We start from the raw sequence: 205,896 nt of genomic DNA on the forward strand, positions 1-205,896 counted from the left end.
CTGTTTTTCTTATTTATTTAGCACCTGTGGAATGACATGGTGTGTGAATAGTTTGTTCTGTAGTTGCGGCTCGAGACACTTTTCTGACTGACATCCACCCTAAGGTGTGGTTGCTGATTAGGAATTAGTACCTGGCTTCCTCTGTGGACAAGACCCATGGAAAACACAAGACATGGCCCCAGCAGTGTGTCCTCCCATCTCAAGTGGTGGGAGGTCTTGCACTGGCCCTGCATGGAGGTTCCATTTAGCTGTTATGGTTAATAGCCATTGATAGACCAATCCTCTGTTTGTTCGGTTTAACCCAGTAGTGCACAACCTTTTTGACCCTGAGGGCCACATTGGACTGGGCCAGTGGGCCACACACACACACACACTCGCACTCACACAAACATACACGCAAGCCCCAGGGTTCCCTTGCTAGCACTAGCATGAGAATCCCTTCCCAGAGATCAGAGATAAGGAAAGGACTCCCTTGCGAGCACGAGCAGGCATTCCTGCTACGGTGGCAAATACAGGCAGGTCTGGTGGGCCTCCAGAAATGGCTTGGTGGGCCACATATGGCCAGTAGGCCACACTTTTTGCATCCCTGGTTTAACCCTTTAAAAACAACATAGGAAGCAGCCTTATACTGAGACAGGCCACTGATCCATCTAGCTCAGCACTATTTACTGTCTCTCGGTGGCCCTCCAAGGTTTCTTAGTCTTAGGAAAGACAGATTCTTTCCTAACCCCACCTGGAGATGTCAGGGACCTCACACACCCTCTCTTCTCTCTTGCCCCCAGCCCCAGCCCCCACCACTGCCCTCCTCCTTGCCTTCTCTTCCTCAGCCACCACTGCCACCATCACCACCACCCATATCCCTCCTATTGGATAATAGGAACAACTCTGCATGCTTCCAGATTCTAGGGGGCAAGAAAGAATGACCTGTGGCTTTTATCAGTTCCTATTTCCTGTTCCCTTCCCTTCCTCTTCCTTCTTCCTCTTGCCTCTGCAACAAGCGCCATGCGGCTCTCTCCTTGAAGGAAACACGTAACCATATCTCATGCCTTCGCTCACTTACAGTCACACACCCAGCTTTAGGGGGTGCTTGTAGTTTAACAGTGTTAGCCTTCTCTGACAAAGTGTATAAAAGCGCTAATAAAGTGAGTTGATTTGGACTTTTTAAAAGCTGGCTCTAGCCTGCGTTTATTGTCCCCAATACTAAATGCTGTGTTGCCATGCTTTCTCTGTATAAAGCAACTCTGCTGTAAGTCACACTAGACTTTCCAACACTTCCTATCCACCTCCCTCTTGGCCCCTGCTGCTGCCGTCACCTCCTCCTCCTCGCCTTCTCTTCACTTTCCCTTCCCCATGCACCCCGCTGGCTGCCTCCTCCTCTCTTTCCCCTCTCCCTATTCCCCCCGGCCACCACCAGCCTCCACTCTTCCTGCTTTCCCGCAGCTGCTGCCGCTTGAGAGCACCCGCCATGAAGAGTCCTTCCTAGCATTCTGGGTGAGGGTGGCCCCAGGGGTTGTCTGTGCTGCTGCAGCACAGGCAAACTCCACGGCCACCTCAATGCCTCAGTATGAGGAACAACCCCACGTGGTGAGGCATTTGGGCTGTTGCTTCCGAGCGGGCTCTCTGGAGAGCCTGGCAGGCTGCTTTTCTGCTATGGCATTTGTCAGCGGGGTTTCCCAGAAAGCCTGCACCGCCCCATGCCTAGCTGTGAGGGTTTTCTAAGTTGGGCCTGGGGTGGGTGGTGCTCCAGAGAGCTGTGCCTGGCATTCTCCAGCAGGAGAGCTCTTGGCACAGCTCTCCAGAGTGCCGGGCAGGCCAGTGCCTTGCTCTGAGAACCCTCAAAGCTAGGCTTTGCCCTGCCGCTTCATGCACGGTCCTCCCAGCAGCAGAGGGGGCATGTGACTGCGGCTCACGGCACTGGCTAGGAGGCCCCGGAGCACTGCTGCGGCCACCCACCACTGCCCTCTTCAGGGGGTTGTTTGCCACCCGCAGAATTTGGCTTCCAAGGCAGCCATGCCCTTTTGGGACGGCTTGCATTCTACCACTAAGCTGTAGGCCTTCCGCTCGTAGGGTCTTGTGTACAAAGAAGGCAGAATGTGGTGTGAATGAGGCGGTAGGATGAATTGTTCCACTTCAGACTGCAGGGGTGCTTCCAGATGGAGGGCTCCAAGAGCTACTAATGAGAAGGCATTGTGCAGGGACTCTGCCTTTTCTTTTTAAACAGATTATCAGTGGCGAGAGAAAAAATGGAAAAAGCAGCGGGAGAAACAGGAGGTCTGTGAGTGGAAGACGATGATGACATCTGGACCCCTTGTAAAGTTCCGTGAATGAGGCAGAGTGATGGCACCAGAAAAGGCTTGTCTCAAAGCACCCTAGACCAGGGATTTTTAAAACATGTAATGTTCCACTATGTACCAAAAACTCTCAGTGTAGACAAGCATAGCAGTGAGAGATGGCCTAGAAATCTTGTTCCTGATGTGATAGCTTCTTACCTGCACGGAATTTTTACATGTGGGAGCAATAAGAAATATCTTCCACTTGCAATCTGAAATCTACTTTACCAGCTTATTGGGCTGCAAACGTGGACCGCCAGTCCTAAACTAGTAGCCATCACCAGATGAAGATTCCTGGGCTTATCTGCTTGGCTCATCTACTCCACCAATCCCAACTAGCATTCTCATTTGGGGTGCGAGCTACGCTGTCCCCCAAAAGGGGCAGAGCTGCCACATAGCCTTATATACCTTTCTGTGCTTATGTATTCAGTTGACAATCCACTGGGGGAGACTTGAATTCTTGAACCACATATATGTTTGTCATGAAATTCGTTTTCCCCTATGACTCAGAGATCCACAAATCATTGCCCCTCAGGCTGCGGACAGGAAAGGATCATATTTTCCATCCTGGCCTAGAAGTGAATGTCACCGTATTGGCAAGCAAATCCTTCACTTAATGTCACTCCATCACCCCTCACCTCATAAATCAAATGACCCAATAAAGTGCAATCAACAGTGACCATTTGCATTGGCCAAAGTCAACCTTCTTTTTTCCCTCTGTAACTCACAGCCAAATCATTAATGGCGAGATAATATTAGAGTATGGATATGAAACCCTGCCTATAGGGGGTTGCAGCAGCATGTCTGCTTCTATCTGACATCCTGCCAGCCCAATCCAGCACATCTTCAGCCACAAAAATACCTGCAGCAGCTTTGGTTGAGAATCGAGGAGAAGGGGAAACAGCAAGAAGCACGATGTGAAAGCTTGTCCCATGGATTTTCCTACTTCTGCACATGTGCAGTGACTCCCATAATTTACACATTACACAGAGCCAACCCGAGTTTGCCACTGGCTCTGCTCTCAAAAGAGAGCTGCAGCCAATCATTTCTCCCTGATGAGTCCACCCATATGACACTCAAGTCAGCAAATAAAAAGTAAAGGTAAAGGTGTCCCCAGCCAGTCGTGTCCGACTCTAGGGCGTGGTGCTCATCTCCATTTCTAAGCCAAAGAGCCAGCACTGTCCAAAGACGCTTCCGTGGTCATGTGGCCGGCATGACTGAACACCGAGGTGCACGGAACGCTGTTACCTTTCCCGCCAAAGTGGTGCCTCTTTATCTACTTGCAATTTCTTGCTTTCGAACAGCTAGGTTGGCAGAAGCTGGGACTGAAGACGGGAGCTCACTCCGTCACGCAGCACTCGGGTCTTGAACTGCTGTCCTGCCGACCTTCCGGTCTGCAGTTCAGCGTCTTAACCACTAAGCCGCCACGGCCCCTAAGTCAGCAAATACACGTGTCCTATTACATTCTCTCTCTCTCTCTCTCTCCCCCCTGTTTCTCTGTCTCTCTGTCTAAATGTGAATCTAATAAGAAACACACGTTTGCTAACATGAGTGTCACATGGGTGCACTCATCAATGAGAAGTGATTGGCTGCAGCACTCTTTTGAGAGCAGAGTACGCTTCAAGTGGCTTGGGTGTACTGTACACCTAAAACACGCAAAGTGTGAAGTTGCCCTATTACAGTTGGGCAGGTACTGCCACGTGTCTCAGATCCAGTTCACAGTTTGCCATTCTTTCTTGGAAGCCAGGTCTCTCCCCCTGCAGCATCGCTCCCCGCCCCCGCCCCAGCATCAATGGATATAGAAACAACAAGCCCCAAATCTGCCCAACCCCATCCTAGCACACAGACAGACAACGTATTTCTAAAATATTTATGGGGTGACCTCCAGGAGTGGGGCATAGGGATCCAATCTGTTAGGATTCTGGCTGTATCAGGTGTCTGTTATACACCTGATTGCCATATTTAGCAGATAGCTGAAATCCTGGGAGTGGCATGGAGAGGTGTAAATTTGAGAGATATCTTCTCAAATTATGGAGAAAGTAGGGAGCCAGTGTAGTGTAGTGGTGAGAGTGACGGACTGGGAGCCGGGAGATCCGGGTTCTAGTCCCCACTTGGCCATGGAAGCTTACTGGGTGACTTTGGGCCAGTCACAGACTCTCAGCCCAACCTACCTCACAGGGTTGTTGTTGTGAGGATACAATGGTGAGGAGGAGGATAATGTAAGCCGCCTTGAGTTCCTTGCAAGAGGGAGAAAGGCGGGGTATAAATGCAATCAATCAATCAATAAATAAATAAATAAATATCTTCCTTCTTTCCTTCCTTCCTTCCTTCTCTCCCATACATTTCCTTGTATATTGGGGTAAAACAAAACAATGCAATGCCTACATGTGGGGGCAATTATGGCTCTTTGGCCAGACATGTGGCATTCAGGAGAGGGTTATGGGGATTGGCTTCTCATTACAAACCCTTAGCTCTACATTAGGATATTTTTTTTAAATGTCTGAATGAGTAATAAAAGTGGCAGACTTTCATATAGGCTTAGGAACTATAGATCTGCTTTGAAAAGATGCAGTTCATGCGATTGCCCAGAAATCCTGTTTGTTTTATGCTGTACTTTGTGGTTTTAATTTTGGTGAACTGTCCAGAGAGCTTTGGCTATTCGGCTGTATAGAAATAAATAAATAAGTCTAAAAGTGAAACTTTCGACCTCGTTTTGAGTGCCTTTTGGCTAAGGATATGAAGCAGAGACGAACAAAACACCCCAGTACTATGCAATCCCTTTATAATAATCAGATAAGCAGGTAGCTCCCCTTGTGGATCGGTAACTTGTTAAAAGGTGGAGGGTATTGATTAAGAATAAAGTGGCAGTTTTCACAACGGTGAGGTGTAAAAAGTAGGACACCTCCCTGATCTACTGGAAAAGGTATGAAGATGTGTGTATGTGTGTGTGTGTGTGTGTACACACACACACACACACTCTCTCTCTCTCTCTTGCATGCATGCATGCATGCTCACTTCGACTCCCTTTCTCTCTCAGAATATTAGAATACAAAGCTCTAGTAAATGTGATTGGCAATTGATTCTGTTCAGAGAAAAGCAAATACTTTTGTTCTGTACAGAAATAGATCTTGTGGCAGCAAATTCTAAACATCATGTTTTGTGTGAAGAAGAGCTTTCTTTTGTCTGTCCTGAACCTACAGCCAGTCAATTTCCTTTGGTGATCCAAAGTCCTAGCTGTTATGTTGTTGTTGTTCAGTCGTTCAGTCGTGTCCGACTCTTCATGACCCCATGGACCATAGCACGCCAGGCCTTCCTGTCCTGCACTCTTTCCCGGAGCGTGCTCAAGTTCATATTCATTGCATCCGTGATGCTATCTAGCCATCTCATCCTCTGCCGTCCCCTTCTCCTTTTGCCTTCAGTCTTTCCCAGCATCAGGGTCTTTTCCAGGGAGTTTTCTCTTCGCATTAGGTGGCCAAAATATTGGAGCTTCAGCTTCAGTATCTGTCCTTCCAATGAGCACTCAGGGTTGATTTCCTTTAGGATGGACTGATTTGACCTCCTTGCAGTCCAGGGCACTCGTAAGAGTCTTCTCCAGCACCACAGTTCGAAAGCATCAATTCTTCGGTGCTCAGCCTTCCTTATAGTCCAGCTCTCACAGCCATACATTACTACTGGGAAAACCATAGCTTTGATTAGACGGACCTTTGTCGGCAAGGTGATGTCTCTGCTTCTTACTATGCTGTCTAGGTTGGCCATAGCTTTCCTCCCAAGGAGCAAGCGTCTTTTAATTTCATGGCTACAGTCACCATCTGCGGTGATCTTGGAGCCCAAGAAAGTAAAATCTGTCACTGCTTCCATTTCTTCCCCTTCTATATGCCAGGAAGTGATAGGGCCAGATGACATGATCTTGGTTTTTTTAATGTTGAGTTTCAAACCAGCTTTTGCACTCTCCTCTTTCACCCTCAACAAGAGGCTCTTGAGATCCTCTTCACTTTCTGCCATTAGGGTGGTATTGTCTGCATATCGGAGGTTGTTGATAATTCTCCCGGCAATCTTAATTCCGACCTCTGATTCATCCAACCCGGCATTTCTCATGATGTACTCTGCATATAAGTTAAATAAGCAGGGTGACAATATGCAGCCTTGTCGTACTCCTTTCCCAATTTTGAACCAATCGGTTGTTCCATGTCTGGTTCTTACTGTTGCTTCTTGACCCTCGTACAGGTTTCTCAGGAGACAGGTAAGGTGGTCTGGTATTCCCATCACTTTAAGAATTTGCCACAGTTTGTTGTGATCCACACAATCAAAGGCTTTAGCGTAGTCAATGAAGCAGAAATAGACGTTTTCTGGAATTCTCTTGCTTTCTCCATGATGCAGCGAATGTTGGGGCATAGACTTGAATTACTGTGATGTTGAATGGTTTGCCTTGGATTCGTACTGAGATCATTCTATCATTTTTAAGATTGTACCCCAGTACTGCTTTTCCCACCCTTTTGTTGACTATGAGTGCTACTCCATTTCTTCTAAGGGATTCTTGGCCACAATAGTAGATATGATGGTCACCTGAATTAAATTCGCCCATGCCTGTCCATTTTAGTTCGCTGATTCCCAAGATGTCGATGTTCAATCTTGCCATCTCACGTTTGACCACCTCCAGCTTACCTTGATTCATTGATCTGACATTCCAGGTTCCTAAACAATATTGTTCTTTACAGCATCGGATTTTCTTTTCACCACCAGACACATCCACAGCTGAGTGTCCTTTCGGCTTTGGCCCAGCCGCTTCACTCTTTCTGGCGCTACTTGGAAATACCCTCTGCTCTTCCCCAGTAGCATATTGGACACCTTCCGACCTGAGGGGCTCATCTTCCGGCGTCCTATCTTTTAGCCTTGTGATACGTTCCATGGGGTTTTCTTGGCAAGAATACTGGAGTGGGTTGCCATTTCCTTCTCCAGTGGACCACATTTTGTCAGAACTCTCTGCCATGACCTGTCCGCCTTGGGTGGCCCTGCACGGCATAGCTTATGGCTTCACTGAGTTACGCAAGCCCCTTCGCCACAACAAGGCAGTGATCCATGAAGGGGCCTAGCTGTTATAGGAAAGTGTAAAAAAATCTCTACCTATTGGGCGTCTTTTCAGACAACTTCACGTATCTGATGAAGTAGGCAATGGTCTTGGAAAGTTCATCCCAAATAAATCAGTTAGGGTGCAATCCTGTGGATGTTTAGACAGAAGAAAGTCCTACAGGATCTTTTCTGTCTAAACATGCTCTTCAATAGAAGCAGAGTGGGATTTGAAGGCCCTCTTGCTACAGTTGGACACTCTTAGCATCCATTCAGAGGGAGACACAACTGAATTCACCCATTGCTCTCTCTGGTATTGCCGCCACACATCTTTAACAGTTTCATCCAAACAGTAATGTTTACTGAATATGAGAAAGAGGTTGGGCAGGGGGGGTGGGCTACTGAGACAGTGGTGTCTCTTAAAAATTACTATTGTGTCCTGCATCCTCCTGTTTCACTTTTAGAAGCATGGTTTGCTTTTGAGTTCTTCAGAGTGGTTTTATTCAGTACAAGAATCTCCTGCAGACAGAGTAAGATTTGGCATTTTGGTTTTCTTTAGCCCTCTAGAAACCTGTCTTTAATCAGTCTAACAAACGCTTTTTAAAAAATGATCAGGTTCCCTTTTAATGTACAGTGACATCATGCAACTAATTTATCCCTGATCTTTCTAGCATTTGTAGCTACTAGGCTCCACTCAGAGAAGTCAGCTATGCAATTATGCAAAAAGCTGCTTCTTGGCAGGAGCACTTCAGCTAGAAAGGGAAGTGTTGAGAGATAAATAAGGATGTGTTTCACATTAGCGCAAGCTGGCACAGTATTCTGCAAACACAGAAGACCTGTGCACCTATTTCCCTTCCATACCTATAGTAAACGTGCAGAGGGGGATGAGTGAATGGGGCTAGAGCAGACTTTCCCACCCTGTTGTCCTCCAGATGTGTGGGATTACAACTCCCATCATCATCAGACAGCATCACCATACTGGGTGAGGAATGATGGGAGTTGTACTCCAACACATCTGGAGGGTGCCAAGTGGGGGAAGGCTGGGCTAGGGTGATGTGGTGACTGCATGGGTGGTAAAATTAATCTCCCAAGCAAAAATCTGAACCCAAAGTCCATTTGGAAGTTAAAGAGCTCCTCTGCACAGGTCCCAACTTTTTCCTGTACTGATGGCTAGTTCTCAGTGAGAAGACACACTGTTCTACTTCAGACTATAAGTATGGGCTCACAAGAGGATGCTCTGTTCCCTCACACATACAAAAATCCAATTTATAGCAAACTATCATCTCTGAGAGCTTTTCTACACAAGTCTGTTAATCGGCTGTTAATCCACTGTACCTACTTTCAGTTTTGTTGCAGAATTGAGACCTGAGCACTACATGAAGAGCATTTCCTTTCCTGTTTTCCCACTATATAACCTCTAGGTGGCACTGTGATATAGCAGAATAGTACAAACACACAAGAGGAAATTGCGCTTTCTTTCGCTTTCACAATTAAATGCCACATTTTCCCTGCTCTAAAAAAAGTTGCTGAAAGCACTGTTTGCAAACAGAAGTGAAACTGGAGAGTCACGATGTCATCTATAGAACCCTAAACAACTGTGAGTAGGGAATGACAAGCACACGACAACTGCCTCATATAGAAAAGCCCAAAGACAGAGACAGAGTAGGCTAAGCTGGTGCTCTTCTCCATGACATGTCAGTTTTCTGTAGGTAGGGAACCTTTTTTTATGGAGGAACATTAAATTATTTTATTCCCTGCTTGCAGTCCAAAGTGGTACAGTCCAGACACAGGTTTAGCACTTCAATGAGAGCCAAATTAGATGTGATGGCAGCAGATCTGTTTGTTTCCTCCCCAATGGCATGTAAAGTGCAGGGAATAGGGGGCAAATTTTTAGATCAAAAGGGTTACATGCTTGTGTAGAACTAACCCCTCCCCATGCTCTCTCCCTCAGGCATTTTCTCCTAGCCAGGCTCACGTCTGATCCTGAAGCTTGACAGAGGAAAAAAAATAGCTGAGGGGACAGAATGCAGGGAGGTGAGCTGCTGTTGGGGTGAAGTTCCTGTGCCCCTTCTACCAGATGTCACTTTTGCTCTAAAAATCAGACCTCAGACACCTTTCTTTATACCGAACTGGGGCAGAACTGGGCTTAGGTAAAATGGCTCTGCTGCTGTCATGTCTAATTAGGCCAGGGATGTTTAATCTCCTTCAGCCAGAGAAATCCCATTTTGGAGTTCTTGGGGATCACATTACAGTGTTGGGCATAGCCAGAGGCAAAAGAGGGCAAGGCCAAAACACCAGCCTATTTTAGCTTAAACCTCGTACTGCCAGTAATTAAGCCTTAGGAGAGGCACCTCCACTTTTTAGAATGGGAGAAAAACCTGCAGAAAGGCTGGGAAACCACCAACAATTGGTGGTTGGGGAAAGGGGGCATGGCCATCTGGGAAACCCCAAGGGCTGGATTGGGACCACAGATGGGACAGCCTTGGCCCTTGGACTTGAGGTTCTGCATCTTTGAGTTAGGCCCTGAGATCTGAGCCAATATCAGTGTTCTGTAATGAGAAGAAACGTTATGTATTTAAACTTTATTTCTTTACACTCTTAAAAATTTAAACCATTTTTACCCCACTCAGCCGAAAAAGAGCTCCCAGAGCGGCTTACAAAACTCAGTAATCAGTCCCTGTCTTCAGGCTTACAGTCTACAGCTGGACTTACCTCTGAGTAGTCATGAATAGGATTTTTGACAGCCAGTGTTTCATAAACATCTGATAGCTAGGGCACATTTTCTGAATTAAAACAAGAGGCATGCATCACTCTTGCACCCAAAAAGGTTTGTTTTTTGAGAGTGTAAGAGTAAGGCCTTCCCAACCTCAGAGTTGCCCTCTGCATGAATTATTGTTCTGGCCTTGCCTTCTGTTGTGCCTGCACTGCAAGTGCTTGAATGATCTAATGACACCTGATGCAGTTTTACAGCAGGGTCCACCCCACGGGGGGGGGGGGGGTGCTGATTGGAAATAGGAAAGTCCAGAGCTGCTTATTCTTCTTCTTCTTATTATTATTATTATTAAATTTATTAATCGCCCATCTGGCTGGTCACCCAGCCACTCTGGGCGATGTACAACATACAATAAAACAGTTTAAAACAATAAAATTCTACAATAAAAACATTTTCTAAAATACCCTAACCCACCCCAAATGCCTGCCTGAACAACCACGTTTTTAATGCACGACGGAAGCTCATTAAAGAGGGGGCATGACGGAGTTCCCTAGGGAGGGAGTTCCACAGAGTGGGGGCCACCACAGAAAATATATAGTGGGCAGCCTCGTCTAGGGATGGGTGCTTTGGGCTAAATATTTTAAATAAATGAATTGCACATGGCAGCACACTCTTGCGCCCAGCACAGTGTTTGGGCTTCACTTGGTTAAACTGTAACTGCAGAAACTCCAGCACCCCAATCGGGCCAGCACCACCTCTTGGAGTTCCTCCATTTGAGAGGAAACAGTGGGGATTCTTCTGCTGGCGCATGCCAGCAACAAAACCCTTGATGTTATCTCCAATCTCAGACCGGAGATAGCAGCAGGAATGTCAGGAGGCCTGGGTCTGATTCGCCCGTGCTGGGGAGAGCAGACAGGAGACAGCTGCACCTCCCTGAACTCAACCTTTTCATTCCAGCCCTCTCCTTGTCTGAGGAAGAAGCCAACATGTGCGTCCTGTTGCACTTTCTATGTGGCTGCATCATTTACAGCTGACCTCATTGACTGAATGTGATATGTTCATGCTGCTCCTGTATTATGGTAACCAACTGCAGCAGAATGTCTACTTTCACGCATACTTGACTGCTGGCCCCAAACTGCCTCATCAGTAAACAGCATACTGATGTGTACAGCCCTGCTAGCATTGCATGCCTTTTCTGGCGCTGACTCAGGCTTCATTCATAGGGGTGGAGGGGAACTTTTTAAAAGCCTCCTTTCGTCATGGATGTTTTCTGGATACTTGTCTACACAGATACCATTTCTGAAAATAGTCTTCTTGACAGTCCTATAGAAGTTTCTTTGCTGACTTTCTGGTAAAATGTATGTTGACATCATGCTCAGATGCTGGGCTACGATAACTCGGCTAGGCAGAATGTGTAATATCTGCTCCATCACTTTCTAGCAATAATGGAACAGATCTGAGTTCTCTTGCCATCAATGCTAATTGTCACTAAAGATCTAACAATCTGAGGGTCATCTATCATATTCATGTATTATTAAATTTGGGTAATTTTAATAGAAATTTTTAAAACTATTTTATATGTTTTAATGGTTTTGTTGTAAGTTGCCTTGAGTCTTTTTAAGAGAAAGACAACTAAGAAATTCAATTAATGATGATGAAACTGATGATGTATGGAAATATCCAGACATTCCAACCTAGCTTGACCTGGATGGAAGGTCAACGAGAATGCAGACCGTGAGTACAGCTCAATGGATGGGGACATACTGCCGCTAGAGAAGCTCCACATTCTGTCTGAGACTTCTTAGACACTGACAATGGTGAGAATGAGGGAAATGTATAAGTAACGGAGGGAACAATCTGATGTCCCCCAGACAGCTTCTAGGGGGACATAGGACTTTTTGGTTTCTGGGCTCTGACCTCAGAGCCCAGAAACCATGCTGCCCACCCCTTTGTAGCCAGTGTGGTTCTGGCTATGCCTCTGCACTCGGAAACGGACAATGGAGACAGGAAAGGGGCTGTTCCCAGGGGTGGGGAGAGGATGAGACTGGGACAGCGGCCATCCAACATTTCTATGGCTGCCCTAGCCTCCCCCGCCCTCCCCCAGCATTGCCACTAGATGGGCGAAATTGCCCATCTAGCAAAAATGCAGGGCAGCTGGAGAGCAGCGGCAAAGAGCGCCTCCACGCTCCAGCCAACTTGCACTGGATTCACAGCAGCCTCCAAGTTCGGAGGCTGCTGACTATCTTCATAGGATTGAAATCCTATGAAGATAGGACTATCTTCATAGGGGTACACCTAGATCCATCATTGTCACTGAAGGCCCAAGTGGTCGCAGTGGCTCGGAGTGCCTTTCATCAGCTTTGGCTGGTTCGCCAGCTACGGCCTATCCTGAACAGGGATAGCTTGACCACAGTGGTACACGCATTAGTAACCTCAAGACTGGATTACTGCAATGCACTCTATGTGGGGCTGCCCTTAAGGCTGGTCTGGCAGCTGGAGCTAGTGCAGAATGCAGCAGCTCAGCTATTGTCGGGAGCTGTCCCTTTTCAGCGTATAACTCCTTTTCTAGGGGAACTGCACTGGCTGCCTATTTGCTACCAGGCCAGGTTTAAAGTATTAGTACTAGTGTACAAAGCCCTAAACAACTTGGGACCAGGATACCTGGGAGAGCACCTCCTTCCTTACCAACCTGCTTGGTCACCGAGGTCATCAGAGGGCATGTTCCTGGTGGTTCCACATGGACCCATGGCCTGATTGGAGTCTACCAGGAAAAGAGCCTTCAGTGTGGTGGCCCCCTTCCTGTGGAATTCCCTGCCTTTATTGGTCAGGCAGGTGCCAACATTGTGTTCCTTCCAGCGCCTCCTGAAAATGTTGTTATTTCAAGAGGCCTTCCTTGCATGATCAGCTGTGGTTTGTTAAATTCCATTTTGTTGGGATTTGTCTTTTTTAAAAAAAATGTTTTAACTTTTTCAACCTGTTGTTTTATTCTTTTATCATGTTGTTCACCACTCCGAAATCTTCTGATGGGGAGAGGTATATAATGTAAATAAATAAATAAATACATAGGGTTACACCCTAAAAGCGCAAGCCTCTGAGTGTTTAGACAGAAAAAAGGCTTACAATTCCCATCATTCCCCAGCTAGCATGGCTGGCTGGAGAACACTGGGAGTTGTAGGCCTTTTTTTTTCTGTCCAAACATGCATAGGATTGCACCCTAATTTGGTGCATGTTATGCAATGTGCTCTTAGACCCGTGTATGAACTCGCACATGTTTCAACAAGACACATACAACCGCTTATAAGGAATCTTTAGACATTGGCAAATGGAGCATCTATGGCTAAGAAGGCAATTTCCATCCTAAGATTCCATTCAACACTCAGACACTGTTGAAGAGGATAACGCCCAAATGGCACATTCACTGAGGAGTCACGAAGAGTCGGACATGACTTAACGATTGAACAACAAGCTGAGCAAATGGATTTGTTAAAACTGACACCAACTGGGGATGCTCCAGCCTCCACCGAGAGTCATGCGTTGATGGGGAAATTAGCTGCACTCGCGGGAAGGAGTTTCCCGGGTGTTTAAAGCATACACACAGAGTGAAAGAGGGGGAAAGTGAGTGGAGGCTACAATTGGTACTAAGAGCCTCCAAGAGTAATAAGGGCTGAAGCCCTTTCCTGCAGACAGGAACTAGGGAGCGTTGCTGCTCTTGGTCTCGGGTGAAGAGGAAGGAAAACAGGAAGCCTTGACTATGGGAGGCAGAGCACTCCAAGCAAGCAAGGGGCTCCGTGATTTCAGTGGGAAGGAGGCGAGTCCTTCAGTGATTTCACCATGGAGCCTTTCCTGTAGGAGGAGAGACAAGGAGTGATTCGGCGGCGGCAGCACCTCGTAAGGCACCTCATGATTTCAGCTGCATGGCCACATGGCTCTGTCCCAAACCTCAGGGTTTTTAAATAGTTCGGAGTAAGGCTGAGGAGTTACAACTTTGATGAACCAGCTAAAGCACACAAGCACTAGAAATGGTGCCGCTTGCTATGGGACAAAGACTGAGCAGGCCCTTCATCCTGTATAACAAAAGAGGGTGCTTGGGGATGATGGCTGTACTTGGTGGAAACAAAAGACTTACTGGGTCCTTCCTGCTACCTTCCTCCTGCTAACGAAAGATAACCTTTCATGCTGATGGCTATTTCAACAACAGGTGTCAATCAAGGCTGGAGTGCAACAATTATAGCATAGTGCAGGTACCATGGTACCTTACCAGGTATCACTCTTGCTATCCAGCACATGTATGTTCTGCTCAGTTTTTACCCCCCACCTTTGCCTTTGGGGATGCATTTTAGGAAGACCATTAAAAACTGAATTGCTTGATCTAGTCTTACCTGATCGCTCTCAATCCCCTTCCTGTGCCTTTTTCCTGCTTTTGCTGAAGCTGGGGATGAAGACCCTTGGCTTATTAGCTTTGTCTCAAAATGGAGTCAGTACTGTTCACTCAAAAGAGAGCTGCTTCATAACATGTATGTCATTTATTGCAATGCTGCTGCTGCTAGGCGAAAGCCAGTGTGGTGTAGTGGTTACAGTGTTGCACTAGGACTTGGGAGACCTGGGTTCAAATCCCTCACTTGGCCATGAAGCCTACTGAGTGACTTGGGGCCAGTCAGTGACTCTCAGCCTAACCTACCTCACAGGGTTGTTATTGTGAGGATAAAATGGAGAGGTGGAAGATCATGTACGCCACTTCGGGCTACTTTAAGAAAATGGCGAGATAAAAAATATAAATAAATAAATTGCATTAGCCTAGAATTTCTAGTGAATATTCATTAGGTGGCACTGATTTCAGTTTTTTTAAATAAATGTCAGGTTCATGAACCATTGTTGGCTACTTACTAACTAAGACATGTGGCTACTTGCTAATTAAGACATGTAAAATTAGATTCCTATTTAAATGGTTTGGCATCATTGAGAAATATAATTCCCTAGCCTATGTTTAACTATTTGCTCATTGTATTTATTTGTTAACTTTGCATCCTGCATTTCCACCAAATGGTGCTCAAAGTGGCACATACAATTGTCATACTTCCAGAAACACTCCCTATATAATAGGCAACAATCACGAGGGGCAAACAGCAAGATTTCAAATTGTTCTGACATAAATGTGATTAAAAAAACAAATGCATGTTCTTGAACATTCCAGGGTGGATGGCAGTGGAGTGGTAAATTCCAGGTTTCAGTCAGAACTCTGCAAAGTTCTGCAAAGAGTTCTGACTGGTTCTGACTGAAACCTGGAGCAGATTCTCCTTGGAGTCACCAGCTTCCACTGGTGGATGGACCTTCCTGAAGGCTCTCCTGGCCTTCAGTCTAAACCTACAAAGGTTGTACTGACATTTTCACTTGGAAATATGAGTAGCGAAACTGCTCTTTGACCTGTATCCCTTGCCTCCTTATAAAAAATAGTCATATTTTATTTTACTTTATCTGATTTCATTATTTTCCTTCTCTTTTATAGATAATTCAAGTCTTTATACATACGTTTCCATTTTTAGTTCCATTTTTATTTTACGTTTCCAGTTATACTATGCAAATTAATTCTTATTGAAAATTAGTTTTATAATGTTAGAGAGAAAAAATTGGCGCTGTACCAGACAAATGATCCGGTTGTGAATTTATATTATCATAGGAAAAGCTAGCTCAAACACATTAGAGAGCTACCCTTGCTTGCCCCCTGCTGCTCACAAAGGGAAGTGCCACCAATTTGTGCCACATTTTTTCCACCGCCCTCTCCTGAAGATGATTAATGATGAAATGATATTTAATATAAAACAGAGTCAGGCTATTCCACTAAAGTTCCAAGAAGAAAATATACATTATGTAGTGTTTCTGAACTTTAAAAATATCTTTGTTATTCCACTGGTTATTTTTACATTTAAATGCGCAATAGCTATTAATTTTTTTGGAAAGACATCTTTAAAGCAGTTATTGCTTAAGTGCATGAAAGAGATCCTTCCTCGATTAGAACTGTTGTTTCTGGAAAGAACATCAGACCACGCTCTAGCACATTAACTGCTTTATGAATCAACTTATTTCATTTTGCTAACAAGGAGAAACATTCAGATGCAAGAGATAAATCTTCTGAGAGAAGGTGGACGTCATAATTATTAATTAAGACAGCAGGAACAAAGGAAGCAAACAGAGAAAGCACAGGAGCCTAAAACTATTCTTCTCATTGACACACACAAAATACGTTTTTCATTGGAAACGGTCATATTTGTTCTCCTTAAACTTCCTCACTACATCCAGCCACGTGCTACATCCCTTTCTGTTCTATCAGGGCCTGGCAGCTGACATTCATGACTTTGCAACCTGAAGGCTAGACTACTCTATGCACTTCATGTGGGACTGCCCTGAATGTCCAGAAGCTGCAGCCTCTGCAGCACATCGTTGCTTGCCTCCTAGTAAGGCTGGATTCTGGCTCCCTATTCTCTTCCAGGTACAATTCAAAGTGTTGGCTTTCGCCCATCCAGCTCTAAAAGGTTTTGGCTCTACCTACATTGGAGACTGTAGAGAATGCCTTATGTAGAGAGGCATTCTCAGTGGCTCTCTGTGGAACAGAGTTTAGGCATACTGACTAGTGTATGGATTTATTACGCCTTAAGAGCTGGAGCCCTGCTGTGGGCTCATTATTTATTTAGAGTGCAATCCTATGCATGTTTATTTACACAGAGAAATGGCCTACAACTCCCAGCATGCTGGGAGTTGTAGGCCTTTTCTCTGTCTAAATATGCATAGGATTGCACCCTTATCTGCTAAGTGGCCTTTGGGTTAACTACTGCTCTGTTTGACATTCCATCTACAAGTTTGTTTGTAACACCATCACTCCATCGGATGCTGCGATATCAGAATGCAATCTAGTACACATGTCCAGAACACAATTCTACTTTTCAAGTGTGAATACAAGCTTTAAGAAAGGAGAGGCAAATGCTCATGATACCTGCCTTGAACATTCTATGCTTCAAGAACAAGTAGCTTGACCCACAACTTGACCCCACACGTTTTTTCACTAATGTCAGGGCAGATTAAACAAGTGCAATGAAATATCCACCATGGACACGGAGACATTGGAATGGAATATGGTTTCCATACTCTGTTGCGTTTCAAGTATGAACTCCAGTCCACTCCATTTTCAAGTGAGCTACGACTGAGCAAGGCCTCTCAGACATTGAGCTTTACTAGTTAATGTGCTTGTTTAATTGACAAGGCACTTCACCTAGGAGGGCTTGGGGTCAGTGGTGGTAAGTGTGGGTCAGGGAGAGTACAGTGCTTGACCACTGTAGCTGAGCCCCAAATTGTGTGCGTGCGCATGTGCTTACTAGCAGGAGCCAGCAGATGGCACTGTAGGCAGAGGAGAGTAAAACTGAGTGGTTCCGACACAGATGAGGTAAGTTGGCTCATGTCAGTACGCACACAGGCTCCCTATAAGCCCTCCACCCCACCAAGACTGCCATTCAGAAGTGGCAACTGATCAGTGGATTACACGTATCAGCACTGCTTGGGAGCATTTAACAACAGTCAAGCTATGGGAGTAAATCCCCACGGCCCCTCCCCACCTGCTTTGCATTTAGAAGGTCCCGGGTTTGATCTCCAGCATCCCCAGGTAGGGCTGGAAAAAACCCTGCCTGAAACCCCGGAGGGCTGCTGTGTCAACAATACTGGGCTAGATGGACGAGTGGTCTGACTCAGAATAAGGCAGTTTCCTACGTTCCTATTTGAACTTGGTGTGACTTCTGAATATGAATGCATAGGATCAGCCTGCATGGCCAGTAAAACCAATCAAATAGTAAAAGGCAATTTGCCTTTAAAATATGACATTCGATATATTATTTGGATTTTGAATTATCCCACAACTTTTTAATCCGAGCTATGAAAAGGCCACCAGAACAGCAAGGTCTTCCAGCATTGTGGCTGAATCTATAGGAGGAGGTCTCTATAATCTACAAGGCCCAGAATGTGTAGAGGTTCATAGGCAGAGTTGTGCACCTGAAATTCTGCAAGAATGCAAAGTGTGACATTGTGCTCAGGAACCAGTGCCCTGAGAATCTCTGGGTTCTTTTTTTAAAACGCAAGTTTCTAGCCCTTAATGTGTGTTGAAATGTCAGAAAGGTGGCTAAGATTTCCACAGTTCTTCTGGGTACAGCTTCATTGCCCTGAATAACTCTTTGCTCCTTTCAATGATTAGCAGAAGTAGAACAAATTATGCAAAACAGAAAATGTAACAGATAATAATGCATAAATTATGCTCCTATGAAAAGGATAGAGTGGACAAGGAAACATGATTACAAGGTAAATCAGGTTGATGAGGTTGCCATCCCACACTACACAACACATAGGCAATAAATATTTCCCTTGCTTATAGCCTTCCAGCCTGTGGATTTTAACTGTGTTTCAGCAAAATAAAAGAATCAAACTATCAAGGACTTCGTTTTCTTCTCATTGCCCATTAGCACCATCTACAGTCATGTCACTGTTGCAGTTGAAACATATGAAGGAAGAGTCATACATTCATAGGGCAAAGAACAGATAAATGCTTTTATTTTAAGGATGGGCTCTAGTTGTCCGGGAAGAGCACTGGTCATAAAGAATTACAGTATGTACCCATCTAGCAATTAAGGGACAAGATAAGCAGCAACTGCACATCCTTTATTATACAAGAGATGAGAGGGCAAATCCAGTTCCCCAGATGCTGGGTGCTGGACAGACGTGAAGCTTTCACGTTTACATAATTTTTTTTAGGGCTAATCAAAATGGCAAAAACACTCTGAGAACCACTGCTTCCATTTAAAGAAAAAGGGAAATCATGGGAGAGGCATCATACATGTAAGCTCCTTGTCACCAGGTGAACAGAGTGATCCCAGCATCCCCCCGAACGGGAAAAGTAACTAGGAAAAAAAGGGGCTGGGTTACAGGAAGGTGTAAACATATAACACCAATTCTGGCCCGCTTGCACTGGCTGCCTGTATGTTTCTGAGCCCGACTGAAGTTGCTAGTTTTGACCTATGAAGCCTTACATGGCTCAGGACCACAATACCTGATGGAGCACCTCTCCCAGCATGAACCAACCTGTACACTACGTTCAGCATCTAAGGCCCTCCTCCAGACGCCTCCTCTGAGGGAGACTTGGAGGGTGGCAAGAAGGGAGAGGGTCTGGTGGTGACCCCCAATTACGGAATGATCTCCCCAATGAGGCCCACCTGGTGCCAACATTGTTATCTTTTCGGTGCCAGGTTAAAACTGCCTTCTCTCAGGCATTTGGCAGCATACAATGAGTTTTTAATTAGGTCCTGGATTGCCTTTAGGTATATGTTGTCTGTGTGTGTGCTATCTGTTTATATGTTCTTATGTAAATGGGTTTGTACTTTGTATAATGTATTTTTAATGGTTTTTAATTTTTGTGAACTGCCCAGAGAGCTTCAGATATGGGGCAGTATAGAAAGATAAATGAATGAAACGAAATACGGTGCTTCCACCTGAGATCCTCTAAACCAGCCTCCCCCAATCTAGCACCATCCAGATGTGCTAGACTACAACCCCATCATCTACAGACAGCACAGCCGATGCTGGCTGTGGATGATGGGAGTTGTAGTCCACACCCCTGGATGGCACCAAGTTGGGGAAGGCTGCTCTAAACTATGAGATAGTCAGCTAAATGGGGTTGCAAGGGTCTTGTTTATCATGCTTCCTTCCCCAAGCCACTCAAGATGTGTTACTTACACACACTTTATTTCTTTATTTAGTGGAGAGGGGCCATAGCTCAGTGGTACAGTGCATGTTTTGTATGTGAAGGGTCCACAGGTCAATCTCTGGCATCTCCAGGTCAGGCTAGGAAAGAATCCTACCTGAAACACTGGAAAGCCATTGCCAGTATCAATAATTCTGGGCTAGATGGACAAATGGTCTGACTCAGTATAAGGCAGCTTCCTCTAGCTATCTTAGAGTAATAAAGGAACTGGCGGAAGAACTCTCAGAACCACTGTCTGTTATCTTTGAGAAATCATGGAGGATGGGTGAAGTGCCAGATGACTGGAAGAGGGCTAATGTTGTCCCTATCTTCAAAAAGGGTAAATAGGAGGAACCTGGGAACTACAGACCGGTCAGTCTGACATCAATCCTTGGGAAAATTCTGGAGCACGTGATAAAGCAATCCATCTGTAAGCACCTTGAAAACAATGTAGTGATTACTTGAAGCCAACATGGATTTGTCAAGAACAAATCCTGCCCAATGAATCTGATCTCATTTTCTGATAAAGTAACCTCCCTTGTGGACTGTGGGAATGCTGTAGACATAATATACCTCGACTTCAGCAAAGCTTTCGAGAAAGTGCCCCATAATATCCTGATGAGCAAACTAGCTCAAAATGGGTTAGATGAAACAACGATCCGGTGGATCCACAGTTGGCTACAGAAGTGGACTCAAAGCGTGCTTATCAATGGGATCTTCTCAAACTGGGGAGTGGTAACAAGCGGGGTACCGCAGGGCTCAGTCCTGGGCCCAGTGCTCTTCCACATTTTTATTAATGACTTGGAGGAGGAGGTGCAAGGAATGCTGATCAAATTTGCAGGTGACACAAAATTGGGTGGGATAGCTAATACTTTGGAAGACAGAAACAAAATTCAAAGTGATCTTGATAGACTGGAGTGCTGGGCAGAAAACAACAGAATGACATTTAATAGGAATAAATGCCAAGTTCTGCACCTAGGAAAAAGAAACCAAAGGCACAGTTACAAGATGGGGGATATGTGGCTCAACAACACTACAAGCAAGAAGGATCTTGGAATTATTGTAGATCAGAAGCTGAATATGAGCCAACCATGTGATGTGGCTGCAAAAAAGGCCAATACTATTTTGAGCTACATTAATAGAAGCATAGCTTCCAAATCCCAGGAAGTACTAGTTCCCCTCTACTCAGCACTGGTTAGGCCTCATCTGGAGTACTGTGTCCAGTTCTGTACCACATTTTAAGAAGGATGCAGACAAACTGGAGAGGGTTCAGAGGAGGGCAACAAAGATGATCAGGGGCCAGGAAACAAAGCCCTATGAAGAGAGACTGAAAGAACTGGGCATGTTTAGCCTTGAGAAGAGAAGACTGAGGGGAGATAGCATAGCGCTCTTCAAGTACTTGAAAGGGTGTCACAGAGAAGAAGGCCAGGATCCCTTCTCGATCATCCCAGAGTGCAGGACACGGAATAATGGGCTCAAGTGACAGGAAGCCAGATTCCGCCTGAACATCAGGAAAAACTTCCTGACTGTAAGAGCAATACGACAATGGAACCAATTACCCAGGGAGGTGGTGGGCTCTCCCACACTGGAGGTGTTCAAGACGAGGCTGGACAGCCATCTGTCAGGGATGCTCTGACTTGGATTCCTGCATTAAGCAGGGGGTTGGACTCGACGGCCTTGTAGGCCCCTTCCAACCCTACTATTCTATGATTCCTATTCATTTTTTGTTTTAATCCACCCATAACTATCCGCAATGCTGTGTGGGTTGCTGTGTTGTCCAAACCTGGCACGGTGCACGGCAGGGGTGTCTTCTTACCCACCCCACAACCCATGGCTGTGATCCCATGATCGTCTGAACACTGGCAATGCTAGGAGTTCTCCACCTGAAAGCCCCTCTCTCTCTCTCCTTCCATCGAGTTCACTGTTCTTGCTTGCTGGCCACTCTAGGAATTGTTGCTATGGCACCCAAGTAATGTGCTGAGGCCCACGCTACATGTTACAGGCCCCAGAGCCAATTAATTTTAATATTATAATATCATAGTGATTAAATTTGGTACCAAGCCTGTACTATCTTCAAGCCAAGACAACACACACATGAGAATACTGTCTTAAAAAACAAACATTTTAGTGTGGGATTTGCAACTTCCTCCCAAAGGTACAGGGTTGCTTCCCCCTCAGTAGAACCTACTACTTTACATTAGCCTGTATTACCATAGCAACAGCAATTGCCAAAGAGATATTTTTTTAAAAAGTGCTCCACAGAGCCTTTTATTCCTGGCTTTGATTAAAATCCTCCATACGAGGGGCAGGAAATGTGGAAGTACATAGAAGTCAATGTAAAATGTAAATAAATAAAACAGATAGGGTTAAAGTCTTCATATCATTGCAGTTATTTGAAATAATCATGCTCTCTTTTCAAACAGGTGTTTCGCTTACTGGATGAACATGTTCCAACCTGTGGAGCACACACTTTGCATACAGAAGGCCACAGATTCAATCCCAACTTCTCCTGGTAAAGCAGGAGAAATTCATGTCTGAAACCTTGGAAAGCCGCTGTCAGTCAGTGTTTGACAGTACTGGACTAGATGGGCCATGATCTGACCCAGTAGAAGGCAGCTTCTTATGTTCCTAACCTTTGCTGTGAGACCAGAACTCTTCTATTTTCTTCTTTTTGTAAGAAAAGGGTATTTGGGCTGCCCATGAGTGTGGAAGGAAGACAGCAGAGAGACTGAAGGATGGCATTCAGGGCTCTATCCAAAGTTAGTCCTACTTGGAATACCACTACTACTTAGAGTAGGACCCATTGAAATGAATGGGATTTAATGTTGGATACAACCCTCAGTGTATGCGTTTAAGGCTGCAGTCTTATACTCCAGGTTGGAATCCCCAGCCTGACGCCCACCAGATGTGTTGGGTCTGCAATTCCTATTATTCTCAGCCAGCATGGGTCCCAAGATTGGAGGGCACCAGATTGGGAAAGGCTGCTATACTCCCTTACCTGGGAGTAAGTCCCACTGAGATTGTTAACAGAGACTGGCCAACAAGATCACATTACGCCAGTACTTTTCCAGCTGCACTGGCTGCCAGTCCATTTCTGGGCCCGATTCAAAGTGCTGGTATTAACATTCAAAGCCCTTAACAGGTTGGGGCCAGGTTATCTGAAGGATCGCCTCCTCCCATATGTGGACTCTACATATGACTGCTTGGACTCTAAGAACATCTTCAGTGGTCCTTCTTCATGAGCCCCTGCCGAAGGAAGTGAGGCAGGTGGCTACCAGGAAGACAGCCTTTTCTGCTGTGGCTCCCTGGGTGTGGAATGAGCTCCCTAGAGGTTCACCTGGCACCTACGTTATACTCCTTCCAACACCAGGTGAAGGCCTTTTTATTCTCCCAGTATTTTAGCATTTTAGCTTCCTAGTCTTTAAGCTTTGGTGTTTTATGTCTGTATTTTAAATCACTGCATTGCTGCTAGGTTTTATTCTGGTTGTACTGTTATATTGTGGTTTTAAGCATTCATATTTTATATTGTTTTATGCTGCGCTTTGTGGTTTTAATTTTTGTGAACCGCCCAGAAAGCTTCGGCTATTGGGTGGTATAGAATGAAATAAATAAATACATACATACATACCCAATGGGGCTTTCTTCTGAAAAGACTTGCCCACAGCAGTTTATGATGCTCATTGACTAAGAGTTACAAAGGCTGCAGTCCTTTGTAACTCATTCACATTCACTTGGCTGGGAGTAAGCTCCACTGAACTCAATATGGGACTTACTTCTGAGTAAACATGTCAGTGTTCCTCCTCTTCTTCTCAATCCAAAGAGTGCAAATGTTAAAGGAATATTAAATCGCCTAGTCAGATGACAGGAGTTGCTAAAGAGGCTGCAACTGGATCACACTTAGAAGCAACAGCAAAAAGAGAAACTCATACTTGTCCAGGAAGTTTAACGAGGATCGTTGAAGAGATCCTTAAAATACTTGAAATGAATGGAATTTAAGTTAGTCATGACTAACTTTATGTAGGACTTATGTTGGATTTTACCCTGAGGGGCATGTTTGATCAAATTTTTAATAGCCTGAGGTATATAAATGGTTTAAATAAATACATAAATTAAATACCGCCACTTAATTTTTTTTAACTCATGGGGTCACGAAGAGTTGGACACGATTTAACGACTGAACAACAACAAAGTGTGTTTCCTACATTTTGGGGATAGGGGGCATGCTTATTTCAAGGCGCTGTGGAGGAAAAGAGCCTCTCCCTAATCCCACCTGCTTCTATATGAGTTTCCACGTTAACACCTTTGTTGTTGTTGTTTATTCGTTCAGTCGCTTCCGACTCTTCGTGACTTCATGGACCAGCCGACGCCACAGCTTCCTGTCGGCTGTCGCCACCCCCAACTCCCCCAAGGTCGAGTCCGTCACCTCCAGAATATCATCCATCCACCTTGCCCTTGGTCAGCCCCTCTTCCTTTTGCCTTCCACTTTTCCTAGCATCAGCATCTTCTCCAGGGTATCCTGTCTTCTCATTATGTGGCCAAAGGACTTCAGTTTTGCCTTTAATATCATTCCCTCAAGTGAGCGGTCTGGCTTGATTTCCTGGAGTATGGACTGGTTTGATCTTCTTGCAGTCCAAGGCACTCTCAGAATTTTCCTCCAGCACCACAGTTCAAAAGCATCTATCTTCCTTTGCTCAGCCTTCCTTATGGTCCAGCTCTCGCAGCCATAGCTTACTACGGGGAATACCATTGCTTTAACTATGCGGACCTTTGTTGTCAGTGTGATGTCTCTGCTCTTAACTATTTTATCAAGATTTGTCATTGCTGTCCTCCCAAGAAGTAAACGTCTTCTGATTTCCTGGCTGCAGTCAGCATCTGCAGTAATCTTTGCACCTAGAAAGACAAAGTCTGTCACTGCCTCCATGTTTTCTCCCTCTATTTGCCAGTTATCAATCAAGCTGGTTGCCATAATCTTGGTTTTTTTGAGGTTTAACTGCAACCCAGCTTTTGCACTTTCTTCTTTCATCTTCATCATGAGGTTCCTCAGCTCCTCCTCGCTTTCAGCCATCAAAGTGATATCATCTGCATATCTGAGATGGTTAATGTTTCTTCCAGCAATTTTAACTCCAGCCTTGGCTTCATCAAGCCCAGCACGTCGCATGATGTGTTTTGCGTACAGGTTGAATAGGTAGGGTGAGAGTATACAACCCTGCTGTACTCCTTTCCCAATCTTAAACCAGTCCATTGTTCCATGGTCTGTTCTTACCGTTGCTACTTGGTCGTTATACAGATTCCTCAGGAGGCAGACAAGATGACTTGGTATCCCCATCCCACCAAGAACTTGCCACAATTTGTTATGATCCACACAGTCAAAGGCTTTAGAATAGTCAATAAAACAGAAATTGATGTTTTTCTGAAATTCCCTGGCTTTCTCCATTATCCAGTGGATATTGGCAATGTGGTCTCTAGTTCCTCTGCCTTTTCTAAACCCAGCTTGTACATCTGGCAATTCTCGTTCCATGAATTGCTGTTCATGGAACTCTTCTCGTTCCATGAATTGCTGTTCAATCTGTTGGCCGTTCTTGTGTTTTCCAAATTTGCTGGCATATGGCATGCATCACCTTGACAGCATCATCTTGCAAGATTTTTTAACAGTTCAGCTGGGATACCGTCATCTCCTGCTGCCTTGTTATTAGCAGTGCTTCTTAAGGCCCATTCAACCTCACTCTTCAGGATGTCTGGCTCTAGCTCACTGACCACACGGTTAAATCTATCCCCGATATTATTATCCTTCCTATACAGTTCTATATTCTTGCCACCTTTTCTTGATCTCTTCTGCTTCTGTTAGGTCCTTGCCATCTTTGTTTTTGATCATACCCATTTTTGCCTGGAATTTCTAATTCCGACGTTTCTAATTTTCTGGAAGAGGTCTCTTGTCCTTCCTATTCTATTATCTTCTTCCGCTTCCGCGCATTGCTTGCTTAAAAATAATTCCAGATCTCTTCTGGCTAACCTCTGGAATTTTGCATTTAATTGGGCATCTCTCCCCCTATCACTGTTGCCTTTTACTTTCCTTCTTTCCGTTAACCCCTTATCTGTTCCTAAATCCCGTTCTTGCCCGACACGTGGGAGATTCTACCATCTGCAACTGGGAACCGGAAGTTTCCCTAGACAGCCACGAAGACCGTAGCCCCTTGGTGGCCACCGTAGCCCTTCCCACTTCTCTGGCTATCTCCGGCCCTGAGTTCATTCGGAACCTTCGTGCCCCGCCCCGCTGGGCGAGCGGGGAAATGTTTATCCGCCGAACAACGCGGAAGTGAGCTGGGCTGGTGGCGGGGTCACAGTCGGGTCCATCCGGGGCCGGGTAGGGAAGGATGTGGGGCGCTGGAGGTAGCCGGGGCTAGGTCCCTGCCCGGTTGCCCCTTCCTTGCGAGGGGCGGGCGGGAGGGAGGAGCCGCCTGGGGCTCGCGCTGTGTCGGCCCGGGAGTCTTGGCTGCGTGTTCGGGCTTGCAGCCCGGGGAAGCCTCCACGGGGGCTGAGACAGGAAGGCTCAGTGTGGGGATTTCCAGATACAGATACATAGATGGGGGAGCACTTTGGAGTTGCAAGAAGCTGAAAGGTGACCCGTGGCTGGGCACGGGTGCCTTGGCTCTCCGAGGGGGGCTGCATCGCATGAGTTAATAGGAGGAGCTGCTTCTTGGCCACTGTAGGGGGCTCAAAGAAATCGGCTGGGGCGGGGGGCTGAGATTGCTTACGGGGAGCTCTGGAGAGGTCCGGGAAAGGCACTTGTAGGATCTCTTTTAATGCTTCTCTCAGGGCTTTAAACTTTCTCAGCTCTCTGCAGCAAAGCACGGGTTTTTTTAAAGGGCTTCTTTTTGAGGGACAGCGAGGAAGGGATCCGGGTGGGTTGGTGGGTGAGTATCCTTTGAGAGAAGCGGGTTTCTGAGGGATCTGAAGGATATTTGGGGCGGGGGGGGGGAGAGGAAGGAGTCTTCTGAAAGGGTCTGTGGAAAATCTCGGAGGAATTGGGGGAGGGGTCCCTAAAAGGCCCCCATAGGAAGCTTAGCGCCATGGCCACCCGGCGTTTAACAGACGCGTTCTTGTTGTTGCGGAACAACGCGATCCAAAGCCGGCAGCTGCTGGCTGAGCAAGTGAGTAGTTACAGCTCCTCCAGCCCTCTGACTTCACGTAGCATGGCTGCTGCGGTGAGTCTCCCTTCGTCCTACTGTACCCCACATTTCGCTGTTTTAGTGTCAGGTGCTTAGGACTGTTGGATAGCAAGCATGCCTTTTTATTTCTTTCTCCCTTGCCTTTCATCCTTTCCTCTCCGCCCTTTACTGCCTATATCCTCTATAAGCACTTGTTGGCATGATGGGTTATTTCCCTATATGTAGGAGTTACAGATATTTCAGGCCATCTCAGTTTTATGGAACTAACTTGCCCTGAAACTGTCCATAGACAATTGCCGTAGTGAATTGGCTTTTTTAAAGGCAGATCATTTCACACATTACTTGGAGGCAAACAGGGTTGTCCCTAGGATATTCTAAACAGGGAGCTCCAGCCAGTCATAGCTTCCTGATGGGTGTATCTGTGTGATGTGTGTGTTCTTAGATGTACACTTAAGAACAACACAGTTTGAAGTTGCTGGAAAGAAGATATGGATAATCTGGGGGATGCAAGCTTCACCCAGATCTTCTAGTTCATTTTTGTTTTCTTTTTTAATTCAAAAAGGAGGCGGAATCTTTTTTCTTTCCCCATTTTCCAATCACTAATGCAGGCTTAGAGCATCCCTATGGTGATGTTGCTTAAGGCCTCTCTTTTCATTCACTTCCCTGGGAGCTATGAAAGCTTGAAATAGGCTGGTTTGGCCCTGATGGCTCCCATTTCTCTTGCCAAGCCAAGTGCTTGGGGGATGCTCAGTGGAATCATGTTTATTTTGTCGGGGGGGGGGGGGGGGCTCAAACTATTTTTTCTTTCCATAAGGAGCCTTACCATGCCAAAACCTTGGAATTTCACTAAAGGGGGTTATGTCAAAGCTGGTGAAATGACTGTCACTACAACTGGAAGGAAGTGTGTGGAGGGCAGGACATAGGTAGGCGCTGCATTCCCCCACATTTGACCCAGCCATCCAGTACTGGAGATGGTTGGCACCCCACCCTGTAATGCTCTCCCAAATGCAATACTTTATTTTTCTCATAGGAATGAATGACGGTCATTTACTTATGTGGAGAATGGTGGTGGGGGAATATACAGTACATGTCCCAGTTATGTATTTGGGGACATGAATGGGATGGAGAGCTATCTCTGTTCTGTTTCACAACTGTGCCCCAGATTTGTACTATAGAACTCAATAGGAGCCATTAAGAACTGAGCCAGCTCCTATCTGTAAATCTCCACGCCTCCTTCTGCAAAACCCTGCCTGAGCTGTGTTTTTTGTCACTTGAACTGGCCTAGATAGCTGGATATTCAGTGGCAATTAAAGTTCCGTGCAGCTCTGTACTTCCTTATATATGCCTGCTATGACTTTTGACCTGCTGAGTGTTCTTGAACAAGTTGCGATGCTACTCTGACTCAGTGTCCTGCTCTGTAAAAGAGTGAAGTGGCTTCTTGCTATCTTCCTAAAGCACTCTGAAACTGAAGAGGCAGCATATTCTAAAATAGGAACTGCTATCCTCAATTGCAATATCCATTTCCATGGTTTGTTTACTTTTTGCTTCTTCACCTTTGTGTTACCCTTCATTTGGTATTTCGCCGTCAGGGCTGGGGGGATCCTTTTAGATGCCAGAATCAAAGTTTTTAAGTTACAACCAACTTTTTAGGCACCTACTTGATGCAGAAAGGGGTGGGGTTTTCAAAATTCTTCAGTGCTAGTTTCAAATTCCTAAGTGCATGGGATTTAACCTGCCATGTCGGACATAAGCACATGTATCTGCATCAGTTCTCTCTCATTCTTTTCATAACAAGCACCTTGCTCTGCCCATTCATTTTGCTCCCATTTCAGCTTGCTGGTAGTTCCATTAATAATGTTTCATTATTATACCAATATCATTCTGGAAGTAAAACATTGCATTGTTGCCCCCTCTTCTTTTCCCCAACTGTATTCTCCTTTAGTGGGCACAAAATAAGCTGACTTTACACTGATCTCTGTTTTTGGGCTGGTGCAAGTAGCAATGCCTTGTCTTACTATGTTTTGTGCTATATAGCTATTAAGTGTTCAGATGGTGTTTTGTTATTTTCTTCATATTTTCCTTGAAAATGAATGAATAAAAAATGGCATCCTGATACATAGTTACCTGATCTGCAGGTTCTAGGACATTAAGGTTTTATCTAGTTCATATTCAGGTTCCTTCCAAATTAACGCATCTGTCAGACTAGGGGGAGCATATACCAGTATATCATAAATACATTTTAAAGCAAAACATCTAAATGCTAGTTTTAGGTCAGTGCAGCAATTTATACCATAAACAATACTTTGAAGTACAGGCAAATTGTATTTCTAAACCAGGGGGATACAACTTGTGGCCCTCCAGATTTTTTGGCCCATGACTCCCATGATCCCTCACCATTGGCTATATCAGCTAGGGCTGATGGAAATTGTAGGCCAAAACATCTGGACGGCCACAGGTTGCCAACCCATGTTCTAGACCCTGCTTTTCTTAGCATCTGGTTTACGCAGAACTGCATTGGACTCCTTGTTTTGATTATTTAGACTCAGGGGGTGGGTGGGATGTGTCCATGTTGAAAGGACTCTTCTGGTTTAAAAGAAAGTTACACATGCTGGGTTTTGCATATATAATAAAAATCTAAGTTTATATTTACCTTATGCCTGATGATCAAGTGCTTTTGTGTGCAAAGCGCATGACAAATGGTATGCTTTTTTTTTTTAAAGGAGAGGCTGTGTTTTGTGGAAAATCTACCTAACTCCTATATAATTTATAATTACAGGCTAAAAACTAAAGTGTTATAACCCAGGCATTCCTAAACTTTTTTTTTTTTTAACCAACCCTTCTTAAGAGTTTTAGGCCCCCTCTTAACTTTTCGTATTTTCTACCTGAGGAGGGAATTCCTCACCCCACTTTGCAATGCAGTGCAGTCAACTCTATAAATACACAACACAAACAACATAATAAAGTTACAAACTACTGTTAAAATAAATACTTGGTAATCAGGGAATCAGTAAAAGTGCAGGAATAGAAAACTCGACCAGCATAAAAAGTTGGATAAAAAAGACTGGTCTTAATCGCGTGTCAACAAGAGAAAAGGGAAGGAGCCAGGTGCACCTCCTGGTGGAGGGAATTCCAACTCCTGTGCACCACTGCCAAGAAGTCCCTGCCCTACATATGCACCAGCCTGATAATGGTGGGATGCAGAACAGAGACCCCCTCAGAAGATCTTAACATGTGGGCAGAAGTGGTCCTTCAGATACATGATAATTAGCACTTTGAATTTGGCTCAGAAACAAACCAGGAATCCACGCAGATTGAATCATATTGAAGTGACCTGCTCTGAATAACCGGCCCATGATTGCTATAAGGGACACACATCCACAATGCAACGGGCCACTTTTCCCCATTCATAGTCTTTCAGTTAGATTTGTGGTTCTGTAGGAGGGTTAAGAAAGCTGCTTTATCCAGCATCCTCTCCTTATCCCCTTTGCCCCTGTTTTCCACAGACTCTTCATGCCCTTTGCTAAATATGTAGTGCCCCATTGTCGAGACCCTTACCCTAATCAAGAAGGAGTATACATTTCCAAGACTGGCTTCCCAAGTTGATAACTGCGATGTCTGCATCCAGGTCTTACTGGCCCTACATCACTGTGAACTGCCCAGAGACCTTCAGCTATTGGGCGGTATAGAAATTGAATGAATGAATGAATGAATGAATACTTTATACTTACCAAGAGTGGCTGTGTTAGGTAAATAGCCACTTGAGCACTATATAGTTATCTACAGAATAGAGCTGACTTCCTCAAAGGGGTGAGTTACTAACACTGGGTTATTTGAAAATTCTGTGCAAAATATCTATGGATTCCAGGATGCTTCTAAAAATAGAGGAAGATTGAATAATTAAAAATCACATTAATGCTAAGAGCCACATTGTATGGCATGTGGTCTGTTCACTTAAAACTAGAGAACAGAGTCCAAGTCCCTGAGGCTGAATATGCTAGATGATGTTGCAAGATGGAGGCAGCTCCTGCTTTATCCACCCAACCCCTGAAAGTTATGAAGTTAAAGAATGGAGTAAGGGCCACTTCCAGCGTTATACTTTTTGTGCATGAGAAAGACTTTCGTGTAGGAACTAGCATGACATCAATGGGTAGATTATCATAGGCTGACAAGCACATTTGTGTGTTTTTTACTGGGTGCATGCTGGAGCTTCCTAGCATATGTAAATGCAGCAAAATATTTGTGTGTGTTGTCACATGTGATGATCTATGGTTCGATGATCTACATATGTTTCTACTTCTTGGCACAAAAATGCTTTCCAAGTAGCTGAAGTGTAGCCTGTGAAGTGCTTGGGGAAATACAAGTAGTCTTGCTTCTCTTTGCTGCACTTTCAGCAAGTGCCATTATAGGATGCTAGTTTCAGAATCTAGAACTTAATATATATATATAAGTTTCAAAGGCACCTATTGATTGGGAAACTCCTGCAGTGGTATAACAAGGCCTTTTCATTCTAAGAGAATGCAGCACCACATCAATTTCAAAAGGTCACTTAACACATGTATGTTTCATGTAGTTTAGAACTTTAATCCAAATACTGGAACCTTACAGATCCTACTGCTGTCTGAAATTGCATGTGAAATAATCACAATAAAAAGCAGAATATGAAATATTTTTCTCTTAAAAAGAAAAGACAGTCCCTATTAATCCAAATAAAATACCCCTGTATGACCTATTCTTAAAATATATTCAGTTAAGCAAAACAACCGACTTGGCATGTCCATTCACCTTACTGTAAAATAAGCAGATTTTCCTGGCTGGTAACTTGACAGAAACAGCATCAGTTGTGTTTTGTATTCATTTCCTCTTTAGTCCAGACTATTCATCTATCTTAAAAAGGGCCTGCAGTAATTGTATATGGGCCTTCACATCTTTTCCACTTGCTTCTCATTAATGCACTTTCTGTATGAATAGGTGCTGTTTCATACTTAAATTTCAGCTCTTCCAATTCCATTGACTCAACTGTGTAAATAGTTTGCTTTGTAACCAGCAACTTGTGCCGTTACGTTTATACCATTTTAAATAACACTTTTACAGCGGCAAAGGTCACATCTGGCAGCGTATTTCCAGAGTGCTTTATTTTGGCACCACATTGCCAGCTCTTACCAATTGTCCAGATTATAATGTGAAGCCTTTGGATCCCCATGGATCTCTTAGGCATCTCCAGGTTTGATACTTATTTGTAAAGCCTCAAGCAATTCTTTAAAAAAAAAAAAAAAAACCTAGCAGAAAAGTGTCCAATCATGCAGGTTCTTTCAAATAGCAAATAGGATAATAATGGTTAGTATCTATAGAAGAGCTTCATATTTACAAAATGTTTTGCTAACCTGGATAGAAAAATATTTTTGTAGGCCCTGGTTCAAATAATGTCAAAGCCAGCGTGGCCTGAAACAGGGTTTTCTTTGCTCAATTTGAAGCAAGTAAGTAGATCTTACCACTGATAGGCACACCACTGAAGGGATGAGAGGTTATCCCCCCCCCCCAATTGCTCATTGTGTTTGAGACCACTTGTCATTGCTCAGGAACTTCTGTAATTTCGGGCAACTCACTGTTTCTGCATGCTGAAATGATACAAAATTAAATGGGTCTACATTTCTTGTTGTGCATGTCCAAAATGTAGTAAATGTTGACATTTGCATGCAGACATGGACAATCTCAGATGGATTTTATGAATGTCTGAAAACAAACGTGTGTCTCCATTTGTTGGACATGCACCAGTGAACATTGACAATCACATTTAAGTGACTATATTTGCCAGCATATTTGAGTTTTTGGGCATTCACAGAATTCATCTGGGATTGTTGATGTTCATCTAATTTGTCACATCACTATAACATACGCATACCAAAGGTGCAAATCTCTTTGCTTCCGTAATAATAATAACAACAACAACAACAGAGGAGGAGGAAGTGTTTATCCTGTGTTGATATTGCTATAATTATGAAAACTGTAGCAGCATGATGAAAGTTTTTAAAACACATTGCTTTCTTTGTAACTTAGGCTGCAATCGCTGAGAGAGAGGTTGGCTTTCACAAGCCTCCCCGTTGTGCGGGGAAACCTCCACTGCCATTGCCATCAGTGCTCTTGGTGGCAGTAATGGCGAAAGGATCAGGGGAGGCTTTGGATCTAATCTTGTTTCCTCAGCACATCCCTGGAATGGGGGGGGGGGGGAATATGCTAGTCCTGAAATTGGCATACATGTTTTCTCTCCAGCTGCGCTTCCCCCCACCCCCTTTGTTTGCATGAGCCCAGCCGGGCTTTGGATTTGGCGGTGCCTCTGCTTCTCCCTCTTCCACCCCTATAGGATTGCCCTGCCTGTCCTGAATATAGTCAAGACCAAGCTTGTGAATACTGCACTTGCCCTATACTGAAATATTAAATACTAACCCAAACCACTTTATATTTAAGCACCTATATAGAAATCAGTGGGATTATTAGATCACACAAAACTGGGTATAGGTTATTGCTTCACATTTTATCAGCCCAGTGGATGCGGATCCAAGCTGCTGTTGCTACTTAAGGCTGGTTTATGCAACATTTTTGAATAAACGCAAGAGCCATGTTGGATCAATCTAAAGGCCTATCTAGTCCAGCATTCTATTCACACAGTGGCCAGCCAGCTGTCAACCGGGAACCCACAAACAGGTCATGAGTGCAACAGCACCCTCCTGCTCATGTTCCCCAGCCACCGGCATATGAGGCATACTGCCTTTGATACTGGAGGCAATATATAGTCATCATGACTAGTAGCCCCTGATAGCCTTGATAGCCATTGAGAGCACCGATGGCAGAGTAGCAATGGCAGTGGGGGTTTCTCCCCACAACAGGGAGGCTTGTGAAAGCAAACCTCTCTCTCGGCCATTGCTGCCTAAGTTACAAAGAAAGCAATGTGTTTTAAAAACTTTCATCATGCTGCTGCAGTTTTCATAATTATAGCAATTATTATTATTTATTTATCATATGGAACATTTACATCGCATTACAATAAAAACATAGAGCATAATAAATATGAAATGTAAAATATAAAATATAGATAGGAATATTACAACCGTATGTCTAGGTTACAGATATAGTTTTTTTACTTCAGTTGTCACAGCCAGGAAATCAACAAAGTCTCCATTGTAGGCTCAGTTTTGACACTCCGTCACTATATGTTGGATAGTTTGTTTTTTGGCCCCACAATCACAATTTGATGATGTTGTTTTGCCCCATTTATAAAGGGCATCTGCACATCTACCATGACCCATGTGAATTCGGTTCAAGGCTGTCCATATCGCACGGGTCTGGTCAAATCCAGGTGGGTTTTCCAAGATGCAGGGCAAGCATATTATAGCAATATCAATGCAGGATAAACACTTTCTCCCCCGTTGTTGTTGTTATTTTGGAAGCAAAGAGATTTGCGCCTTTGAATTTGTCTAATTCCCTTTTAAAGCCACTAAATCTCGTGGTAGCAAATTCCATAGCTTAACTGTACGCTGTGTGAAGAAGTACTTCTTTTTATCAATCCTGAATGTCCCACCATTCAACTTCATTCAGCTTCTGTCTCACCTTACTCACCTTTTGATGATGCCACTGAAAACACCCCACAACTTTATCCATTTTTGGCATGGTGACAAGCCTTCTGAATGCACTAACAGATTTCTACCATGTGTCAAGGGTGCAGCCATCTCAAGCCACACATTTCTTTTTAGAAAAAAAGCATTGCAAATGGTGATTTCAACATGTGGTTGATTCAGTCAGTGAATTTATAGGTCTGGTCACTGTGACAGGAAAACTAGTAACTCACAGTTCAAACTTGTACATTTCTACTCAAAAGTAAGTCCCACTGAGTTCAATGGAACATACTCTCAGAAAAGTGTGTATAGGATTGCAGCCTCAGTTGGACTTCTGGTCCATGTGGGTTGGCCTTAAGTAAATTAGCCTGTTTCTCTTATACATATAAGTAGGAAGCCAGATAGCTTATAGAAGTTGAAATTTGATTATCTAAGCAGTAACGTTTCCCATCAGGGCTAACCTAAGAGCACATTAAAAACATAGTCCTGTCTGTCTCACATTGGCTGTGTTACAAACAAAAATGTTTCATTCTGCATTCTCTTCTTCTTGTGGACCGCTTTTCCTTTTGTGAATTTATTTTTAAATCCTGCAGAATAGCTAAGCCATGTGAGACTGTTGGTCTTTTAATATGTTCATTTTTAGATTTTATTTCTAAAGCTGGCTAGGCTAAAAGTTCATGAAAAATAAAAATCAAGACTGTAGTTCATTGAGATAAAATACTCTGCAGTTGGTTACCTACTTCCCTTGTGTGCAGTGCAGTCTGTACTCAAATGCATGGACTGACTTCCCTAGAAACAGGATGCAGTTGTTAACAAATAGCTTAACTTGTATGTAAAATGATACTATTAGAAAGCTGGAATGTACCCAAAGTCCATGGCTAAAGAGGTTCTTTTTCCCCTGCTTGCTATTTCACCTACCTATGGCCAAGATATTTGCCTTTAAATGTTCACCAAACATATATTTCTAATAGGACTGCCAGCTTCCAATCTAAATAATTCTTTTTTCCTTTAACTCTCCTGGTGTAGCTGATGGCATGTTGCCAACAGCATGCCTTCGGCCTCATCTTGTCACTCGTTTCCTTCCCTCACCTGGTGTAAGGCAAGATCAAAGTCCCATTTGGTTTCACAAGTGAGGAGGGTTGAGCATAAGACTAAAGTGGAAAGCGGGTGGGAGGTATGGTGGTATCATAGAATTGTAGAATTGGATCAGACCTCAAAGGTCATCTAGTTCAACCCCCTACCAATGCACGAAATCCACTACTACAATATCCCTGATAGGTGACCATTCAACCTCTGCTTAAAAACCTCAGCAGTGTCAAATGTAAAAAAGAATTATCCAGGTTGCAGCTTGGCAAGACTTGTTACTAAAGCCAGTTCCAAAGAACAATTTAGATCCAAGAGATGGCTAGTGAGTGATACCTAGATAGGTATTTTTAGTATGGATCACCCACACACAATTCTGTGAATGTCTAATGTTCAGAAATCCAGCCTGAGTCTGAAGTATTTTTTACACTGAAATGTTTCCATGTGCATAACACTCAGTGGATTCACTTCAGCTGTTATCTTGTGGCTGCTAAATGTTACCACCACCATGACTCATAACCACAGTTTGCACTGAATGAAATTGGAATGGTCAGGTTTCCCAGACTCTCAGATTCAATGAATCAGTTGGGATTGGGTTAGAATTCTATGGTTATGATCTAACGTTAAAAATCACACTGGTTGCACTGTATGTGGGATCTGGCTTGCGCTTCATTTAATTTGTTTAATGTATTCTTGTTAAAGCTTGTGTTATGTAAGGTCATTAAAATGTGTATTTCCGTACATATCAAGAAAATGGTTTGAAATGTATTGAAAGCGGAAATATGTAATGGTCCACAAAGCTAAATACTAGTCCACTTAGGATGCAATCCTATGCATATTTCAACAAAAAAAAAAAGACCCACAACTCCCTACCTACAACATGGCTGGCTGGGGCATGCTGAAAGTTGTAGGACTTCTTTCTGCCTAAACATGCATAGGGTTGGACCCTTAAAAGCTGATGTGAAGACCATTTTGTTTCGTTTGAGAAAGTGGCAATATTGAACAGTGAGATTCCTGTGTTCCTTCAACTGACTGTACCCTGTGCTCTGTCCTGTTCTTTTGTTTCCCTCTCTTAAACTTTTGCTGTCCCTATATGGATGGGGCTGCTGGGATCAACAAACCACCTCAGGAGCTGGATGAGGTATAGTTGTGTTTGTCTAATGCTGCTATTATTTCAAGGAAAATGTTGTAGGAAGTTGCTTTATACCAGTCAGACCATTTTGGTCCATCTAGTTCTGCATGATCAGTCCCAGTTTACCCAAGGAAAGCACAGAAGGCTGCTTTGGAGATCTCTCTCTCTCTCTCTCTCTCTCTCTCTCTCTCTCTCTCTGGATTTGCAGCTAGCTTGTGTATTTTAATTCCATATAACTGAGTAGAATCTGCATGATTATTGAAGTTACCAGGTTTGCATTTAGCTTGCAGTGTTTATATTAAGAGTGTAAATTTCAGCAGAGAAGAGGGGGGAAACCCTTGAGTCATCCACCCACCCAGTCATAAGCTTTGACTAATACCATGCACTAAGCTTTTCTGGTTATTAGATCTGATGGTTTTTGTGTGCTTTTTAAGCATATATTGCTGTCGCAGATTGAAACTTTCCCAACCACCATGACTAGAAACTTCTAAACAAAGCAAAAAAGCTGACAGGTGTTCAGTACATATATTTCACGCTGCAATCCTAACCATATTTACTCTCTAGAAAGTCCCATTGGACTCAGTGGGACTTGCTTCTCAGCAGATGTGCTTAGAATTGCGCTGTCAGTAAATCCATTATTTGTTTTACATTTTTAGCCTGCCCATCTACCAAGGAGGTCAGGGTACATTCTTTCATCACAGCAGCTCTGTGAGGTACTTTAGGCTGAGCAAGACAGACTCCCTGTAGGTCACCCAGTTTGCTTCATGGCTGGGTGGGTAATTAGATCTGAGTCTCCTCAATTGAACATTCGAGCCCAGCCTTCCCCAACCTGGTACCTTCCAGATGGTTTGGACTTCAACTCCCATCAGTCCCAACTACCATGGCCAATAAGGAATGCTGGGAGTTGTAGTCTGAAGTGTCTCGAGGCACCAGGTTGGGGAAGGCTGCTCTGGCCACTGCACCACACTGCGTTTGTATAGGCCCTGTCAGGCAGAACACTGGTGTGGTTTTGCTGTGGGGGAAGGAATCGTGTATGCAGAGGATGATGTCGACGCTCTCCTGGGAAGTTCTGTGTAAGCACTTCGTTCTGACTTGTGGCTCTGCCTCATGGCCTGAGATCCGGCACGACTCAGTCAGAGCACTGTCAGCTACTCCATTCATCCCCCAGAGGTTGCCCACCTGGCTGACGTGCTTCCACCTGACAGCCCATCTGCAGTGTAGAACTAGCCCAGTGTTACTTGCTTCTCTGCAGTCTTCTGCACTGCCTCATTTCTCTCCCTACTCACCCATCCCCCGAAGGTAAGTAAAAATATTCTGATATTTTAAAAAATCCTCTATTGCTGAACTCAGTTGAAATCCAAGTATAATTCAATAGGAATAAGGAGATACAGTTATAGTTATCCAGGTGTTCACATTTAAACATGTAAAGGGGAGAAGAGAAAGTTTTGAGTAGTAACGGTTCCTAAGGCTTGATTTGCACATTATTTTCTTATGCTGAGAGAAGCCTTCCCCAATCCTGGTGCCTTCCAGATGTGTTGAACTCTAACTTCCATCGTCCCCAGCCAGGATGGGGGAGGGACTGTGGCTCAGGGGTAGCGCTTTGCATGTAGACGGTCCTAGGTTCAGTCCCCACCATCTCCATGTAGGTTTGGAAAAACTCCACCTGAAGCCCTGGAGAAACCCTGCCAGCCAGCATGGACCATACTGGCCTAATGGACCAAAAACTCCACCTGAAGCCCTGGAGAAACCCTGCCAGCCAGCATGGACCATACTGGCCTAATGGACCAAAAACTCCACCTGAAGCCCTGGAGAAACCCTGCCAGCCAGCATGGACCATACTGGCCTAATGGACCAAAAACTCCACCTGAAGCCCTGGAGAAACCCTGCCAGCCAGCATGGACCATACTGGCCTAATGGACCAAAAACTCCACCTGAAGCCCTGGAGAAACCCTGCCAGCCAGCATGGACCATACTGGCCTAATGGACCAAAAACTCCACCTGAAGCCCTGGAGAAACCCTGCCAGCCAGCATGGACCATACTGGCCTAATGGACCAAAAACTCCACCTGAAGCCCTGGAGAAACCCTGCCAGCCAGCATGGACCATACTGGCCTAATGGACCAAAAACTCCACCTGAAGCCCTGGAGAAACCCTGCCAGCCAGCATGGACCATACTGGCCTATTGGACCAAAAACTCCACCTGAAGCCCTGGAGAAACCCTGCCAGCCAGCATGGACCATACTGGCCTATTGGACCAAAAACTCCACCTGAAGCCCTGGAGAAACCCTGCCAGCCAGCATGGACCATACTGGCCTAATGGACCAAAAACTCCACCTGAAGCCCTGGAGAAACCCTGCCAGCCAGCATGGACCATACTGGCCTATTGGACCAAAAACTCCACCTGAAGCCCTGGAGAAACCCTGCCAGCCAGCATGGACCATACTGGCCTAATGGACCAAAAACTCCACCTGAAGCCCTGGAGAAACCCTGCCAGCCAGCATGGACCATACTGGCCTATTGGACCAAAAACTCCACCTGAAGCCCTGGAGAAACCCTGCCAGCCAGCATGGACCATACTGGCCTAATGGACCAATGGTCTGACCGTTTCCTATGTTTCTATGAGAGTTGCGGTCCTACTCATCTGGAGGGTACCAGTTTGGGGAAGGCTGGCTTTGAATGTTTGATGCTTTCTTCCTATCCCACCCCCAACTCCAGAGTAGACCTGGGTTCATTCTTACACGCAGAGTTGCATCACGTCACCTCAGCTGAAGCACATTTATAGAACTGATGCCATGCATTGCTGCCTTGCAAAAGGGAAGTGTAGGCGAGAAATCTCCCTCTTTCCCCCTGATAGTTTCTAACTGTACATGTAAATAAAAGCCTAACAGTGTCCATTTGGTATGTGCATTTGGAAATGAAAGAAGCCTACAGGGTATAAATTTTAGTACAAAATCTTTAGGTTGGGATATATGACTTGGACGATGTGAGGGTCAGTGGGCATTAAAGCCAGGGCTGCCTTTTAAAACAGGCTGCTGTTGCATATTGCACACACTGTCTGCTTTTGTGAAATTGCTTTCAACATCAGAGTTCCCTGAACATAATGTTGACTAGAAACAGGAGCTGATGAGGCCCAAACAGAGGAGGGTTTTCGAACCTATAAATAATGTTAATGTGCCATATCAAGCACCGTGTTTGTTTGAGGATATCTTAATCTAGCACTTCCTTTAATTTTAAAGTAAAATTCAGATCTTTTGTATAGTTTCCTGAAGAAACAATACCTTTCCATGTGTTGCATTGTCAGGAGCAACCTACAGCCAGCCATGCATGCCTAGGAAGAGGAAGTAGACAGGATTTAACTGTAAAAGCAGTGCCTCAGAATTAGATCACGGACAAGTGCTAGCTAAGTTATGTTCTTAGGCCTGTTGCTTCTTTCTGAGTTTAAGGAAGGAATTTCCTCCCTCTGTGCTTCCATTTCCTCCAGTACTATGACTACTTAATGAGGAGGTAGGGGGTTGGATTGGGTTTCTGGCCTATACCATCCCTGAAGGCTTGCAGTGAGTTACAATATGCACAACTTAGATAAAATACGTTCTTAAAATTCATTCTTGGCTTAAACCGGATGGCACAATATTGGCAATGCTACCAAAATATCTATGATTTGTGGGAGTCTTTTGGAGGAAGGGTGGTCTTAAACTGTGGGACTGATTGCAAGTCTTCTGTTTATGTAAATTTGTTATTAGTATTGTACGCTGCCTAGAGTGGCCGGATAGCTGGGCAGATGGTGGCTAATAAATCTAATAAATAAATAAAAGGCTGAGTTGCTGAGACCATGTTGCCACTGTAGGTATACCTGTGCAAGCCACTAAGTATGCAGTTAAAGCTAGGCATTTCTACCGAGTTGGGATATAAAATGCTTCCTGACCTTTGAAAAGAAAACACTGTGTTAAGGCTAAAGTTTAAGTTATTGTAGTTCCTACCCTTGGTACAGAACCTTCTTTTATGAATATAATAGGCTTATGTTCCTTTTTAATTACAGGGTGCATCAATTGCATAAAAAAAATTATATGCATGGCCAGGAAGTGATATATACAGTCAGGGCCAGAAATATTGGAACAAGGATAACTGTTTTGGCAGTTGGCCTCTGTACACCACCACACTGAAGTTGAAAGGAAACACACCAAGATGGGAGCAAAGTCAGGACTTTCAGCTGTAATTCAAGGGGTTTGACAAAAGTGGGGCACTAACCATTCAGGAAGGACAGCCAGTGGCATACACACACACACCCATCGTTGGTGGCTCATAACTAATGGAACAAATGGCTGACAAGCAGCTGCATGGCCAGGTATGGCCTGTTTCCTGGGCACCCCATGACCAATCAAGCAGAGAAAAGGCCTGGAGGTGGTTCTGAGTGTTACATTTGCATTTGGTAGCTGTTCACTGGAACTCCCAACATGAGGTCCAAAGAGGTGTCCATGCGAGTGAAGGAGGCCATCATTAGGCTGACGAAACAAAATAAACCCATCAGAGAGATAGCAAAAACATTGGGAGTGGCCAACACAGCAGTTTGGGACATCCTGGAAAAGAAAGAATTAACTGGCAAGCTCAGCAACAGCAAAAGGCCTGGAAGACCATGGAAGACAACTGAAGTGGATGACCGCAGAATTCTGCTCGTGGTGAAGAGAAACCCTTTCACAACATCTAGCCAGGTCAAGAATGCTCTTGCAGAGGTAGGCATGTCATTGTCAACATCTACAGTCAAGAGACGGCTTTATGAATGTAAATACAGAGGCTTCACAACAAGGTGCAAACTGCTGGTAACGCTCAAGAACAGACAGGCCAGATTAGCCTTTGCCAGCAAACACCTAAAAAAGCCTGCCCAGTTCTGGAAGAAGATTCTTTGGACTGATGAAACCAAGATTAACTTGTACCAGAATGATGGGGAGAGAAAAGTATGGAGAGGGAAAGGAACAGCTCATGATCCAAAGCATACCACATCATCTGTCAAACATGGTGGAGGCAGTGTTATGGCATGGGCATGTATGGCTGCCAATGGAACTGGGTCACTGGTGTTTATTGATGACCTGACTGCTGATAAAAGCAGCAGGATGAATTCTGAAGTGTATAGGGCTATACTTTCTGCTCAAATTCAGCCGAATGCTGCCAAACTGATAGGACGCCGCTTCATATTGCAGATGGATAATGACCCAAAACATACAGCAAAAGCTACCCAAGAGTTTCTCAAGGCAAAGAAATGGGATGTTCTTCAATGGCCAAGTCAGTCACCTGATCTCAACCCAGTAGAGCATGCTTTTCCCTTACTGAAGACAAGACTGAAGGCAGAAAGACCCACAAACAAGCAACAGCTGAAGGCAGCTGCAGTAAAGGCCTGGCAAAGCATCTCGAGGGAGGAAACTCAGCATTTGGTCATGTCCATGGGTTCCAGACTTCAGGCAGTCATTGACTGCAAAGGATTTTCATCCAGGTATTAAAGGCGATCCTTAAGTTTGAAATGATGTTGGTTTATTCCATTACTTCTGAGCCATCAATGATGGGTGTGTGTGTATGCCACTGGCTGTCCTTCCTGAATGGTTCGTGCCCCACTTTTGTCAAACCCCTTGAATTTGACTTCAATCAGGCTGAAAGTCCTGACTTCACTCCCATCTGGGTGTGTTTCCTTTCATCTTCAATGTGGTGGTGTACAGAGGCCAACTGCCAAAACAGTTATCCTTGTTCCAATATTTCTGGCCCTGACTGTATATATAAAAAATAAAGCTGAAATACTCCCCCCTCCACCCCTTTCCACCGGCTTTGTTTCCTTTGTGGATTTAAGCTGAGGACAAGTGGCCAAGAATGGCTAATTGTTACTCAATTAAATTGTAGGGTAGGCTTTCCCATCCCTTGGCCTTTTTTCCTTCTCTGCCACACTCACTCACTTCTGACCACCTGCTGCTCTTGATCTGGATAGCTGGAACTATTTTTTTACTATTTTTTTTTATGTGAAGTATTGTAATTATGAAGAGTGGTGCTTTGACAACATCAGGATCAATATTTAGCAAAAATTATGAATGCAATGGCTGACCCATAAATTTAAATCCTTTAGGTATTGGGTACAGAGTCAGGGCCTTCATCTTAAGCCAGTGGTTTTCATTCTAACTTCAGAGAGCGCTTTCCTTCTCTGCTGAGGAACTCTTTGCTTACCTGCCACGCAACCCTTGCTCACTACAGTGGATTCCGGGAACAGGAACATTGTATGGCAAGGGCAGGCAACCTTTTTGGGCAGTGAACACGTTTGGCAATTTAAGCAACTGTCCTAGGTGCCACTGCAAAATGCCTGCCATAGAAGGCATGGCAAAGAACAAGTTACCTGCCCCAAAGACTGAGTGCAAGGCAAAGGTGGGATCTGAGCACCAATACTCTAAACTCACTAGAGCCCACATTTTAAGCACCAACAGATATTTGTTTCACAGCATTCCCAGCTGCTGGTAAGAAAATGTTTTTTTTATTTATTTGTTTGTTTGTTTACTTATTTATTTATTTTTAAGTGGGAAGCATAGGTCACCTTGACAGGTGCCAAGAAAGGTGTCTGGGCACATTGGTACCCAGGGCACTATGTTGCCTGTGGTAAGATGTACATTTCATTCACACAAAATGCTGGCCCACCTGTTGGCCCTTGTAGCCACCTTGTATGAACTGAGAGCAAGTCCAAGAACACACTCACCCTTTCTCTGCAAATCTAGATTGTAGGGAATGATCAGTAATGATGGGCAAGCTGTCACAGAAGTGTGTCCACCATTACTGGTTTTCTCATTGGGGACCCCTGCAAAACTTCCAAGTAGGTCCAGAGTTGCCAGGAACACTAACTGGACAACCATTGCCTTAAGTCACAAAACATGGGTCTTTTGGTCTGGATTCTTACCTTATAAGTTAACTGTTCTGTGTCTAAATAAGTTGTTTCTACATCCTTCAGCTTGCAGATGATCGCATGGCACTGGTATCTGGGATCAGTTTAGATCCTGAAGCAGCTATCTGTGTAACGAAGAGGCTACCTCCAAAGTGGATTGATGGAGTAGAAGAAGTGAGTTTGTATGTACATAATGTGTGTGATTTCACTGATATTTATTTATTTTATTTCTGTCCCGCCTTTCCACCCCCACCACCCCCAAATGGCGCCCAAGGTGGCTTCATATGCAAACAGCTTTCTGGAAAGGCAGCAGTGCAGTTTCCTAATATTTCTTCCAGTGTTTAGGGCAGAAAGCAAAGTCAGAAACAGTCATCCAGAATTATTATCTTTAAATGCAGTAGGAACATATCGTTCACAATTAACAGCATAAAACAGCTGGATCTAGAACCACTTAATTGGCTGCAAGAAAACTTATTTCAGGTCTCCAATTCTTGGCAAGAGGGATATTGCTGGCGTGGCCTGCGGGGAAACTGGTAAAAAAAATCCTTCAGAAAGTTTGAACAGATGAAGCTGTTTGCTTCACTTAGGCTTAAGCCATAGGGACTGAGGGAGGAAACAACATACGACTGAAGGTGATGGAACCGCTAAAGGAAATAGTTGGAAATCATTGACCTGGGGCCACGTGCATTGCCTCCCACCCACTCACCACTTCTGCTTTGCATCCAGTCTAGATAAATGGCCCTTTCCTGGGTTGTTCAGCATTCCATGCAGACCGAGCATGCTTGGTTGTTGAGGGAGAAACATCCCAGAGTTTTAACCCCACAACAAACCATGGAGTTAAACTCTGGGTTGTTTCCCCCTCAACAAGCCAGAGTCTCGGATTCATACATTATGCCGAACAACCCAGGAACAGGGCGCTCTTAGGTTGTTTTCTAAACCGAATGCAAACGTGGCAAGTGGGCAGAAGGCAGTGCACTCACTTACATGTGGCCCTGACAACCCATGGGTTATGTGTGAACCAGGGCATTGTCTTAAATGTAATTGCATACGGTACTCTGTGTTGTAAGTAACATGTCTCTTGTAAAATTTACAGACTTACAAACAAGCTAACATCTTTAGGAGAGTGGAAGGTTTTGTGCGCTAAAATCTCTCGCTGCTTTCAGATTACTCTCCTGTACCTGGTGACCTCAGTTTCTTACTTGCAGCAGTCTTTATCCCTCCCACAAACTATTTTACCATTTTCACCTTGTTTACATGGCACTCCTATTGAACCATTGAAAACTGTTACTATTCCATCTGCATAGCCCTGCTCAGAGGCCTGTTTCTTGGACTAGATTGTAAGAGACCTGCTCAGGTCTGTTGGAAGCTATTCTGCTTGACCTGGAAGTCCTGCCCCCTAATCCTGAAGCGCATTGGCAGGCTGTGGCTATTTACTGGAACAAATAATACAATAATGGATTTTGAGTGCAGGTTGGAATGATGCAGTTGCTTATTATGAACTATTTGCTTATTTGCTTCTAATTTTGCCCTAATTTCTGTTGCCTTTCAGATTCGGTATGAAATATCCAGGATAAAACAGAAGATGAAAGAATTAGCCAGTCTTCATGACAAGCATTTAAACAGACCAACTCTAGATGACAGCAGTGAAGAAGAACATGCAATAGAAATAACTACCCAAGAAATTACACAGGTGTCAATAAGGTTCTTTTTCAGAAATGAATCTGAGATCTTTTTTTCAGTTCTCAGTGTTTCCATTTTTGGTCAGTTATTGAATGAAATTGCAACCACCGCTGTTTGTTTGTTTATACTTTGCTTAAACCAACCCTATTGGGCTCTTACAAGAAAAATCACTAAAACAATAAAAGCCTTTTAAAAGCCTATCTGATGCACACAAAAACAACCATCGTGTGTCAGAGTAAAGGGGCATGTATTATATTCCTGCAGGGTTGATGTTTTCCCCCAGGAAATCCACTTTAGATATGGCATTTGGAAAGACTAAGACTTTGGGCTTGTGTTTCCTGAACAACAGCAGTTTGGGATATAGCACAGGGGGCTGCAGCTTAACACCCCTTCCACCTGTTGGCTCTCAGCTATGAGACTTGAAAAGAGGGAAGCAGAGTATATAGTGAACACCAACATTTTTATAGCTAAGCACCAATTTCAACTTAAACTTGATTCCTTGCACTACAATAAAATTGAGTAGAACTGACCGCCAAGCATTTAGATCTCCTATCTCTCATTTCAGCTGTGTTTTGTTTTAAAAAAGCAATACAACTCATTAAAAATGTATTTTTGTATTGCATGCAGACATTTTCAGAATTCATCTTGTAGCACCTCACCTATTCACTGGCTGCCAGCATTGTATTGAATGGATCATAGGCAGAACTTGGATGTGCTTCTGATTCAAGACAATGGGTTAATATAGATGGCCAGTTACCAAGCTGTAATTTACTATGGAGTGCATATAACCATTTAGTAAGTCCGTTGTCTGTATTGCCCTGCCAATTAAGTGAGAAGGAAATTAATGCTCTCCTGCTTCCTTGGATTTTGGATCAGGTGCAAAAGTCAGTTTCATCTTGCCACTTGACAGGACAAAAGAGATGACTGGCTCATCAAGTGATTACTGCCCATCATGGCAAGGTACCATGTGGCAAATGGTCTTCTGTGTTCACCCCTTGTTCCTTCCCACTACGTAAGAACTTTAGGGGAGGCTGTTTACTATGTGCTGTTGATCTCTCAGGTGTAATAGGTGTGGGCAAGGCCTCTTCTACAAAAAATGCTTTGCATAATAGTAATAATGCCACTCCTTTGTGGAACTGAATTCAAGGGAGATCTCTCTCCAGCCTCCTCTCTGGTTGGTTCTTGTCAGATATTTTTTATACTGGAAGGCCTTTCCTGATGTTCAACTGATGCTAATGGCTGACTTCTTTTTCCTAGTATATTATTGCTGCTTACTGTCTGGATGGGGTTGATATTTTACTTTAGGAAGGTTTTTAATGTTTTTGTCCAGATTTTGGAGTGTGGCTTTATTAAGGGTATTCTCTTAAAGGGCTCTGCCTGGAGCAGCTTTCTAAATGCTATAAAGTGGGTGGGCAGTGTTTAGACTTGTGGGATCTACTTCAGTTTTTCCCTAGAAGTCTTGAGGTTAACTCTTGAGGTTAACTGGAGCCAGGTCCAAAATAGTGGCTCAGAAAGGTGAATATAGCATTGCAGGATGAGGTGCCTCTGCATGCTCAGCCCAGGGATTTGTTTTCAGTATGAGAACTAGAGCTCTCACACCAATCCTTTAACACACCCATCTACCCCTGTTTTTCCCCCAGCTTCCTTGATCGTTAAGCCCTAATTTAGGAGGAGGAAGGGACTTCGGGTGCTGCTATTGTAAACGGTTGAGAGTTGGGAATCCTTGCCAATCTACTGCAGATCACCCAGAGATCTACCGGTAGATCCCAGTCTACTTTCTGCCTGCCCCTACCTTCTGCCTGCCTGCTTTAAATAAAGCCAAGCTGCTTCATGAGTCCCAAGCATATTTGCTTGGTCTACTTTTTTCAGTTAGGCAGAGTTTACCAACAACTTTAGTTCCACCTCTGTAAAATGGGAACAATTATGGCCTCACCACACATGATTTACTGTAAGGATAGATTAGGTAAAGGCCATATTTACTCATTCAAAGGCTCCGTAAATGATAGATATTTTTTTTTAAATCCTTCAATTAAAACACTAGCCTTTTAATTTAATTTTAACAATTGTGTAAGTTGAAATGCTCTGCTGCTCTTTTACTAATAGAAATTGCTTCTCCTCCCCACTCCCAAATACTCCCAAGCTGTTCCACAGGTGTCAGAGGGCGGTCCAGACATCACACAGCAGGTCTCGAAGCTGTACAGACCAAGAGCGGCGGCTTCTGAAGAACATCGTGTCTTCCTTGGCCCAGTCCCTTCAGGACCTGTCCACCAGCTTTAGGCACGGGCAGTCTGACTATCTTAAACGTAAGCTAAGACTCAAATGGCATGGACTTGCAGAGAACCCTCTTCCCCTTCCTCTGTCTGATGCAGTGGGCTCCAGATAAAACAACGCTCCATGTTGCAGACCACTGTGACAGTCTGGCAGTGCCCCACCGAAAGGACTGCTTGTGTAGAGCCTTCCCCCTATCTGAGAGAGTAGCATTTTGGCTTCTGTTCACTGTTTCCCTTATGTTCTTTGCATCCCCACAGCTTTCTCCCAGTCAGAGATGTAACACTAGTTGAGGACTCAGCTGCCAAAGCACCGCTCTGTGACTTTATCAAGACGACTGAGTGCCAATTGCCCAGATCTGTTTGAAAAGTATGTTTGAGGGAGTGTTCCCCCAATCCAGAAGGAGACCCTGGCCTATTTCTGATGGGACAAGCAGTACAGGCTAGGCTGTATCTAGGGTTGAGTCTACATCATTATGGGCCCAGTCCTGACTCTGGTATGCCATACATAGCACCAAGGTCCATCAGTGGCTATGCCATAAGCACTGGGGGATGCTGCACTTGTATCCCTTGAAAAACCTGAGGCTTGATGCACACACAGCTCAGCTGCCGTGAAATAAACAGCAATGCTGCCATGATGAGTACAGGCAGTTGCAACACTGCCCCCAAGCAAGGAGCAAATGCTGTGCTCCCCTTTTCCCTGGCTGGGAACTGTTGTGAGTGTTCTAACCAGTCCTGGCTGTCCCAGTGGCTGATGCATAGTGGCTAAGATGTGGATTCTCACAGTCCCAGGAATGTCTGCAGTTAAGACACTTGTGCTGGTGTGGAGGGCGGTCCCACCCTTGCAGTGAGTAACTGTTGTGCAGCTACAGTGTGCAATTAAGGACAATTAAATTGATCAAAGGGGAGGAGCACCTTCTCTCCAAAAGGAGGAGGGGGCCATAGGTCAATGGTAACCACATGCTTTGGGTGCAGAAGGTCCCGGGTTCAATCCCTGGCATCTCCAGGTGGGGCTGGAAAAACTACTGCCTGAAACCCTGGAGAGCTGCTGCCAGTCAGTGGTTTGACTTAGTATATGGCAGCATTCTATGTTCCTATAGAAAGTAAGGAGCTTCAGGCTTTTAAGTTCAGAAAAATGATGGCCTGAGTGCAGGAACAGGATAGACATGAATACATACATTAATTCATTACATTTCTTTATGGCCCAACAGCCAAAGCTTCCTTTCTCATAGCGCTCAAACTTGGGATCAGCCAATGTAGCTGACTGGTGATGGCTTCAGTGCTAACCAAAGAAGGTGCTTCTTCATATAACACTTAATTAACTTATGGAGTCCATTGCGACAAGGTGTGCCATTAGCTTAGACGGGTTTTTAATAGGACCAGAAAAATTCATGGAAGATAGATCTATCAGTCACTGCAAGACTTATTTGGACTTCAACTCTCATCAGCCCCAGCCAGCAGAGCCAGTGGTCAGGAATGCTGGGAGTTGAAGTCCAAACACCTAGAGGGCTCCAGGTTGGGAAAGACTGCTATAAGCCATGCTAGCTAAATGGAACCTCCATGCAGCGGGGCAGTATAACTTAAGTATCAAGCACCCTCATCTTTATGCCTTGCATGTGAGCACCCGGAGACATCTGGATACATTTTGTTAGAAACATAATGCTGTACTAGATTAGTTTTGCTGTGCTCCAGCAAGGCATTATGGTCCTTAGTAACCAGGAATAATATGTGGAAAAGTAACTAAACGTTCTGTTAGTTATTAGACAATGACATCTTACTATGTGTTTCTTGTCCTGGGTCTCCAGGAAAAAGCAGATGAGTAACTTTTTTGGAGGGAGTGGGAATGTTTTGACTTAATGCATGTTTGCATTCATTGAGCAGTGCTGTGTACACCTTAACAAATGCTTTATTTTAAATACAGTTGTTTCCACCTCTCTTGTAGGTATAAAGAATAGAGAAGAAAGATCAAAACATTTCTTTGATACTTCCGTCCCGCTTATGGATGATGGTGAGGACACTACACTCTATGACCGGGTAAGTGATTTATTTTAAAAGCAGCCTTTTTATTTTTGTCCCGTAGAAAGAATGGAGAGATTTTTAAAAATAGCTTTAATCCATTTTATTGTGCCATTGTATCTTTTTATGTGTCACTTATTTTGTGGGGATAGGGATATGAGGATATGAGTTGCAAGGGGTGGGCAACCTTTCTCTTCAGGGTTGCATTCGGGGGGGGGGGCCTGTTGGGTGCTGCGTGTTAATGGTGGGCAGGATCTAAGCCAGCAATGGGCCAGGCCAGTGGCAAAAGTAAATGAAACCACCCCTTCTTTCTCCCGTTCTGACACTCGCTTCTCTCTCTTCTTCCTGGGCTTTTGGAGTCAGGACAAATTACCCTTGCCAAAAGTCTGAATTTAATACTTGCAGATAACTTTTGAATATAGGCTAAGAGCCACTTGTGGCCCTTGGCCCACAGGTTGCCCACCCGTGCCGTAATTTGTGCTAGCTCTCTGAGGTCTCTGCCAGAGATCTTTCCCATCTTTGATGTTGAAGATCCCAAGAGAAAATCTGTGTACCAAATTTGGATTTCTAGACCCTTGTTTTCAGGTGGTTGGGTAGGACCCACAAGTGAGTCATGCCTGGGCCTATTATCACCACTGCAATTTTCTTTTAACTTTTTTTTTAAAGAAGAGGGCAAAGATGGGAGAGGAGAAAGAAAAAGAAAATGAGCCTATATGGTAAAACCAAATTAGAAGTGTGTGCCACGTTGCAGGTTAGGTTCAGTGGTGGATCTGAAAAGATCGAAGGTTCTTGGGTTAGATGGGCAATACCTCTGGTTTCTCTTGCATTTGACATTGTGGAATATTTGAAACTATTTACAGTCTATATCTTTTTTCTTAAATTAAGGGCTTTACAGATGACCAGTTAGTATTAGTGGAACAAAACACGGTATTGGTGGAAGAGCGGGAGCGAGAAATCCGACAAATTGTACAGTCCATTTCTGATCTCAATGAAATTTTTAGAGACTTAGGAACAATGATAGTAGAACAGGTAAGTGGCTGTTTGGTATATTATATTACTTACATCATATAAAGTCTCTGGTTCTTCTGTGGAAGTGTAGATGTGATTTTTATTTTTGCAATTCTGTTGTTTTTATAGGTGAGAATGCTCCCCTTTGCTTTTGAAAATTAGCCAGTGTACATCTAAATAAACAGTTTGGCTTAAGAAAATCAGCTGTACTGCAGGTTGCAAGGAAAGGCAGAAAAACCTACATAGGCCAAGGTGACCCAGAGAATCATTCCGTCCTGACCTAAAATGTATCAGTTTCCAAGCAGGGACAGAGGCTTATTCCAGTAAAAGACCACAACTGCAGAGTTAGATAAGCCAAATACATAAGAATATTTCAAGCAGAAGAAATTGTAGGAATTGCACTAAATTACAACTATATTTTAAGAAGTACTGCCTTCTTCTAGTGTTTAAAAACAGTGTTATGTTAGTCCCTTTTAAAACTTATTTTACTGTATTCCTTTAGTTTCAGGCTATAGAATTAACATACGCTCTTCTGTTCAGGGTACAGTTTTGGATAGGATTGACTACAATGTTGAACAATCATGTGTTAAAACGGAAGAAGGATTGCAACAACTACATAAGGTAAACACAGAGAATGTTTTAAGATGTAGTGGTCTGTGTGTCAATACTTAGTTCCATTTATGAAATGCCATCAAAGACTGGTAGAAATTTGAGGCAAGGTATTGTCTCTTTCTGTACATATTTTTCTATGGAGTTATAACAGGGAGTGAGTATAAGAGAATATAACCTCTAAAGTTAGGGATATTTGACAATTATTTCACAGATGGCTCCCTGCAGTAAGGAACTATCTAGCTTTTAACTGATTGCATCTTAATAAGTGAAGTGATCACTTTTCCACAGTGCTTGTGCCACCTGCAGCTGTAGCTGATACTTCTCTGCACTTTGCAAATGGATATTCTATCCATTCATTTATTTAAATCAATTGAATTGTTTCAGCCTAACCTCGGCCTGTTGTGAGGATGAAGTGGGGGACCTCCATATATGTTGTTGTTAGCTCCTTAGATGGAGGGTGGGATACAAATGTTGTGCATCCCATATCTGATTTTTACATTTCAGTATGTTACTGTGTAACTGGAAATCCCACTGAGTTCAGTGGAGCTACTTAGAATAAATAGAAGTATTTATATCCTGCCCTATAACAAAGTTCTCATGGTGGCTTAAGAGCAAGTATTAAAGCAAATGACAAGTACATACGTATAACAAAACTGATCAACAATAAAGCATATAAAAGCAGCATAATATCTCAGTAGCCATGTGTAGGATTGTGCTGTAAATTCAATAAGAGAATGACTATCTCTGTAAATTTGCCAGTGTTTCATTCTTCAGTATGTACGTCACGTTAGTATATAGTACAGATTAAATTAGATTCATGGCTTATATTACTCTTGAGTGCTAAGAGACGGCTACTACAATTATTTTATGCCATCTGTGGAGGGATCTGCATTAATTTGCCAAAACATTTTGCTAGAGTCAGTGCACTAAATTCCTCTTTTCTGTATCTGCAGGCTGAGCAATATCAAAAGAAGAATCGGAAGATGCTTGTCATTTTAATTTTGTTCGTTATAGTAATTGTCCTTATTATTGCTCTCATTGCTGTAAAATTTCGCTAGTCAGCACTCCAATTATGTTTTCCTTCCTGTGTGTATGTATGTTTTGGCAGGTGGGGATGGCATTTTGTGTGTTTTTTGCTCTTTTTCTGTTTCTGATATGAATGGTGGAGCCTGTGCACTTGAAAGCTGCCTTTTGAATGATTGTATAAGCCCTCGTGGTGCAAAGTTTGTGCAATGTTCTTAGAGAAACTCCTTTCCATTTTACACGCTCAGTGAATGTGGGAGTAATTTGCAAAAATATTGGGATTTCTGATGGATACTACTAAATCAGAAATCTGATTATTTATCCAGGCAGTTGGAACACTAAAAAGGCATATTTTCTTACATTAAGGACTGAACTGTTTCAGAAAGTATAGTAACTACTTCCACTGTATTGAGAACCCGATGGTGTTAGTTGCCATCTTTTGTGCAATGGTTAATCTTGTATCTTGTGAGCTGTCTAGGTTTCTATTTGGACGCGATACCAAAAATTATGATTTGGAGGAAAAATGCCTTAAAGTTAAAAATGGTTTGCTCTCACCTAGCTTTCCTCCAGATTTAATATTAGTGTAGTCTTATAGAAGTAAAACCGTTTTTAAAATGGCAGATAATTTATGCCCTATGATTTCATACCATTACTAATTCCCACCTGGGTGGTATTTAGCAGTGTAAATAGAACACCCCAACCATAATCAGTGCTATAAATTTAAAATGATTTCCTAATCTTTAAGTAATCAGAAATGTTTTCTCCCCCATCTCCTCCTCCACACACAACACACCCTGCCCCCGAACTAATCATGCACTGTTTTTCTACTGCATGTATCTTGAAGCACACAGATATTTAGCCTGTGTGCGTCAACATTTGAAAGGAAGGTCTTTGCTCTTCCCCTTCTCTCCTGCCACCCCTGGCTCCCAAATCTATATCCATATAAGAATCGATTGTGGCATATTTCATCCTCTACTTCCATACTGAACTGGAAAAGGCATTTTGGCATCCACACATGTAACCTAAATTGGATGAAACAAGGTAATTGGTATGTGTATCAGAGTTGTAGGTCTAGACAGAAGAGCTTTTGTTCTCTGCTGTCTGGCTGCAGAGAGGACCCAAGAGAAACTTGGGATACTATTCAGCTGTGATTAAGTGCTGTACTACTGGTTGCTGTACATCAGGATTCCTTGACTCCTTTAATGCAGCAGATTACTCTGAGTGATCATTTTTAGTGGTGAAATACTAGCAGTTTTACTGGATCCTAAAAGTGCTGTGCAATTTTAGGGGCCTTGCTTCAGTCCTTAAAACAACAACAAAATAACATCTTTAATGTATTTAAAGCTTGTGGTGTTGCATCTCTTTCTGTTGCGACTTACTTGCATAGCCTGCCAGCGTTTTGCTGTCACCTTATGCCCTCAGCTTGTCGGTAATGTAATCATTGTAACGTCATCTGTGAATTGTCTCTCTTTCCCTAGATTTCCTCCTCTCATCCACCTCTTTGCACCATTCAGATTTTTTTGCAGAACAGTCATGGAGACTGTAAAATTATTCCTGCCTTGGTTCAGCCCAGGTTTAGGGTTGCCGCTTAAGAGACAGAGGGAAGAGTCCCATCAGGCTCATCTCCTGCAGAAACTCCACTGAGCCAGTGTAGGGTAGCGGTTAGAGTGTTGGACTGGAACTTGGGAGATCCAGGTTCTAGTCCTCCACTCGGCCATGAAGATTACCGGGTGACTTTGGGCCAGTCACTGGCTCTCAGCCTAATCTACTTCACAGGGTTGTTGTGACAATAAAATGGTGAGGAGGAGGACCAAGTGTGCTGCCTTGGGTTTCTTGCAAAAGGAAAAAGGGTGGGATATAAATGTAATAATAAATAAATATTTTTTTAAAAAAAATGAGTAGGAGTGATGCAAGAGCACTGTGGCCTGGGACTGCTCCCATTTCATTTCAGCGGGGCTTGGACAAGAGATCTTCCTGGTGGGTTGTACTCAAGGTTGTACTCAAGTGTACTCTCACTTTGGTTGTACTCAAGTGTACTCTCACTTTTAGATTTATCTCCTGTTTACAGAACCTCATAGGAGGCTGTTTAAAGCCTGACAAGGCAGAGTGTGGTTGCTTTGTGGAGTCATTAATTTCAATCCCTTTGGATTATTTACCTGCCCAGAGGTGTCAGCTATATTAACTGAAGCAGACTACTCCTGTGTAAAAATAAGGGCCACAAAAGAGGATATTTGTCCCTGTTTCCTGAAGCAGGATGCACAGTTTAAGGCTGACACCACTACCACCACCAACCACCACCAAAGGTGAGCTGTCTTCTGGCTTAGGGTTTTCCCCAGTTTGCTGTTTGTGTCCAAAGACAATGAATTTCTTCTGGGCTTTTTTCAAACTACTGCCATTTGTCTTGGGCACCACTGTTGTTGTTTCCAATTGGCAGTGGTTGAATTCCCTTTGTCAGATCAATACCAGCCCAGAGAGGCCACTTAGCGGAGCTAAATCTCCATGATGATGATCAAAGGGAGCATGGCATTGCAGGATGATGATGCTTTCAAGTCCTGTACTTGCTGCCTTTCCAAGCATTCAGTGTATGACATGACCCCACAGTTGGCTGGAACTAGTGAATGGTTGCACACCTATAGGAATGTGTTGCTACTTGCATATCTGGCTGTTGTCACAGTTCTGTAACAGTCATCCCCACCTGGATGCCCTCCAGAGGCTTTGGACTACAGCTCCCAGCATTCCTGACCATTGGCCATGCTGGCTGGGCCAGGTGGGAGTTGAAGCCCAAAACATCTGGATGGCGCAGGTAGGGGAAGGTCTAGACGTCTTGAATCCCATCTGCGAACAGGGCAAAGGCACAAGTGGCACCATGTTTCGCTAGTCATGTGTCTGGTGGTACTGATGATGTTCCTCAACTGCCACAATTGTACTGGATGTGGATTGCTTAGAATGAAGGAAAGTGAATGGCTTTGAACAGAAGGTTTGACTAGACAGTGTTTTCATAGAATCATAGGGTTGGAAGGGGCCTACAAGACCATCGAGTCCAACCCCCTGCTCAGTGCAGGAAGCCTGATTCCCAGGCGGTCTCCCATCCAAGTACTAACCAGGGCTGACCCTGCTTAGCTTCCAAGATCAGTACATCTCGCCATAGTGGGGAAGACTGTGAGTTAGTCGACCTCTTCCATCTTTGATTCTATATATTAAGAAAGCTTGACTCCCATAGGCTAGTTTAGTTGATTCTAGGGGCAACGGTGGTCAGAAGGTATGTCAGGATCTACTGGCAGATCTCTGGGTGACTCGCAGTGGATCACCGAAGGTTTTCAATGGCAATTGTTCAATAATAGCAACAACAAATAGGCACTTTTCTCCCTTTATTAGGATGCTGAAATGAAGAAAAAGTGGGGGGAAACAGGAATTGACTTCTGTGTGAAAGGACTGTGAGCTCAGTGATGGTACTGAAAACAAATTCCTGGGCTAAACATGTGCTCAGAGGCACCCGGTTGCTTAGTTCTAAGTGTATGTCTTCTCCCCACCCTCCGCCATGCTTTTGCACCTGGTTCCAGGTGGTGGACCTTGGGTTCTAGTAAACAAAAACAAAGTATATCCTATGAGCCTGAAGTCTGTCCACCCCTCTTTTGCGACCTAGTTCTCACTAAGATGGTAAACCAGTATCTGGGCAGACCACTGCCAACTGTGGGGAGCAGCTCGCATATAAAACAGAAAATTCACCACACACAGAAAACTAGATGGGGGGGGGGGGGGCTAGACTAGAACATAAGAAGAGCCCTGCTGGATCAGACCAAGGGTCCATCTATTCCAGCATTCTGTTCACATAGTGGCCAGCCAGCTGCCCACGGCAAACCCACAAGTAAGACATGAGTGCACCCTCCCACCCATGTTCCCCAGCAACCGGTATGCTTCGGCATACTGCCTCTGATACTGGAGGTAGCTCATAGCCATCAGGACTAGTAGTCATTGATAGCCTTCTCCTCCAGAATCTGTCCAATTCCTTTTTACAGCCATCCAAATTAGTGCTCGTCATAACATCTTGTGGAAGTGAATTCCATAGTTTAACTGTGCACTGTGTGAAGAAGTACTTCCTTTTATCTGTCCTGAATCTGACACCATCAGTCGTAGTTTTGTGTAAGGCTACTGTCATTTGGAAGGAATTTGTTTAAAAGTTTTATTTAAAATTATTTATTCAAAATGCAACAACTTCTAAGATTTTCAATTACTTTTAACGTTTTCTGTGCCAGCCATGTTCTAGGTAGCCTCATGTGGCGCAGAGTGGTAGGCGGCAGTATTGCAACCGAAACTCTCCCCACGACCTGAGTTCGATCCCAGCAGAAGCTGGGTCCCAGGTAGCCGACTCAGGTCGACTCAGCCTTCCATCCTTCTGAGGTCAGTAAAATGAATACCCAGCTTGCTGGGGGAAAGGTAGTCACGACTGGGGAAGGCAATGGCAAACCACCCCGCTATAGTCTGCCATGAAAACGCCAGTGCAAGCGGCGTCCCTCTAGGAGTCAGCAATGACTCGGTGCTTGCACAGGAGGAACCTTTCCATGTTCTAGGTGCTGTACCAAACAGATGTGACCATTAGCCCAGCCAAAAGATTTTTGAGTTTACAATTGGGTAGAAAAGACGATTGAGACGTCAAAGATTAACAAGCAAATTTTGCAGAAATTTCATAATGGTTGTCATACCTGATTGTGCTGTGTCTGTTTCTGTGGATCTTCGTATAGTTAAGGGAACATCATTAACTTTTATGGGATGCTTTCTGTAAACCTCAGCAGTGTTCCATGTATTTCCTTGAGGTGATTTTTCTATAGCATTTTTCAGAGGGTGGCCGTGTGAGTCTGTTGCAGCAACAACAACAAAGACTGTGTTTTTTCCTATAGCAGGATTGCTCTTCATGGGTAAAACTACTCAAAACTTGGATTTCTACGTAAGCCAGGTAACTAATACTTCTCTGCTTTTCACAACTGGAAAAACTAAGGCTGAGAATGACATATATATATATATATATATATATATATATATATATATATATATATACACACACACCTGAATATGTTTTCCATCTCAAGATCACCCTGAGCCTTCTGGTCTGGGGGACGATAGCATGTTCCTAGTACTAAATTAGTTTTGGAGCCTGGTATTGGTACCCACAGTGCTTCTGTGGAAGAGTCTGCCCCTTTTAGGTTTTCTAGTCTGCTCAACACTATGCCCTAGATCCCTTCCCTCTGACATCGTTTTCTGTGTGGAGGAAGAGCATTCCATCATGTGAGCTCCAGATAAACTGGTATGGGCCAAACATAGGCTACTGTCTTGGAGAGAATTAGATCTGAATCATGAAAAATCCAACACACTGCAAGAGGAAGAACTAATCTCTAGTAATAATTGTTTTCTGTTTTCTCTTTCCATTTTTTAATTCTGTCTTGTGCTAAAATTTGACATGATGATGTTGACATTGTTTATAAACAATTACCAAATTCAAAGAAAGCTAGAAATAAAGTGCACTAGAAGACATCTAGTGTCTACATTATGCCTGCATTGGTAAGATTCTTATTTATATAGACCTGTCAGTGTGCACAGTGCTTTACAGCACAAACAAGCATGTTTCTGCTTCAAAGAGCTTATACTCTGAAGTTTTGACAGTGGTGAGAAGGGGAAAGTAACAATAATGAATGTGAACCACTATAGTTTCATGTACTTAAGAGTCGCTGTTGATAGGATGAAGACCAGAGGTGGCAAAGGAGGGGTAAGCAAGGGTGTGCTTCTTATTTCCAATCTCTGAAAGAAGGCCAGAAATTGCTGAAATGTTCCTTAGACCCAAACTTCTAATTGAAATTTCCAGTGGGGCAGATGGAATAATAATGAATAAAGATTGCTGGGGCTTTTTCTAACTGCAGTGTTGCATAACAACATATGAAATATTGTGACAACAGGGGCTGGGTTGCCATGTGCATTCTTATGAATTCCTTTAATTGCTCACTGCTCCATCGTCCTTTTCTGTCTTGTTAGCATGATCCCAAGAGGGCTTTGAATAAGGAGGTCCCTCTGCCTTTGGATCATCCATCAGTAGGATTGTTCTGAAAATCCATTTAATGGTGTTATTCTCAAAGAGCCCTGTGAGGGGAATGTTGATGCAAACCAATGCTTTACTATACCTCGGACTGCAAATTGAGTCATATTTCACTGTGCAAATACAAAGTTTAGCCTCTGGGCATTTAGTTTTGCATCTTGAGAATTGATTTTAAAGTAACTTTCTTGCCCACTTAGTTGCAAAACAAAGTCAAGATAACAGGGGCCAGTGTCTTCTAAGGGCTTTTTTGCATACCATTCCTGCCAACAATGCAGAATAAATTATTCAAAGCAAACAGATGCAGATGTTGCTTAATATTGCATTCATATATATTAAGAGCCTAAAATTGGATTGAGCTCTTAGAAAGATTAAAAATGGGCCATCCTTACTTGCAGAAATGACGAGAGAGAGAGAGAGAGAGAGAGAGGAAATAGAAGAGTGTAGAAGCAAATCATGGGAAAGGCTTGAGCAAAGAGATGAATCTTTAAAATGTTTAATGATGGTTATGGATGAGATAAGATGGATGGGGCAGCGAGGTGAGGAGAGAAAAGCATTCTAATACTAAGGAAAAGTCATACAAACTTTTTTCTGGGTACAAAATTCAAGTGTGTGTGTGGGTTTATTTGTTTTCATGCAGATCCCATGTAGGCATGTCTATTGGACACTACAATAAAATCCATCTTATGACTACTTGGCAACAGAGCTTTCCAAGGCTGTTGGAGAAATGCCTATGAGGTTCCATGTGTATATTGTACTCTCCCTATTTATAAGTGTCTAGTGCACTGTGTTTTCTGAAGGTTAACACAAACCCGCAGTTGCTCTGAGAACCATTAACCTGATTAGAACCATCTTAATTTCTGAGGAGGACTCAATGTAAGATATGTACATTCCAAAGGAGTTTGGATGCTTGAGTTCCCTTCTGTTCATCAGTCATAGTTTTTTGTAAGACTACTGTCATATGGAAGGAATAATAAAAAGGTTATTTAAAATTATTTAATATGCAACAACGTCTATGATTTTCTACTACTTTTAATGTTTTCCATGCCAGCCATGTTCTAGGTGGTGTACCAGAGAGATGTGACATTGGCCCGGCCAAGCGGTCTTTGGGTTTAGAATTGGGGGGGAAAGACAGTTGAGGCGATGATGTCAAAAGATTAAGCAAGTTTTGCAGAAATTTCATAATGGTATAATCATACCTGATTGTGCTGTGTCTGTTTCTGTGGATCTTCGTATAGTTAAGGGAACATCATTAACTTTTATGGGATGCTTTCTGTAAACCTCAGCAATGTTCCATGTATTTCCTTGAAGTGATATTTCTATAGCATTTTTCAGAGGGTGGCCGTGTTAGTCTATTGCAGCAACAACAACCAAGACTGTGTTTTTTCCTACAGCAGGATTGCTCTTCATGGGTAAAACTACTCAAAATTTTGATTGCTAAATAAGCCAGGTGACTAATACTTCTTCCCTTTTCACAACTGGAAAATGAAGGCTGAGAATAACTTATTTATTTTTTTACAAGTTCCCTCCTGTTGGTCTCACTCTATGGCTGGCATAGACCCACTGGTGATTGGGGGCTTGTCTGGGGAGTGGTAGGCTATGGCTCCACCTCCATAAAGACTCTGCTCCCCTCCATCATTGGAGTTCTGACCTTGGAGAAGCACGAGCTGCAAAGGTTTCTGTGCAGCTGGCAGGAAGTTTCGGAGGTCTCCTCCTCCAAGAGTGGACCTCTCTCTTGACGCACATGTGAGGCTCCACAGGCTACCCCTTTTTTTCTTCAGAGTTAGGGAAGCTGTGCACAAACCCTTGTACGTGGAACGTTCCTCAACCCAAGCTCCAGTGCTTGTACAAAGCTTTCCCTGCTATTTAAGGTAACGAGGCATATCTTGTTGCCACAGAATTCTGTTTATAACTAAGAACAGCTCCAAGTTTTGCATTGCAACATTTAGGTGCAAAATGGAAATTCAGTTCTGTGGCTCACAACACACACAGCAATGAGGAGAGAAATCAATAATGAAAAATCCTCTTCTCATGGCTTCATTGTATATGAACTGTAGCAGAAGCCAGTGTTCCTATCATAGCTATAGGATTATTGTAACCTGAATCTATGGCGCATGTAACATAAGGGATCTCATGTTTTACCCAACTGTGTACAGTATATTTTCTTCCATTTCTGTGAACAATTTGTAATGTATGAATAAACCATTAAACTCCAGCATGGTGTGCTAGATGTTATGTTGCATCTTGAACACTGGAAACTGCCTTATAACAGGTCAGACTTGCTTGTCCACCTACTGCCTACAGGTGTTGGTCCTCCATGGTCTTATACTAGTGGAATAGTTTCAGATTGTGTCTACAACCATGCCATTTTCTTGGTCGGGTTGCTGGTTACTGCCTTCTTTAAAATGCACTCACCTTATTTCACCTTGTGAACTTATTCGTAGCCTTTGACCCACGCTGCCCCCTGACAAGATGCTAAGCTAGATACTGCTCCCCCCCCCCTTTTTTTTTTTTTTTTTTAAACTGCACTGATAGTTCAGAATGCTGGTCAAAAGTGTAGTAAAAGCACAGGAGGTTACATAAAGTTGCTTATGTATCCCTTGACCACAAAACAAGCTCTGTAGCCATATATTTTGTGGTGCAGCAGGGTATGTTGTGTGCAGGGGCATCTTAAGTTGATACAAAATTGCAGAAGATTCAGTGTGAGTTTTAATTTAAATTTGTTTCATTTATTGAATCACTTTTTAAAGTGCCTAAGAGCAACTGTCAATTACCCTAGTACCTTACCCTCATTAGTCAGAATACTGAGATGAGTGGCACAGAGTGCTGACTAGGGTATTGCACTAGGGTTGGTAGGCGGCAGTATTGCAACCGAAACTCTCCCGACGACCTGAGTTCGATCCCAGCGGAAGCTGGGTCCCAGGTAGCCGATTCAGGTCGACTCAGCCTTCCATCCTTCCGAGGTTGGTAAAATGAGTACCCAGCTTGCTGGGGGAAAGGTAGTCACGACTGGGGAAGGCAATGGCAAGCCACCTGCTACAGTCTGCCATGAAAGCGCCAGCGAAAGTGGCGTCCCTCTAGGCGTCAGCAGTGACTCGGTGCTTGCCCAGGAGGAACCTTTCCTTTTTTCCTTCCTACTCAGCAGTGAAGCTCACTGGGTGACCTCAAGTCAATCGCTCTTAGCCTAGTTGATCTAACAGGCTCAGCTCCTTGGAGAAAGGGTGGGATAAAAATCTAATAATAAAAGGATGATTGCTCTTTACTAAATGGGTTGATAGAATATCGTTTGCATGGTTCCCTAACATGTTTGGCAGTGTAAGGAGGACTTGCTGCATAAAGGAAAGAAGCCTGCAAATCCAGGGCAGGGGATTAGAATATTCCTGGAGCCACAGGATCAAGCCTGCCTTCATGTCCGGCTTGAGAGGTATCTGGCTGGACCAAATGGACCTTTGCTTTAATCCATGCGGGCAGTTCTTAAAGTAGCTTCCTCCAACGCAGCACGTTCCAGATTTGCTAGACTGCAGCTCTCGTCATTCCCTAGCCAGCATGACAAATAGCCATACCGGCTGTGGATGATGGGAGTTGTAGTCCAGCACATATAGAGGGCGCTGCATTGGGGGAGGCCGTCTTAAAAGCTCCCAGGGAAACAGCAACCTTTGGCCGAATGTATTCTTGATAGAGAAAAGCAATCCAAGAACCTTGGTGGATCAGCCCAATGGCTCGGCTGAGTTCTGCACTTTGTTTCCTACAGCGGCCAACCAGTTGCCCCTGGGAAACTCACAAGCCCTTCCCTCTTTCGTTGGCCCTCCAAATATATTTATTTGTTACAGTTATGTACCGCCTTTGCTCCAAGGAGCCCAAGGCAGCGTACATAATAATCCTCCATTTTATCCTCACAACAAACAACCCTGGTGAGGTGGGTTTGGCTGAGAGCCAGTGACTGGCCCAAAGTCACCCAGTGGGTTTCCCGACTTTACTTCGCTCATAGGTAAGCAACCAGGTGCCGTCCCTGGCTTTTGGACTACAGCTCCCCTCAGCCCTAGCTAGCATAGCCGATGAGTGAGGGTTCATGGGAGCTGTAGTCCCAAACGTCTGGAGGGCACCAGGTTGCCTAGCGCAGCTCGCCAGGGATCGTAGCCGCCGACAGGCCGCCGCGTCCCCCCCGTTGCGGCCGCCGCCGCCGCCAGCCTCCTCTTCCCGCGCCGTCGTTCCGTGCCCGGCCGCGGGAGGCAGCCGCGGAGCCGGCCTGGGAGGAGCCGCCGCCCGCCCCGCTCGCTGCCTTCTGCCGCCGCGGGCAGGAAGATGGCGAACGTGCAGCTGGAGTTCCAGGCCAGCGCCGGCGAGGCGGACCCGCAGAGCCGCCCTGTGCTCGTGCTGGGCCAGCTGCAGAATCTGCACCGCTTGCCCTGGGCCCAGCTGCGGAGCAAGCTGCAGCCGAGGGTCGCCGAGGAGGTAAAGCCGGGCGCTCGCCGTCTCCCCCGGGGCGAAGGACCTGGCTGGCGCCGCCGCCTGGGGTGGGGAGTCCCGCCGCCTCCCCCTTCCCGAGATTTGCCCCTCTGCCTCCTTTTAGAGCACCCCCCCCGAAAGACTGGGGCTGTCCTGTTCGTTGAGCTGGACCCCCCACCCCACCCCGCGCCCCCGGCTGCCTTGGGACAATATTCCTCCTCCTTTCTCCAGGCCGAGGGTGGACTAGCGAGCACCGCCGGTTGCAGCGGCTGGTTGGATTTCCTTCTCCTGCCCGGCTAGATAGCTGGCCGGTCCGGGGCAGAGTTTGTTCCGTTGCATGGGTTCACGTGCTGAAACCTCCACATTCCTCCCCCCACCCCGCAAAAAATCCGAGGCCGGGGGCAATTCTTTCTACCCGGTAGCGGATGAATGCAAAGTTCCTCTGCCCCACCGAAGTTGGCCCACTGAGATTTGCGGTGGGCGGGTGAGTGGGAGATGCATGCATGCCCCCCTGGAATGAAGCAGATGCAGAACAGATTTGTGTTTCCTTGATTCCATTTCATTGCAATGTCCAAGTTAAAGAGTATTCTGGGTTGGCAGCCTTCCTGTCCACATTTGCCCAGAAGTAAGCCCTCCTGAATGAACTTGAGCACGCTCCGGGAGAGAGCGCAGGACAGGAAGGCCTGGCGTGCTATGGTCCATGGGGTCACGAAGAGTCGGACACGACTTAAAGTCCTCCTGAGCTTAAGGGGATTTGTTTCCAGATAAGCACACGAAGGATCGTGGCCTTACTGTGCAATCCCATGAAGTTCAATTATTAGACTTGCAGGTAAGTGTGGATACCAGAGGTGTGGTGAACCTCTTTCAGCCGAAGAGCCAAATTAAATTTTAGAGAACCTCTCCGGGCCTGCATTCCAATAGTGGGTGGGGTGAAAGCAAAGGGGACAGGGCCAAGATACCAGCAGATTTTAGCTTAAAGCTCTTAAGCAGGAGTGAGCAGAAAATAGAGCTCCAAATGTTTTGGACTTCAACTCCCAGCTTTCCTGTTTATTGGCCATGCTAGCAGGAGCTTCTGGGAGTTGGAAGTCCCAAACATCTGGCAATCTACCTTCCAGTGGAGGCTGGTGGCTCTGATGTCATTGGGGCGCTGAATCGGCTCTGCATTACTGTCAGAACTCTAAAGGAGCTATCCAAGGTGCTTTGCACTGACATCGGAGCCATCAGCCACTGCTACATTCTGCCCACCCCAACTTAACTATTCATTCATTCATTTATTACATTTCTATACCACCCCATAGCCAAAGCCCTCTGGATGGTTAGTAGAGGCATTTCAACCTTTAACAGTGGGAGAATGTACTGCACAAAAGCCAGGAAGTCACCAGATGACTATAGGGACAGGGAGTGGCTATCTGGGAAATCCAGAGTGCCAGATTTGCCCTGCAAGCCTGAGGTTCTGCACCCTTAATGTATAAGCATCACAGCCTTAATCTCTTTTAGCAGTCAGCTTTTTGTAAATGCTTGAATTTGGTGCATGGATACACATTTATTTATATAGAAATGTGTAACCACCACTTCTCAACTTTTACAAATTCCCCAGGAAGGGAATAACTACAACATAGCATGAAATACAAGCAGTTGGTGAAAACTGCTCCATACAAGCACAGGAGAGTGTTCTAAAAAAATACCTAGATATTAACACTAGTGCACTAAGGAGCAAACCAGGTCTTTGGCGGGTGTGAATACAGGCAATTGTTAACCTGCTGCAGCAAAACGTCAACAGAGACGGGTAACACCTTAAAAACTGGCATTTATTATGGTATAAGGCAGGCTTACCCAACCTGATGCCCTCCAGATGTGTTGGACTACAACTCCCATAATCCCCAGCCATGATGGGTTGATGGGGTGTAGTCTGAACACATCTGGAGGGCGCCAAGTTGGGGAAGGCTGGCGTAAGGTTTTGTCGATTATAATTCTGTTCCTGCTGCATTGGGAGGCTTAAAGATGAGTGGCTACTGGCCAGATGCAGCGGAGGACACCCCACTCAGACAGCTAACGCTATGCTCATCTTTAGCCAATTCCTGTGCCCATTTCCTCTTGCCTAGGGCATGAGGTGGGGGAAGCCATATGTCCTGCAGTTCTGTCTTCCCAGAAGAGGCTACAGTGTGTTCTACTTGAGGTTAACAAAAGTCACGCCAGCTGTTGACCCCTAACCACACTATTCTTTGATGTCAGGAGGATTCAAACAACCCTTGCCCCCCACATGTTAAAAGAGTGCAGACTAGCCCTGTCTCCAGTGCCCACCCACCCCCCTCCACAACTTTGGTGCATGTGAGAAAGGGCTCTACTTGAATTCTGATGTACATGCATAGAGCTTAGATCTCCCTCTACACATTTATGTCCATGTACGCAACAAGTCCCTTCTTCTGTATATCAGACCGGGGGGGGGGGGTGTGTGTCAGACCACAGGGTATAGTAAGCGGGGCAGGCAATCCTAAGTGGCCTCACAAACCCATCACGTCTCCTTTGAACATGTATGTTGAGGGGGAGCTGTTGTCTGAACCTTCGTATTATTGTGCCATGGAGTGTGGGTAGTAACTCTTGCCCAGATGTCCCCATTGGATTAGTCTTGCCTGCTTAACTTTCACCTTGCTTGTTGTGTGAATGATGGAATTAAAGTCAGCGTGAGCCGTATTTGACTATTCCAACCCCCTACTTACTTACTTCATTTATTATTTACAACATCTAGATACCGCCCCACATCTACACAGATTCTGGAGTGGTGAACAATAAAAGCTAAGATAAAAGCATAAAACTCCATATTAAAAATGATTATTTTTAAAAAACAGAACACCAATAAAAACCCTGGGAGGTCAGTCAAGGAAGGCTTCCTGAAATAAAGATGTTTTCAGGAGGCGCCAAAAACAACACAGTGTTGGTGCCTGCCTGACCTCCAGAGGCACAGAGTTCCATAGAAGGGGGGCCACCACACTGAAGGCTCTTCTCTGAGTAAACTTGGGCCATATGTCCATGGGGAACCATCCCATATGTTAGGGGTGTCGAACCTCTTTCAGCCTGAGGGCCAAATTCAGTTCTGAAGAAACTTTTGTGGGCCGAATTACAGTGTTGGGTGGGCCAAATGCAAAAGGGACAGGGCCCCAAATCCCAGCATATTTTAGTGTAAAGCTCTTACTGCCAGTAGCTAAGCCTTAGGAGAGGCATTTCAGCCTTTTAGAATGAGAAAGACATTCATGCAAAAACAAAGAAACCACCAAATGATCAGGGTGGAGGGAGAGTCAGGGGGCAGGAAATGGGGATAGGGCCTTCCCCAGGATTTATTCTGGCTGTACTTTTATTTAGTTTTACACTTTTATATTTATTATATAAAATATATTTATATTTTATATTGTTTTTATATACTTGTATTTTTTGTGAACCGCCCAGAGAGCTTCAGTTATTGGGCGGTAGAGAAATTTAATAATAAATAAATAAACTCCAGATAGCCAGATTTGGCCCATGGGCCTGAGGCTGAACACCCGTGCCCTACATGATTGCAATCACCCAAGGGAAGATGGGGATTCTGCCTCTTTCATGGCTGGCACCCCACACAAATTGGAGGCCAGTGTCTCTACAGGGGGGAGGCTGCTGTGTAGGCTCCCTGCACGACTTAGAACCCTGATCAGTGTTGTAGATCATGCAGGAAGTCAACTCAAGTAGAGCAGGATTCCCACTGCAGATGTTTGCCATCAATCACATGGAGGGCAACATGGGTGACGGAATTACCATGCTTGTCCACAGTCGTCTTCACACAATTCTAATTGCATGGGGGATTTTGAACCCTCAACTAGAGCTATGGCTAATACTGAAGAAATTGAAATTAAAACGAGGGTGGTTGTTGTTGTTGTTTTATTCTGGTAAGGACTAAAACTGGTCCCTTTTCTAGCATAGTCAGCCATTTAATTCAGTGGGAGCACCTCTCCCATCCTTATATGTTTCCAGAATGAAGAGAATGAGAACAATACCTCTGATCTTTGGCAGTGCCGGGTTGCTTCCAGATGGAGGTCTCCAAGGGCTAATGATCAGAAGGCATTGCACAGCTGTTCGCTCTTGTCTTCCTTTAATGGATTTTCTGCAGTAAGGAAAAAGACGGAAGAAGCAGTGGGAAAACACAGGAGGGTCACAAGTTGAAGACTTGTTGAGCCAGTGTGGTGTAGTGGCAAGAGTGTTGGACTAGGAGCTGGGAGATCCAGGTTCTAGTCCCCACTCGGCCATGGAAGCTCACTGGGTGACTTCGGGCAAGTCACACCCTCTCAGCCCAACCCACCTCACAGGGTTGTTGTTGTGAGGATAAAATGGAGAGGAGGAGGATAATGTAAGCTGCCTTGGGTTCCTTGCAAGAGGAAAAAAAGGCGGGGTATAAATGCAACAAATAAATAAATAAGACAACTTTGTCTGGACCACCATAAAATTCCATTAATGAAGCAGGGTGATGGTGCAATAAAAAGTCTGGAAGCACCCCTGGCTTCACCCTGATACCCTTTATAAAGAAACCTGTTTTCCTCTCTTTCTCTCCCCACCCCCACAACTTCTTTGTAGTAATACATTATATTGCCATTCCATCCCAGTTGAAGCAATTTGAATGGAAATGGTTTTGGCATAAACATGGGTCCATATAATGAATTTAGTATCAAGCATTTTCTCATTTTAGAGATCCAGTGACAAGGTTGAGATATTGCTGCTACTGCTTCATTAATGTGTGATCCTCATAGTTGAGCCATACCCATGAACCCACTATAAAACCTGAAGCTTCAGAAGGGGTCTGTGAAGATTTGAGCCAGTCAGTCCATTAGAGGAAATTCACGTTTTGCTGAAAATCCACAGTGCTGCTCCTCCTACCAGTCATCGCTTCCCCTGTAACTGAAGAGCTGTTTTCAGGAGTCCAACAAAGGGTGGCAGGCAGTTCGAATAAACAAGCTGACTTATCTTTTTGGCCCACCTAGGCCAGTGATGTATGCTGTGATTGCCAGCAGCTCTCCAGGGTTTCAGGCAACAGGGCTTTCCCCAGCTCCATTTCCTGAGATTCTTTAGCAGGGATTCAGTTCTCCTACAGGCCTTGTTTAATGTATGTTACTTGAGCTACAGCTCCTCCAAAAGGACCCTGATGATTTGAACTTCTGTGAGAGAGATGACTTCTCTTTCCCTTCCTGAGGCATTGCGGGATGCGCTGTTAAAACACTGCCACATAATTATGATGTGAAAACATCTAGGGATCGTCTAGGACAGAGGTGTTGAATATCTTCCAACCCAAAGGCCAAATTCGATTTCTGAGAAGCTCCCGGGGGCAACATTCCAGTGGTGGGCAGGGCCAAAGGCAAAAGGGGGCAGACTGAAGGGAAAATGGTCAGTGCAAAAATACCAGCATATGTTAGCTTAACACTCTTACTAAGCCATAAGAGAGACATTTCAACTTTTTAAAACAGGAGGAAAACTGCAGGAAAGCTGGGAAACCACCAAACGATCTACAGTCAAGGGGTTGGGGTCAGGGGAAGGGGCGTAGCCATCTGTGGAACTCCGGAGGGCCAGATTTGGCCCACAGGAGGTCTGAATTTGGCCCACAGGCTTAAGGTTCAACACTCCTGGTCTAGGAAAAAGCTCCCGCACTTAATTCCGTTATGTATGTAAACAGGACCAACAGGTAGACAGGTTTGAGGGGGCCCTCAGCAAAGTGTGCAGGTGGGGGGGGGCTTCCTGTGTCAGTGGACCCCCAGCTCTGGGCTTCTCTGGCAACAACAGCAGGCAGCTATGTGCTGCCATTTTAAATATCCCACAATGCTGCCGCTGTAGCTTTGCATTGTGGGTAAGTAGCCACTTTAATTCCCCACAAATGCCCCATAGCGACCCAGATGTCGAGGGCAGTGTGTGAAATTTAAAATGGAAGCTTGTAGACCTAACAGCCTGGCACGGGCCCAGGACAGGCATCTGAGTCAGTGGGCACTGCCGGGACCCTAGCAGCCTGAGGGTGCTGGGTACTAATGCTGGGCCTGTGTGTGGACCAGCCATTTCATACATTGCACATCAGCAAACCCCTGGTTACCACTGAGTGGATACTCTAGCGGGAGCCCGAGCCCATTTCTCTGCCAAGCGGGCCGGTATGATACAAGTGTTTTCAAACACCTGTTTGTTCACCGCAGCGTAAAGTATGAATGTGAGAAAGGCAGCCATTTTATGAAGTGGTAACTTGGCATGGTCGGCATGTAATCACTTGGGAAGCCATATTACACCACTAAGTGTAAAGGGGAAGGGCCGTAGCTCAGAGGTAGAGCAAATGCTTTGCATGCAAAAGGTGTCAGGTTCAATCCCTGACATTTCAAGGTAGGGCTGGGGAAGACCCTGTCTGAAACCCTGGAGAGCTGCTGCTGGTCAATATAAAGTTAGATGGTCTGATTCCGTATAAGGCATCTTCCTATGTTCTTATTTAAATCAGCTCTTTATTCAGAACCATGAGGAATGGAGTCTTTATTTATTTGTGATATTTATATACCACTAAATATAATAAAATCCCTAAGCAGCCCTCTACATTGGAGAGGGGCCATAACTCAATGAGTAGAGCACCTGCTTTGCACGCAGAAGGTCCAATCTTTAGCATCTCCAGGTAGGGCTGGGAAAGATTCTGGTCTGAAGCTCTGGAGAGCCACTGCCAGTCAGTATGTAGAAAATACTGAGCTAGGTGGACCAATAGCCTGCCTCAGTATTCAGCAGTGGCGACTGGTGCCCATTGGGGCTGGTGGGGCAGAAACAGGGCAGATGCTCAATATTCTATTGAGATCGCTGAAGGAGGACAGGAGAAGGTCATTCATGGTACTTGGCAGCTGCGCACCGTTCACTGAAACAAATATACCTGGTTGTGTTGGGAGATCTCGCTGCCACAAGGGGTGAGGGGGGGATCACTGCACCATTTGCCCCAAATATAGAGGTGCCTCTGGGTATCGGGCAGCTTCCTGTGATCATATGAGTGGTTGGGAGAATCTCCTCTGCTTCCCCAGATTACTAACCGGGTGTGCAAGATGCCGTACATTTCTGTTCTCCAACTGGGCCAAGTTGACACTTGGTAAATAGTTTTCTGTATTAGGTGTATGCCCAAAACATCTTTGGGTGCAATCCTGTGCCTGTTTAGACAGAAGAGAAGTCCTACAACTCCCAGCATTCCCCAGCCAGCATGGCTGGCTGGGGAATGCTGAGAGTTGCAGGACTTTTTTTCTGTCTAAACAGTCATAGGGTTGCACCCTTAGACCCTGTTCTCAGGTTACCCAGGAAGTTTGGGAACCACAGATGCACCAATCCTTCCCACACTGCCAGAGTAACAGGAGAAACATAGGAGGGGTTTACACCATGACACTTCTCCATGCCAGCACTAGCCCACTTTTTCAAGGGTTGACATTGACACGGGGAGGATCCGCAACATAGGCTGTGCTGGTACAATTTGGGATGAGTGGGTTATGTTACCCCAGCAGTGCTGCTGCTGCTCCCATCCTGCTGTGATAAGGTGAGTAGTGAACCAAAGGTGTACACCTGAGAAATAGCAATGGGTGAAGTGTCTTCTGTAGAAGGTTTTTAATCTGTTGTGCTCTGTTCTGTTGGCAGATATGGCAGGCTGCATTAAACACTCTGACCCCAAACCCGACAGACAGCTGCCCACTCTACCTGAACTATGCCACTGTAGCAGCTTTACCTTCCCGGGTGAGCAGACACAACAGCCCGTCTGCCGCCCAGTTTCTCACGCGTCTCATTCGAAACTGTCTCCCAGGAGGGGCCAACCGATGCATCCTGGTAAGTGAAGGTGCGGGAGGACTTTAACATATCCTTAAAGCACTTAAAGAAAATGGAAAGGGGCTGTTTTTGGTTTTTAATTGCCGGCTTCTGCTTGAAAGCTGCCCCCATGGGCCCCAACCAGCACCTCCATACTGGACACCTTTAGGGCACAATCTTATGCATATTTAGACAGGAAAAAGTCCTGTAACTCCCAGCATTCCCCAGCCAGCCTGTCTGTTTCAGGTAAATTAATTGAAATCATTATTAAAGGTAAAATTAGTAAGCATATAGAAGGACAAGCCCTGCTGAAAAAGAATCAACATTGCTTCCACAAAGATAAGTCCTGTCTCACTAACCTTTTAGAGTTCTTTGAGAGTCTCAATAAACATGTGGATGGGTGATCCAATGGACATTGTTTTCTGGACATGGATGGCTGGAGAGTGCTGGGAGTTGTAGGACTTTTATCTAAACATGCATAGGATTGCACCCTTAGAGACTTGGGGCATGAATGTTCATTTTGGTGCCTCCCCCCCCCCACTCCCTGCTTTCTCACTGCACCCTAAACTAATGCCATTTTTTCTCTCAATGGGAATGTAGTAATTGTCACTGTTGGTGTGGACCCCTCCATGTGCCTGGCCTGGTGCAATTGTGCCCCCCCCCCCCCGCATGTGTGTGGACTTCTGATCAGCATTAGAGGTGCAAATACAAAACAAAAAGGTGGGGGTAGTTAATGCAGACATAATTAATGCAGATTACAAGGGTACAGTTTTGTTCATGAAACCTTAGACATGGGTGGCGCCATAGTCCTATGATTAGAGTAGAACTAAAACAATTCACTTCAGTCAAGTAGCAGTTTCCTGGGAGGGAGCGAGGGGAGCATCAACTCTCAGCATCAGTTCTTATCAGGAAGTCATAGGAAGTTCTTGGGTTTTGTCAATCAAGGCTGAGCTTGATCGTCATCAAAACATAGCATAGGTGGAGAATAACTGGCTGGTTTTCATCGACTGCCATCTGAAGCTGTTTGTTATTTATGTTTTAATGTTCTATTACTTTTAATCTTGTAAGCCAGCCTGGTGCCATCCAGATGTTTTGGACTTCCACTCCCATCAGCCTCAGCCAGCATGGCCAATAGTCAGGAATTCTGGAGTTGTAGTCCAAAGCACAACTGGAGGGCACCAGGTTGGGGCAAAGCTGCTCTAAGACATGGCTCAGGAGAAACCAGATCTGTGTTTTATGTGTCCAAGGACAGAAAAGTGAGGTCAAAATAATACGTCAAGTCAAGACTTCCAGGTGGAGAACTGAACTTCCAGTGCCTTTAAAATCATCTACAAGTGTTGACTTAGTTGACCCATCTCGTATTGATTTGCTCTCCAGCTTCATAGTCCCAAAGAGCCCACCTCCAAGATTATTAATTCCTAAATCATTTTTGTAGCTTCCTTAATTCCTTTCTCTCAGTATACATGGTTTCATCCCCCATCTTAGGCTTGTGTGACATTTTTGACTTTTGGCTTCCGTTTCAGATGGTCTGTGAGCGCTCGGAGGTCTTTGCCTCGGCCTGTGCCATAGCGAGGGCTTTCCCACTGTTCACACACCGTTCCAGTGCATTGAGACGCACAGAGAAGAAAACCGTGATAGTGGAGTTTTTCCTGGTTGGGCAGAACAATGGCCCAGTAGAGGTGGAAACCCTTAAAGTAAGCTTTGGTTTTCCATTCACTAACTGTTGCAACAGAGGAAGTTAGATACTTTAGATGTAAAAATAGCTGAATTGAGTGTGTTAGTTGCCATCCTAACAGTCTGGTTCTACACCCACCATACTGGTTTAATCGCTGGGCTAGAGCACGTGTTACATCTGTCGTGGGGGGAGGCGGGTGTTGCTGTCAAAAAGAGCATTCCTGTGCCTCATTTGTTTTCTCTTGCACACTCTTGTGGCAAATAGATGTGTCTCTTAGTCTGCTCCACACCTTGGTCTCTTCTCTTTTACATTCCTGCCTTGTATGTGCTTTGTTGTTGCACAGAGATTTTTAAACGACCCAGGTTCATGTTCATAATATTGATTCAGGTTATGGATGCTATTCAAATAGTGCTTAGTAGTTTAGCTAGCATTCATGCTTTCCAAATCACACACACAAAACACCCCATCATTCCCTCAGTTCCTTAGAAAATCAGAGCATAAGAAATATGGAGTGCTAGCAGGGGTTCATATCTTGTACCAGGTGGGCCAGTTGGAACTTGTGTTCATTTTATTAGCAAAAGGAGGGTTATAAATCTAGTAAATACAGCTTCCCAAGAGGGATGCCTTCTACTGTGCAGGTGTATGTAATTAGACTTGCTAGACCAAACTTTCCTACATTGCCAGGACTCAAACACTGCTAGGTCCCAAACTCTCATAAGTAGTCTCTGCGCTTTACTTGCATGATATTTTAATTATCCTGACAACTGGAAAGTCTCTGAGCATTACAGATGTAGGGTTGTGCAAAACAACAGCCAATAGAGTGCACACACGCACCTTTCATTTTTTGTCATCTCTAGTGTCTAGAAAGTGCTACAGAGGGCGTAAGGCTGGCTGCTCGGATCGTAGACACCCCATGCAATGAAATGAATACTGACAGCTTCCTGGAGGTTGGTGATACCGTTTGACAGGGCTATCTGTTGGATTATGCTTCTCAGCTGTGCCACAGTCCAGATTTCGCTCTTGCTTCTCTTTAGCAAAATCTTGGATTTTGTCAAGAGTGCTCAGGTGTTGATTGTCATTTGGTCCTGATATGTTATTCAGTTAGAAGCAGAAGATTTTTTAATGAGCCTCATAAATTAGAAGGACTAAATGATCAGGAAGTCTGGGTTATGCTTCTAGGCTGTGCCACAGTCATCCAGCAAGAAATTTGCACATGATATAGGGCACCCATTAAATAATTCCTGGACTGGCCCATTGAGGAGCAACATGGGAGGAGATTTAATGTAGAAACAAAGAAGGCGCTCACTTTGTTCTTGATTATCCTGTCTTTTGAATGTCAGGGAACCCTCTTCATCCAACTAGTCTGCTGAAGAACCTCTTAGCATCTGCTTACTGCAGAGGATTGTCGGACATGTTTTAAAGTGTACACTCAATTCCTTTGGGGCGCTGTCCAGGCCTAATAGGCCTCACTTGCTCTCCATGAACAGAAAGTCTCAACACAGCAAGGCCTGGCACAAGACATTTTGCTGCCTGAGGAAGACAGCAAAGAGTCATCCTTGTTCCCTGCAAGTCATGGTTCATAGGACTCAGAGCTGGGTACCCAGACTTTCAGGTTATTAGTAGCAGGTTGTTATTTTGCCACCTGAGATAGGAAATCCCACAAGCACCTCTCCCTGGCAGTAAAAATACAATAATAATAATTTCAATAACTAATGGTTAGCTTGCCCTTTCATAACACCCCAGATTAGCTGCCTGAGTTAGCCAGCTCATTCTGCTTAAGGCCCTGCTCCTGAAAGCCCAGATTGATTATTTCTTATGTTTTCCCTCCGCCATTCCTCCAAGGAGCTCAGAGTAGTGTACATGTTCTCACCGCACCCAGTCAGAGCAGAGGCGGTATACGCAAGCTGACTTTCAGGGAAGCTTACCTGAAATTACTGATCTTCTCATGGAAGAGTCCCAGGGTTCTCCTGAGCACAGTTTGAAAAAACACTTTTGCAGGAGATGTGGAAAAGATTGCCCTCCCTCACCCTAAGTTGTGTGCTCTCTGCTTTTGTGGCCTCTTATGTTTAGGCTTCATCAGTATGACTCTGCAGTTATAAAGTGAAAGATGTATGATTCTGTGAAGGTTGCCCCAGATGGTTTTGTTTTAATTATTTATTGGTTGATTTAATTTTCTGTCCTGCCTTTCGGTACATCACTTCTTTCAGGTTGGCTCGCTATTTCAGATAATAAAATCAACATAATTGGCAAAGGATACGACTAGGGGTCCATGAGTTTTAGCTAGCCTTGGTAGCCAAGGAATTGTGGTTTCCAGGTTCCTGCCCACCCCACTTCAGTTCTGCCACTGAGCAGCCAAGGAAGGCCTGTCCCAACATTTCCTGCAGGAAGGATCTGTCAGCTTAGTTGCAGTCAGCTTGGCTGCCTCAAGAGTGCCTCAAGAAGCCAGAGAATCCCCCTGATTCCTGTTTCTGCTGCAGAACAGAGAAGCATGGCAGCGGGGTTGCTGGTTTGGCCCTGCCTAACTGAAGCAGTCCAGGCCAAACTACTCATTCTTCAAAGCTACACTATGCGTGATTGGCTTATTTACCTCAGTGTAAGTGTATGCGGCCCCTCTTTGGATCAGGCCTGTGGCACTCTGGGAGGGAGAGGGTTAAGCTCTCCCCCCCCCCCCAGTTTCAAACAGAAATTCCACCCCCCTGGGGCGGCGTTACGAAAAGAAAAAACTTATCTATTGATTCCAGTGGAGATGTTTTTTTCTTTTTTTAATGCCCCCCCAAAGGGGGGGTGGAACTTCAGGATGAAAATGGGGAGACACCCCCCCTTCCCAGAGCACCATGTCCTGATACAAATCAGGGCTACGCATATTTACAGTGAGGTCAATCTATGCATGATTTGTCACAGAGAGGAAGGCCAGGATCTCTTCTCGATCGTCCCAGAGTGCAAGACACGGAATCATGGGCTCAAGTTACAGGAAGCCAGATTCCGCCTGAACATCAGGAAAAACTTCCTGACTGTGAGAGCAATACGACAATGGAACCAATGACCTAGGGAGGTGGTGGGCTCTCCCACATTGGAGGCGTTCAAGATGAGGTTGGACAGCCATCTGTCAGGGATGCTCTGACTTGGATTCCTGCATTGAGCACGGGGTTGGACTCGATGGCCTTGCAGGCCCCTTCCAACCCTACTGTTCTATGATTCTAAGGTGTAGTTTGGCCCTCTGGATGTCTCATTATGGCAGCTGCCCCATAGTCTTGGCAGCCTTGGAGCTGGTGAGGGGGCAGGAATCACCATGCCACAGCTGGGACAGTTGTCGCCAGCAGGTAAAACAAAACAAAAAATCAGCAACAGCTTAAAAGTTTTTTAAGGCCTTAGAAACTAAGAAAACTCTTTGGTGCCATTGAAGTAGGGGCAAGATGAGGCTCCCCATGGAAAGCAGTGCCACGACTGAAAAGGCCCTCAAAGTGGATGACTTTGGTGTCAGGGCAGACTGGTTGTTTAGGGAGGTGGTCCAACAGGTTGTTGTTGCATGTTCCCTTGGATTGCGGCTCTTGAGTTTTAAAGAGCAGAGGGGAAATGTGTTCTCACTTGACACTGGTGTTTTCCTTCTTTCCTTGAAGGAAATCAAAAAAGTTGGAAAGGACTTGGGGATCGTTCCAACCATTTTTCGAAATGCAGAACTGAAGGAGAAAGGATTTGGAGGTCGGTCAAGCCAAAGCTTTCCCCCCCTTATAGCTAGTGTGCCTGTGAATACCAGTTGCTGGGGAATGTGAGTGGGAGGGTTCTATTTCAGTCATGTCCTACTTATGGGCTTCCCGCAACCATCTGTTTGGCCACTGTGGGAACAGAATGGTGGATTAGATAGGGTTTGGGTCTGATCTGGTAGGGTTGTTCTTACATTCTTAGGAACTGACTCTCTGAAGAGGGTTCAGCCAGGATCATAGAATCTGGGAGCCCTTAATTTATACAAATCTCATATGTAGTTAGGAAATTGCCAGTGGGTTTCCTAGTAGGTTCAAATAATTATTTCAGCCTTCATAACAAAATGAAGTTCTCCATTCCCTCCGCCATCCCCAGGTATCTATGGTGTTGGCAAAGCAGCCATGCACCCACCTGCTCTAGCCGTGCTCAGTCATACCCCAGAAGGTGCCACACAGACCATTGCCTGGGTTGGGAAGGGCATTGTGTATGACACTGGAGGACTCAGCATCAAAGGAAAGGTATGTACGTCTAGAACCTGTCTATGGAGAACCTAACAGTGGCCATGAGTAGCGATAGTTGTGAGAACAAACGCCACAAAAATACATCTAAATGTAATGCATACATAGTGTGTGGTGTAGGAATGTATAGACTGTGTAAAATCTGTTCCATGTGTGTTTCGCGGATTGTCAGGAGCCTTTTGTTCAATCGTCTGCTCACAAACGGATACAAATATTTTTTTCGTCATGCGGAAAAATACGCAAATAATTACTTAAGTATTTACGTATTTACATAAATATTTACATAATTTGCCTTAGTACGCAACATTTAGCGTATTGTCCCCCATTCCATTTAATGTGTCCTTGGCAGAAACTTACGTATTTTTCTACAAATTTATATGTGTAAATTTTGGGAAAGTAAAAAAAATAATCCAAAAGCCCACGGACTCTGCATGGCCTGAGAGGGTTGCTCTGCACTGGATTCCACAGGTAGGATTCTTAGAAATCCGAGCTCATTTTAGTCTGTCTTGAATTTCCCCAGCATCCCTAGTGTGGTGGCATTCATCGTGAGTACAGCACCATGAATGCATATAATACTTTGCAATTTACACAGAGTAAACTAAGTACTTCATATCTCGTGAAGTAGTAGTTCCCCTCTACTCAGCACTGGTTAGGGCTCATCGTGAGTACTGTGTCCAGTTCTGGGCACCACACTTTATGAAGGATGCGGACAAACTGGAGAGGGTTCAGAGGAGGGCAACAAAGATGATCAGGGGACTGGAAACAAAGCACTATGAAGAGAGACTGAAAGAACTGGGCATGTTTAGCCTTGAGAAGAGAAGACTGAGGGGAGATATGATAGCGCTCTTCAAGTACTTGAAAGGTTGTCACAGAGAGGAGGGCCAGGATCTCTTCTCGATCATCCCAGAGTGCAGGACACAAAAAAATGGGCTCAAGTGACAGGAAGCCAGATTCTAGCTGAACATCAGGAAAAACTTCCTAACTGTTAGAACGATACGACAATGGAAGCAATTACCTAGGGAGGTGGTGGGCTCTCCCACACTGGAGGCATTCAAGATGAGACTGGACAGCCATCTGTCGGGGATGCCCTGACTTGGATTCCTGCATTGAGCAGGGGGTTGGACTTGATGGTTTTATAGGCCCCTTCCAACCCTACTATTCTGTGATTCTAAGTTTAAAAGAAATACATGTTTACAACCAATCTAAACTTAGACAAGGAAGAAGAGGCAAGGGTAAACAAAAGACAAATATAAGCGAATGCAGTTACATATATGTAGACATAGATTCAGTTGGAGGATTAAAACAGATTAAATTTGCATTCTGTTACACACTTACCTGGGAAGAAATCCCATTTAATCCCTTGGGCTTCACTTGTAAATAGACATGTACAGGATTGCATTATAAGCCTTTTAGCATAGATATTTTATCATGAAAGTTGATTCATGTGTTTCTGCTTCTGTTTGGCTAGACAACAATGCCTGGGATGAAACGAGATTGCGGTGGAGCTGCTGCTATTTTGGGTGCCTTCAAAGCCACTGTAAAGCAAGTGAGTGAAATTCAATACATTGCTGAGATTGGATTAGTTGTCTGCCTGTTTTAGCCGTGCAGTACAGACTTGAGGTTCAGTAATCTAGCAGTGGTGTAATTTATCACCACCATTCCTCATTTTGTCCGTGAGAAAATCCAACCCATGTCAGCTTTTCAGTGATATGTAAAATATAGGTGATCATCTTTCCATTGTGGAAGATCTCGCTTGGTTATATGCTGCCATAATGGTAGACCATTTGATGGTGTGTTCCATTTGATTGTAAATAACTTGCTTTCGCTACAACCTACATGGGCGCTGAGGTCTTGTTCACACACGTATAGAATTTTTTAAAAATTAACATCATTTATATCCTGCCTCTCCTTCTGTTTGAGTCATCCAAGGTGGCTTACTACAAAAGCCAGGTAAAACAATCAAGCACACAGATCAATTTAAATCCACACACACATAGAGCTGGTTCGCACAATCACTGCAACGCAGCGTGACTTATTTAAGCCATGGTAGGTTGCGGCATGTGCTGGAGGCCATTTTGAATATTCATCCCCGGGCGTGTTTTGCTGTGTCATCCGAACCTGGGCGGCATGGCTTGTTGGAGGGGAAACAACCCCCCAGTAACCCTTGGTTATTGGATTCTTGTTTCACCCTCCAACTAGCCATGCTACTTGGGTTTGGACGACACAACAAGCTGCGGCTGGGGCTTGAATCTGGCGCCCATGAGCACCACGGTTTGTCATGGCTTAAATAAACCATGATGGGGTGTGCAAACCAGGTCATTGGGTCAAACTACACATTGTGTTAATTGCATAACATGTAGCAGAGCCTGATCCTTTCCTTTACTTGAGTGTAACTTCGTGCACCACTGATTGGGATCTAGACCAGCATGCTCTGTGATGGGAGGATTAAGCTTTCTCCCATTTGCTTCCTGAACCCCCCCCCCCCCCCATGGAGCTTGAAATAATTACCCAATGCCTAATACCAAGCTAGGCATTGTACAAAATGTATGCACCGAGACACGTAAGAGGGGGGCAAGGGGGGAGACAAAGAAAATGCAAAGCTTGGAATATGTTGAGAAACTAGCGGAAGTCCTTTTGAGGGGGAAAAAAAGGCCAAAGAAATTCCACTCTCACAATAAATCTTGCCACTGTGAATCTTGCTGACAGTCCTGATGTGGCTTTCCTCTCCTCCCACCACATGAGTATCTAGGACTCTAAAAGCATTCTCTGCAGTGATTTAATGAGCAGCAGGTCAGCCAGGAGATCTGGTCAGGAGGCACTCAAATGCTAAATTAGCATTTCCCAGGGCTTTAAATGGCATATTTCTTGTGGAGAGCTATACTGGATGCTTTGTTTGCGACCCAGAGCAAATCTCCCCATGTTTAGCAAAACAAAGACATAAAGGGCATTTTTTAAAAAATTAAAAATTACATTAAAAAAAGAGAATAGCGGGTATTTGTGTGTGATTCTATTTAAGCAATGCCTACCAACCTAACCTTTTCTGGACAAGGCTCTCTAGGAACAGGATCCAGTTTTTAACTTCCCTTTTCTACTGCTGCTTTAGAAATACATATATTTCTATATATTATTGTTACTATTTTTACTACTACCACTTCTACTACTTTTATACCGCTTAATATCCTAAAATATTTAAGCAGTTCACAATACAGCATAAAAACCAATATAAAAGCAGTGGAAGAATGATATGAGATAATAAGGAAGCAATCCTATGGTTCCCTAAGCAACTGGGGGGCCATAGGATATTTCAGAGTTCTGTATCCATGGTTGGAGACAGCATTCTGACCTTGGATCTGGGAATTTGTACTCCCCCCTGCCTTGCAGCTGGTGCAGAAAAAACTGTTCCAGATGTCTCTCTGAGGGTGGGAACTCGCCCTCAGAGAAGAGGAAAAGGGTGTGTGTGATGCAACCCTCCCTCAGGTCCATCTGCCTCCATTTTGGGACATCTTTCCTCACTGTCCCACAAGATTTAACCCCTAAATTCATCAGATAAAAGAGACACCAAATATGTCTAATTGGTTCCCTTTACCCAACCAAGAGAAATACCCAGTAAATATGAACACTGTTGGTAGTGCAGAAAGCTGAATAAGATGTGGGGTTGTATCATTTAAAACAAACAAAATTTATTTAATACAAGAGTTGTTATATCTTATGACTAATCACTCAGTTCTCGATCTTACCCTACCTACTGTACCGCTTCTAACCCCTTCTACAGACCCACTATCTAGATGTAGCTTAATCAAACCCTAAGGCCCTATCTAACCCACTAACTGTCTGCTCCTCCCTTTATAAACTCAGTCTCCTCACACACACACAAGCTCCTCCCACCTTTCACTCACTCACTGCCAAACAGTTAACCCTAACTGATTGATTGATTGATTGATTGATTGCATTTATATCCCGCCTTTTTTCCTCCAAGTAGCCCAAAGTGGTGTACATGATCCTCCGCCTCTCCATTTTATCCTCACAACATTAACCCTGTGAGGTAGGTTGGGCTGAGAGTCTATGACTGGCCCAAAGTCACCCAGTGAGCTTCCATGGCTAAGTGGGGACTAGAACCCGGGTCTCTTGGCTCCCAGTCCAACACTCAAACCAATATACCACACTGGCTCTCTTACTTGGGTTCTATTTAAGTTACCTGGGTTCTATTTAACACAGCAAATGCATACATACATTAATATAAACTCCGCATGGCAAGCATTGTGATTTTGTCACAGGGTGTTTCAGTGGGCGGAGAGGGGAGGAGACTGGAGAGGCCAGGATACAAACTCTCCTGACACCTCTCCAGCCTACTTCCCTCCCCCTCCAAAGCAGGCCACCTAGATGGGCAAAAAAGCCAGTCTAGCAAAAATGCAGAGTGGAAGGAGCAGGGAATTGAAGATTGCCTCCTCCGCTCTTCCCGCTCTGCACTGGATGACCGTAAGCCTCCAAGTACAAAGGCTTACGGTTATCGCAGTAGGATTGTGCGCTAAAAAATTTAAAGCATTACAACAAAGGCAATAGTAATGTCTAAATAGCTTTAGGTGACATCCTTTCTAGCACTTAATAATATGTTAATGGGTTTTTAAATGTTTCTCTTGTTCATATGGCACTTTGATTCTTTTGCGAAGTTTAAAAAGTACTTAATAAATCTATGAATGCATTTAAACAAATATGCTGCCTTTCATTTTTACATGGCTAGAGACAGGGTGGTGTAGCACATTCCATGTGCTTGCAACAGGCACTGTGCAGACACAGAGCTTGGCATAGGGCACACCGCTCCGCATTTCTGGGAATCTTGGCATTCACTTCACAAAGAAACAGCTCCCTGATGCCTCCGCAGAAAAAGGAGGAGACCTCAAGATGGCAGACTTATAGGGCAGAATCCAGTACTGCCGCTGGTTCTGTTGCGCTTGTGGGATCCACCACGCGTGCAGCAGGAAGAAGTGCTTCCTAAAGGAATCCTGGAAGTGAGTGGAAGTGCTTGTTTCTGGAACCAGACAGGTCAGCAGAGCTCCTTTGTGTGAGCTCCGCCAACCCGCACCAGTCTGGAAGCAAGCATTTCCACTTGCTTTGGGAACGGCTGCATTCAGCTTGCGCTAGCAGTAGGTCCTGCTAACGCATGGGCAGTAGTGGATGCTGCCCATGGGCTCCAAATTCACTCACCTTCTTTATTTTATTTATACAAAAATTCATGCCCCGCTTTTGCCCTCGAAAAAGGAATTGCTCAAAGCAGCTTACAGAATAGAAAAAGAGGCATAGATGTCTCAATAATCTATCATCAAAATCAGGAGTGGGGAAACTCTGACTCACAAGCTGGATATGGTCCTCAGAACTTCCCTAGCTGGCTTGCAGTCTCCCCTCCACATCCCCCTGCACCACCCCCATGCAGCAGTTGGGCTTGGAAAAAGCCTTCCGTTGGTACCAGTGGGGGGTTTTCAAGTCTAATTGCAGAATGTGTGTGTGTGTGTGTGTGATTTCTTGGAGGGGGGAGTTGCATCTTGGGAGGGAAGAGTTAACCCTGCATGCTGTTTCCCCCACCCCCAATCGCTCACCCCTACCCCCAAACACACATACTACAATTAGGCTTGAAAAAAGCCTTTCATTGGAGCAAGCAGGAGGCATTTTTCAAGCATTATTGCAGCATTGGGGATGATGGGCGGGGGGTTGCAGCTGGAGAGGGAAGAGTTAACCCTCCCTTCCCAGCCAATCTCTCCCTACAGATCCTCTGAACGCAAAAAATATATTCTTACTCTTAACTTAGCAATGCTTGGTATGGATTTCCTGAGTAACGGAAGTAAAAATAGTAATAATCTTGCTGTATGGTTCCTCTCGCATTAGGGTCTATTTCATTTGCTGGTCAGACTGTTTTGTACCTTCTTCCAGGTCATACCTACCTTTTTTCCTTGCTACAATAGGGCTTTAAAGATAATCTGCATGCAGTTTTTTGCTTGGCTGAGAATTCTGTTGGTCCAAACGCAACGAGACCTGATGATATCCATGTTCTTTACTCGGGAAAGTAAGGTTCATTCTCTCTCTATTTCTCTGTTGTCATGCATAACTACTAGTGCTTTACTTAGGGGATTCTCCACCTGCTCCCAACTTACAAGTGTACAGCCGAGGCAGCATATATGGTCCCTGAAGTATTTCATTGGCTCAGGGAGTATATGTATGTCATGATTGCAGACAGGTGCAGAAAAAGCAGAGGATATGATATTGGGCTCAGGTAAAAGCAAGTTTCTAGCCCTTGTGCTTGAAAGTGTATGGAGTATGCCTGGTGAAATCTCACGTGCCAGAGGGGTTGTTGAATAAGATTTTCCCAGTGGTCAGGAACAAGGTGGTAGCATCCTGTATAGCTCTATGTCTTGCCCATGAGCAACAAAATGGAATACATTATGCCAAATAGCAGCAGTGACAGAATAAATTGTGCAAAAGAAGAGAAAAATGCCTATTTGAGCCATTTGAAACAGGGCTTCAGTGTACATTCAGGACTAGTTGTAGTATACATCCAGTGTACATCCAAGACTAGTAGAACCACTTCATCTGCCGAGTTGAGTGTTGTTCAACCTCTTCTGGAGTGGGCTTCAGTCCCCTTGAATGATCTTGTGTGCAGTTTGGGGGTGCTCTTGGATCCATCACTGTCACTTGAGGCAGAGGTGGCCTCAGTGGCTAGACATGCCTTTTATCAGCTTTGGCTGATATACTAGCTGTGACCCTGTTTGGACAGAGACAGCCTGGCAGCAGTTACCATGCACTAATAATCTCCCAGTTGGATTACGGCAATCCCTTGTACGTCGTGCTGCCTTTCAAAATGGTTCAGAAATTTGAGATAGTCTGAAAGAAATCTGCTAGGCTCCTAACTGGGACTGGTCAATATGACCATATATAATGCCAGTGCTTCATCAGCTGCACCACTTCCAGTCTGTTTCAGGACCCAGTTCAAAGTGTTGGTGTTGACCTTTAAAGCCCTAAACTGCTTGGGACCAGAGTATCTAAATGGACATCTCCTCCCGCATGTACCTGCCTGGACCCTTAGGTCATCTTCAGAGGCCCGGCTCCAGGTGTCCCCACCAAATGAAGTTAGGCGAGTGGCTGCACAAGACGGGGCCTTCTCATTGGTGGTGTCCCATTCATGGCATGCCCTCGCAAGGGGCTTGTCTGACACCTACATTGCTATCTTTTGTTCTCTTTTAGGTGCCAGGCAAAGACACTTATCTTCTCCCAGGCATTTTAGATTTTTATTATTGTATTTGTTGTTTTTAACATGTTTTACCGTGAGAGCCAACCTGAGAACTTTTTTTGATATAGGGTTACACAGAAATAAAATTAAATAATTACAATTGTTTCAATCGCAGGAATTACTGGCGGACACATCCAGGACAGGTTGCACATTACATTTGAGCCATGGAGATGATCAGGCCTGCTCACATAAAGAAAATAATCCTGCCCTTACACTAAGGATCTTGAATTAAGTTACGTGCATCCTGGGGGGCTTTCTCATTTTGAATTTTTAAAAGATGGCCTGCTAAGATGTGAACGGAATGTGCTAAGATGTGAACTGAACATGTGGTGTGTAACTGCAGGCCTGGGGACCATATCCAGTCTTTCGGGGATCCCCAGAAGACCACAGCCCCTTCTCCTTTCCCCTAGTGATCAATCATCTGGTGTTTTCCTGGCTTTTGTGCAGTTTTTCCCCATTCTAAAAGTTCGACATACCTCTCCTAAAGCTTAGTTACTGATAGTAAAAGTTATAAGCTAAAATATGCTGCTATGTTTGCTCCATCCATTTTGCATTCGGCCCCATCCACCACAAAAACTCCAAAATTGGTATGGGGGCAGTGGCCCCACCTTTTGTGCCCTCAGCCACACCCACCACTGGAATACACGCCCCCAAGAGCTTTCCCAAAATGGAATTCAGCCCTCGGGCTAAAATAGGTTCTGCATTCCTGTGTTAGAAGGATCCTAGTACCCTGACCTCAAACACCGTAGCGTTGACTTGCATACATATAACTGCAAAAGAGGGAGTTCCTCCAGTCAGTCTGGTCTTGTGGAAAGGCTTCTAAGCCTGTGGAGTTGTACACATAGAATGTTGATTGGCTTACAAGGGGGTGGAGTAGCTTCTGCTTTTGTGGAGCTCAGCATGTTCATCAGACCTCCCATATGGACACAAGTCAGATCCTAATATTTTTATTATTTATTTATTTATTATTGCATTTATATCCCGCCTTTTTTCCTCTTGCAAGGAACCCAAGGCGGCTTACATTATCCTCCTCCTCTCCATTTTATCCTCACAACAACAACCCTGTGAGGTAGATTGGGCTGAGAGTGTGTGACTGGCCCAAAGTCACCCAGTGAGCTTCCATGGCCGAGTGGGGACTAGAACCCGGATCTCCCAGCTCCCAGTCCAACACTCTTGCCACTACACCACACTGGCTCTAATACTCTTTCTCTCTCTCTCTCCTGCATGTTCACCTTGAAATCTTCCTTTTTGATGGAACACTGCAACAGTATTCAAATTGCTTCAGTTTGTGTGTGTGTGTGTGGGTAGCACTTTTGTGTCTCCCCCCCCCACCCCCAAAAGCTCCTTTTCCGCTGCTGTCCTGAGTGGCAATTTCCTCAAGTAGGATTACATAGGTTTGCATGCCTGTTTTTCTATCCAAAACATGGTCAGCATGTTCCAGAGGCGTGCTGAAAAACTGCAGAACAGGGAAGCATTTTAACATGAGAAATTGGGAGAAAAAAATGTGAATCCCCTCGGTTGTTCTTTGTTTGTTTGTTTGTTTGTTTGCAACATTTGTATACCACTCCACATCTGAACAGATTCTGGAGCAGTAAACCATAAAGATAAAAAGAATAAAACACCATGTTTTTAAAACAATAACAGCAAAACACAAAATGCCAATAAAAACCTGGGCTGATCAATCAAGGAAGGCTTCTTGAAATAACGACGTTTTCAGTAGGTGCCCAAAAGAGCGCAGTGTTGGTGCCTGCCCGACTATTAGAGGCAGGGAGTTCCGCAGAAAGGGAGCTGCCACGCTAAAGGTGGACTGCAATCAGGCGCATACATTCATGCGCAACCTACCCAGTGACTAGGCAGGTTGAAAACAGGGAAGGCGGTCTCTCAGATATCTTGGTCCCAAATTGCCTAGGGCTTTATACACTACTTAAATCTGGCCCAGTAGCAAATAGGCAGTCGGTCCAGTTCCCTCAGCAAAGGAGTTGCTGAAAAGGGGCAGCTCCTGAGGACAGCTGAGCTACTTGAGGCTAGAAGAAACTTTATCTTCTCTGGTTGGCTTCCACCTGATCAAATAATATGATACCCGGTAATGACCATACCAAGAGCATTGTTTACCTCTAGGAAGGTAGCAAGGCTGGCATGGGTAGAGGAATTTATTTATTTATTTTAATACATTTCTTAATCACCCATCTGGCCAGTCACCCAGCCACTCTGGGCGATGTACAACAGTTCAATTTAGAACAGTAAAATGGCACATTAAAGCATCATCTAAAAATACCCTAGCCCACCCCAAATGCCTGCCTGAACAACCACGTTTTCAACACGTGGCGGAAGCTCATTAAAGAGGGGGCATGGCGGAGTTCCCTAGGGAGGGAGTTCCACAGAGTGGGGGCCACCACAGAGAAGGCCCTCTCCCTCGCCCTCACCAGCCTAGCTGTCCTGGCTGATGGGACAGAGAGAAGGCCATCCGAGACTGATCTTGTTGAGCGGCCTGTCTGGTGTTGCTGGAGGCGCTCCTTGAGATAGGCTGGGCCGGAACCGTACAGGGTTTTAAAGGTCAACATTAAGCTAAAATGGGATAGATTCATGTATAAATGGGTACCCTGAAATATTGCCCCTTTTAAAAACAAAACACATTCTACGCTTTCCCCAGAACTGTGGAAATCAACAACACAGACGCTGAGGGCAGACTGGTCCTTGCCGATGGGGTCTCGTATGCTTGCAAAGACCTTGGTGCTGACATCATTCTTGATATGGCTACTCTCACTGGTGCCCAGGTACTTCGGTTGTCAAGATAAACGTTGTTGCTCGCTTTGCCTGGTTGTGATCGCTGCTTGAAGCCATGAGTGCCTTTCTGACATTTCATTGAAGTGGCTGCGTTTGCACGCAGTTATGTAGGAAGCTAAGCTATTCAGAGGTAGAGAGTTGCAGAAATCTCTCCTTTGGAGGCTGAGCAGAGTTTGAGCCTGAGCATCTTCCAGGAGGGCCAGATGATGTTGTTTGGACTGGTTTTCAGTGGCCAACTTAAAGGTACCTGAACACCAGCCACAGAAAGCCACTCCAAAACAAGATCTGACACACCTGGAAGATGCTCCGGCTTAAAACCCCGCTGAGCCTCCAAGGAGAAGGGGGAGCTGGTTATTTGGGTTACCTGTTGGGGAGGGGTGGAGACCTCAGGCCCATAGGCCAAATCCACCCACCTGGGGTCCTAGTCCAGTGCTCTGTGCTTCCCTAGAAATGCACGCCCCCTTCCCCTGGCCCCAGACCTGTTCCCCAACCACTGGTCGTTTGGTGGTTTCCAGCTTTTGTGCAGGTTTCCCCCATTCTAAAAGGTTGAAATGCCCCTTCTAAGGCTTAGTTCCTGGCAGGAAGAGCTTTAAGCTACAATATGCTGGTATTTTGGCCCCACCCCTTTTGCCTTCAGCCCCACCCACTACTGGAATGTGGCCCCCGAGAGCTGTTCTCAAATTGAATTTGGTCCTTGGGCTCAAAGAGGCTCCCCACCCTGCCTGTAGCGAGTTGACGGGGGGTAGTTATTTACTTACTATTTACTTACTATTAGTATTTACTTACTATTTACTTACTATTAGTATTTACTTACTATTTACTTAAGGAGTTTGTACTCCACCACCCAGAATGGCATTTGATCTTTACAGTGGCCCAATAAATTAGATTTAGCTGAGAGGGGCCACTTGCCCAACAGCACCCAGCGAGGTTCCTAGCGGAGCAAAGATTTGAGTCTTCATTTCCCATGCCCAGTTCCTTTATTTTAGCCATGTGCCCAGTTCCTGTACTGTAGCCACAACAGCACAGTAATTCTCAATATACCACTAGCATCATTTAAATCAGTGGTCTACCTTCAGAGACTGCTTTCCATGTCTTCTTGTTTGCCACGGAACCCCTGTATATTGCAAAGGATTCTGGAGCATGCTGTAGCTCATACCCCATTTGTGTGGGATCCTTTTGAGGCCTCGCCACCATTCCGCATGAAGTAACCATCCACCCTATAGCACACTCAAGATACCACTGCAGCTTCACGTTCCAGGGGAAGATCAGTAGTAACCAAACGAGGATATAACACTACTGTGAAGGTCTGCTGAGGTGGCCTGCATCTTCTTGGGTTCCACACTTTCCCCTCTTATTCCCTACTAGGGAATTGCCACAGGGAAATACCACGCTGCTGTCCTCACCAACAATGAAGAGTGGGAAAGAGCTTGTGTGAAGGCGGGCAGAAACTGTGGAGATCTGGTTCATCCTCTCGTCTATTGCCCTGAGCTCCATTTCAGCGAATTTACCTCAGCTGTAGCTGACATGAAGAACTCTGTGGCAGTAGGTTTACCAGATTTATTGGTATTTCTTTGCTGAATACAACTGCTGGGCTGTATTTTTGACGGCACACGCTACTCCTGGCAAAAGCAAGTGATCACTGACATTACTAAACCATATCAGCCATTCATGCGGTCGTCCTTAAAATCACATTGGCTTCTCATGGAGACCATTTTGTGTATAGTGCCAAAAATGTGGGACTGGGCAGGGGGAGGATTTAAAAGTCTGTATACATGAATCGCAGCAGGGATTTACCAAGTGAGAGAATCTGATTAGTGTTTGGATTCTTCATATTTTAGAGACCATTTCTCTGCTCCACTTCAGCCACTGTGGTCAGCTGTGATTATTCTCCTCATGTACAATGGGAGATGTGCAGAGAGAGACATTTTCAGTATCTGCTTCCATACAGAAGTTGCCTTTATGCTGTCACCCAGGGTTCGCTAAGCACTTAAAGACTGGGGGCCCAGGCCCACAGGACACAATCTGCATAAAAGCTGTACATGTTGATTTATATCTATATATGCAAATGCTGGAATGATTACTAGGATTTATTTAAATTTCACAGGAGGCAAAGCCAGCCAATTAATTTCTCAGCCAAATAATCTCAAATAAAAAAAAATTCAATTAATTTGCCTCCTGCCCCAGATCATCCTGATGGGGAAAAAAATCTGAGTTTAATTACCATGCAGGGAGAGTTTTTTGGAGGGATGGCGGGGTTGCAGGAAGTGGGGAAGGGAGAGTTAAGTCTTCCCTTCCCAGCTGCAACCCCCCTTGAAAATTTCCCCCCGCATAGCAAGTAAGCCAAAAAAAAACCCCTTCCATTGGCACCAGTGAAGAGGCCGGGCCCTGGAGAATAGATCCAGCATAGCAACACCCCTGGCTGTCACTAATGCTGCTCTGGTTTTAATGTTTAAGGGAAAGCTAGGAAGCTGTGTGGCTGGCAGTGGCCCTGTGAGCCACATCCAAAGGGTTGTCTGCGTGGTGTATGAGCCAATTGTCAGAGTAACCTTCTGCAGCGCTTTTGCCAGATAAAAGATATCGCTGTATAGAATTGGGTTCCTTCTGCACACCTTCTCTAGAAATGCAGTTAAACATTGTATCGGGACAAGCCCCTTTAAAGCATAGCCTTTAAAAATGCTTCTCACTCAAGCAAACCTACTTCTCCTGTTTCCTCCAGGACCGTGATAACTCCCCAAGCTCTTGTGCTGGGCTTTTTATTGCTTCACATATCGGATTTGACTGGCCAGGTATCTGGGTCCACATAGACATTGCAGCGCCAGTCCATGCGGTGAGTGAACACAATTCTGCTCTCTCTGCTTAAAAAAAAAAAAAACCAAACACACACGCACGCACTCACACTCCAAGCCTTTTGCCTCGTGTGCCTCATGTATTCATTGCAAGCTCTAGCAAAGCTAACCATCTGAAGCTTCACTGTGTTTGTGCCTAGGGTGAACGAGCCACTGGCTATGGCGTAGCTTTACTGCTATCCCTGTTTGGCCGTGCCTCTGAAGACCGTCTGCTGAACATGGTGTCACCACTGGGCTGTGACGGAGGCTCCCCGGAGGACGACATGGGGAGAGATTCCAAGAGACGGCGCTTGGTTTAGCGCCCCCACCCTTTGAAGATGGCACACCGGAATTACCTCACTTTGCACTGATGAGTTTCCAAAACCATAAAAGTACCATGTGTCAGAAATGGCCATTTTAACAAACAAACAAACAAACAAACATAGGGATGGCCCTGGCTTACCTTTGATTCTCCATCTCATTCTGGAGAAAAGCCCTATTCTGTTGGTTTTTAAGAACAATTTGCGCTTGGGGGTTTATACCAAACTTATAATGACTTTGCTGCTTCCAGACTTTATTGAGAAGGGGACAGGAATGTTTCTCCTCTGTGTCCTTTTCAAAAGATATCCGAACCTATTAAGACAACATCTCAACCTCTTGCTGCCCGTAGAGCCTTCTGAGTTAGTTCCCTGGGTTTTCATTCTCCCCGGGTTTTCAAAATGCAACAGTAGAGGGGGGGAAATAGAGTTAACACCTTGCAACCCGCACATGAGCCGTATAGCTTTTAAATGCTCTGATGCTATCAGAGGTGAAATGGCCGTTGTACATCCCAACCATTCCTTCGCTAAACTGTTGCCCTTCCCACTTGCTGTGTCGTGCACCTGACGTTCCAGCAGCGGAAAGATGAGATAGATCAGCCTTCCCCAACCTGGCACCCTCCAGCCATCTGGAGGGCACCAGGTTGGGGAAGTCTGAGATAGATGATGGACTGCAGAGGGAACAACTGTGAGGAACTAGGGCCTAAAGCAGGTGATAACAGACCAAAGAGGGAATGGCCAGCAGGCACAGCAGCTGACTTGTCTCACATAGCACTGAGAGATTTAGAAGGCAAGCACCTGCTGTTTAGGCTGCGAGATGGCACCCTGGACAAAACCACTGTGGGCTCTGCTTTATTCTGTAGCGGTGTTTCGGCATGGCACTAAGGGAGGCTTTGTTTTCTAAAAAGTCTTTAAACAAAAATCTCCCTAAGAATGCCATTCTTGCATGTTAAACCTTTCGCTGATTGTTATTAGTATGACCTGAAGAGTGAGCTGGTGCATTTCTCCATGACTTTCTTACACTCTTCTGCTGATGAACTGCATTAATGTTTAGAATGAAAGTGTTTATGGGAGGTAACCACACTAGAATAAAACCTCCTCCTTTCATCTCAACATGTGCGTGCCTATTAAATCAGATGTCTGGTGCTTTTTTTTTCTGCAAATGCTTGCAAGTGACATTAACAGGTAGTGCTGGAAAAATTTGTGGCAGCAAAATGCAATAGGGAGGCAGTAGGCCACTCGTTACCAGGTCTTGGGGGCAAGTAATGCCCTGCTTGTGAACCTCTTTGGGCCATGTGGTTGGTGACAGAAGGCTGGATTAGATGGACCCTTGGTTTCATCCAGCATAGGCAGCTCTTACATTCTTTGTGTTGAGGGCCTGAGCATTCGGCCTTTCTAGACAGGGCTCTCTGTCCTCTGTTTACCACAATCTTCCCCAACCTGGTGCCTTCCAAATGCGTTTGACTACAACTCCCAACATCCCAACACATCTGGAGAGCATCAGGTTGGGGAAGGACAATTTACCATAATTTCTGCTTCTCCATTCCTGCCAAGCCAACATGTCACACATGCACACTATCACCTGGTCCTATTAGGAGTCAAAGGAGGAGGAACACGTAGGATACAGCATGGTATCTTGTATTTATGCATACATAACATTTTCTTACTCATGCTACAAATATTTCACAGGTCACTTGGCAAAACTAGGGGAACAATTGTGAATCCCCCCCCCCTGCCCCCATTACTGTCCAGTTGAGATGGAACTGATGAATTGGTGTCAAATTGTCTTTTTTTTCAGTGGGGGGGAAATGGGCACAGACCCCGGTCATCTGCTGGGCAAGGAATTTGGCCCTCCAAGTCACTTCCGTTGGCTACTCCACTTTGAGGATCTCTTTCTGACTGCTTGGCACAAAAAATCCTGTGGCTTTAGAGTCCCATGCTGTGTGCAATATAAAGTTCACAATGCATTCTCTCTCTTTGTATTTAGGGTAGTAGATGGCACACATAGTTTGTACTGCCTTGCAGCAGAATTGAATAGCTCATGAACCAAAGAAATTTCTTACCATGTTAGATTGAGTGAGGGTGTCGCCCATGCAGCTCCTGATTTACAGTCTCTTTCTCATGTATCTCAACAGTCCCTCCCAACATTTCCCTTTCAGAACAATGCTTCAGTAGCGGTTTCCCCCTACCCCTGGATTTAGGTTCCCTGGTACATTGAATCATTGTTTCAGGAGATCGGTACAGGAAGATGAGTTTGGCAAAGAGCTGCTCTTCCAACTCCAACTCCCCCACCTCCCTTGCCAAGAAGATGTCTGTGCAGAGTTTCAAGATGCGGTCCACATTGGGCAGCTCTTCAAACATGACGGAACGTGAGATTCCATTGAAAAACTCTCGGATGAACTTTCCAATGACCAGAACGACAGACATGTAGAGGCCAATGATGCTGGAGGGGAGGGGATGGGAGGAGGTGGGGGAGAGAGAGGCAGGATTATTGTTTTCAGGGTGTTCTTTGAGTTGTATGTGCAAAATTTTGAACGTGTTTACCTTACCACTATCTGCACACCAATCCTGTGTTTTTCAATATAGGTTACCACAATCAAAAAGTTTTTCCCATGTCTCTCAAAACCTCTCCTGATAGTCTGTGAGGGTATTGTTACTACAGAAGCAACTGGTGTTCACTTAAAATTACTAAATAAGTGTGGGTCTTTTTGAGGAGTTTCAGCTAAAGCAAGACAATGCTAGGGATACATTTCTGAGACAGACTACATTAGCCAATGCGGAATTTCAAGAGATACCACAGGGACAAGCAATTTCAATCTCTCAATGTTATCATACGTTCAAACATTTGCTGATTAGATCTAGGTCATACGTGGCCCTCCATATGTTGTGGAATGCAACTCCCATCAGCCCGAGCCAGCAGAGCCAATGCTGAAGGATGATGGGAGTTGCAGTCCAACATCTGGAGTGCCATGCAGTTCCCCTCCCTGCTCTAGGTACTTACCCAATATGAGGACTCCTGTTTTAAGAGCACAATCCTATACATGTTTAGACAGAAAAACGTCCAACAACTCCAGCATTCCCCAGCCACTTTAGCTGGCTGGGGAATGCTAGGAATTGTAGGACTTTTTCTGTCTAAACATGCATAGGATTGTGCCCTAACTCTGATTGCAGACTGTGGTTTAGGCTGCAACCCCATGGTCTCATAGGCTGTTTAGATCTCTCCCTTCAAGGGTGGAGAGAATGAGAGAGAGAGAACAGAGAGGGAGAGCCAACCTCGCTTCCAGCCACCACTAGAGATGGAAAATTTCCAGAAATTTTTAAGCCATGGAAAAAAAGTTTTTCCGAGTGGAGAAATTGAGGGGGGAAATGAAAAATAAGTAATACTTAATTTTTAGCACTCTTTGCAGAGCTAAAGTCATTTTATTGCTTTAGGACAGACTTCCCCAAGCTGGTACCCTCCAGATAGTTTGGACTTCAAGTCCTATCAGCCTCAGGCAGGATGGCCTATCATCAGGAATGCTGGCCATTGTAGTCCAAAACATCTGTTGGGCACCAGGTTGAGGAAGGCTGCTTTAGGAACATAAAGCAGCCTTTATGTTCCTGAAGTTATATTATGTATAACTTGGTTTAATAAAATTATCATTATATCACTTTAAAAAGTGAACTCAAATCTGTAATTATTGTCTGAATAAACTATACCTGTAAAATTTAATATACAAAACATTATTAACTTTATGAGCAAACCAAGTTATCCATAACGTATTTTAGGTTCCTAGTTTATGTCTGACCAGAGGGGACTTCAGCAAGTAGTCCCTGAAACATCTTAATCATCCTAGAAGCCAGAAGAAGCAGGAAGAACAGGAGGCAGAGGAAGACAAGTCCAAAAGCACAGGACCCTGTAGAACAAAACCCAAACTGTCAAGAATGTATGTTTTCTTCCATATTATGATATGGCTATTGTATTCACATATTGGGAAACTGAGCATGATTTGGAGCATCCCGAAATGGCTATCAGGAAAAGATATATTGGATCAATAATTTTAATAAGAAATGAAAGAACTATGCTGAGAATCTTACAGAGAGGATTTATAAACATTTTCTCGCATGGCTTCATTATTTCTAGACATTTTGCAACTCTTGTCTATAAAAGTCTTCTTACTACATAGTTTTTAGAAATCAGGGTGGGGGGAGTAAAGGCTTGGTAACAGTATAAAAACCTTGTCTTAAATTCTAAAAGAAAATATTTCATTATCCAAAGCTGTTCAATTGGGGGTGGGAGAGAACAGTCCTTGGGGGGCGGGGGAAACAAGTTTTCCTGAATTCTTTGTTTTCTGGGCCTTCACATCTCTAGCCAGGGCAGGATCCAAAGCCTTCCCATTCCCTTGCCACTCCCCTGGGATTGTGGGAAACGTACACCAGGACTGGAGCTGGCATGCATAATTTCACTCCCATTGCAACTAATAGGAAAGACTCCTAAAACAAAGGGCCTCCCTTTAGCAAGCCCAACAGGGCTTTGAATAAGGAGGTTCTTCTGTCTTTGGATTCCCCACACGTACCATGGTGCTCTGCCCGGGTGATATAGTAATACACCCTGTGAAGGCTTTGCCCACAGAAATAAGACAAACGGTAGAGGTGTCCCAAGTCAGAACAGATAAATAGGGCAGCCCTTGATGTGCAGAAATTCCCACATATTTTCCACGAATAAGGGGCCTTCAGAAGAAAATTAAAGTAAAATGGATGGATGATGTTCATAGCCAAGTTTGGGGTCTTTTCACTTGGTTTACTCAAGAGAACAAAATAAGCCACTGAGAAACCCATCTTCAGTGAAGAGAGAGAGACGTGCCACATCACCCTAGCCAACCAGGGAGCTCTATTTGGTGCCAAAAACCCACAACTTTCTTGTATGATCAAAATTTTAAAACATGTCCCAGTCACACTTAATCTTTAACTATCCCTGCAGGTCTTGAACCCAAGCCCAACGGTTGGCTGTGGAGGCGAGAGGAAGTTTGTGCCACTGTCTCACTTTTTTTAAGGTACTAGATGTGTATTCTAGCCATGGGTGTAAGTAGCTGGAATTACACAAACACCCTTTACATGGCCATGTGAATCACTTCAGTTGTGAAGCATGCATTTAACATTTCTCTCTCCCGCCACATGGCATTCCATGCTTTACAACTGCTTCTGCATTGCTGATATGGTGGGGGGTGGGGGGACTTTGCCAACCCTAATTAAAAAAAATACTTTGAGCACGGGCAGTTTTGCATTTTAAGTTCACTTAAATCATAGCACCATCGTGACTAGAGTGTGGCTTGTTAACCACCCTGAAGACCCCCCCAAAACAAACCATGGGTTCTCAAGGTGGCTTATTCGAGACAAATAAGCCAGACTGCATGGTTAACAATCCACCCCATGGTAAATGTCCTGGATTCAGACAACACACTAACCCATGGTTCAACAACAACCCACACTCAACCACTGAGTGGGTTAGTGTGTTGTGCAAACCCAGTCAGTGAGACTATACTTCAAATTAGGAGTGGGTCAGCACTGTAGCACTGGGGTTGCACAGTATGGAGCTTATTATTGGGTTAGGGTATTTTTTTTAAAAAAAATTTATGGTAAAATTTTATTGTTTTAAATTGTTTATGGTGGGTTGTACATCGCCCAGAGTGGCTGGGTGACCAGTCAGATGGGCGATTAATAAATTTAATAAATAAATAAATAAATATCTGCAGCACAGAAGACTTTGAAAAAATATAAAAGCAATTATAGACTCATAAGAGTCGGAAGGGTCCATTTCAGGCCATCGAGTTACAAAATGCTCATGAGGGGTGGAGCGTGTCATCGTGTTCCCCAACAAGCTACATCAGAAACCTTCAAAAGGTCAGACGATACCCTTCCAGATCAACATGGCTGTGAAGCTCTAGCTATACTGGTTTCAGTGTGGCATCCTTACCCATGTGCTGCAATGAATCCCAGGCTGGAAGGGCTGACCTTATCATTATAGATGAAGAGCTCCATGTTCTTGCTGCATCTGTTACCCAAACAGCCAGGCCTCTTCTCTTTAACAATCCACCATTCCAGAATGTGGCTTAAAGACCCCTCGGTAGGCAGCTGCTGCAATTTTATGGTTATATTCCTGAAGAAGGCCATCTTGTCTATGTCCTTTGGCTTGTTGGAATGAGCTATGAAAATCAGAATTATATAGGGTGATGAGCTGAGTGACCCCCATGTCTTTCCCCCACCCCCACCGCACAGAACCTTGTCCACAGCAGTAGCTGCGTACACTTCACAGATCCAGTCACCTATCATAATGACAATGGAAGCAAGGACTGGATTTAGTTCCTTCATTAAGTGGTCAGCACTCTCACATCTTCCACCTTCTGATTGTACCAGCCATCATCATCATCATCAACATTTCTATACCACCTGTAACTGAAGCTCTTTGGGCAGCTGACAAGATTAAAAACCATGAAAGATACAGCATACAAAGTTTTAAAACCCATTTACATAAAAACAGAACAAACAGACAATACACACAGAGACAACATATATCCAAGGACAACTTTAAGCAATCAACCATAAAACAAATCCAGGACCTATTAAACTCATCATATGCTGCCAAATGCCTGCGAAAACAGAAAGGTCTTAATCTGGTGCTGAAAAGATAACAGTGTTGGCACCAGGCGGGCCTCATGGGGGAGCACGTTCCACAGATGGGGAGCCACCACTGAGAAGGCCTTCTCCCTTGTTGCCGCCTTCTGAGCCTCCCTCAGAGGAGGCACCTGGAGGAGGGCCTTAGGTGCTGACCATAGAGTATGGGTAGGTTCATGTCGACCATTCATTCATTCATTCATTCATTTACAATATTTATATATTGCTCCACATCAAAAGATTTCAGAGCGGTGAACAGCAAGGATAAAAGAATAAAACACGATGTTAAAACAGTTACAGTGTTTTAAAAGAAACAAGTTCCGATAAGACCAGATTGAATAAACCACGGCTGGTCACTCAAGGAAGACTTCCAAAAATAACAATGTCTTCAGGAGGCGTCATGACACAGAACTGCCCCAGTCCTACAGAATGGCAGTGTGTGTGTGTGTCTAATTTAAGGAGCAGCCAGGTCAGGTGTGCAAAAATCTCCCCGCCATCTGCAGCTTATATACCTGAGTGCTTTTCTTCTCAGCCAAGCCATGATAGTGGAAGCATACTTCAGCTGGATGATAAATATTTGGGAAGAGGGCTGTGGGGAGGGAAACGGCAGGTGCAGGGAGGATTCAGCACTCCTCTCCCATGTGTCCCTTTTGCTAGCTTGTCCCATAGAAAACATGTTTTCAGATTTTCACTGAAATTTTGACAAGATACCTGCTTTTCTAAATAAAGAAAGCTCAGATTTTCCGAATACAAAATTTTGTGCCAGATACCAGCTTTCTGCCCATGTGTTATGATACTGGAGATAGTAGGAATTTTGTTTTGCCTCCCTATAGCATATTTGTGATATCAGAATCTGCAAGACAGGCTGGCCTTCTCATCTCATCTCAAAGCAGATGTACATTTCTTCTTATGAACATCGTGCCGCTTACTTACCAACTTGCAATCTATCTGCCATTTTAGCTTCTGCTCCACTAGTAGCTCTCAGATATCTTGGTAGTACACCAGGAAGTAGACTAGGAAGAAAAACATGGTGAATGCTGAAGAACTTACTACTACAGATTTCCAGACTGACACTAAAGATACGATTATTTTTCACATACTTGTCCCACCCTACCTCCAAGGAGCTCAAGATAGAATATGTGGGGTTATTTCACTTTATCCTTGCAATAATGTTATGATCCTATAACAGAGATGTTGAACCTGAGGCCCATGGGCCAAAACTAGCCAGCCTGGGGTCCCAATCCAGTTCCCCAGATGGCTAGAACCCTTTCTCCCAACCAGGTTTTTTTCCCCATTCGAAAAAGTTCAAATGCCTCTCCTAACTGGCAGTAAGATCTTTAAGCTAAAACATGGTGGTTTTCGGTGTGTGTGTGGTTTATTTTGGCCCCACCCCTTTTGCCACTGGCACCGGCCACCACTGGAATGCGGTCCCCGAACACTTCAATTCGTCCCTTGGGCTGAAAGAGGTTTGACACCCCTGTTCTATAACAATCCTACAATAAAGAATGTGTATGAGCACAACACTCCTTGATCTAAGCCCACCGCTGACTAAAGTCACATCTTATCAGAGAGTCGCACATTATTAATTTAGGGCACAATCCTATCAAGATAGACATCAGATAGACTGAGGGGATCCTCTCCTCCGCACTCCGCCCGCCCTGCATTCTTGGCTAGACACCTGATTGCACACGTCTAGCTGGGGCTTTGGAGAGGGGGTGGGAACAGGCGTGGAGACCTCATAGGAAGCTATGTAAAGGGGCTTCTGTGGTCTCCTCCCCTCCCCATCCCCAGGAACACCCCCTTTTTGCCCTCTCTGCACTCCGTTTTATGAGCTTGTAGAGGCAGCTGCCATGGTTCTCCCTGCACAGGCTGGGAGGGGGAGGGGGAGAGGAGCGCGGTTTCCTGGCTCTGAGCTTGGAGCTCAGAGCCAGGAAACCAAAAAAATCCTATAGTCTTCTAGACAGCGTCTAGTAGCCATAGGAATGCACTCCTAAGCTGCAATCCTATACACACCTACCTAGGAGTAAGCCCCATTGAACACAACAGGACTTACTTCTAAATAAGGAGCGTAGGACTGTGCTGTTTGGGACCTGGCACAGGCAGAGGGTGATTTGAGATTCAAGCTGACTATGGCTGAAGTCCAACCAGAAGCAGAGTGAAGCTGTCTGTGCTAAGAGAATATGAAATGGCTTTGAGATTCTTTTTAATTAAGGGAATGGTACTCTCGGACGGGAACCATCCTACTTATTTAAAGTTGCAATCCTAAAAACATTTACTAGGGAGTAAGCCCAATTGAACACAGTGAGAGTTACTTTCAAGTAAAGATGCAAAGGATTACGCTAGAACTCCTCTAGCCCATGCATGCTTTGGATCATATTACAGTCTAAAAATAAGGGAAATAAAGATGAGGTTATGCAGTTCCTAAATTAAGTCTTCAGTCTTGGCCACCAAATAACAGCCCATGCTGGAAGATCCTGCAAAGCTGTGAAAGATGGTTCCAGCTTTGTTAAGTACCCAGTCCCATTGAGAGGCCCACAGCTATAGGGAGCAATGAAAATGTCCGTCTTCATGTATTTCCTGGTTAACTTAGGGGACAATCCTCCATAGCTGGCTGGGGCATGCTGGCAGTTGTAGAACTTTTTTCTGTCTAAACATGCATAGGATTGTGCCCTTAATGCACTATCACAAGGTCTGGCAATGCCCACATATGAAAAGGGATTAAAGTAACCTTCCCCAACCTAGTACCTTCCCTGAACATGGTTCCATGGCTGTGTGGGGAATGCTGAAAGTTGTAGTCCAACTTGTGCAGGGCCCCAGGTTGGGAAAGGCTGGATTAGGGAAATCCATGGAAAAGGATACATCTAATCAACAGCTGTTAGTCATGATTGCTAAATGGCAGTCTCTCTGAGTATACCCCTCAGTAGTGCTGGGATACACAACAGGGGAGGGCTATTTTGGACACTGGGCCAACCCATAAAGGCCACTGAAAGAAACAGGAGAAAAATAAAATACTGACACTGGTTCTGTCCTGGTCCCACACAACATTTGGACGATTTGCTCCCGTATTTCTTTGTCTTCATACCGCACGGTGTGTATGCCAGATGCTTCAATATTCTTCACAAGAGAGGCATTCCTGATAGAAGGAAATTAGGAAAAGGTGGAGAAGACACAGGTGCCATTTGGGACAGTCGTTCAGAAGAGAGACTCTCCATCTATCCTTTTATCTGTTGTTTAGACTCTCCATCTTTCATGTTATGCCGCTTTGAAGGGGGCAACAGACTGGGATTTACTTGCTCTGGAAAGGAACTTGAGAACTGCCCTAGAAAGGAGGACGGTGTGGAGGACAGAACTGGAGGGGGCAAATGTGAGCAGTGCCAGCTCCAGATTATGAAGGGCCCTTGGACAAGACACCCTCCGTGAGGTCACCCTCCCTCAGCGAGTCTACCTTCTTACCAGCATTGTCGCCAGCTGCTATTGCTCTTCATCCTCTTTCTCATCATTGCTATTAGGCCTGTGCACTGATTCGGATTTGGAAGTCCGAAGCATGGCGGCCATTTTGTGTACTATCCACCACTTTGGTGCACAGGCCTAAGCCTGTGGGCTCCCCCTGCTGGTGATGAATAGAACTTGCCTACAGTGCACCTGTCATACTTTGAATACCCCACATCCACCCTGCGGATGAGAGTAGGGTAGGAGGATTGAGCCCAATACAATACTCCCCGTACGAGCCAGCCCCCCTGCCCATCAACCCCTCCCCTTAGTTCCAGGAGGCAGGATGGATGTGGGGTATTCGAAGTATGACAGGGTAGTTCAAGAATCCAATTGAAACGCATTGTGCTGCTATTTATGGCCATGCAGGACATGCAAATAGCTTAGTCCCGTGCAATGTCTCCCATGACCACCAGGGGCACTGTAGGCAAGTTCCATTCATCACCAGCAGGGGGAGCCCACAGGCTTAGGCCTGTGCACCAAAGTGGTGGATAGTATACAAAATGGCCACCATGCTTTGGATTTCCAAATCCGAACAGGGCCACAGGCCTAATTGCTACACCTGCTTGCTTGACAGGCAGAGAACCAGTGAGCAAGTCGACAGCGGCATCTACTATTCCTCCTTCTCACCACCACCGCTGTCTGCATCAGAGCAAGAGGCAGGTCAACAAGAAGGTTACAAGGATGAAGAGGAAGAGCAGTTCCACGGGGCACCTCCTCAAGCACCCAACCATGCCAATCCTTGACACTGGCTCTGACACTAAATAGAGCAGTAAAGTTGCAGTTTCACTTCCTAAACTGGCTTGAACAGACACACATGGTATACTTTCTTATTTCACCTGAGAAGAGTCCAGTAGAAGTTGATGTAGATTATGGAGGAGTTGGAGAGTTCAGCAATCATTGCTTTCCGACTTGCGGGGCTGATATTCCACAGCAGACTGGCATTGCCTTTTATTTTAGCAAGGACAATGTCCTCTGGGTTATAGTTGACAATAAACTGCATGGCAGACTAGAGAGAAAATTAATGTGGTTGGGGGAGGGGTTAAAAAAATCAAGACAGAGAAACCTCCTCACCTCCAGCTCAACCTTCCCCAACCTGGTGCTTTCCAGATGTGGACTGCAATGGCTGGGAATCATGGGAGCTGCAATTCAACACACCTGGAAGGCACCAGATTTGGGGAAGATGGTTCTGGCATGATTCTCATCTACCCTGCTTTTGCAATCCAGTTAAAGATGCTGTTTGCATTCAATTATGGCCAAATCTGATCTCATCAGCTATGGTAGCAAAACCTAACTCAAATGTCCCAAGAGAGCTTGAAAGCAGAGGAAGGGATGCTGTTTCATCAGGCACCACGTTCCATAGTGAAAATGTAGTGGTGCAGAGGACACAAGAGAGATATCAACCTGGGAGACTCTTTCTAGCCAGCTGGCAGCAAACAAACTCTACAGGATTTAGGACTCTGCCCTTTCATTAACCAGGCAGCCAATGACCAACCAATAGGGAGGCTTAGTTGGATAACTAATCCCTAGGTGGGAATTGTACACCTAGGGTTCGGAGGTGGTTGGTGGTAACATGTAAACTCATTCCATGTCAGAAAATGTGATGTGACCAAGGAGCCCTAAGAGCAGGGATGTTCAACCTCAGGCCCATGGGCCAAATCTGCCCCCGCTGGGGATCCTAATCCCACCCACTGGGATTCATTCCCCAGATGGCCACACCCCTTCCCTGGCCCCACCCCTTTCTCCCCAACCACAGAACATTTGCTGGATTCCCAACTTTTGTACTTTTTCCCATTCTAAAAGGTTGGAATGCCTCTCCCAGAGTTTAGCTACCAGTAGTAGGAGCTTTAGACTAATATATGCTGGTGTTCTCTGTAGTTGGGCCACGTCCCTTTTGCTTTTGGCCCCACCCACCATTCGAATGCAGCCCCCCGCCCCCAGGCTTCTCCAAAATAGAATTTGACCCCTGGGCTAAAGAAGATTCAATGCCTCTGCCTGATCGTGACACATGCAGGCCAGTTTTGGTTGGACTAGTTCAGTTTTACCCTCTTTTCCCTATTATGAAAACCTGTTGTCCAAAGATTCTGGCCTAACTGGAACCAGAACCCACTAAGGCTCAGACAAAGACCCTGTTTACAGTCCCAGGGTTTGGCCTTAAGATGCTATGAAATTAACAATATAGAAGAAATTGCCTCTGAATATGTGCAGAGCGCATTTTTCCCACCACCAGGTAACTGCAACCAGTTTCTGGGTCAGGCTGCATTCTTTCTGCCAAAGAATGATGCTCAAATCAGCTACCAGTAAAAAATCCAGATTAAAACATAAATCTTAATTAAAACATAGTGTAATTAAAAACACAATTAAAAACACAATGATCAAAAGAAGTAAGCAGCACCAATCAATTAAAAAAACCCTGTAGCAGCAGACCAGGTTACATGCCAAAGGCCCGGCTGAATAAAAACGTATTTGCCTGCCGGTGGAAGGACAGCAGAGAAGGAGCCAATCTAGCCTCCTACAACAGGGAGTTCAAGAACCTGGAACAGGCCACCAAGAAGGTGCCCTCTCTCGTCCTCACCACAGGTGCCTCTGATGGCAGTGGTACTGAGAGAAAAGCCTCCGCTTCCTCGGGTCCTGGCACCCAACAGCAAATACTCCTAGCAGGACTGGCAACAATCGGAGGACCTGCTGGCAATTCATGCTACACATTGTGCTCAATATATATACTTACAGGATGAAGGGCATATTGCGTGGAGAGTTCATTATATGCTGCATGAGTGAAAGGGACCAGATTTTGCTGCTGAGCGCTCATGGTGAATAAGGACTAGGAGAAACAGAGGGATGGGAAACCCTGCATTAGAACTCTGGGCTCCACTAGAGAGGCAATTCATCACATTTTATAGCCAAGCTCAAAGCCATAGTTCAGTGTTTTGTGAGTGGCTATGCCACCCCTGCAAGCCACCCCTGCAGCAGCCTTTTTGTGGTATCCAACTGTGTCATTCCGTTAGTGCAAATGATGTTGCACTAGTGGAAACTAGGTTCCGAACTATGAGCAAGAGGGGAATCCAACTAAAGTTATGTTTGTGCAAGCAATTGGGCGTTACGTTTGTGCGAGCCGTTGTGCAACTGGATGCACATAACTCTTGTGCACCCAATGTGCAAGCGGATGTGCATAACTCTTGTGCAACCGGTTGTGTAACCGGTTGCGCAACTACTTGCTCAACTAGCTACACAAGTGTAATGGGCAACCATTTGCGCAACGGAAAGCTTCGGAGGAGCTCTGCTAGCACTATTTGAGTTTGCAGAATGACACTGTTGGATACTCCACAATGTGCCCACTGACCCAAAAAGACTGGGGACCCCTAATCTATTCTGCCTGGTGGCAAAATTTCCAGGATCTTAAGCAGAGGTCTTCATGTTACCTGCCACGTGACCCTTTTAACTGGAGATGCCAGGGATTGACCTTGGGGTCTTCTGCATGCAAAGCTGGTGCTCTGCCACTGAGCTACAGGCCCCTCCCTACTTTTTGCCATGTAAAAACTGCAGCTTTGTATGATGGAAATGTAGCTATATTGTGGAATGTTTCCATACCCACTAAGGGTGCAATCCTATGCATGTTTAGCCAGAGAAAAGGCCTACAACTCCCAGCATGCCCCACTGGCCCTCCGCCCCCCTCGCAGCCTTACCTCATAGCCACTGATAGTAATTTTGATAGATACATCCAGGGGCTGGTTGGTTACTCCTGCCACTGATTTAACTAGTGCCATAAGAAGCAGTGGGAACCACACAATGCAGATGAGTACAAAGACGATGAAGCCCCCCATCCCATATTTCACAATCAATTTCTTCTTCTGCCCAGGAGGCTGGGGGTATTTCTGCAAAACAGAAAATAGTCTGGTATTTCTGTGAACCGCCCAGAGAGCTTCGGCTATTGGGTGGTATAGAAATGAAATAAATAAATAATAAAAATAAATAAATAGTCATTGACAAAGCGATGTGTTTACATGGCTGAAAAGAAAAAGAAAAGAAACCCCCAAATTCTGCATCAAGGTCATTTAAACTCAGCACCAAGAAAAAACTAATTTGATAAATTTCCTTAATTTGCACCTATTTGCCTATTTTATGTAAACAATTCTAGTTCTGGGGGTCACTGAGAGGCAAGGGAGTGTGCAGAGCAGTTGACTCTACCTTCTGAGTCCTGGAACCCCAGGCTGTATTGTTTGCTGGTGGATAGTCTTCAAAGGCAATATGGGGTAGGCCACCTGGCTTCCTCCAGATATTTTGGACTGCAACTCCCATCAACCCCAGCAAGCATGGCCAATGCTGTGGATTATGGGAGCTGTAGTCCCAACATCTGGAGGGCACCAGGATGGTGAAGTCTGAGACAGGCCTTTGGTCTGATCCAGTAGGGCTATTCTTACATTCTTAATTTTCTTTTTGCTGCTGTCTGCATTGTTAGCCTATTTTAATTAGTTCCAGGCTGCAATCCTGTACACATGTAAAATGGGAATAAGTCCCCATTGAACTTAGTGGGGCTAACGTCTGAGTAGGCATGTGTAGGATTGCAGTATTAGGTTGTTTTATTTATTGTTAATGGTTTTAATACTAGCCGTCCTCAAGATTCTCATTTCTGGGATGGAAAGAAAGGGTGCAATCTTTTAGTTAAAACGTATTAAAGATGTATTAATCTTTTGATAAAGAAATACTCAGCCCCACCCATAGATTTTACTAGGCACTGGCCCAACACTTCCAAGTCTATCTTTTGCAGCTATTAGGATGTTACGCTGCCTTTAGTGCCATTTTTCTTGGTACAATACAGGATGCAAATCAGATGATAGACAGACAGACAGACAGACAGACAGACCCTCCACCTGCCCCACAGAAGTTGAGATGTTCAGCAGGCTGACTTTTATACCCAGTCATCAACATTTTATGCTGCTTGCAAGGAATTGTGGTAACCACGTAGCTCTCATAATTAACTACAGTGGAACAGTGGATGCATGCAGAAAGGAGAAGGAATGTCGGATTATAGCCAAAGTAGGGCTCTTCTGCACACCACACAGCAGCAAATCCAGGTTTGTCACCAACTGAATGCTTGACAGCTCCCTGGTAAATGGTGTAGCTCACATTCACACATTACATTTTTACATGTACACTTACACACAAAATGTGGAAAAGCTATCACTTCTGCTTGGAGGAGCAACAAGCCATGTCATTTATAAGAGGACAGGAAGCATCTTACCTAGCCTACATCCCTGCACTGAGGACTGTTAGGAACATAGGAAACTGCCTTTTACTAGGTCAGACTATTGTCCATTCACCTCAGCCAGTGCTGTCTACTCTGACTGGTCATGGCTCTCCAGGGCAGCCTTCCCCAACCTGGTGCCCTCCAGATGTGCTAGGTTACAACTTCCAGATTTTGGGAGTTGTAGTTCCAACACATTTGGAGGGCACCAAGTTGGGGATGGCTGTTCCAAGGACTCAGGTAAGGATGTACAGATTTTATTAAATCTGTTCCATCTGTGTTTTGCTGAATGTCAGGTGTCTTGTGTTCTGCCATCTGCTCATTGCTGGAACTGTTTTTTTTAAACAGAATTTGTTCTACTTGTGCTCATTCGCATTAGTGCTAATGCACACTTGCGAAAATGCGCATTAGTGCTAACGTGAATTAGCACAAATTCCCCCCCTCCAGTGAAAAACTGGTCCACAAGTCTGTAGTATCCATCTGACTTGGAAAAAGCCAGCCCTCTGCAGAATCCACAAGTTAGATTCATAGAAATCCTAATTCATTTGAATCCATTGAGGGTTTCTCCAGCATCCCTAGTCTCAGGCAAGAGGTCTCTTACTCAGCTATTGCTATCTGATCCTTTTAACTGGAGATACCAGGGATTAAATCATGGACCTTCTCCAGGGAGAGGAGGTTCTCTTCCACTGACATATGGTCGCTCCTCACCAAATACCCTCTATCTTACATTTTCTCTCAGTTTATGTATTATTTTAAAAGACAACCAAGGTGACTTTATTGGTTGCCTATTTATAAAAGAAGTAGAGTGAGAACAATGCTTCAGACATCTTCATGATCCAATTATATAGCATGAACTGTCTAAGTACAGTGGAGGCTGGTGGCTCCAATGTCAGTGAGGTGGTGAATCCACTCTGAGTTTCAGTCAGAACTAGTCAGAACTCTGACTGAAACCCGGAGTGGATTCAATACCCCACTGACATCGGAGCCACCAGCCTCCACTGCCTGAATGTCCTTACAGCCATTTTATTAACATCTATCCAGAAACCATCAGAAAAATAAACTACCCTTAAAAAAATAAACACATTTCATTCAAAGTGAAATGCCAGGAGCCACAGATTAAATACACATATTGCCAAGTTATTTCAGATTCCCATCCTGCCCCATCCTGTAGTCTCAAGATTTTCTCTACAGCTCACACATAGCACCCTAGCATTAAAAAAGCTACGTCTTTTCAGTCACCGTTCATTATGCACACCATCGAAACATCAGCAGAGAAATGTAGTCCACCCTCTATCCATCGCAGGATTGGGCAATCCTAACCAGATAGGCGGCCGCCTCCAACCTCGGAGGCAACTGCCTATCCAAAGCAAGGCAGGAGAGGCATGGTGGGAGGGATCGTTCCCTCCGCGCCTCTCCTGCCTTGCTATTTTTCGCTAGACATCCATTTTCGGCTGTCTAGTGGCAGGCGAGCTGACCAGGAGAGGAAGCTGCCGTACGACACACTGGATGTGTTATACACGCAGCTCCGCTCTCCCCCCCCCCGGAACGCCCCCCCCCCCAGAACGCCCCTTTTCAGTTGCTCCACGCTCCTCTTCCGAGCGCGGAGGATGGGGCTTCTCTGTGCTGCCTCCAAGGCAGAGTGGACGAGGGGGGTGGTTGGTTTTCCGGGAACCAACCTCAGAGCGTGGGCTCCGAGGTCGATTCCCAGAAATGAGCATATCCTATGGCCCTCTAGACAGTGTCTAGTGGACACAGGATTGCTCCCTTAGGCTGCAATCCTATATACACTTATCTGGAAGTCTACTTGATTCTGAGTAGACATGTAAAGGATTGCACTGATAAGCCCATTAATTTCTGCAGTGGGATAAAAGAGATCCTCCACATTCAGTGCTCCCGATAGACTATTGCCCTGTATCATCTGGATTATGGTGCTAACAATAACCCACTAGGAACTTCACTCACTTTTTCAGATTCTCTCCAGCATTTCATGATAAAAATATTAGCATAGATGTCCTCCACACAGATCCAGCTGGACAAGCAGAGAGTGGTGTCAGTCCAAACCCAATCCATGGCAGACCTCAGCTCTATCAAGAAAGGTACCAGGCGAAATCTATTCCCATTTTTGGAGAAAGAAGGCAGGTTAATGTTGCCAGCCAGCATTTTGCAAGCACCTGAAAATCAGATTTCAGTGCTTTTGCAACAACCATGTGAAAACCAGATCCAAGCCCCATCTGCAAACCAGATCTAATCCCCAAAAGCTATTTTATGTAGCCCCTAAACTGAAGTATGGTTGAACAAACAATGCTGACAGTTTCACTCCTATTTTACTAGGCACTGAAATTCCTATATTTTCAAGAAGTAAGAAATAGAAATACTCCATACTACAGGAAGCCATCATAAGAACATAAGAAGAGTCATGTTGGATGAGACAAGGAGCCATCTAGTCCAGCATTCTGTTCACACAGTGGCCAACCACCTGCCCATAGGAAACCCAGAAGCAGGACATTAGTGCAACAGCACCCTCTTGTCCATGTTCCCTAGTAACTGGTGTCCATAGGCATACCGCCTCCGATTCTGGAGGTAGCATATAGCCATCAGGGGAATAGTAGCCATGGATAGCCTTATCCTCCAGGAATTTGTCTAACCTCCTTTTAAAGACATCCAAATTGGTGGCCATTACATCCTTATTACAGATGTGAATAGCATAGCTGCAAAATTTTCAAGGTTTTAAAAATGTTCTTAGTTATCTATATTCTTTGAACAATAGAGCTCTGCTGACTGATCCACTGCAGCTAAGGGGCCACTGGCATCTGTTACAAATGTGTTTACCTAGCGGTGTCTATTTGTCCTGAAGGCAGTGGACATAATGGCTAATATTTCATGACGATATGATTAGATTGTTCAACCCTCCTTTATAGAAACGCTGCTTACCCTTGGAATAAGAAGAGATTTATGCAGTTGTAACTCTTGGTCAGACAGTTGCCCAAGAACTGCTTGGGGTAACCGCATTTGATCTGATATGCCGACAAGCCAAAATAAACACACTTGACCAAGTACCACAGCTGAGCCACCGAATTTCTGTTAAGCCTCCTGCAAGTGAACAGAAGAGACATTCCAACCTCCCTCTTTCACAACAATGGCAAATTATATGAAAGCTTTCTTAGAGCATGGCCCCCATCCAGCTGTGCATGTATGCACAGCAACCTAAGCAAAGCGCACAGAGCTGAACCAATAGTAGTAGTTGTACATATCAGCTGTGTGTGTGAAGGGAGAAGGCTAAATCCTGGCCCTCAGCCCCTCTAAGGAACAGCAGACAGCTGCAATTATGCCTTTTTGAAGAAGGCTCTCTATACAAGCAACCCCTGCAGCTGAATCAGGGATGTGAGCCAGATGTGTAGTGTCCTCTATCAACTCATACACCAGTTATGGCCAGGAAATCTCGTCCTGCTCTGTATGCCTTCTGTATGCCAGATTAGAACTGTGATGGCTAGAAGCAAGGCCTTTCCTGCTGGAGCCCCTTGACTCTAGAATGCTTGCCAGTCGAAATGAGGAGGTGCTCTCCTTTGCCCACTTTTCTTTTTTAAAATTCCAGCTTGCATTTGACTGATTTTGCTAGCATGTGCATTGGTTCTATCACTAGCTGTTTTAGTTTAGTGATGTGATTCATTTGCTGTTTGCTTTTCAAGTCTGACTGTATTTTTTAAATAAACCACTAAGTTCTCTCAAACATAGCCGATAAATGTTTAAAATAAATAAATACCCGTTTGTGCATGCAATTCTTCATTCAGCTCTAAATTAGGGACATCTGAGAAATCCGTTTGGGGGGTGGGGTTTGAAGGGTTTTCCTAGTTTCGGCGCCCCAGAGTTCATTTTGGTTCCCACTGTGACGCCCAACTTGATCTGCAGAGAGTTGAGCCAGTTTGCAGATTTTCCCATTTGAGCAAATTATGGCCAAATTTGTGCAAATTACAGCCATAATGGGTGCAAATTGCTCAGAAATTTGCACAAATTGCAGAACACACACACACCCCAAATGTGCAAAAAGGTTCCTGGAGTTCGGGAAACAGTCCACAGCTCAGCTTGGAGATGCAAAGCGAGTCTTACACACCACGGAACTCCAATGAGTCAAAAAAGAACCGGATTTCCCAGCGACTGACATCTCTACTCTAAATACGTGCATATGGCCCCTAGCTGTGATTTGTACATTTGTAAATACATAGCTGGATTGGGCAAATGTCTATACTCACTCAATATGGCATGGCTTGTACCTGACAATACCGGAAGTAATTTGTGTAGCCCATGCCTTGCTTAATATGGCATCATCAGTGTACATGGCAATGTACGTAGTGCAGTACATAAAACAAAAAATAAAGGTAAGGTTGCAAGCCCGTGCATGTTTATAGAAAAAAGTCCTACAGCATGCTGGAAGATGTAGGACTTTTCTGTCTAAACATGTATAGGGTTGCACCATAAATGTCTAATTCTTCAGTTCCTAACTCTGCATACCTTCTGCAGCCAGTGTCTCATTCATTCCATCCTTGCTCCTTCACCATCACCCAGTCCCTAATAAGAAACAGGGCTTCTCCATGGTGGCACCCCCTATGTTCCCCCCATTGGTATGCATGTTTGTGTGGAATGTTTTTGGCACCAGTTAAAGATCTATCTTTTCACTCAGGCCTTCCCTGACTGATCGTGCTGCCCACCTTGGCTAGTTCTCTGAATGTAAATGTTTTACTTCTGAATTTTTAAAAAAATGCTTTTAGCAGAGACATTTCATATTCCGTTTTTAAATATTTTAACTGTGGACATTTTGTATTTTATACCTTTATGTTGTACCCTGCCTCGAGATGTCTTTAGACATTGACAAGCAGTCTATAAATGGATGAAATAAATAAATAACCTTCAAATGTGATATATCCAGATTAACTACATTTATGCCACTTTCCAAAATTGCACAACTTATTTCCATAACAAAACTGGGACATTTGGGTTGCAGAGCTTGCATGTATACACAACTGACACCAAATTTGAAGTTCCCTTGCTAATGTATATCTGTGCTGCCCATCAAGCCATTTTCAACCATCTGGCATGGGGAACTGCCAGATTATATGACCTTTCTGAGGGTGATCAAATGGCTGACTTCAACAGAACCATCCAAGTGGTTTTTTTCACTGCCCACTATGACCGGTCATTAGTAAAGAACATCCCCCCCATCACCATTATACACCAGCAATTGTTGTACCTTTCTGTTATTCCAGGCAAGATGAAGAACATCCAGAAGTGGATGCCGAAGACAAGGACCACCTGAAAAACACACTTCCCGAACATGTTCTTTCTCAGGTAGATTCCCCGATCAACTATCATTGTCCCAAACTGCACCAAGAGCATCACAAGGAAAGCTTCGGGTACCTGGTCTTCTGAAAGGGATTCTGTAATGTCAGCAGCAGCTGAGTGTTTCTGAAATAAGGTAAGCATGCATTGATCATATCTGGGCATAAAGGAAAGAAGCAACCCTACACTTTGGACTGGAGTCTGTGAGCATATTGGCACTACAAAGCTATATTCATGTTGTAGCTGTTATTTGAAATCCATTTTTACAACTACCGGACACAACTAAAAGAGAAACAACACAAGCCACTACATTCAAGGGAAAAACATATATGACCAAAAACAGAAAAAAAGGCAAGCAGGATGAAAAATGACACTACTGTTTTGCAAATTAAATTATACTTATAATAGGTGAGATACAAAAATTTGTCACATATTACAGCAGAAACTGTGAAAATAGCAGTGTATTCTTTCCTTGGTTCTATGAATCAACAACATATAAACTTGAACCACCATCCTGCTGTTCCAGAGAGCAGGGCTATATCTAATAGGTAGAAATTGCAAAGATTTTGGCTAAACACTGCTGCATTTGCAAGATTCTTGCACTGAGCAGGATGACCCCCAAGGTCCTTTCCTACTCTGAAAATTCTATGATTCTTGAACCTGGAACATGTGAAGTAATAACAGAGTGCTTTTGAACACGAGCAGAATATGTTTCCCTCATCACCAAGGGAATCACTGCCAACTCTTACACATCTGCAATTATGAGGCAGTGATTCCAGGCCAAGTCGCAAATGTTCCAGGTACCTTTCATTTTAGATATTAAGCAATGCATGCTGATACTTACACCAAAAGCCCAGTAGCCAAAGATGACAATAATAAAATTAATCACATCGACTAGGAACATGACAGCATAAACATCACAGACTGGGCTGCATTTTGGATGAATAATGTTGTAGAAGAATTGCCTGATGGGCCAGTAAATCTGAAGTGCACTGTGGGTAAAAACTAATCTCGATCAATCAAGTTGCAAAGTAACAGTCACATTTGTCAAAAGGATAATTTGCTTGCCTGAAGCTCTGGAACATGCACCCAGCCAGTTTGGTAGCAAAAGCATCAGGAAATACCCATCCTAGCTGGTAGAGATAATGCCACGGTCCCAAAGAAGGATCTAAAACTGGAGTGCTTGAAGCTCCCTCCCCTTAGCTAGTTCTATGTACAGAATCACAGTCCTCAAGACCCAAATATTCCTAAGTAAACTATTTGCAAGTCAACCACTTGCAAACTTTCTGCACTTGCTTCTTCATAAAATGCCAGTAATTTCAGGGGAGTTGAAGTTTGGTGTGTGTGTGTGTGTGTGTGTGTGTACACAAACAATCTGAAGTTTGGTGTGTGTGTTTAACAAACTGTTACCTGAGGGCCAAACTCAATGGGGCATAAAATGTATGAATGCATTCAATGTCTAGGTATTTTTTCTCTCTAAATAACAGCCATTAAACAATGGGTAGAATCAGAATTCAGACTGCAATGTGCCAGGAAGGGGGAGTGGGGGTTAACCCTTCCCACACTGTGGTCTCAATGAATGCCCAAGCTGCTATTAGCTGCTTGGGCATGCTATTACCCAAGCTGCTATTCGTCCCATATCCACAGCTCCCCATACCGACAGCTTTCCCCACAGGGGAGTGGGGGACTAGACACATTAAATGCGTTCATCATTTCATGTCACATCTAGTTTGACCTAGAGGCTAAAGGGGTTGTTGCACTCTAAAGGGCTTCATATAGGAGGGAGCTGTAAGGCCATGTCTACAAGCATCATTTCCTCAAAAAGATCCGACGGTGAGCCAGGGCAGAGCAACCATATCTGAATTCTTCAGTAGGATGATCAGATGCAAAAAGAAGACAAGCCTTTAGCCCCGAGTTGTACAGAAGGGTTCTTTTTGGCAAGTGCTGCTTGGTACACAGGAATGGGAAAAGCTGCACCTGATGCAATTCCCTCTTCTATAAAACTATTAAGAGGCCATAAAAGGGACAGAAGTCTGGCCCTCCTTTGCATCAGTCTCATTCTGTTCTCCAAACAGCTGAGCACTGGCTAACAGTAGGCATTCACCACCCACATCGCAGATCCCTCTGACTCAGTTGTGCATCAGAGCAGAATTTGCATCAGCTTCTGGCATTGTTCGATGCCTGCTCCAGGCCGGAGTCCATCCACCTACTCCCCCCAGGTTCAGGCTTACCTTTGCAGTAGGCACAGCCTGTGAGCCACCCACCATATAAATTTCCCACAGTGCCCCAGCACAATGCTATGTTGGGGCACTGAGGGTAATTAAAATAGCAGACAGTTACCCACTGCAGATCACAAAACTGCTGCCACCAGTAAGTCCTCCAAGGGGGCTGCCCGATGATGTCTGGTAGGCCTGCTGATGTTGGGGAGGGGGGCACCTCAAACCTGGAGTCAACCCTGTGTCTTGCTTGGACACAAATAAAAACTCCTTCTATGACAGAGGACGGTGCTTGAGAAAGAGCTCTCCCACCATCCCTACTCTACTCCTCTTCCCATGGAGTGTTGGGCAAGCTCAGCTCAGTTCAATTTGGAATTGCCTCAGTATTTACGAGCTTTCTCAGCAAGCATCTCCCTTCTAGCTCATAATGCTGGCACATGCACACTGATAGTGCCACAGGCATGCATGTTGTCACATTGCCCACTGGAACTTGTACTTTGGTTACACTGAAGATGCAGCAAATTGTGGACACTGCTTTTTGTGACATTTCTGGCAGAGGTCAAGACACGTGAGTACCACCACGTTTTGTACAGCACGAGGACAGGCTTGGAGAAGCAGGGATTGGATGGAACTGGAGTGAACCTGGTAAGTTTCTCCCTTTGGAGTGGCTGCCTCTTGAGGTTGGTGTTCATTTCCTATTTGATTAAGGGGCTAAGATTTAAAGACTTCTTTTGTGGATGCATGCACAGAAACTGGCTTTGGGCATGTAGTCTGCTGAATGCTGACCACACATGCACAGAACCTCATTCCGCATTCTGAGCTGGAGAGGAATTTCTGGGGAAAGTGGTGCAGGCTACTGACAAGCATTACAAGTCAGAGAAATTTTGTATACTGAACCAGATCATTAGCAACTGCAGCAACATCACTAGCTGAGTGAGATGATCTGTATAAGCAAGATTTGCCACTTGTCTTTTAGCACCACATGTCAGTAGTGATGATCACAGTTTGGCGGTTCCAAGGATGCATACGAACCTATCTTATGCCAAGTTAGACCACTAGTTCACCTATCCCAGCGTTGTCTGCTGTGATGGGGAGTGACTTTCTATGGTTTAATGCAGGGAGAGGTCTTAGCCCTGCTCACTGAAATGCCAGAGATTAAGCTTGGGACCTTCCACATGCAAAACATGTGCTCTGTCTCAGAGTTATGGCTCCTCCCTAGTTGCTTGAATAGTGGTCAGCACACGCATTTCACCAAATGGAGTATCGGGCCATTAGTAGAACTGTTCTGTTTTTGTTTTTTTCCCTAATGACACTATGAACAAACCTACTGAAATAAAAATACGCTAGCATCTCAGGAGAGGCAAAATGTTGGGGAACTTTTTAAATGAGCATGACAGTGTATGTCCAAAACATAAATATGGTATGATCCTTCCCTGCAAGCAGTATACTCATAGGGCTCAACAGAGTACTGCTTTTCCGCCTCCCCTCAGCATGTACATTTGGATGGGCACAAAGACCACAGACTGTTACAGAGAGTGGAAGGTCTGTGGATGTCACCCATACTACCATCCTGTCTCCCCATCACCCCACTCCTTCCCCAGCTCTGCTCATTCAAGTTGCAAAATCTCACTTTTTTAATACACATTTTACAAAATATACCCGCATTTACATTTTAATCGGCAGCTTCTTTGCTTTTTGTATCTGCCCGTTTATTGTTTCTTCTTTGGTAATTCTCTTCCTGCCAGCAGGGGGTTTTCTGAAAAGGCTCCATTTCTTCTTGGCTTCTTTCAGAGGTTTGCCTACCAAACAGAAAGTAATCACAACTCTATCTGGGAAGTATTAATTCCATAAGAGCCATACCTCATTTTAAGCTCTCACCAACTCATGTGGGGTCCCATTTGCTAAACACATGACACTCGATCCACCACCCACTCAAGACATACAAGCCAATCCTTCAGGCATCATTTCCACCGACCTCTGTATAACACTAAAATAGATGCTCTTGTGCCATTTCCTGCCATGGAGGCTCCCCTCAAAATTCTGGCACCATAACGATGTAATGAACACATTGAGGTCAGGTTTTCATATCTTTATCGTAAAAGATGTTTAAACAACGAGGAAGCAAAGGAGCTGGTCGTAACACAACACAACCAGCAGCAACCACAAAAGAAGAATGGGCAAACAGGTAGGATAACAACAACTTCTACAGATGTTACTCCTGATCCCTTTCCCCTTCCCCACCTCCAGAGTGCATAGAGAACCCAGATTTCTCACATTTGTGAATCTTTTCAGAGCACTAATCCCTAGATAGGCCTGGTGATGTCATCAACACTTTTATGTTCCCCTCAGAACTGTGGATTCTCCAGATGTGGAGCCTCACAATAGGGCCAGGTTTGAGGGGGCCCTCAGCGGACTGCCCTCTGGCAGAACCTCTCTTATGTCAGTGGGCCCTTCCAGTGGGCTCAGCTGGTGACAGCAGCAACAGCTGTGCTCCGATCAACACCAGGTGGTTCTTAGTAGGTCTGGGGGCTATCATTCGAAATTCCCATGCTGTCTCAGAGTGACAGCACACTGGGAGCATTGTGGGAAATTTAAGTGGTGGCTCACAAACCTCCATGTTTATTTCCCACAGTTCCCTAGAGCAGCACTATGTATTGTGGGATATTTAAATGGCAGCCTCCCAGCGGCGGAAAAAAGTGTTTAAGGAGGACCCAAGGCAGGCATCAGTAGTGGGCCCTGTCAGCATGCTGGGACTCCCGCAGCTGCCCAATGATGCGGAGTCCTAATGCTGGGCCTGCCTCATGGTCTGCTCTCCCAGGAGGGTACGTTTCTCAGATTCCCTTACAGCTCCCCTGTCCCCTACAAGAGCCACACACACAAATCTCGGTCTCATCTATGGCAGCCTCCTCAGTAAAAGTTCAGATCTCTGGACCTTATTTACTTCAGCACACGTTCCTTAAACTCTCCCCTTTCCCTGCTGATCAGAACATATTTCACGGCCAGTCCCCATCTCCTCTTCCCTTTGGTACATTGCAGCATTACGCACCCTCCCTTCCCTTCACAGGAAGAGCACCGCTGTCACACACATGCACCCAACTACCTTCATTAGTCCTGTTAAAGCCATTCCTTGAGAGACTTTGACTCTGAGATCTAAAACGGCGTTGTGCTCCTGATCCAGGCTGACATTCCTTCACTTGGCCTCTGAGCCCTATCTTCTTCTTTGGTCTCCCTGTCCTTTTCTTTTCCCCAGAGTTCGACATGTTCACCTCTTTGGAATCCCAGAGCCCATAGCACTGTGGAACATAACAGAGTGAAAGTACTGTAGATATCAGCAAAACACAGTTGACCCTTTCCTGAGTTGGGACCACAAATGCTTACACAAGAACAAAAGGTAACACAAGCCTCAGCTACATTATTAGTGTAAAGTGTAGTTGGGCCTGAGTCACAGCCTGCTAGGCAGCACAATGACTCAAGCAATCTCATAAAGTTTGTGAAGGACTTTGAATATTCTAAGGCTGCAATTCTATACCCATTTACCTGGCAGTAAGCCCCACTGAACTCAACGTCTAGGACATCGAAATGAGTAAAAAGAGGTGAGGATCGTTTTTTTTTCCTTTCCTCCTTCTCTCTTTTTAACAAGGAACGTAAGACAAAATGACAAAAAGGACTCACCCCCCACCCCCATGAATTCTGAAGAGAAATATTTTTCAAGGAATAGTTCTGAGGAGAATTTTTCTGAAGCTCTGGAGAAAGTTCCTTACTGCCCTGTTCAAGCAGTGGTTGAAAAGAAATTGAGGAGAGAGCAATGGGCCTGCCCTAGAGCCGGGGCAGGAGGGCATGGGGTTCCCTTGCTCAGGGGCAGGGTCTAAGCTTTAGAAGCTTCATACGTGTGTCTGCACAGAGATCATGAAGATATGGCAGACTACTTCTAAGAAGGCCTGAGCTCAAGTAGCCACTTGCTGTATCTAAACATGTGAGGGCACTCAGAGGAGGCCTTCTGTTGATGATCTCAGGGCTTGGGTTGGATTATACTGGAAGAAGTGATCCTTCTGATAATGTAGTGGGGTTTGAACCTCTTCAGTTTCAGAGACGCTCCTGGGGGCTGTATTCTTGTGGGCCAAAAGCAAAAGGGGGCAGGGACAAAATACCAAATATTTCAGCATATTGTAGCTTGAAGCTCCTACTGCCTCTTCAGCCTTAGAAGAGGCAGTCCAAGCTTTTAGAATGGGGAAAAAAACTGCACAAAAGCTGGGAAAACACCAAACACCAAACTGGGAAAACACCTGACCTTTCCCCTGGTGGTCAGTGGAAAGGGGGTGTAGCCATATGGGGACCCCAGGTGGGCTGGACTTGGCCAATGGGCCTGAAGTTCTGCACCCCTACAATAATGTGCACCCCAGCTTTACTGTTTTGCTAGCAATATGGTGCATCCACCCTAGTAACATATCTGTGGTCTAAAATAGCTCTTTAGCATTCTCTTTCCTTAAGAAGAATGTATGTCAGTACCTTCAAGATATACCGATGGAAGAACAAAGCCAGCATCTGCACCAGATCATAGTGTGCATAGCCATCCTTCTTCTCAATCCCAGCTATATTTGGCAAAGCAAATGGCTCTTCTGCATTGATACTACAATAAACCTTAGTGGTCCAAGGAAAGAATCCAAACTGAGAAAAGTGTTTGATCACAATTGTTATCTGGCCAGGGAAGGAAACATACATAGATTATCCTACAGTGAAGAGATAATGCCCCCAAAATACTGGAATTCAAACTGGTAGGCCTTTACATGAAATTGTCTTCTTGCTTTTATTGTATTTCCTTAATAATTTTCTTTGCAAAAGAGAAAAGTCTACAGAAATTGTATGAGGCTTAGGTAACATGCCCAGCGCTTACCCTTGCAGGATTCCATTTTAACACACGTTTTTCTGCTTTATCTATTTTGCATACTACATGCAAAATGACCGCTAAAAAATGTTTCCCCAGGCCAAGTGTTATGAGCAGAGATGCAAAAATCCAAACACCTAGTCACCATTCATCCCAGGGCCTAGGGTGCAGAAGAGGACAATAATGAAGGTTCTTGCCTCCCTTGTGTGCCAGCCCTAGCTGCCACCTTCTCCTCTAACTTCCTTTGTTCCTAACCATGACCAACAGCTACTCACTGAAGGAAAGGCTCCCAAGACAGAAGCTAAGATTTCTAGCTAGGCCTGAGGCCTGGCATCTCTCAATGAAGTAATGCCTGGAAGAAAGGTGGGGGAGACGCCAGAACACATCAGCGAAAACATCATTTGGCCTTAAAGGCAGGAGCTATTGAACACCCACCTCAGTGTAAATGATAGCTGTCATCCAGAAGAATTTTGTAGGCCTTGGAATGGACAACATGGCCCACAGAAATATCAGAATAGGGAGAACCAAAGTGAAGATGGAAGCAGAGGCCATATGGTTTAGAATTATCACAAAATAGCACAGCATTTCAGATTTAGACACCATGACATTGTACAAAGCAACTCCCAGCTTCAGTGGGTGAGGAAGACGCTGGTAAAATTTCTCTGACTGCTCCAGCTCATTGTCATGGAAAGCCCTGGTCCATATTTAAAAAATGAAAAAGAAATGTAGATTAACAATGATAAATAAGAGCATATCTATCAGCTTGCACATTCTAGAATTAGTAGCTAACTGGGGGCCGATATACACTTATGGGTTTTTTCGCTTCCAGTGAGGTTTCACCGCCCGTCTTTCACACTGTGCAGTACCTGCCTCGAATTGGAACCGGAATTTCCCGCTTCTGTGCTCCCGCTTTCAATACCCTAATATCCCGGTATTTCCCCTTAAGGTGCTCTGATTTTCCACCTTCGCTACCATATCTGGTCGTAGTCCCCTCCCCTGCCTGTCCATATACGGCAGTGTTTGTATTTCCCTCCTGTCCAATCACAGCTCTCAACAGCCCCATATCGTCTTCCAGCTACTGATTGCATAGCTTCCTCAGCACTCAATGTTTCCTCAGCAACAAGCAAAGGGCTGGATGTGTGTGTGCTTGTCTGATCTCAGAAGCTAAGCCTCCTCCCACTCCGAACTGCTCTGGCTAGACAGCCGCAATCGGCCATCTAGCCAGTAATACAGGACAGCCAGAACGTGGAGGAGAAGATCCCCTCCACGCTCCGCCCACCCACCATTGGATAGCTGGTTGCCTCCGAGTTTGGAGTTTACTCCCTAAATTGTCCTTCAACACTGGCAACAGGATAGCATCTGACATCACACCTAAGGGCAGCAAGCAAGTTCTGGGGCTGAAGGACAGGCTATATGCTAGAAAGGTGGGGTACAAATAAAATTAATAAATAAAAATAAACAAAAAGAGCACCCAACCCAATAGAACCAACTTCAGCAAGAGACCCGTTTACATGCCAAAGGACTGCTTAAATAAAAACATATTTTCCCTGCTGGCAGAAGGACAGCAAGGAGGGAGCCAACCTAGCCTCCTTCAGCAGGGAGTTCCAGAGCCTGGAAGCAGTTACTACTCACCTGAGGTGCACCAGTGATGGCTCAGTGTTCTCCCCATGTGGACATTTGGGCACCTTATCTTTGCTCCCATCCACCTCTGCCATTTCAGTGTTACATTCTCCGTAACCTGGTGGACTTGTCTCAAGGTTGTGATACAGAAGAACAGAATCTGCGGAGACCTCATTTCCCTTAAAAGAAAACCCAACAGGGATCAGTGAGCTAGGATGGAAAAGAATTGTTAAGCTAATCTCTTTGAACTGTTTGGGCTTCCCTGAAATCTTGGAATAAATCCGCACTTTTAAAGCTCAAAGTCTATTTATTTATTTATTTCATTTATATCCCCCCTTTTTTCCTCTTGAAAGGAAACCAAGGCAGCTTACATTCTCCTCCTCCTCCTCCTCCCCGTTTTATCCTCACAACAACAACCCTGTGAGGTAGGTTGGGCTGAGAGTCAATGAATGGCCCAAAGTCACCCAGTGAGCTTCCATGGCTGAGTGGGGACTAGAACCTGAATCTCCCGGCTCACAGTCCCAACACTCTCACCCCTACACCACACTGGCTCTCTTTAGGGGCCATGCTAATCTCCTCTATATCATTCCAATTTTACTATATGTGCTGCTGAAGCTAGATGCACAATTTCACAAGTGAGGAAGGGCCACTCTTGGGCACTCCCCCACTGACCCTCAATCTTGCACTTGGGGGTGGGGACAGTGAAAACAAAGGGACTCTGGATACTAAATTCTGTACCCAGCACACCAGATTCTGTGCTTGTGGCTTTCTTCACATGGAGCTCTTATCCTGCGATTGAGATTGCTCCCTCATGGAAGTTTGCAGGCTCTTTAGATGACGCCGTGAACCTCCAAGGCATCTCCTGCACTAAATGCCCTTTGTTCTGTTTTTAAATAGATCACAGATAATGAGCTATCACATTACCCCATTGTGTTGCGCTTGAGTTCCCTCTGTGAAAAGAGGAAAAGCGGCAAGAAAAGGAGCGAGATCAATTAAAGATAATGGAAGACTCAGATACGGGGAGGAGGAGGGGGAAAGGGGAGAGGGGAAAGGAAGCGGGTGAAAAAGGAAGTCGTTGTGATGCTGCATTTAAAACGGAAGCAGAAAGCCCCATTTTAAATGCAGGATTTTAGGCTGGTGTACAGATGCCCTGTGTGTGGAATCGGGGAATCACAGCCATACTTCTATCGAGCACTTGGCATTTATCCATAAAGAACAATTTTAACAGAGAATAAACTCTCTCTAAAAGGTACCGAGAGGTGTTGTAGCATAGGAGCTAGGAGACTGAGCTATGAATCAGAAGGACCCTGGTTTGAATCTCACCTCCTATCAGTAGTATGGGGATAAAAATAACGATCTACCTTACACAGTTCTTGTAAGGTTCACAACAATAAATGTCATATTTGAAAAGACTGTCTAAATGCTATCATTATATTCTGAATTATTTGCTTTGGAGATTTTGGTTGTTTCACAGGAGACTGTGAAACCAAGAAAGCTGGATACCTAATTCAGTGGGTGATTCATACAGGGAATTTTAGGATGGAGTCCAGAATCTGCCTGCTTGCTCTTCTACAGTGAGAAACTAAGTGAAAGCACAGAGATCTTACCTTCTTAGTCTCTCGCCAAAGCATGCACTTTTCTATTTTGAGCACATTTGCAATGTCCAGGTTATCTTTACATAGGGAATTCAGCGCTTCAGTAGTGTCATCCAACAGTACTTGGATGAAGACCCAACTGAACTTGACAGTGTTGATTACTCTTTGCATGATGTTTTCTGTCATGAAGGGAAAGCCCATGTTACATGAATAGCCAAGAGCCAGGCTGCAGTCCAAGATCATCTTTTAGGAGCCTGCACACCTGGGACCGCCCCCCTTTTCCCCACTCAACAGGGATCTCAAAGCAGCTTTACAGCTTAAAACCAATTATCATAAAAAATACACGTATAAAATGACATAAAGCCCAATAAAAATGCAGGTAGATGAGTGACCCTTCCTAGCAGAAAGGTAAGTAGATCACTTGTCCCCTTTCTGGGACTCTGCCAAAGTTGTTCCAGTGTTATAACTGCTCCTGAACACTTGTGTGCCAACAATTTCCTAGGTATACAGTGGAATTAATCACCTGATTTGTCCAAATCCTCTTCAGTGACTGATATCTCCAGATTTTCTTCATAGGATTCCATTTTAACATTGGCTGAAGCACACCAGAATAAAACATTAGAAGAGCATTTCAGCATTATGAACCCAAACCAATGCACTCTCTGATATTACATGGAGATCCCAATGTTACAATTGGAAATACACTGAGAAAGATACAAGGTGAAGCTTGGATATACAGAGAATTCTAGCTTTCCATATACAACAAAGTTTTTTTGTTTATTTATTTTTAAGCTGGGAAGCATTAAACTTGTGTTACCCACTCCCAGTGTGAAGTGGTACAGTTCAGGGAAAATGGTACCATGTGTGCAAAGTATCTACCTACCTTTTCCACTACCTGTCATTCGGCGTTGCTTTTCCTTCTCCTCCTTTTCTTTCTTTCTTTGGTCTCTAGTTTCATCTTGCTCTCTTATCCTGAGAGCTGATTTTGAACTGGTCATCCATGCTTCATATGCAAGCTGTGAAAATGACAGACTGTTGTTCAACAACAGTATTCTTGAACTGTGTGGGTCGGCGGTGCATTCATGTAGGTAATCCATCAAACTACTTTCAAGATCTGTCTGTTTGTACTTTTAAGCAGAAATCTAGGTTTTTGCAAAGGAATCAAAGCAAAAGAGGCTAACATATGCAATGACAAAAGATTTGTGAAAGTTGCAGCTTTGGCCTCAACTGTAACTCCATCCTCTGTTTCACCCCCAGGCCACATTTGTTAATGATTTATTTTATACTGTTTTTATGCATTTTATTGCTGTAAGCTGCCTTGGGAGGGCAGCCAAGAAATATATTTTTTAAATGAATATTTTAAATAATAAATAAATAAATTTAAAATATTTATATAATACTGCCCTCCACCAAAAAAAAATTCTAGGCAGTTCACGATGATACAACAATTTAAAAGATTGATTGAATAATTAAAATAACATAAAACCCAATTAACACCATAAACCATAAAACTAAAAATAGCAGACAAAAATGTATAGAATTTTAGACATGGAAGAGACCTTGGAGATTTTTTTTTCTAATTTCCAAACAAACGTTTTTACAAATATTACAAGTATTGAATTATACAAAGAATTAGCAAATGAGAAATCATTCATACTACATTTTACAAGTGAAAAGAAACATTATCTGATTGTCAGATATGAAGTGCCATCTGTACAGCCTCATAATGCCTCTAATAAAGAATGTAGGTTGACACTTCCTTGCACTTCATTAGACGAATACATTATTTTTAAAAGGGTCAATTTTTCAACAAAAGAATACTATGACTCTCTGTCCTCCTTTGGGCAGGGACCTTGGTGACTATCTGGTCCAACCCCTTCCTCAATGTAGGGGTCTTGCAATTATACGTCATCCCTTACAGGTGGCCATCCAGCCTCTGCTTAAATACCTCCAGTGAAGGTGAGGGGAGATATGATAGCGCTTTTCAAGTACTTGAAAGGTTGTCACAGAGAGGAAGGCTAGGATCTCTTCTTGATCATCCCAGAGTGCAGGACACGGAATAATGGGCTCAAGTTACAGGAAGCCAGATTCTGGCTCAACATCAGGAAAAACGTCCTGACTGTTAGAGCAATACGACAATGGAACCAATTACCCAGGGAGGTGGTGGGCTCTCCCACACTGGACGCCTTCAAGACGAGGCTGGATAGCAATCTGTCAGGGATGCTCTGACTTGGATTCCTGCACTGAGCAGGGGGTTGGATTCGATGGCCTTGTAGGCCCCTTCCAACCCTACTATTCTATGATTCTATGACTTGGTTTCAATAGATGGTTACAAATACATCATGCCCATATGTATCTGCCCGGACCCTAAGATCATCTTCAGGGGTCCTTCTCCGGGGGTTCCTGCCAAAGGAAGTGAGGCGGGTGTCTACCACGAAGAGGGCCTTTTCTGCTGTGGCACCCCAGCTGTGGAATGATCTCCTTAGAGAGGTTCGCCTAGCACCTACATTGTATGCTTTTCGGCACCACGTGAAGACCTTTTCATTTCCACAGCATTTTAACTGTTTTTAACTGTTAAAACTGTTTAAAAGGATTCTTGTCTTTTAGCTCTGCTGTTTTAAATCTGTATTTTAAATCTAAGAACATAAAAAGAGCCATGCTGGATCCAACCAAGCATCTACTCCAGCATTCTGTTCACACAGTGGCCAACCAGCTGTCGACTAGGAACCCACAAGCAGGACACGAGTGCAACAGCACCCTCCCACCCCTGTTCCCCAACAACTGGTGTACATAGGCTCACTGCCTCTGGTACTGGAGGTAGTACATAGCCATCAAGACTAGTAGATATTGATAGCCTTTGATAGCAATCTCTGCATTGCTGCTACATTTTATTCTGGTTGTACTGTTATATTGTAGTTTTAGGCTTTCATATTTTATATTGTTTTATCTGTACCTTGTGGTTTTAATTTTTGTGAACTCCCCAGAGAGTTTCGGCTATTGGGTGGTATAGAAAATAAATGAATGAATGAATGAATGAATGTTCAGGCTACGATCCTATGTCTGAGTAGACTTATATAGGCTTCCACTGGTAAAAAGCCAGAATAAATTTAAGAAGTTTACCTAAATGATAACATGCCCCACAGTGCATACTCCCATAGCTGTGCCCCTCCCCAATGCAGCTCCTTTTACCCCTCCAGAACAAGGGCCACACCTGGAATGCTGTTTTCTTCCTCGGGTAGTCCTCCTTCCTCTTTTCCGTGTGTCCTTGTTCCTCTTCTTCCTCACTATCTGTCTCAAAAAGGCAATAGCCCCCATCTCGAATAACTGAAATCAATGTGGGAAGCAGACAAGGCTAAGAACGCAATGGGGCTTGTGGAACTCTAAGCCACATGCACAAAACTCAGAAATAACTATTCCCACCTGGTTTTATGCTTGCAGTCGCTAACACAGATTAGAACACACACGCACCCTTTCCACCAAAAGGACAGGGAAAGTCCACATTTAAGCCCATGAGTAAAAGTAGGACAAGACTGTTCAAGGATATTAATGAGTAACTAAGTCCACCAAGTCCAAGCCTGAGCCCTTTTCAAAATGTTGGTTTTTAGGGCTGAAGTATAATGAGGAAATGTCAATGAATTTTGACATTTGATTTTTATTTTGCTGGGCATCCCCTGCCTTCTGTTTTTGTACCCAAACCAAATCTTTGAGATGCAGCAGATTATAAATCTAAATAATAAACTTATCTTGTACAACCATCTTGGACGTGATGTTCAGTGCCTAGGGCTGCCATCCAATTAAAGAAGAACTAGTCAATTTTAATTAATCGGTTAATCAATTAAATCTGCATATCTTTACATATGAACAAAATAATAATTTTCAATGGGGGGAAGCATTCTTTGTTTTTGGATGCATGCACAGTTTGCAACAAGTTCTTAACTGGCTAAATTAACACTTTAATTGTTTAGATATTGCAGCACTTACAGTAATTATTAAATAACATCAAGCATCAATTAAACAGTGAGAGACAAATGTAAAAAAATAGCAGTCTCTGCTCCAAGGAGACAAAATGTCAAACCAAGGGAGCCAGCAGTTTCTTAGGCATCTGAAAATTAGTAAATGTACTTGAACTGTGAGTCGCCCATGGTTGCCACCACGTATTCTTGTCTTCCTTTTCTTTCTTGCTAGCATCATCCTCTACAAAAGGGTCCAGAAAAACAACTCAGTAAAAATGTGCCTAAGGAATAGATAGTGAAAGTACACCCTGCAAAATGTGATTCATGAAGGGAAGGGAAGAAAAGAGCTCTGCCTCCAGCCTTTCTGAAAAGAGATGAAAATTCAAGAATGGAGATTGATTGATTGATTGATTGATTGATACATACCCTGGCTTTCCACCAAGAAAATGGAGCTCAACAAGATCCTTTTTTGTTACTAGTAAATGTTAACAGCTGACTCTTGGTCAGGGCTTTATGTATTCTAGTCTAGGCAAGTGCAGAAAAGCCATATGATGTCATACTGGGCACACAGCTTTCAGCATCCTGAGAGTTTCTGTTTTCATGTTTTGAAAAAGCAAGTTTCTAGGCCTCATGATTACAAACATAGGCTTCAAAATGTGTGGCCAATCACAAAAGCAAGCAGGGGCTCTGTACAATTTCCAGTCATCAGGAAATAGGCCTTCAGTGCCTTGCATAGCTCACTGAATCACCTCATAACTAACCACAAGAGACTATATACTCTCTCGCTCGCTCGCTCTCTGACAATTGCATAATTTATACAAGTTACAGGATCCAGCTTTTCTTGGTGCAGAATATATATATATAGTACTGCAGTTAGGGATGTCAGAGAATTCCTCCACGGATCTTGGTGAGGCCGAATGCCAGCGCATTCGGCCCCCCGAAATCCGTGGCGGAACGAAGCCCCCCCGCCCCCCCACACTGCGAAATGGGCCCGGAACGGAGCACCTACCTGCTGCTGTCCGCGTTGACTTGGGAATGGCGGCCGCATCTGCAGCTGCCATTTGCTTCTTCCATATAGCCGTGATAGGCTATGTAAATACTTACTTACTTACGTAGCCTATCACGGCAAAACTAACGGAACGCAAATGGCGGCGGCTACGGTGGCCGCCATTTGCGTTCCCTTTTTTTAGCCTACGTAAATATTTACATAGGCTATTACGGAAAAAAAAAAAAAGGAACGCAAATGGCGTAGTGGCCACCATTTGCATTCCTTCTTTTTTTTTTTTTTTGCTGTAATAGCCTACGTAAATATTTACGTAGGCTAAAACGGCCAAAAAAAAAAGGGAACGCAAATGGCGGCCGCCGTAGCCGCCGCCATTTGCGTTCGCTGTTTTTTTGTGGGTTTTTTGCTGTGATAGGCTACGTAAATATTTACGTAGCCTATCACGGCAAAATACAGGGACGCAAATGGCAGCGGTTACGGCTGCCGCCACTTGCGTCCCTGCAGGCTGCCCAGCGGCCGGATGTCCGGCTGCGGGCAGCCCCGGCTGGTGGCTCCGCGGAATCTCCGCGGAGCAGAGCCGGCCAGAGAGAATTTCAGGGGGAGAGACGGAGCGCCTCCCCTCCACCGCAAATGTCACCCTTCGAAAAGGTGACTTTCGTACATCCCTAACTGCAGTGTGACAAACCTCAAGCTCAACAAAGCCACCTAGAGTTTCTGGGAAATTGGCACCATGCTAGGATGTCTGAATAGGCTTATCTCACCTTCTTGTTCTTCAATATACATCCAAAACTTTAAGCTATTTTTTAGAATAGGCTAACTAGTTCAAACTGGTTGTGTTTTTTGAGACGTAATTTTAGAATTGTTAGGAAGTGGGTCCAGCCACTGAGTAATTTTCTGCATTGCTGACTAGATCACTGACATCAGAAATGGAAGCTATTGCATGATTGGACAAAAGAAGAATCAGTCTCCACTACTGGACCAGCTTTTACTGAACTCAGATTCCCATAAGAGTAAGAGTTGGTTCACTCCTGATGAACCTTCTATACACCACCTAACTGGAGGCTGAGATGCTGTCTGTCAGACCTTCCTCTCTGCAATGAACTCTCCACATGCTCTGGAACTCAGAATTCTACTCAGATAGGTAATAAGGAACTAGCTTTGTGAGATGGAAGTTTTGATTACATTTAAAATTCTCTCTGTGTGATTTTTGCCTTTTGCCCTCCCTTGTTTTTTTCCCTTTCCCCCTCAAATAAACTCCTTTTTAATATTTGGACATTTGGCTGTGTTGTTTTAAAAGGGACTTCATCACTAAAAACTATTCCTCAGGCGAAGGGCCACATGGTTACAAAGCTATCGCTTGTGTTCTCAGAATTTTCACAAGGTTTTGCAAAATCAAGTTCTATGTTTCTGGGCTTTGGGCAAGAAAATCCAAAGAGCCTTTCTATTTATTTTTTCCTAGGGCTGGGTCGAAGGGAGGGCTCCTTGGCAATAGAGCTTAGAAGCAGCTGGACAGACCAGGGTGTGCCAGGAAGGACATTCATACCAGTGGCGGTCTCTTAGTAATTCAGGGCAGGGGGGACTTGTAGAGAAGGGGTCCACCAGTAGGGTAAGTCATCTTTCCCCCATCCACACACAAACACACAGTCTGTAACATCCACCATTTGGTTATTGGATGAGTCTTGAAACATTTATTATCTAGGAATCTTGGTATATTGTTCTGCTGCATGGCTGATTTATCATGCTTCCACGTTGATGAAGCAAAAACAACAGTAGGAGGGGATTTTTCTTCTGTAAGCCGGAGTGATGCAATGTAGAGGAATACCAAGGTTGTGTGACATGTGCAGTGGTGCAGACCTTAGTTGCCTCCATAATCCTGTGACAACACCAATTTGAGTTGCAAATGGGAAAAGATTGGGTGTAGAAGAAGGTGCAGACTGTGACAGGTGGTTAAATCTCAGAGTGGATTTGGTGACGATCCAAAGGTTTCTTTGAGTCCAAGTATGCTTTAAAGATAAAAGCATATTTAGGAAGTGTCCCATAGCTCCGTGGTAAGAGCCCCTGCTTTGCATGCAGAAGGTCCAAGGTTTGAGCCTTGGCATCTCCAGGTAGGGCTAAGAAAGAATCCTGCCTGAAACTCTGGAAATCCCCTGCCTGTCAGTGTTGACAATACCGAGCTAGCTGGACTAAGGGTATAAGCTGCCTTGAGAACCATTTGATTGAAAGGTGGTCTATAAATCTTCAAAATAAAATGAAATAAGTGGTGTAACTGCCTACTTTATACATAGCAGAACATCTCTTTCAGGGCTTTTCTACATTAAGCTTTTAACCCACACCTTTACTGAGGCTTCTGCTTCTGGATTCTTTGTGGGATTAGGATCAGCTCCTTTACATGTTTTTTTCCCCTGGGTTTTTTTTCCTCTGCCTTCCTAAATGTTCCATTATACAAGCACTAGGTGGCTCTGTGGTATAGTGGAACTGCACAATTACATGAGATTTTTTTGGCATTATAGAGGCCATTCAGAAAAAAGACCACACTTCCCCCATTAATGAAAAAAACTGTGATAACGCTCACAAAGCACGGGAGAGGCCCTGGGTAAAGAACCCACAGACTACCATGATGAGCAATCAGGAACACCCAATAAAAGCCTCGCAGACAAGCTCTCAGTCATTTCCACTGCAAGGCTTGAACCATCTAAATGACAAGGGTTCCTTCTCGTTCCCTTCAGGCCTGGCCTTTGAGTGCCAAATTATTTGCCACAGGTAGATGCACGTATTTTAAACCCCAATGATTGCAACTATGAGGAAAAAGCCGTTTCAGGACGGGGCAACTTTCAGTGGAGAAATGGTGGGGTTGGGGTTACCGATCCCCACCCACAATTCTTAAGTTGCAACATGCCCCTCCCCCTCCAACAGGGTTCTAGATGCATGTTTGCAAAGGTAAACACACTTATTAAAATGACTGTGTCATGAACTGTCTTCATGACAGTTGTACTGATATTTGTGTGAGGAATCTATAACCCAAAGTCACATTGAATCTGAATGTCTAGTTACCTGAATATCTGAGTTACCACTGAACTTCATAACTCTCAAATAAATGAGGCTGCACTGTACATGCCATTTAAAAGTAAGAAGATTGTTTTTACCTGGATCCTCCTCTTTCTCAGACTTCTGTAGAGCTTCTGCTGCTGGTGCTTTTCTTCCCAAGCTGTGAAGATTTTTCTGCTTTCGTTTGAGCAGGTCCATCCTACAGATTTGCAACAGAAGAGCAGAATGCTGTCTTTAGTCCAAATAATCTTGCAAGCATTTCTGAATCCTCACAACAGCCTCTTCTCAAATTATACTTGTAGCAAGTGTTGGGTGAACTCCACCCACCCTGCTCATTCAGAATTAGAATTGGCAACCCAAGCTATTCTCCCCTACACATCAGAAAATCACTTGGTCTACTCCAAGACCCAGACCGACCCAGTCATGCTCCTAGGACTTCCCCCAATCCCAGCTTGCCATCCACCCAAACACACCTCCATGAATCCCTGTAGCCTGCCCCACTACCCCCTTTCTATTTACCTGACTTGGAAAAGGTAGCAGAAAGGTAGGAGAAAGCCTTGCTTCATCCCTAGTGCCTGCTGCAACACTGCTGTGACAGCATCCCAAATGACAGGCCCCCTGGGAAATACAATTTTCCCAGGGATCCAAACTCCCTTGTAAGGATGTCGGGGCCCTGGCAACTGAGGGCTTCTGGGAGAAGAGCTAATGGGGCCTGTAATGCTCGTTTTGCATCCAAGGTAAGCATTCAAAACTGCTAAAATTCATATTCCCAAATCAGAAAATCAGGGACTTTTCAGCAACATCATTACTTGCAGTCCAGTCCTATCCATCTACACCCAAATGTTTCTTCCAAACGAATGTACTGCGGCAAGTAAGTGTGCATAAGTGTGTATAGGATGCTCTTAATACCTACCTACCTAAGATGTTTCTTAGGACAGTGCCAGTGCTCAAAGAACTAGGGGTTCCCTCATCTCCCTCCTCTGCAGTTCATCCACACTTAGCTTGCTTGCAACTGCAGCACTAAAGCAGACATTCCTCCATTGCACCCTGCCTGGACGTACTGCCCTCTGTAACCCGATTGACCACACCTGCACATTATTTGGGGGCATGATATTTATCAGAAATCAAGGGCTTCCATCCAGCATCCAGCATCAAGCCGAGTTCCCCTCTTACTGGGGAGCTGTGATTTGTGGGGGCACGCAGGCTGACAACAAAGGGAGGAACAGCTAGTGAGGAGCGGGTGCACGGCTGCAACATTGGCACCTTCCCAGGGAGAGGACTGCTGAGCTCATGGGCTTGATGGGGGTGGAGCCAAAGGGGCTGATCCACTGGGGAGAGATCGCTCTCCTTCGTTTTCACTCCAGTTCAACCTCAGGCCCTGAAAAGCAGACTTCCCCTGAAGCTGCAGGATTGAGTTGCTGAATTCCCCACCCACCCACTCTGGTTAGTAAGATGCCTTGCAGTGGCAGGAGTAATGGCCAGCTAATGGAGGTGGGAAGGAATTTGACCTGCACACCAATTGGCGAAGACGGTGCAGGCTTTTTTCCCCTTCCCCACCGCAAGATTAATTCCATTGTAATTAAGTTGATCTGGACTATCAGTAAATTCTTTGTGGATGCCCCGTCACGGAGTTTAACACTCAGGGTACTTCCAGACGAGGCTTTTATTGTATAATCTGATCTCGCTGCCTCATTTGCAGAATTGTATGGGGGGTGGGGAGAGATGTCATAATCTTCCATTTGTAACTCTCCCATGTTTTCCCACTGCTGCTTCTGTCTTTTTTTCCTTTCCACAGAAAATACATTATGGAGGGAAAGACTGAAGAGCTGCAAAAGAGCTCCTTGTGACTGGAAGCATCATGAACCACCTGCTTGGAAGTGCCCTCGGCCTCTCTTCTGTAAGTTCGGGAAATAGGAAAGGAAAAATGTGTTGCCCTTGCCTTCCCCACCACTCCTGGGTAAACCTATCTACAATGCTGTGAATAAATTAGAGGACTTACTTCCTCTTCATGGCTTTCATTGACTTTCTCTCCTCTTCCATCCTGAAAGCCACCATTTTTTTCAGTTTCGCTTCAAACAGCTCTGTTCCTCTGCATGGGTGAAACAGTTTGGAACAATCTTTAAAAAGTTCTGCCTTGTGGATCAGACCAAGAGTCCATTGAGTCCAGTCTCCTCTTTCTAACAGTGGCCAGCTAGGTGCCTCTGGGAAGGGGCTTTTTCAGGTACCTTTTCCTCTTCCCACCCCATCCCCTTTTCCTTTGGTGTTGTGCCTTTTTAGATTGCAAGCCTGTGGGCAGAGACTGCCTTATTTTCATTTTGGCTGAGGAGCAGGATAAAAATGGCTTTCCATAAATACATACATACATATTCCACAAGCAGGGCATGAAGCTAAGAAATCTCCTGTTGACAGCTGAGTAACTGATACTCAGATATATACTGCTTCTGCACATGGAGGATCCATTACCCCAGGGGCAGGCAACTTTTTTGGGCCTGTGAGCACATTTGGCAATCTGATCAACTATCCTGGGCACCACCACAAAATGGCTCCCATGGGGAGGCGTGGCAAAGGACAAGTAACCTGCTCAAGGGACTGAGTACAAGGCAGAAGTGGGGTCTGAGTCCCAACACACTAAGCCACTTCTTTTGAACACAGTTTTCAGAGCCAACAGAAACCTATTTCATGGAAGGTAAACTCTTTTTCTCCCCCCACCTGCAACAACCAATTCATTCCACCCCACCCCACCCATCTCCTTTTCTCTCTCACTCTGGATCACTGCCCTCCCCAACCCACCTAGTTTGACTAATAGCTTCTGGCAAGTAGGAGCTGCAACAAAATGTTGCAGCATGGAGTGCTCCTTTTCAGGATACTTCATCTTCCTCCCCTCTCCCACCTGGTTTCGTGTCATCCCCCCCCTGCCCCCACCACAACAGGGACATCCAAGCAGTGTTGGCTGATGGTTCCACAGCTTAGAAAGCTCCTTTAGAGTTCTGAATGGTTCTGACTGAAACCTGGAGCGGATTCACCACCCCACTGACATCAGAGCCACCAGCCTCCACTGCCTCCATGCACACTCACTCTTTACTAGGCTGTTTTTGCCTCCCCCACCCCCACCCCACCTTTTAGGGGTTTTTTTCCCTAAAGGTTTTTTGTACTTCAGCAAATCTTCTCCCAAGCCTGCTGATGCTTCCCTCTTGTGTGTGGCTGGTGCCATTTTGGCTACATAAGGACCAACACACAGAGAACTGCGTAAACTATTAGTGTATATCAGCCTTCCACCCCCTGGTGCCCTCCAGTTGGACTACAAGTCTCATAATCCCCAGCCAGCAATAAATTTAAATATTAGAAAACCTCAATGAAGGTGCTCTCTGAGCATCATGAAGGAAGCAGACTGTCTATATATTAATATGGAGCCCGAATTTTTGTTCACTCCGTGTTGACCCCTAAATATTATCCAATCAAGTTCTGCAAATCTAGGCTGCCAATGCCTAGATTTGCAGAAAAACAGTCACACCCCCGAAAATAAATTGACAGCTTCTCATTGTTAAAGTTTATAGTAATTTGTATTCATGGAGCCAAATGGGTTACACACTACACGATAGCATGCATTCGCTACTGATGTCTACAATTGCAGAGAAATATTTCCGCTTTTAAAAATTAGTTGAAACGTTGATAACTAAATGTGAAAGATTTTAATTTAGAGACGGCCTCACTTCTCACTGTATTGTGATGTGATTACTTTGCAGTGCCAATCTACATATCCTCCCCATCATTGCTATTGCAGGTCGTGCTTCATACAAACAGGAAAATTCTCAAGAAAGGCTGAGAGCATGGACTCCACTGAGTACCTCCGTGACCTGGTCCCAATTTTAACTCAAACACTGTACTTACTGTATGGGTGGTGTGGGATAATTTTTTCCTGTTGAGGTCCATGATACCTCAGTCAAAACCTATCCAGGGTTTCCCCACCACCACCATATTCCAAGAGTGGGTGAGGCCAGAGCAGAAAGTAGGTGGAGCCAAGGCCAAAAGGGGTGGAGCAAGAACAAAATGGGTGGAGCTACAGACGTGACTCTTAATTTTGTTCAGTGCATAATGGGGGGGGGAGACATTTGCATCCAGGCATTCTCCTTCCCCAATGTGCATGAGCCCCCCTTTGTAGTTTGAAGGGATAAATAATTGTGGTTGGAGTAAATCATATCGGTAACTTGGAGTGGGGCAATGAAGTGGTGTGGCCTCAGAACAGCCTAGAGGTCTGGACTGGGCGGCCTGGAGGTCCGGATTTAGCCCACAGACCAGAGGCTCCACATCTCTTACTGCATGCGATAGGATGTATGCCAGAGGTGTTGAAATTCTTTCAGGCCAAGGGCCAAATTCCATTTTGGAGAAGCTCCCGGGGCCACATGCCAGGAATGACTCTGAACATGTGGAGATGTCTGGCAGCTCAGATTCGGAATCAGAATGGGAACAGCAAGAACAGAGGGAGGCACCCTCCCCAGTGAGCCCAGATATGGTGAGACTTTCTTCCAGGACCTTGACACACAGATGGTCCTGCCTGAACGGCTCCCCACTTCCTCCACCATGAAAACTCAAGTTTTGGAGGGAGAGGAGGAGGAGGGAGAGGGGCGTGACTTGAGGGATGCTAGGGTCTGTCGCAGAGCCAAGTAGGAAAAGATAGGGGCAGGCCTCAGATGTTCTGCCAGGTTGGCCACTCATGGAAGCCAACGTAGGAGGGAGCCACCCTAAGGAGGGGCATCCCTGAGAAGCAAGTCTGGATGAGAACTTCATGCCCAGACTGCTGGCAACTTCTCTAACTTGCACTTTGTCTCCTCTATTGATATTCTTAGATCTGTGGATTAGCTGTTCCATTGCAGTCTGAGAGTTTCCTAGAATCTGCATTTGTAAAGAAGCTAGCCTACTAATAGTGTTGGCCTGAAGCTTCGTTTCCTGGAGTGTGTTGATTGCGAAGAGAGAGGACCACAGAATGTGACAGCACATTCCAGTAGTAGGTGGAGCCAAAGGCAATGGGGAGGGCTCAAAAGAGCCCAAAGACCAGCCTATTGTCGCTTAATGCTTTAAACTGCCAGTCACTAAGCCTTAGGAGAAGCATTTCAACCTTTTAGAACTGGGAGAAATATGCACAAAAGCTGGGAAACCACTAAAGAATTGGTGGTTGGGGGAAAAGGTGTGTGGCCATCTGCGGAACCCTGAAGAGCTGAATTGGGACCCCAAGCGGACTGGGTTTGACCCCCGGGCCTGAGATGTATGGTGTATTTCCTTCAGATACCGAAAGCTATTTTCTTAGATTACATTTATTTATTTATTAATTATTACATTTCTATCCTGCCTTTTTTCCTCCTTAAGGAATCCAAGGCAGCATACATGGTACTCCCCCTCTCCATTTTATCCTCACAGCAACAACTCTGTGAGGTAGGTTGGGCTGAGAGTCAATGACTGGCCCAAAGTTACCCAGTGAGCTTCCATGACTGAGTGGGGACTAGAACCCGGATCTCCTGATTCCCAGTCCAACACTCTAGTCACTATACCACACTGGCTCATATTACATGTTGTTGGCGCCACCAGTTATGAAGATATCAAAACATATAATGGGGCAGAAAATGATACTTTTAAAGAAGCAGCTCAAGCATGTAATTTACTAATTGAAGATGTGGAATGGCAAAGATGTTTAGAGATAGATAAATAAATAAATGTAAAATCAACATTTAGTACTTGAATTAGCACTTTGTATTGTTTACATGCACTTCCATTATTAAATCATTCACTGCGTAATATATATTAAAAAGTGAAGCGATTTCTTTAGCGATCAGCAGCTTGAGTTCCGCTCAGCTGTTTTACATAATTTTTTAAAAATTACAGCATTTACCACACAGATTCGACGACAAATACTGAAAATCACTTTTGGGGCTAATTTCATCAAAATAATTGGAAAAAAGTGTTTTTTCTATTATGTATAACTCCAAAACTGTGGGTCATTGCAATTTCTGTTGTTGTTTTTTAATTTTGAAAAAAAAAGCTTTCAAAACTGAGCCACTTTCTCGCTTACTCTACCAATCTATCTCTAACAGTTTTAATGCAGATTTAATATGAAGTTGTGAACTGTCAAGATTGGGTAAAACAGCCGATTAACAAAGTTGCTAAATCATAAGTTACACACACATTGTTGCGAAATTTTTCGTTACAGGTACAGCTAGTTCCCTTTATGTGTAAGACAATTCAGTCAAACAGATGAAATGGCACTTGTTGTTGGGAGGATTTTTTTTCATTTTTATCACATTTGGAAATGGAGAAAAATCCCTACTGTAACATGTCAGGGCTAAGGGAGGCTGGTGGATCCGATGGTGGTGGGGCAGAGATTCCATTCTGGGTTTTAGTTACAACCAGCCAGAAGTCTAAAGGGTCTATCCAAGGTGCTGAATGGGTCCAGCACCTTGGATAGCTCCTTTAGACCTCTGGCTCGTTGTAACTAAAACCCAGAATGGAATCTCCTCCCCACCGAAATCAGATCCACCAGCCTCCCTTGGTCAGGGCCAAATGTCTTTTAGAAATAAACCAGTACATTGGAGAAGATCCAGCTTTAAAATACTTGCCTACATTAGTGGGAACTGAGCACGATATTCATAAAATCGTAGCAGGGTCACTCACCTTGAAAGGCAAAGGATACGCTAGGTTTCGATACAAACTAGTAAGGAAAGCTATCTTCAAATCTAATGATACTGGAGTCGCATGGGGGATATCCTACAGTCACGACAACCCATGTAGCTTGAGGAACCTCTATAGCAGGCAACCTGGTGCTTTCCAGATGTTTTGGGCTACAAGTCCCATAAGCCCCAGCAACATGGTCAGTGATTGTGAAGTTGTAGCACAAAACACCTGAAGGGCATCAGGTTGCCCAGCCCTGTTCTATAGTAAAGGAAGAAATCATGTGGACTGGATGAGTGATATTCGAGAGAGAAGTAACCATGCCATTTGCCTGGTCCATGGGATTGCTTCCCACAGAAATCCTATCACTTGAGTGGCATGGGGTCAAGCCACAAGGAAGCAGCAACCATCCTGCTCCAGTAACTTACAAGGAATGCCTACATTTAGCAGAGGAGGAGTGATCTAGGTTATGGCTGTGGACTTCACAACAGCAGACCCTTCAACAGCCAAGTTCCATTCAGTTCCATTCCATATTATGCACATGCCAGTTTGGTTGTGTGAATCGCCCTTCAGTCTGCAGCACTGTTTCCATCTCCTCTTTCAATAACCAAGTGTAATCTTGTTGAGGATTCATGCATCTTTGGCACGTACCTGGAGGCTAAGATCTTGGCAGCCTTGAGATCTGCTACAATATAGAGGTAATAGTAGCTTGTAAAAACTCTACGCTGGACCAGCAGGAATGTGAAACATATTGCATCCCAGATGATTCCTGCTTCATTCTCAGGCAATTCACATATTTCATTCTCAGGGGGATCTAGGCAGGAGGAGAATATACACACGCATTTTTGCCAAGTGTCTAGGATGTAAGTGGTCCATCCAGTGTAGTGACTGCTATAATTACATTGACGTTTAATGTTAGTAATGTGGAAGCCATGGATGACCCTTTGCTTTTGTAGAGATGACAAAATTGGGTCAATAACTGCTGGTAAAGGAGCAAATGTGAACTTCCATTTCAGATCTTTTATGTCACTGTCTGTAGATGAAGTTCATTGGAGATCAGTGGGATATTTGGCATGCAAACCACGTACAGCCTAGACAATGTCCTGTACTTATGCAAGTCAAAGCCACAATACAGAGGGCATCTTTGCTTGGAAATGGTTGGAGCGACAGCCTCCCCCAACCTAGTGCCCTCCAGATGTGTTGAAGGGACTGTAGCTCAGTGGTAGAGTACCTGCTTTGCATGCAGAAGGTCCCAGGTTCAATCCCCGGTACCTCTAGGTAGGGCAGAAAAAACTCCTAGCTATCTGAAACCCTGGAGAGCCACTGCTGCTGGTCAGTGTTGACAATACTGGGCTAGATGGACCAAAGGCCTGACTCAGTATAAGGCAGCTTCCTATGTTCCTACTGTGCAATTGCCCTGCTTCACTCATGGAAAGAGGGTCCAGAAGTTGTCATCTTTCATTTTGAAGAGGGGCTGTAGCTCAGCGGTAGATCACCTGCTGTGCATGCAGAAAGTCCCGGATTCAATCCCCAGCATCTCTAGGCTGGGCTGGAAAAATGCCTTCCTGAAACCCTGGATTGCCATTGCTGCCGGTCAGTGTCGACAATACTGGGCTAGATGGACCAAAGGCCTGACTCAGCTCTGAGCTCTGATAAGGCAGAGCTTCCTATGTTCCTGTGTAACTGCCACCACTCCCAGCCAGCATGACCATTGGCTGGAGATGATGGGAGTTTCAGTCCAACACAACCGGGGGGTACCAGGTTGGAGAAGGATGAGCCAGTTCGACACCACTAAACACATAGCTCTTCACCACTCCTGCCACCACCTTAACAGGGAGGAAGCTGTCACATCCTGGACCTCTACCTGTTTGTTCAGACACACTCCTTTCCTGTCATATGAAAGGCATCATACTAGAAAATCAATAATAGGTACACTTAAAGTTCACATGTCTAGTAAAACAGGGTGTTTAACATAATAGAAAAAGTAGAAAGCATTTGTGAATCTCATTTTTTTTTAATTGCAGTAAGGTGTACTGTGGAGACGCTCAATTTATGAACACTACTTCTGACTTACCTGCATCATATCCTGGTATTGTGCAGAACATACCAAAGGTCTGGATGAACCAACAATGGTTTCTTTGTAATTTACTAAGGTAGGCACATGCTCCAATCTGTGGGCAGAAGAGAGGGCGGGGAGGGAGGGGGGATGGAGGGGCGGGGGAGAGAGAGAGAGAGAGCAGTTCAGTAGGTCCTAATGATGAGAATTTTGTTTTTGCTTGCAAAACATGTGAGTATGGCCTGTTCAAAGCCCCAAACATGATCACAATTGTAAGCATGCATCCACTAAAAATGTTTGCATATTACCAGACATGTGCCTGTGTTTGATTTGCACAACTTTCCTAATTTGCGCAAATTTTCCTGTGGACTGAATCCATCCCACTTTAGTCTATGGAGGAAAGTTGTGCAAATTTGGGGAAATTTGCCCAAATCTCACATTTGATTTCTGCTTGATTTGCACAATTTCCTATTCACGCAGCGTGAGTAGCAATCCCAAGTGCAAATGGGAATTGGGCATGAGATGAGCAGTGAGACGATATTTGGAGAAGCCTGGCGATCTTGAACAACGCTCCTTTGCCCACCCCTAGACCTAATGCAATCCTCTAAGCTCCAGGCTGGCCTTTTCCATACCGTGCAGTGAGATAGCAAAAGCAACTTCTCAGGTTAAATAGGGAATCACTCTTGCACATTATGTCCATGTCTGAAGAAGCGTGCAAATGCATGGTCTGAATTAGTGCTATAAGCAAAAGGCTCCCTGCCAAACTCAAAAGGCCACTTTTGGAGTTCTTCAATGACGCATGTGTCTGCAAGTCACCTAGTTGCACCTATTATTCATTCAAATAATATACATGTGAGACGCAAAGTTGTTCCATATAGCCGAATGACTTAACCTCCTAGCTGTTTATAGAGAAATGGCTTAACTGCAGTCCTAATGCCCCAGCATAGTATGCACATCTCCTGTGTACCCCTTGTGACTGGAAAACCATCAACTATGGTTTTCCATATGGTTTATGGTTTAGCATACCTTACAGAAGTGTACTCTTTGGTTATGCAAATGGAGCAACTTCACCAGAGAATGTGGCACTTGATGGGGGACCAGAGGATCTTCACTGATGACCTTTGATGGCTGGGGGGCATTCCAAGTCACTGGTATTTCATCTGTTTTTCTTTCTCTGGCCAAATTTGAAATTACAAAATGGTTTCCTTCACCCTGGAAAGGTGTGAAGGAAACTAGCTACCCGAATCAGGGTTTCAGCTAGCTACCTGAATCTTGGTTAAAGGAAATAATTTTGCAAGTTGAAAAAAATCAGGCCAGAGCAAAAGAAGCAGAATACATTTTGTGGGTGGCTAGCAAAATGCAGTTTGGGGCAACTTGGATGAGAGGACGGGCAACGCTGTTTCAGGACTAGTAATACCTGCCTGAGTGCTTACCTACTCCCCACCACTCAGCATCTGTATTCTAAAATAGCCATTATAAAAGGCAACAGTTCTCTTTCCTCATAAGGAAACTGGCAGTGTAAAAGCCTGCCCCGAAAATCTGTATAATTTGGGGAAGTGAGACATGCAGAACAATGCAGAACGATGCAGAACAATGCAGAACAATGCAGCAGGCTATTTGCTGACTTATACCGAGTCGGACCATTGGTCCATCTAGCTCAGTATTGCCTACTATGGTGTGGTTCATACAACAGGACAAGCCAGATTATGGGTTGAGTGTGGGTTGTCACTGAACTGTGGGTTGTTGGTGAATACTGGGTTGTTGTGTTGTGTGAACCCAGGCGTGCTAACATACCATGTTTTGTTAACTACAAACAACCCCCAGTTCACAACCCAACAACAAACCATGGGTTCTCTTTGTGGGTTGTTCATGGTTAACAGACCATGGCTTGTTAGCATGGCTGGGTTCACACAACATAACCCACAGTTCAACAACAACCCATGGTTCAACTGCTGCTATGCACAACACTGCGGGCTTTTCTACATGAGGCATTTATTGTGCACTCGTCATTTGCTACTCACAGTTGGTTTCAGGTTCTTTAAATGACTTCGTGACTCTCCAGTTTTGCTTCTGTGTTCTGAAAGAACACTTTCTGCAAGTTTTTTTAGAGCACGGAAAGTGCGGTATTGCAAAACCAAAAGAAAACACCTTTTTTATTTGCATATTTGCGCTATTCCACTATACCACAGTGCCACCTAGAGGTTATGTAGTGCAAAAGCAGGAAAGGAAACACTCCTCATGTAGTGTTTGGTTCTCAATTCTGCAATGAAACCAAAAGTAGATACAGCCGATTAACAGCTTTCTGTAGAAAAGCTTTGAGATTTTGACATGCCACCATGGCACAAAGTCACGTTTGGACTGATCTGTGGCATTCTGCCAAAGCCAAATCTTGTGCATAGCATAAACGCATACAGCTGGCCTGCCACAGATGAAGAAATCAACACCACACGGCTTTCCCCCAACAGTCTACATAGCTTGAGATTTCATTGTTATTTCTTTATTTCTGTCACTATTGTTATACCACCTTTCAGGGCCAAAGAGCTTTCTTAAGGAGGTTCACAGTCCACATGGAAATAATGAAAAATGGGGTCAATGGTAAAATGCAAAATTCACAATAATATCCACAGAAAAACAATTCATTCCAAAACTAGCAGCAAAATAATTGCTCTTTCCCACACTGCTATAGTTGCTTCGCACAGCACACACACAGGGACACTGGGCACTGGGAGAGTCCCTCTCTTGGTGCCTTTTGCAGCACAGAGAAAAACTAAAACGGGGGGATGGGGGGGATGACATCAGTAGCCACGGCCACTGGTCATTTGACCCGTGGACAGTCTGGTCAGGGGGCAATCTGAACCCCTACCAGAAAAAGGTTCTACACCCCTGTTTTACAGCCCCTGTGTTGTAATGGTTGTTTTACCTATTTTGTAATAATGGGTAGAATCCAACTAAAGTCCTACTTAGAGTAGACCCATTGAAATGAATGGGACAAGTTGGTCATGAGTAGCTTAGGTCCCATTCGTTTCAGTGCATCTACTCTAAGTAGGACTTTAGTTGGATTCTACCCCAGCTTCTCATGTCAGTATTCGTGAAATGAATTGTTTGGGTTGATTATTGTTCCAGTGATGTATCGGTAACTGATGTATCGGTATGCTTTCTTGTTTTTGTATTGCTGTTGCATTGTTAGCTGTTTTGGGCACTTTTTGTGGAAAAGCAGCATATAAATTAAACGATGATGATGCTTTTAAGCAGTTGTTCCACTGTATCCCACCAACACCCCCAGTTATGAATAGTTTGCAGCTAGAGTGGGTCCACTTTAAGGGAAGAGCTTCTGTGTTCTCCTGTCATTGCCATAGCTGTGTTTACATGCAACTTAATGTATCAGCCCTGGACACAGATGATCTTGAGGATATTACTACTGAAAGGGGCAATTTTTGCCCAGCCTCAGCTAGCTTGACAAAAATACAACCCAATACATACAGCAAGGAGGTTCTTCATTGCAATGACCAAAGTTGTGTATGCAATCAGATAATCCCACAGTCTGACCATGTCTTTGACGGGTTTCAGTTGTAGGTTTCCTCCAAAAAGCATGAAGTAGAAACAGACCATGAGGTAGCCCAAGGAGAAGACATTGATCCTTGTGGTTCCGGTCATAAAAATGAGGCAAAGGACAAACCAGAAGTGGTATCTGAAGACAAGCACTTTTGCCAAATCCAAATAGGACCTGTACAGGAAGAAACAATGAGAAGACAACTGGAAGGGCAAAAAGTAGATTAAAAACAGTAATAGTATGAAAATGCTTGTATGTGGCAACAAATAAACTTAATGAAAACAAAATTGACTGAAACTCCTTAATCTAGGGGTGAAGAAACTCAGTCCCAGCAGCCAAATCCAGCCCTCTGGGGATCCCAATCTGGCCCTCCAGGATTTCCCAGAATTCTTCATCCTCCTTCCCCTGGCCCCACCCCGTTTTCCAACCATGGATTGTTTGGTAGTTTCCTGGCTTTTGTGCAATTTTCCCGCATTCTAAAAGCTTGAAATGCAGTAAGAGCTTTAAGCTAAAACATGCTGGTATTTTTGGCATTCTGGCTCCTCCATTTAGTCTTTGGCCCTGCCCCTTTGCTTTTGGCCCCGCCTACCACTGGAATGCAGCTCCCAAGAGCTTCTCTGGAATGGAGTGTGCCCCTCAGGCTGAAAGAGGTTCTGCACCCCTGCCTTAATCTGAGAGGGTGACTTAGTAAATAAAACAATTGGACTGGGTGATGCTAAGGAGAGACCCTATTTTCTGGTACCTGTCCCTGGTACCTGTCCCAGGGGTGGAATATGGGGTGGGGATGGCCTACCTCAGCATTTTAAAGCATATTTAGGGCCCAACCCTATGGCCACTAGACAGCATCTAGATGGCCATCAGATTTTTCGGTTTCTGGGAACCGAGCTCGGAGCCAGCGCTCCGAGGTTGGTTCCCAGAAATCTACCTCCCCTCCCCCGCCCCCTCATAGGAGGCGTGATTCATCCCCGGGCTCTGTGCTCAGAAGAGCAGCATGGAGCAGCTGAAAAGGGGGCGTTCCTGGGGGTGGAGAGGGGACCGCAGAAGAACCATTACAACATTTCCTATGTGCCATCTGGCATCCCCCCCTGCCCCCGCAGCTCTGAGGCACCCTGAACTGGATACTCAGCCCACTATCCCCATATTATTGCACCCTCCGTTATTATCTTGGGGTCTCCGTTTTTATTACCTAGAAAAAATGTACTCATTTTATAAATGTGTAATTCCTTGATCACACGTATGCATGTTATATGCTGTGTGACCCAATGTGTAGTCTGTGGATGACATTGTGTGCTTCAGTTATTGGCTCTGCCCATATTTCTAGTTTTTGTTTTGTGCCTGTGGCACACATTGTATTAGTCTCGGTTATGTAGCTTGATAGCGGCAGACCCATATCATACGTGGGTGCCTACCTTCTTCCTGAATTAGAATTCCACCCCTGCTGTGTCCCAATGGCTACATCACGGTGCTGTGGGTGGGGCCCTAAGGAATAGCCACTCCATCTGATGCTTCTTTCAGTGCTAGGCCCTTAATATGTTAAAAACAACAACATCCTGGCATTACCCCTGGAAGGTCCCCTGGGGACTATGGGCCCTGGCATGTGCCCCATCATGCCAGGTGCCGATAGATGGTACAATCTAACATTATACAAAAAAATTTAAGTTTTGTGTTTCAAAAAAAATCTTAAACCCATAAAGGAGCAAAAATGGGGTATATATGTAAACTTTAAAATAAAATAGGAATTGTTATGGTCAGTTACTAATACACTTGCTTGCAAGCACTGCTATTATGGTGGGTTTCGGATCCTTACACAGAAGTGTCCTCATACCTAAATCCCTCTATTTCATGGGGCAAATACAAACACACACACACACCTCTTCCCCACCCTTGGTTTCTTACCTGCAGTGGATAAAGTTGGGTATGGGACTGTATTCACTGAGGCCCGCTGGGTCCAAAGCTCGGCTGATCTCCATATTGTCTCCAGCCTGCATCCTCACAGCAAGCTTATTCTCATCTTCAAACACTTGCCATTGGAGGGAGGCAAAGAGCAGAAGCAGGAAGTCATCTGCCATGAAAGAGGAGGCAGGGAAAGAGATGGTCTACTTATTTATATCGAGTATTTTCTGCCTGCCTGCCTCCTATCTGTCTGTCTGTTTGTCTGTCTGTATTCCAGAAGGCAGCTTACAACATGACATAAAAGGGTGAATATAAATAAAAAACACAATTACAAAAAATCAGTTGTGATCTTGATAGACTGGAGCGCTGGGCAGAAAACAACAGAATGACATTCAATAGGGATAAATGACAAGTTCTGCACTTAGGAAAAAGAAACCAAAGGCACAGTTACAAGATGGGAGATACATGGCTCAACAACACTACAAGTGAGAAGGATCTTGGAATTGTTGTCGATCACAAGCTGAATATGAGCCAACAATGTGATGTGGCTGCAAAAAAGGCAAATGCCATTTTGGGCTGCATTAATAGAAGCATAGCTTCCAAATCCCAGGAAGTACTAGTTCCCCTCTACTCAGCGTTGGTTAGGCCTCATCTGGAGTACTGTGTCCAGTTCTGGGCACCACACTTTAAGAAGGACACAGACAAACTGGAGAGGGTTCAGAGGAGGGCAGCAAAGATGATCAGGGAACTGGAAACAAAGCCCTATGAAGAGAAACTGAAAGAACTGGACATGTTTAGCCTTGAGAAGAGAAGACTGAGGAGAGATATGATAGCGCCTTTCAAGTACTTGAAAGGTTGTCCCAGAGAGGAAGGCCAGGATCTCTTCTCGATCATCTCAGACTGCAGGACACAGAATCATGGGCTCAAGTTACAGGAAGCCAGATTCCCGGCTGAACATCAGGAAAAACTTCCTGACTGTTAGAGCTGTACGACAATGGAACCAATGAACTAAGGAGGTGGTGGGCTCTCCCTCACTGGAGGCATTCAAGACGAGGCTGGACAGCCATCTGTTGGGAATGCTCTGACTTGGATTCCTGCATTGAGCAGAGGGTTGGACTCGATGGCCTTGTAGGCCCCTTCCAACCCTAGTATTCTATGATTCTATGATGAACAGTATATGATCAGTAAAAAGGAAAACAAAAAGTAAAACCACCAGCAGCAACAGCAATGATTCTTTGAGCCAATTCAGTTGACCATGTTCTTGTTGCACAACGACTTCTAGCAGTTGTCTTGTGGAGGGAAATGCTGTATGCACCCTCATCTCATGAACTGGTTTAGTATAAACCAAATTGGTATTGTGCAGCTTATTACATGCCAACATTAAGAGGCAAAATGGACACAAATGGACTCACTGGAACTGAGATCAAGTTGGGTTCCTGTATTTTCAGGGCAGGACAGATAACCAAACAGGTCTGTTGACAGTGTTGGCAGAGCACAGCGTGGAATTCAGCACACAGTGATATGTGACTGCTTTGCTGTATTTGGCAGCTTTGTTAAGGTGTAGCAAGGGCAGGCTGAGTTCTGAACTGGGGGAATCCATAGCTGCAGAGCAGCGCGCAGGCTATAAAGACATGTGGCTAGAGGTGGGAAGCGGTGGGGCAACAGGAGGATGTGGTGGGTTGCCCAGCGAGAATCTACTTGAGATACCAAAAGTGAGCAGCACCTTCATGGCTGCACACACACTCCAAATTAAACATCTGGAGGTCGCAGCTCTGAGGCAGAGCACCTGCTTTGCATGCAGAGCTCAAGTTCAATCCCTGGCATATGCAGGTAGGACTAGGAAAGACTCCTGGTCCTACCTGGCAACTCCAGGCAGGGCTGGGAAAACTCCTGCCTGAAACTCTGGAGAGCTGCTGCCAGTCAGTGTTGACAATACTGGGCTAGATGGGCCGATGGTCTGACTCACTACAAGGCAGCTTCCTATGTTCCTAGGCAGAGCTGTTGCCTGTCGGTATAGGCAATACTGAACTATATGGACTGGTAGAAGGCTGTTTCCTACTCCCTCCCCCCTATTTTTTCCTGTTATTCCCACTGGAATTTGCACACACCTGTGCCATTTCATTGTCCTAGTTTGTCTGGGAGATGATCACAATTTAGCTATTTCATCCTCTAGAAGTAAGAAATGGCTACTTATATACGTTAAGCAGGTGATACTTACACAGGAGAAAACTAGCATCAGGCCTCTTGGCAAAATCCGGCAGATACAGCCACTTAATCAGATTAGAGTGGAGCAGCCAGCGAGAAGACCTCCAGGGATAATCTACCAGCAAAGAGATTATCGGCATCACATGAAGCATCTTAGACTGATTTCTGAGATGACTTGTCTGGTCATGTTTGATTCTAAGGGTTCTGTCAAGAGGCAAAACTTTGCATATCTACTGGATGGCTCTGTCAGCACTTGGCTCAGCCAACTTCCAAGTTATCCATCATTGCCAGGAGATCCCCTCCCAATGTATTTGCCCCCTGCTACCCAGAACAGACAGTGCAGCATTTACCTTGGCATAGAGCAGGTGGGAGACCAATGCAGAGCAGATACTGAAAAGCCACAATAGTGGCAAGGAAGAAGCAGTATTTCGGCCACATGTCAGCTATAGCTTTCCTCCGACGGAAGCTCAATAGGTAAATCAGCCAGATGGCATGGACAAGGGCATAGAAGTCCATGCGCTGCCTAATCACATTAACAGCAGCCACAAAACATGTCTGAAAGAGCAGAAGAGGACACTGAGCCAATCTTGCACTTGCTCCATCCTCAAGGGATTCAACACTGAGACCAGATGTCTACATTCTGTTGCCACATATACGAGATACCTAACAGGGACCTTGGTGCCTGATGGAACATCTCCCTTATATACCTACCCATGCTTTAAGGTAATCCACAGAAGCCCTTCAAGTGCACCCTCAGTTGGAAGCGGTGTGGTCACATTGGTTCATACTTTCATCTTTGGTGGGAATGTTCTACAGTGCGGGAGTTTTGGAACATGGCTGCTGATTACTGTCAGGAATTTCTTCATGTTAGATCATGAGTAATGCCTAAAGTAATGCTGCTTCATCTTTTTGAACCTAATGATCCTGGATTCCTGCATAAAGAACTTCTTAAGCAATTGTATACAGCTGCAAAGTCATGCATAGCATGTAACTGGAAGTCCCCAAAGCAGTCAACAAAGGAGCAGTGGGTTAATAAAATTTGGGAGACCATTAGTATGTATAAATTTATTCAGCAAGTGAAGCGAGCAAGGAATCCTAACCTGAAGAATTATATTATAACACCATGGCTTCCATTCATTTCCTATACTGAGGTTCTTCAAACTTATGATAAAGCTCCAACATAAAGTTGCCTGTATTTTTTCTAATTAATATGCACAAACATACAAAATGACATACACTTACGCACACTCCTTTTATATATTGTAGAACTTGTATTTTTACTTTCATTAGATATATAATTAGTGAATTCCTTTGTTTCTTTAGTGGTTTTGATTTATTATTATGTACATTCTTCTTTTTGCTGCCTTTGTTTTGTTAACTTTATTTCAAAATAAAATAAAATTTCATGGGGGAAAAAAAGTGCACCCTCATTCTGAGACTTGCAAGATGGTAACAACGGACAGGGTCCATACAGTCAGAAGCCAGGGCAGATTAGTAGGCCGAGGGACAGACTTACCTGCCTGCTGGGATCACAGTCTATGGTTCGGTTCTCACTGTTACATTTTTCCATGCAATTGTGTACAAAGGTTGTCACTGCTGCTGGGGAAGGTGCAGCTATGTTGACAGTTCGGTTCACGCTAACCTTTCTCCACCTGGGATCACAAACTGCTTTCTCCACGCCTGCATGAAACTGTGGCATGGAGATATTCACCAATGTGTGAACCAGCTCTATGAAAGCTTTGCCTTGGCTTCCAGTTTGGACCTCTGGTGCCACATCAAACAATTTCCCTCTCTAAAGCAAACTTTTGGTTCCCCATGCTGTACTAAAATTCTAAGGTGACATGCTCTTCCCTTGCTGACGTTTTCTCACCTCTACTCCAAATTTGTAAAAACTGTAATTGATAAAGTATTTGATGCAACTGAGTAAACCATCATCCAAATTCTCCCGGGCAATGTTATAAAAAATGCTCCCTGTAGAAGGCGGCACCAGCTGATTCTGAATCCGGTAATGAAGTTGGTGGCGGTGCACTGTTGTTTCTAGAGCTACTAGAATCAGGATGGTGAGGTGATTCTATAAAATACAGAAAGAAGAATGCTTCATTAGAATGCCCAGTGCTTCATCACCCACCACATCTGCCTGGCACCACCTAGATTGCCTTCTCCCCTTTGACTCCTGACTGCAAAGCAATGTTAAGAAATATGTCTGATATTGACATGGTTGGCAGCTGCTGCAAGACAATGGCCTGGACAAATATCCATCCTACTCAGGAGCAGGGCTGACTGTTATCTCATGATAGTATCATTATCTTGCAAATAAGCAAGTGCTTTTGCAATGTCTGTAGTATCTAAGCTCTTGCCTTTTATTTTATTTATCTATTTATTTACTGCATTTATCTCCTGCAGCTTACATTATCCTCCTCCTCTCCATTTTATCCTCACAACACTCTTGTGAGGTAGGTTGGGCTGTCTGTGACTGGCCCAAAGTCAGTGAGCTTCCATGGACAAGTGGGGACTAGAACCCGGATCTCCCAGCTTCCAGTCCAACACTCTTGCCACTACATCACGCTGGCTCTCACATTGGCTACACCACACTTGTTTGCCTTAGCATTCATTGCTAAATAAGATTCTTACCTTTAGGCAAGGAAGAACATTGTCATTACACTTTAACAGGCCTCCAAGCCAGTGCGCTGGGTCAACCAGTGCAGTGTAGAGTGATGATTTCTCTAATACCTCATCCACATTGGTATAGTGATAAGTCATATTCAGATGCAGTCCCTGAGGAAACAAAACATTTCTAGTACTTGCAAAATTGTGCTTATTGGCCGGTGTTGAGGTGTTGCGGTGAAGTTTTATTTACTCGGAAATGTGAGTTTAATTGAATGATTAGCCCAACCTCTACTGGTTCCTTTCTTCAGATAACTAGTGTTACCCCCTGGCAGTGGCTTTCATACTGTGTCCTAAGGAACCCTTGTATTCTGTAGCAGCTTATTACGAGTCCCTGAATGAGAAGATCAGTAATGGTAGACAAGCTCCTCCAAACAACACCGCTGCCCTCAAGTCTTCCCCTTGCAAGATACAGCCACAAGAGAGTGTTGGCTGTGTTCTAGGTTGCATGATTCTTCTGCAGGTGGAAAAGCAGTGGGGGGGCTCATTTTGAGCTGGAAAACAGCTGGAGGAAAGAGAATGAAGAAAAAAACACCCTCCTCCCTTCACTTTGTTACCTTACAAGAGGAAATGCTGATGTTCAACAGACTTGTATGGGCAGGGCCCTGCATGAACGGAGAGTATACTCTAGAACAGCGGTCCCCAACCTTTTTGGCAGCAGGGACTAGTCCAATTTTTCCACGGACTGGGGTGTGTGTTTTCCGTTGGCGGACTTCCAGCCGCTGGGATGCAAATGGCGTCCGCGTAGCAGACGCCATTTGCATCCCTATTCTTTGCAGTAATCGGCTAGGTAAACATTTATGTAGCCTATTACTTGTAGAATGGGGACGCAAATGGCGTCCGCACAGTGGATGCCATTTGCATCTCAGTGGCCGGAAGTCCGCCAGCGGACGGAGCCAGCCGGCAGCTCTGCAGACTCGCCGCGGAGTGGAGCTGGCTGGGGCTGGCGAGGATTCGGGGGGGGGACGGATCTCCTCCCCCCCTGCGGACTCCCCATGGACCCAAGGTGAGGGGGTTTCGCACACCCCTGCGGCCCAGTTGCTGACAGGACACGGACCAGTACTGGTCCACGGCCTGGGGTTGGGGACCCCTGCTCTAGAACATTCCTGGGTTCTTCTGCCAGCACTCATGGTTTCCATGGCAAATGCAGGGGGTGGGGGCTGTCTCTTGACAGACAAGTATAGGTGGAAGTGGTTTCTTCAAAACAGAAAAATTGAAAGGTACCGCTCTGGGACCCTATTTTCCGCCAGGCTGCTATTTAGGCCATATTGTTAAAAGATTGCTATCTGATGGCTTTGGAAGAATCTAGAGTTTGGACAAAAGAAAGTTAAGGGGGTCAGAATGACCCCTTGAAGTTCCTTAATGGTCAAGGGCCAATCACACCTTTTGTTAGAGAAATTACAGGTGAACATTCGGTGGATGTTTTCTCAGTGGCCAGGGAAATGACTGGATCTTCCATGAACATTCTGAATGGGTAGGGGACATAAGGTTCCTCCCCACCCCAGCTAAGGATGATGTAACTAAGGTCTTTATGCACAGATTTGCATAAAAACTGCATACAGTAATTTATGCATCTAGATGCACATTTAGAAATAATGATTATACTTTAAATAGAAATACAGTACTTCTCACCCTGATGGGAAGACTGACCAGGTGATCTGTGTGCTGCCTGCTCAGTCTGCTGGCTCCAGGTAGTCACTGTTGATGGGCAGCATCAAGGCCCCTGCTTTCCCTTCTGATGACTCTACCTAGAAACCGGATCTGGACTGGACAGCCCTTCAAATAGAGGATCCCCTCAAACAGAGGATATGTGGCCACCCTAACTAACATGGAAGGCTCTTGCATGGACGTGCTCTAAGAGCCTGCAAGCAAAGCACAGAAAATGCTTGACAAGTCCAGGTTCTCGGTACATTAGCAAGCTGACCTGTGTGCAATTTGAGGAATATTTCAAGGGGTTGACAAATTTCAGCTGGTATGTCATTTTACAGATGACCATCACACTGGACCAAAACGTACACATTCTCAAGGTCTGCGGGCGAAGTCTGGAATACGGAAGAGCAAATGCCCATGCGATGAAGAAAGGGTAGTTCATCAAAGATACCTACAAAGCAACATCAAACACATGCAAACAAACAAACAAACAAAAAAGGACACAACTGGGGCCATATTCTAATAAATAGTTTTCAATATTATGCTCGGGGCTTCAGTCTATGCAGTTTGCATAGTCCAGTTTGGATATTCTAATCTCAAAACTGGAGGCCAGTTGAGAGTCAATGCAAAATGTTAATCCCTCCACTCCCTCAGTTATTCTGTGGAAGAAAGTTTAGGTTGGCTGATAACCTGATCTTTAAATTTATGCAGAAACACTAGAATACAGTGCTGAGGAAAGCTCCAGTAGGTTTAAAATTGCTCCTAGAACAGAGGTGGGCAGAAGGTATAGCATGATCTACTGACAGATCTCTGGGTGATCTTCAGTAGATCAGCAAGGATTTCTGACTCCCAGTTGTTTAACAACAAAATGATTCCCTGAATTATACTGCTGAAAGTGAAGCGAGCTTGGGGTAACCAGGAGTGGATTTTTGTGTGGAAGAACTGTGAGCCCCATTCCGTTCTTCTGGGACTCAAAATAAATTATTTGTCTTAGAATTCTTTAATTGTAAGTGTATGGCTTATTTACCAGGCTCAGGTTGGTGAATCTCAGGGTACTAGTAAAAGAAAAAAGTAGATTCTGCAAGCCTAAAATCTGCTCACCCCGTCCTAGAATCGTTGTCATCTTACCACATGAAAACTGCGCCCAGGCTGTGGAACTCCCCCAACAAGAGAGGATCATTTCATCCCCTCTCTAATGGCCTTCCATAGGGCAGTAAAACCCTCCCTTTTTAGGAAGTCTTTTTGGACAAAAATGGTAGCTCTCTTTTTGAAATGGTGGCTAAATTATTTTTGATGGCTGTTTGTATATTTTACCTTCTTTCCACTCTGCTGTTTTAGTGTTCAGTGGCTGCTTTCTTGTTTTTATGGTTGTCAAACCGTTGTTAAAACTGTTAAAACAGCAATCCTATGTCCCCTAGACAGCGCCTGGGGGAGATAGGATTTTTCGGTTTTCTAGCTCCGAGTTCGTAGACAGCGCTACTAGCTTGCAGCCAGGAAACTGTGCTCCCTGCCCCCTTCCCCACCCCCTCATAGCTCACACAGACAGAACCGCACCGCTGCCGCCACTATGCTCATAACACGGAGCACAGAGGGCTGAAAATGGGGCATTCCTGGGAGGAGGGATGGAGGAGACCATGGAAGCTGTTTTAGACAGCTTCCTATGTGGTCTCCACCCCCATTCCCACCCCCTTCCCAAGGCCATGCTTAAGGCACAGGAAAACATGTATCTCAGGCAAAGTGCAGGGCGGCTTCAGCACGGAGGGAATCCTCTCCTCCATGCTGCTTCTGCCCTGCATTGGATAGGCGGTCACCTACAACTTCAGGGGAGGTCGGAGGCACCCGTCTATCTCTATAGGAGTGCGCCCTAAGTTATTGTTTTAATTTAACATTTAGGGTGCAATCCTACACAGAAAAAAAAAGTCCTATAACTCCCAGCATCCCTCCAGTCTGGTATGCTGGCTGAGGCATGGTGGGAATAGTAGGACTTTTTTCTGTCTAAACATGCATAGGATTGCGCCCTTAATTACTGTTTTAATTTAACACTGTTAGCCACATTGGGCTTGTTGAAAAAAGTTAGGTGTTAATGTTTTAAATAAATAAATAAAGACATGGGAGTGTAACTATGTAGAACTCCTGTGTTTAAAAACATAAGAAGAGCGCTGCTGGATGTCCAAGGGAACATCTAGTCCAGTGTTCTGCTCACACAGTGGCCAACCAGCTGCCCACAGAAAACCCACAAGTAGAACATGAGAGCAATAGCACCCTCCCAGTTGTGGTCCCTAGCAACTGGTGTACATAGGCCCTGAAACTGGAGGTAGCATATACCCAACAGGACTAGGAGCCATTGAAAGCCTTCTCCATTAATTTGTCTAATCCTCTTTTCAGCCATCTAAATTGTTGGCCATCACTACATGTGGTAACGAATTCCATAGTTTAACTATGCACTGTGTGAAGAACTACTTCCACTATCTGTCCTGAATCTCCCACCAATCAGCTTCAGTGTTTCAGTGTTTACAGAAGTCTAGAGTCAGACATTTGTCTCCGTGCATGGCAGGATAGACCACATTAACTCAATTCTGTACCAGCTACTATTTTTCGGAGAAATTTTGTACCAGCTTCATCAGCTATTTTTTCTGGGTTCAGTTCAAGGTGCTGTTTTAGCCTTTAAATGGCTTGCAACCAGGGTATCTCCCCCCATATGAACCTGCCCAAGATCTGTATTCCGTTTTTGAGGTCTTCCTCATCGTCCCTTCATGGACAGAAGTACAGTTGTTCGAGACAAGAGAAAGACTTACATTTTGGCACACCAAACTGTGGAACACCCTCCCATGGAAAGTTCATCTGGTCCCTCTTTATCTGTCTTTAAATTAGCTCTTAAGAACATATTATTCAGGCAGTCTTTTTTACTTGGAGTGTCTGAGGTGTTAGCTGTGTACCTATACATTTTCTGATACTACTGCTGTTATGATATTTGTCTTGTTAGGTTTAGGACAGTATTCTAATTTGTTTTAAGATGTATACTTTTGTATTGTCAGCTGTCTTAAGCATGCTTGTCACAGAAAAGCAGGGTAACAACAGAAGTATTGGGTTATATCCAATGTTGGTCTAACTTAAGTCCCATTTATTTCAATGGGTCTACTCTAAGTAGGATGCATGCATACGTTAGAATAGAATTGAAAGTGATGCAAACATATTTCTTGAACAAGTGACAGTGAGGCTGTATCCAGACATATCTTCAGATCAGGCCTCCCTGGTGTTTTGTCTTCTATACTGGCCTCCCCCTGCCCCTGCCCAACCTCTCATCTTGGCAACCCATTTGACACGATGCACTAATAGTTGAATCCCTCAGTCTACACCAAGCTAAAACAAGCGAAATGTGTCCTTTCAAAGCCTCCATAGTGGTTTGCCAGCCATTTATTTTGCTGCCATGCCACCACATTTCAGCCGCATGGCAAGGAGGCCACACTGGAGGATGGAGGGCCACATGGCTTGCAAACCACATGTGCCCATCCCTGCACGATACAAATGCTGCAAGTAATAATGATGGACATTTTCCTGGTATGATGGTATAATAATACCAGGAAATGAGCCTGCAGAAGGAAACCACTGCCCTTGGTATAGCACATCCTTTGCATGCAGAAGGTCCTGGACTCAGTCCCTGGCACCAGCAATTAAAAGGTCCAGATAGCAGGTGGTGGGAAATACCTCTACCTGAGACCCTGGAGAGTCCCCTGCCATTCAGAGCAGACCATACCGGGCTAGATGGTCAAACAGTCCAACTTGGTCTAAGGTAGCTTCCTATGTTCCACATCACTGGTGTTACTGTCATGATCCAGGGTTCAGACCACCCGTACAACAAGGAGAAAGACCTGAGAACCCTATGGAGGGGGAAGACTGGGTGTGGGAATCATAACATCCAGCCTGAGACCTCCATGAGAGAAGATCCCAGCAACAGAGTCAACACCAGAAGATTAAAGCATGACCCCTTTAAGCATCAATAGCTTTCCCAGAGCTTTCCCAGAGCTAGAAAACTTGATCTGCCTAGAACTTATTTAGATATCAGCTGGCTCCAGACCTTTGCTGGAGCAACATCCTGGTCTGTGGCTTTTGGGTGCATGTAATCAGCCTGATTTTTTTCCAGCCCCTCAGAGCTGTCCATGGTCCAACCTCCTTGCTTGAAGTCATGCTCCAGTTCCTATTTCTCCCTGTGGACTCTGCCTTAATTGGACAGGATAGTTATTTACTGACCTCCTGAACAGTGATCCAGATAATCCAAGTGGACATAATCTTAAGGATGTGCAGCTCCAGAAATCTCCATGTGAATGCCTGCATTGCCTGAACCATTGCCAAGAGCTTCAGGAGACGAGGTACCAAGCTGTCAACCACTTCTATCCATTTACTCATATTTTCAACTAAGGGAATGGAGAAATTGATTTTTTTAAAATGCAAGATCATAGAAGGAGAATTGGGAATGGGGATTTGTCAAAAGGCTTGCACCTTTGAGTCTGCTGGACAGAGGGATGAAAGAAGAACACAGCAAAGAGAGATAAGGCTTCCCACACATAACTTTTGTTTGGTCTGAAGGTGCTGAGAATTCGGTTTGAGATGTTTATCGTCTGCCTTGTACAATTGCAGTTCCCAGGAGAGAGGGAATGGCTATTAAACTGGTTTAAGTCTGAACAATGATATGCACTAAGTGATACTGAAGACTAAGCATGTTGAAAGATCTTTTACGGTATGCTATTTAATGGTGGGCAGAACACTGGAAAGACAAAAATAAATAAATAAAGGATCACAGAGAAAGTCAGTAGCTTAGGCAAGTACATGTTTTGACCTCATCTGATCTTGGCACTCAGCGGCAACTAGGGATTTACGAAACACCTACCTGGCTCCGCGCCGGGCAATCCGTGGTGGGGGGGAGGCGCTCCGTCCCTCCCCCCGGAATCCTTGACGGGCGGGGAGGCGCTCCGTCCCTTCCCCCAGAATCCTGCCTGGCCAGCTCCGCTCTGCGGCCAAGCCATGGAGCCGCCAGCCGGCTCCAGCCGCCCGCAGCTGGACATCCGGCCGCTGGGCAGCCCTGCAGGGACGCAAATGGTGGCTGTCGTAGCCACCGCCATTTGCATCCCTGTATTGAGCCGTGATAGGCTACGTAAATATTTACGCAGCCTATCACGCCAGGGGGAAAACCCCCAGCGTACGCAAATGGCGGTAGCCGCTGCCATTTGCGTACGCTGAGGTTCCCCCACCCTGCCGTGATAGGCTATGTAAATACTTACGTAGCCTATCATGGCCTCCGCAGGGACACAAATGGCGTCCCTGCGTTAGCCGTGATAGGCTACGTAAGTATTTACGTAACCTATCACGGCTATTGAGATGAGGAAGCTAATGGCGGCTGCAGGATGGCCACCATTCGCAAAGCAGCGCGGACGGGAGCAAGTAAGTGCTCCGTTTCGCATGCCTTTCATGGGGTGGGGGCGGTGGGGACTTCGTCCCGTGCGCCTTTCGTGGGGTGGGGGGGCGACGGCTTCATTCCGCGACAGATTTCGGGGGGCCGAATGCACTGGCATTCGGCCTCACTGAGATCCGTCGCGGAATTCTCTGCCATCCCTAGCAGCAACTTCAAGTAGGGATGTACGAAAGTGACTTACCTTTCGCGGATTATGTTGATGGTGGGGGGGGAGGCGTTCCGTCCCTCCCCCGGAATCCTGGCCGGGGGGGGAGGCGCTCTGTTCCTCCCCCCAGAATCCTCGAACGGCAGCTGTGCTCCGCAGCAGCTCCGTGGAGCAGCTGGCCAGGCCCGGCCTGGCCAGGCCAGAGCCATCCGCAGCCGGATTTCCAGCCGCAGAGGGCTCTGGGTAAAAAAACCCCAACACAACAACAACCACGTACGCAAATGGCGGCGGCTACAGCCGCTGCCATTTGCATTCCTTCTTTTTGGCTGTCTTAATCGATGTAAATATTTACGTAGCCTATGATGGCGAAAATCAAGGAGAACGCAAATAGCGTAGCGGGTGCTATTTGCGTCCCTTTTTGATTCCCCGTTTTAGCCTACATAAATCTTTACATAGGCTAAAACGGCGAATCAAAAGGGGACGCAAATAGCGCCCGCTACGCTATTTGCGTTCCCCTTGATTTTTGCCATTATAGTCTACGTAAATATTTACGTAGATTAAGATGGTAAAAAGAAGGAACGCAAATGGCGGTGGCTGTAGCCGCCGCCATTTGCATACGCGTTTTTTTTTTTAAACCCACCCCCAACCATGATAGGCTATGTAAAGATTTACGTAGCCTATCACATCTTTTTTTTCTTTTTTTTTAAACCTAGCCATGATAGGCTACGTAAATCTTTACGTAGCCTATCACGTCTTTTTTTTTTCCCCACAAGCCTGGAAATGGCGGCGGCGGCAGCCAGTCAGAAGACCGGCCGCCGCCGCCGGAGCTGCTGCCGGAGCTGCCGCCGCTGCCACCCGGAAGATCCACCCCAGGTAAGTCTCGTCCTGGGGGGGATCCGTGGGGGGCGGGGGGGTGCCAGGCCGTTCCGCCATGGATTTCGGGGGGCCGAATGCACTGGCATTTGGCCTCACCGAGATCCGTGGCAGAATTCTCTGACATCCCTAACTTCAAGGCTCAAAACATGAGGTTTACCTCATAACAGAAAACTGCAAGCAAAGCCATGCCTCTGATAGAGTTATGGAAAAACATTTTACAATCCTTGTAAAAAGCACTGACATGCTTTTACACTCTTTAAACAACACTTTGATTGGGAGGGAGGATGTTCAACCCATGGGACAGAATAGAGCACTATAAGAGTTCTACTTTCACACATAGGGCTGGCATCAACACTCAGCATCCTTGGGAAGCTGCCAGGAGGGCCTACCACTGACGCCTGCCCTGCCCACCCACCCCACCCCACCCCACCCCACCCCACCCACCACTTTAATTTTGCTTTCTAATCTGGTGCTCCAAACAGCACTGGGTGGCTGAATCTAGCCACCATTTTAATTTCCCAAAATACTGCTGACATAGCATCACTCCAGGGCATTGTGGGAAATGTATGGTAGCTAGACCCAGCCACCCAGTGCTGCTCAGATCACTGCAGCTGTTGCTGCTGCTGCCACCTGCCATCGCTGTCAGGTAAGCCTGCCAGGGTCCACTGAGGGAGGAGGGGGCTTATCAGATGGCATATTATCCATGGCCCCTCAAACCTGGGGCCAGCCCTCTTCACACAGTTTAAGAGTACTAGAGTGAGGGCAGGGAAGACTTCCAGGAACAACCTGGAATGTATCTTTTTGCATAATGCAAATTGTATTTATTATAAGGCCCGGTTTGTTTCCATGCTTAATTATAGCTCCAAAGCAGTAGTTAAATGTTCATAATTACCCAATTTCTTCTGATGAGCCTTTCGCATGGTATTCTCAGACTGGTCCAATCCATCCTGAAAGTAGCCTTGTAGCTGTTCTGCAGCCAGCCTGTTGAAAAGACAGACAACAACTAACATCCTTAGTTATCACAGGGTCAGTGAGGCTTTGTTTTAGTTATTGGGTAGGCCTCCAGGCATTCAGATTTTAACAACACACATTGTTAAGGATAACTTGGTGGATTCTAGCCTTTGGCTCTTAAAATACTTAAGGCTTTTTAGGGAGCAACTCTATAAAACAGTCCTACAACTCTCAGCTAAACTGGCTGGGGAATGCTGGGAGTTGTAGGACTACTTTCTGTCTAAACATGCATAGGATTGTGCCTTTAGGCATTTTAAATTAATCTACAAGGGAGAGTGGAGATCAGATTTTGCTGTTTGATATTCAAATAATATAATTTTCTTGGTATGCCAAGCAGACTCAAATATCATGTTTATATTTGACACATCCATCTGTTTCAAGCTCACCTATTTTGCAGTGTCAAGATATTTTCCTTAAGCCTGGGAATGTTAAAGACAAAAAACACAACATCAGGAATTGCAATGCAAACACAGAAGTCTTGAAAACTCTTAGGAAGAGATCTTTGCCATCACCGGCTCCCTGGTCCCCATTTCATAGCATCATAGGGTTGGAAGGGGCCCACAAGACCATCGAGTCCAACCCCCTGCTCAGTGCAGGAAGCCTGAGGCTGATTCCCAGGCTGTCTGGGAATCACCCAAGTACTAACCAGGGCTGACCCTGCTTAGCTTCTGAGATCAGGCGAGATCAGGCCATTTAACCGGAGATGCCAAGGACTTCTACATGCAAAACAGATGCTCTATCACTGAGCCATAGCCCTTCCGCAATCAAGGTTGAACTCTTCCTCAGTGGGAATTAAGGCGCAATCCCATGCATGTTTAGACGGAAAAAAGCATGCTAGCTGGGTCATGCTGGGAGTTGTAGGACCTTCTTCGGTCTAAACATGCCTAGGATTGCGCCCTTACAGTTCAGTCCTCTATCTGTCTACTCAGAAGCAAGCCCCATGCAGTTCACTGTGGCTTACACCCAGGTAAATGTGTTTAGGACTGTGGCATTATGTAGCAGTGGTGGATCCTTAGGTGCAGAACAGGATGCTCCCTGTGATCCGTAATTTCTACCAGACATAAATTTTTATGATAAAACTATATTTTCTGGATCTTGTACCTTTACAATACTTAATTTGATCTGGGTTTTAAATAGACATGGTTCATCTCTAGAAAGCAACTGAGTAATAATTATAGTTTTGGACAACTTTTGCCTTACCCGATAGCTGCTATCTGTACAGAAAGCCATTGAAAAGATGAGCAAATGACAGTCAGTTCAAGCAGGAATTAGCACCACAGACCAGGACCTTCCTGGGGCTGACTTTTGCCAGCACTCCTATATCTGGGTGCCTGACAACGGCAGTATCTGATTTCAGCCTATCACTATATAATTGCATTTATCACACAATAAGCATGGTTTTGTAGGACGGTGCTAGCGGCTGAAGGCTGGTGTAAGGAATTCTGCAGAATAGCAGAATTTTGCAAAATATTTCTGCAAAATACATCGAGAATACTGGAATACAGAATGGCAACACTAATGGCTCAGTTGAAACATTACACCAAACCATGGTATATCTGTGCACATTTTCCCAAACAGGCCAAATCATTTCGGGGGGGGGGGGGAGGGATTTTCATCTGCAAAACTGCACAGGGAGAGAGGGTTTTTAAATAAACCTTTTCCCAGCGCTGCAGTCCTGATCTGGAGTGGAGTTCCTTCACAGCTGCTAGTTACCCATATTTAAGGAGATCTGCTCATGGATCTCAACTTGACATGAAACACATATTTTTAAAAGGGTACCTAACACTGCTGCTTTTATTTTGCAGGAAAAAAGTTGATTGGGTGAAGAGAAGTGCATAAACAGTCCATAGCAATCTGTCTTCCTCTCCCCTGCCCCTTCAGGCAGAGGCTGAAAAAGAACAGGGGACAGAGACTCTTCAACCAGGAAGCCCCCAGTTCCATCTACCCACCCATTGCAGCACCTTCTTCCCAGTTCTGGGAGCAGGCAGGGGGAAGGAAGGAAGCAAGCAAAATAGGGCAGCAGCTGCTCCTGCCTCCTCCCTCTTGCTCACCCTCTCTGGGCACCACACCAGGACAGATTGGGCCCACGATGCTGCCTAGAGGAAGTGCAAGCAGACACCCCTCACTCTCCCTGTGGGTAGTGCAACACAGAGGGTTGGTCACAGTAGCAGTGGCCACCACATCCCCTCACTCACTCACCTGTGCTCTCCCCCCTGAGTGGTGTGATATGATGGTGAGGATTGGGACCAACTAGCTCAGTCCTCCTCACCACCCAGTGAGAGAGGATGAGTGAGCAGGTAAAGGTAGTGGCCCTCAGTCATCTCATCTAGAGATGTTGTCTGTTCTTCCTTCCCCTCTGCCTCATACCCACCCCCTTACATATGAAATATGAGGGCTCCATCCTTAAACATATTTGAACACCGCTGTGGCGTTCAGCTTCATTTTTCTCCATTATAGTGGACATATATCATGCAATTTCAAGGGAAAGCTTTGGAAAGGTTCAAGAGAAAGCCAACTCACATATTAGCCAGAAAGTACACTCGAGTCTCGGTTTTCTTGTCACTGGGGAGAAAAAGAACATAAATCTCAGTTCCTGTTCTACTTCAGCCACAGCAGACTAACAATATGCTGAAGTCTATATCTGTATCTATATCTATATGGAGACAGAGATAGAGATACATGGATATAGATACATGTTGTTGTTGTTGTTGTTGTTCAGTCGTTAAGTCGTGTCCGACTCTTCATGACTCCATGGACCATAGCACGCCAGGCCTTCCTGTCCTGCGCTCTCTCCCGGAGCGTGCTCAAGTTCATAGATACACACACGTATATATATATATATATATATATATATATAGAGAGAGAGAGAGAGAGAGATCCTGGCGTCACTTAGCATCTACATAATAGAAATAACAACAGAAGAAGAAGAAGAGAAGAAGAAGAAGAAGAAGAGAAGAAGAAGAAGAAGAAGAAGAAGAAGAGAAGAAGAAGAGAAGAAGAAGAAGAGAAGAAGAAGAAGAGAAGAAGAAGAAGAAGAAGAAGAAGAAGAGAAGAAGAAGAGAAGAAGAAGAAGAAGAAGAAGAAGAAGAAGAAGAAGAAGAAGAAGAAGAAGAGAAGAAGAAGAAGAAGAAGAAGAGAAGAAGAAGAAGAAGAAGAGAAGAAGAAGAAGAGAAGAAGAAGAAGAGAAGAAGAAGAGAAGAAGAAGAAGAAGAAGAGAAGAAGAAGAAGAAGAGCAGCAGCAGCAACACTTTATACAAGTGTTGTGACAATCAATTAAAAATGAAGAACACCAATAAAAATTAAAGGTACCATTATCACATTATCAGGGTCTTAGAATATTTGTATAGCATACAAGTATTTTTCCTTTCCTTCATTTAATAGTTTCACATAGCCAACACTGCCCTCATATTTTTCGTTTTGATAACTTGCTTCAAATACTTGATACATAACTCAGCTTTGAGGAAGTTATCCCAGAATGCATTGTTCTATAAATGGTTACTTTGAAAAAAAGGGAAAATTAGACATATTCTAGTCATTAAACTCCATGATCCAATGGACTATACAACAGGGGAGATAGATAGATAGATAGATAGATAGATAGATAGATAGATAGATAGATAGATAGACAGACAGACAGACACACACACACACACACACCATTTATGCATTACAAATTACACATGACTTGGAAACATGTTTATTTCTAAATGAGAGCTGCATAATCACACTCAGGCTGAATCTACACATAGCAGTTATACCGTTATCATACCATTATCATAACTATTGGTGCCCATTGGTGTCATGTGCACCACCAATAGTTATTATAACGGTATGAAAACAGTATAACTGCTATGTGTAGATTCAGCTTCATTCTCACACACATATATTTCTTACTGCAGAACACAAACTCATTAGATTGTGCATAATACCCGCCAGATGGTTTGATAGAAATACTGGTCAGATCTGTGATCTTCAGGAAATCTTTATGAAAGTAATGCAGCTGAAGGATGCAAGCCAGAAGAAAGGCACCAAGAAGCAGAATCCTCGCAAGCAACTCCACAGTATTGAATTGCTCAAGACCCAAATCTTTTAATCTGTCAAGTGAAAAGAAGAAAGATATACACAGATCACCCTGGTGGGGAAAAAAGGAGTAAATTCATATTATGGTCCTGAAGCATAAGCAAATACAAGTGTCATTCTTCACTAAACTAAGTTACCAACCCAGCCAATTATTGGGGAAGCCTCCCTCCTTCATCTGATAATCAAAACATTTAGGCATGCTTTGACCTGGTTCACACATAATGCTAACTCATGGTTTATTAAGCCCATAGTTAAGCCATGATTTGTTGCCTTATCTAGAATTCATCTGGCAGATGATAGAACAAACCATGATTTGTTTTCTCAATCCTTGGATTGTTTGTTTCCCTCCTCCTTTACCTGCTCCCTCCCTGTACCCCAATTGCCTTTGTGGCACTGTAGTACTGGGCTAGCAGTCGCTGGCCATTTTTACCACTCTTGCTCACTGCCTCTGTAGCCTGGTGTAGCAACCCACTAACAACCCACAGTTCTGGGTTCACACATAATGACAACCCATGGTTTAAATAACTCAGAGTTCACAACCCAACAGCAAAGCATGGGTTCTCTTCATGGGTTGTTCATGGTTAATGAACCATGGTTTGTTAGTGTGGCTGGGTTTCCACATCACAACAACCCAGAATTCAACAAGCCATGGGTTTAATAAACCATGGGTTAGTATTATGTGTGAACCAAGCCTTTGAGTGTAAAGTTGCGCACTCTGGCCATCTTGACTATTTATTAGGAATTGGACTAGTGATCTTTAAAACACAGCTAGGCATTAACAACAACCGCATAGACAAATAAATCCATAGATAAATAATATTTGATATGGAAAGTAACTTCTATACATCACATTTTAAAGGCATGGCTCACAATCCCAGGTCCATGCAGGCAAAATCTTTGTGTGTGCCTTGGTATTTTAAGGGTTGACACACACACCACACAACTCCAAGCTAAAAAGCATTTCCACCTTCAGGAGAAGAAATTCCATTTCATGAGATGAAATGGCAAGAACAGCACCAAAATGACCAGGTCGGATGGCCCCTGTTGTCTGGCTTGAGAGCGTACTGAGAACGAGCTTCAAGACTGACTCAGCCAACAGGGGGCAGAGCTTTCCCTCTTATAAAGAGTTAGAAAGAGGGGCTAAGCTCCTTAGGCAAAGAACTCCAGGGAAGAATATTAGAGTTGCAGCCATGTTAGTGCAATACTGATGTCTATATTTGAATATCAACAACAAAATCTATATTTGCTGCTATACAATGGACCTCAGAACTTGCTGTAATAAATCCCAAGGTACAATTTGAATTTAGGATATTTTAAATCCAACATAAAGCTCTTACCGCTCCTCTGACATTTCCAAGGTGTTTAGGAAAAATGCAGAAACCATCTCAAACTGGTAGACATAGATAGCAATGAGTACCATCATTGAATAAGAGACAACAGTGAGCCAAAACCCCTTCAGGATTAGTCTCCACATCTCATAATGAACCTGAAACCAAAGGATTTATTTCTATGCCTTAATATTGGTTCTGAATAGAATCTGACAGACATTGTAGAGGTGGGTTTATACAGGAGATATGGACAGGACAAATCAACTTGAGCTGCAAAGTATTCACAGTTCTTCTGCCTTTATTCTGAGAACGAAATGTGACACCAAGGAAATATATTATGTCTAAAAACATCATAACTATCTGGATAACATGCATAAAAGGCTAAAGACAGGTGTGATAGCAACAACCCATCTCTCCCATCTTTTCTTAGAAATTTCAAACCTTTTATGCAGTCCTGAGTGATTAAAAAACAACAACACTCCAGCCTGCCACAAGCAGCACTTTCTGTTCCGTCTTCTGCTTCCACTTTTCCACCCCCTCCTTCCCCAGTCCTCTTAACCAACTTCTGCAAACCTGCCCCCACCCCCACCCCATCTGCTTGGGCTAGCAAAAGCAGGAATCTGATTTTGCCACTCGCAGACTGAGCCATAATTAGAGCTGAATCCAAAGAGACAAAAGGGTTCATCTCCAATCAAAAAATGCATACAAAAATACATTATATTACGGGAAATTGCTTGTAAAAATGTGCATATAAGGTGTACAAAGATGCATATATTAGGAGAAATGTGCACAAAGATGTGTACAAATTTTGGTGCAGGCTTTTAAAAAAATTGCAGACTGATGAGGACATGGGATGAAACAAGTGTTAGATTAGAAAAAATGGGAAAGGGGAGACACTGAAATTGACAGATTCATCTCTCCACAGATGTGACCTGACAACACATAGCTCTCCCTTCAACTGATAGGAATCATCCTGATAACAAAGAGTCCAAAGTTGCTATCACAGATGTAGGAGAAAGAGGCAGACCTGAAGGTGCTGCAACCTCTAGGCTTGCTTACCTGGTACAAAGCCACACAGAGAAGAAAAAGTACAATGTAGAGAATTTTGTACAGGACTACTTTGCCACTGAAGCTGACAATGAAAAACATGACAGAGCAGAAGTAAATCCAGTACTTTACTAGCATCCCTTTAAGCACAGAACCAAGGATATTCAAAAGCAGGTTGTGTTGTTGGTTCATTTCTGAAACAGGAGTTTAAAATCAATCAGGAACATCATCAGCGGCATCCAAATGTCAAGAATTATCTTTAAAACAAGGCTACCTTATCAAAAGTTTTCATTCTCATTCATCATAGGTGTCCATCACCTTATAGTTTAAGGCTGCAATCCTATGCACACTTATCTAGGAGTGAGCTCCACTGAAAATGGAACTTCCGAGCAGACATGTATACTAGTAAGGCTGTGATCCTATGCATACTTACTTAGAAGTAAGGATCGTTGCATTCAGTGGGACTTCCTGCTGAGCAACCCCCGCAAAGGATTGAGCTGCTCTAAGTTACTTTTGAAATACTCCTGGGATAAATGCACAATATCCCTCTCCCTACCCAACCAAAAAAGCCCCCACTTTTTGACATGATGACAGCTGATAGAAATTGCTAATAAGCTCACTGACAGATTAGGACATTTTAGGTATTTCTCAGGATGGCATTATCTGCTTTTCTACACAGTGTGTAGGAGATAAGTCTTTTGCTCCAACTATTTGTATAGAGTGACCAAGTGCTAAGGAGTTCTTGTAAGTTATTAATTGTGCAGAAGTGATTTTGATAGATTTAGCTTCTCATGCAAGCGTGAGAAAAGCTACACCTCCCGAAATTCTAGGAGGTTGATATTCCTTTGTATACCACCCTAAATTTGCATCACCAAACACTCAAACATTAAATAGTTTTGATAGAGTATTAGGACTTAATAGAAATGTAAAAGCCTGCTTTATTTAAAACAAAACCAACAAAAGGTTCATGGTTAACTTCAGTGTCTTTAGTACTAAATCTTCTTACCAGCCCCATCTACAGTCACCTCCTTGAGTGACTCTTGCTCTTCTTCCCTTCTCCTTTGCCTTTCTATCATATGTTGCTTCAGCAAGAGCCAGAATGTAAAGAGATATAAAATCTGCAATAAAATCACATAGTTATTTTGAAGAGGAATATACATAATCCATATAACTCTGTCATCTTGTGGAGCCTGAATTCTTGTGGAGCATAGCAGAGCGAGAGAGAGGTTTTCTAGTCAATTTTGCAAAATTAAGTACACATGTTGCTTATATTTTTTATTTTGCACAAATTATTCTATTTTAAGATACTTTTTAAAAACAGTATCTAGAAGAATGGAGTGAGGAAAGGGTATTGAGACTTGAGGGTCAGAGGGGTCTTAGAGGAGCTATAGCAGTGCTAGAGCACATCCTTTGTATGCAGAAGGTCCCAGGTTTGAATCCTGTCATCTTCAGATAGGTTTGGGAAAGACCCCTTTCTGAAATCCTAGAACAGGAATAGGCAACCTGCGACCCTCGGCCTAATGTTATTTATTTATTTATTTATTTATTTATTATTAAATTTATTAATCGCCCATCTGGCTGGTCACCCAGCCACTCTGGGCGATGTACAACACACTATAAAACAATTTAAAACAATAAAATTCTACCATAATTTTTTTTTTAAAATACCCTAACCCACCCCAAATGCCTGCCTGAACAACCACGTTTTTAATACACGACAGAAGCTCATTAAAGAGGGGGCATGACGGAGTTCCCTAGGGAGGGAGTTCCACAGAGTGGGGGCCACCACAGAAAAGGCCCTCTCCCTCGTCCCCACCAGTCTAGCTGTCCTGGCTGATGGGACAGAGAGAAGGCCATCCGAGGCTGATCTTGTTAAGCGGCCTGTCTGGCGTTGCTGGAGGCGCTCCTTAAGATAGGCTGGGCCGGAACCATATAGGGTTTTAAAGGTCAAAACCAACACCTTGAATTTGGCCTGGAAAACAACTGGTAACCAGTGCAACTCCTTCAGCACTGGAGTGATGTGATCTCGCCGGCGGCTGCCTTTAATCAGACGAGCCTCCGCGTTCTGTACCAGCAGCTAATTTCAAAAGGCCTCTGCATGTGATCAGTTCAGACCTCCTGGATAGCTCCTTTAGACTCGTTCTAAGTGAAACCCGGAGCGGATTAACTGCCCCACTGACATCGGAGCCACCAGCCTCCACTGACCTGGACTATCATGTAAGTATTGTCTTGTTCTTTTGAAAGTAAATTATTCTGGTCCTTTGGGAATCTGCTAGTCCAAACCTTGCCCTATTATGGTGCCTGTATATACCTAGGTCCTAAAGTATCTCAGGTGACTAACTTGCTGTTCAGATCTCCCAGCTGGGCCCTGCTAAGAATTCTTACAACACACGAAGGAACATAGGTAGCTGCCTTATACGGAGTCAGACTGTTGGTTCATATAGCCCAGTATTTTGACACTGACTGGCAGCAGCTCTCCAGGGTTTCAGGCAGGATCCTTCCCCAGCCCAACCTGGATATGCTGGGGATTGAACCTGGGATCTTCTACATGTATGTATGTATGTATTTATTTATTTCTATACTGCCCAACAGCCAAAGCTCTCTGGGTGGTTCACAAAAATTAAAACCACAAAGCAGACCATAAAACAACATATAATATGAACACTGAAAACTACAAAATAACAGTACAACCAGAATAAAACCTAGCAGCAACGCAGAGATTTAAAATACGGATTTAAAACACCAAAGCTAAAAGACTAAGAAGCTAAAATGCTAAAATACTGGGAGAATAAAAAGGTCTTCACCTGGCGCCGGAAGGAGTACAACGTAGGTGCCAGGCGAACCTCTCTAGGGTGGGGCATGTGCTCTACCACTGCGCTATGGCCACTCTCAGATTAAGAACTTCTGTGGGAAGAAGGGCTCCATTGTTACTATGTGTTACCTGGAATAATTTGCAAAGGAGAGGCACATCCTTTGCACACAGAAGGTCCTAGGTTCAATCCCGAGTATCCTAAGACATTGGAGAAGTCAGTGTAGACAGCACTCAACTAGATAGAATGATGATTCGATTTAACTTAACACAGCTTCCTAAGGCTAGTCTAAGTTATAAAATAAAATCTCCTACTATTTTCCCTCATATGGAGGTCTGGTCTCCTTGGCTCTTCATTTATTTTCTTTATTTTTAATGTCCTATGTGTTATAACAGGGATGTGAAACCTCTGGCCTGCAGAGATTCTGCATCCAGCCCTCAGAGCCTCCTTGGGATCTTCCTTCCGGGGTGGGGCTTCACAGCGCCCACAGCCACTGATGTCATCTAGCCAACAAAGGGCTTGGTGTGTGGGGTGTGTGGGGTGGGGGAGGCAATTCAGGTTCTGCCCTTAATGGCAGCCTAGAAATAATGATAGATTAAATAGATAGATGATAGATAGATGGATGGATGGAGGGAGGGAGGGAGGGAGGGAGGGAGGGATGGGATAGGATAGGGACAGAGACAGATGTTTCTGCACTCTTGTGTTACAAGATCTTATGCATGCAGCCAAATCCTTGTGCATGTTTACTCAGAAATAAATCCCAATGAGTTACAAGGGACTTACTTCCTAGCAAGTGTGTTTAGGATAGGACTGCATCCTTCAATTCCCCTTCATGGATCACTGCCTTGTTGTGGCGAAGGGGCTTGTGTAACTCAGTGAAGCCATAAGCTATGCCGTGCAGGGCCACCCAAGACGGACAGGTCATGGCAGAGAGTTCTGACAAAATTAGGGCCCAGAACGAAACTGAAGTATGCTCACTTTGGCTCCCAGATGGACACATGGTAGAGAATAAGGCTTCAAATCCATGTCCACGAGCAATGAGGTTGGAACTCCAGGAAACAGTTCTTCCTGTGAAATATTCAATCCTACAAAGAAATTGAGGACCACAAGGACATTTCCATAGGCAACAAGGAATGGTGAGCTACACAAAGCATAGAGACGACGGTCGCGCATCATCCAAATGATACAAGACCATATCAGCAGAATGAAAGTCAGCCAGCTGTTATAGGTGATACTCCAGACCTGCAAATGAATACATAATTATTTTTTTAAAGAGAGTTTGTAGTAATTCTGCTGTTTCAAGCCTCATGTAGTTCAAAACAGAAAATGTGTACCCCCTGAAGCTATAGAGTAAGTACGTAACGAGGCACAATTCTTATAAGCTGTCCAGTTCAAGACCAGCAATCCTGTATGCTAAAATATGACATTAATTTCACATCCCTGCATCTTAAGACCCTTGTTTAAACATATGTGTGAATATAACTCCAGAACTGATACACGGGTGCCTTTAGGGATGAATTTCACCAAACATTTTTGTTTTGACAGTGAAATAAGACCTATCTTTCTTAAGTAACATTTGCAAATGGATCTAAAAATGCAGATCTGTAAAATGCAGATCTGTAAAATCTGATATTGCAGGAAAGGAGAGCAGCAGAAAAGACCGGGGACAGGCCCAAATAAGACATTACAGGATGCAAGGATGCTGCTACCCCATATGTCCCTGGTGACATCTAGTAAATGACTATATGTAATGTAATGTCATCACACTCCAAGTTTTCTCTACCTCTACAAGCAACAGCCAATGAAGTGGAGTGGAGGCGAGGAGTGTGTCAACATGATGTCATCCATCACCTTTTACTAGATGTTACTGGAGAGATGTGGAGCAGTGACAACCGTGCTGTATTTTATAGTTGTTTCTATTGTCCTTAGCTGGTGCTGCATAAGTACCAGAAGGGCAGGATATACATATCCATATAAATAGATAAGTAAATGTTTCTCTGGTAACATTTAACTTCAGTGAATGTATACCATGTGCTGCTTTATTAATTTCTGGGTATTTGCATATACCCATTACTAATGAAATGGCTATTCTTATTCTAGACTTAAGAGCTCTCACTTTCTTCCTTAACCAGTATGGGCCAGCAGCAGACAAAGAGTAGTTGTGAACCTTAGTTTCTGTCCCTGATTAGCCATATGATATTGATATGTCTGCATGGAGACCTCTTCATGTTTTGGCCCTGATTCAATGCATCTGACCCCAACAAGCCATGCTGACTCCGTACTGATCCCTCAGCAGCCTGCGTCGCAGCACAGAGAATTCAGAATGGGGGCCAGCGTGCATGGAGAACATACAAATGGCACAAAACCGCCTGCAGCAAGAGGAGAGGTCTGAACAGGCACTTTTTAACAAGATCCAGCTTCAGGGATCCTGCCTTTCCTAAGCCTACCAAAGGTCAGTGGCAAGCTATCCACAGCTCAGATGGTATAGTGGACTTTCCTGGGAGTAAGCCCTGTTGAATACCATGGGACTTGCTTTCGTGTAGATATGCATAGGATTAGGAACATAAGAACAAAAGATGAGCCATGCTTGATCAGACCAAAGGTCAATCTATTCCAGCATTCCTTTCACACAGTGGCCAACCACCTGTTGACAGGAAACCCACAAGCAGGACACGAGTGCAACAGCACCCTCCCACCTATGTTCCCCAGAAACTGGTGTACATAGGCATACTGCCTCTAATACTTGAGGTAGCACATAGCCATCAGTACTAATAGCCATTGATAGCCTTGTCCTCCAGGAATTTCATAGAATAGTATCATAGAATAGTAGGGCCGGAAGGGGCCTATAAGACCATCTAGCCCAACCCCCTTTTAAAGTCATCCAAATTGGTGGCTGTAATATATGCCTATTATATTAATGTATGCGTTTGCATTGTTAAATGTGACCCAGATAAGATAGGGTTAATAGAGTGTTAGGGACAGTGAAAGGTGGGAGGGGCTTGTGTGGGTGTGAGGATTCTGAGGGTATAAAAGGAAGGAACTGACAATTAGAAGTCAGATAGGGCCTTAGGGATTGTGGAAGCTACATTGAGTGAGTGGTGTTTTGGGAACGGGATTTAGAAGGGGTTGAGTAGGTAGGTTAGGACCATAACTCCTTTGCGTTTAATAAATTTTATTTGTTTGTTTTTAATACAAAATCCCACATGTTGGTTTGTCTTATTGCACTACTATTAGAAAAGCACATTTCCTTGTTACTTCTCCTGTACTGGGTAGAGGGAACCAATTTAGTCATATTATGTATCTCTTTAACCCAGACAGTAAAGGGGCTGAAGCTGCGAGTGTGGTGAGGACAACTGACCTAGCTGAGACAGATGTCCTGAGCGGGCTTTCTTCTCAGTTTCATCAGGTGAAAGCTGGAGAAGGTAGAACCTGGGGCAGGAGCGTCAGCGGCTGGTCTGGTGGTAGCGAATTCCATAGTTTAACTATGCGCTCTGTGAAGAAGTACTTCCTTTTATCTGTCCTGAATCTCCCACAAACTAGCTTCATGGGATGACCCCATTGGTTCTAGTACTGTGAGAGAGGGGAAAAAATGTCTCCCTATCCACATTCTCCACACCATACATAATTTTGTACCCCTCTATCATGTCTCCCCTTACTTTCCTTTTTTCCAAACTAAACAATCCCAGCTGTTGTAACCTTCCCTCATAGGGGAGTTGCTCCAGCCCCTTGATCATTTTAGTTGCGCTGCAACAGCGCAATCTGACACATGTCTACTCAGAAGTAAGTCCCACTTAGTTCAATGGGCTTAGTCCCAGATAAGGAGGTATAGGAATGCAGCCTTAGCTATGAATCAGGAGGTTCCCGGTTCAAATCTTGCCTCTGCCATGAACTTACTAGGTGGCCTTGGGGAAGCTACACCCCCTCAACCTCCCAGTTCCAATATGGGGATAATAATACCCACCTTACAGTTGTAAGGGTTACAACCAGATAGCATATGGGAAGCACTTTGGGTTGCAACCCTGGAAGTAGGTTCCGTTGAATATCGTGACACTTACTTCTGAGTAAACATGCATAGGATTGTACTGTCAAACACTCAAAAGCCCCATACAAAGCATAAGCACTGTTATTTAGAACGCTTCGCACCTGAGTCTGCTCCTGAGGTTTAGACTCTTCAAATAACAAAGATCCTCATTTTGGGCATCTCATCTGCCTTTGGCTCTCTCGTAAGCACTTGCCTAAGAGCTTCTCCACACCGGGCTTTTTATGCTGCAACTTTACTGGGGGTTCTGCTTCTGGGTTCTTTGCGGGATTAAGTTCAGCTCCTTCACATACACTTCCTCTTTTTTTTTTTTCAAGGGCTGAAAGTTCTATATGTTCCATTATACTACCACTAGATGGTGCTGTTATGGCGCAACTCCCTCTTTACAGGGACAAAGAGCTTTGGGGTTTTTTTATTACCTCAGTATCTCCATGTCAAATAAAGCCATGGAAATGGTTAGAAAGGACAGGAGAGGTGCTGGAAATGGATGATGTCATCTAAACTTCCATGAGTAACCAATCTCAATAGCAGGATAAAAGCACCATGCTTAGAAGCCCTAAGAAGGCATTGCAACACCTGGAGGTCACACTCTGATGCTTGACCACATGCATTCAAGGGTTTTGTCTCTTTATAAACTTGCTTGTTCTCAGCGGAGGGCTTGGGCACTCAGCAGACGTGCTTCACTATTCAGGAGCACCGTTAGGTTTTCATCATTAGTGTGGAGAAATACTTCCCTTGCATTGGAGATCTCCTTGATACTTGATTAGCTAGCTAGCTAACTAGCTGGCTAGCTAGCTAGTTAGTTAGTTACTTAGGTTAGTTTTTTAACAAGCTGTAATCTGCCCAGAGAGCATGAGTTATTGAGCGGATTAGAAATGCATTAAATAAATAAATAATCCTGCAAAACATGACCTGGCCCTGATAGTGCTGCACATTTTCACTTGCATCCTGCTCCCGGTTAGCCTGTTCAAAACTTGCTCAGCACTCCATGGGATTCCAGCCCAGCTAGAACAGGGCAAGAGAGCAGGTGGTGATCCGAACACAGAGGGCATCTCTACACCAGCCTAAAATCCTGCATTTAAAAAGGGGCTTTCTGCTTCCGTTTTCAATGCAGGATCACAACAACTCCCTTTTTCATCCTCTTCCTTTCCCCTCTCCCCTTTCCCCCTCCTTCTCCCCATATCTGAGTCTTCCATTATCTTTCATTGATCTCACTCCTCTTCTTGCCTCTTTTCCTCTTTTCACAGAGGAAACTCATGCGGAACACAAGGGGTAATTTGATAGCTCATTATCTGCGATCTATTTAAAAATGGAACAAAGGGCATTTAGTGCAAGAGATGCCCTGGAGGGACACAGGGTCATGTAAAGAGTCCTCAAACTTCCATGAAGGAGCAATCTCAATCACAGGATAAACACTCCATGTGAAGAAAGCCACAGAGGGGGTTGTTGTTTAAGTTTGTAACTTACCATCATAGCAATCAGTGCAGTGATGTAGTTCTGATTCATAATGAATTGTGCCAATGCTAAAAATGTACTCGACCCGTTTCCTTCAGCATAATGCTCTTCATCAATTTCTGTTGTATTTTCAGGGCATGTTGTATGCTCTGCAAGAAATATAAAATTTGGAGCAATGGATAAATAACAACAAAACGTTTCAGTTAATGAGGTTCTTGCAAGTCAGGCCTCACAGTGTTTTATTTTTGTCAATGCATCTTAAGACTAGATAGATCAGTTCCTTGAAGACTGGAATACTAGCACACATCAGAGTTACAACAAAAGGCAAAGGCATAACAAAAAAGGGGGAGGGGGGGAGGAAAGGAAGGGAAAGAAAGGAAGTTGGCCGTAGAGGGGTTGCAGGGGGAATCATCAGCAGAATGATACCATTGGATCCAACCCATATAATGCTACTTTTTTGCATTCAGAGTCCACACATGTCAGAGGCTGTTCCATGCATTTAACCCAGATCTGCAACAATAATGTAGAAACCATGGCTTGGCACTATGAGAACAATCCCTGTGGCTCACATGGCTTCTCCTTCCATTTTGTGATCTGATTTACGTTCTCATTTCCAAATTAGCAGCAAACCACAGTTTGCTATTACAATTGAACTGGGTAAGCTATGGTTTGTGCTTTAAAAAGAGTCTTGGGAGGGAAGTATTTGGAAGGCAGAATCATGTGCTATGGAAGGGTCAAGCACAAATTCTCCTCTATAAATGACCCATCCTTGTTATCTTAGAAAATGCTTGTTTGGGAAAACACATTTGCCAAGATTACAAATCACATTTGTAATCCTCCCTTGAGGTTATAGGCTCTATATTCTCTGATAATAACAAAGAGCAGTGTGGTACCTTAAAGACTAAGAGATTTAGGGCACAATCCTAACAAGATAGGTGGCCGCCTCCTAACTCGGAGGTGACCGCCTATTCAAAGCAGGGCAGGAGAAGCACGGAGGGGATCGTTCCCTCTGTGCTCCTCCTGCCCTGCTTTTTCGGCTAGACAGCCAATTGCAGCGGAGAAGGAGGCTGCTGTACAACACATAGGATGTGTCGTACAGGCAGCTATGCTCTCCCCGCCCTGGAACGCCCCCAGACATGCCCCTTTCCAGTTGCTCCATGCTCCTCTTGCGAATGCAGAGGATGCGGCTGTTGTGGGGAGGTCAGTTCTCCAGGAACTGACCTCGGAGCACGGGCTCCAAACTTGGTTCCTGGAAAACACAATATCCTATGGCCGTCTAGTAGGGGTGTATGAAACACTTACCTGGTTCCTCTGGGGCCATCCGTCGGGGGGGGGGGAGGCCCTCCACCACCACCCCCGGAATCCTCCCCAGCCGGCTCCACTCCTCGGTGACTCCGTAGAGCTGCCAGCTGGGGCTGGCCGCAGCCAGAATTCTGGCCGCTGCTGGGCTGCTGTGGCCGCTACGCTGGCCACCACTTCCGTGGCTGCCAGCCGTGATAGGCTATGTAAGTAATTACGTAGCCTATCACGAAAAAGGCAGCCACGCAAATGGCGGCTGCTATGATGGCCGCCATTTGCGGCTGCAGCAGCCCAGTGTCAGGGTGGAAACTGAGCCGATAGAACCCCAGAGCAGTTCTGATTCTGAGGAGGATCAGCAATCCGTGGGAGAGGAGCCAGCTCATCTCTCACAGGCACAGCAGCTGGCAGAGATTCCTCCTGCCAGCATTCCTGAGATAGATAGTGACCCTGGCAGTGAGAAAGTGCAGGAGGGGGGCTTGCTAGACGCTCGACGCAGACGCAGGGAGCGACGAGTGATGGAGGGCGCGGAAAGGAGGCGTAGCACCCGTTTGGCGCGCAAGCAACGGCCACGTCCCATGGACCCAAGGGAAAGAGGGAGGATCTCTCCCTAGCCCATAAGTTCAGGGTCTTCAAGTGATTCTCCTTCAAACAGGGACCAACTGCCTACCCAGAGCATAGGCTACTCTGCTGTTCATTGCTTAGTCGCTGGTGATTAGCATCTGAAAGAGTCATTAAGTTGTAAAAGGATTAAAGCCTTGAAAAGAATTGTTTCGTCTGTGTCTTGAGGTGGCTATTGGAGTGTACTGAAAGAGGCCGCTAGGGCGCTCCTGACACCCGGCAGCGGCTGGGAGACCAGCCGGAGGAACCGCCGCCACCGCATCCGCCACCGCCGCCTCATCCGCTGCCAGGTACGCTCCATCCCAGGGGGATTCTGCGGGGTGGCGGGGGGGGGGGGAGGCCGTTCTGTTATGGATTCCGGGGGGTGGATTCTAAAGAATAAAGAAAAAGGAGTAATCTCCTTTTTTTGGAGTCCGTGGTGGAAGTCTCTGACATCCCTACCATCTAGCCACTGTCTAGAGGCCATAGGATTGCTCCCTTAATGTGGAATACCCTTTCTTGGACTGGAGTCCACTTCATCAGATGCATGAAGTGTTATCTTCGGTTGGCAGGTATATATATAAACATGAGTATAGAAAACAGGGTGAAATGCAAAAAGTAAAGACTATGACAATTCTATGACAGAGTTAAGATAAAGAAAAGTAAAATTATTGACAAAGAATTGACACAAGCTGGAGTTTTTTGCATTTCGTATCCTTTTGGCCCTATTTTGTTCTCTATACTCATGTATTTACATACCACCCAAGGATCACACTTACTGCATCTGATGGCCTCTAGATCTAAAAAATGCATGCTATAATAAATCTGTTAATCTTTAAAGTGCCAGAAGGCTCTTCTTTGCTGCTTTTGCTGTAAAGGGTCAACACAGCTACCCCAGCTGCTATGATATACAATGGACACACCTTGGATCAGACCTTGCATATTCACCATGCAGTAAAATATACCTGATAAGGAAATGGTGTGTCCTTCATTGGTGTAGGCATCCATGTCACAGCTACTTTGACTTTGACATTGTAAGAGCAGGTTGTCCTGTGAACTTCCCCTTGAAACAGAAACCATCTGGGTAAAAATGAAAACAGTTCTGATTTTGTACTACAGAGGCTTCACAGAGTCCAAGCCCAAGATAAAAGTAGTCAAGGCCAACGTCAAGGATAGGCATGGCTGGCCACCTGCCAAGGGCCCACACCCCAGCAGGGGCCCACTGACCAAAGCCCCTGGACTTGCTCCTTTTCTTCACCACGGCAACCTGCTTGCTCACCTGCCTCTCCCTCAGGCCCAGACAATGGAGGTGGTGAGAAGGAGGAGCAGTAAATGCCACTGCCTACTTGATCACTGGCTGTCTGCCTGTCAAGCAAGCAAGCGGTAGCAATGAGAAAGAAGATGAGGAGTAACAGCAGCTGTTGACAAGGGTGGTGAGAAGCTAGACTCACTGAGGGAGGGGGCCGTTGAGGAAGTCTTGCCCAAGAGCCTTCAAAAACGTGGAGCTGACAGTGAGTAGTGTAACACGTTTCCCAAGTGGTGGGTAGTTCCATGGGCAGCACTTACCTGAGATTACCTTTCTTTGGAAGGAGAGACTAGAGACTTGTGACATTTTGTAATATTTGGATGGGTTATGTACAGATATATAGGGACAATTTATTTACAGATATACATATTGAGAATAGGTGGAGACAAACAGCACAGCACTCATGCAAGCAACAAATCCAGCGCCCCCTCTGGAGGTCTTATCTCCAGAGAGGCAATTACAGCTGGTGTTAGCTCATTTCCTGCCCCAACACCACCACGTTTATTCTGTCTCTGTTTCAAACGGTAGTTTTTTTTCCTCGCATACATCTTTAGATGTACCCTTAGCTGGGGTGGGGGGAATGAGTCACATTTCCCTCAAATGGTTCTCTCATATTCCAGGATTCCAGAGTGGTCTCTACATCAAAAAACCATTCCCTGAACATCCTGGGCCATTAAGCTGTAATTTGCCTGACAAAGGATATGACCAGGCCAGAATTCATAACAGCATTTCATCTTGCCACTTCCATTTACCATCAGCCAAAGATCAGTTTCCGCCTTCACTTCCCTGTACTTTTCCGGCTGCAGCTGGATGGCCTCTTCCTTGCTTTCCTAAATGGTAGATTAATTTAAAAGGAAGGAGACACCCATGAAAATAACATTAGGGTAATTCCAGCCAGACTTTCTCCCTCTCTCCTCTCCACTGAAGCCCACTGCGCCACCTGAAAATCTCCTTGGGGGTTTCCCACCCCTCCAGAGCAGATTTTGAGGTCGGGGAGGGGTTGCAGAGGGGAGGAGGGGGGAATTGTCAGTAAAACGACACCATTGGATCCAGCCCATATAATGCCACCTTTTTGGACTCAGAGCCACAACTAGACATGGCAGTGGCAGTTCTGTGAATTTAAACCCAGACCTGCAACAATCATGTAGAAAGCAGGAGCCGATCCACAGCAGCCATTTAGTGCAGACACATGACGTTGTTGCCAGTCCGCAGCCAACCAGCAGCTTCTCTCTTGAAAAGTTGCATTTTCTGAAAGTCCTTTTACTGCGTTCTTTTTCTTAGATACGGCTCCAGGGTGGTTTCGCAGCAATGTGCCCTGTCCCCCCACATTAAATCCTGGGCGTGCCTCTGTGGCCTGGCTGTGACCTTCCAGAGACATGGTCAAGGGGTGGGGCTGCTGCTTCTCTCCCCCAGCCCCCTGGCTCCCTCTTTTTCCCCATTTGCAGTAGTGCTGCTTTCACAATAAGTAGCCTCCTTTTCCCATTCATAATAGCAGTAGCACTGTGTCATTCACAATAGTGGGGGAGCCGGTTTATATGTAGCGCATAATCAAGAATACACAGAGCAGAAGGAGGAAGCGCAGCCAGTAGCAGGAGTCTGCAGCCCTGGTATTTCGCAGTCACGTTGCGGCGATACACCTACAACGTCCTAGTTTGTCACGACCCTTCGTCCTCCCCCTTCGCAATCAACAACTCTCCAGGACAGCAGGCTTCAGGCTCACTACTTTATTAGTTAATGACCAGGTTCCTTACAAACGCAAATTCTAGGAAACTCTCAGGCTACAAAGGAGACAGCTACTCCATACAATTACAAATACCAATAGAGGAGCGAGAGTGGAAGTTAGAGAACTTCCCAGCCAGACTACCTTGGGGGGATGCCCCTCCCTTACAGTTGCTCCCTCCTTTGTAGGCTATCACACATAGCCAACCTGGAGGAGCGTCTGAGCTCCGCCTCTAACTTTTCCCACTTCGCTCTGTGATGGACCCTAGCATCCCTCAAGTCATGGCCCTTGCTCTCCTCCTCTCCCAAGACCTGGGTTCTCATGGAGGAGGAAAGGGGGGGGGCCTCCAAGCCAAGCCATCTGTGTGCCAAGGTCTTGGGAAGAAAGCCTTGCCATATCTGAGGTCACTAGAGAGGGAGCCTTCCCTTGTCCTGGCTGTTCCCATTCTGAATCTGAGTCGCTAGCTATCTCCACATGCTCAGATTCATTCCTGACATAGTTGTGCGATAACACCTACAACTAGGGATGTACGAAAGTCACTTACCTTTCCGCGGATTATGTTGATGGTGGGGGGGGAGGTGTTCCATCCCCCCCCCGGAATCCTCCACGGGGAGGAGGCGATCCGTTCCTCCCCCCTGGAATCCTCCACGGCCGGCTGTGCTCCACGGCAGCTCCGCGGAGCAGCCGGCCAGGCCCAGCCCAGCCTAGAGCCGTCCGCAGCCGGATTTCCGGCCGCGGAGGGCGCTGGGGGTGAAAAAAAACCCCGCGTACGCTAATGGCGGCAGCTATAGCCGCCGCCATTTGCGTTCCTGATTTTTGGCTGTCTTAATCTACGTAAATATTTACGTAGACTATGACAGTGAAAATAAAGGGGAACGCAAATAGCGTAGCGGGCGCTATTTGCACCCCTTTTTGATTCACCGTTTTAGCCTACGTAAGTCTTTACGTAAATCTTTACGTAGGCTACAACGGTGAATCAAAAAGGGGTGCAAATAGTGCCCGCTACGCTATTTGCGTTCCCCTTTATTTTCGCTGTCATAGTCTACGTAAATATTTACGTAGACTAAGATGGCCAAAAATCAGGAACGCAAATGGCGGCGGCCATAGCCGCCGCCATTTGCGTACGCAGTTTTTTTTTTAACCCAGCCATGATAGGCTACATAAATCTTTATGTAGCCTATCACGTTGTGTGTGTGTGTTTTTTTTTACAAGACAAAAGGCGGCGGCGGCAGCTGGTTGGAAGACCAGCCGCCGCCTGGAAGATCCGCCCCAGGTAAGTCTTGTCCCGGGGGGGATCCGCGGGGGGGCAGGGGAGTGGCAGGCCATTCCGCCACAGATTTCGGGAGGCCGAACGCACTAGCATTCGGCCTCACCAAGATCCGTGGCTGAATTCTCTGGACATCCCTACCTACAACTAAGGAATATGCAGAGAGGACGGAGAAAGGGAAGCCAGTACAGCAAGGGAGCATGAACAGGGCTGGGAACAAGCCTCCCCAATCATGGAATCGTGCGGGGTCGCCCCTTCAGAGTAATGCAGCAGTTTGCTTTTTCCATTCACAGATAGCCTCTGATTCATTCATGTCTCCCCTTCAGAATAGTCCCCTGCGTGTGTGATTTTCCTGCGTGTTTGTGGGGAGAGGGTGGAGACTTAGTTCCAGTCAGGGAAGCGGAGGCAGCAGCTGCTACCGCCACCACGGCTGGCTCCAGAGCGCTAGCAGAGGGAGGCAATTCCAGCCCTTTCCCTCCATGCAGGACTTAGGCACCTCCTGTCTGCCCACCTGTTTGTCTGTCCCTGAGCTTCAGTATTGCTGGTTCACAGTTGGTGGATGCAAGGGGGAGAGGTGTAGGGCAAACTATTCCACATTACTCATCTCTTCCATTAAACTTCCCTGAGTAGTGGAGGGTGGAGAGGGGTGGGGAGGAAGCCTTTCTCATTGGCTGAGCAGCATCTATGGGGCTGATGATGTTCACTTCTACTAGTAGGACTCCACCCATCCAACTGCAAAGTAAGGCAGATTAAAGTGCAGTCTGACCTGTGAAAAGTGGGTTTTAAGGTAGTGTTTAGTCCACATGTTTTGCTTTGTGTGCCCCTGATGGACCAAAGCCAATTTCATGAAAATCCTCACTAAACATGAAAACACTTCACATTCAGTTGCCATGTAGATCCGGCCCAGGAGACGGGGAGACCAACTTAAGGAGCAAAAAGGGGTTGTGGGTGACAGCAGGGGACAGCTTCTGGGTGTCTGCCCATTCTGTCTCAAGGCTGCAAGAGAAGGTCTAAATTGGAAAATTGTTCCTTAGGGTAAGAGATGGCAAATGGCAGGATGAGAGAAGGAGCTGTGATAGGTCAGTAGGTGGATGGGAGATAAAACAGGAATAAGAGCCGAGGTTGTTGGCTGGGCAGGAGCAATAGCAGTACAAGGCAAACCATTAAAAAATGTGGGGGGGTTTTAGGCTTCTCCAGTACATCCAAACAAAGTTTTGCATCATTTATAGAAGGAATGTTCTTCAATTCTAGGCAATGGGGGTGAAAAAGAATGCACCATTTGAATAAAAATAGACAACAGAACATTTCAAATCTCCAAGGTTAGGCTACCTAAAGATGCAGAATTATTTCTACTAAGACTATCGAGAACGTATCTGTAATTCTGACAATGGTCCAGTAATAATACCATTTCTTGGTAGCAGCAGGACATATAGTTGAGAGGTGCTGAGGGGAAAAAAGCATTATCCTGCACTATTTGCAAGTTGACGAAGACACAAGTGTAGCAAGTAACTTCAAAAGAGAATTTAACAGATAATCCTGCAAAAATAGTTTGACTTTTACAACGCAAGCCTATGCATGCTTAGACAATCAAAGTCCTACAATTCCCAGCATTCCCTAGCCACCTATGCTAACTGGGGAATCCTGGGAGTTGTAGGATTCTTAAACATGCACAGGATTATGCCTTTACCAATTTTTAACATTTCAAAAATATACATCTGTTAATACTAGCTAGACAAAAAAAATTAATGCAGTCTTCAAATATAATGTATGTTTTGCTCATCCGTATTGTTTTTTTAGGTTTACATGCATTGTTAGTCATCAGACAGATGAAAAATAAGAACTTGGGTCAGTTGCATATACGCCAGCAGCTATTCAGCCGAACTGGAGATATGTATTAGTAAGGATGAAGTCTCAATGGTCTGGCCTAGTGAGCTGGATTTTAATACAGCCCATACCATACCTTAGCAGGTAGTGCTGACTGCTGGAGCATCATGACCAGTGTGTAGTAGAGAGCAAGAAGAGCAAAAGGATTCAAAGCCACTGGCCAGTTCAGGTGAGGATGAACTTCAAGCTTCCAGGGTACTGTAATGTTTGTCTTAATAAGTGGTACTATGCCTAAGACCCTAAAGAAGGAGAAAAGAGAATATTTTATTTTAATTTATTTATTTATTTCAACATTTGTGTCCTGCCCTATATCATTAAGATCTCAGGGCAGAGTACAGATAAAACCAATTTAAACAGTATAAAACAATAAATAATTTAACAGCTAAAACATATTAAACCATGGAGGGAGCAATGCTATGGCCTCTAGACACTGTCTAGTGGGCCATAGGATATGCTGTTTTCTGGGAACCAATCTCAGAACCTGCGCTCCGAGGTCAGTTCCCGGAAAACCGAACTCCCCCCATGTCTGCACTGCCTCTGAGGCAGCATGGAGAAGCCCCGTTCTCCGCTTGGAAGAGTAGCGTGGAGTGACTGAAAAGGGGTGTTCTGGGGGGTGTTCTGGGGCAGGGAGAACAGAGCTGCATGTATGACACATCCAATGTGTCGTACAGCAGCCTCCTCTCCTGGTCGGCCCCCCTGCAGCTAGACAGCCAAAAATGGCTGTCTAGTGGAAAATAGCAGGGCAGGAGAGGCACAGAGGGAACGATCCTCCCCGTGCCTCTCCTGTCTTGCTTTGGATAGGTGGTCGCCTCCGAGTTCGGAGGCAGCCACTTATCTTGATAGGACTGTGCCCTAAACAAACTAATACCAGTGAAAATCTAAAACAATAAACAGTTAAAACAGTGTGCTACTTTAAGAATGCATTTAGCCCTCAAAGGCTTTGGTAAAAAGCCATGTTTTTACTTGGCGCCGAAATTAAACCAATGCCTGCACCAATCGGGCCTCCAAGGGGAGGACATTCCACAATTGGGGTGCCACAGCAGAGAAGGCCCTTTCCCATGTCCCCCCATAGTGTATATCTCACACTGGTGGAATGCAGAGGAGGGCCCCTCCAACAGATCTCAGTCCTCAGGCAGGCATATATAGGGAGAGGCGCTCCCTCAAATATCGAGGCCCCAAGCTGCTTAGGGCTTTAAATGTCATCACCAAAACCTTGAATTCCTACCAGAAGCATATTGGCAGCCAGTGAAATCACTTCAAAACTGGTGTTATATGATTTTTATGAGATGTTCTGGTCAGTAGTCTAGCTGCTGCATTTTGCACTAGCTGCAACTTCTGGGTCATCTTCAAGGGCAGCCCCACATCAAGTGCACTGCAGTAGCCTAATCGCGAAGTTACCAGTGGATGTACTACTGTGGCTAGGTTAGGATTCTAGTATTTAATCTTCTTATATGGCAGGGGCGTCAAACGTGGGGTCCCAATCCGACCCCCCAAGGTCTCCCAGTTAGCCACACCACCTGGCCCCCGACCACTGATTGTTCAGTGGTTTCCCGCTTTTGCACCATTTCCCCCCATTCTAAAATACTGAAATACCTCTCCTGTGGCTTACTTACTGGCAGTAAGAGCTTTAAACTAAAATATGCTGGGATTTATTTATTTTTTTGGCTCTGTTCCTTTGCCCCCACAACTGGAATGTGGCTCCCCCAGAGCTTCTCCAAAATTGAATTTGGCACTTGGGCTGAGTTTCAATATCCCTGTTCAGTGGGAAGTGGAGAGAGAAAAACAGCACAGTGGACCAGTAAACTTGTGCATGATCATCACTTAATGCCTGCAACATCACTTGATGACTTGCATGTGTGGATCCAGAATCACAGACTGGCAGCACAAAGAGAACATTCATACCACCGCAGAGGGCTGGTCTACCTGTTCTGTAGAATGAGACAGTGAGTAGACTGGGACAGAATTCTGGACTGTACCACCTCAGGCTGCAGAAGCGAGATTGCATTTTCAAACGCTCTCCAATAAAAATCTCCCTGCACGTAACAAACTACATGCTACATGAAATCTACTCGACCTGATATGCTAGTTTACTAAATGCAAAGATTTAAAACAAAATATGCAGACACAAATATATAACTCTCCAACACACACTGTCAATGGTACAGTCCAGAATCCTACAGCTTCATCTTGTTTAATGTGTCGAATGGCTTTTTTCAATGAAATCTACTCAGATCTTCATTTGCAAGAACTCAGATCCTGAGTTAACAAGGCTCCAATCCTAATCGCACCTAAGTATCATTAAACTCATTAATCATGCTTAGGATTGCACTGAAAACAATACAGAGATGCATATGAATCAGTCTCATAAAGCATTTGCAGATGGTGGCTGTTCCCAGGAAAATGGCCTTGATGCACCCTGTTTCTCTCTTTTTCCTTCCCATATTCATTTTCCTAGATCTCAAAAAACAAACAAACCCACAAACTGATACAAAGCAAATTCAAATTTTCAGAAGTATTTTGCATGCTATATATCACTTGTACTCCGCAACCCAACCCTCTCGTGTCATTTTTGCAAAGACCAAACTACATCACTCCTATTTTGCAAATACTAAACTACATCACAACATTCATTTCAAACCCACTGGATGAGTTTGAATGGTCCTCCTGTGCTTAACCAGAAGCAAAGTCTGTTGAGCTTTCATTACTGACCACAATTTCCAGGGCGTGAGCTTTATTTTTTTTTTACCTGGCATGAATATCTTCAGGAGGAACAAGATCCTGGAAGTATGGCAGCTGGTACAGATAAAGGGTGATCAAGTGCCCTGCACTGAATATTGCAATCAAAACACGCAAACTGTGGAAGGCAACTGGGCTGACGGGACAATGGCAAGACCACCAACAGCACAAGCCCAGGAAGATGAAGAAATAAACTGCAGATGTTGCAGAAGGTAGGATTATACCTAAGGATAAGAAAATCAAATGTAAACGTTTAGACTGCTATGCTGATCACACCTTTCTTTCAAAATAAAGTCTGGCTTATGCAGTTAGCAGAATCAAGTGGTCCTGCTTCACTCTCCCCCACCCCCAACTAAAGCACTTCACACTGCAGGTGGGTGGGAGGGGTGCGGGGAGAGGGATTGCATGACTGGAAGCTCACACACACACAGAAAACCCTTTGCACCCAGAAGAAAACGATTGTGTCAGGCAATAGTGTGTTAGGTGCTAGACAAATGACCCAAGTCTGACTTGACTTCAATACACCTTACAAAAAAAACAACAGCACACAATTCTGGCCATTACATTCCAATTGCTAGATATCATGCTGCCAATGGACCTGATGTGTTGTCCCTGATTTGTCAGTTCATGCTGAAGAGCCATATAGTTCAATGGCAGCATTACACACATAAAGTCCCAGGTTCAAACCGTGGCCTCTCCAGTTATAAGGATCTCTGGTACACAAACCGGGAATTACCTGAGATCCTTGGAGAGATGCCGCTAGTCAGAGTAGGACTGTACTAAACCAACTACAACCATTCTTGGATATGGATAGCCTAGCCATGGTGATCCATGCACAAGTAACCTCACTATTAGATTGCTGTAATGTGCTCTTCATGGGACTGCCCTTGTCCCTGGTTCGAAAGCTGCAGCTACTGCAGAATGCAGTGGCTGGGATGCTCGGGGAGCACCTCGCTATAGATATATTTCACCTGTATTAACTGCACTTGCTGCCTATTAGCTAGAGCCATGTTCAAAGTTCTGTTGCTGATATTCAAAGCCTTAAACAACTCAGGACCAGGATACCTAGCTGACTGTCTTCCCCAGTGGAGACTGGTGGCTCCGATGTCAGTGGGGTGATGAATCTGCTCCGGGTTTCAGTCAGAACCACTCAGAACTCTAAAGGAGCTATCCAAGGTGCCACATCTTAGATAGCTCCTTTGGAGTTCTGACTGTTTCTGACTGAAACTCAGAGCAGATTCACCACCCCACTGACATCGGCGCCACCAGCCAGCACTGGACTTCCCCTATATATGCCAAATCACCCCCTGAGATCTTCCCAGGAGACCTCTGTTGGTCATTCCATGACCGACAGTGTGCCATCACGAAAAGGCACATAAGTGGGCCTTCCTGGTAGTGACACACACCTTCTGGAACTCTCTCCCACGTGTGGTCCGAGAGGCGGAAACTGTGGAGATCTTTAGACACTGCTTGAAGACATGTTTATTTACAATAGCATCCCCTGAGTTGTAATGGCACTGCCCTGTTTTATTATTTGTGTAACTTTTTAATGAATTAATTTTATGCAGTTTTTACATTGGTTTTTATATTGTGCTTTATGATTTTTTTTGTAGATTGTTTAGAACAGTATACGAGTAGTTTAAATTAAATAAATAAATGGATGAGCATCATAGGGGATTGGAATGCTAAAGCAGGAAGTCAAGAAATCACCGGGATAACAGGCAAGCATGGCCTTGGTGTACAAAATGAAGCAGGACAAAAGCTAACAGAGTTTTGCCAAGAGAACATGCTGATCATAGCAAACACTCTTTTCCAACAGCACAAGAGGTGACTCTACACATGGACATCACCAGATGGTCAATATCGAAATCAGATTGATTATGTCCTTTGCAGCCAAAGATGGAGAAGCTCTATACAGTCAGTCAAAACAAGACCTGGAGCTGACTGTGGCTCAGATCATGAGCTTCTTCTTGCAAAATTTCGGCTTAAATTGAAGAACATCAGGAAAACCACGAAACCATTCAGGTATGACCTAAATCATATCCCTTATGAATATACAGTGGAGGTGAGGAATAGATTTCAGGGATTAGACCTGATAGACAGAGTGCCTGAGGAACTATGGATGGAGGTCCGTAACATTGTTCAGGAGGCAGCAACTCAATCCATCCCAAAGAAAAAGAAATGCAAGAAAGCAAAGTGGCTGGCTGAGGAGGCTTTACAAGTAGCTGAGGAAAGAAGGGAAGCGAAAAGCAAGGGAGAAAGGGGAAGATATATCCAACTGAAGGCAGAGTTCCAGAGAATAGCAAGGAGACAAGAAGGCCTTCTTAAATGAACAATGCAAAGAAATCGAGGAAAACAACAGAATGGGAAAGACTAGAGATCTCTTCAAGAAAATCGGAGCTCTCAGGGGAACATTTTGTGCAAAGACGGGCATGATAAAGGACAAAGAAGGCAGGGACCTAACAGAAGCAGATGAGATTAAGAAGAGGTGGAAAGAATACCCAGAAGAATACAGGAAAGATCTGAATGTCCCTGATAGCCATGAGAGTGCGGTTACTGAACTTGAGCCGGACATCCTCGAGAGTGAAGTCAAGTGGGCCTTAGGAAGCATTAATAACAACAAAGCTAGCGGAGATGACAGTCTTCCAGCTGAGCTATTTAAAATCCTAAAAGATGATGCTGTTAAAGTGCTGCACTCAATATGCCAACAAATTTGGAACACTCAACAGTGGCCGCAAGACTGGAAAAGGTCAGTTTACATCCCAATTCCAAAGAAGGGCAATGCCAAAGAGTGTTCAAACTACCGCACAATTGCGCTCATTTCACATGCCAGCAAGGTGATGCTCAAAATCCTACAAGCTAGGCTTCAGCAGTATGTGAACCGAGAATTACCGGAAGTACAAGCTGGGTTTTGAAGAGGCAGAGGAACTAGAGATCAAATTGCCAACGTTCGCTGGATCATGGAGAAAGCAAGAGAATTCCAGAAAAACGTCTATTTCTGCTTCATTGACTACGCTAAAGCCTTTGATTGTGTGGATCACAACAAACTGTGGCAAATTCTTAAAGTGATGGGAATACCAGACCACCTTACCTGTCTCCTGAGAAACCTGTACGAGGGTCAAGAAGCAACAGTAAGAACCAGACATGGAACAACCGATTGGTTCAAAATTGGGAAAGGAGTATGATAAGGCTGCATATTGTCACCCTGCTTATTTAACTTATATGCAGAGTACATCATGAGAAATGCCAGGTTGGATGAATCACAGGTCGGAATTAAGATTGCCGGGAGAATTATCAACAACCTCCGATATGCAGATGATAAAACCCTAATGGCAGAAAGCGAAGAGGATCTCAAGAGCCTCTTGTTGAAGGTGAAAGAGGAGAGTGCAAAAGCTGGTTTGAAACTCAACATTAAAAAACGAAGATCATGGTATCTGGCCCCATCACTTCCTGGCGTATAGAAGGGGAAGAAATGGAAGCAGTGACAGATTTTATTTTCTTGGGCTCCAAGATCACCGCAGACGGTGACTGTAGCCATGAAATTAAAAGACGCTTGCTCCTTGGGAGGAAAGCTATGGCCAACCTAGACAGCATAGTAAGAAGCAGAGACATCACCTTGCTGACAAAGGTCCGTCTAATCAAAGCTATGGTTTTCCCAGTAGTAATGTATGGCTGTGAGAGCTGGACTATAAGGAAGGCTGAGCGCCGAAGAATTGATGCTTTCGAACTGTGGTGCTGGAGAAGACTGTTACGAGTGCCCTGGACTGCAAGGAGGTCAAATCAGTCCATCCTAAAGGAAATCAACCCTGAGTGCTCATTGGAAGGACAGATACTGAAGCTGAAGCTCAAATATTTTGGCCACCTAATGCAAAAACTCTCTGGAAAAGACCCTGATGCTGGGAAAGACTGAAGGCAAAAGAAGAAGGGGACGGCAGAGGATGAGATGGCTAGATAGCATCACCGATGCAATGAATATGAACCTGAGCACGCTCTGGGAGAGAGTGGAGGACAGGAAGGCCTGGCGTGCTATGGTCCATGGGATCACGAAGAGTCGGACATGACTGAACGACTGAACAACAACAACAATATGCTGATGCAGAGTAATGGCAGCTGCATACATTCTTTTCAGTTATAGGCAGAGCAATCCTATGAGGAGGGGAAAATCCACAGTGCAGGATCTGCCACTTCCAATACCTGCCAAGCTTATGGGAAAATAGCCAGTTCCTGAGCTGGTGCATTTTCTCTCCCATGTGGGGGGGATGTCAAAGAAATGGGAAGGCTATGAGTTCAGCAGATCCAAAGCTTCCTTTGATCCACACCCCGACATGCCCCCTCCTCCCACCCCCTCCTCCCAATAGACCATTCACGCCTGTAACCTTGTGTACATGGCTGCTTTACAGCCGCCATTTGCATAAGTCGTCTTTTACAGAAAACAACAAGCCACCATTTCTATGCAAAATGGCAGCTCACTGAGAAGTCGGCTGCCTGCGCCCACTCGTCGGGCACCCGTAGACCACCTAGAAGCTCACCCAGGGAATCAAACAGGGCATATAAGTGGCAGCAGTCTGAGGACGGGAGTCTGGGAAGCTGGGCAGGGGGGGGGTCCATCGGACACCACCCTGTCTTGGACTCCCATGACATCCCTACCTACCATCGGAGCACTAACAGTATAGGAGGGATGGCTGTGGAGATTTCTGCCACCAAAACAAGGAGGCCTCTGGGAGCGGACTTCTTCCTCTGCCCATTCCTTTCCTATCCACCCAAGGAGGATTGCACCCTAAGAAGATGTTCCATCCAAATTGTAGAGAGAAGTGATTCTTATTTTGTTAATCTGTGGCAGGCCTATCACCATTGAGAATTGGAAGTTGCAATTCCTCTAGCATATGTGTTATTTATTTCAGGGCATAAAACCACCCTTGGAGGCTTTCATCCAAACAATAAACATAGTCAAAATCAGTACAAACATATGAAACATTGGATAATAAAACTTCAGAATATCCTTGGAAAAGCATGCATGCATGTCCATCTCTAGACAGCCTCAGCTATTGGGCTATATAGAAATGTAATAAATAAATAGATGGGTCTAAAACTTGAGTGATAACTAGCATGTGTGAATGGTCCATCAGAGAAAGAAGCACCACAGATGGAACTTGACTGACTCACACCTCGGTTTACGTGCAATGCTTCTTTTTCTAAACAGGGTCAAGTTCAATATATTCAGCACCCTGTCATCGAATGAACTGTAGAGAAATCATACATGCATGACTGAAACAGCCTGACAACAGTCAGACGATGACTGACAACAGAATGTGTGAACTGCACATAAGAGCCCTCCTGTATTAGACCAAAGGTACATCTAATCCTGTTGTCTGTTTCCCAAAGTAGCCAACAAGGTGCCTGTGGGAAGCCCACAATCAAGATATGGAGGCAATAGTCCTTTCCCACTCTTAGTTCACCGGTAACTGGTATTCAGAGTCATACTGCCTCTGAAATCTGGGGGTTGCATATATAGCTACCAATGAACTGACTTCATGGGAAAGCCCTGTGTTTGAGGAGATATGGAAATTCTGTCTCTGTTGAGAGATCTGTGGTGACTCCAGTCACACATGCAAACTATCACTAGATGTTGTAAACACTGGGTTGGATCCAGATAGCCATTCTGTGAATGGAAGGGCTATTTCCATAAATGGAAGGCACCAGGATCTAGCAGGTAGGGCTGGCCCTGCCGTTAGGCAGAGTGAAGTGGTTGTGTCAGGCAGCAGATGCTAGGAGGTGGCAGCAGGGTGTTAGAGGAGAGAGCTATGAACCACGCAGCCTCCCCCACATCCCCTAAGCTAGCCTGCTGCCTTCAGGTGCGGTGGTGGACACTGTCCCATTGTCAGTGTTGAAGAAATATTGTTTACATTATTGTTTACATTATTGTATAAACATTGTTTATATTGTTCTTTGCCTCAGGCAGCAAAACATCTTGGGCCATCCCGGTAGCAGGGGCTCCATCTTCCCTCAGCTGCCCTGTGCGTCACCTCTCAAGCTGCTGTGCAGGATCTCCCAGCTCTCCAGAACAGCTTTTCAAGGGGCACAGGGGGCTGCAGTGGGGAGGAGGAATTGTGAAGCTCTGCCTCCCCGCCCCCTTCCTCCAGTGCAAGTAGAATGCTTTTAAGCACTACTCCAGATCCACCCATTATGCAAGAAATACGCTGGGTTCGATTCAGGATCTGCCTTCCGTTGGCACCCACTATGCGTGAATCTGCCCTTGAAAGCACTTGTACCTGCTAAGCCTAATAGAAGCAGGGCCACGACTTTGCCAGCGGTGCTGTGTGCGCCTTCGCAAAGGATCTTCAAGCCTGCTAGGAACAAAGTGAGTTTCAGGAGGAAGCCCGGTTGGCTACATCCCAGGTTGCCCTTCTCAAGTGAACCATCCGTTTCTTCATCCTCAGTACCATCTTCAGTTTCTGCTTCAGACTCCTGTGAATGTGGAACCAGTTACGCAAGAATCAGTCCTCAAAGTGAGCAGGAAAGCCAAGTTGGCAGCATGAGGACAACAGATCCTGTTATGCTTCCGTCTCAGTTATTAAGGAGATATATTGTTTCCCCAAATATGACATTAATAACAAAGACCCTATTGGAGGGGAAATAGTTTTGGAACATTTGATTACCATAATTACTGATATCCTAAAAACAAACTGTTAGGGACGTGTTGACATACCAGTCCGTGAAAAATTCTTCAAGTGATCTCATAGCATTTTTAGAAAAAGACAAAACGGGGAAACTGATTTTCTTACTTGTGTATCTATAGTGCAATCTGCCTGGCTTTGGAAGGAACATAGTGAAATCAGTCGCATTAAGCATGGATGTTTCTGTGGGCATCTCTACACCAGCCTAAAATCCTGCATTTAAAATGGGGCTTTCTGCTTCTGTCTTAAATGCAGGATCACGACGACTCCCTTTTTCACCCACTTCCTTTCCCTCCTCCCCTTTCCCCCTCCTTCTCCCTGTATCTGAGTCTTCCATTATCTTTCATTGATCTCACTCCTCTTCTTGCCGCTTTAACTCTTTTCATGGAGGAAACCCAAGTGGAACACAAGGATAATGATAGCTCATTACCTGCAATCTATTTAAAAACGGAACAAAGAGCATTTACTGCAAGAGATGCCCTGGAGGGACACAGCGTCATGTAAAGAGCCCGCAAACATCTGTGAAGGAGCAATCTCAATCGCAGGATAAAAGCTCCATGTGAAGAACCCCTGTCTGAGTCCCTCAAGGCATATGGCTGTATCTTGAATGCAGGTTTATTGAGACAATCATGGATGCTTCTTCCTTTGATGCTAAAGGCATTTTATAGTCTTTAATGCCGCAATCCTATTCACATTTATGTCACACTGAATTTAGCTAGGCTTACTTCTGAGTAAATATCCATAGAATTGGGCTGCATGAGTCCAAGAAACACACATCCATACTGTACACAGCCAGCTTGAATTGTAAGGACACAAGCTATGCCTGTTATATGGTTTAAACTTGGATATTTACTTTGAAGTAAGTCTCACTGTATCCAGTGGGGCTTACTCCCTAGTAAGTGTGCTTAGGATTTGAAGTACATGTTATATGTATTACATGTATAATAATAATAATAATAATAATAATTTATAATTATACATACACATATGTGTAATTTATTATTATTATTATTTATAAACATTTGGTATAGCAGATTTAGTGCTGGGTTAGACTATGCAGTGGGATTTGTGGTTAAGTGTTTCCACATGATTTTATCTCTGCACAGTGAATGTGCATTTGTTTCCCATGTCTTCCATGTGGCTCCCAGCTTTTCCCTTGTTTTTGTTATGGGAATCTTGCCTTTTAAGCACTTGAAGAATATGATATACCCCTCAGAGATAGTGTGTGGTGCTGTGTGGAATGTGCACCTGCTCAGTATTGTCTGCAATATTCTCCTTGGGAGTGTTGAGCAACACAAATCCCATCCTCACATCTATGGACCCCTTGTTTGTTTGTTCAATTTTTGCATACGTTTTTTACACTTTTTGTAAAACACTGCATGTTTCTGCAGTGTAAAACTGCTGTGCAGGAGTACTCATCTAGATATATTTTTTAACTGATGAACAACAGCAAGCCTACCTTCCCTGCAAAAAAGACAATACACTAATGCTTCCTCCTCCCCGGCTACTTAAGTCTATACTACAAACTTAGAATGGTTAAGATAGTCATTCTTTGCCCAAGCAATCCTGGGAACTCTAATTCTGTGATGGAGGCTAAGGGACTATAACAAAGAATTCTCAAGCCCCCTCACCAATTATATTTCCCAGGATTCTTGGGGGGAAGTCAAGGTAACAATATAAATGTGTCATGCAGATGTACCATATTGCGTAGGTTTGCTGTATGGTCGATGAAAAGCTCAGGAATAATGCGCAATGGCTGAAATCCACATGCTTATGTACATTGGATATAAGCATGTGGGAATCCCCTTTCTGTACTAATCCAGTGTGATGCTAGAGAATTCCATCCTATAGCAGCTGCAAAAATTGTGTCTTCTCTACCACTTTGGCATCAGGTGAATGTCTGTCTTGGAACCAAAGTCTGGGGTACCTACAATGCCTTTCTACCTAGTTATCAATTACTGCCAAACTGTGAAATAGTTAGCTTTTTCCATAAATAGATGAAAGCAATGACTAGGAGAGATAAACGCTCCTCCTCCATCTTTTCCATCCCAGATTATGTGTGATCTGAGCATTGCGCACACACAGAAACACACCAGAGAGAAATCTATGGAAGTTCAGAATACAAATGCTGAAAGCCAATACCAATCCATTATTAAATATTTTTACTCTGTGGGCCAAAACAGACATTACTTTAAATCTGTATGTAGCAGCCACGTCTTTTTTAAAATTAACTCTAGAGTAGGTCCAGGGACCCGTTTGGCTCTCAACCCCCCCCCCCATCTTCCATGCTAAAGTCCACATCTGGTTCAGACTCCTGCATGTACTCTGAATGTGTATTACCTAGCCTGAGCCACAGGGCCAAATGAGACATTACTTTAAATCTGTTTCTAGTAGTTACGCCTAGCTACTAGAAAAAAGACATAGCTAGTAGAAACAGATTTAAAGTAATGTCTCATTTGGCCCTGTGGCTCATGCTGGGTAATATGCATTCACAGCAGTTGTCCCTACTAAAGGATAGTAGGAAAAATAAAGGAAAGCACACATCCTTCCCCTTTCCAATCCCCATACAAGTGCTGTGAGGCCAAGAAATGGAACACGTGTCAATATCTCTACCATCTCCTCTTCTTCCTCCACTTCCTCTTCTTCATCACAAGAGAACAGATCTTGGTTTCCAGAGTGAAGCTGGGTTTTCCAGTTGTGAAGTTTCGTCATCTTTTTGCAAAGGCATGTGATTGTGAGACCAGTAAGAAACATTCCTAAATCGGGAGCCAAAAGGCGTATGATGTTCCCAGCATCGAGACTGTTAAACCTATGGAACAAACAGCACATTAGTACCCTGTAGGGTAGGGTTAAGGGCTTTGCAACATGTTGGGCAAACCTCCCTGGTTCTGCCCCACTTGCAGCGCACAAGATTTTGCTTAGACCATAGCAACCTTCTTACAACAGTAGTTACAATATTTATTTAAGAAATATACAATGCAAAACAATTATACATTACCTTAGAAAACCCAAATGGCAGAGCATTTCCTCCCATAAGAAATCTAGTGAAAAGGAACAAAGCAATTATATAGACCATTCTCAACATCTTGAAAAGGCATGCTCACTGAAAAATGTGTATCTTTATCTTTCCTTTTTTCTTTCATCCTTCTTTTGGTGTCTGCTGAGAAATTAAAAATGGCTGCCACTGTAAATAACCTCTTTCCCGCCCATGAATCAGAATGTTTTAGATAAGGAGTTGGCAACCCTATATATGAAAGGAGTGGAATTCGGAAATTGGCAAGGAAATAGATGCAAAAAACCTAGTATGTCCAGTTTACCAAACCCTTTAAAAATCAATTTGTACAAACATTAAAGACATTTCTTACAAGCCAATGAACAAATTGTATGAACTTCATGCTGTTTGCCTTGAATCATGTTAGTGGCTTAGGATCTCCTAGACAGATGCAAGAAAAGAAGGCCTTTTTCTGTCTTTGAGGGACTCACTTAAAACTACAGCAGTTAAGGACATATATGACATGTATTTATTTATTAATTGATGGGATTAGGGTGACCACTTGCATATTACCAAAAAAGAGGATGAAAGAGGAGAGAGATTTGCATAAAATTTGCATATGCTAATTGATGTGATAATTTGGGGGGGGAAATATGTGGGGCAAAGTTTAACTTCACCTCCCAGAGCGCTGTTGTCTCAATCTGAATTGGGCCCACCCACGTTTACACAAAGGTAAAGAAAACTGTCACGCATAGTTCCATTATGTGTGATTATTCGAACATTTAGTTTGGCACTCAGTTGTTCTAATACATGGGTGGTCAACCTGTGGCCCTCCAGATGTTTTGGCCTACAAGTTCCATCAGCCCTAGCTAGCATAACCAATGGTGAAGGATGATGAGAGTTGTAGGCCAACACATCTGGAGGGCCACAAGTTGCCCACCCTTGGTCTAGTGAAATGAGGCCTTCGGTTCAACCCTTTTTTACGGCATACTCTGAATTGTTGTTGTTGCTATAAAATAACATGGAGATATCAGAATGATATTTGGTGCACAGGTTCAACATACAATTCTACACTTCAGATCTGAATACTTGCTAAACCCTTGCACCCATTTTCAAGTAGGGGGAAAAGGAAAGAAGCAAAACACACTGTAATGCTATGTTTGCCTTGAAAACTGAGATACTGAAGGAAAAGGTTGATATCCACTGTGAGGAGAAACATTGATTCGAACAAGAATACATTAAATTGCTTTGTGGAGAAATGGTTGTCTGAAACTGCCATTCCCTCAGCTTTATTTCTTGAAACATTTTGCTTATCCTTCAGCACTGTTACATGGGAGTAAGTTCCACTTAATTCAGTGAGGCTTACTTATGATACATGAGGTTGTATTGTTAAACTGATTCCTACACACACCCCGAAGCCCCCCAGTATGGGACACCTTTTAAACCTTTGGGACTGCTTTTGAATAAAGAAACTTGGAGTTGCGAGCCACTCTTATTTTTTAAAATCCAAAAGTAAAAAAGGTTTTTCCCATTAGTTTAGGTTTAAAAATAGGCAGGCATGGAACAGCACACTGTGATTTATATTTTTAACAAGCCCGCTTCAATCACTGTCCTTTCTTTGGAGGAATATTTAACTATACTGGACTTCTCAAATAAGAACATAAGAAGAGCCATCCTGGATCAGACCAAGGATCCATCTAGGGCATCTCTACACGAGCCTAAAATCCTACATTTAAAACTGGGCTTTCTGCTTCCATTTTAAATGCACGATCACAATGACTCCCTTTTTCACCCACTCCCTTTTCCCCCACTCCCTTTCCCCTCCTTCTCCCCATGTATAAGTTTAATTGATCTTGCTCATCTTCTTGCCGCTTTTCCTCTTTTCACAGAGGAAACCGAAGCAAAACACAATGGGGTAATTTGATAGCTCATTATCTGTGATCTATTTAAAAATGGAACAATGGGCATTTAGTGCAGGAGACACCTTGAATGATCATGGCATCATGTAAAGAGCCTGCAAACGTCCGTGAAGAAGCGATCTCAATCGCAGGATAAGAGCTCAGTGTGAAGGAGCCCCTAGTCCAGTATTCTGTTCACACAGTGGCCAACCAGCTGCCTGTGGAAAGTCCACAGATAGGACATGAGTGCAATAGCACCTTCCCATTCATGTTGCCCCAGAAACTGGTATTCTGAGTCAGGATGCCAGCGAAATCCTCAATGCGATCAAATGAATTCAGTTTTCTATGAATCCAACCTGTGGATTCTGCAGTGGACCAGCTTTTTCCGTGTTGCACAGATTCTGCAGCTTTGTGGCCCAGATTTTTAATTGAGGTGCGGGGGTGCACAACTGTGTGTTAGCACCAATGCACATTAGCACAAGTGGAACTAAATTCTCATGCATCCCTTAAAAAAATCTGATTCCGTCAATGAGCGGACGATGGAATGAAAGATGCCTGACAATCCACAAAACACAGACAGAACAGAGTTAACAAAACCCATACATCCCTACTTCAGAGGCATACAGCAATAACACTAGAGGTAATATATAGCCATTATGACTAGGAGCCACTGATAGCTTTATTCTCCATTAAAATAACATGAACTGCTGGATGAATAATCCACCCACTCTGTAAAAGCATGTTTTTCTGCAGATATGCAACTGCTGTCTTCTGTAATAACGAGCTGTGGTGAGTGGCAAAGGAGGGAGCCAGGTTTATGGCAGCAGCCATTTTGACTTTCCCCAAATTCAAAAAGCACCTTAGAATAGAGTTTTGGGGAAACAAAATGACAGCTGCTTAAATTCTCTTCCCACAAAGAAGAATTTTGCCTCACCCCCCAAATTATAGCCAGAAAAAGCCCAGCTAATTTTAAACTGCATGAAACATCTAAAATTATCCTTGCTAATTCAAAGCAGGACTATATTGAAGACTCAATTTCATGTTGCAAGCTCAGAAGGTCAATCCTCACTCCCATTTTCAAGGAGGCCAAAAAAATGGCTGAAACACATTACTAATGTGGTATCCCCATAGAACATTGATCAATCACAATGAAACGTTTACGACATGGTTCTCAGTTTGGAACGTGAATACACCACTTGATTCTCACCCATTTTGAAGGGGTGGGGGAGAAAATATGCAAAATATATTGTAATGTAATAACTACAGGATTGCCTCTCAAACAATTGTGATTTACTAGCAATAACACCTTTTGGGCTCTAGAATAAATTGTTGCCATTGGGTTTTGAACAGATGTTACCATTAGGTGGCAGGTAGTTGAAAGCGATTTGGAAGGCCACCTGTACCACAAGGAAAGTGAAGCTCGTATAGGTGATTGCTCTAAGCAGCTGCCTACTGGACCCTGTAAAACAAAAATGTAGGCTTCATTTTCAAGGACATCAGCACACCCACCCCCATGCCCACCCCACCCTATGCCCCAAGAGAGAGCTGCAAAAGTCTGCAGTTTGGAAAGTTTCACTTCTAAATCACACGGGCAATATCTATGAAAGAACACATCCTTGCCTTTCCTGGTGTTACTGATGAGGGGCGGGGAGGGGGGAGGAATTCAGCTAATTAAAGACAAAATATAGAGTGTATATATTAGTGAAATATATCCCAAGACATGGATGCTTCCAGATCCAGATGAGGCTTTTATAATGCAATCACCCTGCCTCATGCATGAAATTTTACCGGGGTGTGTGTGTGTGTGTGTGTTATCCAGATGTCAACGGCTTCAGCTCATGACCCTCCCGTGTTTTCCCTCCACGTCTTCCATTTTGCTCTTGCAGCAGAGAATCCATTAAGAAAGTAAAGACAGAATAGCTGCACTGGGCCTCCTCACTGGCGGCACTGGGAGCCCTCCATCTGAAAGCACCCCAGTGCCGCTGAGTTAATGTTCTGGTTTTGAAATTCTCTTCCTGGAAATCTCGTTGTTCCCCAAAATCTTATCAGGGGTTCCTCTGTGACAAGAGCAGGAACAGCAAACAAGCTTCCACGGACAGGGCCGGCCCACCCATGAAGCAGGGTGAGGTGCCCCCATCAGGCGGCAGAGCAGGAGGAGCAGTGAATTGCACTACCCCGCTGCCTGTGCCCCCACCCCTGCCCCTGCCAGGAGGGCCCACTGCCTCCACTGGATGTTCTGGAGAGCCCTGCCACCTGCTCTGCTGCCGAGGCATCTCCAGCAGCGAAAGAGCAGCCAGATGGGCTCCTTAGAGCAGCTCCCTGCCCTCTACTTCCCTTTGTACACAGCTGGAAGAAACAACCATGGAGCTTTCATGAGATCTCACCCACATCTTGCGAGGCCTGCATGAACTCCTTTGAGAACCCCATGAGGTCTTATGAGAGCCCTGCAGCCACTTCTTCCAGTCATGCAGCTCTCCGTAGAGTCTACATGGCAGCAGAAAAGGTAAGGGGGGCGCACAGGATGGAGAAGGGGTGGCGGTGGCAGGGCGTCTTCACACTCATCTCAGGCGGTGAGAGATCATGCACCAGACGTGTCCACAGAAGATTTGCCATCACCAATCTTCTCCTATAATACGTTGGGTGCTTTGGGATAACTTTTCAGTTCACACAGAGCTACCTTTACACCCAGCAGGCCTGGCCAGCTCCCCACAACACCTGAACATGCAACCTAGAACACCGCCCCAGAATCCTTTGCAAGTGTGCCATATTCCATTAATGTTGAAATCTGCCATTACACAGATAGAGAAATGATTTAAACGTAGAATTTTTGACATAGGATGTATAGCAGAATGTTTTCAAGCAAGCTATGTAGACCTATCCACCTTGGTTTCTCCTTTTCTGTCTTGTCTTGAGTTCCCTTTGTCCTAAAGTAAATGGGATGCACAGACAGGAAGGGGAAGTATCTATTTGTCTTCACACACATGATCGTAGGCCTGCACAACTTGAGACCTTCCAGGCCAGGGGTGTTGAACCCCTTTCAGTTGAAGGGCTGAATTCCATTTTGGAGAAGTTCTCAGGGGCCACACTGCAGTAGTGGGTTGGGCTGAAGACAAAAGAAGGCAGGGCCACAAATACCAGCATATTTTAGCTTACAACTCTTACTGCCAGCAACTAAGCCTGAGGAGACATTTCAAACCTTTATAGAATGGGGAAAAAAACTGCAGAAAAGCTGGGAAACCACCAAATGGTTGGGGGGCGGGAGTGGCCTTTGGAGGAATCCAAGAGGGACAGATTGGGACTCTAGGCCTGCGGTTCTCCACCCCTGCTCCAGGCCAACAACAGTTCACCAGTCAAGTAACTGCCCACTTGGATCTTGATGAGCTTCCTGCTTTTTGCTACCTTCCTGGGATTGCAAAAGATGGAGTGGGTTGTCAAGCCCCCATCAGGCCACAATACTTGGCCAGTGGGCAGGGTGCAAGCCTACATGGGAGGCTTCTTCTTTTAATTCAGTTACTTCTGCTTCTGTTCACTTCCTGGAGCTACCCAGGAGCTGCACATTAACTGCTCACCAGCCAACTTCATGTGGCCCACAGACCACAGCGTAGCCCAACCTCTTCCAACCTGGAGGAGCTGGCTGGGGGTGACAGGAGTGGTAGTCCAACACATCTGGAGGGCACTAGGTTGGGGAAGGCTGGTTTAGCCTGCTCTGCTTCTGTAATTCATTCATTCATTCATTCATTCATATATATGTTAGTTTAATGATTGCTACCATGGGCAATATTGATAATCTATTTTATTTATAGGGGGAGCAATCCTATCGGGATAGGCGGCTGCCTCCGAACTCGGAGACGATCACCTATCCAATGCAGGGCGGGAGGAGCGTGGAGGGGATCCTCTTCTCCATGGTCCAGCCGCCCTGTATTCACAGCTAGACGGCTGATTTCGGCTGTCTATCTGCAGGATGTCGGGGTGCAGGGTGGGGAGACCAGATGATGCATAGGAAGCATCGTACCAGTGCTTCCGTCCTGCCGCTCCTCCCCGTCCCCAGGAATGCCCCCTTTTGCCCCACTCCGCACTGCTCTTACAAGCACAGAGCCTGGGGACGATCCACACCACCTACAAGTTGGTGGGGACAGGGGCAGGGAGGCAGTTCTCCGGGATTTTTTGTTCTAGATTTCATTTCATCCCGGAAACCAAACAATCTTATGGCCGTCTAGCTGCTGTTTACTTATTTACAGTGTTTGTATACCGCTCTACATCCAAAGACTTTGGAGTGGTTAACAGCAGACAGGATAAAGAATACAAAATTTAAATTTTAACATAATTCAATTTGAACAGCAGACAGGATGAAGAATAACAATTTAAATGTTAAAATAATTCAATTTTTTTTTAAGAAACAAGAGTTCTGATCATCTGGACTGTAGGCCTTGCAGACTTTTGCTTACCTTTCATTGTGACAGCATCAGGTTTGGGGCACAGCGGCAAAAGCAGTAGGAAGATGAGGTAGACCACAGACAGCCCATTGTATCTGAAACTTATAGCTGTGGAAACAGCCAAACATAATTATAAACATCGTGTAATTTTACCACAAAGCCTCCAGTTTACAAGCTAATAAATAAGGAACATAAGAAGCTGTCTGATACCAGGTCAGATTATTTGTCCATCTAGCTTAGTACCATCTGTTCTCACTAGCAGCGGCCCCCCAGGCAGAAATCTTTCACACCATCAGCTAGCTGTAGGGATGTACGAAACGACTTACCTGTTTCGTTTCGTGACATCCGCGATGGGGGGGAGGCGCTCCGTCCCTCCTCCCGAAATCCTCGCTGGCCGGTTCTGCAGCCACCATTCGCAAAACAGTGCGAACGGCACCAGGTAGGTGCTCCGTTTTGCACGCCTTTTGGGGTGGGGTGGGGGGCTTCGTTCTGCCATGGATTTCGGGGCCCGAATGCACTGGCATTCGGCCTCACTGAGATCCATGGCGGAATTCTCCGCCATCCCTAGCTAGCTGATCCTTTTAGCTAGAGATAACAAGGATTTAACCTGGGAAACTCTGCATGCAAGGCCTATACTCTACCACTGAGCTATGGTCTCTCCCAGGGCCTGCCCTATCATTAGGCAGAGTGAGGTGGTTGCCTCAAGCAACAGTTGCTGCAACACAGCAGCAACATATTGGAAGAGAGAGGTCTGTGCCATGTGGCCTGGTACCTTCAGGTGCAGTGGAGGACATGGTCCCATTGTCAGTGTCAAAAACAGATTTAACTGCCTGACAAGTTAGCTTTTGTATACAGAATGCGAGGGGGTGTCATCTTGTTCTTTGCTTCAGGCAGCAAAATCCCAGGCCTCTTCTCTACAGCCACCCTGGGCTCTTTGTGAGGAAAGGCAGGATATAAATTTAATAAATAAATACAAATAAAGCTTTTGTCCAATATGGGGCTTGAACACCCAAATTTGAGATTAAATATCTGAGCTAGCATAGCTTTTATTTTTTATGTATATATGTATGCATTTATTTATTTAAACTTTTAGGTACAATCCTCCCATAAGATAAAACAATACAACAATAAACATCAAAATAAATAAAAACCAGTGACAATAATAGAACAGACATTGTTGTTCAGTCGTTCAGTCGTGTCCGACTCTTCATGACCCCATGGACCATAGCACGCCAGGCCTTCCTGTCCTGCACTCTCTCCCGGAGCGTGCTCAAGTCCATATTCATTGCATCAGTGATGCTATCTAGCCATCTCATCCTCTGCCGTCCCCTTCTCCTTTTGCCTTCAGTCTTTCCCAGCATCAGGGTCTTTTCCAGAGAGTTTTCTCTTCGCATTAGGTGGCCAAAATATTTGAGCTTCAGCTTCAGTATCTAGAACAGACATTCAACCCCCGCAAATACTAAAACCAAAACATCAAAACCACCAGCAGTCCTATAGAAACACAAATCAAAAAAGGCCATGGGAAATACATGAGTTTTGAGGGCTTTCCTGAAGACCTGTAGTGATGAAGCTTGACAGACCTCAATTTGTAATTCATTACGGAGACGTGGGGCCTCTGTAGAAAAGGCCGACTCCAATGTACCCGCCATGCTTTCTCACAGGCAGATGAGTGAGAAGGGCCCTGTTGCCAGTCTTAATTTGCTTTGCAGGCAGGCTGGCACACTGGAAAGCATTTTAAAACATTGTCCCTCCTCCATCTGTAGTCTGAAGTGGTACAGTCTATTTTACCATGCCATTCCACAGAATGTATAGACCATGAGCATCTCTACCCAGCCTAAAATCCCACATTTAAAACGGGGCTTTCTGTTTACATTTTAAATGCAGGATCACAATGGACTCCCTTTACACATGCTTCCTTTCCCCCCTCCCCTTTCTCCCCCTTATCTGAGTCTTCCATATGTTTCATTGGTCTAGCTTCTCTTCTTGCAGCTTTTCCTTTTTCACAGAGGGAACTCAAGCAACACAAGCAGGGTAATTTGATAGCTCATTATCTCCAATCTATTTAACAACAGAATAAAGGTCATTTAGTGTAGGAGACGCCCTGGGGGTTCACAATGTCATCTAAAGGGCCTGCAAACATCTGTGAGTGAGCAATCTCAATAGCAGGATAAAAGCTCTGTGTGAAGGAGCCCCAGGTGTGCCTGGATCATCATTCAATGAGGGAGGCCAGCCAGCCAGCCAGCCAGCCAGCAAGGAGAAATTGGTCCTGTTCATGTAAGACAACTGTGTTTAGATTATTGTGACAGCAGCATGGGAAGACATTGTGGGTAAGCAGCTCCCTTTGAGTTTATTTTACCCACTGGACCTTTTTCCAGGCAATCCCTTGTTCTAGATTTCATTTCATCCACCACCAGTATTAGTGCCCTACTTAGCACACCACAAATTGAAAGCTAGTGTAGCATTGCAGCTAAGACACTCAAATTATGAACCAGAAAGTCCCTGGTTATACATCTTGGCCTGGTTCACATGTAATGCTAACCCATGGTTTATTTAAACCATTGTTTGTTGCCCTATCCAGAGTTTATCTACCAGATGATCGAACAAACCATAGTTTGTTTTCTCAGTCCTTGGTTGTTTGTTTTCCTCCTCCTCTGCCTGCTCCCTCCCTGTATCCCAACTGCCTCTGCAGCACTGCAATACTGACATGTAAAGATGCTGGGTTCTTTGACCACTCTTGCCTGCTGGCTTTGTAGCCTGGCGAAACCACCCAATGTACATCCTACAATTCTGGATTTGCAGGTAACAACAACCCATGTTTAAACAACCAACACTTCACAACTAAACAACAAACCATGGATTCTCTTTGTGGGTTGTTCATGGTTAACACCTCTTCATGGATCACTGCCTTGTTGTAGCGAAAGGGCTTGCATAACTAAGTGAAGCCATAAGCTATGCCGTGCAGGGCCACCCAAGATGGACAGGTCATGGCAGAGAGTTCTGACAAAATGTGGTCCACTGGAGAAGGAAATGGCAACCCACTCCAGTATTCTTGCCAAGAAAACCCCATGGAACGTACCACAAAGCTAAAAGATATGACGCCGGAAGATGAGCCCCTCAGGTTGAAAGGTGTCCAATATACTACTGGGGAAGAGCAGAGGGAATTTCCAAGTAGTGCCAGAAAGAGTGAAGCAGCTGGGCCAAAGCCGAAAGGACACTCAGCTGTGGATGTGTCTGGTGGTGAAAAGAAAATCCGATGCTGTAAAGAACAATATTGTTTAGGAACCTGGAATGTCAGATCAACGAATCAAGGTAAGCTGGAGGTGGTCAAACATGAGATGGCAAGACTGAACATCGACATCTTGGGAATCAGCGAACTCAAATGGACAAGCAAGGGCGAATTTAATTCAGGTGACCATCATGTCTACTACTGTGGGCAAGAATCCCTTAGAAGAAATGGAGTAGCACTCATAGTCAACAAAAGGGTGGGAAAAGCAGTACTGGGGTACAATCTCAAAAACAACAGAATGATCTCAGTACGAATCCAAGGCAAACCATTCAACATCACAGTAATTCAAGTCTATGCCCAACCACTGAGGCCGAAGAAGCTGAGGTTGATCGATTCTATGAAGACCTACAACACCTTCTAGAGCAAACACCAAAAAAAGATGTCCTCTTCATCATAGGGGATTGGAATGCTAAAGTAGGAAGTCAAGAAATCACCAGGATAACAGGCAAGCATGGCCTTGGTGTACAAAATGAAGCAGGACAAAGGCTCATAGAGTTTTGCCAAGAGAACACGCTGATCATAGCAAACACTCTTTTCCAACAGCACAAGAGGCGACTCTACACATGGACATCACCAGATGGTCAATATCGAAATCAGATTGATTATGTCCTTTGCAGCCAAAGATGGAGAAGCTCTATACAGTCAGTCAAAACAAGACCTGGAGCTGACTGTGGCTCAGATCATGGGCTTCTTCTTGCAAAATTTCGGCTTAAATTGAAGAACATCAGGAAAACCACTAAATCATTCAGGTATGACCTAAATCATATCCCTTATGAATATACAGTGGAGGTGAGGAATAGATTTCAGGGATTAGACCTGATAGACAGAGTGCCTGAGGAACTATGGACGGAGGTCCGTAACATTGTTCAGGAGGCAGCAACTCAATCCATCCCAAAGAAAAAGAAATGCAAGAAAGCAAAGTGGCTGGCTGAGGAAGTTTTACAAGTAGCTGAGGAAAGAAGGGAAGCGAAAAGCAAGGGAGAAAGGGGAAGATATATCCAACTGAAGGCAGAGTTCCAGAGAATAGCAAGGAGAGACAAGAAGGCCTTCTTAAATGAACAATGCAAAGAAATCGAGGAAAACAACAGAGTGGGAAAAACTAGAGATCTCTTCAAGAAAATCGGAGAGCTCAAGGGAACATTTTGTGCAAAGACGGGCATGATAAAGGACAAAGAAGGCAGGGACCTAACAGAAGCAGATGAGATTAAGAAGAGGTGGAAAGAATACACAGAAGAACTATACAGGAAAGATCTGAATGTCCGTGATAGCCATGATAGTGCGGTCACTGAACTTGAGCCGGACATCCTCGAGAGTGAAGTCAAGTGGGCCTTAGGAAGCATGACTAACAACAAAGCTAGCGGAGATGACAGTATTCCAGCTGAGCTATTTAAGATCCTAAAAGATGATGCTGTTAAAGTGCTGCACTCAATATGCCAACACATTTGGAACACTCAACAGTGGCCACAAGACTGGAAAAGGTCAGTTTACATTCCAATTCCAAAGAAGGGCAACGCCAAAGAGTGTTCAAACTACCGTACAATTGTGCTCATTTCACATGCCAGCAAGGTGATGCTCAAAATCCTACAAGCTAGGCTTCAGCAGTATGTGAACTGAGAACTACCGGAAGTACAAGCTGGGTTTTGAAGAGGCAGAGGAAGTAGAGATCAAATCGCCAACTTTCGCTGGATCATGGAGAAAGCAAGAGAATTCCAGAAAAACGTCTATTTCTGCTTCATTGACTACACTAAAGCCTTTGATTGTGTGGATCACAACAAACTTTGGCAAATTCTGAAAGAGATGGGAGTACCAGACCACCTTACCTGTCTCCTGAGAAACCTGTACGAGGGTCAAGAAGCAACAGTAAGAACCAGACATGGAACAACCGATTGGTTCAAAATTGGGAAAGGAGTACAACAAGGCTGCATATTGTCACCCTGCTTATTTAACTTATATGCAGAGTACATCATGAGAAATGCCGGGTTGGATGAATCACAGGTCGGAATTAAGATTGCCGGGAGAATTATCAACAACCTCAGATACACAGACAATACCGCCCTAATGGCAGAAAGCGAAGAGGATCTCAAGAGCCTCTTGTTGAAGGTGAAAGTGGAGAGTGCAAAAGCTGGTTTGAAACTCAACATTAAAAAACGAAGATCATGGCATCTGGCCCCATCACTCCCTGGCATATAGAAGGGGAAGAAATGGAAGCAGTGACAGATTTTACTTTCTTGGGCTCCAAGATCATCGCAGATGGTGACTGTAGCCATGAAATTAAAAGACGCTTGCTCCTTGGGAGGAAAGCTATGGCCAACCTAGACAGCATAGTAAGAAGCAGAGACATCACTTTGCCGACAAAGGTCCATCTAATCAAAGCTATGGTTTTCCCAATAGCAACATATGGCTGTGAGAGCTGGACTATAAGGAAGGCTGAGCGCTGAAGAATCGATGCTTTCGAACTGTGGTGCTGGAGAAGACTCTTACGAGTCCCCTGGACTGCAAGGAGGTCAAATCAGTCAATCCTAAAGGAAATCAACCCTGAATGCTCCTTGGAAGGACAGATACTGAAGCTGAAGCTCAAATATTTTGGCCACCTAATGCGAAGAGAAAACTCTCTGGAAAAGACCCTGATGCTGGGAAAGACTGAAGGCAAAAGGAGAAGGGGACGGCAGAGGATGAGATGGCTAGATAGCATCACTGATACAATGAATATGGACTTGAGCACGCTCTGGGAGAGAGCGCAGGACAGGAAGGCCTGGCGTGCTATGGTCCATGGGGTCACGAAGAGTCAGACACGACTGAACGACTGAACAACAACAACATGGTTAACAACTCATATTTAACCCATAGTTTCAGGTTTGCATGTAACAACAAGCCATGATTCAACAATCCATGGTTAATTAAACCATGGTTTGTCATTACATGCAAAGCAGGTCCTCGCCTCTGCCATGAACGTACCAGGTGTCCTTAGGCAAGTCCCTATTTCTCAGCCTCTTCTGCAATATGGGATACAGTAACAGTGCTGACCCACCTTACAGAGTAGTAAGAATCACTAAGATGATTTATATGAAGTGCTTCAACACTATAAAATTGCTAAGTATTGTTAAATTATAAATAAATTATAAATACTTATAGGTGTAGTGCAAATGAAGTTCAGTTTTTGTGTATTAGTTTTGAATACTATCGGGTATAGTAGTTTTTTTAAAAGTTGTTATCAAAATAAAAATGAACAGTAGAAAATGCAATACCTAAGATATCCATATGGAGTGTGTGGGTATTCTTCATTTGCATATGTTATTTCCTAGGCATGATAGATGCTATCTATCAAACCTGTATTTTTTTATTTTAGAGTAGAGGGAAAATATCACTACAACGAAGAGGAGACATGTAGTCAAATATTGTCCTGAAATTTGTTATTCCAAAACATTGCAAACAAAGTCCAATAGATTTACAAAGAAGTAATCGATTTACTTCTGCTATCATTAACATGATCCCTTTGTTGTTGTTGTTCAGTCATTAAGTCGTGTCCCCTATAAGTCAATTTCAACAGAATTGCAATGTTCCAAACTTTACCATATCATTCTGAAACTGAAGGAGCCATATTTCTTCCAATAAGCCACAATACACATTTTATCAGCCATGAGTAAATTTACAATCACTTTAAGATCAGTATCATTGACCATGTCCTTGAGATAACATAATGGTGCTATTTTAGGGTCTTGCAGTATTAAATACGCTGTCATTTCATTAATCAGATTTGAAATAATAGTCCAAAAGCGATGTATTACAGGGAAACAAAGAAACTGTACAGAAAATCTACAGGATAAACTTTACATTGCTGACAAGATTAATATACTGGGTTATCAATCTGACCCAGTTTGGGTGGGATTAATTACCATTGAAACTGTATCTTGAAAAAGTTTTCTTTTACAACCGCTCATAAAAAGATGTAGTCAGTATATTCCTCATCTAGACCCATTCTGTCAGCAGAATCTTCTGTCTCAAATATTCACTTTTTAAAAATAAGAAGCACAAGATAGATCTTTTAGATCTAA

At 44.7% G+C, this 205,896-nt stretch overlaps 3 protein-coding genes and 1 pseudogene across 11 annotated transcripts; 2 read left to right on the forward strand and 2 right to left on the reverse strand.

Moving 5' to 3' along the window:
• Nucleotides 1–26,160: 26,160 nt before the first annotated feature.
• On the forward strand, nucleotides 26,161–60,664 carry STX16 (syntaxin 16). Of its 8 annotated transcripts, XM_084854274.1 has the most exons (10): nucleotides 26,197–27,024; nucleotides 43,831–43,938; nucleotides 45,314–45,454; nucleotides 47,585–47,747; nucleotides 49,654–49,745; nucleotides 50,613–50,756; nucleotides 51,276–51,356; nucleotides 52,301–52,360; nucleotides 57,266–57,321; nucleotides 59,090–60,664. In XM_084854274.1, exons 1-9 carry the CDS (start codon nucleotides 26,944–26,946, stop codon nucleotides 57,314–57,316), a joined length of 921 nt encoding a protein of 306 aa, XP_084710400.1. In that variant the 5' UTR covers nucleotides 26,197–26,943; the 3' UTR covers nucleotides 57,317–57,321; nucleotides 59,090–60,664. The 8 variants fall into 8 exon arrangements, with proteins under 8 accessions (XP_084710406.1, XP_084710400.1, XP_084710405.1 ...); XM_084854280.1 differs by lacking the exon at nucleotides 26,197–27,024 and adding an exon at nucleotides 26,161–26,189 and having other exon boundaries at nucleotides 52,301–60,664; XM_084854279.1 differs by having other exon boundaries at nucleotides 26,197–27,028; nucleotides 52,301–60,664.
• Nucleotides 60,665–62,733: 2,069 nt separating this feature from the next.
• On the forward strand, nucleotides 62,734–93,966 carry NPEPL1 (aminopeptidase like 1). Of its 2 annotated transcripts, XR_014790751.1 has the most exons (13): nucleotides 62,734–62,901; nucleotides 70,534–70,719; nucleotides 72,222–72,392; nucleotides 73,231–73,320; nucleotides 75,991–76,072; nucleotides 76,448–76,590; nucleotides 78,059–78,136; nucleotides 82,545–82,645; nucleotides 86,517–86,640; nucleotides 88,016–88,192; nucleotides 89,367–89,477; nucleotides 89,637–90,370; nucleotides 90,436–93,966. XR_014790751.1 is itself a non-coding variant. In XM_084854272.1 (12 exons), exons 1-12 carry the CDS (start codon nucleotides 62,752–62,754, stop codon nucleotides 89,793–89,795), a joined length of 1,572 nt encoding a protein of 523 aa, XP_084710398.1. In that variant the 5' UTR covers nucleotides 62,734–62,751; the 3' UTR covers nucleotides 89,796–93,966. The 2 variants fall into 2 exon arrangements, 1 of the variants encoding a protein (XP_084710398.1); XM_084854272.1 differs by having other exon boundaries at nucleotides 89,637–93,966.
• On the reverse strand, nucleotides 91,369–174,728 carry LOC146348897 (piezo-type mechanosensitive ion channel component 2-like). The gene is made up of 43 exons (XM_084851690.1): nucleotides 174,614–174,728; nucleotides 171,765–171,901; nucleotides 167,237–167,500; nucleotides 164,455–164,566; nucleotides 163,461–163,642; nucleotides 162,411–162,559; nucleotides 160,923–161,087; nucleotides 159,514–159,555; nucleotides 157,380–157,412; nucleotides 156,875–156,963; nucleotides 153,743–153,906; nucleotides 149,769–149,945; nucleotides 147,812–147,955; nucleotides 147,051–147,251; nucleotides 145,531–145,735; nucleotides 145,194–145,295; nucleotides 142,979–143,144; nucleotides 141,013–141,256; nucleotides 137,551–137,647; nucleotides 136,128–136,290; nucleotides 130,819–130,908; nucleotides 128,918–129,018; nucleotides 124,941–125,012; nucleotides 124,030–124,142; nucleotides 121,714–121,834; nucleotides 121,342–121,413; nucleotides 120,831–120,997; nucleotides 119,236–119,402; nucleotides 118,039–118,297; nucleotides 117,228–117,416; nucleotides 115,822–116,014; nucleotides 114,391–114,520; nucleotides 111,350–111,497; nucleotides 110,417–110,631; nucleotides 108,106–108,264; nucleotides 107,137–107,284; nucleotides 103,616–103,804; nucleotides 102,661–102,753; nucleotides 100,772–100,941; nucleotides 99,460–99,576; nucleotides 97,377–97,456; nucleotides 95,746–95,974; nucleotides 91,369–92,235 (listed from the first exon to the last, which is right to left on the reverse strand). Exons 1-43 carry the CDS (start codon nucleotides 174,726–174,728, stop codon nucleotides 91,860–91,862), a joined length of 6,549 nt encoding a protein of 2,182 aa, XP_084707816.1. The 3' UTR covers nucleotides 91,369–91,859.
• Nucleotides 119,782–119,848, reverse strand: LOC146348898 (U6 spliceosomal RNA; annotated as a pseudogene).
• Nucleotides 174,729–205,896: the final 31,168 nt, after the last annotated feature.

Source organism: Heloderma suspectum, chromosome 4 (assembly GCF_057233095.1).
Source record: "Heloderma suspectum isolate Gila_16-S chromosome 4, 16-S_ref, whole genome shotgun sequence".
NCBI lineage: Eukaryota > Metazoa > Chordata > Lepidosauria > Squamata > Helodermatidae > Heloderma > Heloderma suspectum.

Bases quoted from the DNA above. Each gene is read 5' to 3' on its own strand.
- STX16 (XM_084854273.1), top strand. From the start codon at position 26,944: ATGGCCACCCGGCGTTTAACAGACGCGTTCTTGTTGTTGCGGAACAAC. The intron at 27,079-43,830 runs GTGAGTCTCCCT...TACATCCTTCAG, and splicing joins CACGTAGCATGGCTGCTGCG to CTTGCAGATGATCGCATGGC. The intron at 50,757-51,275 runs GTAAGTGGCTGT...TCTTCTGTTCAG, and splicing joins GAACAATGATAGTAGAACAG to GGTACAGTTTTGGATAGGAT.
- NPEPL1 (XM_084854272.1), top strand. From the start codon at position 62,752: ATGGCGAACGTGCAGCTGGAGTTCCAGGCCAGCGCCGGCGAGGCGGAC. The intron at 70,720-72,221 runs GTAAGTGAAGGT...CTTCCGTTTCAG, and splicing joins GGGCCAACCGATGCATCCTG to ATGGTCTGTGAGCGCTCGGA. The intron at 73,321-75,990 runs GTTGGTGATACC...CTTTCCTTGAAG, and splicing joins ATACTGACAGCTTCCTGGAG to GAAATCAAAAAAGTTGGAAA.
- LOC146348897 (XM_084851690.1), bottom strand. From the start codon at position 174,728: ATGGTTTCTGTTTCAAGGGGAAGTTCACAGGACAACCTGCTCTTACAA. The intron at 124,143-124,940 runs GTACATTTACTA...CATTGATTTCAG, and splicing joins ATGGGCGACTCACAGTTCAA to TTATTCGAGATGGGGGCTAT. The intron at 108,265-110,416 runs GTACAACAATTG...GTTCACTTGCAG, and splicing joins TTGCCTGGAATAACAGAAAG to GAGGCTTAACAGAAATTCGG.